Here is a 245,782-nt window from a genome sequence, read left to right on the forward strand (position 1 = left end):
TTCACAATAGCCAAGACTAAATGCCCATCGACAGATGACTAGATAAAGAAGTTGTGATATAAATATACAATGGAATATTACTCAGCCATAACAAAAGAATGAAATAATGCCATTCGCAGCAACATGGATGGACCTAGAGACCATCATATTGAGTGAAGTAAGTCAGACAGAAAGACAAGTATCATATCATACCACTTATATGTGAAATCTTAAAAAAAATGATACAAATTCTATTTACAAACCAAAAACAGACTTAACAGACATAGAAAAACTATGGTTACCAAAGAAGAAAGGGCAGGGAAGGATAAATTAGGGATTAGGGATTAACACACACATATTACTATATATAAAATAGATAAACAACAAGTTTCTGCTATATAGCACAAGGAACTATATTCAAGTTCTTGTAATAACATATAATGGAAAAGAATCTGAAAAGAAAAAATATATATTTATGTATATGTATAACTGAATCACTTTTGCTGTACAACTGAAACTAACATTGTTAATCAACTATACTTCAATAAAAAGATTTTTTAAAAACACTCCAAAAAAGTAAATAAATAAATGTAAACCAGAAAAGGAAAGGGAAAAAAAAGGCTGCTAGAGCACTTGCCACCTAACCCAAAGACTCCCTTGTTAGGATAAGCTGGTCACAGAACAGATTAGATTGACACTAGGTCACCTGCCAACAACCTCAAGAAAATTTCCATGCGACGAAGTACGTTGTAAAACATCGCACAACTCCCAACTCAGCTGCACATCCCTTTTAGGTATTAGTTTGGTTCTGAGAGACCCAAAATCTTAGCTAATTAATTAATTATAAAAATGGGATCCTTAAATTCCACAGTGTTGAGAGCACTACATTCCAGCACACTTGCTTATTTTATGTCTAAGAACTGTGGTTCCAGAAGTCTAAAGAGCTAGAAAAATGGCAAAATCTTACTAAAAATAACTTAGAATTACAATGTCCATTATGAAGAACGTTCCCATGAAATAAGATCTTTTAAGAAGTGCACTTGAAAGCAAGGGCTGCTGTCAACTGAAAAATACGCACAACCTAAAAGCTGAGAAGTGTGTTTTATTCAGCAGACTTTCTGAGGGCTTAAACCCAGAAGACAGCTTCTCAGATAACTGAGGGATTGCTCTGAAGAAGTAATGTAGGAGCCAGGATATATCAGAGCTTTTGCAACAAAAACCAGCTAGTCAAAACATCAAAAGATCACTATTTAAGAAAACCAGGTATCTCAGGTTAATGAATTTAGCATTTTTCTATGTACAGGAAGATGCAAGAGTCTGGGATCATTGAAATCATTCCTTTGATATGCACCTTAACTATCTAGGGCCAGTATCCCGGTCTTTTCCCATCCTGCATCCCCTCAAGATGTACCCTTGGGGGCGGTTGCAGTGGCTGAAGTCTTGTTGGCCGGAACTGGAACATTCTTTGTTTGCTGGTAAGGCAGGTGGCATTCTTTGTCTACACTCCCAAATCAAACAGAATGGGGTACCTATTTTAATTGGTACGCAGAAACTCCCAAAAGGCTTCAAAATTCCAAAATAACTTCATTGAAAGATTTGTTGTAAAGGCTAGTGAAAAATTAAAGACACAAATGTACATTAAAAAAAAACGATTCTGACTCCTACTACTCCCCTCTATTTGAGTACTCGTTCTACTAGTCCTCAGTCTGAATTGTCTTTCCACTCTGAAGAGACTACAAGTCTGTATACAAAAGTCTGCCAAGCTAATGGCCTTATTGAAGGCCCCATATCTACCCTTGGAGGGCCCCCATATGGGCCCCTTCCAGAGTTAACAAGACTGAGGGATTTTCTGATAAACTTATACAGTATTCCCTTTAACAACCAATGGGAAACTAAAATTAAAATTAATGAGGAACCTTGCCAAATATTGGTTGATACCAGAGCCTACAGAGGGGCTCCTGGGAAAACTGGCAGAAGCCAGCAAAGGGTGAGAAGTCTTACCAGATCATTTCTCCCTACTCTCTATCTGTGGTGCCTAGCTGAGAGAGGAAAATAAAATTTTACATTGTCCCTTCTGTTGTGGGACACAATATGGCAGCCAGTTGGTAAGCCAGTGATGCGAGTTGGTAAAAGAATTTACCAGAGATGTAGGAGAATAGTAAAGGAGTTTATTAGGGGTACACTACCATAGACAACAGCGGGCCACACAGACAAGAGGTGCCTGTGAGTGCCCTGGGAAAAAACAAGGGAAAAGTTTAACAGTTTCACTGCTTTAGGCAACAGTGGGCCACACAGGCAAGAGGTGCCTGTGAGCACCAAGGGCTGGTTGTTGGGGTCTTTTATAAGGAAGGTCACAAGATGCCTGATCAGCTTGTATACAATCCTCTGATTGGTTGTAGGTGAGGTAAGAAGCTTAGGGTCTGTAAAGGGTGATGGTGTTTGACTCTGATGAGGTGGGCTGAAACAAATCAGCCTGAGCTGTTGTGAGATTAGGCGTTACCTAAGGCTATTAGTTTATTAGGGCAAACATGCCCAGTAAAGAATGTACTTTATCTTTTGAGGAATTACTGGCAGATATCTGAGAGCCCAGGAATAAGGGGTCATTGGACTTTGAAAGACATCAGTTGGCCTTACACCTTCCTTTCCAAATTCAGACCCATTTGTTATTGATCCTTTCTTTCTCAGGGATAGCTATTGCCTTCTTGCTTATTTTGTTTTGAATCCTAAGAATTTGGTTTGGCTTTCTGATTGCCTGGGACATGCAGGCTGTCAGTTCTCTCTTTTAGCTATTTTTCAGAGTGACTGGATCTTGGGAAGTTAACATTTTTTGTACCCGCCTTAGGGACCACTCCAAGGAGGGGTTTGTTCAGTACTGTCAGAAATATTTACTGTTTGTTCTGGCTAGAAACTAACAAGATGTTTAAGAGAATTTTTTTAGGCCTTCTTCCCTAAGGTAAAATAAAACTATGTACCCAAAGGTAAAGAAAAGCCTAAAGCCTTTGAGGAAGGATTTACTTAAACATTTCAAAGACAGACAGCTCTAAATCCAAAACATAGAAATGTTTTGATTTTTATTTTAGCTGGATTTCTTCTCCCTGATATAAAAAAGCAAATTTAAGTTAATGTGATTGGATGGGTGGATCAACGTATGATGTCATTTAAGTTGCAACCCAATTCCTTGAGGAACTAAAAGCAACTGTCCTTATCTTACAGATCTTTGCAAAACCAGAAGTTTGGCTTCAGAAACAATTCAGTGTCCACATACCCTTCTTAACAATTAACCTTGTTTATTCATCTCAAAATGCCTATAGGTATGGTAATAATTCTGGCCTTAGGGAACAAAAGTCCTTGGAGGAACTTGCCTTTCCTCCCTACGCCTTTGAGATGTAAATGTTCTATCTGATCCGCTCTGGAAACTTATTTTCTTATCTAGACCATCAGCTTGAAATGTAAGCTTCAGGGGAAGTAATTTTTAACAGAAGGGGGTGGGGAGAAACTTTTTACAATACAAACTGCTATAGAAGCTCCTTTGCCCAAAATCTAGCAAACAGCTTCCACAACATTACTTGTCAAGGACAAATATAAATCTGTGTACTCTTCAAAAACAGTAGAAAAATTTTAGCCATCTGAGCAGGTAAACAACTTATTCAAAATGCTCCTTTTTAAGCTAGTGAGTTTTACATTATCATACCCATCTCATGGCTTAAAGTTTTAAATGAAAGCTCTCTGTGTCTGTATGTTTCTCTCTCACACACACACACGTGTGTGTGTTTGTATGTGTGTGTGTTCATTCAGTGTATTTGTTACCGCTGGATAAAATTAGCTTGTAAAAAACAAACAACTCAATCCAAAAATGGGCATGATGCAGGAAAACAGATGTGGGGAGTGAGGCTGAGTCCCAGGTCTCAGTTGATCCCCTGGGACGTGCCCTGCCAAGTGTGGGTCCTTGGCTTCACGCAGGAAAGAATTCAAGTGTGAGCCACCATTGAGTTAAGATAGATTGATTTAGAGAGACACATACTGCATAGAGTATAAGACAAGAAAAAGGCAAGGAAAGAGGTGTGGGAATTGGGTGCTCAGGTTAAAGTAAAAGTGTTGCTGATAGATGCAACTGGTGTTCCAGTTTCTTGTCCCATCCCAGAAAGAATTCAGAGACAAGACTTAGAGATTAAAAAAAGGTAAAGTGAGAATTTATTAAAGGATGGATAGTACACTCTCAGGGGGAGAGCGGGCAGGCTCAGGTGAGCAGCTGCCCTGAGTTTCTTTGGCAAGTTAGTTACATAGGGAGTAAAAATGAATGGGCGGAATATTCATTGGGGGGGAAGGGTTTGGGATCATATTCCCTGATTATCATCCCAACTCCACCTTCCCAAAGGGAGGAGGGATTTTTGTCCTTATTTAGTCTGGATCGGAAGTGTCATGGCATTGGTGCATGATGGGTACTTCTGATCTGCAAGGCTAATTTTATTGAAATGAGGGCATAATGAGCAAAAGGTTACATTCGGACACTAGAAATTCCTGCCTTTTCTCACCTTTGTTCTTCTCCAGGCCACTTGTCATCTCAAAAGGCATAATCCCTTATCAGCCCCAAGGTTCCTGCTTTTCTTTCTCTGCCCAAGGATCCCTGCTGCTTACATGATGTGTGGTTTCCTGCATTTGGCCTGTGCCCCTCCTTTCTGCCCAATTCCTTTCATTTGGTCTGTGCCCCCCTTTCTCTGCTCATATCTAGCTTTCTGCCCGCTCTAACAAAAGTAGGTACACACTCCATAGACAGAGTGCAGGCCATCTCCAAAGGGGAGATTGTGAAAAGGGCCCACTAGGCGTGGTGTTGTCACTTTTTATGGTCTCAGTAGCTTCACACGCCTACAGGTGGGATCAGTCTAACTGCCCTGGGAAAGGGGCTGGGATTCCCAAGGATTGGGCCACCACCCATTCTTTGACCTTTTGCGGTTAGCCTTGGGGCTGTTGTGATGCCTGCGGGCATGTTATTTGATCACACTGTTACAATGAGCATACAATGAAGCTCAAGGTCTACTGGAAGTTAAACCTCTTAATACTTAAAGCCCACTAGGAGGTGAATCTTCCACCATTTTGGTGTTAAATTGCTGTCATTCCTTGAGTGGCTGTGGCCTGCCCCTTTCCCTCCTGTCTCAGGCAGAAGACCTAAACAAGCAACTCTCCAATGAAAACATACAAATGGCCAATAGGCACATGAAAAAATGCTCAACATTGCTAATTAACCAGAGAAATTCAAATCAAAACTACAATGAGGTAGTACCTCCCACCAGTCAGAATGGCTGTCATTCAGAAGTCCCCGAATGATAAATGCTGGAGAGGGTGTGGAGAAAAGGGAACCCTTCTACACTGTTGGTGGGAATGTAGTTTGATGCAACCATTGTGGAAAACAGTATGGAGATTCCTCAAAAAACTGAAAATAGACTTACCATATAATCCAGCAATCCCGGAGGGAAGGTATAACTCAAGCAGTAGAGTGTATGCTTAGCATGCACGAGGTCCTGGGTTCAATCCCCAGTGCCTCCTCTAAAAATAAACAAACAAACAAACAACCCTAATTACCTCCCCCCACCAAAATAAAAATAAAAATAAAAATAAACCAAAAACAAATCCAGTAATCCTACTCCTGGGCATATATCCTAGAGAACTCTAACTTAAAAAGATACATGCACCCCAGTGTTCATAGCAGCACTATTTACAACAGCCAAGATATGGAAGCAACCTAAATGTCCATCGACAGATGACTAGGTAAAGATGTTGTGCCATATTTATACAACGAAATACTACTCAGCCATAAAAAATAAAATAATGCCATTTGCAGCAACATGGATGGACCAGGAGACTCTCATTCTAAGTGAAGTAAGCCAGAAAGAGAAAGAAAAATACCATATGATATCACTCATATGTGCAATCTATAACAAAACAAAACAAAACAAGACACAAATGAACTTATTTAAAAAACAGAAACAGACTCACAGACATAGAAACCAAACTTACGATTACCAGGAGGAAAGGGGGTGGAAAGGGATAAATTGGGAGTTCCAGATTTGAAGATACTAACTACAATATATATAATAGATAAACAATAGGTTTCTACTGTATAGCACAGGGAACTATATTCAATATCTTGTTGTAACCTATAATGAAAAAGAATATGAAAATGAATAAATGTATGTTCATGTATGACTGAAGCATTATGCTATACACCAGAAATTGACACAACATTGTAAACTGACTATACTTCAATCAAAACAAAGTTAATTTGTAAATCCTATTTGATTGGCTTAAAGAAAATTAAGCACTTATAAATTAAGAATTCCTAAAAAAATCTCAGAAATATAATAGAAACTTAAATGTTTTTCAAGTTCACATGATCTTGGATTAATTTTTAGTAAATAAAAGCTAGTTGAAGGTTGTGGTTTAATTAAAACAAGCATGTCTTTAGAGTTATCAGCATTAAATATAATGCTTGTTTGTTTGTTTTTAGAGGGGGAGGTAATTCGGTGTTTATTTATTTTTAATGGACCCAGGACCTCCTACATCCTAGGCACATGCTCTACCACTGAGCTATACCCTCCCCCCTTAATATAATGCTTTTATTCTACCTAGACTTACTGAAAGTTAAGTAAGTTCATGTTATCTCTGTTATAAAATTTATCAGCAAATAATAATAACAACTACAACTTGGGATGATGGCTGACTTTGTCTAATGTCTCATGAAGTTCTCATGGGTAATTTAAACATAATTATTAAGCAATAAGAATCTGTTCTTGTAATAGGATGCAATTGGAAACAGCTATATTACTGAGGATTTGACTGGAATGCCATGTTTGAGAGAGATGTGCATCGACTGAGATATAACCAGACAGCTTTAAAAAACTGTTGACTTTATAAAGCCAATTAACCCCTTGGGAAAATCAGCTAGGTGCTCTACTTACAGGATTCCCAGCAGCCTTACCAGGTGAGTAAGAAAGGTCATTTCCTGGCAGGCCCAGGAACCTCAGGATATTTGGAGGAACCTTGAGAAGAAGTCACCTAAATTATAGGTATTGCAGGTAAAATCTGATGGTGAGTTCTTGGGTTGGCTTTCTGGCCTCAGAGATTTTTAAGGGTTCAGTCTGAGATTCCTTATGAAAATATTTGCAAAGCAATCTTAAAAAGAACTTAGATGATCAATCACTACTCTTACTGCATTTATGTAAGCAATGAATCCAAGTTTAATGCAAACAAATTAGTTTAAATGTGATTACCTTTAGTAAATATGGGAGTAATTATAGTGAGAAAAATTATATTTGCAACTTTGCAGATATTAGATTCTGGTCCTGTTCATTGTCTTTGAGGTTTTGTTATATACCTGTAAACTGGACTGGATCCTGAATTTTTCTAGCTTCCTCAAATATTTGGCTATGATTCTCCACACTAATGTTTCCATTTTTTCCCCACCCTTCTGATTTGTAATCAGAACAAAGACTGCCCTTAAATCTCCTAGGAAGGGACTATACCAAGTCCTCCTCACTAGCTAGATGGCATCTAAACTTCAGGGACTTAAAACTTGGGTACACATCTCACAGCTAAAAAGGCAATGCCTGACATCTGGTCCTGTGCATACACTAGAGACCTCCAAATCAAATTGACAAGGAAGAGATGTAGCTGATGTTGATGAGACCTCAGATCGACTTCTTACTTTAACTAAACGTTGAACCCTTCCTTCTTTTCTTTCTTTCCTTTGCTCTGGCATTGGCCTGGAAAGATAACACCATCACCTATATTTCCCAGACCATTGGGGAGTTAGGATTTTAATGTATAAATTTTGGGGTACAAACACATTCAGACCATAGCACTTTTCATTTATTTATGTCTTCTTTACTTTATTTCAGCAGTGCTTCAGTTTTCAGCACACAAATCTTTCACCTCCTTGGTTAGGTTTATTCCTAAACATTTTATTATTTTTGATACTATTGTAAGTAGAATTCTTTTCTTAATTTCGTTTTCCTTTTTGGATTGTTCGGTACTGGCATATAAAATGCAACTGATTTTTGTGTTGATTTTGTATCTTGAAACCTTGCTAAATTTGTTTATTAACAACTTTTTGTGGGACATAGAGGGTTTTCTACATTTAAGATCATATCATCTGTAAACAGAGATGATTTTACTTCCTCCTTTCCAATTTGGATGCCTCTTATTTCTTTTTCTTGCCTAATTGCTATGGCTACAACTTCTAGTGGAAGTGGTGAAATAGGTATCCTGTCTTGTTTCTGATCTTAGGGGAAAGCCTTTCAGTCTTTCACCACTGAGTATGATATTTGCTGTGGGTTTTTATATGCAGTTCTTATGTTGAGGAAGTTCTGTTCCTAGTTTATTGGGTGCTTTTATCATGAAAGGAATTGAATTTTATCAAATGCTTTTTCAGCATCAATTGAGATGATCATAGTTTTTTTTTCCCCTTTATTCTATTAATGCATTGTATCACATTGAGCAATTTACATATTTTGGACCATCCTGGCATTCCAGGAATAAATCCCACTTGGTCATTGTGTACATTCCTCTTAATAAGCTGCTGAATTTGGTTTGCTAGTAATTTCTTGAGGATTTTTACGTCAATATTCATAAATATTGATTTTAAACTTTCTTATATTGTCTTTGTCTGGCTTTGATTTCAGTGTAATGCTGCTGTCACAGAATGAGTTAGGAAGTGTTTCCTCTTCATTTTGGGGGGAAGAGTTTGAGAAGGATTGGTATTCTTCTGTTAATGTTTGGTAGAATTCACATTGAAGCCATCTAGTCTTGAGTTTTCTTTACTGGAAGCTTTTTGATTACTCATTTAATCTCCTTACTGGTTATAGATCTATTCAAATTTTCTATTTCTTCTTCTAATATTTAAAATTTATTTGTTACTATATTATTTAATTTTTTTATTTTGGTGGAGGGGGGCAATTATATTTATTCATTTTTATAGGAGGTACTGGGGATTGAACCCAGGACCTTGTGCACGCTAAACATGTGCTCTACCACTTGAGCTATACCCTCCCCTGCTCTATTTCTTTATGAATCAATTTTGGTAGGGTGTGTGGAATTTTTGTATCTTGGTCATCCAGTTTGTTGGCATGCAATTGTTCATAGTATTCTTTTATAATCCTTTTTATTTCTGTATAATCAGTAGACATGTCTTCACTTTCATGTCCAATTTTAGTAATTCGAGTCCTTTTTTTTTTTTTTTTGTCTTTTTCCCCCTTAGCTATATAGGTTTATTAATTTTGTTGATCTTTTCAAAGAACTAGTTTTTGGTTTCATTGAATTTCTCTATTTTGTTTTCTTTTCTCTATTTCATTTATCTCTGCTCTGATCTTTATTACTTTGTTCTTTCTATCAACTTTGGGTTTAGTTTGCTCTTTTTCTAATTTCTTAAGTTATACAGTTAGATTATGATTTGAGATCTTTCTTCTTTTTTAATGTATGCATTTATTTATAGGTATAAATCTCTCTTATAGCACTATCATCTTCCTTATATATTGACTGTTTATTCTCGTGAAATGCCCCTGTTTATTTATGATTTTTATCCTGAAATCTGTTTTGTCTACTATTAAAATAGAAATTCCAGCTTTCTGATGCTTTCTCTTTACATGGCATATCTTTTTCTGTCCTTCTACTCTCATCCTACTTGTGTATTTTAAAGTGTGTCTTTTTTACACAGTTATATGGTTGGGTCTTGCTTATTTGTTTATTATGACAATCTCTGTCTCTTAATTTATGCTTTTTGTCCACTGACAGTTAATGTAATTATTAATATATTTGGATATAGGTCTGACATTTCAGTGTTTATTTTCTTTGCTATATCTCCTTTTTAAATTCCTCTATTGGCTTTTTTAGCTTAACCTATTTATATTTTCAGTGGTTGCTCCAGGGACTCTAATGTGTGTCTTTGACTTATCAGTATATGCTTAATATTGTATTACTTCACATAAGGTACAGGAAAATTGCCATTGTGTAGCTCTGTTTTCCCACTTACCCCTCACTCCTCTTGTCACTGCAGTTTTTTTTTTATTCACTCTTGATTTTGCATATACTTATGGGTAATTAATATCTCATTGGGTTGTATTAATTCTCATTCCATTTTGTGAATGAAATAGATCCACCAATAGATCCACCTATTGTAGAATTTGAGTTTTTTCTAGTGCTTCTATGACAGTTGTACCTATTTTATACATATGTACACATTTGTGTTAGGTGTACCTAGGAGTAGAATTTATGGGTTGTGAGGTATGCATATGTTTGGCTTAACTGATCAGTTTCCAAAGCAGTTGTACCAGTTTACACTCATATGAGATTTCCAGTTGTTCCACATCAGTACTTAATGTTGTCTGTCTTTTTCACCTTTAGCCATTTAGGTGGATGTGTAGTGTTACCACATTTTAATTCAAAACTTTTTAAAAGACCACTGTGCTGACCAGATAAAACAATGTGTGGGCCAGATGTGGTCCATAGGCCATCTCCAGATTAAACTGTGTTGTCTGTGAAAATTAATGTTTGTCTTAATGTGTGTGAATTATTTAATAATTGTCTAGTGAACAGCTGGAAGATAAATTCATGCTGTAATCATTAGTGGTGAGATTTTGAAGCAAATGCACCTAGAGCATCCATTGGCATCTCTCTTGCCCTGTTTGGCGGGGTGAACAGAAAGAACCACGGTGTCATCAGGACCATAACAAATGTAGCCCTAAGGCCATAGGTGCTCAGAAAAAAGAACTCTTAACCCAGCTGTAGAAGGTTGTCTATAGCCTGGCCCTAGCCACCGCCCATCCTCACCATGCAGCCTGCTGTGACATGTTTCCTGAACTTCACAGTACTCTGAAGACAAGAATATTTTTAGGCCTTTGCTCATGCCATTTCTTCCATCTGTTCTCCTTTCTCTGTTTGGCAAACTCCTAGTCATCTTTCAAGGCTCACCCTAAATTTCCATTTCCTATCCCAAAGTTTTCCCCAGTCCCCTTAGCAGAGTTAGATACCTCCTCCTTAGAGTTCCTACTGTTCCTGTCTTACCTCATTGAATCATTGCTGTTTATGTATCCCTCTAAGTTGGTGTCTGGGAATATGGTTGAGGTGGACACCTGATATTTTTGCCATTCAGCTCTTATTTATTCATCCTTCTTCTGGAAACAGTGCCCTAAATTTCCTCTGGGACACCACCCCACCTCTGTTCTAAGCCCTACTGGGTTTTTTTTGTTTTGTTTTTTGTTTTTTGTGGGGTTTTTTTGGCAGGAGGAGGTAATTAGGTTCATTTATTTTTAGAGGAGGTACTTGGGATTGAACCCAGGTCCTTGTGCATGCTAAGCATGTGCTCTACCACTTGAGTTATGCCCTCCCCCTTAGCCCTACTGTTTTAGACCATCCTTTCCAGATCACTGTAGATTCAGAGATGGCCACAAGACCCAATTTGGTATAATATCCAGCAGTGTGAATAAAAGTTCTGAATGAACTGTTAGAGGAAGAGAAGCTCTCTCAGCTATCCTTGAACCAAGGAGGGCATTAGTCTAGATTTGCTGACTATCACTGCAGCCTCTGAATGAGCCAGCCCAGTGGCTGTAAAAATGGAAATAAAGCAAAGTCTAAGTGATACTGTTTGAGTTCCTGGACCAAGCAGTTTCTGGAATTCTCAGATATGTGGCCCAATGTTTTCCTTTCTTTGGCTTAAATCAGTTTGTGCAGGGGGTTTCTGTTACTTGCAGCCTCAAAATGTCTGATACAAGACGGTTGTGTTTCCTTCCTAGGCCACCTGGTCTCGGAGTCTAACTCTGATTCATCTCTGAAAGGATGGGAACCCACTGGAAAAGACCCAACACACAGGACTCCCAGAAAGCAGGCAGGGTGGAACTGATCATCCATCAGCTCAGAGACACCCATCAGATCAGATCCTGATGAAGTCTCTCCTCTCACAACCCTGGAATAGCCAGCTTCAACCTACTAGTTTATGGGTGAGGAAAGCAAAATCCAAAAAGGTTAAGTAACTTGCCCCAGATTGCTCAGCTAACATGCTGCCACTGGTTACACCTGACCTCAGGATCCACACTCTTCTCACTATACCAGAGAAGGCACTAGTAGGTGCTGAGTCATGGAGGTGTCCCAGGGAGACAGGGCCTCTTGGGAGAACAAACAAAGCCAGAGCCAGGGCTAGAGCCAACTGCACCTTTATTAGTTTCTTCAGTGGAGCAACTGGAGCCCCTATCTACAAGGGAAATTTAGCAGGCTACTCTGGCTACTGGGTAGGCATATTAGCAATTCTACTGGTGATTGGGACAGGATGGGGGAAGAGACTGGAAGGGGACCAAATGGGGAAACTGCCAGGCCACCTACAGGGAGCCACATGTGGGGCCTCCCAGACTGAGACAAAGGTTGATCAGGCCCCAGAGGTGAACACTGCCATCTCCCCCAGACAGATGGAAGAGACAAAGCCTGAGATGATGACAGCCATAGCTATGGACAGAGGGCCAATCTCCTGGGGACCAGAAATGCATGTCTTGATGGAGGCACTAACCTAGGATGAGGTTCTCAAAAGATTCACCTGCCCCCACCCCCCAGCAAGGGGATCCCAGGTTCAGCTCAATTGCTGCCCCAGGCACTGACATGGGAAACAGGTACTTTCTGAGCACTGAAAGAACAAGGGACCCAAAAATCTTATAGTGGGAAGGATGAGGCTAAACTCAGGGAATGTTTTGAGTTTGTGTATTAATATAGGCAGTATATTCAGTATAGGTACAATCATGAAATATCCTTCCATAAAGCTCACATCTCCCCCTTACCCAGCAAGCTCCTTAGCTTGGAGGGCCATCATGATCTGACCCCTGCCCATGCTCCAGCCCAAATGAACTCCCTTTTAATTCCTTGGACACGCCATCATGTTCATGGCTCTGCACTCTTGCCAGCAACCATACTCCTAGCCTACCTTCCTCACTCTCTGCCCTCATCCACCTTGTCAAGTGTTTGCATACTCTTGTTTGCCCACCAAGCCTGGAGCTGCCAAAGGAAAGAACCTGATTCCTGTATCTCCAATGCCTGGGGAACTTGAAACCCCATGACTTGTGTTTTCTGTGTCCTGGTGTATTTGGAGGAAACATGTGTCCATCTGGAGTGTCTAGTGGTAGATATAAAGATTTTGAGCTATGTTTGTGCCTGGGATATTAGCGTCTTCTGATGTGCGAGGTGAGGGTGGAGAGGGGGAGGAATGATCCAAGCCCAGAAGAGGCTAAAGGAAACGAAGGAGCCAAAGTGGGACAGGGCTTGGATGGCAGAGGGTGAGGCCAAGGAGGAAATGGGCCTGTTAGTCTATGTGCAGGATCCAGGGCTCAGAACCAGCAGGGCGACCACATGAGTGAGCCAAGCGCTGCGCCGGTGGCGGCTCCTGCAAGCATGCCCATGGCCAGCGGGGCGCCTGCGCTGTAGCAAGGATCCTCCCGCACCACTACGTGCGTCACGCCAGGGCCTGCAGAGAGAGCGCCGCTGTGAGGGCCTGGGACTTCAGAGGAGGGAGCAGAGAGAGATCGTCTGCCTCCTTCGGTTAGACTCCTGAGCAAAGCAAGATTAGGGCGCTGAGCCCACTATCTTACTCCCCAGTCGGAGAAACAGGCCTTGATGCAGGAAGAACGCGCGTTCTGTCCCCATAGCTTCTAGGCCTTGAACCTGCTACAGACGTTCTGGGACTGTGGGACCAGAGTGGACCGGCGAAGAAGCACCAGAATCTCCAATAACCTCCAGACCACACCTGAGGATGGGCCTTCCCAACCGCCAGATCCTGAAGCGAGAGGAAGCGGCCTTTCCCACGTTTGCCACCAGGGGCCGCTATCAACTTAGAAACGGGTATTGCTGGGCCACCAGGGAATAGTTGCCAGCCTGGAGAGGTGAGGTCAGCTCTGCAGGAGGGAGGGGCTCTGGTCCAAGAGCTATCCTTAGCCTGGGATGGGGAGGGCCTTGCGGAGGGCCCCGCCTGGGAAAATCCATGGTTACTAAAAGGGTGGGACCTGATCCCTACTGATGGACCATGGGCGGGGATTGCGGCAGGAGGAGGGGTTGGGTCGGAGACTTACCTGCATAGGGCGGGCCATAGTAACTGCGGATGTACGTGGCTTCGTGCGCGTTGGGGGGCACCACTTCATAGTAGTCCTGGTACGGGCTGTAGACACGCACCTGGGGAGCCCTGCCTGGTCAGCTGCTAGAGAGCTGGACCCGGCTTTGATCCCCTACCCGTAGCACTTGGCTCAGGCCCTTCTGGCCCCACAGAGCCACCTCACCAAGTTTAGAAATAGGTCCCCAGAGACCAGCAGGCTCCTGAAGGAGGGCCCTTCTCCCCACAAGGCCCTTGGCCTCTAAAACTTCAGCCCCTGAGTCTAGCTCCCAGTGATGCCGTTTTCCTGCCCTGGTCTCCTACCTAGTACTCCCCTGATCAAAAATTCTCCATGGCTCCCAACTTCCCTTTGTAGATTGTCTAATATTTGCTAGCAGCTCTCCAGTAGTCACACTTGGAGAAACTCAATGGATTTCTCTCCTGTCCTAGTCATGGAGAGAGGGACCTGGCCAGGGCCCAGACCCAGGAAATAAAAGGGGGTTGGTGAGTAAGAAAGGGAGAGGAAGGGTAGAGGTGGGAAGTAACTAAACTATTATCAAGCATCCACCATATACTAGGTCCTGAGGGAGGTGTTCACATGTGTTATTTCTTCTCATCCTTACAGCAGGCATGATTATCTCCACTCTACCACAGAGCTGGAGATGGAGGCTCAGAGAATAATGGTCAGTGTTTTCTCTAGGAGGGAGGAATAGACTGCCTGCTCCCTTCCCTCCCCCATTAGATTTTTACCAACCCCTCAAAGCCTAATTCAAGTCACCCATTCCAGGAAGGCCTTCTGGTCTCAGGAAGAATCTTTTCTTCCTGAGTTCTCTGTGGACTATGCTTGTGCCTCTTTTCCTACCCTTCATCCTGGCCTTTCCTGCCTTCACCTCAGTGTGAGCTGCTTATAGGCAAGGACTTTTGATTCATTTATGCCTCCAGCTGGGCCTAATGAATGGCAAGAACCAACAAATCCATGCTGAATTAAATGGAAGCTCCTAATTCAAGCCCCTCATTTTACCCATGGGCTACTGACCTGGGAGAGGGCAGGAGCCCCTTCTCTTCTGGCTCCATCTTCTTGGCCCCCTTGCACCCTGTATCTCTAACTTAGTTTCACACCTGAATGGTCCAACTGGTCCTTTAGAAGTCCAGGTGTCCAAACTCCATCTTTCATCATCCTTCCAATCCCCCAAACTTGCTCTTCTATAAATGCTTTTCTCTAAGTGCCACCACCATGCGTTTAAACCAAGACATCAGATTGGCACCCTTGTCTTCACACACTCATGTTTTGCATCACAATAGCCACCAGGTCTCAAGATTTTATCTTCTAAATGTGTTCTTCTGTCCATCCTTTTGTCCAGTGCCAAGAGAATAAGCCATTGGTTTTGGCAACTTGGAGATTGTGGGTGACCCTGAAAAAACTCTTTTCAGAGGAGTGGTTGGAGGAAGAAGCAAGACTATGGAGGATTGAAGAATGGTTGAGAGGTGAGGGATGGAGTCAACATGTCATGGCATCCTTTAAAGAAGTTTGGCTGTAAAGGGGAGTTCTCCAAGCATACCTTGTGATTTCAAATATCTATGCCATCTTCCTTTAATAGGGATCCCTTTCTCACCTTCTTTCATGCAACTGCCTAACTTGTCTTTCAGACTCAACTCAAGTATCACTCTTCCTGAGCCTCAGGTCCTGTTATGGTCCCATCTGGGCACCCACAGCCCTTAGACTTCCCTCATCACAACACCAACCACTCTGTCGTGTCATTGTTTGTATCCCTGTGAGGTGTGTCTCTCCCATCAGACTTGAAGAAACACCACCACCACCACCACCCAAGCACAGGGACTGAGCCTAATTAGGCCTGATTGGAACATGGTAAGTGCCTAATGTATTGAATTTATCTCAAGTGAGTCAAATACAGGGCCAGAGTGGAACTAAGGTCAGCCAACTCTAAATCCAGTTTCAAGTTAGGAAAAATGACCAGACCCAGAGCAATGCAGGAGGCTCAGACAATCAATGCTCAGTCTGAAGTTACTTCCCTTACTGTGCTCCTTCCCAAAGGTGATCCAGTAGGGCTTTCCAGTGGGGGTGACCAAGATCCAACCTCTATGCCTAGAGGTAGCTAGAGAGATCTAAGCACTCAGATCCCCAATTTTACTGTAGGGAAGTTGCAGTCCAGAGCCTGCATCTGCCTTGAAGTTCCACTGTGAGCCAGTAGCCCTATCAGGCCCTGGAGACAGTGGAAAACGCCGCCTCATATCTCTATGGAGCACCTGTTTCTACCCTCCAGGCCTAAGAGGCCCAGAGGTAAACTCATGTGATCACCTGGCAACAGGGCAGGGGACCCCCCTAGAGACCTCACAGACAGAACCTAAGAGTTTGATCCCCATCCTTTCCCTCTCCCCAGGCCCAACCTGGATGGGGACAAGGGCAGCCAATCAGGAGGTCACATACAAATAGACTCCTCCCCTCAGAAAAGCTGTAGTATATACTTAAGTTTATAGCTTTTTAAATTCTATTTTTAGGCATCCTCACTTTAAACAAACTTGTATACAAGTTTGGGTATGCAGGATGCCTCAGAATGCTGGGCTGAGACTCCCAGCCCTGCCACTGATTAATTAAGTGATCCTGGTCATATTATGTAGCCTCTCAGAGCTTCAGTTTTCTCATCTGTAAATGGGGACAGTCTTTCCTACACTGCCCACTGCCAAGGCACAGCGAGAATCCAGCAAAGCCATGTCCATGCAACTAAGTGGTCCTAGCACATCTGGGCTCAGTGGTTCTGCACATCAGAATCATCAGGAGAAGTTTTTTAAAACACTGATTTCCAAGTCCCCACCCCAGAACTACAAAATTAGAGCATTCAGAGGTAAGATCTGAGCATTTGTATTGTTTTTAAGCCCTTACATGAGTCTAATACACAGCCACATTGAGCACCACTGTGTTAGAAAAGAAATTCGCATGTGACCACAGGTATTCTAACCCACCCCATGCCAGGCTGAGCACTGGGAACAGTGTGTCAGGGTCGGGGGTGAGGGGAGAGACAGACACGGACTAAATTATAAATGCAGTAGTGATGCCGTAAGTGATTTTTTTTACTCCTTCCTTCCTACCTTTATTTATCTCATTGGCTCATTCAGTGAGCACTGCTTGAGGCCTGCTTGTGCCCTGCTTGTGCCCAACCCTCATGTGCCAGGAATAAGCAGGGTCAAAACAGACTGTCCCCATTACTGAGCCCTCATTGCATACCTGCTGTATACCCAGCACTGTGCTAGGCTCATAGGGGCAGAGTTGATCTAAACTGATCCTTGCCTTGAAGTGAGTTCTAGTCCCCATGGGGACTAGAGACAGAGCTAGAAAATAGAGACAGAACTAGAACGAACTAGAAATCAGGCAGATGAAAACAGTACTAAGTAAGCATCAGTGCAATGGGCAGTGAGAGGGAATGACAATGCCTGGAGGTCTGGGAAGCCCTCCCTGAGGAGGTAGCAGCCTTTGAGGTGGATCTTAGAGGATAAGCATCACTTTGTCAGGTGAATAAGGAAACTAAGGATCTTTGCAACAGACAGAACAGCATGTGCAAAGGCTGGAAAGAAGGAAAAGGTCTGGCACAGCTGGGAGCGGAGGGTACAGCAGAGGAGTTGGAGCATAGGGGATGAGGGGGATGGGGTGGGCAAGTCTGGCCCAGGCCAGAACCTGGGGGCCTTGAAAGCAGTGCTGGTGTCCTGTGAGTGACTGGGAGCCATGGAATGTTTGTGAGCAGGGAAGGGATGGGACTGGGCCCAGTTTTGGAGGCACATCCTAGTGGCCAGAATGGAGGCAGGGAGGACTGAGCCAGCACTTACCCAGATCCGCCTCTCAACCTTACAGGGGCTTCTCGAGCAGGTCACACACCTGACCTTGGGGCAAACCCGGCGGCTCCTGGGAGGGACGATGGCTCCAGCTGGGGCCTGCTCAAGCCACAGAAACCCAAGAAGGGGAGGGAGGGAAGTGTCAGAGGCCCTCTACATTTGGAGAGACTCAGAGCTCTTAACAGGCCCTGCGAGAGCTCTCTGTCAGCTGGGCAAGGCAAGAGGGTATCGTCTTCTTCCTCAGCCCATGGTAATGGGGGGAGGCTCAAAAGGGGTAGTGATTTTGCTAAAGTTACACAGAGAAGAAGGATCAGCAGTGTCTCTCCAGAAATAGCCCACCTTCACCTGTTTCAGGCTGCTGGCGCTCCCAATCTCCAGGGAGGACAGAACATCTCTGATCTGCTTTCCCACCCACCTGCACCCATCACTGGCCCCCAGCCTTGCCCCTGGCCATGCCCCTGGCCCTGTTCTCTGGAACAACCAGGGTCAGGGGCACCTCCTGCAGCCTCCACCCAGAGTAGGGTATAAACCTGCAGGATGTGGAGGGACAAAGCACAAGTCACTCCTGTGTAGGCACAGGACAGAGAGAAGTCCATAGATACAGGCATGAACACTCAGAGATGGACAGACACTGGTATAAAAACACAGAGGCACAAACACCCAGCTCAAGTAAGCCTAGGGACCAGAGGGATGTGTGTATGTGTTTTTGTGTGCATGTGTGTGTAGAGCATTGAGAGGTGGAGCAGGAGGTCAGAGTAGAGACATGGAGGAAGCAGAGCAGCAGAAAGGTGGACAGGTAGAGAAGGGACAAGGCAGCTTCATAGAGTCAGAGTGCAGATGGTCAGCCCTCACCTCCTTCCTTCTGCCCTCTTCGTGGAACTGATTAGCCCTGTATAAGCAAGATTTGGAGCTCAGAGCTAGGTTAGCCCAAACAGGGATCTCCACTCTGCTGACCACTGCCCCAGCCTCCTCTTATATAGCCTCTATCCAGAAGTCTGAGTTTGCTCCCTGAAGTCTGACCATAGCCCTCCCTGCTTAATGCCTTTTATTGCTCCCCACAACCCTCAGGATAAAATTCACTTCCTTCACCTGGCCTTTAAGGCCTTTTTTGACATGGCTCCTCAGAGGCCATGTCTCCTATTTCTTCCTCCATTTGTTACCCTCCAGCCAGGCCAGACTCCTGGCCCTTAGATCCACTTGTGTGCACACACAAGCACACACCATTTCCTGTCCTCTGCCCATGTAGCTCCTTCTGCAGTTACTGCCCTTCCCCCAGAACCTCACTGACCTCAGTTCCAGTACAGGCTCTTCCATTGACTTAAGACCATAAGACTTTGGACAAGTCACTTCGCCTCTGAACCTCAGCTCCCCTATCTGTAAAATGGGACTAAAAATACCAAATCCTACCCGTTCTTGTTGAAGATTAAATGATACAACCAATGCCAGGTGCTCAAGCACAATGCCCATCCCTGAGAAGATGGATGCCTGAGGGAGTTTCTAAATGCATCCAAGGCTTTGCTGCTACTTCCCAGCAAACTTTGTCTCTAGATGAGAGGGGCTCCATCATGCCATAGGTGGAAGGAGCAAGCACAAAATCGGGGGGTGGGGGTTGGTTGAGGCCAAGCTGGGTCACCCTTGAGCTGGGGGCTTTGGGCAGCTCATCAAAGCCACACCTCCATCAATCACTAAGCTCTGTTGACTATCTCCGAAATGTGTCTTTTTTTTTTTTTTTTTAATGGAGATACTGGGGATTGAACCCAGGACCTCATGCATGCTAAGCATGTGCTCTACCACTGAGCTATACTTTCCCTGTGAAATGTGTCTTATCTTCATCAGCTTGTCTCTGCCAGCAAGGCCTTCGTCCAGACCTCCAGTCAGTCACCTGCACACTATCCCAGTCTTTTTTTTTTTAATTATTTTTAATTTAATTTTTTATTTTATTTGGGGGGTTAATTAGGTTTGTTTATCTATTTGTTTATTTATTTAAACAGAGGTACTGGGAATTGAACCCAGGACCTCATGCATGCTAAGCATGCACTCTACCATTGAGCTATACCCTCCCCCCCAAGTCTTCTAACTGGTCTCCAGGCATCCACTCTTACCCTCTACAATCATTCCCTACCTACCAGCCAGACTATCTTTTTAAAAATACAAATCTGGTCTGATCTGTTCATGCCATTCCTCTACTTAAAAATTTTCAATGATTTCCCATGTTCTTAGCAGAAACCACCAACCTTAACACAGCCTTTAATGCCTGGCCCTGCTAACCCTCCTCTCCCCTTGGCTTTCTTACTCCCTGAGCTCCAGCCACCCCAGCTGTCCTTCTGTTCTTCAACTTGCCAAAGCCCTAACTTCTCTCAGGGCCTTTGCATATGCAGCTCCCTCTGCCTGGAAAGCTGTTCCCTTCACCCCACCCCACACTTTTCACCCAGTTGATTTCTATTTATCCTTCAGGTCTCATCTTAAGCCTTATCTGGACTTCCACCTGAATCAGGCCATCAAGGTGGATACAAATCAAATGCACATTGCCTGTCTCTGACAGAGCAGTTATCACCATTGCAAGGGTTTCACTAACCATGTAATTCATGGCTTCACATCTAGCTTCCCACTAGGCTTGAGTCCAGGAGGGCAGGGCCCACATCTCCTTAGCTCCTCTCTGATCCCTGGTCCTTGGCACAGTGGCTGGCACATAGTAGGAACTCAGTAAGTATTTGTTGCATGGATGAATGAAGCTCAATCTTATTATCTGCAGAGAGGGGAGAATAATCCCAACCTCACAGTACGGTAGTGAGGAGTAGCTGGCACTGCAGATATACCACACCTAAAAGACAGTCGCTTTCCCCCTGCTCACATACCACCCCTTTTGAAGTGCCTTCTTGGAGGCCTCTCTCTGTCCTCTGAGCACCAGTTGCCTGTCTTACATCCTTTTCCTCTTGGGACTGAGGGCATCTGAGTCTGCACATGTCTATTCACTCGCATACATGGAAATTGAGAACTCCAGGCAGATGGAGACCAAGTCTGAGTCACCCATGATTCCATGGCAGTTAGGTGTGGGGAGGAGACAGGGAGGGAACGGGGGCTCACCGGGGTGGAGTTCGCCTCCAGCAACGCTGTCTTCCATGCTCTGCAAAGCAAACCCGCCAGACCATGAGGAGGGAATTTGAGAGAAGGGGGATGGGGCCTCCCGTTTTAGACTTTCCTTTCCAACCCATCCTCCAGCCCCCCAGTCTCTTGTGAAGGGGGAGATCCCCTTGATTCCCTTAGACAAAGGTGACCCCTTCCACTGCTCCAGTCACACAGGCAAGCCCTCAGGTGGGCTGCAGCCTCCTAATTCATTCTGAGTCCATAGTCTCTTCCCCTCTAGAAGTTCCAGATTCCCCATCTAGACAAAAGACAGCTGGGCTGGGGTGGTCCCTTAGGAGTCTTCAGATTCTGACATGCCTAGGCTGGTTCTCTGGCTGCAGCCCACCTCCACATCCCAAACCCACAAACACAGTTTCCCAATGCTCTGACCCCAGAGTCCCAGGAACACCCAGTGGACACCAGACAATTGAGCCTTTGTTGGTTGCCATGGCACCTGGCTGGGGTGGACAAGGAGGCTCTGTGCTTTGTCTACCCAGAGTTCAGCTTCCCCCACTCCCACACATCCCATCTCTCTCACTCTCCTACAATGCAAAGGCCAACTGACCCTCCATCAGAGAGTAGGAAGGGAAAGAATGTGAGGAAGCAAACAGTGCCTGGGGAGGACACCCAGACTCACAGTGTGGATCTGCATCTGACATCGGGGTGTCCTGTGCGCTGCCTCTGTTAAGTGGGTAAGGGTCCATCCCTCAGATCGGAGTCCCCCAACCAGGGCATCTTCTCAGAAGGAAGTGACTAGGAGGGTCCTCTGAGGATGCCATGGGGCTGTCTGTTCCTTTGTATCAACCCAAAGTGAGGGCTACCTCAGAGGCAGGTGTGCATATCCCTTCCCCAAACAGTCCTGCATTCATCCCAGACCATGTCAGGAGTTTACTGGATACCATACCATTTACCATGAGCCATTCAAATCCACTCTTCCCAGCCTCCATTGAGACTACCATGTTCACTGGTCTTTGTTCCCTTTTCCTACCTTCAGGGAACTAAAGGCCCAATCAGCAGGAGGCATCTGGTCCTATTCCCCAAGATCCCACCCCATCCTCTCCCATAGTGGCTCACATGGCATCATCCCGGGTCTCTGCGCACAGGTGCAGGCGGGAGCCCTCCCGTAGGTTCACGGTCAGCAGGCCATCTCGGCTTCGGCCCTCTGGGGGCTGCACATCTAGAGGGAGACACATATGTGGGGTTTCCACAGGGCACAGGGCTGAGTCTTCTCAGTAAACCAGGAGCCAGAACAGGAACTGACTTCTCTGGGTCTTGTTTATTGGCCATTGCCAACCTCCTCTGATCGCGCATACTTTCCTTGCAATCCTCCTCAACTTGTTAGACCCTTTCAACTTTTCCATATTGCCTGTTTCCCTAATTAGGTACATCTCCAGGTTACCCTGTTTTAACTGTGGCCTAGCCTTGGTCAAGGAGATTTGCTGTGTGACTCTGGGCCAGTTGCTTAACTTCTCTGAGCCTCCTTATTTCATTTCATACTATCTAGTTCCTAGCACTGGAGAGGGTAGGAACTGTGTCTTACCTCTATGACCCCAGCATAGAGCCCAGATTCAGCACAGGGTAGGAATTTAATAAGGAACTGATTTCTTAATTCACTCCCACATGAACTGGAGTTGATAGAGGCCCAGAAGCAATGTCTGTGGAAGCCCTTTGAAAGCTGCAAAGAGCCTTCCATTTGAGAACAGCAGGTGCTCTCAGACAGACACTGGGAGGGCCATACCCATAGTCACAGCACCAGAGAGAAAGGGGCTTTGCTCACCGTGGCACTCCTGGCCGATCTTTATGTCACGGACATTGAAGTGGATGAGTACACGGTCCTCCTCATCCTGCGCAGTCTCATCATGGTAGTAGCCCAGTGTCCCATCCAGCCACAGGGCAAACCAATTTCGCTTCCAGCGGCGGAGGATGGAGCCTGTGTGATATTCCAGATCCACCAGGCAGGCTGATCACAGAGCCTGCTGGGGGGGCAGGAGCCCTGGGTGGGCTCCCAAGTCCCCTTACCCCAACTCCCCAGTGTTGTAACCCCCTGAAATGGTAGCAGGGCCTTTCTTGGTCTTGCTTACCCATTGCTGCCCATGGAGCCTAACGCATAGTTGAGGCTCCATAAATGTGCTGAATGCTAAATGAATGATCAGATTCCTTCCTTGGGGGAAGCTGGAAATCTTTTTTTTTAAGTGTCACAAAACACCTCCACAAATTTAACGTCATATCAAATTGGAAATTTCCTTCAATAGGTACAGTTTGTCAGGGAAAACATACTAAGTTGCTTTTATATGAGTACAGAATGTGATTTATGCAAGAATTAACAGAAAACAAATAGTTGTCAAGTGCTTGCCTTAAGGTAACCCTTAGTTTCCATTGCATCCAGTCCACTGAGGGTGTACAATTATTACTCATATTTGTGAGCATGCTTGGAAAAAAAAGGCTGAGCCCCAGGTGACAGTCATTTGTGTCGTGTCTGCCTCTTCCACCAGATGAGGGGGGAGAAGAGGGTGTCCCTATCTCACAGCAGCAGTCCCGGCCCCCAGCAGGACTTGGACTCAGTGTTTGCTGAACTGAATGAACTGAGAATGGGTCATGGGGTGTGAGGGAGCTCCTAGCCCAGGACAGCTCTTGTTCAGATCACAACTCTGGTCAGAGGTGGGTCTGAAAGACTGAGCCCTAGATTCAGACATTCTGTGACTGGAAATCTTAACAGGAAAGGGCAAACACATAAGAGAGCTGCTTAGAGCTTTACAAATTCCAAAGCACAGAGACATTTTTCATTTTATTCTTTGCCTGTTTGCAGCCAACTCTGGGTAGGGGTACTGTGGACACAGAGGATTAAACCCGGTTTCTGCACTTGAGGTGCTCACAGTCTGGGGCCAGTATAGGGTGGGGGAGTGCTGAGGCCCACAGGTAAAGACGGTTGTATTATAGGGAGATCAGTGCTATAATGGGGTATATACAAGGTACTGGGAACAGAGGAGGGGGCCTTTAACCCAGGTTGGTTCTACAGCAGGGGCTGTAGTGGGGGTTAGAGGAAGTCAGAGAAGGCTCCTCATGAAAGGGGACATCTGAGCTGGGTCTTGAAGAATAAGTAGTTTACCAGGCAGTCAGGAATGGGAAGGACATTCCAGGCAGAGGGAAGAGCTTGGGCAAAGGAGGGGAGGATAAAAAGGGGCATGGTTTCTTGGGAGAAGGGTTCACTGCACAGGCCCAACAAGCCAATTCCCTCACCCCTGCCCCTGGACAAGGTACAGGACAAGGGCTTGGCCCAGGGTCACTCACTCTGTCTCCACAACCAGCCGCCCCTCACCAGGGCCATTTCCTCAAAAGGACTTTCCAGGGTGGAGTCAGGCGGAACCTGTCAGAGGGACCACAGGACGCACAGGCTTCATCAGCTGCTCCACAGCAGCTCCCTGGAGAAAAGATCCCACCCCTGTCCTCCCTGAGGGAGCCACCGAGGAAACATTTAAAGGAGTGTAAGTAAACAAACAAGGGCAAGCCTGCCTGTCTCCTCCCCGTTCTCTGCTCCAGGCACATAATGGGAGCACTGTGTTTGTGGGGTCAGCAGGGGGCTGCCACCCGCTGCGCTGGGTGGAGGTGGGGGTCAGGAGCCTGGATTCCAATCTCAGCCTCACAACCTTGACTAAGTCCCTTCTCCCTGGCCTCTATTTCTAGATCCGTCAAAGTGTGTTATGAGGCAGGTAGAGACTGGAGTGAAGAACTCTTAAAATGTTAGAAATCCTGGAATTTTGAAATGCTGGCAGCAGAGAATATTAGAATCATGGCAATGAATGAGAGACTTTCACGATACTAAAAAAAAAAACCCTCATGTTTGAACTCCACCTGAGCCTTTTACCAAGTGTATAAAATAATAGTTCAACAGTAGCTATGATTGATGATCAAGTACTATGCACCAGGTCCACTTCTCAAGTGCTCCTTATCTCACTGAAGCCTCACAACAATCCTTATTATTCCCAGGAAACTGGGGCCTGGAGGAGTCCAGTCACTTGCGCAGATCTGCTTGGTCAGTAAACAGTTGGGCCAGGATTCACACTCAGAAGTCCTGGCTTCCAACCATTACACCAGTGGGAGCTTTTAAAATTCCCAATAACCAGGTCCTACCCCATAACAATTAAATAAGAATGTCAGGGACAGGAGGCAAGCATAGTCTTCAAAGATCCCCAGGTGACTCAACCTGCAGCAAAGCTTGAGCCCTGCTGCAACTCTGTTGGGTACCTTACTAAATGGGTAGGATCTTTACCTCTATTTTACAGATGGACAAACTGAGCTATAGCAAGTGACTTGTCCATGTATATGATGGAGCTTGGATTGGAATCCAGGTGCCCTCTGTTCTCGAAGGCGACTGACTTTCGAGCAGGTACCTTCGCCCCTCCCCCACTTGCTCACACCTGTTGCTGCGTAGCAAGCGCTGGCTGGCACACCTGGGTTAGAAGTCCGGGGCTTGTCACTGCTTCTTTTGCCGCTCCCTCCCATCTTTAAGTCCTGACACAGGTCAGACGAGAGAGCCAGATGCCAACTCCCTCTCCAGCCCCCCTTGATGCACCCACCTTACACCTGTTGCGATGCTGCTGCCAAAACGGCCGCTACTTGATGCTGCGGCCACCCAACCTGCTGCGCCTGCGCTTTGTGAGCCCCAGAGAGCGTGGGGCATTTCACTCCCCTGGCTGCTCCCTGGGCCTCCCTGCCCCAGGGCTCCACCCTCCGGCCCCGCCTCACCCCCAGGGAGGAGGCGGGGCGTGTAGAGATGCTGCAGGAGGCCTTCTGGGATTTGTAGTCTGCGGGCGGTACACAGCCTCTCCTGGGTAGTAGGTCTGTGACGACCCGGAGCACAAGTGAGAGGCTGTACCTGTGATTTCATTTTGCTGCTAAGTCATTTGTTCATTCATTTATCATGAAATAATTTTCCCCCAAAATCTTGAACTCTGATTCTCTATAAAAATGTAAATTACAAGGAGAAACCAGGTTCCTAGTTTTGCCATGTTTTCTTAATACTCAGTTTGTGCCTGGCACTGGGCATTAGTGGAGGGCACAAAGAAGCATCAGATTCTTTTCCCAGCTCCCAGTCTGGTGGAGGAGATAACACAAACGCACTGTTGAAGCATAAGGTGTGACCTGAATATGGGAAAGAAGAGTCTGACTTTGACTAAGAGGTTCAGGAAGGCTTCCCCGGGGAGGCTGAAAGGGATCTGGTAGGATGAGTATGAGTGTTCAGTATTTCAGTGTGTTTGGAAAGTAGAGTGTGGGGGTGGGGGTGAGGAGGGCATGGGTAGCAGCTGGTGATGAAGCTGCAGGGGTTGCAAGGATATAACATGAAGGCATTGGATGACAGGCTCAGGAGCTTGGACATTATGGCATTGTGACTGGACTTGGGGTTGGGATTTCAAGGTGAGGAATTAAGTGGTCCAATTTGTGGGTTGGAAAGGTATTTCTAGGACAGTCAAAAGTGGATTGAAAGGGGCCCAAATGGAGAAGGAAGACTGTTTCTGTATCTACCACCACAGTCTGTCCCTCCAAGATCATTTCCTTGAACAGCTCAGCCCCACAAACCCCACCTAGCAGCAGACTCAGGATGTCAGAGGACAGAGCCTGTCAGGGCCTGAAATGCTCCAGGTCCCACCCTCTATTTGAGAACGGTACCCACCCTGCCCTGGGCCCTTTCTCCTGTCCCAGAGGACCTCCTCCTTACCGGAGCTGCAGGGCTCATGATTCCTGGGCGGCCAGAGCAGCATTTCCCAGAAGGCTCCTGCAGAGGGGCATGTCCCTAAGCTCCTTAGAGATAAAAGGGGATCAAGAAGGTGCTACCAAATGGAAGCCGGAAGAGGGTGACAAGAAGAGGGGGCACACAGATCCCAGAGAAAGTCGTCCTTTCTCTCCAGACCCCTCCCCAAACTCACTGACTGATCTCTTTTAACCTTCAGTTCACTGGTTAACAAGTCATCGGTGGTTCGGAGGTGGTCTCAGCCTAGTGTCGTTAAGATTCCCGGGTGGGGTGCGGGGCCAGACCTCCTCCCTCGTCGGGGCTAAATCTTTCTCCATCCGGGCTTGACCGTGCCATCACCCCAGTCCTGGATGCACAGCCTGGCTCTTTAAGCTTTCCTCTTTCGTCCCTGTGTTTCTGTAATCCTGACCTCGAGCTACCCTGGTGCCTCCGCACTTCGTGCAGTGCATGCCTTGCTGGGGGATTCACCAGGGCTGATCCTATTAGCCACTGAGCTCATCCCCTCCGTGCAGTCCCAGGAACCAGCTCTCCCACCACGCTGTTTTCCACCCTTGTACCTTTTGGTCTGGAACGTCCCACCCCTACCTTCTGACTACAGTTGTCACTGCTACTGCAGAAGGGCGGAAGGAAGGTAGGGAAGGAAGGATGTAGATGGCCTCCAGCAATCTGGGTGCTGTGGCTCTTTCCAGCTCCCCTCAGTGAAGGGTTATTTGACTCTTTCATAGAGGGATAGCATGGGGAACAGTACAGACCGCTCCCAGATACATTCTCTGGATTTAGCAACTGATGAAAAAGAGAAGATTTTCCAGCATCAATGTGGAATTCAGGGGAAAGTCTCCCACCCCCCCCACCTCCACCCCCACCAAAGAACGTGCGCTATGACAAGAAAAAAGGGAAAGGGGAAAAGATTCTTGGCAATTCTTGCAGATGCCACTGCAGAATCTAAGCGCAGCATGACCTGGCATAAGTTTCTAAAATGTTGGTCAATTACCCTCTTTGAGAAGCTGATAAATAGTGTAGACTCTGCCCAGGAAAATATGCACACACGTCACATCTTGCATATAATTCCTGGGGGTTCATAGACCCCTGAAGATATGATGATTACAATTGAGATTGTTTTTAATCTTCACGTTGTGCAGATGGGTGGAAAGAGTGTGGATTGCTGAGACTGTAGCAGGAATCCCAATTCCAGCAGTCCTGGCTTTGAGAGACTGAAATGTATTAAACTAAAACTAAATGTATTAGGACCTTGGTGGGAATTAAGTTTGGTGCAGCCACTATGGAAAACAGTATGGAGATTCCTTTAAAAACGAAAAATAGGCTTACCCCATGATCCAGCAATCCCAATCCTGGGCGTATATCCAGAGGGAACTATAACTCAATAAGATACATGCACCTCAATGTTCATGCAGCACTATTTACAGTAGCCAAGACATGGAAACAACCTAAATGTCCATTGACAGAAGATTAGATAAAGAAGTTGTGAGAGACACACACACACACACACACACACACACACACACACACACACACACAGTGGAATACTACTCAGCCATAAAAAAGAATAAAATAATGTCATTTGCAGCAACATGGATGCACCTGAAGATTGTCATTCTAAGTGACATAAGCCAGAAAGAGAAAGAAAAATACCATAAAATTTTTTAACTAAAAAATGTAGATAATTAAAAAAATCTGAAGAGAAAATACATGAAATAGTTTAAGGTCCTTGCAGTGTTTCAGGAGTTTGAGCAGAAGTGTTATGTGGAGGCTCAAACAACAGGAAGTTAACATACTTCCATTTCCTGGATGCAAGTGTCCAGAGAAAAACCCAGCCCATGAGGGAGCAACCTCTTGATGGAAAGCTGTCTCTGAGGTGTTCGTCCAGGCTTCCAGTGCAGAAGCAGTTAGTTTTATGTGTTTTATGTCTAGGCTATAGCACCCTGTTTTTCAATCAAACACTAATCTAGGTGTTGCTGTGAAGGTACTTTGTAGATGTGGTTAACCTCTAAAATCAGTTGACTTTAAGTAGAGGAAATTATCCTTGATAATTATCCAATTATTTGAAGGGCCTTAAGAGCAAAACAGATTTCCCTGGACTGTGTTCTCAGCCCCTGTCTGAGAGTCACCAGCCTGCTGCACTCTAGGTTCCAGACTTGCCAGCCCCACCAGCCCCACCAGCCCCAACAATCGCATAAGCCAGTTCCTTGGAATAAGTCTCTTTATGTGTGTGTACATAGCCTACTGGTTCTGTTGCTCTGGAGAACCCTAACTAATATAGGGAGGAAGATGTCTTTTGCCGTGAACTCCCTATTTGGATCTGTGGGAAACACCAGACTTAGGAATGGAGGAGGAAACCCTGGCAGCCAAGGAGAGGGTCTAAAGGGAAGGGTATGGAGACTCTCCTGTCTCAGAAGAAACAGCATCCCATGCCCAGAGATGGGGAGTTGCAAATGCCCTCAGAAAAACGCTCCATCTGGATCATCAGATGCATAAAGCTGCACTTCTAGAAGCTGTATTGTATTGTAAAACAAAAAGACAACCTACGGAATGGGAGAAAATTTTTGCAAATGAAACCGACAAAGGCTTGATCTCCAGAATATATAAGAAGCTCATATGACTCAATAAGAAAAAAACAAACAACCCAATCCAAAAATGGGCAGAAGACCTAAAAAAGTAATTCTCCAAGGAAGACATACAAATGATCATTAGGCACTTGAAAAAATGCTCAATATCACTAATTATCAGAGAAATGCAAATCAAAACTACAATGAGGTATTACCTCACACCAGTCAGAATGGCCATCATTCAAAAATCCACAAATGACAAATGCTGGAGAGGCTGTGGAGAAAAGGGAACCCTCCTACACTGCTGGTGGGAATGTAGTTTGGTGCAGCCACTGTGGAAAACAGTATGGAGATTTCTCAAAAGACTAGGAATAGACTTACCATATGACCCAGGAATCCCACTCCTGGGCATATATCCAGAAGGAACCCTACTTCAAAAAGACACCTGAACCCCAATGTTCATAGCAGCACTATTTACAATAGCCAAGACATGGAAACAGCCTAAATGTCCATCAACAGATGACGGGATAAAGAAAATGTGGTATATTTATACAATGGAATACTATTCAGCCATAAAAACTGACAACATAACGCCATTTGCAGCAACATGGATGTTCCTGGAGAATGTCATTCTAAGTGAAGTAAGCCAGAAAGAGAAAGAAAAATACCATATGAGATCGCTCAAATGTGGAATCTAAAAAAAACAAAAAGAAACAAACAAAACATAAATACAAAACAGAAACAGACTCAAAGACATAGAATACAAACTTGTGGTTGCCAAGGGGGCAGGGGGTGGGAAGAGATAGACTGGGATTTCAAAATGTAGACTAGATAAACAAGATTATACTGTATAGCACAGGGAAATATACATAAGATCTTATGGGAGCTCACAGAGAAAAAAATGTGACAGTATACATATGTTTATGTATAATTGAAAAATTGGGCTCTACACTGGAATTTGACACAACATTGTAAAATTATTATAAATCAATAAAGAATGTTTAAAAAAATGGAATACAATAAAAAAGATGCACTTCTAGAAGCTGTATTGCCTACACTTCTATGTATTTATTTATCTGTCTATCTATCTACCTATCTATTTATTTATTATTTATATTGAAGTATAGTTGATTTACAATGTTGTGTTACTTTCTGGTGTACAGCATAGTGATTCAGTCATACATGCATATGTATATACATTTTCTTTTTCATTATAGGCTATTGCAAGATATTGAATATACGGTAGGACAGTGCTATACAGTAGAACATTGTAGGACCTTGTTTTTTTAATCTCTTATAAATAGTAGTTTGTATCTGCTTATCCCAAACCCCTAATTTATTCCTCCCCCATTTCTTTCTCCTTTGGTAACTGTAAGTTTGTTTTCCGTATCTGTGAGTCTGTTTCTGTATAAAACAAGACTTGATTGAGTGAAAAGATATGCCCTGTTCTTGGATACAAAGATAAATTTATAAAAGCATCAATTCTCCAAATTACTATATGCATTTAATTTAATTCCAGCTAGAATGCTAACAAATTTATTTCATCTTCTTTTTTTTAAAGAAATTAACCCAAAAAAGTATGAAAAATAAAAACAGATAAAGAGACATGCTCTCCAAAAATCAGAATTGACTAGAAAGCCATGTAATCAGAGCAATCTGTGGCAGACATGGCTAGTTAACCTCCAATATTCATTCTCCTCATCCTTAGAGGAACTCTAGATTTACATCTGGGCACATAGCCACTTGGAATTAAGACCATATCTCCAACCTATCTTCTAGCGTAGTGTGGCCGTGTGAGTAAGTTTTGGCAAATGAGATATAGGCAGAAGCATCCTGTTCAACTTCAGGAAATGTCTTTAGAGGGAGAGACATATCTTTCTTTGTCTCTTTCACCATCTGTTGGTTGAAAAGCAGCCATCGTTGCTGGAGCTTGAGAAGCCATCTTGGACCATGAGAGAAAAGCCATGTGTTGAGGATGGCAGAACAAGAGAGAAGGAGCCTTGGTCCCTGAACTCTAGAGAATCAAGATTATTTATCTCTGGACTTCATTTATATGAGACAGAAATAAACTTTTATTTAGTTTAAGCCATCATTACTTTAATTTTTCTGTCACTCACAGGTAAACCTAATTCTAACTGATGTTGAATTTAGTACCTGGAAAGAAGGCACTGACAGAATTTAGATGCTTAATTATAGAGTACAGTTGGGTTGCAGATGCCAAGGACTCAGGCATTGCAGACTGGAAAGCTTGTGACTCTTTTTATATAGTAGTAGAACATCTGATCAAAAATTTGTGTGTTAGTTACCTATAGGTAACTCTGTAGGAAACCATCCCCCCCACCAGACTTAATAGGTTAAAACAACAAGCATTTTATTACCTCTTGCAAATCTGTGGGTTGACTGTGATTGACTGGGTGGTTCTTCTGCCAGTCTTACAGGAGTCTTTGATGAGGTTTCAGTCAGATGGTGACTGGGGATGGAATATCCATGATGACATCACTCGTAGTGTGGCACCTTGGTGGGTTGGCTGGAAGGGCTGAGACCTCTCTCTCCATGCGACTTAGCTTGGGCTTCTTTACAAGACAGCTGGACCCCAAGTATGCAAAAGTAAAAGCTGTCAGACCTTTTTAAGGCTTTAACATGAGTCACAGCGCCAGAGCAGATTTAAAGGGAAGATAGTGGTTGTGAGTACTGGGAGATGTGTTTCATTGGAGGCAATCTTCAGACACTAGCTACCTCATTTTGGAAGGCATATTATGGTCTAACGAAGGTAGTAGCAATGCAATGTAGAAAAGTAGGGAAATTTAGAATGTTGGTGTTTTCTGGCTCCTTCTTGCTACTTTTAGCAAAGTCCTACTAGAGAGAAAGAGAAGCTCAAACTAGAGCTGGCTGCTCTGCACAACTTTGCTAAGGGAAGAACTCTTTGCTATAACCTGTAATCTGGGTTGATTGAGAATCCTGTAATTTTGAGTTTTGCAGAGTTTAAAAAACCAGTTGCTTCCTCACTGAAGCACTTATGAGTTGTAACTGCAAAATGGCAGCCTTAGGAGCAATTAAAACTAGTGCGCTCTTTAGAAAAGCTGTTGCCTGTTGGCAAAGAAAGATGGTGCCCTCCCACCCCAGCCAGTTGTTTCATATGGCCCGAAGACAGCCATCATCCGGTTGGCAGAATGGCAAGTAAGTAGAAGATCACAATCTTCAGGCTTGAAAACCATGTCTAGATAAGATCTTTGGCCGTAGATACTCACAATGGAACTGACTAAAACCAAACAGACCAAAGGTCTACTAAATTTTTGAAGGAGCTGTGCTATTAATGAAACCCCAAACCCAGCCTGAAAAGGCCTGTAATTGCTCAACCTTCAGAACACTTCTTGGGTCCTTGAACCTACACCAGCAGGAAGTGGAGTTGGATGAATGTGAATTTCCCAAGTAGGGAGTGCTCTCATATTCTTCATGGATGTGGCTTTCCAGCCTTGGGCTTGTGTGCTGCTTCTCAGTCATGTGGCCAGTCTAGGAATTAAGTGAGGACTATTGACTTACTCATTAGATTAGGCAATTTTTTTTTTAATTTTGTCTTTTTTTTGTGGGGGGGTGTGATTAGGTTTCTTTATGTATTTTTAATTAATATATACGTATATTTATTTATTTATTGGCGGAGGTACCGGGGATTGAACTCAGGACCTTATGCATGCTAAGCATGCACTCTACCACTGAGCTATACCCTCCCCCAGGTTAGCAAGTTTTTACTGAATGCTTCTCTGTGTCTTATATGGGGTTAGTTCTGGGGATAGAGTTGTGAAGGGAGGGAGAGGCAGTGGAGAGAGTCCAGAAGTTCTGGTAGCACCCCCATTCACTCAGGCTCATCATCCACAGCTGTATCTCCTTGGCGAGGCCCTTTGGAAGGGCTCCAGAAGCTCCCACATCTGTCCCTGTTGCTGATCTCTGTGCTGTGTATCCTGTCAGTACCAGCTTCCTTCCATTTTCTAGGTAAGTCAGTCTTGCTGGATTTCCCCAGGTTGCATCTGTATCTGGGCCTCCCGTTGACATTTCCAAAACACTGGTCAGATAGGTGGCTAGAGGTTAGGACTCATGGCTCTGGTGCCCTCAGACAGAATATCCCCAAGACTGGACTGTCCAAGGCAGTGGCTTGCAAACTGTTGTACCATGGGCCTAAGAACCCATCTCCTGCCCAAGCAACCCATCCTAAGTGGGAAGAAAACCTGGTGACAACAGCAAGTATTTTTAGACAATGTTTTAGTTTTATGCTTTAACAGTAGGAGTATGGATAATTTGATATGAACACTAACATACACTTATCCTCTTGTCATGAAAATGTCCCCACCATTTACAGATAAGTGTGCCTGTAAATCCCCACCGTTTACAGATAAGTGTGCCTGATCATGAGGAACTATTAGAAATGGTCTGTATTAGGCAGGGTTTCTAGTTGTACATCCAGAAAGCTGGGACTAGCATAAACAAAAAGTATGTTCTCTCTCTCTCTGCCCCTGGCCTCTGTGTGTCTGCTTCATTCTTTCCTATCTACCAGCTCCAGGAGGAAAACATCCCAGGGAAGGATTCTGATTGGCCCAGCTTCTGTCATGTGCCTGTCTAGGGCAAGTTCTGTTTCTGAAAGAAGGTGGGTTGGCGGGGGAGGCTGCTGGGAAAACAAACATTATACTTGGTTTATACAGCAAGGCTCCTGAGAGCAGAACTTTATTCAGAGAGGAGTCACTCCGTGGCTCCTTTGGTTAGATAAATGTATGGTGAATAGATACCTGTGTTATGGCTGAAGGGCAACACAGGATTCTTGTGTTACTCTGAACCTGAAAAAGATCTTTCCTCTTCACCCACCTTGATCTGGTCCCTGGGGAGGGAGGAAGTAGAAAACTTTGCCTTCCAGCCAAGGATCCTCCCAGAAGCAGTGAAGTCACATGTTTACAACCTCCTTGGTTGGTTGAGATGGTACTCACTGGGCTCAGCCTTCAAGAAAAGACACCAGAGGCCCCAGAGGCCCTCATCATGAGGCATGCTGGAAACACAGGTCACTGTTCTGCCACAGCTCATGGTCAGAGTTAGCACTCTGCACTCCCATCTCTCCGCAGGGAATATATTTATGTGTTTGGAGAACAGTGACTGTACATGAGAAGGGAACACAAAGAACTCAGCACGCCCATCAGGTTCAGAGTAGCACCCAACAGGAGGTCCCTGTGGCCTGAGTAAGGATCTGACTCAACATGAGTATCATGTTAGCAATGGTCAAGGGCACCTTGGACTTAGTGGACTTTGGAACCAGGACCATCCTCTTGGACTTGAAAAAACCTCCAGAGTTCTTGGATAATTCTGGACTTGGGGACCAAGAGAGATATACAAACATCCTGCTAAGAAAGAGATGTCACCTTTTTTGTACCCCAACTGGATCCTGCCAGTTATGTGCGGTAACAGGGCTCTTTAGTGAAATTCTGATTGTGAGTTATCAATATTGCCTAGTAAGGTATATTTCTGCTTATGATTAATAAATTTTTGCTAACTTAATAATATATGCAGTAGATGGCTAATAATCAGCCTCTGTTTTATGTAAAAATGAGTCTAATCAATTGTAAGATCTTCCATTTTTAGATCTGTGGGCTGGTCATCAGTAGACCCTGAGGGGCCACCTAGTAGGCTGAGACCACACTGGGAGGATTACAGGGCTCCGTGGGGCATAGCACACCCCACCCATCAGGGGTGATGGGACAACCCTGAGATTACATGTATCTTGCCAAAGCACTTGGATTTCTATCTTCTCCTTGCTTGGGGTCTATTGATATATCTTTTAAGAATAATAATAACAATAATAGCAAACACTTATAGTACTTCCTACATGCCAGGCTCTATTCTAAGCACTGTACGTACATTAGCTCACTTGATCCTTACAACAACTCTTGGAGATAAAACTGTTAAGTCATGTCATTTTACATGCAGAGAAACTGAAGCACAGAAGGGCTAAATCTGAGGTCTGAGGTCACACAGCCAGTGAGTGGCATATCTGGTCATAGATCTCAAGCAGGCTAGCTCCAGGGTAGGGATTCTTCTTTTCTCTGCTATAAACCTCTTGTTGTCTGGGAAATCCTCTGGACCCCTCCTCAGAATAATGTTCTTAAGTATCCAAAAATACCTAGGATTAAAAAGGAACCCAATATTATTGAAATTTGGTTACCAAGATATAAAGGAAGCATTTGAGATATAGTAAACTATGTGCTTCTTTATTAACACATTTAACAACAAAATCTAGACGCAGATCTAATAACTCCTAAGTTTGAGTGAGTGATGAGTATGAATGTTAAAGACATCTGAAACGACTCTAATGTAACAAAATACCCGTGATTTCTGTTAATGACATAGTCACAGTTACCTCTAATGCTACTGTGGTTGGTTGCCTACATTCATAATTGAAGGAAATGATAAATTTCATTAAGGGTTAATGAATATAAATATGTATTTTTTTTCCCATTTAAGTTCACAGACTTCATAAATTATATGGGTCCATGGACTCATTAAAATATCCTCTTCTAGAGTCGCTGCACACAAGTACTACGGCAGCTGCTCCCAGTTGTTAAAGTGACCCTGGTCTCCTGGGCTGTTTGGCATCCCAACTGCTCACGGAACAGCATACTCAGATGGGCTCCGAACACAGCTCAGAGGCCATCACCCCAGGAAGCCCTCCCTGAACCCCCAGACTGAGCCATGAGTTTCCTCCAGTCTCCCATAGTCAAGGCTTCCCTCAATTATTTCACAGAGTTTATTGTCACATCCATGTCCTCTTTAATCATCTTTGTTTGGTCCATAAGTACTTGTTGAGCCCCTGTATTGGACCAGACAGTGTGCTATGTCCAGAGAATCCATTAATGAAAAAAAAATTTACATTCTAGAAGGAGGAGAGAGGAAAAATACAAGAAATACACTGAGTGCAACAGAAACCCTTAGGGAATTTTTGACAAATAAATAACATGATATGATTTATGTTTTTAAAAGCTCACTCTACCTGCTAGGTGAAGAATTTTCAAGTGGGACAAAAGTGGAGCAAGAAGACTAGTTAGTAACCATGCCAGGCAGGAGGTAGAAATGACCTGGAAGGGGGAGGTAGCAATAGAGATGATAAGCGGATGGATTTTTTAATGCATTTTGGAGATTTTACTAACTTGCTGCTGGACTGAGTATAACTTTTAAGGGAAAGAGAGAATTTAGGAAAGTATTTCAGGTTTCTAGATTTAAGTGGTTGCATTTGCATATATATGAATATATATGTACATGTATGTACGCATTTGTTGAAATATGCACAAAATATTTCTAGATGGCTATACAAGAAATTCCATGGAAAGTGTGGTAGAATATGGCCACAAATTCTTCCCAGTCCCTGTATACATGGCTTTTTGCTATGTGGCTTTGCTGCTCCTTCCATCAAGAGATGGAGTCTGTTTTTCCCCACTCACAGCTGTCTAGCCAGCTAACTTGCTTTTATCAATAGAACATAATTAAAGTGATGGCAGAGTCTGGGCCTAGGCCTCAAGAATCCTTGTAGCTTCCATCCTTTCCCTCTTGCTGCTCTGAGACCACCATGTAAAGACCACCATCCCTGGGGATGAGAGACCACAGGGAGAAAGAGGCCCAGTAGACACACAGCCTGAACTGCCACACACATGAGCGAGGCCATCTTATACCTTGTAGACACAGTCCATCTGCCAAGGGACTGAGCAGCATGGTTCAACCCAGGTGAGACCAGCTGAAGCACTGCCCAGCTTGGTCCAGCCCAAATTATTGAACCATAGCATCATAGGAAAATAAGTGGTTGTTGCTTTGAGCCTCTAAGTCTTGTGGTGATTTATTACACAATAAGATAACTGTTACAGGAGGGAATTGAGTGGCTGAAGAACAGGAATGGGGGAGAGATTTTCATTCACCCTATTGTGTCATTTAAATTTTGAACCTTGTGAATATATTACCTATTTATTCTCAAAAACTTTTATGCCACATTCAGTGCATTAATCCCTTATTTTGAACATAAAAAGTACAGTTTTTAATTGAGCCATCATTATCATTAATATTTTAAAACTTTCTCTTAAAGCATAACATACCTGTGGGAAAGTATACAAATCATAATGGTACAGCTTGATGAACTTTCACAAAATGAACATGCCTGTGTGACTAGCATCCAAATCAAGAAAGAATACCAGCTTCCTTCAAGCCCCCTCCTAGTTGCTAACCACAAAGAGTAGATTTAGATTTATTTATTTACAAATCTGTATTTTTAGATATTGTTTTTTACTTATACTGTATTTATTGACAGAAAAGTAGTTTTTTTCCTCCCCACTATATGCATTTAAACAGGTATTTAAAGAATGTCATTTTAAAGGCACATCAAGTTATTTACCTTCACCAGGCAACCACAGATCTCCATCTGGCTCTCCTGCTTTATGAGGGTAAAAGCATCTTGAGACGTTCCTGGCAGAAGCCAAACCCTGGCATTTGGGAAGGTGTGTTACTGCCCTCTTGTGGCTGTATTTAGTTATTGCACCCAGGTCAATGCAGGACTTTCCAATGCTTTAGCCAAGGTGAAGAAGTAGATAAACTGGGCTCCATTCTGGGCAGAACTTTTAGAATAACCCTTCTAGCTGACAGTCCCCGGCTTGAGTAGCACCTATAAACTTACTCCCATGACTAGTAGATAATTGCCACCAGCAGCCTGTCCTTCATGGGGAGATGTGTTAAGATGGGGAGGGAGGAGGGGCAGCTGAAGTTTCCTCCTGAGGAACAACCAGCTGCTAGAGACTGGCCTTGAAGTTCTCAGAACATAGTATTTGGGAGCACCCTGGGTGGACTCACATAGTTGAAGCCATGAATCCCACTTCTCCGGAGCTTCTCCCTCTTCTCAGGTCCTGTGGGAGGGGCATGGTGTGTGCAAAGCTTCAGTGAAACCAGGAGGTGTGGCCAGGGATGCCCTGGACTTCACAAGCTATGACCCACTGGTGTGAGCCCGCACAGGGAGAAAGACAGAGGGGAACATAGAGTGCGATAGAAAGCTATGGTGGGTTTTTGACAATAGGTGACATGATGTGACATATTTCTATAAGCTTGCCCTTTGGGGAGGGACTGGTGATTTCTTGAGATAAGACCTGGTTGATGCAAGGCCATGGAAAGTGGATCTGCTGGGGAGGTCTCCAGGAGTAGATGGTGCTGCCAGGCTGAAGCCTTGTCTCCCACCTTGCACACCTGCGGCTTTACCCTGCATGCAGCTTGTGGAGCAGGTCTGGCTGAGCAGACAGAGCCAGTTGCAATCAGTTGATATTGACCATGATCAATTTTATTTTATGCCTCCTTGACTGTCCCTATCTTACGGTTTCCTCTTTGCTTAACACTTTGTGATGCAAAGAAATTGTGGAACACACACTACTCAGTGGCACAGATACAAAATAGGGTAGAATAAAGGAAACAAACAAGCAGAGAAGCAGGGCACAGGCAATCCGTGGAACTCTCATTACCCCACTGCACTGTGGTCAGAGTCCCAGGAGAAAGGGCCCTGTTCCGGTAATGCTGAAATGGAGAAGGAATATACTTTGCTGACATGAATGATTTTTTTAAAGTAACTTTCAAATAGAGTGGGAACAGCTATTTCACATTGGAAGATCCCCTGTAGAGGATGTAGAATCTGTTGGAAAGGGGGAGCTCCTAGGACCCTGCAGCTGACACCACTGGGCTCATCCAGACACACTGAGCTGGCTGTCTAGGGGGTGAAACGAGCCTCTAAGGCTATCTAGATATGCCTCTCCTCACACTTAAAAAAAGATTTTCTGTGTCAGTTAGGATGTTTGGGGCTGTAACTGAGTCTTCCCAACAGAAAGTGACTTAAGCCACGAAAGTTTTATAATCTTGCTTAACAGGAAGTCAGCTGAACAGCCGGTGGTTTGACTCAGTGGCTCAACCTGTCACTCAGGACCTTGCCATTTCTCCTCTCAGCCCCCTTCCTTGGCAACATCTTCCTTCATGGTTGTCAGGCAGCGGCTCTAGATGCAAATACATCATTACACAACAACTTCCCAAATCTCTCCCCCTTTTCTCTCTTTCTTTTTCTCTTACCAGAGAGGGAAGTCTTTCTTAAAATTCTGCCCCTACCTCCCACTAGGAGGCCTCCCCTTTCACCCCACTGCTCAGAAGTGGGGTACATGGGCTCCACTAAACCAATTGCAGGGGACAGAGGCTGGTTCATACTAATTATGATTCATCCTGTCAGTGAGAAGAAAGAGAGAAGGCCTGTTGGGAAGTGACTGCCTGTGTCTGCCATTACATTTTTTGTTCTTGCCTCTGATTACGGAAGTCACTGGAGAAAATTTGGGAAACCCAGAGAAGGAAGAGGAAGAAAATAAAATTTCCCAATATTCTGCCATCCAGATCCAACCTCTGTTGTATCCGTTTTGCACTGGTTTTATCCATCTTTACACATTTCTCTTCCCAGCCCCTTCCATCCTTATTTTGCACCAGCCCCCAAATCTGCCCACCACTCGCAAGCACGTAGGCCATGGCCCTAATCTCGTCCCTCACTCTTTTATTTTTTAACTGTAAAAAACAAGAGTATATATAATAAATGTGTATGGTTTAAAGAATAATGATGTAATGAACACTTCTGAATCTACTACTTGGCTTAAAAACTAGAGCATTACTAATACTTTGAAGCCCTGATCACATCCCTTCCTTTCCCTTCCTGAGTTTGCTGTTATTCACCCTATTAGTCATTTGTTGCCACAAAATGCCACATACTGCCTCAAAATTCAGTGAGCCTTTTTCTCCCTCTCAGGGTCCACAGGTTAACTGCTTTGCACTAATCTAGGCTGGGTGTGGTGGGGCGGCTCTGCTTCAGGTTGTGGGTTGGCTGGATTTTTGGATATGGTCTGCTGTATATGTCTCTCATCCTGCTTGGATCAGAGTCTGCCTATTCTTCTGTTGGTAGCTCACTGAAGTGTGAGAGCCGCAACCAACAGCACGAGCACATTTAAGGCACTGTTCATGTCATATCTGCTAACATTGCACTGGCCGAAGCAAGTCATGTGGCCAAGCCCAGCCTCGGTGGGGCCAGGAAGTACATGCCTTCACAGCCGAGGGAAGTACAGTGAACATTTGCTAAACCGTAATCTGGACTATCCCAAACGTGCCCTTTGTTTTCTTCGGTTTTACCAAATAGGGATGTATCTCTAAATTATGCTATTTATAATATAATCCATATAATATTGTATAACATGTAATGTATTTATATAAGTTGTTTTCTTCTGTTTTTGAACATTATGTAAGTGGATTCAGAATGGATATGTTTCTTCTAAGTTATTTTTCTCTTGCTTCCTCCTTACTCGCTCTCTCCCTGTTTTATCAGTCATGATGCTTGATTGTGAACACAGACACCAATCCTGGCTCACTTAAGGAAGGTAATTGATTGGAAGTGTGTCAGGTAGTTCACAGAATTGATGGGAAGGTTGGACAACCAAGCTCAGGAAGTGGGCAGGATGCAGATCAGTATTTGCCTGGGGCTGGCGATGGAGGAGGAATTCCCTGTAAAGGGGCACAAGGAAACTTTTGGTGGTGATGGAAGTGTTTTTTACTTTGATTGTGACAGTGGTTACATGGGATCTATGCATTTTTCAGACTCATCAAACTATGGGTCAAAACAACAAAATGGGTGCAGTTTGTTGTATGTAAATTATACATTAAGTTGATTTAAAAAAAAGAGGACCTGCTTTATTTAATAATAATTTTTAAAAGTCTGTAGTGGCTAGGGTTTGAAAAAGCAACTGTGGGGTTCTCCCCAGACCAGCTTTATGTAGTTTAAGGTGATATTCCTGGCTCCATACCTGCTTCTCTAGGTCTCTTGTTGATTCTGTGAGATCCCTGATAGCATTTTTTGTTCTTTAAATGTAACGTGTTTATTGAGATATGTCTCAATAAACAATTCAATGGTTTTTACTATGTTCACAGAGTGGTACAACCATCACCACAATCATTTTTAGGACATTTTCACCACCCCACAAAGGAAGCCTGGATCGTTTAGCAGCCACTCCTGCTTCCCGCCAGTCCCCTGTACCCATGTGCTAGGGCTGCCATAACAAAGTACCACAAACTGGGGGGCTTAAAGTACCAACAATTTATTCTTTCATAGTGCTGGAGGCTAGGAGTCCAAAATCAAGTTGCTGGCCGCACCACACACTCTCTGCAGGCTCTAGGTGAGCATCTGTTCCATGCCTTTCTCTTAGCTTCTCCTGTTGTCAGCAATTCTTGGTGGTCCTTGGCTTGTAGGTGCATCACTCCAGTTGCTGCCTCCATTGTCACAGGACAATCTCCCTGTGTCTCATGTTTTCACGTGGCATTCTTTCTTTGTGTATGTCTCTCTGTGTCTCTTCTCTTCTTATAAATACATCATTCGTAATAGATTAAGAACCTACTCTACACTAGTATGATCTCATCTTAATTATATCTGCAAAGACCCTATTTTCAAGTAGGGTCATATTCAGAGGTACTAGGGGTTAAGACTTGAACACATCTTTGTGGGGGACAATTCAACCACAACACCCTCTCATCCCAGGCAACCACTACATCTACTGATATCTACTGTCCGTATTTATGGATTTACCTACTCTGGACATTTCATATGAGTATAATGATATAATGTATCATCTTTTGGGACTAGTTTCTCTCACATAGCATAATGTTGTCAAGGTGCATCCATGTTATGATATGTTGTGTCAGTGCTCCACTACTTTTTATTCCAAATAACATTCCATTGTATGGCTATACCATATTTTGTTTATTCATTCATTAGTTGATGAGCATTTGGGTTGTTTCCACTTTTCGGCTATTGTGAGTAGTACTGCTATGAATATTCATGTACATATTTTTGTGTGGACATATGTTTTCATTTCTCTTGGGTGTATATCTAGGAGTGGAATTGTTGGCTTCTATGGTAGTTCTATGTTTAACTTTATGAGGACCTGCTGGCCTATTCCAAAGCAGCTGCACCATTTTACATTCCTACCAACAATATATGGGGTTTCCAATTTCTCCACATCCTTGCAAACACTTGTTATTATCTATGTTTATAATTATTAGCCATCCTATAGTGAATTTGAAGTGGTATCTCATTGTGGCTTTGACTTGTATGTCCCTAATGACTAATGGTGTTGAGCATCTTTTTGAGTGTTTATTTCCATATTTTAAAATAAATTTTTTCTCTTAATGGCTAGAAATTATTGTCATGTTTTTGTTGTTTATAATTATGAATCCCAGGAACATTCCTGGAAGTGTCCTTGAGAGTTATCTGTCTTCTGAGTTGGTCGTGGGCCTAACAAAGGAGTTTCCTAAGGGTACTTTGAGTCCTTACTAAGCTCACTGAAGATCCCATGGGTACAGGAGTTTCATTCCACAGAGGACCTCCAAATTCACCAATGCCCTTAGGAATGAGAAGCTGTTTCCTAACTTATTCAGTCAGTAAACTGACTCTCTCTACCTGTTTCATGCCTGGCTCTGTGCCTAGGGTCCTGCTTCAAGGTGAACATCATTTTCTACAGAAGGCAAATGTGGAAGGAGTTGGTCACTGCTTGCAGTGACCAGAGCTGTTGCAGAGATAAATGCAGGGGCTCTCTGTCCCTGGGAACAAGAGGCTTCTCAGAGATGGAGACAGAAGAGGTGAGTCCTGGAGGATGAATGAGCTAGGCAGGTGAAGGGGCAAGATGTGTGGTGGTGCTCAAGAAATGTCTCAATCAGAGGGACAGTTTTGCATTAGCAGTGATATAAGTTCAACTACTAGAACAGTGATCCTATGTGACAGAAATAGATCTTTAACAGTTCAACTATAAGCAGTCCAAGGGGGAGTATAAATTATCTATTTCTGCATAAGAAATTACCCCAAAACTTAGTGGCTTAAAATAGTAGACAACCATTGTCTCACATATTTTCTGTGGTCAAAAATTTGGAAGTGGCTTAATGAGGTGATTCTGGCTCCAGGTTCTCATGAGGTTGCAGTCAAGACCCCAGACAGGGCTGCAGGCATCTGAAGCTTGACAAGAAGCTTGGCTGTTGGCAGGAGGTCTCAGTTCCTCATAATGTGAATCTGTTCTCATGACATGGCAGCTGGCATCTTTCAGAGCAAGTGATCAAAGAGAGAGTGAGACAGAAACCACTCCACTTCCAGAAGTTCAGGATGACCAAAACATTGGGTGTTCCCTGGGTTTCTCTCTGCCAGAATGTCTAAACACATACGCACAATTATTGTCTACTTATATGTCAGTCCTCATACTCAATTGTGAAAGCCTCTAGGATAGGGCGTCTTTCTCAAGGAGAAATAAACAAATCTGTAATATGGTGGGAAATTTTAACACAATTCTCCCAGTACCTGTTAGAATATGCAAATTAAAAAATCAATAAGGACAAAGAAGATTCGGATAGCATGTTAAAAATGTTAACCTAATTGACATATATAGAACACTGGATTCAATAACCATAGAATACATATTCTTTTCAAGCATACATGGAATATTTATTGATATGCTGGAAAATAACATAAGTTTAACCAAATTTCAAAGACCTAAAATCATGTAGAGTATGCTCAATGGCCACAGTTGGCTTATGCTAGTAATTAAAAAAGTAAGAAAGAACGACACAACACCAGGTTGACACTCTGACCAATAGGAACAGACTGGAAAAGTTTGACTACATCAGCATGAGTGTGTCCAAGGACACAAACTTCATTAATATAGACAATGACATCACCTGCAAGGGAAACAAAGAAAAAGATTGACAACATGAGAGCAATTTTTCAAGTCATCAAGCAAGCAAGTGATAAAGGACCCTGCAGCAACATCTTTATGGAGCTACTCAGAAGACTTCTGAATGTAAAAAACGAGCGGTCAGTTATCACAGGATAAAACTATCTAACAACTTGACACAACTCCTCTGCTCACTTAAAAAATATATTGATGCCTAGACATTGTCACGCCAAAATTGTTGAAAATGGAGATGTAAGCAAATGTTTGCTTGCTCAAATAGAATTGATTGGGTAGGATATTTATAGACTGTGCTGTATGAATGTCATTTACATGTTGTGAAATAAAAATATGAGCCACCTGGAAAAAAAAAAAGTAAGAAAGAAAGACCTAGAAAATCCCCAAATGTTTGGAAATTGAACAGTATAATACTAAATAATCCAAAGATCAAGAAATAGATCACAATAGAAATTAGAAAATAACTTAATCAAAATTGTCAAATGATAATGAAAATACAATATGTCAAATCTCAAGGAATAAAGCTAAAGCTATGCTTAGAGTGAAATGTATGGTTTTAAATGCATATATTGGAAGGAGAAAATGGCTGAAAATCAATTAACTAAATATCTACCTATTTGAGATTAGGAAGTTATCCTAGGAAGTAGGAGTTAAAAACATCCAGAAATTAAATTCAAAAAAAGTAAATGAAGAAAAATTATAAAGATAACAGAAAAAGTTAATAAAATAGAAAACAAAATAGAAGAGCATCAAAAGAACCAAAAGTTATTGGCACAGAGTAGGTGTTTGGTGAATAACTGCTGAGTGGACAGACGGAGCAATGGATGGACGAAGAGAATGTTAAGTGATAGGGCCCCAAGGCAGAGGCCTTTACTACATGGGCACTGACCACTGCATAATCACCAGAAGAAATAAAAGTTACAATGGTGAAATGGCACATAGTGAGTTTTTTTATTGATGAAAAAAGATGATGGAAGAATCAGAGAAATCTTGATAAAATGCAGATCAGCAAAGGCCTGTCTCCTTTTCTATTTTCTCTCTTGGAGCTTCAGCAGAGAGGTCAGGATATTTGGTCCCCTGTTTAGACCCTAAGGATGTTTTTGCCTTGTGTTTATGAATACAGATTTTTTAGATGGAATTATATCATATTGATTACTTTTCACTGAGAAAATATTTCCCAGAACAAATGCCATTAGGTCAATTCAATACCTTTGATTTTTCTACACAAACTATTACATCTATTTCCAACTTAACCATTTTCACTTAAATTGAGCTACAATTATCCTCATCTGAAAAATAATTTTTGTATAAATTGTATAATAATGATTTGAGTTAATCAATTTAAAAACTCCATATCATAGTTTAATAATTATAGCTTCTGCCCTCATAAGTTATATTCTGTGGTCATTATTCCTATGTTCTATCAAGTCCACTCTTCCTGGGACAAATTTTGCAGATCTACACTTGGTCAAGAAGATGTATTTGATTTTTCCATCAATTTTTAGTCAATAAGTAATTTCACTGTGTGAAATTTAGCTGTTGTCAGTGTTATTATTTTCTGTTGATTATGTAGTGGGTATGAATATCACTCCACAAATTTAGGGCAGTAAGAAATGACATATTACTTTATTCAATTTAAATCAAATTAAGTCCAACTCAGAACTTATATAGAACTGGTTATTATTTGTGTTCCTTCCCTTACAAAGGATCTGGGATACTACCTAAGGAAAATATCTGAGGCATCCCCTTCCCATGCTTAGTGGATACCAACATAATTCTGTCTACCCTATGTTGTCTCTCCTTCACTTCCAGAGAGCAGACCACACACATGTCCAATCCCCAGACCTTCCCAGTTCTGGGAATCTCCTCTCTTTCACGACCCTCAAAGGCTCTGGCCTTCTTTCCTCTACTGCTTAACACCCCCCGTCCCCCTCCTGCTGCCTCCAACATAATCCTTTCTTGGCCTTTCCAGAAAACAGCCTCCCAGGCTGTCTTGGGTGAGAAGCAGACAAATTTCTCTTCCCTTAATCCATCCAGTTAAGGATTAGAATATTTCAAGGGAAATTTAGGACAAAACAAAATGCCTAGAAGAAAATATGAGAGCCAGAAAGAATGTATTTGGTCTGGGAGCACAGATTTCTCCTCTTTGAAATCAGCTTTGACTGACAAAGAATGATTGTCCATAATATATAAAGACTTCCTAAAATTAGGGGAAAAAAGAACCAACCCCCACTTAAGCCCACAATGAGAGCGTACTAGTGGGTACTCAGGTGGTTGTTATTCAGTTCTCAGAGCTTTTCCGTCTCTTGAACTTCATTAACAACAACGTGGCAGGCCATGGGCATTTGGGCAGAGCCCCAGCCTTTGCGGGGGCGGGGGGTGTCCTGGTTTCCAGGCTTTTTCCTCCTGGAGTTTTTCTTGCCTCAGTCCTGCTCTCTGCACAGTTTTGCTTAACTAAAGTATATTCCCCGAGAAGTGCTAAGATTGCTCCATTCTGAGACAACTTCTCCTCGCCTGATCTTGTCCACTCTGCTCCATTTATCCCTGTCATCCACAAGTGCCTTTTGCCAATCTTTCTGGAGCTTTCCTCCTTCATAAAGAATCAAAAGAATACAGTTGTAAACAAACAAAATGAAACAAAATGCAAAATCCTTGTCTCTGTACAGAGCTTAAGGGTTAAAGAGAAATTGACATTAGACTCTCAGAATAGTCCTGTGAGACATGTGTGAGTATCTGCATTTTGCAGAAAGGAGAAATGACTTGCCCAAGGTCACACAGCTTGGGCTGATGCAAGGATAGTGGAGGGGAGGAGGACTGGAATTCAATTCTTTCTGGCTCCTTAGTCTCTGCCAACTGCATTCGACTACCTCTTCAACCCCACTCTCCATTAAAAATTACTATCACAGACACAGCCCCCAAACTTTGTCATTCCTTCCCACATACTCAAAGTTCTCGTCCAACCACTTGAGAGAGAAGTTCTTATCCTGGGGCCTGTGAGTTCAAAAAGAGAACTCAGGGGTCTGTGACCTTGGATGGGAAAGTTACATTTTTATAATCCTTAATCTTTGTGGAAATTTAGTGTTTCCTTCCATTTTTAATACAGGTAACAAACCACAGTAGAATTAGCAGTACTGGTGACTTTGTCACCAACAGAAATCACAGACGTTTCCATATCACATTACTGTTGTTGCAGATTTCTTGAAAAATTGTCTGTGTTCATCACTACTTTGAAATTGTGGCAGTTATTAAATGGGCTGTGAGATCTTCTTATTTACTTTGTTAATAAACATATGTATTACTGATCAAATTTTAAAATATTTTGATAACTATATTTCAGTATAAATGTATTTTTTTGCAATCCTATGTATTTTATGTTGTGCACTTAATATCATTATTTTGAGAGGTGTTCAAATAGTCTTCGCCACCAGTCTGCCTAAAGGGTCCATGGCACGAAAATGGTTAAGAACCCCTGATTTAAGATTTCCTGAATTCAGAGCATGCTACTTCTGCCTCCTACAGGGCCATTCACTGTCTGCTGAGTTATTCCTTGTCCTTCAGGGTAGAATTCAAGGGTCTCCGCTGTGGTAAATGTCCCTAAAGGATCTCAGTCTAGAATGGAATTTGAGGACTAAGGTGCAAGTGACCCCTTTCTTGCCCCGCCTCATTCCCACCTCTGAGCAGCTATTGCAGGAATGGCTATGCAGGACACCTATTTCTTTGGCAGTGCAAGGAGCTTACTTTGCTGGTGATCCTTGATGGAAGAGGTTAGCAGGGCCAAATCAGAAACTGGAGGGGAGGCTTGTTATAGCTCCAGGTACAAGAGCCCTCACAGCCTTGGGGCCCAGATGACTGTGCACAGCACAGAACTTGGGAGAGGACCCACTGGTCCTCTTCTGAATGGAGTCTAGTGCTTTCCTGGAGCCTGACACTGAGCTAAGGGGACATCAACACTTAGCCCAGGGGAGCTGGGCCATGGTTGAGGGAGCGTGGGGGTTACATGTGGAACTTTTTTGTTTTCCTAAAGAGTGAATTTCATGAAATTGTCTTTTGGCTCACAACTCACAACTCAGAATCCAGCATGGTATCTGGCAAATTGTGGATAGTCAGCAAAAGGTCGATGAATGAGCAAATGAAAGGACATGAGATTATACTTGTGGGAGTCGGGGGTGGAGTGGCTTTGTAGGGGCACAAGATCCTGTGCAATGTGACAATTTATATTCATTCACTTGGCAAATGTTACTGAGTGATTTCTATGTGTCTGGCACTGTTACTGTGCTGGGGATACAGCAGTAAACAAAACAGACACAAATCCTGGCCTTCACAATCTGCAGGTGGCAACACTGTCCTCATACTTGAGCTCTTAGCCTGGGCTCCCACAGTCCCTCACATTCTCCCACCATGACATTGATCACTCTGGGATGTAACTGTCAGCAGATCCCCCTAGACTATAAGCTCTTTGTGGACAAGACCATGTTCGATTCACTCTGGGGCCCCTGGCACCAGTAAAGGATCTGGCATCAGTACCTTAAGCTGAATGAAAAATGAATAAATATTCAACATGGTCCATCTTCTTCCACAGGGGTCCATAGACCCTACTTGGAGGAAACTCAGCTCTTCTGGGAATAGAAGCCCTTTGTTCTTACCTTTTCTGTGGAAGTTTTTCCCACCTTCTAGTTGAAATGAAAATGGGGGGGTCCCTCTCTCCCCCTCCCCCACTATCCATACATAAGGAAGGAAGGAAGGAAGGAAGGAAGGAAGGAAGGAAGGAAGGAAGGAAAGGAAGATCTCTTTTGCTTTTTGGACAAGGCAAAGTTATGAAATTCCTAGGTCAAGCACTGGGTTTTCCATGAATTAACTCATTTTACCCCATAAGGAAGATATTGTAGTCACGTCTTACAATCGATGACTTGGAGATTCTGTAAGGAGAAATGACTTCCCCAATGTCATGCCTCTAAGTGACTGAGCTGGAATCTGAACCCAGATCTGGCCTCCTCATATCTATGCACTTCGTATGACACCAGAATTCTTCACATTAATTCAAAGTATGAGCCATCACAGGAGGCAGGGCAAGAGCTAAGACTGGAAAAAATGTTAAGAAAAGAAAAGACACAGATTCAAAGATAATGACTGTTAATACTAATTTTCCATAGTTGCTGTTAGAGATGACATATTAAATGAAACTGATAAAAAATTTCCCCAAATAGGCTTATCTGAATCTACTTGGGGGACTTAAAATATTTGCTAATTACTCAATTATCTTGGTTTCCAGCTTAATTGGTGTATTAGCTTCCTAGTGCTTTCTTAACAAATTGCCACAAACTGAGTGGCTTAAAATAGCAGAAATATATTGTCTCACAGTTGTGGAGGCCAGAAGGTGAAATCAAGGTGTTGGCAGGGTTGGTTCCTTCTGGAGAGTCTGAAGGAGAATACTCCATGCCTGTCTTCTAGCTTCTGGAGGCTAATCCTTGATGTGCCTTGGCTCAGGGCCACATCCCTAATCTCTGCCTCTAACTTCACATGGCTTTTCCCTTGGTGTCTCTGTCTCAAATCTCCCCTCCTTTCTCTTTATAAAGACACCACTCACTGGATTTAGGGTCAATTTAAATCCAGAACTGATCTCATTCTGCCTTCTTAACTGTCAAGACCCTCCTACAAAATGAGGCCACATTCACAGATGTGCAGGGATGGGGGTCAGGACTTGGACATATCTTTTTGGGAGACACAATTCAACCCACTATAGTTGCTTTTTTTTTTTTTTGGTTATGTTTATGAACTTGAGCAGCTTTGTGTAAAGAATCCTCCTAAACATAAACGTTCCTAAATCTATTCTGACTTTTGTCAGTAACAACCCTCACTTCTGTCACCTCTTCAGAGCATGCAAAGCATCTGGTACCTTAATTAACTCTTTTGTTGAGGGGGGAGGTAATTAGGCTTATTTATTTATTTTTGGAGGAGGTAGTGGGAATTGAGCTCAGCACCTTGTGCATGCTAAGCATATGCTCTGCCACTTGAGCTATACACCACCCACCCCCTGACATTTTATTTTATTTTTTCCACATGTAGAAATACTTTTATTTTTTTTAACATTTTTTATTGATTTATAATCATTTTACAAAGTTGTGTCAAATTCCAGTGTAGAGCACAATTTTTCAATTATAGATGAACATATATATATTCATTGTCACATTTTTTTCTCTGTGAGCTACCGTAAGATCTTGTATATATTTCCCTGTGCTATACAGTATAATCTTGTTTATCTATTCTACAATTTTGAAATCCCAGTCTATCTCTTCCCACCCCCCACCCCCTTGTCAACCACAGGTTTATATTCTATGTCTGTAAGTCTATTTTTGTTTTGTATTTATGCTTTGTTTGTTTGTTTGTTTGTTTTAGATTCCACATATGAGCGATCTCATATGGTATTTTTCTTTCTCTTTCTGGCTTACTTCACTTAGAATGACATTCTCCAGGAGCATCCATGTTGCTGCAAATGGCGTTATGTTGTTGGCTTTTATGGCTGAATAGTATTCCATTGTATAAATATACCACATCTTCTTTATCCAGTCATCTGTTGATGGACATTTAGGCTGTTTCCATGTCTTGGCTATTGTAAATAATGCTGCTATGAACATTGGGGTGCAGGTGTCATCCTGAAGTAGGGTCCCTTGGGCTATACACCACCCACCCCCTGACTTTTTAAAAAATTAACTCTTTTATCTACCCTGGGACTGCTGCAAGGTCATTTTCCAGACACGGAAACAGGTGCAGGAGGGGAAGGAACATAATGAGGACACTCAACCCAGGCTGAAGCAGCATTTGAACCCAGGATGACCAGGTTCTTTCCTCACTGCTGGTGCTGTACAGGAGCTTCGGTAACTGTTATCAGTTCCTGTAGATTCATTTGTGATTTACTTTTGCCTTGAATTTTATTTGATGTGCACTTTTCCCTGGTCATTACATTTTTTTCCAGCTGTATCGAGGTATTTCCATTGCCATTTTAATTGATTATCAATATGGGCTATATATCTGTCATGTTAATTGATTGATTTGTTAATCAACCACCATTTACAGAAGCCTTACACTGTGAGAAGCTTTGGGCTGAACTGAGCTTGGGCCGCAGGGATGAACATGACCACCTTGGTCTTTGTCCTTGAAGGCAGGAATTGAAGATGCTCATCTGGTGTAAGCAGGCTGTGGGAGCTGAGTGGGCTCCTAACCTAACCGAGAGTCAGGACAGGCTTCCTGATGTCTGAATTAGGTCTTAAAGGATAGGCAGGATGCAATCTTATACCTTTATTATTAGTAATTAGAATTAAGTATTAGGATGGTCATTTATTCATCTATTGAATGTCAGCAGTGTGTTATTAGTTTTCTGGCACTCTGTCAAGCTGGCATAACAGGTTAATATTATCAGCCTTCATCACAAATGGCAGAAGCTTCCATTTGCCCAGTGTTGGGTCATTTACAAAACCTTTCCACACTTCTTGTTTCATTTGCTGTCACAAAAAGCTCTTGAGAATGCTTTGTTAATATCCACAGGTTTCTCTTGTACCCTAGCCAAACTCAAAGCTTTAAATTTTCCAACAAGACAAATTGCAAAAGTCTTAAAATTAAATTAGGTAACTTTGGAACTTATAATCATTCAAATTGCACTGAGAATTAAATCAGGGCCTGGTTTCTGATCCTAACTTGGCCAATATCTTCCTTCTTCTGGGTCTCAATTTCCTCTACTATAAAATGGGCCATGTGAAGGAAGTTTAGGCTGAAAGATTAAATGAGATAATGGATCTTAGATGCCAGCACATCACCTGGCTCATTAAAGACTGGTTCTCCTAACATGGTCTCGAATGCCCATTTTCCTGTAATTCTGGAGCATTCTTAAAGTAACACTCCAGCCCACACATGTGTGCCAAGGCTCCTAAAGAGATGCTTTGAGAGAAAGAGAAAACTCAAAGCCAGCCCATAACATAGCTGGGACAAAACCATTTCACAGTCTGAGTTAATCAGAGAGTAACAGGTAAAAGATAGTGTTTTGACACTGTCTGTTTGTCCCTGAGTTTGTTTTGGTTGGGATGCAGAAAAATATTGGAGGGGTAGAAATAATCAACATAAAATATAACTGCCAATGGCTAAGACTATACATAGTAAAAATTTATTATGGATGGAAAAGCAAACTGAATGATCCCATCTTTTTTGGTAACAATGAACATTGCAAAGTTGACCCCTGGGAAAATTCCACTTGGTAGAAATAATCAACACAAAATAAAACTGACAATGGCTCAAACTGCTCCCAAGAAAAGGTGGACTTGGTGGAAACAATGACTAGAAATTTTATAACAGCTGAAGCAATAATTAGTAAAAATTGATAAAGATAAAAGATAACTGATGAATCAAATCTTTCTTTTTAAATTGACAGGAAAGAATATATCTTGATGAAAGTTCAATTTAGAAAAAAATCTAGAAAAGTCAGAAATTGTTTAACTGTGCTATATAGAAAATTTATCAAGGAATTAAATTGGCTTAATAGACCTAATTCCTTAAATACTTCAATAAATTCATTCATAATAATATATAACTCTTAGTAAAAAGTTTACATGCCAACACTTAAATTGCAGGGATTTGGAGAGAGAATTCTCAGATTAAGGGTTGAATTGTAAGTGGCACATTATAGTCTTCAAAGCACTTTCATACCCATTGTTTTACTGGATTCTCTTAATAACCTTATGAGGCAACAGGCCAGGAATCATCCTTCCATTTTACAGATGTAAATGCTGAGGTTTAGAAAGTTAAGGGACTTACTGAAGGTCATGCAGCACGTTCATGGCAAGGTCTAAGTTAGGATCTGATTCCCAGATATCTAGTTTGGTAAGCTTCCTCATACCTATTCCTCTAGCTCAGATACACTTTCCTTGTAGGACAGACCAGTCCCTTCTAGTTCTGACCACCCAGACCTCACTGCCAATAGAAGTGGGGAAAAGGAGGAGGAGGAGTGAAGAGGGTTTAGAAGATGGGATGGCCGTTGCAACACTCGGAAAGGACATAGCCCACATTCCGTAGGCACTTTTCTTACTATTCTCAGAAAAGGGAACAGAAGGTCTAGGATATTTTTTTTAGGGGGGGGACTGGAATTATAAGGCTGAGACAATAGAGAAAAATAAAGTAGTTTGAAAAAGACAGTGCCTGATGTATTTCAGAAACATGAGTCATAAGATTAGGAGTGTAATTAGATTTAGGTGGGATGAAGCTGAAGCGATTGGCTGCAGCCAGACTATGGACCAAGTTAACCTTTGATTTAGGCAACCTGGACCTTCTCTAGGAGGCCTGCACTTCTCCAGAGGTCTGGCTAGTGGAGCTCAAGTGTTCTGGTGTTTCTTGTAAAACAGCAAGGAATAATAACATAAAATCTAAAATACTGTAATCGACTATAGGATTTATGTTAAGTCAGAGATCACCTGATATTATATTCCATATTCTAGAGGGGCAGGACACAGAAGGAAAAAAAATTTAAATGTAAGACTTATTTACTCCATCTACAGACAATGTTTAAGTAGAACTTTGAAGATCCTTTACAATAACTCTGTTCCTCCTTCCTCATTCCTCCTTCCCACAATCCTCTCTGGGCTACAGATTAGAAACCATTGCTATAATAATTTAGATATAAGGAAACTCAGTATGCCTAAAATATATTCTAGGGAAGGTAGGACTTTGGCTTAAATTTCAAGAATGAGTAGGAGACAAAAAAGAAAAAAAAATGAGTAGGAGAAAAGGAGGAAATGGGTGTGGAAAGACCAGAAGAGGGAAAAATTTGAGAAGAGACAATGAAAATTGAGAAAATCCTCCCTACTAACTTAATGTTGTTTTATGAATTGAAAGTGACCACTATTATTTGTTTTAATAGTGGAACTGTTGAGCTCACAGTAAAACCACACAGGCCCTGTCTTGGAGCACCATGAAGGGCAATAGAAAGCTATGGAAAGCTTTTAGACAGCAAAGAGAGGCTGTTTGACTTGGAAATTGTATTTTTTGAAAATAGTCATAGCTAAAGAATTGTGTGCTCTTTTTAAACAATTCAGGCAATATGAAATAAAAATTACTTGAAATCTGACACTCTTTACTCCAAGATAATCACAGATACTATTTTGGGGAACCTCTTTCCTGAAATCTTTCTGCTTATAGAATATTGATTCAGCCTCACATAAATTGGATCATTCTAAACATGCTGTTTTATTATCAAATTTTTTCCTCAAGAATAAATTGTGAATAGCTTTTGATGCCAAGAAATAGATCCGTAGCATTATTTTAAATGGCTGCTTAGTACTGCATTATTTGTATATGTAATTTATTTAACCAGCGCCTATTGAAGGACATTGACATTTTCCCCCACTATAATCAACAACCTCATACAACAATTTTGTGCATTCCTCTTTTCCAAATTGTTTGATTATCTTTTTAAGGTAAATTATTAAAAGTAATGGAGCTGGGTCAAGAAGTACTCTCTTTTTACATTTGGGTTCAAGTGCCAAATCGTCCACAGATTTTCAGGGAGACTAGGGGGAAGCTGCTGCATTAGTTCTGGTGTGAGACAACGAGGACGGCGAAGAGACTACAGACTCCCAGGTGATCTAGCCTATCTAAGCCTGTCCTCGTGGGTCCGTCTATTTCCTTCCCTTTTTCCTCTTTCACTTCTTTTTCTTAACATGGAGGAAAAACTGAGAACTGCAATTCCCAGCATTTCGCGGAGACCACACTCCCTGGGAACTGTAGTACTGGGTTTGAGAAGGGTCCGGAAGGAGGGCAGGAGGTTGTGGGGCATGCTGGGAAATGCAGTCCCGCGGCCGGCGGTGGGGCGGTCTGTGTGAGGGTTTGCGCGCGCTCGCTTGTAAAGAGATTGGAGACGCTGCGAACATCTTTTCTTGGGGATGGGGCCCTTGGGGGTGACCTAACTTCCCTTTTCCGTGGTCTGAATCTACAAAAACCGCCTGCGGATGGTTAGCTTTATGGCTTTATTCCATTGTCCGTAACCGTGGAGGGAGCAGTCCCTTAGCATCGGGCGCGCGGCGGCAGGCGCAGGCCGCGCGCGGACCTGAGCGGGGTATGCCGGGAGTTGTGGTCCCGGCACGCTTAAGCTGTGGAACGTGTCGCGGCGCCGCGCCGGCTCCTCCTTCCCCACTGTTTTCAGCGGCCCCCCGCCCCTTCCCTCAGCCTCCTCCTCCCTCGCCCGCAGCCCAGCGTCCCATCCCCCCACCCGTCGGGCTTGGCGGCGGCTACTGCAGAGGACTCGGAGCCGACTCGCTGAGGAGGAGGAGGCTCCCGGTGCCTGCGCGCCATCCGCCACCTCACTGGACACGGGCGAGGGAGCGAGAGTGTCGCCTCTGTAGCCTCCAGAGAAGACAAGGGCATCGTCGCCTCAGCCGCCGCCGCCACCTCCGTTTTCGCCTGCAGCGGCTCGCCGGTGAGATTCCCCCCCAACCCCCACCCTACCCCGGTTCGCTCGCCCTGAGCCTGAGCTGGTGATACTGGGGAGAATGAGAGTGGGGGCTGTGGAGCCCCCGCACAGGTTGGAGAAAGGGGATTGAGGTCGCAGTGGAACGGCGAGCTGGCAGGGGAGACTTGTCCAGGCGCGGGCTGGGGGTGGGGTGAGGGTGGGACACCAGCAGGTTCTGGGGGGAGGGATAAGGGAAGAGGACTTTTAATGGGAAATGACCAGACCTGGGACTGGAGCGTGAGGTTTTCGGGTTGGGGTGGAATTTGGGTGGTTTTGGGCGAGACGGATGATGAGACTGAAGTGGGATGGTTTTTAATGGGGGAGGGGACTGAATGAGGGTGGTGGATTTGGGATTGGCCTGGAGCAGTTGACAGTTTGGACCCGGGCTGGGTTGCGTGGTAGAGGGATGATTTCAATAGAGTGAGATTGCAGGGTTGGATAGGACCCTGGGGATTGAATTTGGGGTGGACTTAGGGCAGGTTGATAGAGGTGGTAAGAGCTGATGATGAGGGGCTTGACATGGGTTGAGACCTGAATTTGAAGTGGATGTTTGTCATCTGGGGGTGGTGGAATTTGTGGAAACTTACGAAATAGCGTGTGTTAGGAGAGCAGAGGAGGTAGAATTTGGGGTTTTCCTGGGGAGTGCTTATGGAGATTGAATAGGAGCTGGTGGGGGTGGGACTTTAACTGAGGGGAGTGTGAGGGTGAGCTGGCAGTAGGGGAGTAAATTACAAGTTAGGCCCCAAATGGGCAGAGAAGGATTGAAATTGGGGTAGGGGAAGCACAGTGGGATAGGATTTAGAGTGATTTTACAACCACTGAAAGGGGCATGGTGACTCCCTGGGTACAGGTTCCAGACAGAGGGCATAGAAGATGCTCCTGGGCTGGACTCAGTGAAAGAATAGTAGCAGGTGGTGAGCAAAGTAGGGGGACGTTATCTTGAAGAAAATGTCCCTAGGCCAAGGTAGCAGAGGGAGTTTAGGACAAGGAATATCTGAGATGAACTGGTAGGACTGGAGAGGTGGTTGCTGATAGTGAGGTAGCAGATGGGGCTAATTAAGGAGTGGGAGACCTGGAGTTGTTGGTATGGAGGGGGCAGGGAGGATGGAGAGGGGCAGTTAGCAGTGCTGGGAAGAGGCAGATTGGATAATTCTGGAGGGGAAGGATTGGGATGGCCTTCCAAGAGACAAGAGGTTTAGAGGTTGGACTTAAGTGAACAGCTTTGGAACCTGTGGTTGGGGGATTTTGCTGGGGACAGAGAAGGTATATTAAAGACTCTACTTTTTTTTTTTTTTTGGAGGGGGGGAGCAGTGGGGAGGCAGTTAGGCTTATTTATTTGTTTTAATGGAGGTACTGGGGATTGAACCCAGGACCTCATGCATGCTAAGCATGCACTCCACCACTGAGCTGTGCCCTCCCTCTCTAAAGGCTTTTTTTTCTAGAGGACTTCTTCAGCTGTTTAATCTTTTTTGTTTGTTTCATTTATAGTAGTATCATATTTGGAAGTAAATCAACACAAAGGGTAAAGTTGAGAGGGGCTTCAATTAAAGTAGAATTGAGGAGGGGAGGATATCTTCTTTTATTCATGTATTATAAGAAGAAATTTGGGGTGTGGGGGGGAAACCCACTCCCAGACTGAAGGTGGAGAAGATGAAACTGGAATGTAATAGATATCTTTATATATGATGTCTGTGCCTTCTCCTTTCTGCCCTCGCCCAGGTGCGTTTAATAATTAGTCCTGAAATTTGGTATTAAGTAGATTCGATGAGCTTGAGGTAGTTGAGGGAGCATTCCTTGCTTGAGAACGATGAATAAGATTGAAGAATATGAGGCTGCATTTAATTCCTAGTCAGGCAATGTGCATGTATGCAGAAAGAGCTTAGGGTTTTTTTTTTTTTTCTTCTCTTAAAATTGATTGCTTGAAGATTCCATTTATTGGTGTTCTGGTTTACAAGGCAATTAGGTCCATCATTGTATTGCAGGCTAATAATGCTGAGATGAATCTTGGCACCTCCGCTTTATGTAAACAGAAAGAAGACAGGAAATACGGAAATGTCATAAATATTCATTGGTGAGATGGTTTGGTATTGATGGAGTTTTTCATTTGATTCTCTTTTGATATTACTTGATAAGATTTAAAATAATTGGACTGTATTTCTATAGATTGAATTTTCTTCTAAAGGAATTCAGGTGATCAAAATTCTGTCAGATGTGGCTAAAAAAGCATATAGAATCATTTTTATTCTGTTTTTTTTTAGGAGCTGTAAGCACATTGCATTAACTACAAAACAATATCTCCATCTATTGCTTAGAAATTTTATTTAAAGCTTAATAATATGCTCATTCTCATGGCAGAATGGTGATGCTGGAAGGCAGAGAGGGGTGTTAATGGAGAAAACATCTTTAGGGAAACAGTTTTCTGGACTTAATTGCCTTAACTATGATATGTTAAACATGAAGTATCTGTTGATTAGAGCTCAGACTGAGAAAAAATGAGGAGGGATGTAAAGAGGATAAAATTGGCACCAACAGGATCAAAATAATTCTTTTTTGTTCAGGCTTCAGAGTTCAGCTCATAAACAAACCATTTTCCTTGGCTCTCACAGTTGAGCACATAAAATACCCAATATTTAGAATCTTTTTCTTTTTGATAGTTCCAAAATAGGCAGAATGATCAAAGGTTGGACTTATCCTTGGAATTGAAAGTGTTTTGTTATGAGGAACCTGTCTATTACAATAGAAATCAGGTTTGAGCAGTTACCTGTAATTCGATGAGTGTAATCTAATGAATGCATGCATTTCTCCTCATAACTTTAATCTGGAGTTCAGACATTGCTTTTGTGGATCTGCAGGCTTGATCTAGAGGTGGGATATTTATATTAAAGCCCTAGCTTTTGAGAGCTCAATGAAAAGTGATTGCCTGGGAGAAATGTCTTGGTGGATTTTTTTTTTTCCCCTTCACAAGTGTGTTCACCTTTGCAGTAGGAATGTATATGAAGTGTTTTAGAATCTTTACCTTGTTTGATTCTTCCAGTATTGCGGTGAGAAGAGAAGAGCAATGGAAGTATTGGTAGACAGGTACGTTAGTAGAATAAATAGCTTGTGAATTTAGGTGTAGAGGGTCCTGAGTTCGAATCCCCTTTCCACCACTTGATAGCTGAGTGATTTTAGTAAAGTCATTAAAAACCTTTCATACTTAGTAGTAATGGTTGTACAACATTGTGAATGTACTTACTTCCATTAAATTGTGCAATTAAATATAATTAAAATGGTAAATAAAAAACTCATACTTTACAAAGCTGCCAGGGGGAACAAATCAGTTCATGTCCTGAAATAATTTTATGTCCTGAAAATACTGTACATATATGAAATATTTGTTCAGTATTTATTTACTTACTGCTTGCTAAGTGCCAGGGGAAATGAAAATGAACAAAAAAACAGAGGTCAAGGAGTTTTCAGTGTTGTGGGAGAGATAGGGATTTAAACGTAATGAGAAAGGTGAGGCAAAACTAATGTGGTTAAGAAAGAGTATAGGTTTTGAAGTCTGTCCACCATTCACTACTAGCTATGTGACCTTGGGCACAATAGTCTCATCTGTTAAATGGGGATAAGAGAACTAAACTTATAGGGTTGTTTTGAGGATTAAACAAAATAATCCATGGAAAGCATTTAATACAGTGTGTTACATAGTACATATTAAAAAAAATTAGTGTTGCTATTATTATTAAACAGGAAGACACTAGAGTGAATAGCCTTGTGTGTCCTACCATTGAGTTCTTATTATTTATTAAGGAGGTATTACTTTGTATTATTATTTTATGGTTTATCTGTGTATTTGCATGTTTATTACATGCAAACAGTCTAGGAACTTAAACGATAAAGTACTAAACATATGTTAGTTGTTAGCTTCCTCAGGTATAAAATGAGAAGAAAAACTGCTCTGAGAGGTTAAATGACTTGCTTAAGATATTACACAGTCAGTAAGTGGAAGAGTTTGGGTTACAGCCCTGAAATTCTGATTCTTCAATCCTCTTTATCTTCTTTTTAAATTGTGAAATAAACCATAGGTATGAAAGTGCATATAACATGAATCTTTAGTTTTAAAGAATGATAATAAATTGAAGACCTGTTTTTGCTGCCCAGCTTAACAAAAAGATTTTTAGTACCTTTCAAGCTTCCTGATTCCCTGTTTGATTGAATCTTCTTTCTTATCCCTCAGAAGTAACCACATTCCTGAATTTTGTATGAATCATTATCTTGCTTTTAAAAATAGTTTTACAAAGAAAAGTGTAGCATAAACAATATATTTTTTTAACATTTACAACTTTATATAAATAGAATCATAGTGTAAGTATTCTTCTGACTTGCTTTATTATTCTTATTTTTTTAATTTTAAAAGAGCTTTATTTCTTCCACCATTAATTAAAATAACATGCTCATGATAGAAATTGGAAATTGCAAAAGAGAAAGGAAGCAAAATTATTGCCTATAGTCCCATTACCCAGCAACGCTTCTTATTTATATGTGTATTATATATAAGTATGTAAAATATATATGCCTCAGTATATGTATGTAAGTATGCATATGCATACATATGTGGGTAGTCTAGATAGCAAGAGGAAGCCAATTTGCATTTATGGATAATCAGATTATCCAGATGTGAATCAATCATACTTGTAAATAGGGTTTTTTTGGGGGGAGGAAGGGAGTAATTAGGCTTATTTATTTATCTTGATGGAGGTACTGGGGATTGATCCCAGGACTTCGTGCATGCTAAGCATGTGTTTTACCACTGAGCTATACCCTCCCCTTGGAAATAGGATTTTAAACACCAAAAATTTTTTGTCTAAGAAATTTGAAATCCAAATTCATTAATAATCTGTTTGAGCTTCAGTTTACTTATTTATAAAATGGGGCTCAAAGGAAGTAATAAATGTGAAAATACTTTTTAAACTGTAAAGGACTATGTAAAAGTTGGTTTTTTTTTCCCACCTCCACTTTACAAACCTGAAATCAGGGCACCCCACACAGAGGTGAAAAGCTTGACATAATTGATTTATTGCCTTTCTGAAGGGTTCTTCTCCCAGTGGAGAAGGAATACGCATCAGTTCACAGTTTCTCCTTTAAAACTTGAAGATTGTTTGATGTGGGATGGAGAGGGTGCTAGAGGACTTTCTCCTCCTAGTGAATTTATGGGACATGGTTCTACATTAACTGTGCTGGCTTGCTCAAAATGAAACTGAAAAATTGAGGCTTTATTGAAGTGGAGAATGCAGTATACAATGTTTGTGCTTTACTAGCCTGACAAATACAGTCATTTCCCACTTAGTTTTCTACTTGTAACTTAGTACAGAGACAGAGTAGTACAGTGAGATGAATTATTTGTGCATATGTAAAAGGGAAATAATACTCAGTTGTTGGGCTGTTCAATGGATTAAATGAGATAAGGACAAAGAACCTGGAACACTGACTGGCACATACATAGTTGGTACTTAAGATGATAAATACTACTGTTGTTTTTTATTTTACTTATGAATTGTTTAGGGCTGATTTTTCCTCCAGGCTGTTCTTTTATTATTCAGTGTTTTCCTGGGCTACATTTCCCCTCACTCATTTTACATGTGGAATACAAATTAATTTTAATATTACCATAGGTAAAGCAAAACAAAGACTGTAAATCCTCAACTGTAACATATTCCAAGGCCAAGGAGTTAGTAGTTGTGTGTGTGACAAATATGTTTGAAACATCTGTCAAAAAACAAGTATCTATTGAGTGGTTATTAGATGGCAGTAAGAAAGTGCTGGGAGTACGGGATACAAAAATTAAAATTCCCTGCTCTTAAGGAGCTTATAGTTAATCTAGTGTGGAGGCAGATATGTCACACACAACTGTAGCATTGTGGAATCAATGCTACACTGGGAACATGGGCAAGGACCATTGGGAGATGGTGGTTGGCATGACCTGATGTGTCTGGGGGAGCAGGAAAAAGAGATGTTTGGAGAATGCTTGAGCTGAGACTTGAAGGATATGTGGATGTGTGGGGACAGGAGAGGTTAAGGATGGCTTATGATATCAACAGCGCAGTCCTTTTTGATTTTTCCCTTCCAGCGTTCTTACAGGCTTTACTTTGTGCCTCTTTTTTAAGGGCTTTCTAGCATGTATACCCACTGTAAAACCAAATAAACAAGTCCCTGGCCAAGCTGTATTGTAATGCTGCTATTCTTTCCATATGCTGTGCCTTCCACCTGGAAAGCCCTCTCCCTATTGAATTCCTTAATCTTTACCTTGTCCATTAGGTGAGCTGTACTAATGTCACAGTTCTTCCCAGTTTGTTGTTTAGCAGGAAGAGATTTTTGAAGCTATTGAAACTAGCTGATATTTGAGAAGAGATCTTCATTGTTTCTGCTTTCTCAGTAAATGTTGATACTCCTTAGGGTTGGCTCCTTGGCTCACTGGACTTTTTAAGATTCTTTTCTTGAGAAGTCTTGCCTGTACTATTTTGGCTTTAGCTGCTACTATATGCTGATGACTCTCAAAACCTCTATCTCCAGTTCAGAGCTCTTTCCTGAGCTCTAGGCCTTTATATCTTCCTGGCTATTGGCCACCTTCACAAATCCTTTTTGACGATCCTCAAATTCAGTAGGTCTAAAACAGAACTCATTTTTCCCATCTACTTCTTCTGACCTCTCCCATTTTGTACACTCTCCCAAGAGTTAAAATCATCTCTTCCTTTAGTTTTGTCCTAACTTAAAGGCACTCTCATTCATCCAGTCATTCAAGATATGAATCTGTGCTAATATTCTATCTTCTCCCTTAGCTCTATAGCCAAAAATAAATCCTTCCAAGTATTTCTGAATTTTATTTCCCATTTCCTACTATTATCACCTTAGCTCAGACCCTAATCTTACCTAGACAAGCACAGTAGCCTCCTAGCTAGTTTCTGTATCACCCATCTAGTAAACCTATCTTCCACCCAGCAGCCAGAACATCTACCCAATAGGTGTATATGTTCACATCACTCCCTTGCTTAAATCCCTTCATTGGCTCTAAAGTCTAAGCTCCTTAGCATGGCATATTAGGCCTTATGTGACCTGTCCTGATGTACTCCTGCATGAGCTCCCATCACTGGTAATACTGAACAGCATAGTTTCTACAGATTATCTTACAGTTTCACATCTTTCTTTGCTCATACTGTTTCTCCTTTTATTCATCCCTCTGGGTTGAGTGCATCTCCAAGAAACCTTTCAGAATCTTTAAGGTTGTCATAAGAGCCCCTGTTTGTTCACAGGAAGCACCCAGTGTGTGCCTCTGTCATAGGACTTATCCTGTTTTAGGAAAATTAACTTTCTGTCTGCTCCTTCACTTAACTTTCTTGGGGACAGGGGATGTGTTGTAGTAATCTTTATAGTCCTAGCTCCTGGAGGGTACCTTGCAAGTAGTGAATGATTAATTTTTGAACTGAACCTAGTAAGGAGAGATGACAGACCAGTAGTATGATATTCTAATGAAGGGTAAGGTGATACGTGTTTTTCCAGATGTAGGTTTTTATTTATTTAGAATGGAATTTAGAATTTAATTGGATTGATAAAGGTTTTGATGATGTATATAGCACAAGGTTCAAAAGTAGAAGACAGCAAGATGGTGTGCTCAGGGTTGGCAAATGCCTTCTGTAAAAAAAAAATATATATATATATATATACATATATATATTTTAGGCTTTGCAGGCTACATACAGTCTCTTATTTTTTCTCGTTCTTTCCCTTTTCTCCTCCTTCCCTCCTACTGTGTTTCATTCTTAGCTCACAGGCTGTACAAAAACAGGCCTTGGGTATGCCATAGCTTGACAATCTCTGGTATGTTATCAGAAATCAAACTTAAAGTTGTAGAATATTGAAGAACAAACAGACTAAAAGCAAGTTCACTTGTTTTATTTATTGTAAAATTTACTTCTTTAGGCAGTTAGGCATAGCTTTAGTATTGAAAACAATTGTACAGAACCTTTTTTGTCAAACGACTCTGTTTATCTAAAAACATTTTATTAAATGGGCCATTGATTTCTGAAAAAGTTACTCTAAGAACACCTTGGTTTATAAGACTCCAAAAAAGCTTTCCCACCTTCCTCTATTTAGGCAAGTGTCTGGGTCCTTTAGAATATATCCATTTTTATGATGATACAGATTGTGCTTTTTCTTGGATAAAGACATTTTGAAGGAACCGTAGACTAGTATATTTTTCACAGTAAGCTTCAATCCTTGCTTCCACTAGAGATTATGATTTGATTTGGCTTCTGATCATGTCCTTTAAACTTGACAGTTTCTGCTGATGCTTATATTTTCTAGCCTCTGTTTTATACCTTTTTTTACATATCCTAGTTTTCTTATGTGTTCTCTTCACTCTTATTTTGAATTGATAGCAAAAATCTCTGTAAATATAGTTACATTATTTACACTTTTGCAAATATAATTATTTTATTTGATCTACAGTACATGGGTTGGTCATGTTGCATTCTTTTCATTTTAAGGATGAAGAAATCAAGACTCAAGAGGGTAATGTATTTCTGGCCTTAGGACTAGTAAGAGATGAGGGTGGAAAGACAGAAGAGGCTTAACATTTGAGTATCTGTAGTAGGCAATATGCTGGGTGCTTTCTCTCCCGTATGTACTTTAATCCTCATATTTACACTGTTTAGGATATTGTGCCCATTTTACCAAAGAGGAAACTGAAGCAACTGAGGCTTGTAGGGATTAAGTAGCTTGTTTTTGGTTGCATAGAGAAGAGAAGCTTGTATGAAAAACCTGAACTGCCTTGCTTCAAAGCTCTTGTTCTTTTTACTCTACTGTATATAAAGCTCTCTGATTTTAAATTCTTAGATCAGTATTTTCAACCTAGCAATGTTGAGGAGTAGTAGCTTGGATACACATTTGAAAACATGCTGCAGTTCTACCCTGACTAGTGCTAACAAAACTTCTTCAGGTGAGCCTAAGGCAGGTGTGTGTGTGGGTGTATGTTTTTATAGAAAATAGAAATTAAAAAGAAATTGTATTGAGGTATATATAACATATGAAGAAAAGTGCACAGAAAGTATAAGCAGCACTCAGATCAAGATAGGGGATGTTACCATGGTAACCCATAAATATTCTGACTTCCAATCCATAGGTTATTTTTGTGTTTATGAACTTTTATAAGGTATGACTGGCTTTTTGCACTCCACTTTGTAAGATTTATTTATGTTTTTGTATGTAGCAGTAGTTTATTCTTGCTCATTGCTGTATAGTGATAGTTCTCAAACATTTTGGTGTCTTCACTCTTACTGTTAAAGACCCCAGAGAGCTCTTGTGTGTGGGTTGTATCTATCAAATATTTAATGTGTAAAAAATTAAATCTGTGAAATTAAAAACTACTTATTTAAAATAATAAACCCATTAAATATTAGCTTATTTTAGTGAAAATAACTATATTATCCCCCCAAATTAGAAGAATAATATTTTATATCTTTCCAAATCTCTTTACTGTCTGACTGGATACATATCTGCTTCTACATTCAGTCTGTTGCAACTGGTTATTTTCTTTGTGGTATGTAAAGAAAATCCAGTCCCACATACTTATGTAGCTAGAAAAGGAAGGAATGTTTTAATTGACTTTTAGGTAATTGTGGATATTCTTTCTTCTTATACTACACCAGAACTTGTCAGCTGGTAGTTTCGTAAAGGTCCATTACCTTGTGGAATCTGAAACCGTATCAGTGAGCCTTTCATGCTCTGTTACACTAAAGTCCATTGGTCTGTTTTGTACTTTGAATGGATTTTCTACCCATGTGTAATTTTGTATCATCATACATTGGTCATTTGGAAAATGTTGGCTCATTGAGTTATACAGAGCTTCTAAAATGTTGACATTTTATTATATAATGTCAAAAAAATCACATTTGTTAATATCACCACCAGTCTCATCAGACAAGTCTCTAATTTTCGTTTGAAAGCTCAAATTTTATCGTTGGCAACGAATACTGACAGTTATTTTCCTTGAAGTGACAGTCTCACATTGTTCATTTTTGAAAAAATGTCTGCCAAACATCCAAGTCTGAATAATCAGTTTGTCTGACAGTATTTCTTTCAAGTAAAAATGATGTTTCATGGGGGAAAGAAAGCAGCTAGTTCAGCTTGCAACTCAGTTGCACAAGTGCCTTAGTGTTTCTCCTTGAGCTAACTCTAATGCTTGTTTTTGGTATGCAGAAGTGCTTTATGTGTATTTCCCATTTCATCACAGAATACTAAAAAGATGTGTAGTTAAGGACTGAAATTTAATAAAGTTAAAAGTGCTTTATGTGTATTTCCCATTTCATCACAGAATACTAAAAAGATGTGTAGTTAAGGACTGAAATTTAATAAAGTTAATAATTTTTTGTGGCTTCAGCAAGAACATTCTCTATTTTTTCCTTTGTTTTCTGTTTATTGCAAGTTGCAGTGAAGTGAATATAGTTTTATTAATACTTGACAGCAATATAACAGCCAGGAATGGTCTGGGAAGTGAGTCTTAGTAAATGGAGACCTCAATAAACAAATTTAGAATATCTACTAAAACAATCTTTTGTCTCTATAATTATACTTATTTTTATCAAATATAGTCAAATTAAGATTAATTTGTTTGTAAATTAAGTCTGATTAATCATATAGTTTTATTTAAATTGGCTGTGTTGGATTTTTTTTTATTAAGTTATAGTCAGTTTACAATGTTGGGTCAATTTCTGGTGTACAGCACAGTTCTTTAGTCATACACGAATATACATATATTCATTTTCATATTCTTTTTCACCATGAGCTACTACAAGATACTGAAAATATTTCCCTGTGCTATGCAGTATAAACTTGTTTATCTATTTTATATATACTAGTCAGTATCTGCAAATTTCAAACTCCCAGTTTATCCCTTCCCACCCTTCTCCACCCAGCAGCCACAAGTCTGTATTCTATGTCTGTGAGTCTGTTTCTCTTATATATATAAGTTAATTTGGCTTTTTTTTTTTTAGATTCCCCATATGAATGATATCATATGGTATTTTTCTTTCTCTTTCTGACTTACTTCACTTAGAATGACATTCTCCAGGGACATCCATGTTGCTGCAAATGGCATTATGTTGTCATTTTTATGCCTGAGTAGTATTCCATTGTATAAATATACCGCAACTTCTTTATCCAGTCATCTGTTGATGGACATTTAGGCTGTTTCCATGTCTTGGCTATTGTAAATAGTGTTGCTATGAACATTGGGGTGCAGGTGTCTTTTTGAAGTAGGGTTCCTTCTGGATATATGCTCAGGAGTGGGATTGCTGGATCATATGGTATGTCTATTTTTAGTCTTTTGAGGAATCTTCATGCTGTTTTCCGTAACTGCTGCACCAAACTACATTCACACCAAACTACATTCCCACCAACAGTGTAGGAGTGTTCTCTTTTCTCCAGCAGCCTTTCCAGCATTTATTATTTGGGGACTTTTGAATGATGGCCACTCTGGTGTGAGGTGATACCTCATTGTAGTTTTGATTTGCATTTCTCTGATAATTAGTGATATTGAGCATTTTTTCATGTACCTATTGGTCATTCGTATGTCTTCCTTGGAGTAGTGCTTATTTAGGTCTTCTACCCATTTTTGGATTGGGTTGTTTTTTTCTTAAGTCTTGTGAGCTGTTTCTATATTCTGAAGATCAAGCCCTTTTCACTGTCATCTTTTGCAAATATTTTCTCCCATTCTGCAGATTGTCATTTTGTTTTGCTTATGGTTTCCTTTGCTGTGCAAAAGCTTGTAAGTTTAATTAGGTCCCATTTGTTTATTTTTGCTTTTATTTCTTTTGCTTGGGTAGACTGCCCTAGGAGAATATTGCTGAGATATATGTGAGATGTTTTGCCTATGTTTTCTTCTAGGAGGTTTATTGCATCTTGTCTTAGGAACATTGTCTGTTGAAACTGCAACTAGTTTTTTTTTTTCTTCTTTCTGGTGCAGCCAGAATGCAATGACACTGTCACAGTTTGGTGTCACTGCCTTAATTTAATACAAGATGGTTTAGTTTTATTTATTAGTATACTTGTATTTCTAGGCTTTACTTATTCCTTATTGGGAGAATAGGTGGATTTGTTAAACTTTTACTAAAAATATTGCTTTAAAAGCCAGCATGCTGTTGGTTTTCCCTTGGCTTAGTAGTACCAAAACACTTTTGAGCAGTTTAAAACTTTGTCAGGATGTTAGAAAGTTATTGGGCTTGACGCTTATTCTTCACCACTTTGTGGTGAAGGAAAGGTATGAAGTGCCTTTAGAGAAGTGTGCATAGCTGTGTATAAGTCTCTCTATCTTCCTACCCTCAACCTGGAGCATTTGCAGTAGAAAAAGGAAAAGATGCAGATGAAGCCATAGCCAAGTGATCTTGTTGTGTAATGTCTTTGGTTTTTCACTGTGATTGAGCAGAGTATTATGATATTAAGCATTATTTTAATTTTCAGCTAACACCCCTATACAGCCTGGAGCCTTAGTTTGGGGGAGGAGGAGGAGAATTAACATTCATTGTGTGCCTACATTGTGCTAGGCCCTTTATGTGTAGTATCTTATTTAAACTCACACTTATCCTATAGGGTGGTCATAATTATTTTATTTTACACATGAGAAAACTTAGGCTCAGAGATGTGGAGCCTACTCAGGTTCATCAGCCAGTAAGTGACTAGGGTGGGGTTTATCCCCAGACTTTTCTACCTCCAAAGCCTGTGAGTAGTCTTTCTGTATGCTGTGCTATCTTCCAGGGACAGTATCTCACTGATAACTTGTTTATCCTTGATACCTGGAACCTAGTAGGGCATAGTACTTTTTTGTTGAATAATTGAGTTGGTGCTAAATGAATGAACCAGTTTTTACAGAGTAGGACTGCAGTGTAGATTGGTGCATGCTAAGGTCTGGTCACCATTTATTGTCATGGAGAAAGAATCAGTCTTTAAGATAGACTCTATAAGACTATTTAAATAATTTGGACATTTAGAAATCAAAGAGATCCAATGGGATGAATTTTCCGTAGATTTTTAAGGAAATAGATAATACATCTATTTTACCTTTGCTTCCTGCCTTACTTGGGCAAGTTATTTTGCTTTTCTGCACCTCATTTAGATTGCTTCCATGTCTTGACTGTCGTAAATAGTGTTGCTGTGAACACTGGGGTGCATGTGTCTTTTTAAATTAAAATTCCTTCTGGATATATGCATGATTGCTTTTCTAACTCTTAGTTCTTTTCTCTGCTTCCAAGTTTTCTCTTTATTAATTTTTTGGTTTTAGATAACATTTTAACTTTTAGATAACATAGTGAATGCTGCAAAACCAGATTGTATAAGTATTCTGCTTGTGCATTTGATTTTTTTGAGCCTAAATGTAGGATTTAACATATCTACTATGGTGGTGGGATGACTGAGACTTTAAGAAATATGGGGGTTTTAAGCCTTATTGAACCCTTCATAGTTCCTAAGAGGCAATTTAAATTATGGCTTCCAAAAAATATTTAGTCTTAGTAGCAGGCAAAAATAATTATTTATGCATGCATTTGTTTAGTTAACTTGGATGTCAGACTCTGTGCCAGATAGGTTCTGGTACACAGAGATGAGTTAAGATGTGGTCTCTGTCTCTAAGGAGCTCCCTGGTGCAAGGGAGAAGGTATAAACAAATACATTACAGTTCAGTGTGTTGTAGATGCTGTAAAATAAGTAGCAGTGTGGGAGGTGTTAATGCCTTTTTCAGGGAAGAGGTCTAGGAGGAATAGATACCTGAACTTATTTCTGAAGGAAGCCTGGGTTTTGTGTGTGGAAGATTCTGGATTGTAGAATCACAAAATCTGGATTTGAACCCCACCTCAGCCACTTAAGCTGTCTGATTTGGGGCAAGTTGTTTAAGCTCTCTGAATCTCAGTTTTTTCCACCGTAAAGTGAGGATAATCACGTCTATATCTACTTTTGAAAGTTGCGAGGAATATACATGAAAGAACCTCGTTAATGTGGTAAATAAATATTATTAACCACACCAGAAAAGAGAAAAAGATTGGGTATCTTAGTGCATAAATGTCATTTATGAAGTGTTAACACTGTAAGCATCATGAATTAAGGCAAAGAATTTTAAGTCCAGAATTCACAAAACTTTGGTTCTGTGCTGTTATGGAACATACTGCTTAAGATGCTTAAGGCGTGGTCTCTGAAAAAGTAGTGAATGTGGTTCTTGGTAGCTTGGAATACAAGCTGAATTCGAAAGAGCTCCATTTCTCGTCAGAAGACCTGTGTCTGTGCCACCATTAAAAATTATTTAACACTTCAAAATTGCATTTTCCCCATCAGTAAAATAGAAAAATAATAGTTAATTTGCAGAGAATTAGGGATAAGTTGGGTAAAGTGCACATCATTAGCCATAATCAGTTAAAAGTTTAATTTGTAGAATATTAAAAGTTTCCCCTTTGAATACAGTAGACTTCTTTAGAGAAATTTGCTTAAAGAAGAGAGGAGACGTTCTGTCATTTATATTAACGCAGATAACATTTTACTTCTTTCTTCAAGTGCGTTCTTCCACATAATTTTGCAAAGTGAGTTTAAATCCCAGCTCTTGCATTCACTGGCTCTATGATCTCAAAGTTACTTAATCTTTATATAACTTATTTATCCATCTATGAGATGGGGATATAGGAGTATTCACAGTGTATAGTTGTTGGGGGAATTAAATGAGATAATGAGATAAAGTGCTTAGATTGGAGTTTGTCACGTAGTACAGTTTCAATAAATGGTAGTATTGTTATCACTTTCATTTTATAAATGAGGAACTGGATACAGATTTAGCAGCCTGACTAGATTCATTTGAAAGAACTAAGGATGGGATTCAATCCAGGTTTGGGTGATGCAGTTACTCTTTGTCTTTTTACTAGGCTACATTTTGTAGTTAACGTTTTATTTGTTTGGCAATGTATTCTGAAGTTTTGTAGAGTGGAAGTAAATTGTTAGTCTTAGGTACTTAAAACTAATGTTTTACTGACAGTTTACATAGACTCAGAACTAAATTGGTTAGGGAAAGAACTCTGACCTGGTTTCTGTATGTCAGACACAATTTAAAGGCAGGTATTCTGGGGTCATGGTCAGTGGTTAGTAAAAAGAACTGTGTTTTTCTCCTCCCTAAACAGTTTTATTGAGGTAAAATTGATGAACAATAAGTGAATGACACAAATTTAATATAGTTCGCAAAGTTTTGGCATATGTATACATCTGTGAAACCATCACCACAATTCAAGTAGTGAATATATTCATTACCTCCCAAAGTCTCCCTAAGCAGTCTCTTCCTCCTGCTCTCCCTGATCCCTCATCCAAGCAAGCATTGGTCTGCCTTCTATTACTATAGACTAAACAGTGGTTTTGGAGTCAGAGCAATCAGGATTTAGATCCCCAGTCTGCCACTGTGTTAGTTGGGTGACTTTGGAGAAGTCATTTTATTTCTCAGCTTGGTTACTCATCTGTAAAATAGGAATTCTGTTTTATCACCAGCCCAAAGGACCATGAGGAAGAGAGGAACGGTGTAAAAAGAGCCTAGCATGGTAGCTGGTTATAGCTGGCCTTCAATCCCTGAAGGTCACCAACCTAGCTTTCAGCTGGTAGCCCAGAGTACATTTAGGAGTTCAGAGCTCCAAAATGCTTTTCTATCACCTAGACCTTGTGTCCCCTCTCACTGAATTAGCTTCCTTGAAACAGGGAAATTTAGACTTAGGCAGCTTGAGGCCCTAAAGGACTTTCTGGTACTCCTTCCTTCTCTCCTCAGTGCCCAATGTTTCACATGCTATTAATTATGAACAGATGTTCTTCATAAATAAGCCAAGAACTCCACAGCAGATTTTTGTGTTCTTTATGCTTAAGTCTGGCATTGTGATAAAATTGGATGAGCAATGAGCTTGTAGTCAGTTTTCGGGTTTAGTTTCCATGGTGCCTTGGGCAAGTCATAAGAATTTTTCTGAGCCTTAGTTTTCTTATATGTAATGTTGGGGAGGATCATTCCACACAAATTTGTTGGGAGGATTAAAGGAGAATTTTGAAAATGAATTGTATGGTGACATCATAGTTCACCTGCATTGTCCCATGACTGTCTTGTAGTGTTAGAACTTTGTAAAAGATTCAGTTAGCATTTAAATTTAATATCCTAGAGGTTTTGGTTTTTTTTTTTAAGTATATTTTATTAGGTTTTATGAATAGGTAGCTTTAACCAAAGGTTAAAAGTGCTTAGAATTTTAAGTCAACTTTAATTCAAATCTTAGTTTAGTAGCTGTGTGACCTTGGGCAAATTATTTACTTTCTCTGAGGCTTGGATTCTCATCTGTCAGTAAGAGATGTCTGGTCTTCCTCAGAGGGTTGTTGTGAGGATTAGAAATAAAGTGTGTACAGTGGTTGGCAAATAGCAGATACCCAGTGATATTAGTTTCCTGCCTTCCGTTTCCAAAATTGGTAGATTTGTGGAGTTCAGTGAGCTATTACTGAAGGGATTACTTTTGCCTTCCCCATTCCATGATCCATGTTTGGCCCAGGACAGCCATTAAATGGTGTCTCAGATTTCCCATTTAAGTCTGAAAATGCAGTTTGAGGTTTATGATGCTAGCAGTTATTGTAAAGGGATTTTTTTTCTCCCGAATAGTGGGAGGGGTGATGTCATGTTTTTGTACTTTCTCATTAATTCTCATTGCTGTAGCAGGAGGTACTTTGTACTGAGGGAGCCAGGGAAACCAGAGGCCATTTTCTTGTCTCTTCTGTCTGTGTTTGTTTGGGTTGGAGAATTGTCTAAAGGCTTCTTCATGAATAAAGTGGATTTGCTAAGTTCAGAGTTTTCCTCCTGGGTGAGTCCAGGAATGACCTACTGAGGGGAAGAACAGATAGGAAAATGTGGGGATAACTGATGAGCTCTGCTTGTAAAGTTGTCAGGATCTTTGAGTTTGAGGGCAGTGGAGAAGAGTTGATTCTCCTTCCCTTCTTCCCCACCAGAGTGTTTACAGCCCAACACAAAGGGAGCTTTAAGATGGAGGTCTGCTTTGTAATTTCCTAGAAATTGCTGCTTCTGGTAACTGCTCATTCAGTTTGCACCTCTTTGCTGCAGTGGATGAAAACAATGGGGACAATAAAGCCATTTATCTGATAGCTGTAGCCTCAATGGGATGTTTGTTTTAATAATGGTGTAATTTGTAGGGCTCATAAATTGTGATTTTATTCTCATGGAAATAACTGCCCGGTGGTATTTGGATTCTGAGGTCTCCTGTTGTGGATAATTTCACTAACATTCTGGCTAACAATTCTCTTTATTCCATGCTTCATTTTAGATTGTTCAGGCTGGTTGGGTAATTAGTCCAATGCAGAGCCAGTTTTCTTTCTTTCTGGGACTGGCAGGTGGTTACTAGGTAACTAGAGGATCTCTGAACAGGGAAGAAATTCTGCTTAGGGATTCAAAGCAAAAAAAAGCTGAGCTGGGTTTTGATTGTCATCTGGAATTTTTTTTTATTAAGATTTTATCTATCCAAAATTTTAGTTATCAGAATATTTACTTTCCATGGTACCAAACATTCCATTCTATTTGGAAAATCGTATGTTTGAGTTTTAAATTTTCATCTACGTGTATTTGTTGGGCATATCCACAGAGGGCAAAGGAGGCTGGTTACCACGTGCTAGACATTGCCCTAGGTGTTTTAATTAGAACCTGAGAGGTAGGTATTGTTTCCATTTTACATATGCAGAAGCCTAAATTCAGAGAATTTAAGTGACCAGATTAAGATATCTTAGCTAATTAGTGGTGGGCAGTTGACTAGATTCAAAGCTCATGCTAGGTTTTCAATTATAGCATTTGACAATCTGAATATACACCTGAAGATACATTTAAGTTTCTTTAATTAAGCTCTTAGGTATTAGTGATTAGTGTATTAGTACCTAGCATCTGATGTATATATCTGATTGTTCTTCCTGTCATCTAATCTTGTATTATTTTGGCAGTTTTAAGTACGTGGAGTATTTTGATTATCTTACCATTAAAGGCCTTCCAGACATACTCTGCTTTAGGAACTTTCTTTAAAAGGTGCCGGAGCATAGTATATTCACTGGAAATAGCCCCAGAGTTGTAGTTTGGGACTAGGTTTTAAAATTTTGGCACTGCCACTTAAAAACATTTTTTTTTTTATTGGAAGTACTAGGGATTGAACCCAGGACCTCATGTATGCTAAGCATGCACTCTGTCACTGAGTTATACCCTCCCACTGTCACTGCCACTTATTGGATGATCTTGTATAAACCTTTTAACCCTCATTGACTAACCCTTACCCCTGGCATAAGCTTCATTTTGCTTATCTGCAAAATAGGGATATGATACTCACTTTATAGGAATGTTAAGGTTAGTGTATGTAATAGTGTCTACTATATGCCTGTAACATAGTAGGGGATCAGTAAGTGCTAGTTTCCTTCCTTCTTTACTAACTCTACTGTTAGTTAACTACTGGGATAATTTGATACTTCTTTCATCGCTGGCCACAGAATTTATTAAAAGATGGCCCACTTCTAGTGCCACTTTTTTACATTTCATGTTGATGCTGTTAAACTGATAGAGTTCATTTTTCTCTAGAAACTTGCTGCCCAAACTAGGTAATTTATTCAAGGGACATTTAGATAGATCTATGATTCCTTGTTTGTACTCTTAGTAGATTCTAGCTTTGCTGCTTACTAGCTGAGTTTCTGGGAACAACTGAATTTATATAGCTGAGACTTGGAAGAGGAATAATAATAGCTGACCCGTTTTGTTGTGAGGATCAAATAAGATAATGGATGTGAAGATGCCTTTTAAATTGAAAAATGCTAGGTGAGATAGTAATCATTATGTGACTTTCATAGTTAAACTAGGTGGGACTTAGAATTCACTACTGTTTTAAGAAAGAAATTTTAAATTTCACTTGAATTATATAAAGGAAGCATTTTGTTGAGTTTTATGTTAGCTCTTGGGGACAGCTGGAGAGCAGAGGCCAGAATGAGGTCCTGCTCATTGAGTGAATATAACTGGATGGTAGATGTGAGAATGGAGTGGGGGTGGGAGTACAGCTGTGAGGCAGGCTGCATGAACTTAGGTAATAGTTTAGATTAGAGGTTTGGATCTTGGTCTAATTTCGAGCCATAGAGCAAAGAAGAGGGAGGCTCCTTGATTAGAAAAACTTAGAACACTGGGCAGTATGTGGAAAACTGGTTGAAAGAGTAGGATTGGAGGTGACAGCTGTAGCTTATCTCATGAGGACACTTAAGTTGAAATCCCAGTTTTAAGTTTTCTAGGAATATGCATAGAAGTTAAAATAGATTTTGTTTCATTCCCAGCTCCTCCTAGCCCCCAACAGCTAAGTGTGTTCATTTGAGGTGGGGGGAAGTTCCAAGTGAAGCTTGTGCTTGTGCATGAATCAGTTGGTGTCTCTCAGGTGAGCATATTGGCATATTTTCATTTAAAGAGGTGCAGGTGGCTGGCAAGTGGGGGATCTGCTTTCACAGACTAGAAAGCTTAATTTTATGCAGTCATATTCAGGTTATCTCTTCCCTGAAAATTGGTTCTGTTTACAGCATTTCAGTAATGCAGATGGTATTTTTCCTAAGTGGAATATCAACCAAAAATTGTAATGTGTTTCATTATTGATGTATCTGAATGCTGCAGTGTATTGGTTAAAATAAAGATTTTTTCATACGAAGAAGGCCTTCTGGCTCTGGATTTTGGTATGACACCAGTTTTTTCATTTTTCTCTCGGGAGGATGTCAGCTTTTCTTTACTACAAGTCACTACATTATGTTGTCTGGATCATTGCCTTCTCTTTTGAGTATTGGGATAGAGTAGTTGTTGTACAGGATAGTTTCAAGTCTCCATTTTATTTGGTTTTAAGAAAACATTTAGGCTTCTTTCTTTAACCCCCTTTGTTAGTATGAAGGTGTTCCAGTGGTTATGTAGGAGATAGATTTCTGTAAGCCTCACTCAGGATCAGTGGGTTACTTTTTTATATTAACTTCATATATAATAATTTCAACTGATATTTGCATAGTTTTTTCTTAGGGAGGTATTTTATTTAAAATTTTTCTTTTTACTGACCTGTTTCTTGCATTAAACTGGTAGCTCTTTTGGGGCAGGACCATATGTATATTTTCACCTTTGTATTCATTGTATTCAGCACAGATCTAATAATGATGATGATGCTAGCTAACACTGTGCTCTATGTCTGACTTTGTTCCAAGTGCAGTGTTTGTTTTAATCCTCATTATCCGCATTCTATAGAAGAAAAAATTGAGACAGAGAAAGGAAATAACTTGCTCATTCTCACAAATAATGAAAGGACTCAACTGTGATTAGAACCAGGTCAGCCTGACTTCAAAGCCTACGTTCTTAATCTTTACATTGTATTTTCTCAGAAAATGCTTGTAAGTATATATAGGTATATATAAGACATATTATCTCTCTTATTTGCAGCTTAAAACTCTGTGAAGCAGGTATACTGTATTCATTTTATAGGTGAGGAAAAGTGAAGTGAATTAATTATATAAGGTTATGCATTTGTTGAGTGGCAGAATCTGAACTCCAAATACTTGGGTTCCTGACTCCATCTCCCGTATTATTTCCTCTATATCATACTGTAGCCACTGGTTAGAGCTGCCCATCTGTTTTTTTAGGAATGCACAATAATCTTTTTGGATACGGAGAATAGATTTCTTTATCTAGACTATCTGGAGATAAGAGGCAGGTTTAAAAAATCTTTGTGTGCCCCACTTCAAACTCAAGGAGCAAAATTCTGTAGTAGATAGACTAAGAGAGTTCCTTGAGGGTTGACAGACAACTCGTGTGTGTGTGAGTGTGTGTGTGTGAGAGAGAGAGAGAATGGAGTGGAGGGGAGAGAGATCCCTGCTTTCCTATTACCTGACACAGAGCATGTTTTCTGTAAAGGTTGCTGAGGGAATGCATGATTGAAAGAGTTCATGCTGAGTCTAGTATTATTAAAGAGTGATGATGATAAAATTGCTAGTTTACTTTAATATCCTGTGCTTTCTCCTGATTGCTTCATTCTTGGTCACTATTTGATTATGTTTGAGAATTACTGTAACACTAATTAACAGTGGCATTTCATGTATATTTGAGCCAGTTTATGGCAATTGTCTAACAGAGTCTTCATATGAGAGAGGGGTTGTATTTATGCATTTGTAATATTTGAAGAAGCAATTTTTCTAAAGTCTAGGTGAACTTAGTCGTACTGAACTCTTTTTGATTGCCTTGTCAGATTTTTTTTTGTATTTCTATGAAGAAGATATGAAGATAGAAAATTAGTTTTCTAGTATTTTTTTTGCATAAATATACATTTTACATAAATTGAAGTGATGCTATATTGTGACTTGCTTTTTTTTAATGTTGAAATATTAAAATTAAAATAGTAGGAGACTAATTTAGTAGTGTATCATTAGAAGATTTACAGACTTTGGAACTTAATACAGCTTGATGAGCTCATCATCTGCTCCATTCTCACACTCTCTCCTATGATGCAGATACAGACTGGAAGCGCAGGGAAGTCAGTTCATTTGTTCAAGGTCATACAGTTTGAAAATAAGTAACCTGGGACTAGAACCTAAGTTTCTCTGTTTTTGCCACAGCATACTCTCCTTTGAAAACTATTTTCTTACTTTAGCAATTTTGAAGCCAGATATTGCCCTAAAGTTGACATCACATGGCCAAAGTCATAGGCTCTAGAGGCTTGGCTCATCTGTCCTGTAAATAAACAAACAGATAGATAAATAGATAGTGTGGCTTTTGGTAGGAACATCCTAATAGCAACAAACAGATCAAGGGGCTAGTTCCATTAATAGCCTTCTCCCAGGTCCTTGAGAAGCTGCTTTGGCTTCATTTAGCTTCTAGGCAATATCACATTCAGATACAGCCATGACATAGCCTAGGTGATTGGTTTTCCAGGTATGTTGCCTGTGTTATTTTTGTGTATATGATTATAGTGCAAAATGTTTGAGAATTCCTAAGCCCCTCTTCTTATTTCAGTCTGACATGGTGGTTGTGTTGATGTAAATTACCTTACCTAGGAATGTCATAATTGATTCCTTTGTTCCAGGTTGTAGATTTGAGTGTCGGGTATTAATCTACATATTACTGTACCTTTTAAGAGTTAGTCATTTTATTGTGGAAACTGTATGAGATCAAAAATCAGAATTTTCAGTCTTGATTAGTTGCTTATGGACCTGGTCCTGCTCTGTCATTTGGCATACATAAATCCACCTCTTCTCATTTTGTCTGTGAGCGTGCATGTGCATATCTACTGATGAATGGTCTCCTCTCCAGTCTTAAAGGTAGTATCTAGTAGATGTTTAGGGCCCTGGAATTTGTCTTGCACAGTTCCTTGCAGGTTTTATAAGTTTGGAGGGTATATAGTTAAAGAGTACGGGGTAGCTGCTGAAACAGAGACTCAAAAATTTAGTGGCTCAAACAAAGTAGACATTTATCTCTTACATAACAGTAAGAAGTAGATCTTTTATGACCAAGGTGGGCAGAAGTTCTGCTCCATGAAATCATCCAGGGATTCAGATTCCTTTTATCTCTTTGCTCTCCCAGGATGATGTCCTCATCTGCATGTTCAAAGATAGCTGAATAACACATTCACCTTCTTGTCATGAGAAGGGAGAAGAGAGAATAGAGAGTACATAGTTGCCTTAAAAAAAAAAATCTGAAAGTCATATACATCACTTCTCCTGGCATCTCATTCGTTATTCTTAGAAACGTGGAATACCTCATTGTAACACTTGAGATACGTGGTTTCTAGCTGGGTCACATGTGCCTCAGTTAAATCTTGGCAGAAAGTGAGGATAGGGGAGTGTCTATACTAAAAGGAAGAAAGGGAAACTGGATACTATTATCAGTCTTTTCCACAGAGTCATAGGGAAAGGGTAATGATAATACAACCCTTCCTCTATCCATTTTTCTCTTAAAACTCATCACAGCCTTTGAGGTAAGTGGTAGTATAACCATTTTGCTAACTAGGAAACTGTGAGGTATTAAGTGACTGGTTTAAAGTCACAGGGTTGGTTTAAAACCTAAACATTATCTTCTTCCTCAAACCGTCTTCTAATGTGTTTCTTGTCTTAACCAATGCCACCACCATTCTCTCAGTCACCTAAGCTAGAAATTTGGGATTTTCTCACCTCATATTCCTGCACTCATTAAGTGTATAGGTACTATCATCTTAACATTTCTCAAATCTGTGCCTTTCCTCTCCACAGCTGTTGTCTTTAGCTCAGAATCTCATCATCTCTTGCCAGACGGTAGCTTCCATTCTTTCTTCTGCTGCCAGGGTCACCCCCAGTGACCCCACTCTTCTCAGCCTGACCTTGCCTGAATACCTACCATCTCTGGGATTTACTGTATGCTGTTATATTGTCCAACCTTTACTCATGTTGTTACTTCTGTTTAAATGGTTCTCCTCTTCTCAACTTGGCAAACACAGCCTTACTGTATTTTAAACAATCTAGTACCAGCGTCACTTCCTCTATAAAGCTGTTGCTTTCTTTTCCAGGTAGCATTGACTGTTCTCTTTGTACTTACGCCTGTCATAGAACATGTAATACTTTATTGTATTAAAATGTATCTTCCTTGAACCATCAACACTTCGTAATTGCTTGAATGAATGGAGTATATGACTGGTACTTAAGTCCAAATTCTGTGTTTTTCTTTTCATAATGACTCATCCTAAGTGAGTGTTTACGTATTTCTCTGGAGTTACTCCCCAACATCAAATTTGGAGACCTGAATTTCTGGGAACTCTTTCCTTTGGAAGTTAAGAGCAACCTTGCTTGAAAAGGGCTATTTAAACAAATGGGTGCCTTTCTGACATCATCATTGCTGCATCATATGTTGAGGGTTCACATAAACAGTTTAATTTGTAAGAGTCCATCTTTTTAAAAGGTCACACTTTAACCTTAGAATAATCAAATTTGTGGGAAAATTATTTTTCAGTTTGGATTTTGGGGATGTGCTTTATTTAGCTTTTAATGTAGGTTCTGGTAAAATGATTATCTGCGACCTGCAAAATAGATGCTGGGTATTTGGATTTAATTTTATTGATTAAATCAAAGGGGAAAGACTTTTGCTATACATTTTGGAGGAAAGGTAGACAAATTAGAAAAAAATGCATCCTCTTAAATGTAGTTTTATTCTTAAGGTTATTTACAAAGTAAATGAAAAAGAAAGAACTTCAGTTTACAATAGGCACAGTTTAGGGAAACATGGTAACATCTTAGCGATGAGTGTAAATTCAACTTGGTCATTATCATATCTGATCACTGAAGCTTAGTCACTGTGGATTTAAACCATCTATTTTGGTGTTAACCCTTTAAAATGCAGTTGGTGAATGTTAGCATGATAAAGGGTAATAAAGCTTGAAGTATGGTAGTCATTTGGCCTGGTTTACTTTTCAACTAACTGCATGCAAACTTAAGTGTCTTTGGGAAAAAGGAAAGAGGAATTAATGCTGTAGTCAACTATTTTGATCTCAGCTTGAGCCCTGCACACCTGTCACTGGCTTGGGGAAGTTTTCCTCCATAATTAAGAGCTCCTCTTTCATATTATTACTTAATTGGTTGCCACAAGAGCCTGGTGAAACAATGGAATACTCTTAATTGCATACAAGCTCTTAAAACAAATCACCAGTATTTAATGTGGTATTGTTTTTATAAGCCTTCCCTGGAAACAGCCTTAATCTTCAAGTCCAGAAGGAAATGTAGTCCCTATGTTTTGGAGCATTGAGGATTCTGCTCTTTATAGAAGTAGAAGTTATATAACACTTTGAAACATCTTTACACAAAGAGTTAAAGAATGTGATAACTAATTTTTACATGCTGCCTTAAAATTTGATCAGGTGCTTTCCCTTGTTTTATGTTGTTGTTTTTTTTCTGTAATAGTTTCATGAAGAAAGATTATATTCATGTTTTCCATTTTACAGGTGAGGAAACTTGAGGGTTTGAAAAGTGACTTGTCTGAGGTTATACAATTAGTAAGTGGTGGAGACCGATGCAGACGCCAGACCCTACCTTTTTATGGTACCTCATGTTGTCTTAATGAGCATAAACTGCATGTGTAGACATGTCACTTTTGTGGGTTTTTCTTGTAATTCTGTTTTGTCATATGGCAATGTGGTCTCAATTTAGCTTAGTGTGTTTGGTACTTTCTCTTTGAGCTTTCAACCTTTACATATACAGTGAAAAGAGGCACATGGTAGGTTGTAGGTGAGGAAGCTGAAGTGCTGGGAAATGACAGATTGTCTAGTTCCACGTTTGGACTATGACTAGCAGAAACAATAGGGTTGGCAGGGTCTTTGTGGTCCTGCTGCTTATGTGGACAAGGCCTTTACAGTATATTTAAGTGCTGAGCAGTTTTGGTAGCTAATTTAAATAAATCTCTGTGGCAGTCACCTCCATTGATGCCCCAGTACCCATCTTCCTCTCCTTCTATTAGGACCTAGTAGTGGAAAGAGCTCTTGACAGGAAATCAGGAAACCTTGGTTCTACTGTTGTAGCTGGGTGATTTGCTGCCTGACTTGTTCTCTTCAGGAACAGTTTGGGCCTAGTTCAGGTACACCAGTTCAAGTTTGGTTGGTACCACCTCCATGAAGACTTCCCTGAGTCCCCTGGTAGCCTAGTGCCTTTTTGTTTCTGGATGCTATGACACTTTAACATATCCACTGTAGCACTTATCATTTTGTACTGCAGTTATGTTTCTTTTCCATTAGAACCATACCTCTAACCCTTTTGTCTACCAGACAGCTGCACTTGTGAATCATTTCCCTAAACCCTATATTCCATGAGAGCATAGTCACAGGGTTCTTTGTGGTAGACATTTGTGTTTTGCTTCTTTAGCTTTCCCCTGTATCTCAGCAGTGGCTTCAGATGTTGGTTTTAGGAACCACACCTCCTCATTATTTTGACTCATGTGGTTTGGGTAGGAACTTCTTAGCTCTGGTGTACCTGAACTAGGCTCAGGAGAACCAGCACATCCATATTCCTCTACATACAGTATAGAACCAGCCACAGTGATTGCTTAGGGGTAAAAATATGTTCTAGACCATTCTAAACTGGATGTTTAAGACTTTTATGGGAGTTGCTATAGAACACCCTCTCCCAATCCTGTTGGACTAGAAGGTTAGCTTCTCGAAGGACTAGAAGTTTCTAAGCCTTTTTGCCATCATCAGGAGACTCTGGCTCATGATAGAACCAGCGCTAAAGAGGTGGAGGTGATGACTTTGAGCTCTGAATTGAGGCTCTTCCCTAGTCTTTCCTAATCCTGGGCTTCAGTTAATTATGTCAGGATTTAGACTTCTTGCTTAAACTAGTTTTGATTGCGTTTTCTGTCATTTAAAACGGAAGGAGTTTTAACTGATTTGTTTCTCTTCTGCACTTAGCATAGTTCATGGCCTAGAATTTGTTGAATGTGTAAGTGATCTCTATGAACATGAACAGGAATTTATTCTTAGTGTCAGTTTCTTTCTTTCTTTCTTTTTTTAATAAAATGAGAATAATAATTTCTGCCCTGCCTGATTCAAAGAGTTTTTGTGAATTAATAGAAGGAAAAGCTTTTTGGTCGCCTTCAGCACTTAGTCTATGCCAAGCGGTTTATCATTTAATTATATAATTGTATGTAATGGTTAGCTTGTTTTCGCTCCACTATGTTGTATACCCTCTAAAAGTGGGACTACATCTATACCTATTGTTTCTCCGTAGTACTCAGCACAATCTTGGGACAATAGTGAGCATTCATGAATACTTATTAATCATAACAATAACAGCTATAATTTATTGCATACTTTTTTTAGGCTAGACATTGTGTAGGTATTCTACATAAATTGTAGATATTCTATATAAATTATCTCTAAACCTTACTTAGCTAATAGCACACCTGTTAGATAGCTGTTAGATAAGTAGTGTTGTCTTCAGAAGTTAGGTCATAGAGTTAACAAGTGAGAGCTGAAATTTTCTTTTGTTTTTGTTTTGTTTTTGCACATTTCCACTTTATTGTTCTGTTTATCGTTACATGTACTTTTTTTCATTTCTAAATTGAAGTATAGTTGATTAATAATATTTTAGCAATATTATAGCAAAGTGATTCAATTACACACACACACACACACACACACACACATAAAAATCTATTTCTTTTCCATTGTAGATTATTACAAGGCATTGAATATAGTTCCCTATGATGCTGAAATTGTTGGTTGAGTTATGATGGAAAATAAATTGACTAAGCCTTCCATAGCATATAATAGGATGTTTGAGGGGTCTGGCTTAAGTGAATGAATGATAGAGATGAACATCAAGTAAATACTTGATAGAGATGAAATTTTGGTCAGGTATTCCTTCAGAAGCCACCTTCAAGTCTTTTCTTGGCATAGTTTCATTGATTTCACCAATCCATTTTAATCAGTATTAAATAATGAAAGATACAGAGCCTAGGTATTGGCAATTTGGGTTATGAGTGTAGTGTATAGTATGGTGATGCCTCATTGGGAGTAGTTCACTAAATGCACCCACTCCCTGGGTCCTTTGTGAATTAATGCCTTGCAAATATGCTTGACTGGAGCCCAGCCTGCCAATAGGTAACTTGTAGTTTTTAATGAGCTTTAAAGTCAGAAACCAGATTAAGCAAGAAATTAAATGGGAAAAACCCAGCATTACAGACTTAATTCTGTGATAGAAAATACTTTCACCTTGAAGCAAGCCATCTGAACAGACCAAGGAAAGAGATGATACTAAGTATTGAGGACCTTCTAGATGGCTTGCATATATTGTCTTATATAATCTCCAAAAGAGCCCTTCAGGGTAAATACTACTCCCTAGTTATGATGAGGGTAAGAGAGATGAATAGGGGTCATTCAACTGTAAATATTTCCCTGTAATGTTTTAAATGACAGTGTATCCCAAAATTGCAGCATTGAACTTCAAAGCAAGAATCATATAAGAGAAAAGGATACCTAAATTATCCACAAGGACCCATTTGTATTGTACAAAGTGAGTGAAGTGTCACTTTTTACCCCTTGGTTAAATTATACAGATATAAAAAGTAAAGTCATTTCAGTAATGGAAGGAGGCCTGATAAAGACCTTGGTTTATGGATTTTTTTTTTTTAAGTGAATGGCTCTGCCGTTTCCAGTCTTACATGCCATAATTTTAGTATACTTATTAGAGATATAGTAGGGCTTACCAAATGTGTATGGTCTTTAGTGTATTCATTCCACAAAGGATTTAGGATGCCTAACAACAGTAACTAATAAAATAATGTAAAAAAGGAAATTATTCAGTACTAATGAAAATGGAATAATATGTGTCTCCTCACTTGCTCTGGGTGAGCTACAAATTTACTTCTGAATTTCCTAGAAGTTGAGGAAAGAATGATGACTTTTAAAAGGAGAAAACAAGACAGTTCTTTTGGGAAAGCAGTTTAACATTTAACTGAGTTTACCATTCAGACATAGAGAGCAGCACAGACATAGCCATACTGGCATGAAATTTGAACCAAATACTCTTTGTTTACATGTTTTAGTCCATTTTTAATACAATACCTTCTTGTAAGGTCTTTCTCATAGGGGAGATGGATTACAGTGTGCAAGCTACAGTTTAAAGTAGTATAGGGTAAGTTCACAAAGGTGAGATTAATCCACACTTCTGTCATTGTAGGAGCTTGAAGGAGAGGGAGACCACTTTTGGCCTGAGTAATTAGAAAAGACTTAGAAATTTACAGACGTTCATGATACATCAAGCTCACCTCCCTTCTTAGTTTTTATTTAATTTATTTTTTAGTATTTTTTGATGATAAATGCATTTCACTATTTACTTAATGTTTAAGCTTGCACAGTAGATTTTTACAAGCTGGTAAACACTGACAAATTATTTCTCCCATAGAACTATAACTGTGTTCCTGGACAGTATAAACATATTGCTGAACTAACGTTAATACACATCACTGTTTTATCACTTACATAGTAAAACAAATTGTCAAGTATCCAAATACTAAGTTACACAGCTCAAAAGGCATATAAAATATTAAATGTCTGTTCAGTTCATTAGCAGAAACCCACTTTTTTATGCAGGAGAGGTTGGAAATCACACTTCAAACAAAAGTAAGTTGGTAAACAACTTCAAATAAGTATGGGAAAAATTACAAGAATTTCAGAAATTTTATGATTAGGAGTTGTTTTAGCTACAATAACAAAGTATTTCTACCTTTTAAAAATATTTACTAAATTAAAGCACATACTCTACATGTTCTGCACAAGACAAAGGCAACATTTTACTAAAAATACTTAATAGCCCCCTCCCATTGTTTTCTCAGGCCCTCCCTGTAAGTTGCACCTCAAAGTGCAACCATTAAAAATAACTGTAAGGCTTTTTTGTCTGGAGACATTAAAGACATGTGCTCTGTAAAATGTAGATTTTTTAAATGGAGGTTTTCCATAGCATAAAATGAGATTTATAGAAAGGCATTAAATAATCCCTGTAAGACTTGGTTAATAAAAAGAAAAAAATGGAGCAAATTTTATGTATACTGGTATGATGTGGGAGATGTAAACATACTGTGAGCAAACAGCCATATAAGCCCTACTTTTCTGTTTGAAATGATGGAAGGAACAAACCAAATAAGTTCCAGAAACTTCATGGACCCTGGGATTTTAGTTCTATATGGTACTAAAAATATGCAAGTACTGTATATTTGGCACCTGATCTTTCTAAATTTCTTAAATATTGATAAGATTCTGGCATGGAAACAGATTTAATGACGTAAGTGAATACTGCATGATTTCAGGAAAGGTCAGTTGGTACAAATGATAAGCACATTTTAAATGCTGAACAGCAAGAATCTTTTGCTAAGTGTCCAGATAGGTTGATCATAACCCAGACGTAGAGGTTGTAATTCTGCCAGATTTGTGGCCTGGTAAAACTGCTTTTCAAAACTCCTCTGGAAGCTTCATTTAACTTATTCACCAAGCCAACGTGTTGGCTAATATGTACAACAGATTCGATCCTATCTCAGGTTCCACTTTCAAAGCAATGGCATCAGGCACCCCAGTTTTATTGAATGCAACAGTTGTTTCTCTGACCGTTGGAGTCTTTGAAGTGCAACTGCTTTTAGGATGATACTTCTCTAAAAACAAAATCTACTTGCTGTTAAAAGCTCCATGCCACTTTTGTCTCGTGAACTGAAATGCATCTTCATATTTCATTCCACCTTCAATTAGTGCTAGAGCAACAAGCACTGGCACTCTCCCAAGGCCTGCAACACAATGAGCAGCAATACAGCAACCAAAGTCTTCAGGAAACTTAATTTTTACAAGACTTAACCAATCATCAACAATCTGGTTAGATGGTGGTGCACCATCATCAAAGGGCAATCAAGAACACGGATGCCTTTTTTCTCCACAAAAGTAGTGTTGTAAGTTGCTTCATATACTCTCACTATGGTGGTGACTCCATACTTCTTAAGTTCCTCAATAAATTTAAGGTCTCATTAGTTGGATTGTGTGTAATAAAAAATCTTGTTCTTGTATGTGAATTCTACAGGAACTGGGCGGTTCATTTGAGCCATGTTAATTTGGTTAAAAAACACTCCATAGGGTTGTGAAAGAATTTTAAAAATTGAATGCAGAAATGATGCAAAGAAACGGAATCTACTTCAGCATACTCCACTTGAAATTCTCAGTGCTTTTGAGTATGAAGTTGGGAGTAAGGGAAAATGAAATGAACCTCCTAACAAGAAGCAGCAATTCTTCAACCCAGTAATACTGAGGCAATAAAAAGAAAGTGCACTGAGGTTTACCCCATCCAGGTCAGAACTCTTGTGAAAAATGCTTTGTGGATTTCAATTCAACACTTCTGTGTCCAGGTTAACCACTCTTATGGGGGCTTCTTGGTGGAGTAGTAATGATTTTCTACAGTTCACTTGTCTGCATAGAGGTTGTTCTGTGCCTGGCTGGCAGTAATCTCCACTGCCCTTCAGAAACTCCATAAATATGTGACCGCGAACACCACAGAAAGCAGTATGTCTACTCATTGAAGATTGTGGCCTAATCGTATAGCTTGTCCTGAGGCGGCGGCGGCGACACAGGCAGCGGCAGGGCAGAGGTGGCAGTGGTCGTCTCAGGGCCACGGGGGTGGTTTCGCGGGTGTTGGCAGAGACACTGGACTTGATCCTGCCCCTTTCTTAGTTTTTAGTTAAAACTGCTTAATCTGATAATCTTAGTGGTTCACTATCCTCAATAGCTTATACTGGAAATACCTTGAATTTTGGAATCAAATGGATCAGGTTGCTAATCTTGGCTCTCTTCCTTACAGAGTGTGTAACATTGTGCAGTATAGGTACTATGATGAGCAAAACCAGATATAGTTTCCATAAACTTATGGAGCTTACAGTCCAGTGGATGATACATTGATCAAATGATCACGCATAATGGAAAATTATAATTGTGGTAAGTACTACCAATTAGTGCTTCATGTTGCTCTCAGTAAACGTCACGTGGGAATCTGACCTAGTCTGAAAGTTCTGTGAAGGTGTCTCTAAGGAAGTAATATTGGATGTGAAGTCTGAAGGATGAATTGAATTTTATAGGGGAAGACAGGGTAGAGATGGTGAGTAGAGTCTTCTAGGTAAAGGGAACAGCATATGTAAAGCCTCTGTGACAGAAAAGAGTTTGGCATATTTGAGAAAATGACATAAGGACAGCCTGTCTGCAATGCCCAGAGCTAGAGGTGGGGGCAGAAGTAAAACACATAGAGGACTTGATGTTTTTCTTTATACTAAAAATAATTGAAAACCATTAAAGGGTTTTTTTTAAGTTACCATAAAATATTGGCTATATTCCCTGTGGTGTACAATATATCCTTGTAGCTTATTTATTTTATACATAATAGTTTGTACCTCTTAATCCCCTACTCTTACCTTGCTTCTTCCTCCTTCTCTCCCCCAACTGGTAACCACTAGTTTGCTCTCTGTATCTGTAAGTCTGTTTCTGTTTTGTTATATTCGTTTATTTGTTTACTTTTTAGATTCCACATATAAGTGATATAGATTCCAGTATTTGTCTTTCTTTGTTTGACTTACTTCACTAAGCATAATGCTGTCCAGGTCCATCTGTGTTGTTGCAAGTGACAAATTTTCAGTCTTTTTTTATGACTTGAGTAGTATTCTTGTGTGTGTGTGTGTGTCTCCCACACTTTCTTTATCTATTCATCTTTTTTTTTTAACCTGTTCATCTTTTGATGGTTAGGTTGCTTCCATATCTTGGCTGTTGTAAGTAATGTTGCTATAAAGGGGTGCATGTAACTATATGAATTAGTGTTTTCATTTTCTTTGGATATATACCTAGGAGTGAAATTGCTGGATCATATGGTAGTGCTATTTTTAGTTGTTGGAGGAACCTCCATACTGTTTTCTATGGTGGCTGCACCAATTTACATTCCCACCGACAGTATACAAGGGTTCCCTTTTCTCCACATCCTTGCCAACATTGGTTATTTGTGGTCTTTTTGATGATAATTATTCTGATAGGTGTGAGGTGATATCTTACTGTGGTTTTGATATCCATTTCCCTGATGATTAGTTGAGCATTTTTTCATGTGCCGGTTGGCCATCTATGTTTTCTTTGGGAAAAATGTCTGTTCAGGTCTTTTTTAAATTAGGTTGTTTGGCTTTTTTTTTTTTTTAATTGAGTTGTATGAGCTCTTTATATAGTTTGAATGTTAAGCCCTTATTGATTATATCATTTCCAAATATTTTCTCCCATTCAGTAGATTGTCTTTTCATTTTGTTGATGGTTTCCTTTGCTATACAAAACCCTTTTAAATTTAATTAGGTCACATTTGTTTGTTTGTTTTCTTTTATTTCCTTTGCCTTAGGAGACAGAGCAAATAAAATATTGCTGCAATTTATGTCAGAGTGTTCTGCCTGTGTTTTCTTCTAGGAGTTTTCTGGTCTTAAATTTAGGTCTATAATTCATTTTGAGTTTATTTTTTATATGGTGTGAGAAATGTTCCAATTTCATTCTCTTACATGTAGCTATCCAGTTTTCCCAGCACCACTTATTGAGGAGACTGTCTTTTCTCCACTGTATGTTCTTGCCTCCTTTGTCATAGATTAATTGACCATAAGTGTGTGAGTTTATTTCTGCGCTCTCTAATCTGTTTCTTTGAGCTTTGTGTCTGTTTTTGTGCCACTGCCACACTGTTTTGATGACTGTAGCTTTGTAATATAGTTTGAAGTCAGGGAGCATGATACCTCCAACTTTGTTCTTTTTTTCTCAAGATTGCTTTGGCCATTCAGGGTCTTTTGTGTTCCCATATGAATTTTAGAGTGATTTATTCTAGTTCTGTGAATAATGCCATTGGTATTTTGATAGGGGTTTCATTGAATCTATAGATTGCCTTGGGTAGTATGTTCATTTTAACAATATTAGTTCTTCCAGTCCATGAACATGGTATATCTTTCTTTGAATTGTCTTCAGTTTCTTTCATCTGTGTCTTATGGTTTTATGAATACAGATCTTTTACCCCTTTAGTTAAATTTACTTATGGCTATTTTATTCTTTTTGATACAATGATAAGTAGGATTATTTCCTCAATTTCTCTGATAGTTCGTTGTTGTATATTAATTTTGTATCCTTCAACTTTACCAAATTTATTGATGAGCTCCAGTAGTTTTTGGTGGTGGCTTTAGGATTTTCTGTGTATAGTATTATGTCATCTGCAAACAGTGATAGTTTTATTTCTTCCTTTCCAATTTGAATTCCTTTTGTTTCTTTTTTGTTTCTTTTTCATGTCTGATTGCTCTGTTTAGGACTTCACATTAAAGAGTTTTATGCAAAGGGGAATTGCATGATCAGAATTTGGAAAATAGCACTTTAACTGCCATGCAGAGAAAGGATTCTAGAGGAATATAAGTCAGTGCAGGTATGCTTTTGCACAGATACGGTTCCTGTGAGAGACTACCATGATAGATGGTAGGCAGAGATGAGAAGAAATGTAAGAGATATATTTTAGGTTGAATTGACAGAACTGTGTAATGGATTACATGTTGGGGACAAAGGAGAAGGAAGTGATAAGGATGACTCCCAAGTTCCTGGCTTAATAACTGGGAGGTAGATGATGGTACCTTTCACTGAAATGAGGACATTGGGAAAGGACTGGTTTGGGATGGAATATTGTGAATTCAGTTTTGGACATGTTGAATTTGAATGACTTTAAAACATTGAAGGGATGATTTTGAGTAGGCAATTAGATAAACACGCCTGGAACTTGGAGAAAGGTAAGGGCCAGAGAAAAATTGACTATATGTTTGGCTTTTAGATTGTAAGTAAAGTCATGGATGTGGATTAGATTGCTTAGGGAGAGAGAATAGAGTGAGAAAAGAATAGAGAATAGTATAGTCTTGAACATTTAAACATTGGGCAGAAGAGGATAATCTTGGAAAGCAGACAGAGAAGTAGGAGGAAAACTAGGAGAGTGTACTGTTCAGAAGCCAGGGGATTCAATAAGGAGGAAATGAACAACAGTGCTAAATGATGCTGAGAGATCAAATAAAAATAAATACTGTTCATTGGATTTGTTCTTGTGAAGGTCATTTATTACTTTAGTGAACTATGGTGAAGGGATTAATGGGGAATTGTTTAGTTAATAATTTATTTCACTGAAAAACAATGTTAATCTGGAAGAACGTTATTGATCATCTAGTTGAGTGAATTAAAAAAACATCTTTTTAAGCACTAGAATCCTTTTTCCACCAAATGTTACTTGAGGCTCAATACAAAGAGATTAAATGAGAGCTATTCTAGTTGAAGTAGGACTTAATAACACTACTTTTTTGTATCCCCCTTCTGTTTACTTCTTGTCCTGGCTACCTTTTCATAACCTGTAGTTCTCTGAAGACCAGTTTGAAAACACTTAACTAGGTGGTCTCATTACTGAAGAGGAAACTGCGGGCTGGGGAGAGGCAGTCCCTTAGCAAAGCTTACATAGCAGGCTTTAAGTTTAGAACTAGTATTAGTATAATACTGTTACTAAAAATGAAGTCTCTAGATCTTCTTCCAGATCAGACTCCCCAGATTCTGGAATCTGGTGGAATGTCTGTTCTCTTTTCCCTGGGTTAGCATTTCTGACCCCTTGAGTCTTCAGGGTTCTTATGACATGAAGAAAACATACTAAGATAGGTCTGCAGGCAGTCTGCTTCTCTCATTGTTTCATATCAGTATCCTTAACATGATGTGCACTGTGGTGGTTGTGTGTTTGCCAACTTCCATCCGACCCCAAGGAATTAGTTTGTCACCTGGTCATGGTAATCCCATGCCTCTTGCCAGTGAATGATTTAGGAGTGGGCATGTGCCCACAGTTTGGCCAGGGAGACATGAAGGGAATGCTGCTGGAGACTTGAGAAAAGTTCTTAGCTTAAATGAACAAACAAAAAAAGATACAGAAAGGTGACCTCTTTTTCTGGTGTATATTTTCTACTGCTTATTTACTTAGACTAAACTGTACTGGTTTGGTCAAATGGAGATATTAATACCTATCTCTCAGAGCTGTTGTAGGAGTAAATTATTTAATGTGTTTGGAAGTGTCTGAGAACTATAGAGATGTTAGTTGGTTCATTTGATGGTAGATCACCCAGCAGAGCTAGGTAAAGGAATGGGCCTCGGGATTGGGATGTTTTGAAAAGTATATGGAAGAAAAATAGATCTTACATAAATTAGCCTTGAACTTGGTGGTTGGGGGAATGGGAGAGAATGAGGGAAACTGGCCAGAAGGGAATTGAAGCTAGTAATGATTTCTAGGGCTGGTCTGGGGGAGGAAAGGGAGTGAGGGTTATTAATCAGTGAAACATTGTTAAGCAACAGCAGTATCTTGGGCAGTGCCACTGGAGTGTTTGCTCCCTTGGAGGAAACATTGTTAACAGTTGTTCCAAGTGTCTGTCCTTCTTGGTCAATTTTGGGGCTGAAAGACCTGTGGTGAGCCACTTGTCTTTCCTCCGCCCGTGGCTCAGTGCCCAGAGCATCCCCATCAGTGGCCCCTGGGGATTACCTAGAAAAGTATTTGATAATGACTCAATCTAGTACTCCCAGCTGATAACTTTTAGCAGAGCTGGAGAGGACAATTCACGGGCCTAGGCCCCAGTAGTAGCACAACAGAGGTACCTGGTTGGGAAGAAGCTAGCTTTTTTTTTTTGAGATGATTGATCACTCAGGGGTTTTGGAAACATAGACCTAGTTTCAAATTTCAACTTTACCATTTGTGTCTGTTACCATCCTAGGTGAGTTAGTATGAAGATAGAATTGTAACATTTACCTTTCAGGGTTACTATTATGATTAGAGGTAACGTTTATAAAGCTCCAACCATAGGGCCCCATGCATATTAGGTGTTCAAGTAAATGATAGTTTTGCTGTACTAACAAAAACGAGGTTAAATCAGTGAGATTGTGTTTTCATAACACATCTCTCATATTACTCATGGATTTGCTTGTTTCTGATCCCTTGGGGGTTCTATGCTTAGTATTTGTTTTAATTGGGAGTCAGTTGCATGTAAAATTACTAAATTGGATGTAGATGGAAATGGAAGTTGAAGGGAGGGATGGAGGAGACATTGCTATTTGCCTTTGGCTCCAATCTCCTAAGAGTTGGCCTTAGTCTTAAGAGTTATTCTCATACTTCTTTATCCTTTTTTCCATTTTTTAAATTTTTCCCATTGTTTTCTTTTAAGCAATTTTTTTTGCTTTTTGTAAATTTTGAAAAATTGTGGTTAAAATGTATACTAATATAAAATGTACTGTTTTAACCATTTTAAAGTATACAATTCAGTGACCTTAAGTACTTTCACATTGTTGTGCAGTCATCCCACCCATCCCACCATCTATCTCCAGAACTTTTTTCATGTTACATAACTGAAAGTCGTTAAACAGTAACTCCCCATTTCCCTCTCCTTCCAGCCCTCAGCAACCACTCTTCTACTTTCTGTCACTGTGAAATTTGACTACTCCAAGTACCTCTTACAAGGGGAATCATGCAGTTCTTGTCCTTTAGTGACTGGCTTTTACTTAGTGTAAGGTCTTCAAGATTCATCCATGTTGTAGCATGTGTCAGAATTTCCTTCCTTTTTAAGGCTGAATAATATTCCATTGTATGTATATACCATTAAAATCCATTCATCTGTCAGTGAACACTTAGATTGCTTCTAGCTTTTGGCGTTGCTTTTTAATATAACAGCAAGTCCTCTCCCCCTTTTTCTTTTTCTTCATAGATATTTATAGAGCACCTTCTTTGTGCTCAGTATTTTTAGTATTGGAGACATGGCATTGAGCAAGACAAGTGAAGTTTTTGGAGCTTACATTCTGCTGATGAGAATGGTTCCTTCTTTGGAAGCCTTGCAAGGACTGGTACTTTGATTCGCAGAGTTTGTGTCAGACCAGAGATTCTATCAATAGTGTGCTACTATCTTGACTGTCCTTGCTTTTAGACCAGAGTTTCTATCAATAGTGTGCTACTATCTTTTTTTTTAACATTTTTTTGTTGAGTTATAGTCATTTTACAATGTTGTGTCAAATTCCAGTGTAGAGCACAATTTTTCAGTTATATGTGAACATACATGTATTCATTGTCACATTTTTTTTTTGCTGTGAGCTACCACAAGATCTTGTATATATTTCCCTGTGCTATACAGTATAATCTTGTTTATCTATTCTACATTTTAAAATTCCAGTTTGTCCCTTCCCACCCCCCACCCCCTTGGCAACCACAAGTTTGTATTCTATGTCTATGAGTCTGTTTCTGTTTTTTTTTTTTTTTAGATTCCACGTATGAGCGATCTCATATGGTATTTTTCTTTCTCTTTCTGGCTTACTTCACTTAGAATGACATTCTCCAGGAACATCCATGTTGCTGCAAATGGCATTATGTTGTCAGTTTTTATGGCTAAATAGTATTCCACTGTATAAATATACCATATCTTCTTTATCCAGTCATCTGTTAATGGACATTTAGGCTGTTTCCATGTCTTGGATATTGTAAATAGTACTGCTATGAACATTGGTGTGCAGGTGTCGTGTGCTACTATCTTAAATGTCCTTGCTTTTAGACCCCTTCTTCTTTTGTGTCTCAACTTCGGCATCTTCTCTCAGAGACCTTGTATGAGTCCCTAGGCTGAATTGGTTGTTCCTTCCTGTGCTAACCACCCTTTACTTATCTTTACCATAATGCTGCTTAGCTGTCTCTTCTACTGGAGTGAGCTCCTCCTGGGCTGGTGCCCTTGTTCATTGGTCCATGTGTGGCTGCTTGGTCCTTTGGGACAGGCCCCTGATGACTTCTGCAACCACCTCTTTCACCACTGCCTGCCTTGCACTTTGTATACTAATAGGACTGAAATGAATGTCATTTCCCCAGACATATTAAATTATTTTTATTCTCTGGGCTGTCTCTCTTTTCTTAGAATACCTTTCTCCCCTTTCTCCAGGTTCACTGCTTTCTCCTCTAAATTAGTCATCTTCCACAAAGCCTTTCTGGACCCTCTTTAGACTATTTTGCCACATTCTTGCTGCTGGTTTTCACCATGGTCTTTAAAACACTGTATGGTAATTGATGGATTCCATGCTCTCAAGGAACTCACAGATTTTAGCACTAGGTATTAGCTGGATTTCTGCCATCTTCTTCAGTCATCAAGCTTCATTCCTCACCTCACTCATTGAACTTGTCTCTACTAATGACATTCTAGAATGAAAGTGACCTGGGAATATGATTGGATTTCCTCTTTATTGCTTGCTCATTGTGTTTCACTCATGTATTTGTGTCAGTTCTCATTAGGATTAACATAATCCTTTTGTACAGAAATAATATGGCTTTTACATTCTTCTCATCTAGCAGAGATTCTAGACATCTTGATCAATTCTGATAGTATTTAATATTCTTACTTTTCTTCTGTAAATCTCCACCCTGTGGTTTTTTGAAAAATACCTATTATGTAAAATTTGAAAACTTGGCAATGTCTTCCTATATCCTGTTCTCCCTATATCCCACCATGCAGAAATTAACTTTTAAAATTTTCAGCATTAAAAATAAAGTTTTTTCCTACTTTATAAAGATCATACATATATATAATTTTGTGGAATGCTTTTTAATTTAACATTAGATTTATAAGTATTTTCCAGTTTCAGTTAAATGATTTTGTTCAACATCAGTTTTAATGAATGTATACTATTGCATTGCATGATATGATTTATTTACTCATAACCTTATTGTTGGACATTTAGGTTACTTTCCATTTTTGGGTATTATAACATGGTGATAAGTATCTTTGTAAATTGTGGTCTTTATTTTTTGATAGCTTTATTCAGATAAAAATTTAGAAATACAGTAATTGGGATAAAGGCATAAATTTTTTTAAGGCTCTTGCTATGTACTGTCAAGTTGTTCTCCTAGTTCATTGCAGGGACTCAGTAATTATTTGTTAAATGAAGGTGTAAATACACCCCAGAAAGACTGTCCCTAGTCATGCTTTCAACAGAGGGAATGAGTACCTGTAACCCCCATACCACCTTTCATATTTGACCCTCTAAGTGTCCTTTATTCTTATTTGTTCATAGTTAGGGTTTTATTCTCCTGTTAGTTTTAGATTTATTTGCTATCTCTATCTACAGGTAAAACTCTGTAGGTCAAGTAAAATCAGACATTGACTTTCTCCTTATTTGGTCATGTTCCTTCTCACTCTTCCATCATTCATTGAAAGTGTATTCTGACTTGGGGGTATCTTCTTGCAACCACAGAGTATAGAAGAACTTGACGAATCTCATACATATGGAGAGAGTGCAAGCCCTAGTAGAAGATAGTTTAGAACTAGTTTCTAAGAGACCAAAAGGAATTCTAAGTTTCTATCCTAGTTGAGTGACCTTAACCCTTAATCTCTCTGGGACTCTTTCTTATCTGTGAAACAGACCTACAAGAATACTTTCCCTACTTACCACACAGGCTTGGTAGGATTAATCAATTTATAAAACAAAACAATCTTACTGAAGGGTTGCCATATGAAGATTGTGTGATAAATTCAGAGAGATGTCTCTCTTGTCATGGAACTATGATATCTTCAGTTCATTCATTCAACCAGTCATCCATTATTTATTGAAGTGGCCAACATGTATTTATTGAGGTTTTATACTAAGTATTAGAGGGGAGGAAGACAGCAAATAAATTGTAATTCAGTTTTGGTAGTAACAACAACAGCAGCTAACACTTAATGATTGCCTGTTACGTGCCAGGCACTGTTCTAAGCCCTTTAGCTATATTAATTCATTTAATCCTCATATAAACTTTTAAGGTAAGTGGATAATTATTGTTATATACAAATTATAGTGAGGTACAAAGAAGAGTGTAAAAATATTACCATTTAGTGAATACCCGTATGAGCCAGGTGTTCTATAGATGTTTTATGTATATCTTCTTTTATCCTCACCACAACCCTGCAAGGTTGCATATTTCATTTTATACATGAGGAAGATAGTCTCAGGAAGATTAAGAAACGTGTTTAATTTGTACTGTTTGTAAGAGGTAGAGTTGGAATCGAACCCAGTTTTAGTCCAGTTCCAAAGTCTTAGTTCTTAAGTTTGTTGGTACAAGGCAGGAGGAGAGGTAAAACTGTAGGCTAAAAAAGAACTGTGGGATCCAAGATATCCATTGCGTTTTAAGAGAATTGGAGGTGAACTGAAAGATGCTTTCTTTAAATTGTGAGATTGTGTCTCCCATTTCGTTATATGTCCCCTCCTCTCCAGGACAGAGTTAGTAATCTTTTCATACCAGCATGAGTATGTAGGTACTTTCTAAGTACTGTACTTGTGGCTCTTGCTGTTGATGGCACATGGCAGTTCTGAATGCTTTAGTCAAGTGTCTAATAACTGAAAATGCTATATTCATTCAGGACAGCTGCACCATGTAACCAGACGGGATTTTAAATTGGTATGTTCATATTAAAAAAAAAACTAATTAAAAAATGTTAATTTGCAACCTGATGTTTCCATGTTAGAATTTCCTAATTTTTTTTCCTCCAATGAAGAATAGGAAATGTTTCATTAAACTCCTGTTAAATTGTTTATACTTGTTGTGCAGTGCACAGATGTGCTCAGCTGGCTGAAATGGTTTTCCGAGATTGTGTGTGGTAGAAAAGAGAAAAAATGTGTTTTAATTTGAAGTCCAGAATGGCTGTTGAATAAAAAGACTGTAATTTTTTAGAGTTTATGAAATTGACTTTAACAGTTGCTTTTGTAGTTATGCTGTATCATTGAATCATAGTGTTATATAGCTTTGAGAGACACAGACTGATGGAAAGAGACTCTTTTAAAATAGGTTGTGTTTGAAACTTTGCATCAGATAGGTCCTGTCTTATCACTTTTTTTTTTGCCTTTCTTTTTTTTCAAGTTGTGGTAAAATATACTCTTCACTTTTTGCAGCAACTTCCTGACTGATGTCCTTGTTTCTGTTTCACCTCCCCCAAATCATCCTCCATACTGCCGCTCTGTGAAAGCTTTGTTAAATGTAGATTTCACTCCTCTTTCTTGCTTTAAAACCTTCAGAGGTTTCCCATCAGTTTGCGGATAAAATTCAAACCCTTTAGTTTAGCTTGCAAAAGCTTTTTCATGATTTGACTTCTGCCTGCCGCATTAGCCTCAAATTGTCTTTCTCATGTTGGTTCAGCCAACCTGTACTCTTTGACATTTACTGTCCAAGTCAAGTTCTTATACCTTTGTTGGTGCCATTGTTTATATTTGTGACACCCTCTCACCCTTTTCTCATCTCCCAGTCTCTTAATTACCTTTCAAAATGTAGCGTGGGCTCATTTCTGGGCAGCCTTCCTTGTGGCTCCCCCACCCTTTGCCACATTTCACCACTGGGTTCTGAGCTTCTCATTTGTGTTTGTCATAGTTCCTGGTACTTCCCCTTGTAATACAGCACTTAGCACTTTGTATTATCCCTAATTAAATTTCTGTCTTCCACTGGAACTTACTTAGTTCTCTTTCTTTAGCCCCTAGCCCTTAATAGATCTTCAGAAAATATATGCCAAATGACTATTTTTAATATAATTACATATTTAATACCAAGAGAATATATTTAATGTAAATATACTTTATATTTTCATATGATGAGGCTGTATTAATTAGAGTCCCCAAAAGTGTGATAAATTTTGAACAGTGTCTCTCTGTTTTTATTTATGCTGAGTTGTGAGACTGTCCCAGTATTTGAAATAAATTTCTTTTAGAATCAACTGTGGTTTAATTATATGCCAAAAATGAAACAAGAAATAAGCTCTCTTCTTCATCAAGTCTTACACATCAAATAGTGGAATTTTGGTTTGGGGAGAGGAACTGAACAAAGGCTTCCTCATTACCTCTAACTATTGTGGTTCCTACCTGTTTTCACAAGTTGCGTTGGTGGGTTATTATTACACTGATTCTAGCCTATAAGGGACATTAAAATTATGGAGCAAAGACTCTAATGGTATGTGATAATAAGAAAGGTGGAACAAACTCTGTTACCCAGTGTCATTCTCAAGAGACATTTACTGGGGATTTAAGGAGTACTAGGTGCTGTAATATAGAAATGAATTAGGCATAGCTCCTGCCACATGGCCCGCGAGACTGTGTTCTTCAGAAAATATTCACAATTTAGACACAGCTCTGTCCAATTGAACTTTCTGCAGTGATGGAAATATTCTGTATCTGGGTTGTCCAGTGTAGTGGTCACCAGCCATATGTGCTTGAAATGTAGCTAGTGACCCCGAGGAACTGAATTTTAAATTTTATTTAGGTTTAGTTAAGATATATTTGAATTCAAGAAGGTACATGTGGCTAATGTATGGAAAAGCACACAACTAGAGGGGCAAATCAGTAGACAGACATGTAAATAAGGAAGTATAATAAAGTGTATGTAATAGATGCTATGATAGAAATATATCTAGGATTCTATCTGAGATTGGGTCAGATGTATCTGGGATAAAGTGGGACCCAAAAGAAGAAGTGGATTAGTCAATTCTGGGAGTGAGGAGAGAGGTTCAAGAAAAGTTCCATACCTTTATGAGTCTTAAAAGATGAATGAGTATACCTGATTGTCACATGCTAGGTTAAACAGTTAATCACTGTCTTGGAGTAGTCATAGGTTACCAGTTTTCCAAGAATCAAGACATAGTAAAACATAGTTACTCTTATAACCTCACTGTACACAATGTATATTTATCTTTGATTCAAAAAGAAATTTGGAAATAGAAATTTATAAATGTTTCTGGTCATTATTATTAGAGCACTTACTATATAAAAATTGATGAGAAAGCTGGTAGATTGATAATTCCTTTATTATATAATAATAATTTATATTGGCACTTGCACTGCAAAATGGGGGGAAAATGTTCAACTTTTGCATGAACAAGCAGCACTTACTAGATATAGGCTAGTTTTCTAGCTACCGGCAATAGAGTAACAGGTATGTTCTTGCTGTTATCAGAGTTACTGGTTTGAGGAACACACTATACTTTGTATTAATCTGAATGTGGATGTATGCTCTCTGTATAAAAATAACAACATGGTATTGTTGAATGTAGGATAAGTGCTATGGACAGTACTACCTTAAGTCAGGAAAGGAAATGAACACTGTAGTCTGAGACAGTTATGACAGATTTTGTAAAAATAGATGGGATCTGAGTTGTTCCATGAAGTATGGATGAAATTTAGGTAAACCAAATTTTGATGGTGATGAGTCTTGTGGGAACTGTGGCAACAAAGTTACTGGAGCAGGATTGCAGGGCATATTAAAGGGGCAGTGGGCTTCATGTTTGGCAGGTACTCATAGTTATTAAAAAGGTGTATTTGGAAAGAAAGACAAGAGCCAATTTACCACAAAAATTACATGCTAATTAAGGTGTATAGACTTTATTCTGAAGGTAGTTAGGAGCTGTTTTGGAGGTTTTACTTGGGATTTGCTACCTTTTTTTCCTTCTTTTCAGAAGCAGTTGTGGGTTGTCTAGAACTCTTGGGGAGATAGCCTGAAGATGCACTACGCTTTTGTGTGTGTGGCTATTTTTGAGGAATTATAGATTGCATCATGAATGCTTAACGAACTCTCCTTTTTATATAGTACTAGTACATTGTGGAAAAGATAGTGAATCCTTTCAGTCTGTCTTTATTCGTTTATGCATTCATTTATATATTCAAATATGAGGGCTTCTCTGTGCCAGGTTCTATGCCCTGGGGATCTAGATGTAAGTTACAATTTCTGCCCTTAAGGAGCTCATAATCAGACTTTCATCTGGCTTAAGTTCTTGTTTGATAAATCAGGGCCACCTGACCCACCCTGGGGACTAGGGATGCAGGCTCCATTGGGTGGTGCTGACCATCCATTTTAGACATTCCCTAGTTCCCACCACATAGCAATGACTCCTTTCTCTATAGTAGATGCTTACTTCTCCTTTCACTTTGCCAGCCAGAGAATTCTTGCTTCCTCTGCAGCCAGCTGCCTGGCTAGAACACTGTGGCTTTTTCTATTTCTGTCACTTTATGTTAATTAAGTTAATTATGGCTTGTAAAAAAAAAATTCCACCTGCATATGTGTCTGTCTAAGGGAGAACAGAGAAGAGGAAGTAGTCCTTATGCAAGTTTCTGAGCAGAAAAAACTGCTGCAAGCATCCCAGCTGCTAGGTAAGCTGGAAGTGCTCTTGAAATATCCCAGGGTCACATCTTGCAATGAACATCCTTGTGAGGACCAGGACAAAACCAGTTTATTATGGTAGCTAAGTAAAATATAGTGTAAACTTTAAAAATTGCTGTTTGTTTGGAATAAGCCAACAAACTAGACATTTCAAGCATGAAAGAAGAAAGGAAAAATAACATTTATTAAGGAGCAGCCACTGATCTGAGTGTTTTGCATGTAATTCCTATATTAACCCTTGAAGATAGGTAATATTTTTCTTTTGCAGATGAGGAAATTGAAGTTCAGAGAGGTTAAATAGGAGGTCAGAGTTTGAACCTTGGTTTCTCTACTTTTTTCCTTTGCTTTTTAATTGTGAGATCTTTGCAGGTTACTTTAACTGAATGATTCTCACTTTACTTGGTAGCTAAAAAAAAAAAAAAAAGACAAAGGGTGGCAGCCAGTAATACTTAAGTCAAAGAATTCTTTTTCAGGATTAAATGAAAAACTGCTTATGAAAAAAATCGAATTCAGAAACATAGTAGGTGCTCAGTTAAGTTTCGTTGAATGTGAGCCTCTTGCCACTTTTGTTTAATCAGGAATTCCTTTTAAGGAACAGATTAAAATTCTGGAAAGACTAAGATTTTTTTACAAAGAAACATGGAGAATTAAATATAGTCTAGGGTCCATACTACAAATCTACAGTAATCAAAACAGTATGGTACTGGCACAAAAACAGACATGTAGATCCATGGAACAGAATAGAAAGTCCAGAAATAAACCTTCGCACTTAAGGTGAATTAATCTACAACAAAAGAGGCAAGAATATACAATGGAGAAAAAACAGTCTCTTCAATAAGTGGTGCTAGGAAAACTGGACAGATAAATGTCAAAGAATGAAATTAGAACATTCTCTCACACCATACACAAAAATAAACTAAAAGTGGGGAGGGTATAGCTCAAGTGGTAGAGTACATGCTTAGAATGCACGAGCTCCTGGGTTCAATCCCCAGTACCTCCTCTAAAAATAAGCAAACTAAATTACCAACCCCAACCAAAATAAAATAATTAAATAATACAATAATAAGTAAAATGTTAAAAAAAAGTAATAAACTAAAAGTGGATTAAACACCTAAATGTAAGAACGGATACTAGAGAGACTCCTAGAGGAAAACACAAGCAAAACACTCTTTGACATAAATTGCAGCAATTTTTTTTTGAACCAGCTCCTAGAATAGTGGAAATAAAAGCAAAAATAAACAAATATGGCCTAATTAAACTTAAAAGCTTTTGCACAGCTAAGGATACCATCAACAAAATGAAAAGACAACTTACAGAATGGGAGACAATATTTGCAAGTGATGTGACTGACAAGGGACTAATTTCCAAAATATACAAGCAACTCATACAGCTTAATATTAAAAAAAAAAAACAACCAAACCAAAAGGAAAAAAAAAAGTCAGTAGACCTAAATAGACATTTCTCCAAAGAAGACATCTAGATAGCCATTAGGCACATGAAAAGATATTCAGTTTTGTGAATTATTAGAGAAATGCAAATCTGAACTTCAGTGAGGTATCACCTCACACGAGTCAGAATGGCCATCATTAAAAAGTCTGCAAATAATATATGCTGGAAAGGGTGTAGAGAAAAAGGAACCCTCTTACACTGTTGGGAATGTAAATTGGTACAGCCACTGTGGAAGATAGTATGGAGGTTCCTTAAAAAACTAAAAATAGACTTACCATTAGATCCAACAATCCCACTCCAGGGCATATATCCAGAGAAGACTATAATTCAAAAAGACAGATGCACCCCAGTGTTCACAGGAGCACTATTTACAATAGCCAAGACATGGAAACAACCTAAATGTCCATCGACGAGTGAATAAAGATGTGGGATGTGTGTGTGCTTGTGGTATGTGTGTGTCTGTGTCTGTGTGTAATGTATATATATATGTGTGTGTGTGTTTATATATATAATGGAATACTACTCAGTCATAAAAAGAATGAAATAATGCCATTTGTAGCAACATGGATGGACCTAGAGATTATCATATTAAGTGAAGTAAGTCAGACAGAGAAAGACACATATCATATGATGTGGCGTATATGTGGAATCTGAGAAAAAAATTATTTTATTTACAAGCCAGAAATAGACTCACAGACAAAGAAAACTGATTATGGGGGAAGGATGGGAAAGCGATAGATTATAGGAGTTTGGGATTAACAAGTATGTATTACTATATATAAAATAGAAATGACAAGGACCTACTGTATAGGACAGGGAACTATGTTCAATTTCTTGTAATGAGCTGTAAGGGGAAGGAAACTGGAAAAATATATATATATGTATAACTGAATTGCTTTGCTGTACACCTGAAACTAGCATTGTAAGTCAACTATACTTCAATAAAAAATAAGAATAAAAAAAAATAAATGTGATCTAGGGTTTAATAAATATAGCTAACAGGTATATTTATTATTTGATATATTATGTTTATTTGATAGAAGCAACAGGAGAGAAAGGAACACATGTTCACTTGAATAGTAGGGCCTGATTATGCAGAAAGTTAGGAAGTTAATTCTGTCACTGTCATCTCATCCATACTGTAAGCTCCTCTTGAGGCCTCCTTCATGCCTTTGACACTTTAGTTTTGCTTATTGTGCTGCCTTTTTTTCTTTAAGTTTCTGCTTTTCAGATAAATAAGCAATAATGTCTTATAAACTATTAAGCATGAGGGAGCAAAGAACTAAGTATAAACAAGGGAGATTTGCTTAGTGTTGGGCATAGAGTTAAGTTCTAGCATCCATTTGTGAGGAGAAGATACAGAGTGATATTTGTTCTGCAGAGTCTTGGGCTAAAGCAGAGAGTCCTTTGCCCAGAGCAAGTATGAAAACTACTCAGAAGTACAAAGTGCCACAAAGTAGGATGGTGGCACTTGAATCTGACAATATTGGAGGGCAGTACTGAAATTGGGATGCCAGAAGCTGGGGTCTTAGTAGAGGGGTGTGGGTGTGTGTGTGTGTGTGTGTGTGTGTGTTTGTGTGTTTCCTGCCTGTGATGACCTAGAACTGTCATTATTTTGCTCTTTCTTTTGTGGACTGCCCTAGGGTGTGGCTCCAAAGGGAGAGTCTATGGAGCCAGCTACATTTATTTATGAACATTTTTTGTAAGAATAATCTTGATGTTTCCACAATGCTTCTAATCTGCTATATTGGTTGTATAGTATGTCTTCTTCTATTGGAGTTCTTTTCAGTTGAAAGCTTAGGTCATCAGGACTAGCCTGAGTAGTTATGCTTATCAACTTTTCTCTGCAATATTTTATATATTGTGTTATGTTCTAGTATAGTGATTAAGGGCCTGGGCTTTGGAGTCAGACTTCCTGAGTTTGAATTCAGTCTCAGTTAACTAGCTATGTGATCTTGAGCAAGTGGGTTGACCTTACTAGGGTCAGACTTCTCATTTGTGAAAGAGAGGCCACAATAGTCGAAATCATGGTCAGCATCTGTTGAGATAATGTGCTTGCTCATAGTAAGCAATTAGTAAACACTAGCTATTATAATTTTACCTGAAGTAACATTACCACATATGCTTATTTATTTATAAATAAATAAATTGAGGCAAAAAACACATATCATAAAACTGACCATCTTAACAATTTTTAAGTGTACAATTCAGTGACATTAAGTACATTCATATTCTTATGCAACTTTCTCACCATCCATCTCCAGAACTCTCTTTACCTTGCAAGACTGAAACTCTATACACATTGAACAACTCCGTATTGCCCCCTATGCCAATCCCTGGCAACCACCATTCTGCTTTCTGTGTGATTTTGACTACTCTGAAGTACCTCATATAAGTGAAATCATACAGTATTTGTCTTTTGTGACTTGCTTATTTCACTTAGCATGATATCCTCAAGGTTCATCCATGTTGTAATATGTGTCAGAATTTCCTTCCTTTTTAAGGCTGAATAATATTTCATTGTATATACACACCAAATTTTGCTTAAACCTTCATCATTGTTGGGTACTTGGGTTGCTTCCATGTTTTAGCTATTGTGAGTTATGTTGCTGTGAACACAGGTGTACAGATATCTCTTTGAGACCCTGCTTTTAGTTCTTCTGAGTATATACTCAGAAGTGGAATTGCTAGATCATATGGTAATTCTGTGTTTAAATTTTTTAAAGAAGCACTGTAGTGTCTTTCACAGCAGCTATATATACCATTTTACATTCCCACCAACAGTGCACAGGAATTCCAGTTTCTCCACATCCTGACCAACACTTGTTGTTTTCTGTTTTTCTTGGTAATAGCCATCCTAATGAGTGTCAAATGGTATCTCATTGTGGTTTTGATTTGCATTTCCCTAATGGTTAGTAATATTGAGCATCTTTTCAGTGCTTATTGACCATTTGTGTACCTTTGGAGACATTTTCAAATTTCTTGCCTTTTTTTTTTTTGTACTCAATGGTGTATTTTTTTGTTTTTTAATTGAGGGACTGGGGATTGAACCCAGGACCCTGTGCGTGCTAAGTATGCACTCTACCACTTAGCTATACCCTCCCTACCTTTGCCCATTTTTGAATCAGGTTTTTTGTTGTTGTTGAGTGTTTTTTTTTTTTAATTAAAGTGTAGTTGATTTACAGTGTTAGTTTCACATGTACAGCAAAGTGATTTATTGTTGAGTTTTAGCAGTTCTGTACATACTCTGGATATTAATCTCTTATCAATATATGATTTGCAAATATTTCCCCATTATGTAGGTTGCCTTTCTACTCTTTGATAGTAATTTTTGATGCATAAAAGCTTATTTTTTAATAGGCAGTTTTTCTTAAATTTTACTTTTAAGTTAGCAATAAAGTTGCCCATTTTATGTCGTAAAATTCTATGAATTTTAATAATGCATAGATTTGTGTTAACCACTACCATAGTCAAGGTACAGAATGGTTCTGTCACCCAAAAATACCTTCCTTGTCACAGCTAGCTTTTTAGTAAGTGCTTTTTGGTAGTGTCATTCAGATGTCTTGTTTCAAGAATGGCCAAAGTGAGTTGTAAACCATTCCGAAGTGCTTATAGCTCTTGATTGGTTTGCTGGGGAATGCTGTGGACTTTTTTTCTTTCTTTTTTTCTCTTTCTTTTTTTACTGCACATAGGTGACCTTAAGAATCAGATCCAGCCAGCCCCCTCTTTTCATGTAGCAGAGCACTGATGACCAAGTAATTAAACACAGGGATATTGGATTTTATGATATACAGTTTTGGTAATCATTTTCTTAATCTGTGGTTATAAATCTGTGTTCTTATCACCTCTTAGTCCTTAGTTTATTAATTCATAGCTTTGATGAGTAAGTGCTATAGCTAAGTCTTAATTATGCTTACTAACAAGAAGTTGGGAATGAGAGGTGCAAAAAGCCCTAGATTTGGAGCTTGTGAATGTAAGATCAACTCCTGTCTCTGATAATTTACTGTAGTTCTTAAATAATTTAATTTTTATGAACTATGAGTTTCTTACCTGCAAAATGGGTGAGTTGATAACTCCTACCTCACAGCCTTCTTGGTTGTATTAAGTAAAATAAACTAAGAGTTATCTAGCCCTTAATAAATGTTAAGTTGAATGTGAATGGTAAGAATATTGATAAATGGAACCTAAAATAAAACCCAAATTACATTTTTAAGTTTTTTTTGAACTACAGCATTTTTGAGCCATAATCTGCCTGTCATACAATTTACCCATTTAAAGTGTACAATTCACTGCTTTTGCTATATTCACAGAGTTGTGCAATCATCATCACAGTCAATTTTAGAACATTTTATTACCCCAAAGAGAAACATGTACCCTTTAGCAGTCACCCCGTATGTCTCCCATCTTTTCCAGCCTTAGGCAACCAGTAATCTATTTTCTGCATTAGGTTTGCTTATTCTGGCTACTTCATATAAAAAATTAGCATATAGTATGTGGCTTTTTATGACCAGACTTCTTTTATTTAGTGTAATGTTCTCAAGTTTAATCCATGCTGTAGCATATATTGATAATTCATTCCTTTTTATTACAGCATATTCCACTGTATGGATATATCATAATTGTTCATCAGTTAATAGACATTTGGGTAATTTCTACTTTTTAGCTATTATGAGTAGTGCTGCTGTGAACATTTGTATATGAAGTTTTCATGTGGGTATATGTTTGCATTTCTCTTAGAGGAAATGAATTCTAGGATTGGAATTTCTGGTTTATATGGTAACCTTATGTTTAACTCTGAGGAACTCCAGACTGTTTTTTAAAGTGGCTGACCATTTTATTTGCCCCAGCAGTGTATGAGGGTTCTAGTTCCTCCACATCCTCTCCACCATTAGTCTTTGATTTTGGCCATCCTAGTGAATGGGAAGTGTGTAATATCTCATTGTGGTTTGATTTGCATTTCCCTGATGGCTAATGATGCTGCGTATCTTTTCATTTGTTTATTGTCCATCTTGTTAATATTTTTATGTATCTCTCTATGTTTTACTATATAGCTAGGTAATATCCTTCTTTAATAAGATGGTGCTTTGTACCAAAAGGTGCTTTTTAAAAAAATTTACTATTGTATCATTTTATTTTATTTTATCTTGGTGGGGGGAGGTAATTAGGTTTATTTATTTTTAGAGAAGGTCCTGGGGATTGAACCCAGGGCCTCAAGCATGCCAAGCATGTGCTCTACCACTTGAGCTATGCCTTCACTTCCAAAAGGTGCTTATTAATACTTGCTGATCTATTGATTATAAGAGGATTCCAAAGGGAAGAAAAATACGGTTTCATCTTATCTTTCTCTCCTTTTTTAGTTACTTTTACACTATCACTAGTTGAATTGAAGATCCTCAGAGAGAATATCCAGAAGAGAGAGATATTTCATTTGAAAATAGTATTCAGTCTGTTTAGGGGAAAACCAGATTGAGGACATAAGACAATAATTGAAAAATAATTAATGGTTGAATTGATTAGTGTGGATTATAGAGCACATACAATTTGATCTTGGCACTGGGGATATAGCAGTGAATAAATCAAAATCCCTGATTTCAGTGACACTCTAGTAGGCAGAGGTATGAAAAATTAGGCAACAAATGGGGAAAGGGAGTTATTGAAAGGGAGGGGTCTGTTTTGGATATGGTTGATTAACCTAGGCCTTTCTGGTGAGGTGAAATTTGAGTAGGTATCTTATGAAATATAAAGGAATACTATCATATTGATAGTTTGAGGGAATAATGCTTTAGGCAGAGATTACTATAAATGCTCAGTCCCTAAGACTGGTTGTGATTGGTTTATCAATGAACAACAGGAAGGGAAAAAATGTATCCAAGGTTTGTATGTTCTGCTTGGTCTGTGCTTTTGGCTACATCAGAGTGGTTTCCAGACAACGAATACTGGTGTTAACATTTAGTTTTACTGCAGCGTGGCTGAGGTATAGTGAGCAAAGAGGTTAATGGTAGGGGAGAAGATCAGATAGGTAGAAGGGAGCCAGATTGCATGGTGTCTTGTAGGCAATAGTAATAACCTTGTTTTTTATTCTGATTGAGATGAGTAGCCATTGCAGGGTTTTGAACAGAGTGGAGTTACATGATCTGAATTGAATTTGAAAAGATCATTTTGACTTCTGAGAAGAGAAAGATAGGGGATAGATAGGTGGCAATGGCAGAAGCAAGGGTATCAGATAGTAGGCTGTTACGAGAGTTAGATAAAGGAAGCTTGAAACAGTGTGGTAGCAGTTGAGGTGGTAAGAAATTGTTGGAATCAGGGTTTGTTTTGAAAGTAGAGCTGACAGAATTTGTTGATTGGGTGAGGATTATGAGATTAAGAAAGTGGTCAATGAAAAGTTTTTGCCTTGAGCAATTGTTAAGATTGGAGTTGCCATTTATAGAGATGGGAAAGACTGTGAGGAGCAGGTTTGTGTTTGGTTTTAGATATATTACATTTAAGATGCCTATTAGAAAACCAAAAGGAGCTGTTGGGTAGGCAATTGGATATATAAGTCTGGAATTCAGAGAAGTCCAGGCCAGAGATGTAAATCTGGGAGTCATTAGTATAGGTAAAGCCGTGGAGTAGATGGGATCACCCAAGAAATGTGTGTAGCTAGGGCAGAGAAGAGATCTGACGTTTGAGCTCTGGGCATTATGACATTGGGAGGGTTGAGAAGATCAAAGGAGTAACCAGTGAGATGCAAGAAGAATCAAGAGAAAGCAGAATACCAAAGGTCAAATAATTTGTGAGGCTAAGGGCAAGTGTCCCAGCCTGGTTGCCTGGAATCCTAGAGTCTAATCATTGTTTAGTTTCAAATAACTGTGGAACATTGGATAGTTCACTTACCTTTTGGGCCTTGTGATCTCTGAAGTTAAAGTCTCAACTAGATTGGTCACTAAACTTTTCCTCATTGTCATAATTTCTCATCCCATCATACATTTATATAAGATGTTACAGTTTGCACAAAGCATTTTCATGTGTTTATTGCATTTAATCATCATGAGAAATCTATGGGACTTACATTTTTATACCCATTTTACAGATGAGAAAATTAAAGAAGTTTAGAGACTTGTCCAAAGTCACACACTTATAGTCCGAGACTTGAAACCAGATCTGCCTAATCTCAAAGCCTTTGTTTTTTATACTCAGTAACAACTACTTTTTTACACTGGTATTCTAGAGCTCTGTGATTTTGATCACATAGAATTCACTCACTGATTCATTGAATATTTGTTGAGCACTTGCAATGTACTAGTCACTGTTCTAAGCGCTGGGGATACAATCATGACCATGACAAAGCCCTTGTCCTCAAAAATCTTTCATTCTGGTAGGAGAGACTGACAGTAAAAAAAACAAATAAACTAACTAATAAATAATAGAGTGCTAGTACCATAATAAAAAATAAAGCAAGATAAGGAAACAGTGTATTTTGGGGGAATAATCAAGAAAAGCCTCTCTGAAGAGGTGGTGTTTGAGCAGATCCCTGAATGATCTAAAGTAGAAAGCAATGAGAAGGTGTGGAAGATAGAGGAAATAGCAATCAGAAAGATCTAGAGGTAGGAATGAGCTAGATGTGTTTGAAGAACAGCGAAAAGGCCATTTGGTAGGGCAGGAGGTTGACAAACAAAATGCATAGAGCTTTGGAATTATTTAGCTGGCGGGTGGGGGGAAGTGGTCATTTTTGACTCCTGTCACTTAATTTACTGTGTGACTCTGGGCAGAGTACCTGACTTTTCTGAGTTTTAATTTCCTTATCTGCAAGATGGAGATGATAGACAAAGGCTGTTTTGAGAATTAAATGAGAGACCATGTGTAAAATATCTAGAATGTTGCCTGGCACTTTATTTTATTAAACAAATATTTACTGAACATCTATTATCAGCTGTGTCCTAAACACTCATTCCACTGTTATCCAGTAAGTTCAGTTTGTTTTTCTCTGTTTTTCAAATTGTTTTAGTCAGCAGATCTTAAAGTTCTGTTCCTGTGCCCAGGCTATGCTAAGCACTCTTCCTGATTTTACCTTTGTATTGAAATCAAGGAAGAAAGTGTTGGACTGAAAAGAAAATAATTTAGAAGTTGATGAGTAGGTACAAAATAAGGGCTTGAGTTTCTGGTAATTGAAGCCTCTGATATATTCATTTATTATGTAAAGAAACTGTATTTGCATCTCTTGTCACTTTTCCTATTCACTGGCTGCTAGCTCTACTCAGGCATTTCCCATCTAGGCTTCCTGCTGACCCAAACCTGCTTGCCTTAGGAAAACCAGATAGGAGCCAAGTCCTCCATTCCTGTAAGACCATCTGTTTTCAGACCCACAGCTGCTGCCCTTACAGTTGTAACCCAGCACACCTGGAATGATTTATTCATCTCCAGGTAACATTTGTGCACCAAGCTTCCAGCAGACTACAGTATAAGCTTTACACTTAATGAAGCATCCAGCACAGGTGGTGAGCTGTACCATAAAGGATGCTTCTGGCTCACAAATAGCTAATGGACAGGTGGAGGAGAGCTGTTAATCCAGAACATGTAGCCAGAGGAAGAGCAGAGTGGACACTGGGCAGTAAGGGAGAATTTCTTGTCCAATAAGGAGTCTTGATTGTGTATTCAGTGTTCTTGGAGTTTTAAGATAATTGAACTCATCTTTTAGTTAAATGTTGTACCACTGTTGAGGTAGGTGAGAAAATTAAAATCCAGAAAGGAGAAGAGTCTTAGTTTAAGCTGCATAGCAGTTTGGCACAGTTAAGAGTAGAACTCAGGTGTTAAAATTCCCAGCCCAGTGTTTGCCTCCACATGTTTTATTGTGCAGTGAAAAACTTTAAAGCAAATATGAGATAGCATTATTATTTTTTTTTATAACTTGCTGATACCGTGAACGGATCACAACTTTTTATCTCTTAATAACTGAATGACCAAGTAAGTTGCTTAATTTTTTTTGACCCTCTCTTCTGACATATTGTAGTGAGGATAATTAACACTTGTTTTGAATTGCTTTACGGATTAAGTGAGGTAAAGTATATGAAAGCTGTTGAGGTCATTTTTTAATAATCAGAAGGTACTAAACAAATGCTAATTTTTCTTCTTCAGTTCAGTTGAACACAGACACTTTAAACATCTACTTTGTGACACCTCCATTTCTAGGTTCCTTACTTACATTATCTTATTTAACCTTTAAGTTCCTTTCTCTCCTCTTATTATATTGAGTGTCTAATTGTTAACAATAGTACTTTTTTCCCATGAAGGAATCCTTCCATAGTGAAATCTCCATAAACAAGCACAGTTATTGCAAACAAGTGATTCTTGCTTTTAGAAAAATCTAGAATGTCAGTATGAACCTGTGACGATATCTATGAACCAGTGCAGCTGGAGCTAGGCTGTAAGTCTTGACTTCTGCTCCTCCTACGAGGTGCTGTGGGGACCCTGTGTTTGGAGGGCAAGTCATGACCATGGCAGTACTCTCTGTTGCCTGAGAGAAGTGTGATTCCTCATTTTGAATGTTTGGTTTTAGTAAGTGCTTCCTTTTCACCTTAGGTTTTAGGCTCTTTGACAAGCCATCTGCTTCTCAAACCCAATTTCCCTTTACCACCAAGGGCTAGTAGGCAGTTTTTCAGAGGGAGAACAAAAGCTTTCTCCAGTTCCTGGTGGTTTTGTAAGAGTGGGAAAGCCTCAGGGAGAGATTGCATCTGCTTATTGGAATTCATTTGTGATGTGTGCCTGACTAGGCAGTATTTTACCAGGCACTCTGCTAGGACTGACTGAGCGGGAGATAAAATTGTAAGTGGAGATCTGTCAACATGAGTTTTGGCTATTTCTATACTTGCCAGTATGACCTAGGGCTCCAAAGAACTTTTTAAGATTGATGTTGCTGCTGCTTTTTTTTTTTTTTTTTTTTGCGGTGGAGGGGGGTACCTTATTCTGTTGTCCAAGTTTTCCATTTGCACCTTGTTTTCCTGTTTGCATTTCCAGATTGTTATCTGTTTATTGAGTGGCTTAGTATAATGCAGTTCAGCAGACTAAGTGGAGATTCAGTAATGAATAAAATAAGATTTAGGGAAACCTAGTGTGAGGTAGTGGAAAAGCCTTGGTAAGCCCATACACACGTGGCTTCAAATCTCAACTTTGCCTTATACCAGTTCTGTGATCTTGATAAACCATTTAATCTTTTTGAGCCATAGTTTCTTCATTTCTAAAAACGGAAGTATAAATATCTTTTTTGCTCAAGGTTATAGTGAGGATTAAATGAGAGAAATCACTGAGGATTAAATAAGAGATTAAAGAATCAAGCATTAAGTTGGTGCTTATTAAGCATTCCCTTCCATCTTTCCTCTCATCTGCTTAAGGAGTGTTCGTGGGGAAATCAGACGGGTACAAATGATTGTGTGTATATGTATATTAATGTATACACCTATGTGTTATTTTAATATAACTCTGAGAAGTGGCTGAAATTTGCTACAATCATTGGGAATTAGGAGGGCTTGTGGCAAATGCATATCTTCCTTGAAACCAGGCTGAAATACACTTGGATACAAGGTAACATAACACAGTCTGTGCCAGTAAAGAAGGCTTCAGGAGGGAAAAAGAAAGAACCTGGTGCAAGAGGCGTTGGGATGCTAGTTTCCTCAGAGGGGTTATTAGAGTGTCTCTGGTAGCTGCTGGTCCCTCAGATAGAATAATCTGCTTCCCAATAAGCTGAAAGCAGAACTTGGGGTTTGTAAGTGTGCAAACTGCCTTTTGGGAATAGTTGGTACATAGCTTGGAATGTTGTAGCCACCAGCCTTTCCCTTCCCACCCCCAGCATCTGTTATATTATCATCAGAGTGATCTTTTCCAAGATTCAAATCTAGTCATCTTAATTTGCTATTAAAATTTCCTCATTGGCACCCAGTTGCCTTCAGGTTAGAGTCCAAATTCCTCTGTAACTTAAAAGGTCTTCCATGATCTGATCTCTGCCTCATCTACTGCTCTTGCCTGTATTCTTTTACACTGCATTATTTGCAGCTTCTCAGTCCCTCCACCCTCACGTATGTTTTGGCCCATAGTAGTCTTTCTGCCATGCTGTGCTTACCGTCTTTCTTATTCTTCTGTTTTACTTGATAGTTTCTACTCTTTTTAAGACTGTTCGCAACTATGGTGTTTTTCTTAAAGTCTTTGCTGACTTCTGAAGGTGAGATGACATGGGATGAGAGACTTACCACCTCTTGGTTCATCTAGAATTTTGTACATACAGAAGTCTAACTACATGTAGCATCAATGATTAGTAGGCATAGTGATGTCTCTTAATGCATTTATGACCCATTGGTTTATTTTGTTGCTTCCATTGGGGTGCTCAGTTCACCCTTATGTAGATCCATTCACAACAGATATCTTTAGAATAAGAAAAATAAATTCAGATAGAATATAGCACTTTGCCAGACTTAGCAAATTATATTTTATTATGTACATACTCTTACCCCTGATGAAGTGAATAGCCATTAGTAAAATGAACTATAAAGTTTGGAAAGAGCTATTATCAGTTCGATGGCATAAGTCCATCTGATCTTATTTTTAATCATTGGGAAACTTTGGCCGAGATAAGCATGCTTACTATACTTATGCTTTCTTTCAAATAACTTTTCATTTGAATCCTCAAATTTCTTCTGATATAAATAGGATCTGAATTCTGCTTTTCATGTTGGAGCTTTCCCCAGATGTCTGGTGATCATTGACTGTTTATATTTTAAAGTGGGATACTAAAAAGCTAATTGGAAATTTTAAATACTTTGGTGGAGCTTACTGATTTTGAACCTCACTGTAATGGTGATCTGCCTGGGCTGTTTTTGGGACAACTGCAATGTCAGTGTCTTTAGGTCTTTCCACTAAGGCTGATCAGATTCTCTGAAAGGATCCTCTAGTCTCCTTCCTAGAGGTTATAGGCCTGGCTGCCAGTGGTCTGGAAGCTGAGTGGTAGAAGGAGGCTGTGGGGAGGGCTACAAAATTCACTTCACCGAACACTTATTTTCAGTATAGTAACCCTGCCTTCGATTGTATGTGCTATTCCCTTGTGTAGAGATCCTCTATTTTACCCTTTCCAGAGGGAAAAGAAAACCTGAACATGGTGCTACCAATTTCTGAATCTTGTGGGAGTTCTAGAGGTTAACTTGAATAACTTCCTGATTTTTTTCCACTATTGGCATAGTATTCTTTCTTGGATCTGATAAGTCAGTTATTGGTCGTTCATCTGCTTTCTGGCTTTCAGTATTTTGTAACTATTGCTCTTCTCATTTCTTTGTTTTTATGGTTCTGTGCCTTATTAAAAAAAAATCCCGAAATCTGGTCTGAAATACATTATATACTCCCCTCTTTGGGATAGACAGAATACTATTTGATATTTCTTAAGATTCAAGTTCATTATTTTGAACATCAGTTATACCTTTTTGTGTTGCATTGATGCCCATGAGAGCTTTTGCATCCTACGCTAACTACTCTAATGCTGTACTTTAAAACAAAAACTAAAGGCCACTTTTTCTGAGGAGTACTATGCTTTTTACATTCTTGTGATTGTTTTGGAATAATTTTTTCTGCATTTTCTCCTTGCTGTTTGTGAAACACAACAGACAGTGTTATTGTTTTCCTTTCTTACTTTGTCCCTTCTCATCTACTATATGTGGTGCTCCCAAATTACTGAGTTTATTAGATATGTCTTTAAAGGAAGAGTGAGGCCCAAGGGACTCTACTGGTAGTAAAGTGTGAAGAATTAAAAGCAGTTATTTTGGTTTTGAAGAACCTTTTTTCTGCTTACTTCCTAGTTGTCTGTATGTTCCAGAGAGATAAGGTTATCAGACTGCTGAATTCCATATAAGTAAAGTGTTATAATAAAATTTCATAGGTTGTCAAGTAATTTGTTTTTGTTCATATGACCTCTTTTTTATTTTAAGCTTCATATTAATTCCACCAGGTAGTAGAGCAGGTAGGACTATTCCCATTTTATAGATAGGGCAATTTGAGGTTCAGAAAGATTAAATGACTTGTTCATATCACATAATTGAGAGGTAGAGCTGGGCCTAATCTCAGATTGTCTGACTCAAACCCTAGTGTTCTGTCTTTTTGCTGTTCTGTCTGTTTATATGTGGCCTTCCACAGAGAGGGTAAAATTGGTAAAATCAGAGTTCAGACAAACAAGGACATAGAAGTGTTTGAGGAGTACGGGAGTGTTCCACCAGCATGGGGACCAGAGCCCTTCCGCCTGGAACACGTGGTGGCCAGAAAGCAGCTGCTTCCTCACTCGTCACTCAACACAGACAGGAGGCTCTTCAGAAGCTTGGGCACTGTGACTGAAGAGAAGCAAAGATCCAGGAAAGAGAGGTGACTCAGAAAAAAGTACATGGGAGTGTGGAAGTGAGAATCAGCCCTGATCACCAGCAGCATCGTCAGATTCCCCATCATGGTCAGGAGGTAAAGCCCCATGAAGAGCACAAAGAGCAGTATCTGGACTTCGGGGTCAGCCGATAGCCCGAGGAGAATGAACTCAGCGATGGTGCTATGGTTTCTCCAGACCATTTAGAAAGGAGATTTCCTAGTAATAAATATAGGAATGGGCCTGAAAAAAAAAAAAAGTGTTTGATACTTGTTTATTATTTATTGAGAGTCAGTATATAGGATTCACACTACTATATGACCTTGAGCAGATTAATTCCAATCTTTGAAACTGCAGTTTTCTTACTTGTAAAATATGCAGGCTGGACTCCATGGCCAGTATCAAAGCATTTATCCTGCTTATAGCAGTCAGGGTCCAGATGAAATGATAGAAGTTACACCAATAATTTTAACAGGTAGAATTTAATATAAAGAATTGTTAACTAGGTAAAAGGTAGTTAAATACAAAAAGAGATAAAAAGAGAACTGTAAGGTGTAACAGATGTGGTAACTGCAGAGAATGACTACCATCCCTAAGGCTGAGGCAAAAGCAAACAAGGAAGAAATTTAGAAGCTTAAGAGAAGGAGTTCCACCAGGCTGATATTCAGACTCCTGAGGAGAGTACTGTCTGTCATAGGAATGTACTGCTTGCTGCTGTGGTGCAGTGTCTGGAGGGCGCTCGCCTCAGAACCTGGAAAGCCACTGAGTTGAAATCTACCACACCCCTCCATTTACAGATCTACTTACTGCCTTATTAAAAAAAACCAAACCCTAGAAAAAGTCCTTTCTTTCTCCCTTAGCCTTGTAGCCTCTTTCCATTACCTTCTATTGGCAGAACTTGACATGAACCTGCTAGTAGAGAAGAAATGTAGTATGCAGAGTCCAATCCATTGTCACAGAGCAGGGCAATGAAAAATTAGTTTGGAGCTATAAGACAAAAATTAACAGCAATAATTTCTATATTGTAATAATCTGTTTTGATATTTGTCTTCCTTATTTTACCATGAGCTCGGTAGTGGCTGAAACATTGTCTCTGTACCTGCATTGACCCAGAAGGTGCCTGGCACCTAAGAACTGCTCAGTTAATTCTGTTGGGTGAAGGAAAGTCTCTGTAAGATGGGGGAAAGTAGGTGTTTTTCTAAGTTGGCTCAAGTCTTACTATCTTGGAAGGAATTGGGGCTAGGCATCGTTCCTAACAGTTAAAACCTTACTGAATACTATTGTTTTGTGCCTGTCATGTACATAGTTGCATTAGATGCTAGAGTGAGGACAGGGAAAACATCCTGCTGTTAATATTCGTATATTCTATGAAATTAAACATTCTTTTTTCTAAAGGGTGACAATCTGAAATCTAAGTTAGGTACTTTACACATAAGTATATTCCTCAGAAGGGCAAGGAGACTGAGATTATTGTCATGTGCAGTTTAGTTCATTTCATCTCTATAGACCATTGTGTTGTCCCCATTTTACAGATGGAGAAACTGAAGCTCAGAAAGTTTGAGGGACTTGACCAAAGTTACACAGCTAGTAAGTGGCAAGGCTTGGCTGTTCTAAAATTTGAACAGAACAGTACTCTTTTTTACCCAGCTTATGAGGGCAAGCACAGTTTTTGTTAGCTGATGGCAATAAAAATCTGTGGAATTGATTTCTGTTTCTGGCCATTTGGGGCTGGGCAAGTAACAACAGAACAAAATAGCAGTACTTGTAAGGCTGCAGTTGTAATGTTTGCTAGTAATTGGCCTTTTAAGTAAGCCAGTTTGAGCCTGTGCTTCAGGCTCCTGATTTGCCAAGTAGTTGCAGAGATCTGGCAGCAGGGTATTCTTTTTTTTTAATCCCACACTAGCTGCTCGCTCACAAGAGTTCTGATGCATTCCCTGCAACATTAAGCTTCTATTCTCCAGGTTTCTCCCCCTTTCTGAGACCTGAAGCTAGATAAACTCTTGTCATTTTCTTTAAGGACAGTTTTACTTGATCTGCTGGTGTTCTTTTCTCCTACTAGCATGTCTCCAGAGCTGTGGAGTTGTTTCCCCCTGAGAGTTTCCTTCCCTAGCTGTAGTCCTGATTTTGTTGTTCCAAGTTGCTCTCTATAGAGAAAGTGGAGTACAAAGACTGAGTTGTGCTTCAAAACTTGCAGTAACTTGTATTTCTGGGTCCAGTGTTTTGTATGTAAGATTGAAGAGGGTTTGTCAGAGGCCTTTAAGGAGAGGTGATCATGCTGTTATTTTGCTATTTCTTTGATATATATCAAGAAGGAGGGCTGGCCAGTAAAAAATGTTTTATAGACCATTAAACTATATATCTCTGCAAAGCTGGCCTGTGATCTACTTAGCCTCTTCAGACAAGAGATTGTGGCAAGTTTAAATTCCAATTGTTTCAGTACAGGATTTCATTTCTCTTTTTGTCACAGTTATAGAATTCTTGGAGATCTTCAGAAACTGAAAAACAGAGATTAGAGGACTTGCTTAAAGTCATATGGTAAAACCAGAACCTAGATTTCTTACTTTTAATTCTCTTCCTGAAGTTCTTTGGGAAAATCAGCTGTTTATTTCATAGGCTGTCTAGCCAACAACAAGGAATTTATTTTTAAGAATACTCTGATTTTCTTTTTCATAAATGCTATAGGATTGTATTGAGCTAATGTTCTTTTGTGGCCAGTGTTGCTTCTTTCTTCACAACACCTATGTGAGATAAGTAAGTCAGACACTCTTAATAATTTTGCTTTTGTTCTTGTTGTTGTTGTTGTTTTTAAACTGATGAGAAAATTGAGGCTTAGAGATGGGAGGTAACTTGTTCAGAGTCAAAAAGTGAGTGAATGGTAGGGTTAGAATTAGCAAGAAGCTCCTTTTATTTTTAGCTTTGATTACCACTGGAAACATTGTCATACCTTGCCAACACTGGATATTATCACTCTACAATTTTTGCCTGTCTGCTGAGAGAAAAATACCTTACTGTTTAATTTTTCATTTCCCTAGTGAAGTTAAATTTTTTTCATGTTTATTGGCCTTTGTAGTTGTTCTGCGAATTTTATGTCATTTATTGCACACTTTTCTGCTAGATTCTTTGTCTCTTTATCAATTTTGCAGCATGGGGGGGCCTCTGTATACTAAGGGTATTCATCTTTTGATATATATGCTGCAAATATTTTTGATATTTTATTTATGAAACTTGGTGCTTCCCTAGAGCACCAAAGAGAAAAGTCCTTTATATTGGAATAGCTATTAAAAAACTACCATGCTAATGCTACCACTGACACTACTACTAAACTTTTACTTTGTAAATTTTCCAAGAACTTTCATATTCTTTCTGTCTTTTGTCCTTTCAATAGTTTTATGAGGGGGCTTGTGATTTAAATAAAGTAGATTAAACAAGTACGTCTTACCTTTTGAAAACACCACTGAAATGGCATAAAACTATATTAACTCACAAAGGCTAAGAGAATAGAGAAGATGAGAAAGAGGCACAAGGAATGAATGTTTTGGTGGATTAGGGAAAGCAGAAAGCTAAAGCTACGGAGGGAATGTGAATCTAAATAAAGGCATTTTGTGGTATGGAACCCTAGAAAGCCCTAGATATTGGATGTTCTTGGCATCTTGAATGTTGATGACAGATGGAGCTGAAAACAGGAGTTCAGAGGTTACATAAGGAACAATTAAACCCTCAGATCTTTCCTCTGTTTCAGCAAAACATTGGAGGTCTATTCTCTAGAGAAAGAAAATCAGAGAGGCCCTGGATTTGGGACTACCAAATTTAACTGAGAGTGAAAGAGAGATGACATTCTAAGAACGGACTAAGTGAAGGTCTTCATCTAGTTCTTGACTCCCAGACATAGGTAGTCAGGCTTATTCTCCTCAGTTGGTAGATTAGAGGATTCCTCTGTGAGAAACTGATTCACAGACATTTCACTGCCCAGAAAAAAACAAACTGACTTAACATTTTCTCTTGGTACAGTGAAGCCTAGAAGTTAATATGCCCTGCTGCTAATACAGTGTATCTCTGTGTACCTAACTCTTAAATGTGAAAGAAAAGGCAAAGTCACCTGATATTTGAAAAAAAACAAACAAAAAAAACTCTAACATGAATAACAGAAATGAAAACAAAAGGATAGAAGGAACCCCATCCCCTCAAAAGAGAGCAGTGGGTAGAGAGAGAGCACAAGAGATGATGTACAGAGCAAAAGAAAATTTGAAAACAAACTCAGATCAAAGAAGATACTGCCTCAGTGAAACAGGAATAGGATCTTGTTTAAAAAAAAAAGCGATAGAGAACAGGAAAGAACTTTTGGACACTTAAAACTATATCAGAATTTAAAAATTAAGGAAGTATAAAACAGGAGAAGAAAGAAGTAATATGAGGATCAGTTTTAAGAGTTATTTAAGTGCAAAAGCTATTTAACTTTCAGAGAATTGATTTAATTATTTTTGATGCTTTTCTTCCTTCCAGTTCCTCTGGCTTCTTCCCTGTAGATCTCTGGGTCTCTAACAGTTAGATGTTGGAGTATAGAGTGAAATAAATCATCAAAAAAATAATATAGCAATTTCCCAGAACTTAAGTATATATGTTTAGGTGGAAAAAAAAAAACAAAACCCTATCAAGCACTCAGACAATGAATTCACACTGCTCCCCCCACCCCCCGAACAGGTAGATTTTTTTTTTATTAGGTAGAGTTTTTACAATTTGACTGCACATATACAATATATTGCATGTAAATACATGTACACAATATACTGAACATATTTTTTTAATTTACATATGTGTACTGTTCATTGTTTCTAAGAATGTGTAGAGCTTTAGCTTTTTAAGCTTGCAGTTATCAGAGGAATAAAGCCAACCACAAAATAAGAATTAATTCAAAAAGATACATATACTGCTATTAGCAGCAACATTCTTTATAGTTGCCAAGACATGGAAGCATCCTAAGTGCACATCAATAGATGAATGGATAAAGAAAATGCAGCATATATATATATAAAATGGAATACAACTCACCCATAAGAAAGAAGGATATTTTACCATTTGCAGCCCTTCATTCACTTTTTTTTTCTTCTTTTCACTTCAAAAACCAGAATTTTATAACTGGCATAAACATTTCCATCGCATCAAAAACAACAAAATGCCTAGAAAAAAACTTCACCAAGGTTACCTATACTCTGAAACTGTAAAACATTGATGAAGGAAATTGAAGATGATACAAAGAAATGAGAAGATATCTTGTGCTCTTGGATTAGAAGAATCAACATTATCAAAATGGGTGTACTTCCCAAAGCAATCTACAGATCCAATGCTACCCCTGTCAAAATAACTCAGGACATTTTCCACAGAACTAGAACAAACAATTACAATATTTATATGGGACCATAAAAACCCCAAACTGCCAAAGCAGTCTTTTGTTTTTTTTTTTCTTTCTTTCTTTCTTCTTTTTGTTCTCTTACGGTTTGATGACTAGAGAAGTTCCTTTAACATTTGTTGTAAAGCTGGTTTGGTGGTGCTGAAGTCTTTTAGCTTTTGTTTATTTGTGAAGCTTTTGATTACTCCAAATCTGAACAAGAGCCTTGCTAGGTAGCGTATTCTTGGTTGTAAGTTTTTCCCTTTCATGACTAAATGTATCGTGCCACTCCCTTCTGGCTTGTAGAGTTTCTCCTGAAAAATCAGCTAATAACCTTATGGGAGTTCCCTTGTATGTTATTTGTTGCTTTTCTTTTGCTGATTTTAATATTTTCTCCTTATCCTTAATTACTGTCAATTTGATTACTATGTGCCTCGGTGTGTTTCTCTTTGGATTGATCCTGTGTAGAATTCTCTGCGCTTCCTGGACTTGGGTGACTGTTTCCTTTCCCAAGTTGGGGAAGTTTTCAGTTGTTATCTCTCCAAAAATTTTCTCAGGTCCTTTCTCTTCTCTTTCTGGGACCCTATAATATGAATATTAGTGCCTTCATGTTGTCCCAGAGTTCTCTTAAACTATCCTCATTTCTTTTCATTCTGTTTTCTTTTTTCTGTTTGCAGTAGTGATTTCCACTAATCTGTCTTCTAGCTCATTAATCTGTTCTTCTGCCTCATTTAGTCTATGCTTGGTTCCTTCTAGTGTGTTATTCATTTCAGTGATTTTATTCTTCAACTCTGGGTATTCTTTATATTTTCCAGGTCTTTGCTAAAAACTTCACTCTGTGCATCTATACTCCTCTTGAGTTCTCTGAACATCTTTGCCATCATTACTTTAAACTCTTTCTCAGATAAATTGCCTATCTCCTCATCATTTATTTCTTCTGGTATTTTATCTTGTGCCTTGACCTGGGAGATACTCCTCTGCCACTTTGTATTGTCTGTCTTTCTATTTATATTTTAGGTAGGTTAGTTATGTTTCTCAACCTTGGCTCTCTGTGGGAGACATCCTAGTGTCCCAGCAATACACTCCTCTCTTGTCACCCAAGGGCCAGGGTCCAGCAGTTCCCCGTGTAGAGTCTGGTTTGTGGATTCCTTCCACAGGCTTTGGGATTGTTGTTTTCTTGTTTCTTGTTTCTGCCCCCTGGTGGATGAGGCTGGACTAGAGGCTTATGCGGGTTTCCTGGCAGAAGGAGCCGGTGCCTGCCCACTGCTGGGTGAATCTTGGTCCTGGACCTCTGGTGGGTAGGGCATTTGTGGCTTAGGAAGTCTGCTGATGGGTGGGGCTGTATTCCCACTTAGTTTGGCCCGAGGCTTCCTTACAGGCTTTTGGGTGGGGCTAGGTCTTGGTGCTAAAGATCCAGTCAAGATGTCAGCCTCCAGGAAAGCTCATGTAGATGAACAATCTCGGAATGGTTACCACCAGCTTTTATGTCCCCTGTGTGAGCCACAGCCATCCCCTATGTCCCCAGGAGACCTTCCAAAACCAGCAGGAATGTCAGGCCCAGGTTCCTATGAAATCACTGCCTTTGCCCTTGGACCTGGCGCATGCAAGATTCTGTTTCTGCTTCCGAAGAGAATGAAGTCTCTGTTTCCCCTAGTCCCATGGGGCTCCTGGAGGTAAGCCCTGCTGGCCTTCAAAACCAGATGTCCCGGGGTCTCTTCCTCCCAATGCCAGAACCCTGGCCTGGGGAGTCTGATGTGGGGCTCAGAGCTCTCACTCCTGTGGGAATGCCTCTGTGACTTAATTATCTTTCAGCTTGTGGGTCACCCACCAGGGGGTATGGGGGTCTGATTATATCATAAGCACACCCCCTCCTACTGTTCCATTGTGGTTCTCTCTCTGTGTTTCCAGTTGAAGATCTTTTCTGCTCTGTTCCAGTCTTTTTTTTTTTTTTTTTGATGGTTGTTTAGCAGTCAGTTGTGGTTTTGTTTTAGTCAGGAGAAGAGATGAGCTTGTGGTCCTACTACTCTGCCATCTTGACTGGAAATCCACCTCAGACAATGAATTTTTTAAAAGAAACACATCATCATGAAATTTTAGAACACTGGGTAGAATGAGGATATCATAAAGTTTTCAAGAGAGAATTAACAGGTCACATACAAAGGCATTAGACTTCTCAAAAGCAATATTGGAAGCTAGAAGAAACTGGAGAAATTACCTTACATTCTGAGAAGAAATTATTTCCAACCTAGAATTCTATACCCAGTCAAAATTAACAATCAAATATGAAAGTAGAAAAAAAAGACATTTTCAGACATCTCAAAGGATTTATTTCCCATGTATGCTATCAGGAAACTTGGTAGTTTGATATACCATAATGAGATAGAAAAGAAAGAGGAAAGCATGGACCCAGGAAACAAAGGAATCCAACATAGAAGAAAAAAGAGTACAAGTTTCAGGATAATTAAGCAGTATTTCAGGACCACGACTGTGCAGGAGGCCTAGAGACTAGAGAGAGTTATCAGATTGGAACAAGAGGTTGGAGATCTCCAAGAGATATTTTACAGAAAAGATAAATGACATCAATAAGTTATCTGACATGTTTGACCATATTAAAAGGAGCTTTAAGATTATTTTGGGTAATTTAGAGATGAATTGGGGAAAAGGACATTAAAACCAAGCAAATTAAAAATGAGACAACTGTTCTAGAAAAAACTAGATTTCTAGTTATCTGAGAAAAGCAAAGCAGTCATGATATATTATATGGCTTAGCTGTGAAAATCATTTTAATAATATGACCTTGAATATTAATTTTAAAAAACATTTTATTTTGAAATAATTGTAGATTTATAGGAGGTTGCAAAGATAATACAGACAAGCCCCACACACCCTTTACCCAGTTTACCCCAATGGTTAGAGCTTGTGTAACTGTAGTACCATATCAAAACCAGGAAAATGACATTGGTGCAATGTGTATTTATCATTCTGTGCTATTTTATCACATGTATGGATTTGTGTAACTACCACTGCAATTAAGGTACAGAATATTTCATTACTACAGAGATTTCCCTTATGCTACCCCTTTATTGTCACAGCGCATACACATCCCACCTATCCCTAACTCCTGGAAACCACTGATTTAATTTTACATTCATATAATTTTATTTTAAAATAAATATATAAGTGGAATCATACAGTACATGACCTTTTTTTCACTCAACGCAATGCCCTTGAGAACTATCCAAGTGGTTGTGTATATCAATATTTCAATCCTTTTGCTTGCTGAGTAGTATTCCATGGAATGGCTGTGTCCTAAATATTAATTTAACTAAAAATTGTGATGTGTCTATGCTAGTGAAAGGGAAAGTGTGTGTATATGTGTATATATGAGTGGTTATGGGGGTGATGATCATGATATGATAAAGCAAATGTTCATAACAAAGAGATGATAGTGACTAAAATTGACCCCCAAAATGCCAATATAAGCATGCTTTTTGGAAATAGATAAATACTAAGAGAAAGAGCTAAAAGTTGAAAGTGATTACCTTTGAGAAGGAGAAATGAGGAGTAAGATAGGGAACCACTGCTTTTTGTTATACATATGAAATGAAGGGCTATTACCATACATGGAAATAAAGCCCAGAAATCTAGGGACCCAAAGTTTTAGAATGAATAACTGGAGAAGCTGAGACTACAGCTCTGATTTTCACCAATGCCCTTACTGCCCCACCCTGCCTTGGAGTGTTTGCTGGTGCTTAAGCAAGTGAAAACTTGTGTCCCAATAGAGCTCTCTCAATGTTCTTTATATTGGTTATTACAGCCTCTGTGTTTGGGACACTGCAAAGTGCCTGACAGAGCAAACAAGAATCCTAATGCCTCGGTTCCAGAGTAGCTGATGCTGGGGTAATAAATTACCATAAAACTGCTTTTTGAAATGCCAACTTGATAGCCCTATTTTCTTTTCTTTTGTTGGACCTGGGATGGCTCTTTTATAGGTGTTGTATGGGCCCATTTTGTTGTTGTTTTGTTTTGTTTAAAAGTTGATGGTTGAAACTTATGGTTACCAGGGGTAAAGGGGATAGGAAGGACTAAATTGGGAGTTTGAAATTTGCAGGTACTAACTACTATATATAAAATAGATAAACAACAAGTTTCTACTGTATAGCACAGGGAACTATATTCAATATCTTGTAGTAACCGATAATGAAAAAATATGAAAGTGAAAAAAAAATCGATTGTTGGCCCCTAACAAAATACCCCTGTCAAGAGAGAGGGAAATCACAGTCTAGACTTAGGAATCAGAGAACTTGAATGCAATCTGTTGCTCCACTACTCTCTTTGGTTTTTTGTTTATTTCTCTTTTAGCAAGGTAGAATTCCATCCTTTCTAAGCTGCAATTTCAGCTTCCTTGAGAATTCCTTCCTTGACATCTTTGTTGAACTCTAGTGTTCCCCAGTTCCTGTGTCCCTGATAGTTCTTTGGGTCACTTTTGCAAATGATTTATTGCTCATCCATCATGCATAAGAATTTTACTTTCAGTGAGGAATCCCATTGTCTAGTGCCAGAGAATCATTCTTTGCCCTTGTGTGCCAACTATAAGATTCAAGCCCAGAGTTAAGTCTTCAGAATGAGCCAAGTGTTTTACTTTAAATGTAAGATTATCCTCTTCCCCACTGTTAATTACCATTACAGCATTCTTGTCCATAGGCATTAGTTGGAAGCTCCTTTGTTTTTCTTTGCTTACTGGTGAGGCTTCTCTGTGGTTGTTTTTTCTAGTTGAAGACTAATTTCCTAGTTCTGAAGATGAAAATAAGAGCTGTTGTTCACCACCAGAGCAAAATGTCGTGACAAGATATGAGCAAAAACAAGATCGGAGCTTCAGTTTTATCACCTGCTACCCCTGGGCTCAGTGGAGAAGAAGTGGGGGGGACCCTTAACCTGGTTGAGTGCTCCTGACCAGAAGGTGGGTTGGGCTAGGTGTGTCTCAGTTCTCTTGTCCTGAGGAGCAATCCCTTCAAAAGATTCCACGGGTGTTGCAACAACAGTACAGAGTATGGAGTGCCTGTTATTCAGACTACCGTGGAGAGGGGGCCAAAGGTCTCCTTCTTTTATGGCTCTTACTGAGAGCCACAATCAACATTCATGGGCTAGGTTGCATATGCAGAAAAAGCCATCAATCCTTTCAAATTACAGCTCTAAAATCAATCTTATTATTAAAATAAAAGCACATGTATTTCCTGAAACTACTGTATCATAATAAAATTTTATCAGCTCATTTATAACTTGATGCACTTTCTGGTTTTAACTATTGTTAGAGATTGTCTTCTAGGCCAAAGTACCTTGCTGTAAGGTAGTGTTTGCTGGGAGGTCCCAGGCCTGTAAGGTGTTTTTCTGGGGACCATTGTCAGAATTGTTTTTTCAGCTGATTATTGTCTTTGGGTGTAGGGACAGATGTTAGACAGTAGTGTAAAATAATATGTAAACTCATCCTTCTTTTTTTCATGGGCTTGACACCTGATCAAAGGACAGCACTTTTGGGCAGGGTATATAGGAAGCCTCTTTGATGTTCTGAATTCTATAAAGGAGCTGTTACTTTTTAGACAGGGCATCCTTTGATGACAGTCTTGATCATCCTACCCATTTAAGGATAGTGGTTTCAGTGAAACATTTTGAGATGACTGATGTAGAAAACTAGGTCAAATCAGGTATGATTTATGAAATGCACCATTAGTGAGGCAATGAGAGAGTCAATTTCATCTTTCTGTGTCCTGAAATTCTAAAGAGGTTAATTACAGGAAGGCCTTCAAGCCATATGATCTTTTGACTTGGAAACATTCCCATTTTTGAATAATATGCTTGGTATGTGAGTACATCTAGTCATATAGTATCAGTATCAGCACTTACTACATGTGTTCTTTTGATTTATACCTGAACTTATATAAATAAAGCTGGCTTTAAAATAATACTAGAATTTTAAGAGGTGAATCTATTGATATGCTACACTCATTAATCTATGATTAACCCAACAGTATTGCTTCAAAAATCTTTACTCTGGTCTTTTTGTCACTCTTCACCTTGTTCATCCTGTTTTGCCCACATTCATTGTCTGTCAGTTCCTCTGAAAGCTGTCGAGCTCTTTTCTGCTTCAGTGCCTTTGCTCATGCTTTCCTTTCCCTGTAGTATTTCCTTGCTCCTCCCTCCACTGGGCTAACTACTCTGTTGTGGCTTATTTAAATGTCACCACCTTGGAGTGTTTCTTGACTTGCCATTCTTGAGAAAACCTCTGCTTCTTCATGAGCATCTCTTACACATTGTAATTACAGGATGTATTAGTTTTCCCGCCTGCCCTCTATCTTTTTCCTCCTCTAGAGTATGAACTCTGTGAAGATGGACAGTGACTGAGTGGTTCACTGTTGCATTCTTAGTGCCTAACACAATGTCTATGGCCTGACATATAGTAGGAATTCATAACAAATATTTGTTGAAAGCTTAAATGAATGAAGGAGCCTCTTCTTTCTGAGGAGTATCCAAGAGAACCAGGCAAAAACTGAATGACCGTTTTTGACTTAGCCATGGAATTCAAATAACATTATTTCTCCTACATCTTATTGGTTGGGTTAGTCCAGCTCAGATTTGTTGGGAAGAGAATTAGGCTCTGCTTCTTCATGGAGTGGTGGTAATCTTTGGAAAATACAGTCTGTCACAAGAGATTATTCCTAACTGGATACTGGATATCACCTCTGAGAAATGAATGTAGCTCTATTATAGGCATGTATACTACTCTCTAATATCCCTGGATAGACATTCCTGGAGTTTAGAGAGACAGAAGTTCAAATCATGATTCGTCACTAGTGATAGAAAACTTATCAAAAAATTTAAGTGCTTCTTTCCTTCATTCAGGCTTTCGGTAAATGTATTTTGAGTACTACTATGTGTCAAGACTTGGACATTGTGTTAGACACTGAGCATGTAATAGTGAGCCAGACAGCCTTTGCTACTACTCCTAAAATGTGCAGTCAGTAAATGGAATCACTGAGACTCCCCACTCTTTCCCTTAAACTCCACTGCCTTTTTTTTTTTTTAAGTTTATTTTCTTAGAGCAGTTTAAGGTTTACAACAAAATTGAGAGGGAAGTACAGAGATTTCCCATATATCTCAGCTCCCACACATGCATAGTCTCTCCCATTATCAGTATTGCTTACCTGAATGGTACTTTTTTTTTTAAACGAAAGATAAGCTTAAATTGACACATCAATATTGCCCGAGGTCCATAGTTTACCTTCAGATTCCTTCTTGATGTTGTATAGTCTATGGGTTTGGACAAATACATGGTGACAAATCTACGTCATTATAGTATCATACAGAGTATTTCACTGCCCTTAAAACTTCTGTTTATTCATCCTACTCTCCTTTCCCCACCCCCACTAACCACTGATCTTTTTATTGTGTCCATAGTTTTGCCTTTTCCAGAATGTCATATAGTTGGAATCATATAGTATGCAGTCTTTTAAGATTATGTATTTAGTAATACATGTTTATTTCCTCTATTTATTTTTACAGCTTGATAGCTCAGTTTTTTTTAGTACTGAATAATACTCCATTATCTGGATGTGCTACAGTTTATTTATCCTTTCACCTACTGAAGGACATCTTGATTGCTTCAAACTTTACACAATTACGAGTAAAGCTATTATAAACATCCTTGTGCTTATCTTGTGTGGACATAAGTTTTCAGCTCCTTTGACTGAATACCAAGGAGTGTGATTGCTGGATCACGTGGTAAGAATATGTTGAGTTTTGTAAGAAACTGACAGACTATGGAAGGGAGGATATAGCTCAGTGGTAGAGTGCATGTATGGTTAGCATGCATGAGGTCCTGGGTTCAATCCCTAGTACCTCCATTAAAAAATGAATGAATAAGTAAATAAAATAAAAACCTGATACCCCACCTCCCCCAAAAGAAACTGACCGACTGTCTTTCAAAGTAGCTGCTTTCCTACCAGATATGTTTGAGAGTTCTCTGTCCTCTCCAGCATTTGGTGTTGTCATTGTTCTTGATTTTGGTCATTCTAATGGGTGTGTAGTGGTATCTTGTTTTAATTTTCATTTCCCTGATGACATGTGATATGGAGCATCTTTTTACATGCTTTTTTTCCAGCTGTGTAGCTTTTTTGGTCAGGTGTCTTTTAAGGCCTTTGGTCCATTTTAAATTGCTTTGTTGATGTTGAATTTTAAGAGTTCTTTATATGTTTTGGATAATAGTCCTTTATCAGGTGTGTTGCAAATACTTTCTCCCAATCTTGTTTTCTGATTATTTTGAAATTGTCTTTTGCAGAGCAGAAGTTTTTCATTTTAATCAAGTCTAGCTTATCAGTGTTTTTTTTCATGGATTGTGTCTTTATATTGTATCTAAAATGGCATCACCATACCCAAGGTCATCTAGGTTTTCTATGTTATCTTCTAATAATTTTATAGTTGTGTTTTACATGTAAGTCTGTGATTCATTTTGAGTTAATTTTTGTGAAAGATACAAGGTCTATTTCTAGATTCTTTTTGTGTTTGTGTGTGGATGTGGATGTACAGTTGCTGTAGCACCATTTGTTGAAGAGACTGTCTTTGTTCCTTTGTATTGCCTTTGATCTCTCATCAAAGATTAGTTGACTGTTTTTATGTGGCTCTGTTTCTGGGCTCTTTTTTCTGTTCCATTGATGTCTTTATCTCTTCTTTCACCTGTACCACACTGTCTTGATTGCTGTAGCTTTACAGTAAGCCTTGAAGTTGATAACATCAGTTCTCCAACTTGTTCTCCTTCAGCATTGTGTTAGCTATTCTGGGTCTTTTACCTCTTAATGTGGACTTTGGACTCAGTTTGTCAGTATCTGTAAAATAACTTGTTGAGCTTTTTATTGGGATTGTATTGAAGCTGTAGATCAAGTTGGGAGCAATTAATATCTTGACAGCATTGAATCTTCCTATCCCCAAACATGGAATATCTTTCCATTTATTTAGTTATTCTTTTATTTCATGCATCAGAATTGCAGTTTATCTTATATAGATCTTATATACATTTTGTTAGATTTCTACCTAAGTATTTCACTTTTTTGATGCTATTGTAATTGATATTGTGTTTTTAACTTTAAATTAGCTTTTTCATTGTTAATATATAGAAAAGCAGTTGACTTTTGTAATTATTAACCTTTTATCCTGCAACTTTGCTATAATCACTTACTAGTTCCAGGAAGTATTTTTGTCAGTTCTTTTGGATTTCCTCCATAGTTGATTATTTCATCTGTGAACAAATACAGTATTATGTCTTACTTACCAACCTTTCCAAATTTTTGTTTCTTTTTCTTGCCTTATTGCATTAGCAAGGACTTCCAGTATGATGTTGAAAAGGAGTGGGAGAAGGGACATCTTTGCTTTGTACCTGGTCATAGTGGGAAAAATTTGAGTTTCTCCCCATTAATTATGATGTTAACTGTAGATTTTTTTGTAGACGATCATTACTAAGTTAAAGTTCTCTTTTCTTCATAATTTACTGAGAATTTTTTATCATGAATGCAAGTTATATTTTGTCAAATTCTGCATCTATTATTATGATATGTGATTTTTCTGTTTTAGTCTGTTAATATGATGGATTATATTAATTGATTTATTTGATGTTGAGTCAGCCTTGCATAGTTGGGATAAATCTCACTTGTCATGGTGTATAATTCTTTTTATATTTTTTTAGATTAAGTTTGCTAATATTTTGTTGAGGATTTTTGCATTTATGCTCATGAGAGATATTGGCTGATAGCTTTTATTGTACTGTCTTTGTCTGGTTTTGCTATTAGAGTAATACTGGACTCATAGAATTAGGAAGAAATTGTAGAGAATTGGTATAATTTCTTAAATATTTGGTAGAATTCACCAGTGAACCCATCTGGGCCTCATGCTTTCTGTGTTAGAAGATTATTAAATTGTTGATTTTATTTCTTTAATAGAATAGGTCTATTCAGATTGTCTCTTTCTTGTGTGAGTTTTGGCAGATGATGTCTTTGAAGGAATGTTGTCTATATCTCGTAGAGTTGTTCATAATATTCCTTCATTATCTTTTTAATTTCCATGGGATCTGTAGTCCCTTTTTCATTTCTGATATTACTAATTTGTGTCTTCTTTCTTTTTTCCTTAGTCTAGTTAGAGGCTTATTGATTTTATTGTTTTTTTTTCAAAGAACCATCTTTTGGCTTTGATTTTCTCTGTTGATTTGCTATTTTCAATTTCAGTGATTTCTACTCTAATTCTTGTTATTTTTTTTCCTTCTGCTTATTTTGGATTTAATTTGTCCTTATTTATTTATTTACTTTTTAGTAGTCTTCTAAGGTCACCTGTCTTTTTCATAGGCATTTACTATCAAGTTGTGACCCATGCTGAAAGGGATGGTTCCACATCTTGTACTTGTATAATAGATCCCAACATGAATGGCTTATGCTTCCTATCTTATGGTGAAAAGGCAGTATCTGCCTTCATGGTAAAACACACACACACACACACACACACACACACACACACACACACACACCAAAAAACAAACAAAACAAGGTCATATCAGGTATTTCAAAAAGTAATTGGTATCCCTGAGAATCAGTATTATTAAAATGACCGTACTACCTAAAACAATCTACACATTCAGTGCAATCCCTATCAAAATACCAATGGCATTTTCCACAGAACTAAACAAATAATTTCACTGTTTGTATAGAAACAAAAGATCCTCAATAGCCAAAACAATCTTGAGAAAGAAGAACAGAGCTGGAGGAATCGTGCTCACTGACTTCAGACTACATTACAATGCTACAGTCATCAAAACAGTGTGGTACTGGAACAAAAACAGACACTTGGGTCAAAAGAAGAGAATAGGGAGCCCAGAAATAAACCCATACACTTAAGGTCAATTAATCAATGACAAAGAGGCAAGAATATACAGTGGAGAAAAGAGTCTCTTCAATAAGTGGTACTGGACAGCTACATGTAAAAGAGTGAAATTAGAAAATTCTCTAGCACCATATACAAAAATAAACTCAAAATGTATTAATGATCTAAATGTAAGACCAATAATATAAAACTCTTAGAGGAAAACATAGACAGAGCACTCTTTGACATAAATTTCAGCAATATTTTTTTGGATCCGGCTCCTAAAGAACACGAAGTAAAAGCAAAAATAATAAAATGGTATTTAATTAAACTTAAAAGCCTTCCCACAGCCAAGGAAACCATTGACAAAACGAAAAGACAACCTACAGAATGGGAGGAAATATTTTCAAATGATATGACAAATAAGGGATTAATATCTAGCATATATAAATAGCTCATACAACTCAATATCAAAAAGAATAAACACCCTGATTTAAAAAATGAGCATAAGACCTGTTCAGACATTTTCCCAAAGAAAACGTATAGATGGCTAACAAACACATAAAAAGATGCTCAACAGATCAACTGAAATGCTGATCAGGCTGATCAACAGAAATGCAAATCAAAACCACAATAAGATAATCACACCTGTCAGAACGGCTATCATCAAAAAGACCACAAATAACAAATGTTGGCAAGGATGTGGAGCAAAGGGAACCCTTGTCCACTGTTGGTGGGAATGTAAATTGGTGCAGCCACCATAGAAAACAGTATGGAGGTTTCTCAGAAAACTAAAAATAGAACTGCCATATGACCCATCATTTCCACTCCTGGGTATATATCCAAAACAAAACAAAACAAAACAAAAACAACCCACTAACTTGAAAAGATACATGCACCCCAATGTTTGTAGCCACATTATTTACAGTAGTCAAGAGATGCAAACAACCTAAGTGTCCATCAACTGATGAATGGAAGAAGATGTGGGGTGTGTGTGTTGTGTACGCACAATTGAATACTACTCAGCCATAAAAAGAACAAACTTCTGACATTTGCAGTAACATGGATAGATTTGGAGGGCATTATGCTGCGTAAAATAAGTCAGACAGAGAAAGACAAATGCTGTATGTTGTCACATATATGTGGAATCTAAAATAATACAACAAAATGGTGAATATAAACCAAGAAGAAGCAACTCACAATTATAGAGAACAAACTAGAGATTACCAGTGGGGAAGGTGTGGGAGGGACCAAACTATTGGGTGTAAGATTAGGCTATAGGGATGTATTGTACAATACAGGGAGTATAACCAATATTCTGTAATAACTTAAAAAAAGAAAAAAGGAGTTGGTATCCCTGAGCCAAGACAAAGATTTTGCAGTATAAAAGATACTTCTGAAATGTTTCCCCCTGATCTCCTTGAGGGACAGATATTTATTTCTGCATTTAGGAGTGTACTTTCAGAGAACTAATGGGCAAGCACAGTCTACCATGATATGTGTGACTTCCCTCATCATCCCCCAAATAAACACTGTCCTTTAACCATTGATATATAGCATCTATTTCTGTTGGGTTTAGAAGGCTATGCATTAGAGTAGTAAAAAGAGAAGGAGCCTTTAGCATTCAGATGACTTGGCTTCTAGGCTAGCTGAATGAAGAGTGAGGGTGTACAGATTGGGATGGGGAGATTGTTTACTATTCATATGCCTTTTAAAAAAAATGTATGTGGACTCCCTGATCTTGAGAGAACCTTACACTGAAATTTCTGTGACCACATGCTCTTGCCTCTTCTGAGCTCCTATAGCAATCTGTAGTTTTAAAAAAAATTATCAGTATACTTGTAATTATTTATTCCGTGTCTGTCTTCCCCACTAGACGGTAAACTCCTTTTCTGTCTTATTCATTGCCAGGCATATAGAAAACAATAAATATTTTTGGGTGAAATGAATGAAGGGTTCCCTACCATGCATTCTGTAAAAGTACAAGAGGTCCAGTAGACATTTACCATGAGGCACTGACTTAGAGGTGAATTGCCCATGATCTCTGCCCTGGAGGCACTAAAAATCTATTAGAGGAGATGATCATGGGGAAAAAAAGATGTAGTATAAATTTGTATGAAGCCTAGAGAAAGGGATGAACGATCTACATTTAAAAGTAAAACTTACAGGGGACGATATAGCCCAGTGGTAGAGCATGTGCTTAGCATGCATGAGGTCCTGGGTTCAATTCCCAGTACCTCTGTAATTAAACAAACAAACAAACCTAATTACCTACTCGCCCCAAAAAAATGATCAAGAAAAAAATAAGTTAAAATTTTTTTCTTTAAAACAAGGTGAAACGTAATTTGGTTTCGAGTTTGAAGTATATTGGAAATATAATTGCATTCAATTCCAGCAATAATTTAAAATTTGAAAATTACTTAAATTTATTCTATCATCGTATGGGAATGGGGAATTAATCCCAGGGATATTCATTTTGAGATAAGTGTTACTATCGGTTTGTCAGGTACTTTCTCAACCATCTAAACATTTATCTATTATTTAATTTTTTCAACATTCCAGTAAGACAAGTGGTACTGTTTCCTATTTCATAGATGAGGAGTAACTTTGAGGTAACACAGCTGGTAAAGGACAGAGCCAGAACTCATTTAGGTCTTTTGGCAACAAGTTCAGAGCTCCTTGTATTATATTATAGGTTCATTTTATAGAGCTTTGTGATGTTCCCTCAAAGGACCAGAGTTCCTAATGCTTTTGAGGAGTTTTCTAAGATACAGATTCTTAGAACTCAGGCATAATGCCATCTTTCATGAATACCTTTCCTGTGAGAAGTGATTTCTTCAGCTTCATTCTTCATTTATTAATATTCTTAAGACATTTTTACTTTTTTCCTTAATTTGTAGCTATGTGTGCCCAGTTTTTATCATTTCTCCTACTTATAAACCTCTTTAGGGCAAGACAGTTCTGGAAATTTTTGTATTAATCAGCATATGTTCACTGAGCCCTTGTATTAGTTCATGAGCTTTTATAATTTATGTATCATAAATGATTATAGTTTTTCATACTTTGACTAGAATTCTTTTATCAATTAAATAGATTGAGAATGTCACTTTTTCTTATCCTTCTTTTATTAATTAGATAGTTGTTTTCTTTGGTTTCAAAAAACTAACAAAACTATTGACGTGTTATCCCTTCCTGGAGTAAATGTCTTAGAAAAGGCACTGTAATTGACTAGAGGGAGCTCTTTTGAGGCAGTGAATTATGGTACCTCTCCTTCACATGTGGAAGTAGTTGTGAGAGAGCTGCTGACAGGTAAGTATCTTTTCATTATGTTACTTTAAAAGGACACTTGTCTCTTCCTACTGATCCTTAAGTAGGTATAGATGAAGCTTTTGAGACTTAGATTAATCTTTCTTTGGTAAGAATCTTAACCTTTCTGGATTCTTGTAAAGATCACTATGTAAGAGGTCATTTGGACATATAAGGTGCTGTGCAGACAAGAGTAGTTTTTTTTTTCCCCCTAGAGAAACAAATAACTGCTCTTTCTGAACTAGTTAAAACAGAGTTCTTCCCCTAAACAGTATGCCTTTTCTTGCTTTTGACAGCATAGACTCCTGTTAGAATTTCTTAGTCAACCATCAGATTCAGTCTCACATTTTTTCCCCCAAAACAGATGAATTGTGCCAGATATTTTCATATATTTCATTTAGTTTTTCTAACAACTCTTGAGAGGATGGTGTTACTACCTCCATTTTAAAGTTGAGTAAATCAAGGGGCAGTGAGTTCAAATAATTTAGCTAAAATAGTAAGTGGCAGAGTACAGATTTGAATTCACATGTTCTGGGTTCGTTTCTTATTAATACTTATATTATTCAGGATCTGCAGAATTATGCTGTTAAATCAAATTGGCCACAAGATTTCAGTGGCTTAATACGACAAAGATTTGTCAAATTCTTGCTGCTATGAATTGTACTGTAGGCCAGGTGACTCTGAAGGGCAGTTGTCCTACGGAAGCGATAACTAGTGTATTTATGCTGCTTTTTCTTATTATACCACCATTTCAATGTAAGACTTCTAGGCTGTCTTTGCAGAATAGAGGTGGTGGGTAGGGAGGGAGTTTGCACCAGAGCTGGAGGCTTACACACAAGTTTTTGAATACTTTGACTTGAAAGTAGACATGTCACCGTTGTTCACAGATCATTAGCACTACCTAACTACAAGAGGTCTGGAAACTGTGGGAGTCTGCCAGACTACTTCACACAGATGTTTCCCAAGGGAGATTATTTTTACATAGTAAATGTTTCCTTCTAGCTTGCATTAAGGATAATTTAACATGTCTGAGCCACGGTTTTATACTGTCAGTGCCTTGAAGTCAGGAATTAATAAATGAGCTAATTTTTCAGTTTAATTCAATTAATTGTTATTAAACTCCTGCAATTCCGGCCTTATTTTCTTTCCAATTTCTATAGCCTATATCTATTTTTCTTGCTTTCTTGCTTGCTTGCTTGCTTTCATCTATCTATTGATCTATCGATCTATATTATAGGTAAGTAATAGTAACTAGATAGTACTAGATTTTAAGTTCCTTGAGGATGCTATAGAATAATGGTTAAAAGCACTGATTTTTTTTTAATTGAAGTACACTCAATTACAATGTGTCAACTTCTGGTGTACAGCATAGTGTCCTAGTCATGCATATACATACATATATTCATTTTCATAGTTTTTCCATTACAAAGCACTGATTTTGAAATAAGAATTCTGAGTCTGTCACTTCCTAACTCTCTGACCTGCAAGTTTTTTTTTCTAATAGCTTTGTTAAGATATAATTAATATACCACAAAATCCACTCTTTTAAAAAGTGTACAATTTATAGTTTTTAGTATGTTCATGAACTTGTGTAATCACTACTTCCATCTAATTTGAAACATTTTATTGTACAGAAAGAAACTTTGTACCTTTTGGCAACCACTTCTCATTCTCCCCTTTCCTCAGTCCCTGGCAAACGCTAAATTTTCTTTCTCTGTGGATTTGCCTGTTCTGGACTTGGGTGAGTTATTTTATCTTTCTTTTTTTTTTTTTTTTAACACTTTTTATTGATTTATAATCATTTTACAATGTTGTGTCAAGTTCCAGTGTTCAGCACAATTTTTCAGTCATTCATGGACATACACACACTCATTGTCACATTTTTTTCCTCTGTGATTTATCATAACATTTTGTGTATATTTCCCTGTGCTATACAGTGTAATCTTGTTTATCTATTCTACAATTTTGAAATCCCAGTCTATCCCTTCCCACCCTCTACCCCCCTGGTAACCACAAGTCTGTATTCTCTGTCCATGAGTCTTTAGATTCCACATATGAGCGATCTCATATGGTATTTTTCTTTCTCTTTCTGGCTTACTTCACTTAGAATGACATTCTCTAGGAGCCATCCATGTTGCTGCAAATGGCATTATGTTGTCGATTTTTATGGCTGAGTAGTATTCCATTGTATAAATATACCACATCTTCTTTATCCAGTCACCTATTGATGGACATTTAGGCTGTTTCCATGTTTTGGCTATTGTAAATAGTGCTGCTATGAACATTGGAGTGCAGGTGTCATCCTGAAGTAGATTTCCTTCTGGATACAAGCCCAGGAGTGGGATTCCTGGGTCATATGGTAAGTCTATTCCTAGTCTTTTGAGGAATCTCCACACTGTTTTCCATAGTGGCTGCACCAAACTGCATTCCCACCAGCAGTGTAGGAGGGTTTCCCTTTCTCCACAGCCTCTCCAGCATTTGTCATTTTTGGATTTTTGAATGACGGCCATTCTGACTGGTGTGAGGTGATACCTCATTGTAGTTTTGATTTGCATTTCTCTGATAATTAGTGATATTGAACATTTTTTCATGTGCTTTTTGATCATTTGTATGTCTTCCTTGGAGAGTTGCTTGTTTAGGTCTTCTGCCCATTTTTGGATTGGGTTGTTTATTTTTTTCTTATTGAGTCGTATGAGCTGCTTATATATTTTGGAGATCAAGCCTTTGTCGGTTTCACTTGCAAAAATTTTCTCCCATTCCGTAGGTTGTCTTCTTGTTTTATTTCTGGTTTCCTTTGCTGTGCAGAAGCTTGTAAGTTTCATTAGGTCCCATTTGTTTATTCTTGCTTTTATTTCTTCTAGGAGAAAATTTTTGAAATGTATGTCAGATAATGTTTTGCCTATGTTTTCCTCTAGGAGGTTTATTGTATCTTGTCTTATGTTTAAGTCTTTAATCCATTTTGAGTTGATTTTTGTATATGGTGTAAGGGTGTGTTCTAGCTTCATTGTTTTACATGCTGCTGTCCAGTTTTCCCAACACCATTTGCTGAAGAGACTGTCTTTATTCCATTGTATATTCTTGCCTCCTTTGTCGAAGATTAGTTGACCGAAGGTTTGTGGGTTCATTTCTGGGCTCTCTATTCTGTTCCATTGGTCCATATGTCTGTTTTGGTACCAATACCATGCTGTCTTGATGACTGTAGTTCTATAGTATTGTCTGAAGTCTGGGAGAGTTATTCCTCCAGCCTCTTTCTTTCTCTTCAGTAATGCTTTAGCAATTCTAGGTCTTTGATGGTTCCATATAAATTTTATTATGATTTGTTCTAGTTCTGTGAAATATGTCCTGGGTAATTGGATAGGGACAATCCCTATTTTATCTTTCTGTGCCTCAATTTTTGTATCAACAAGGTGCGGGCAATAATAATTACCTCATCGGCTTATTATAAGTATGACATCGGAGCAGAAAGAGTTAAAGGACTTAGAATTGTATCTGACGCATAGTAAATGCCACGTGTTTGTTGCTGTTGTGTTGTATTATTTTGTTCAACGTTATCATGGTCATTATCTTGTTCCCTTTACACCACCTAGCATAGGACTGGACACATGGTAGGCACATTCATCTAGTTTCTTAAGGCCTTTACTATGTGCCAGGCAGTGTTTTAGGGGATCTCAAATATAGGTTAAAAATCCCTGCTCTCAAGCTCTTGACAGTTTCATGGCAGAGAAAGATATAGAGTATATACATATACTCTAACACAGGCTAACCCTGTGAGTTGGAAATTCTTAGTCACATTATTATAGATGAGGAAACTAAGGCTCAGCAATGTTAAATAACTTACCAAGGGTCATGTAGATAATAAGTAGTTGAGCTGGGATATGAACCTGAATCTGACTGATTGCAAAACCTGTTGTTGATATTTCAGTTGCTTACAAAAAGAATTTCTTCTTTTTCTCTGGAATTTGTAAGCCCTACTAGGCAAAAACTGTTTTTAGCTAAAAGATCTTGAGATTCAACACATATTCTTAAAAATTCAAGTACTGGAGTCCTGCTATTCTGTTTGTCCCTTTACCTGCTCTGGCAAGGGAAAAAAATCTGTGGACTGAGAAGACCCAATATGTGACCTCAGCTCTGGACAGGATGGGCTGTGTCCCATTTGGCATTGTCTGTTGTCTCCCGCCAGGCTCCTGAATGATCCCTCTCCTTCTCTGGTCAACGAGACTCCTTTGTGAGGGCAGGGACCTTGGAAACTCAATGAAGTGTTTGTATAACACTTCCTCTGAATGAGAAGTGTTCCTGTGATTAGCCATGACCTTCTAGCAGCAGATGCATTCATCACTTGGCTTCAGATTTCCCATTCTCCTTTTGAGATTCCTTTGGATCTGCCGGTCACAGAGCAGCTTCCATTGAATCCAGCAGCTTGTTTCTGGTTACATTAGGCATTATCTGTATCACCCTTTTGGCTCACCTCATGAATGGACTAATACTATGGTTATTTTCCACAGAATATCAAAGCTGACAGGGCACTTAAAAGTCCCTGACTAGCCCCTGCTCATTTTACAGAGGAAGGAAACTGAGACCTACAAAAGGAAAGATATTTATCCAGATCCCACAAATTCTGTGACAGGTAAGACCAGTATCCTAATGTCTTGACTCTAGTCAGTTTTCCCCCTGCCAGGCTCTGCTACCTCCTTTTCCCCCACTCACATAACATCATAAGCTGTTAGAGGGCAGAGATCATGCCTTTTATGTACCTTTATATCCTTCAGAGAGCTTAAGTTATTAAGTATGCTTAATAACCACTCAGTTTTGGTATCTAATTTTACGGATGGTGGATGTGTTTCCTGGTTAATAGAGCTAGGTAGTTTTGGATGGGGATTGACTAGTCTTGACTAGGAATTGATGGAGGTGGGGTTCCAACTCAGATATTCTGAGTCCAAGTTGTCCAGTTTACTTTCTATTAAACTATAACTGGATTGGTATGATTTCGACAGGGGAAAAACAGTCCAGACAGTGCCAAGCTCCAGAGGTGCTGAGTGTTGGCTGCATTTGGAGAGAAGCAATTACACTGATGTGACCAGAGCACAGGTTGAATTAAGTAAAGGAAGATGGGGGGAAGATAGTGAGAAATACTAGGAGAAAAGGTGAAAAAGGTTCGGAGCCAAAAAGGAGAGATCCCTTTAATGTGGGCTTTTTAAAGAAAGCCTCTTGGTGGTGGGAGCCTTGAACTGGGCCTGATAGATGGTTTGGATTTGAATTTGCAGAGATAGCACAAGGTTTGAGAGCACACATTTCTCTTCCTCTGTAAAGAAAATTGAAAAGCCAAGCTCTGGCCTAATTTGCCTAGAGCATTAGTGAAGGAGTGAAGGATGCTGGAGAGTAAAGGTTGGGGCTAGGTTTTAAAAAGCCTAGAATTTTAGACCTGAGGATTTAACTTTTATTTCCATCCATACCACTCTATATGTGTGCTCCTTTTTTCAGAGATAAGTTGTGGGAACACTGGATGGCAGCTGGGTAATGAACTTTCTGCCTATACAAATTCAGAGTTTGTTTAGACATTTCACTTTGGTGAACTTAGCATATACAGCTCTGGATATTTTTGAGCAGCCACAAAAGTTCATGACATGTCATTAATTTCCCACTTTCCTGAAGTGAGCATTTGAAAAGTATTTGATGAAGCAGTGGTGAATGAGAGTAATTTACTTAACTAAGGAATGTCCCCCACTTACAGTTAAAGGCATTCATAAATTTGAAGATTCTTAAGCTGTCTCTGGGGATTTGTTCACAAATGATAAAGTTTTTAGTATATTCCCTTCCTACATACTTTATACTGAAGTCCACAATCAGCCTAGTCCTGGGTTTTGATTTTAACTATTCCTTGACTTGTCTATGTGATCACCACTAAGCCTCTTTTCCTTGTATCCATAATAACAATTTTACTGGATTGGATAATGTGTGAAGGCTCTCCTGGTTCTGATATTTTAGGACTCTGTATGAGGAATACAAATCAGCCTTTTCTTTGACATTCTTCATGTACACAGATCATAATGCATTTTTATAAAACATTTGTATTATAGTGACTGCACACATATTGGCCTATTCAACACATGTCTGTAAAACAATTCTTATTGGTGATCATCTACACAAACTTTTTGAGTATTTTTCTTGTGCCCTGTCCTTTTTATGTCCTCTGCTGCCTTCATGTTCTGGCTACACCTTCTGTCATCCTGCAGAGCAGGCCAGGCTCAGACACCACTGTGTTCTGGAGGTATCAGAAAAACAAACAACAAAGAAACACAACCAGCTGCTTCAATTTAAACTGGCTTTCCTGGCAGCTACAGATTATCAGTTCCTGCACAAGCAGCCTGCAGGGCTAGAAGGAGGAGACAAGACAGTTTTGTCCCAACTTGGTGAAAAAACCCCAGGCCTCACCTTTCCTGTCAGTTGCAAGTACATGGCTTTCATTTCCACTCCTGCTTTAGTGCAGTATTAAAGATGTGTGGAAGGAGGCCAGAAATGCAAAAGAGGGAGCTAGCTATAGGGAACATTATTTAGAAAAATGTTGTTTAAGGCATATTTTTTCCTCAATTTTATTAATTTGCTGCATTGTTTTGAATATGAGTAATAGTAATAAGCATTCCAGACATCTCATAGCATTTTAAACTTTGGAACCTTTTTTCTCCTTATCTAACATGTCTTCATAAATAACCTGGAGATGATGCCTACTATGAATAGTTACTTTCTATTGAGTATTTACTATGTGCCTGACTCTGTGCTTGGGGCCTTACATGTATCGTTTCATTTAACTTTTATATCAGCTGTAAAAGTGGTATTATCACCATTTGAAACAGATGAAGATACCAGGACCCAAAGAGGTTGAGTAAGGTGTCCAAATTCATACAGTTAATACATGATGGAGTTATGATTTAATTCCAGCCAATAGTGCCTGGTTCCACAGTTGCTGCTTCTGTTAGCTTCTGGGTTTGTTTTTTGGGTTTTTTTTTTTTTAAGATTTTTTTTTATTGAGTTATAGTCATTTTACAATGTTGTGTCAAATTCCAGTGTAGAGCACAATTTTTCAGTTATGTGTGAACATGCATATATTCATTGTCACTTTTTTTTCACTGTGAGCTACCACAAGATCTTGTATGTATTTCCCTGTGCTATACAGTATAATATTATTTCTCTATTCTGCATATGCTTGTTAGTATCTACAAATTTTGAAATCCCAGTCTGTCCCTTCCCACCCCCCGTCCCCTTGGCAACCACAAGTTTGTATTCTGTGTCTATGAGTCTGTTTCTGTTTTTTTTTTAAATTAATTAATTAATTAATATATTTGTTTATTTTTAGATTCCACATATGAGCGATCTCACATAGTATTTTTCTTTCTCTTTCTGGCTTACTTCACTTAGAATGACATTCTCCAGGAACATCCATGTTGCTGCAAATGGCGTTATGTTGTCTTTTTATGGCTGAATAGTATTCCATTGTATAAATATACCACATCTTCTTTATCCCGTCATCTGTTGATGGACATTTAGGCTGTTTCCATGTCTTGGCTATTGTAAATAGTGCTGCAATGAACATTGGGGTGCAGCTGTCTTTGTGAAGTAGGGTTCCTTCTGGATATATGCCCAGGAGTGGGATTCCTGGGTCATATGGTAAATCTATTCCTGGTCTTTTGAGGAATCGCCATACTGTTTTCCACAGTGGCTGCACCAAACTGCATTCCCACCAGCAGTGTAGGAGGGTTCCCTTTTCTCCACAGCCTCACCAGCATTTGTTTCTGGGTTTTATAGAGTCTCTGCAGTATGATGTTGTACCTTCTTTACAGATGAGCAAGCTTACTAGAAAGGTTACAACTTGCTAGTAAGCACATGGTACATATATAGCAGATATAGGGCCTGAATTTTGATCATTTGGCTTAGAATCTTTGTCCCTGGTTTTTATTCATTTTTAACTGTCTTATTTTTATATCTTAAGGTGAACCACTTTACAGTCTTTTGGATTAGTCTTGTTATGGATTATAAATAATTATAAAAAGGTCTTACAGGGAATGCAAAGAAAAAAAGGATATTTTCAAGGTACTAATAGTTGGTTGTAAGCAAAATACATGTACAGAATTAGAGGTGTTCCCACTGTATATTAAGTGGGGGAAAAACCTTAACTTAGTAGTTTAGGCTGTGAGTAATGTAAAGAAGGAAAATAAAACTGAGCTATGACATAATAGGGAGAGGGGTTTTTTTCTGGGGGGAGGGGTGATTTAAGTATAGTATGTAATAATAAAAGATTCACAACTCTCTTAAGTGTGATTGGGGGAAAGAATTTTTTTGGAACTAGGTTTTGTTTTTAATAGGAATACAACACTGAAATGTTTATACTTGTGAATAGGAAAAGCAGTCTATGTGAAACTTTTATGAATTTATCATTTAGTATATTTGTGTTTTCAGTGCCTAGCTTACGTAAATGTTTATTGAATGAATGAATTTTGGGTCTGAGTGTGAAGGTGCAGGGATCCTGTGTCCTTATTATACAATGTTCTTGGGCTAAAGGTGGAACCTTTGAAGAATATCTCTGCTAGCTTCTATTTCTGGTGAGAGAATTAGGATCCAGGGAGTAGAAGTGACTTTTCTGATGAGTTGTAGAGGAGGGCTAGAATCCAGAGCTCCTGGCAGCACTAATGATTTTCTGGAATAAGCTGCTAGTATTTTCACAGAGATTTCATGAACAGGTAAAATGTGCAGAGAAAATATTGTTGAAAGTATTTTGATTCACTGACTTCTTTGTAGATAAAGAATTACATCTTCTGTAGATCTTGTGTACCAAGTTTAGATTAGAAAGGTTCAGTAGGTTGAACCTAACTTTTGATCATAGTTCTCCCGCAGTGCACATCTAGCAGAGCTTTTTCTCTGAAATGCCTTGTTGGAAGCAGTGGCCTTTATTTCTGATGTATAATTTACCCCTCCTTCCTGGTGTTTGAGGCTTGTTGGTCTTGATAAATTCCTGTTTTCTATGCATAGCGTGCAGTTAACATGGGGGTCCTGGTGTGTAGCTGCTTATTAGGAAGCAGTGGGTGAGAGTGCATACGAGAGTGAGAAATTAAAATGCAGCCTGTGCCTATAATTCCTTTCGTTAATCCATTAACCCAGAAATCTTGTCTAATCATAATGAATCTGTAAATCTCAGTGCCACAAGGGGAAAATGGTATGAAAAGGATTCATTGGTCTTGTTTCACTGCAGGAAGGAATGGAGGTCAAACAGGGTCCTGTAGTGGAAAAGAAATTGGAGTCAGTAGTCCCAGATTTGACTTGAGGCTCAGTCATTTATAAGCCATGTGACCTTGAACAGGTTCCTTAGTCTGAACCTCAGTTCTCCCATCTATAAAAGGGTATTAGTAATACCAAATGCCTCATGGGGAATTAAATTCTTTCCCAGATACTGCCTCATTAGAACATAAGCTTTTTGAGGACAGGAATGTTTGTCTTTTTGTTCACTGCTATTTCCCTAGTACCTAGAGTAGTACTTGGCACACAGTAAGCAATGAATATTTGTTGAATGAATTAATCTGATTTAGTAGTTTTGGTGTGAGACCTAAAACGCACGTGTGTGTTTGGAGGTTAAAAAAAAAAAGATGAACTTTACCCTCTTAACTGTTTTTAAGTGGGCAGTGCAGTAGTGTTAACTAGTAGTATATGCACCTTGCTGTGCCCCAGATCTCCAGTGCATTCCTCTTGAAATTATACCCATTAAACAACAACTCCCCATCCCTCAACAGCCCCTGACAACCACTATTCTGTTTTCTAAGAGTTTGACTACTTTAGATACCTTATGTAAGTGTAATCATGCAGTATTTACTTGTCTTTTTGTGACTGGCTTATTTCACTTAGCATAATGTCCTCAAGATTTATCCAGGGTGTAGCATATGGCAGGATTTCCTTCTTTGTTAAGGCTTAATAATAATATTTTGTATATATACACGACATTTTCTGTATCCATTCATCTATCTTTGGACATTTAAGTTTCTTCTTCTTCTTGGTATAATAATGCTACAGTTAACTTGAGTTTGCAAATATCTTTTCAAAATTCTGTTTTCAGTTCTTTTGGATCTAGGCCTAGAAGTGGGATTGCTGGATCATATAGTAATAATATTTTTAATTGTTTGAGGAACCTCCATGCTGTCCTCCATAATGTCTGCATCATTTTACATTCCCACAAATAGTCTGCAAAGGTTCCAATTTCTCTACATCCTCGTCAACACTTATTTTCTGTTTTGTGGTTTTTATGTTTGTTTGTTTTTACTATGGCTGTCCTCAAAGATGTGAGATGGTATTTGATTTGCATTTCCCTGATGATTAATCTTTTCATGTGCCTGTTATTCATTTGTGTATCTTCTTTGCAGAAATGTCTATTCATGTTCTTTGCCCATTTTTTAATTGAATTCTTTGTAAAACTGTTTTACATAAGAACCCCAGGTGATTCTGATGGAGATTGGTGGTGAGTAGCCAGCAGCTGTAATGGAGAGTGAAGAGGCTTGGGTCACTCAAGCTGCATTATTCAGGACTGGGTTATTCTTGGCATCACATGCTTTCTCTAGTTTGATTTTTGTGTGTGTGTGATGTCTATACCATTAAGCCTCAAATTAGACAGGTGCTTCCCTGGGGAGTCTTCCCTGTGTCCTGAAATTACCCTCTCTTCCATTTTCTGAGCCTTTAGCTTCTAATACAATCTCTTTCCTTTTCATCAAGAGTGTTTTCTCAGTGTTGGTGCTGTTGGGCAGGAATCTAATTCTCCTATGCGCCATCTCCTTTTTTGTTTTGTTTTGTTTTTTCTTCCAGTTTTTCTTCGGCTTCATCACAGTGAAACTTCCTGATCCTGTGCCCAGGCCTGTAGTCCACAGCATCCTGGGGCCTTTGCATCTAGCAAGGGTGGTTCTGCCAGGTTTTTCTGAGCCCTCTGTCCTGAGACAAAGTCTCAGCTGTTTGGAATGCAGCAGCTCCTGATTCAGAGTGTTAGACCTCCCACTGCAAGGGTCCAGTAGGCTTTGAACTAACCCATAAGCAGAGGAGATCTCTTGTGCTTTGGGTAGAAAAGCAGCCTCACTGCCACTCTTCTGGCTGGGAGCCTGGAGGCCTGAGGTCCAGTCCTGGATTGGTTACTGACTTGCACTGTGACTTTAAGTAAGCCACTGGGTCTCTGTGTTCTCTGCAAAGTGAAAGGCTTGAATTAAATGATCTTTGAGAGCCTACCAAGCTCTTAACTTCTTTGGTTCATTTCATTTACTTAATGGTTTGCTTGGCTGTGTATTAACCAGTGAGGAACTCCATAGGTTAACAATACAGCCTCTGCTTTCACAGAGCTCATAGCCCAGGAAGGAAGTAATCATAAAAACAACTAGGTCTATCCTGAAGCAGGTCTAAAATGGGATCATCACCAAGTGTGTTTGGAGCAGAAGACAGTGATTAATTTAGCTGGAAGGGTATGTGAAGCTACATGTAGGACGGAGTGTTCGAGTCTTTGGTCCTGTCTTCACCTCTTCTATTGTTCTTTCTTCTCCCCATCCCCGTTATGAGTCCCCAAGCCTATTCTCTTCTTAAACTCTGTCACAGCTTTCATGGTAAATCATGTTCCTCCTTAAAAAACAAGCAAACAAAAACACCTGAAAACTAAAGATACATAAACACAGTCGTAGAAATAAATCCTTTCTTCCCTTTTCCAAATTCCTGCAGTAGTTTTATAGCTGTATATAGTTAAATTCCTTTAACTATTGTTGTCTTGCCTTTCTTTTATTATTTGGAACTCTGAGTTTAAGCTGCTTCTCTTATTTTGTCTGCTACTAATATTTTAAGCTCTTGAATATTTGGGTTTCATTTATGCTATTAGATTGTGAGCTCCATAAGGACAAACAGTATACTGTAATCTCTCATCATATGTACCTCTTCCCAGTGATTTATATAACAAATAACCCAGAGTAGTGTGTTATTAAATGTGTGTTTATTTTAGACCAAGTCTCTTGACCGTTAGATGAGTGTCATATTTGCATATTTATTCAGGATGTGCTTTTTGTGTTAAGTGATTAGTTTATAACATGTAACAGTCTTTTTGTCAATCATGAATCTTCTTACACTTGCCTTAACCATCTTCTTGGCTATAAGAAATATAGTGAGCATTTTGTCATGTTGGAAGGAGCATTGGGCCTGGAGTGTGAGGAATTAGGGTAAAGTCTGGGCAAGTTGCTTCTCTTCTTTGAGGCTTTTCTCATTTGTAAAGTAAATCTCAGCCCTGATTCCCCTATTGAATTGTTAGATGACTATAGGAATACTTTGGAAAGTCAAAAATCAATCTTTTTTATTTCTTTGGCTTTTTTGGTATTTTTAAGTGAACAGACATTCACAGATTACCTATTATGTGCTAAGTCCTGTGTTAGAGGGCTAGAAGGAAGAATCAGATATGGCCTTGGCTCTCCAAGGACTTTACATGCTAATTGGGCACACAGACATGAACACAAAGGAATCAAGGGAATGAACACAGAGTAATCAAGGGAGTGAACCAAGGGGAAAATGCTTGAATATGGGACTTACCAGCATATGGGGTTCAGTTTGGGTACTTGACTTTCCTTGTGAAGATCCTATCTGTGAAATATTTTCTCAGAGTATAGCTGGCGTAAAGCATCTGCATTCCACATATGACATGAAGTTGGAGCAAGGGTCAGTCAGTGTTTAGTCAATTATTTTTATATAACAGTACGATGCAGGAAAAAGAATAGAGAACTTGAGTTTAAATCTCTGGTCTGCACCTAGAGGGTATGCATCCTTGAGTATATTACATAATGTTGCTGAAAGCACAACTTTGTCATGAGTAAAAAGAGAGAATAAATGCCTCAAATTTAGCAAACATTATGGGAATCTACTTTGTGCTAACTGGCTTCTGAAGTTACAGAAATGAATGGACAGTCTCCCAAAAACTCTCAGTGTAGTGGGAAGAATTGTGCCTCATAGAGTGTGAAATAGAAGCCACATAAGAGTAACCCTTGATCGTTAAGTGCTATATAAATATGAAGGATCCACCATGGATGACTTTTCATAGAGCTCCTTCCCACTGGAATGGTACTGCCATAAGTAAAGTCCCATTGTATCTCCTTTCTGCTTGTGATCCTCTCTCTAAACTTAGGTCTCCTGGTGGGGGGGATGTGTGTCCCTGAGAGTTCAGGATTATTATGAGGAGTAAATGTAATATTAGTGCAATCAACTGGTATTAGCATCTGACACACAGTTGGCAGTGACTAATGGGAGCTTTCATTATCCGTGATCTGTGTGTCATCTAAGTCACAGAACAAGGGCAGCCCCACAAATTAACTGCCATGTTCTGGGTACTGCTCTAGGCACTAGGGATACAATAGTGAACACAGCAGTTGAAAATCCCCTACCATCATGAAACTTACATCCTTTCGAGGAAGACACATAATTAACTGAATAAAAAGTAATATGGTAGGTAAGTGGGAAAGAGGAAAAATAAAACAAGGGAGAACCATGGGGTAGAGGGTGAAGGTTTAAACTTGTAAATATGAAGCCAAGAAGGGCCTCACTTGAGAAAGTAACTTTTGATAAAGACCTGAAGAAAATGGAGAGAATGTACTGGAGGAACAACATTCCAGGCAGAAGAGACAGCAAGTGTTAAGCTCTGAAGCCAGACCTGGTATGTTTCAAGGAATAGCAGAAGGCCAGGATGCTGATGTGAAGTGATTAGAGGGGAGAGTACTAGAAGAGGGCAGAAGATTGTGATGGGAGCAGATCTTTTTGGGTCTTCTAGATCCTAGTAAAAACTTGGCTTTTCCAAAAAGTGAGACGGAAACTCATTGAAGATTTTAATCAGAAGAGTGGCCTGATTTGACTTTTTCGTATGTTTTCATAGAATCATTCTGTTTTGTTGAGAATAGACAGAGGGGTAAATGCAAAAGCAGAAGACCATTTAGGAGGGATTTATGTTAATCCTGATGAGAAATGCTGGTAACTTAGACTAAGATGGTGGAATTGGGGGTAATGAGAATTGATTTCAAACGTAGAACTGAAAAGGATTTGCTGATGGACTAGTTGTGAGTTATTAAAAAGAGAAAAAAGTCAAGACTGACAACAAACTTTTGACCTGTGCAGTTGAAAGGATGGAGTTGCCATTGACTGAACTGGGAAAAAGACTTTAGGAGAAACATATTTCAGGGGAGAAGATGAGTGAATATCAAAATGTGACGGTTTTTAGATCATGAGATTAGATGAGATGACCTTGGGAGAGTGCATGAAGATAGAAAAGAGAAAAGACCCAAGGCTTGAGCCTAGGTCATCACAGAGTTTAGAAATCGAGGATGAGCTGCCAGATAATGAAGGGAAAACAAATATACAAAAAACAAAAACAAAAACAAAAACAAAAACAAAAACCCTCCCCACCAAAACTCAGTGAGTATAGTGTCTGGAAACCAAATGAAGAAAGTGTTTAAAAGAGGGAGAGAGTGATGAGTTGGCTCACATGCTGCTGAAATGTCCAAGAGATGAAAACTGATCACTAGTTTTGCATGCTGGAGGTCTTTGGTGACTTTGATAAGAATAGCTGTGGTGGTATATTGGGAATGAAAATCTGATTGGAGTGGGTTCAAAAGAATAGGAGGAAAGATAAATATATATAGCTCTTTCTAGAAGCTTTGTTGAGAAGAGAAGGAGAGAAATGGATTGGTAGCTGGTGTATTAGATGGAATAAAGAAAGGAGTTTTTATTTGTTTAATTAATACATTTAGACGAGACAAGTAGCGGTACGTTTATAGGAATAATCCTGCACAAAAGGAAAATCCTAATAATGTGGAAGAAAAAGGGGGCAAGTGACCAGAGTAACACCTTTCATTTGGTGAGGAGATGGAATCTAGTGTGTCAGTGGAGAGTTGGACATAGACTCTTACACATAGTATTAGGAGAGAAGTTAGGGTTTATGTGCTCAGATGCAGTTTGGTAGGTAAAAGGGTCAGGGCTTGTGAAAATTCTCTTCTGGGTGATGGATTTTATTTAGACAAATAAGCAAAATCACTAGGTGAGAGTGAGATTAGGAACAGAGAAAGCATGAAATAGTCTAGGAAAGTAAATGGTCTTTGCAAATGTAGAGTGATTGTCAGGTTGCATTTAGAGCCCACATGAAAATAGTGATCATGAATTTAAAACTTAACTTTAGTGAGTATAGTTGTGTATGTTTTCTTCCAAGACCTGTGCCAATGTAGGCAGAGAGTAGATGGCGAATTGGATTTAACTGGGGCTGTTGGTTTAATCAAACTAGTGTTAATACAAGTGATAGAGGGCCAAGGGAATGATTTTTAAAAGTTGACTGAGGAATTTAAACCAACCAGGATTAGGAGTGAGGAAAGTGATGGATTGGTAAGTAGGATCAATAGAGTAAATATCCTGATAGGCTGAAAAATTGTTAGAGTTAGGGTACTACAACAAGAAGACTAGAAAAATAACAGATAGTGGTTGGAGAATGAGATCTTTGGAATTTAAATTATAGAAGATTGGCAGTTATTAGAAATGACAGAGTCAAGAATATAATCGTGGCAGTAAGAGGCTGCAGTAGAGTGGAAATCAATGTCAACAGAGGGGAGACAGTCAGGTAACTGGGAGGGCAGTACGTTGTAACCATTATTTATATAGTTACTGAAATTACCAAGAACTGTGGCAAGAATGTTGCTGGAGAGGATAGCAGTTTGCTAGGAGCCACACTCTTTAAGGCATGAAAGGGAGTAACTTGGGGGTCGTAAATGGCTACAAGGAATGGTGATTAAATCTGATGCTGTCCAATTCAGAGCTGGATGTTGCATCCAAGAGGGTCTGGAAAGAACAATGAGGTTCAAGGCCCAGTAGTAGATGGAGAGTGAGGGAAAACCAGCCCCCATTGAGAGGGCTGCAGAGGAAATATTATCAGGAACTGCCAGATTTCACTTAGAGCAAGAAGATGAAGGGAACATTCACAGAAGGGGTTGAAGATGCATACAGAGATTTTGCTAACCTTGAGATGCAGAGGATACAATGGAAAAGGTCAGGAGATGAGGAGGGGAGAGCTATGAGAGTGAGAAAGTGCAAAGTGTAAAGTCACTTAGGATTAAAGTCTGGAAGATAAGGGATGGCCTGCTTGTCCTGGGGGCAGGAGTGGAGTGGGGTAGGGAAAAAACAATACTCCCTGCTGAGGAGGAGGTCTTTTCTAATTGTAGTACAATTACTCACATTGGTCGTCCAATGAGGTTTCAAATAAGATAATTTACTGATTAAAGATAATCCATGTGGATAATATAAGTCAGTGTGGATAATATAAATTGGTTTGCAGATGTTAAAAACATGCTACTTTGGAATAGGAAGCATTTATAGTTATATTATAAAACCCGAACAGATGCATACTTGTCTTCCTGCAAGAAAATATGTTTGGTAATATCAAAGCAGATCAGTAGCTTGTTTTAAGCATTAATCTTCATTATTCAGACATTGATACCATATTGTCTTTTTTATCGAGGGTCATTTTGCTTCCTAATGAACATGTTGGAATTCATTTTCAGAGTAGCAGTTTACTGCATCTGAATGATCTGTAGTTGGAAATAGATATCCCAGATTGCAAATCAATTTGGAAATCTCAGTGGAACTGGAAGGAAAAAAATCCTGCAGTTAGCTTTTGAGTTTATCTTAAACAGCTAAATAAATGATAGTCAGACTTAAAGTTTGTGATTATCTTTATCTGAAATTGAAAGTCTGGAATGTTTTGAAAACTAGTGTTTTCATGCTCCAACAAGGGTAAACTTTGAAAACACTGTGCTAAGTGAAATAGAGAGTAGAATGGTTGCTGGGGGAAGGAGGGAATGGGGAGTTAGTGTTTAATGGGTACCTTGGCATCTTTGAAGCAATATAGTTCCTCCAGCAGAGATTCCCTTTATTAGAGCTCAAAGACAGAACAGTTGAGCTCTACACTGGTGACTTGCACATAGGGCCTGGTTTGTCTCCAGACTTTCTGCAGAGCATCTGGCTAAATTAAGGAGACTGATAACATCATCTGCAGCTTAATTGATTAAATACTATATAGCCATCTTTTTTTTTTCTACAGGAAATTAGTTTTAAAATATGTATAAGGTAATAGGATCAAAAGTAAATAAAGAGATTCACAGTGAAGGGGGAAATAAGGAAAACAGAATAAATGAAGCCAGGGTTAATTTAGTTCCAGAGTTCTTGCTTATTGCTAAGGTTTGTTTCAACCCTGAGCTTCCTAGTGGCTAGAGCACAGCCTGGTCTAAGGTTCAGAGTATCCATCATTCATTCATCTATTCTTTCAACTGATAGTTTATTCCTATTAAGTGTTTGAATAGTCAGAAGACACACATGTATATCTGGGTATAATATCTGAAGAATATAGAGCTTATACACTGTTAAACAACAGACACATTAGTGGTTACCATGATAAATTTGATGGTAGGTTCTGTGTCTGGTTTATTTCTGTTTAGCCTATACCTGGTACCATTAATTAGCTTAGACTGAATACTTACTGTGGATTTGCTGAATGAATAAGAAATGATTGCTTTTTAAGGATCTGATATAAAACTTGGACAATGGAATGACTTCATAACAGTCATTTTGATGTTTAGCAAATAATGAATACCTGTAATATATACCTGGTCCTGTAGTAGGCCCCATAAGAGATAAAGCCGTAATATATTCATGTCTTTATCTTAAAGGGTTTTTTTAGAACACTTTTTTATTGAGTTATAGTCATTTTACAATGTTGTGTCAAATTCCAGTGTAGAGCACAATTTTTCAGTTATACATGACCATACGTATATTCATTGTCACATTTTTTTTTTTGCTGTGAGCTACCACAGATCTTGTATGTATTTCCCTGTGCTATACAGTATAATCTTGTTTATCTATTCTATATATGCCTGTCAGTATCTACAAATTTTGAAATCCCAGTCTGTCCCTTCCAACCCCCTGCCCCTTTGACAACTACAAGTTTGAATTCTATCTCTATAAGTCTGTTTCTGTTTTGTATTTATGTTCTTTTTTTTTTTCTAATTCCGCATATGAGCGATTTCATATGGTATTTTTCTTTCTCTTTCTGGCTTGCATCACTTAGAATGACATTCTCCAGGAACATCCATGTTGCTGCAAATGGCGTTATGTTGTTGGTTTTTAAGGCTGAATAGTATCCCATTGTATAAATATACCACATCTTCTTTATCTGGTCATCTGTTGATGGACATTTAGGCTATTTCCATGTCTTGGCTATTGTAAATAGTGCTGCTATGAACATTGGGGTGCAGCTGTCTTTTTGACAGGGTTCCTTCTGGATATATGCCCAGGAGTGGGATTCCTGGGTCATATGGTAAATCTATTCCTAGTCTTTTGAGGAATCTCCATACTGTTTTCCACAGTGGCTGCACCAAACTGCATTCCTACCAGCAGTGTAGGAGGGTTCTTCAAGGGACATTTTTAAAAAACCAATGATACAAAGTACTGTATGACGATATAAAATGCTTTTTGAGGACAATGAGAGCTCAGGAGAGTCCATCATAGGCCAGACTGTCCAGTTTTTCCATTTGTAAGATGGGGGTAGTAAATAGTACCTACTTGATAAAGTAGATGTGAAAATTAAAGTAGGTAAAATATGTGAAGCTCTAAGAAAAATGCCTCTCATAGTTAAGCATTTCATAAATGTTAGCTAATGTAATATTCAGGGAAGACATTGTGGAAAGGGGTGCATGAAGTTAGGTTCTCTAGACCCCTGCACTCATCTGTACCATAGCATGTGGGTGTCCTTATTTGATTCTTTACATGTTTCCTTTGTCCTTATCTGACTACACATTTCTATTCTTTGCTAGCTCCAAGGTCCTTAAGATCATGTACCATAACTTACTCATCTTCATATCCCTAATGCTGGTACTGAGCCTAGTATAAAATAAAGACCCAGTGAAGGTTTATTGACTGAAAGAAGGAAGCAAGCAATCATATTGGGAGCCAAGTAGGCTTGCTTCTTTAGTGGCCAGGTTCTAAAGATATGCTATGTTTTATGAGAGCCCTACTCGGCTCTGAATTACATCTAACGGCATATTCTGCTGTGCTGTTATTCTTCCTCCATGTAGTTCATTCCTTACTGCCTTTATACCCTTGCTGGACTACTTCTAACCTGTAAGCAACTGAACATAATGGTTGTTGAGTAGTTAGTTCATAGCAGTCACTGCCTCTCAGATCAGTATTTCTGGATTCCTAGTTGTTCATTGGACATCTCTGCCTCTGCGTGTTCAAAAATGAATGCTTATCTTTCAGTGCTTACCCAAAAGCCCCATACTTTTCCCTCATCAAGAACTGCATACAGAAAATTTCTAAATCCTGTCAGTTTGACTCTAAAATATTTCCTATATTCTTTCCTTCTTTTCTATTTTGGCTCTTTCTAATTCAGACTTTCTGTATCTTTTCTGGCAATCCATCCTTCATCTTCTTATGAAATATCATTCTAAAGCACAGAGATTGTCACTTTGTTACTTTAATCCTTCATAGTTCACTATTCATCTTCATAGTAATTCTTTAAATAAATGGTAGTTTTCATTTTATAAATAAGGAGGTAATTGCCCTCCTGTAGCAGATAGCCTCAACGTGACTAGTACCCCTTTTACTCTTTTGAGGCTTTCTAATTACCTTTCTAAAACCCTAGACCTGGGAAGAGGATAGTCCATAGTCCTGGGTGTCCCTATGGACATTGTAGGTCTGGGCCATTGAAAATCGTGTATGATAAGGATGTTTCCCCAGATGAAATAATGATAAAGCTGCCATTTGTTAAGTGTTTACATGTGCTCTGGCAAAACATATTATCTCATTTAATCCTCTCAACAATCCTGGCGTGTGGTTACCCCTAGTATTTCTACTATACAGAAGAAGAAACTGAAATTAGTTAAGCTATCCAAAGCCTCACAACTGCTGTGACTTAGAAACCTATGTTCTTAACCATTATATAAAATTACTAGGCAGCACTTTGCAGATGTTACTTTCCCAGGAAAGGTGATGACTTGGGTTTTGTTCAGGGCACTGTCCACAACCCTGACTTGCCATGTATTTCTAGAGTAACCTGTTCCCTTCTCTGTGCTTCAGTTATCTCTTCTTTTTTTTTTTTTTACATTTTTTATTGATTCATAATCATTTTACAGTGTTGTGTCAAATTCCAGTGTTCAGCACAATTTTTCAGTCATTCATGGACATATACACACTCATTGTCACATTTTTTTCTCTGTGATTTATCATAACATTTTGTGTATATTTCCCTGTGCTATACAGTGTAATCTTGTTTATCTATTCTACAATTTTGAAATCCCAGTCTATCCCTTCCCACCCTCTACCCCCCCCCCCCCGGTAACCACAAGTCTGTATTCTCTGTCCATGAGTCTATTTCTGTCCTGTATTTATGCTTTTTTTTGTTTGTTTGTTTGTTTTTGTTTTTTAGATTCCACATATGAGCGATCTCATATGGTATTTTTCTTTCTCTTTCTGGCTTACTTCACATAGAATGACATTCTCTAGGAGCATCCATGTTGCTGCAAATGGCATTATGTTGTCGATTTTTATGGCTGAGTAGTATTCCATTGTATAAATATACCACATCTTCTTTATCCAGTCACCTGTTGATGGACATTTAGGTTGTTTCCATGTTTTGGCTATTGTAAATAGTGCTGCTATGAACATTGGGGTGCAGGTGTCATCCTGAAGTAGATTTCCTTCTGGATACAAGCCCAGGAGTGGGATTCCTGGGTCATATGGTAAGTCTATTCCTAGTCTTTTGAGGAATCTCCACACTGTTTTCCATAGTGGCTGCACCAAACTGCATTCCCACCAGCAGTGTAGGAGGGTTCCCCTTTCTCCACAGCCTCTCCAGCATTTGTCATTTGTGGATTTTTGAATGACGGCCATTCTGACTGGTGTGAGGTGATACCTCATTGTAGTTTTGATTTGCATTTCTCTGATAATTAGTGATATTGAACATTTTTTCATGTGCTTTTTGATCATTTGTATGTCTTCCTTGGAGAGTTGCTTGTTTAGGTCTTCTGCCCATTTTTGGATTGGGTTGTTTATTTTTTTCTTATTGAGTCGTATGAGCTGCTTATATATTTTGGAGATCAAGCCTTTGTCGGTTTCACTTGCAAAAATTTTCTCCCATTCCGTAGGTTGTCTTCTTGTTTTATTTCTGGTTTCCTTTGCTGTGCAGAAGCTTGTAAGTTTCATTAGGTCCCATTTGTTTATTCTTGCTTTTATTTCTTCTAGGAGAAATTCAGTTATCTCTTCTAAACAAAAATAAAGCTATTGGGTGCCATTACCATAGACCTCTTCCAACTAGCTCACTGCAACTAGGAGCAATGGGTGTTATGGCACTTGTACTTTTGAAAAGGAGCCCACTATTTTTAATACAGTGTCACAAGCCTTATCTAAGAAGATCAAATCTGGTTTATATATTTACATTGCAAATCTAGCCTCTTGTAACTAACCATTAAAGAGAGACTCTGAGGATTGTTGATTTATAATCTCTCTAGAAATGCCTGATCACTATTTCTTGTAGTTTAGGATGTTATAGCAAGTCTGCCTGAAGCAGCCCATTTTCAGCAAATTATAATTTTGCTTTAGAGTTGTGTGATAATTTAAAGTCATTGTATTGTGTGGTTGTGAAACTATGGCATACAGTCACTTTATTCAGCAAATATTTTCCAAGGACATCTAAGTCCCTGATACTGTGTTCTAGGTGTTAGGAATAAAGCTCAGTGCAAGACAAATTTCTGCTCTCATAGGCTTTACAGTCAAGAGTATGATATAATTATATTACAGTTGACTCTTGAACAATGTGAATTTGAACTGTGTGGTTCTACTTACACGTGGATTTTTTTCAATAAGTACGTACTACAGTACTGCACAGTCTACAAGTGGTTGAATCCACAGATGCTGAATTGTGGATACAGAAGGCTGACTATAAAAGTTATACTTGAATTTTTGACTTCATGGTTGGTTAGCATCTCTAACCCCTGTGTTGTTCAAGGGTCAACTATATATTGTGGTAAATAGTACAGAAGCTTCTCAATGAAAGTAGCATTTAATTGAGACCCGAAAAGAAGAGCAGGAATTATTCAGACTAAGAGATAGGAAAGATGAGGTAGAACTGCCTAATGATCGAGACAGTGGTATTTCAGGCAAAGAGAATAGCATGTGTACAGACTCAGAGGCCAGAGAGTATGGCATGTTCAGGGGAACTCAGAGAAATCAAATTTGCTGGATGCTAAAGTGTAAAGGCAAGGAAATGCTGTTTTGAAATTACAACCATTATTACGTCTGGATTGTTAAACAGGTTGATGTCAAGGAAGGCACACTGGACTTGGGATGTATGTTTTAGTCCCTGGGTTTCCACTAACCATCTATGGAATCTTGAACAAAATCATTTAACTTCTCTGATTCTCTTTCCTTTATCTGCAAAATGGTAATTGTTAACTCTTGCACCATCGGTATAAACTGTAAAGGTGCTACACTATGAAAGCTTTCTTTGACCCTTCTGCCGGACAAAATGACATCTTTCTCTTTTAAGCACTTTCTTTTAATATAACACTTTTACTATAGTAATTATCTTTTTACAAAACTGTTTCCCCACTAAAAGATGAACTCTTTTAAGGGCAGAGAAATGACACATAGTAAGTCCCAAGTAAGTATATGTGAGGTTTAATGAATAATTGGTTTCTATATTAAGGGAGATTCCTTCTGAAATTTGTTTGCCCTTTTGAGAAAACACTTGAGAAGAAATTTTGTATTATTTGCAAGCATTTGGCTTGAAAGACAATTTTGTTGTATTTTTGATTAGGACAAAGGCATTTTCTTGAAGCTGTTTCAATGGGCTGAATGCTCTGGTGGTTAGAATGTGACATTTTGCAGATGAGCATTTCATTTACAGGCAGACACAAGAGGTAGTGTGGAGATTTTGCATGAAAAGATCTGTTAACTGTGGAAGCCTTTTTGATATTGAGATCCTCTTGGCAGTTTGCTAGAAATCTTCCATTTCATCTTTAAATTGAAATATTTCCTGAGATGAAATGATACATACAGAACTGTAAAATGCAGGAATGTGATGTGCAGACTGATTAAATTTGCAGACAATATAAAGAAGCAAACAGCTACAATAAAAACTGGGCTCCTTGCAGTATCATATTGATAGAATTAAGGGGGAAAACACTGAAACTTGAGTTTTCCTAATTTTGTTTGGTAAGAAGTAGTTAATGTGATATTAAACTTTCAAATTCCAATACTTATACCCATTAATTAATCCATTCATCCAGTCAAAAATGTTTACTGAGCATCCTGCTTAATATCAGGGCCTTTACTAGAAATTCAGTAGTGAGTGAAACAGATATGGTCCCTTGACCTTATGTTGCTTACAGTGTAGCAGGAAGAAAATCAGGCAAATTTCAGCTGCAACAAGTATTGAAAACAGAAGTTCAAAAGAGCTCTGGGATCATAAAATGGCCTGTAGCCATGCCCAGTCAAGATTCTTCATAAGAGCTGAGTGGACCCAATTGAGAAATGGGGACTGAATGATAATATTCCTGCCATGGTTTCCTTCAGATTCTATGTTCCAGCTTTTCAGAACTATTCAGTATTCTCCAAATGTGCCTTGTTCTCTCATGATGTGATTCCACAAATGGCCTTTCATTCCCCTTCTCCCTCTGTAGAATTCGTGTCATCCTTCAAAACATAAATCAGATGACACATTCTTTTGAAATCTTCTATATCTCTCTCCCCAATTAAATAGGATTAGGTTCAGCTACATGAAACAAATATAAAATAACAGTGGTTTAAAAATACAGGGTTTTGGGGGAAGGATATAGCTCAAGTGGTAGAGCGCATGCCAGCATGCACAAGATCCTGGGTTCAATCCCCAGTACCTTCTCTAGAAAGAAAGAAATAAACCTAATTACGCCCCTCAAAACAAAACAAAAAACTTAAAAAAATATATAGGGTTTTATTTTCTCACGTAAAAGGAGCACCAGAGTTAGTCGAGGGCTAAAATGGTAGTTTCAAGCCCTAGACCCAGGTCCTTTTGCCATCCTTGGTTTGAGACATTCTCAAGGTCACTTCACAGAAAAGAAGGCTGATGAGCTCCAGTTGTCATGTCCTAATTCAGGAAAGAGTAAGGGGAGAAGGAAGGGCACTTCCCCCAGCTAACACCATTCCCTTTAAGCAGACTTTAGGCATAAGTCCTACACAATATTTCAATTATATCTCATTGAGCATAACTAATCACATAGCTACTACACTTAACTGCAAAGACAGATTGGGAAATAGGATCTTTTAACTGAGCACATTGCCACCCAGTGGCAGTCACAGCATCCCTGCCCCCTTTAGTTTTTTCTTTAAATTCTAGCACTCAGTATAATAACACTACTATTTTGCTCTTAATTGTCGGTTTCCATGTCTATCTCCCTCATATAAGCACCCCAGGGACAGAAACCATGTCCTATTATCTCTGATTCTGTTAACACTTTGTGCAGAGCTTGGCACAGGAAGTATCAGTTCATGTGTATAAAATAAGGGTGTTGAACTAAATGACTTTTAATTCCTTTTAACTTATAGAAACATGTTTTTTCCTTGACTCAAGAATCACCAGTTTGTATTTTTAACAGCTTTTTTGAGGTGTAATTTATACATCCAACCATTTTAAGTGTACAATTCAATGCTTTTTAGTAAATTTACAGAGTTGTGCAACTATGTAGACCAGTTTAAGATCATTTTTAATTTCCCCAAAGGGATCTCTTGCTCTTATTTGCTGTCAATCCCCATTCCTACTCATCCCTACTCCAAGTCCCAGGTGATCAAATATCTGTCTGTTCAGATTTGCCTTTTCTGAACGTTTTGTATAAATGGAATCATATAATATGTGGTCTTTTGCTCTAGCTTCTTTCACTTGGCACAGTATTTTCAAGGTTAATTTATGCTTTGGTATGTATCAATGGTTTGTTTCTTTTTATTGCTGATATTGTTGATATTTTTATTAAATTTTAAAAGTTATTTTCTTAGAGGTTGCTTTGGGGATTAAATATATATCTTAATTTGTTTCAGGTTACATATTTATTATAATCTGCTTCATATACAATCTACTTCAGATATAAACTAACTTAATTTCAGTAAAATTTAGAAACTTTGTTTCAGTGTAGTACCACTCCCCCTCTCTTTTACTTTGGGCTCTTGTTTTTCTATAAATTAAATCTTTTTGTATTATATACCCAGCAATATAGTTTTAAAGTTACTGTTTTATATAGTTGTCTCTTAAGTCTGTTAAGAGAAACAAAAGAGAAAAATATTTATTCTGTCCTTTATTTTTACCTATGTAATCACCTGTATTTGTGCTATCTTTTTATGTGGATTTGAATTGTTCTCTAGTACTCTTTCCTTTTAGCCAGAAGGCTTTTGTATTTCTTTAGGATTTTTTGAAAGGTAGGTTGCTAGCAATGAATTATATCAGTTGTTACTCATTTGGGAGTGTTTATTTTTGCCTTTAATTCTGAATAATTTTATTGGGGTTGGACATTGTGGTTGACTTTTTTACCCCTTTCAGCACATTTTATTTATCATTCCACTACCTCTGGCCTCCATTATTTCTCATAAGAAGTGGGCTGTTCATCTTAATCTTATCGTTGTTCCCTTTTATCTGATAAGTTTTTTCTCTTGCCACTTCAAATTTTTTCTCTCCAGCTTTCAACAGTTTTTACTATGATGTGTGCAGGTGTGGATCTTTTTGTGTTTATTCAGCTTGGAGTTCATTTTTTTATCTTGTGTGTAGGTTCATGTTTGTTTATAAAAAAAAATTTGGGAAGCTTTTGGCAAGTGTGTCTTCAAATATTTTTTCTGCTTCTTTCCTCTGTCTAGGATGCCCATTAATTGTATGTTGGTTTGCCTTCATAGTTTTCCACAGGTCTCTGACTTTATTTTTCTTTATTTTTTCTTTCTGTTTTTCAGATTGCATAATCTATATTGATTTGTTTTTGAGTTCAATGATTCTTTCTTCTGCCATCTCAGACTTGTTGTGTCCCTCTTGAATGTTTCATTTCAGAATACAATTCCATTTTTAAAATAGTTTCTGTTTATTGATATTCTCTATTTGATGGGTAATTATCATCATACTTTCATTTAATTCTTTAAATATGGTTTCTTTTAGTTCTTTAAAATATTTATAATAGCTGCTTTGAAATATTTATCTGCTGATTCCAACATTGGCTCTCTTAGAGACAACATCTGTAGTCTCCTTTTTCTTTTTCTGTAAATAGGTGACACTTCCCTGTTTCTTTGCATGTTTCATGATTTTTTTGGTTGACAACTGTGTGTTTTAGATAATATATTATAGCAATTCTTGATTAAGATTTTCCCACTACTAAGGGGTGGGAGGGTTGGTGCCAGGTTGTATTTTTTTGTTTGTTTTTTGGGGGGTCCTTTTTGGGGGAGTGTTTATTTAATGACTTGCTCAGACTATTCTGTAGTGTCTGTCTCCTTTGCAGTGTGTGGCTGCTGATGTCTCTTTTTTTAACCATACATGTTACTTTAATTATTTATATATTTATTTAATTATTATTTAATATTTATTAATTATTTAACATGCAAGTAGTTTATTCTGATCATATTTTTAAAATTATTGTTTTAATTTTTAAACTTGGCTTCCTAAAGTTCACCCCTGGGTCAGCATAGATTAGTGGTTAGCCAACGATTGGCTTCAATCCTAGGCCAGGAAATCTTCCACCTTTTGCTGATAGATCTGTTTGTCATTTGGGGAATGCATTCAAAGTTCAGGCAGTTTATAGTTCTGCTCCAGCCTTTACTTTCAGTGTGTTCAAAGCCTTACATTCACATAAGGTCAGTAGATAGGACCTCTCCCATTTCTCCTTAGCAAGTGTGAAGCCTTATGGACACTATGGATCTCATAGTGGGTCTTGTCTTATCTTGTATTCCCCAGAACTCTCTTTTAAATTTCTGGCTTATCTGCAGGTCTGTTGCCTGCTCTAACTAGTATATGACCTTAGGCCAGCTGCAGTAGTAGCCTGGTTTACTATTGTTCCCCAGATTGTCCCTCTGTTGTTTTTGACAATGACTTTGGGCAATATCCAGAGCAGATTTTCTACACTCAGCTTTAAATTAAATCAGTCCACTCTGGTAGCTGTCCTGCTTATGGCCTGGCCTGGCCTGCCCTGATGGAATTACCCCTAGGGAGCTTGAGGTTTGAGGGGTAGGGGCAACTTCAGGCTAAAATGTCACAAATTCTTACTGTCCTTAACATAGTTCAGTAATTTTTCTTGAATAAACATTTCTCAATTTGATGTATGCCTTTGGTTAATTTTCCGCATCTGAAATGGTTGTTTTTGACAATTTTTTTTTTTATTTTTGCTTTTAGAGAAGAGGATTTGCTGAGCAATTTAGGTGTTCCAGAAGTTCCATCTCCGTATATTATCTTTGGCATGTTTATTTTTATTTAATTTCTAAAATTCCCCAGCTAGACCGTAATCTCCTTTGGGCAGACTATCTGTATGTTTTTCCTACAGTATCCATCCTAACGTGCATTAAACCTTTGAACTTTACTTATCTATCAAATGAAATTAATAATCCTTGTATTGCTTACTTCAAAGGACCAAGTGAAATAGTGGTTAAAAATCTCATTGTAAATTACAAATTTTCCTCAATTTACAATGGGGTTATGTCCCAATAAACCCATTGTAAGTTGAAAATGCATTTAATACACCTAACCTACCAAACATCACGGTTTAGCCTAGGCCATTTTAAACATGTTCAGAACACAATTGCCTATACAGCTGGGCAAAATCATCTAACACAAAGCCTATTTTATAATAGAATGTTGAATATCTCGTATAATTTATTGAATATTGCATTTTAAGTGAAAAACAGGATGGTTATATGGGTACAGAATGGTTGTAAGTGTAAATCAGTTGTTTATCCTTGTGATTGTGTGGCTGACTGAGAGCTGTGCAGCTCGCTGCTGCTGCTGCCCCAAATTATGAGAGAGTATCATGCTGCTTATCTAGCCCAAGAAAAGATCAAAATTCAGAATTCAAAATATGTTCCTACTGAGTGCATATTGCTTTGGTACCACTATAAAGTTGAAACATCTTAAGTCAAACTGTCATAATTTGGAGACCATCTGTATAAGCTTTTTAAATGGTAAAATTCTTTGAAAATTTTAAAGTAGTTTGCAAACTACAACACTAATTTTACACACTGCAACCTGTTGTGCATATGGTACTTCCAAGTGTTCATCCTTCATCCCTGGGATTTTTTTCTTGTCATTTTATGCTCATAGATTTTGCTACTGATTTGAAAGAAATAGTTCAGGTGCTTTTGAGGGTACCGGCAGGCTACTTGTAGAACAGTCTGGGAATGAAAGCCAGCTCCACCAGGAGGAATGTCTTAAGAAACCTCTGTGTTTTCCCTCTCAGTCATCATGCCACCACCTTGCTCATTGCTACTTGTTCTGCCCAAGATGAGCTATTGTTGGAGGCTTCTCTGGACATTGGCGGTAAATCCTGGACAGTTGTGGAGCCAAGTAGTTGACTGAGATATGCCAAGAAGTATCAAGAACCTTGAAACTTTTTCCAGAGTTGTCTTTTGGAGAAACATGAAGGACAGTTCATTACTTATTCAACTACTATGTATTTAATGCCCATTATGTGCCAGGTAATATTCTGGGTACTAAGAATACAAGACAAGATAAATAGAATCCTTGTTCTCATGGAACTTACTCTAATAGGGAAGAGAATAAACAAATAGGCAAGAAAATATATCAGTTGGTGATAGATGTCAATAGGAAAAGTAAAGCAGGATGAGGAAACAGAATAACAGCATGTAGGAGCTATTATTTAAATAGCTCATTTAAGGAAGTAATTTCTGACAAGGTGACATTTGCACAGAGACCTGAATGAAGTGAGGGACTATGCCATTTGGATATCTGGAGGGAAGGGCATTTTAGGTGTATGGGAAACAGCAAGTACAAAGACCCTAAGGCGTAAAGATAACATGGTATATTCAGGGAATAAGGAGGTCATTGCGATTGGAGTGGAGAAAGCAAGGGGTAGTGGTAGGAGTTGCAACCAGAGAGATGAGCATGTGAGACCACATCATATAAGGCCTTGTAGACCTTTATAAGAACTTTGGATTTTATTCTGAATAAGATGAGAAGCTATTGCAGAGTTGTGTTAGCTGGCACAGGTAGTATAGACTTACTGTGGTTCAACCCGAGGGAGCAGAGGCAACTCCATATTTGTCTATGGGAGAGAGAGCTAAACAGGACTTGTACAGCAGGCACTTAGCTTACTTAAGAAGTGAAGTCAAGTTGGGTGGGTAGCATATGGCAGCTGAGATCCTAGACAGTTGGCAAGAATAAAAGTCAGGCATACGGTACTTTTATTCTCTTCTAACTGCCTGTGAGTGTCCAGCAGAGACTGAATAGGTAAATATGAACTACCTCTATGGTGGAATCTATCAGGATCCAAACAGAGCACAAGGAACCCTGAGTTAAAGGAGGGTTCTGGGCCTGCTATTCCAGAGGAGAATCCAGTGCTGGGTTGAGAGACTAGAGAGACTGGGAAATGCACCTAGTATCTAGGTAGAAGTAGCTTTGGACATTGCAGTCAGAAGAACTGGGTGTAAAACTAACTTCTTTCAATTCTTAGTTATGAGACTTTAGGCAAGTCAATTCATTTTTCTGGACTTAAGTTTATTTGCCTGTAATAAAGTGAAAATAATAGCTATTTTGCAAGATGATTGTGACCTTATAAGACTTACACGGACATAATAAGGGAAGTCCCTAACATAGTACCTGTCACATGGTAAATGTTCAACAAATAGTAGCTGCTGGTAGTAATATTTATAATGGAAGTACTGGTTGTTAACCCTTGCAGAATGCTCATTGTGTGTCAACCATTGTTGTAAGCAGAGTTCTGAAGTGTCTCAAATTTAAGTCCAGGTGCAAATTTCTATCCTTCACTTGAAAACATTCTCCTTTCATAGTTCTCATCCATGCCAGTAAATGGCATTTTTATTATTCCAGTTTCTCAAGTTAACTTTGGCTTCATCCTTAATGTCTTTTTTCATCTCATTCTCCATTGTCAATCTATTAGTAATTCCTTAAAATTATATCCAAGATATGACTACTTACCATCACCACCATCACCACTGCTACCACTCTATTTCAAGCCACCATTATCTTTCATCTGGATTATTTCAGTAGCATCTTAATGGACCTCCCTACTTCTCCTGTTGCTTTCCTGCTCTCTGATCTCAGCTCAGCAAAGTAATTCTCTTAAAATGAAGTCAAATCAAGTCACTATTCTGCTCAAAACACTCCTATCTCATTTAGAATAAAAGACAAAGTTTTTATGCTGGCTTATAAGGCCCTACATGATTTGGCCCTCATTATCTGGTTGATCTCACTACCTACATTTTTCTCTTTTATTCACTGTGTTCCAGCTAACTGGCCTTCCTGCTATTTCTCAGACATGGTTCCACTTCAAGGCATTTGCATTTGCTGTTTCCTTTACTTGGGCAGTTTCCTGTCAGAGACCTACATGTCTTGTTCCTTCAAGTTCCTTATTCAAGTCTTTGCTTGATGTCATTCAGTGACACTGTCTCTAACCATCTTATTTAAAATTGTACCTCCTCCCTTGGTACTCCCTATTCACCCTCAGAGAATTTCTCTAGCATTTATTGCCATCTGATATAGTATATTTTACTTCTAAAAAATATTTTGTCTCTTCTTCCCCCCTCCCAACTAGAATGTAAGCGGGAATTTTTGTTCTTGTTCACTGCTGTATCTCAATTCCTCTATCAAGCTTATGTAAGACAAATGGCATTTGGTTTAGAAAGTCTCAGGTAACATCCTCAAACTGTTTGGGTATCAAAATCCCCTCAGAAACACAAATACATGTTCCTTAGCCCCATCTCAGATAGAGCATAGAGGATCTTGTATACCATATGGAGAAGTAGAAATTTTATTTCCCGAGGCTTTTGAGGAGAGTAATGTACTTATATCTACCTATGTTTTTTTTTTAAACATTTTCTTTTTTTTTTCCCCAAAGCTCTTTTTTGTTTTTGTTTTTTGTGGGGGGAGATAATCTGGCTTATTAATTTATTGATTTATTTTAAGACTTATTTTTATGATGACAGGTTGAACCCAGGACCTCGTACATGTTAGGCATGCACTCTACCACTGAGCTATACCCTTCCCCCCAACACCTGTGTTTTAATAAAGAAAATCAAGAATGAATTAGAATTGGTTAGAATTGGGGAAGAGAGTCCTTTTAGGACTGTTGTAATGGTTCAGACAAGAAATGTTGAAACTTGAACTAGGGAGCAGTAGCAATGAGAAAGGTAAGATTGTCAGAACTTGGTGATTGATTGGGTGTGAAAGAAAGGGACGAATTTAGGATGATTTCCAGGGTTTTTGGCTTAGGTGCCATATGGATGGATTGTTAATAATTGTGAGATGGCCAATACAGAATGAAGAATGGGCTTGAGGAAAGATGATGAGTTTACTTTTGAACACGGTGAGTTTAAATTGCTTATGGAGTTATCAGGAAGAAATGTTTAGGAAGTTGGTATGTTTGAGAATAGATGTGTGGGTGAGTGCTGCATTACGATAATTATTTTGAGAAAGATGTAGATTTCATGTATCATGAATTAATCTAGACAACCAGTAATCTACTTTTTGTCTCTATAGATTTTCCTATTCTGGACATTTCATGTAAACAGAGTCACATAATATGTGGAATTTTGTGACTGGCCTCTTTCACTTTATATATTTCCAAGGTTCATCCATCCATGTTGTAGCATGTATCAATACTTCATTCCTTTTTATTGCCAAATATTCCATTGTATGGATATACCACATTTCATTATCCATTCATAAATTGAACATTTGGGTTGTTTCCACCTTTTGACTATTGTGAATAATGTTGCTGTGAACATTTGTGTGGACATACATTTTCATTTCTTTTTGGTATATACCTAGGAGTTGTGTTGCTGGATCTTGTGGTGACTCTATCTTTAACTGTTTGAGGAACTGTCAGACTTTTTCCCAAAGTAGCCCTATTATTTTACATTCCCACCAGCATTGAATGAGGGTTCCAATTTCTCCACATTCTTGCCAACACTTTTTATTTATTATCTTTCTTTCTAATTATAAGCATCCTAGTGTATATGAAATGGCATCTCATTGTGGTTTTGATTTGCATCTTTCTGTGTGCTTATTGGCCACTTATATGACTTACTTGAAGAAATGTATGTTCAAATCCTTTTCCCATTTTTAATTGAGTTATTGGCCTTTTTATTATTGAGCTAAGAGTTCCTTTTATATTCTAAATACAAATCATTATCAAATTTATGATGTTTAGAATTTTCTCTCCTGTGGATTGTCTTTTCACTTTGTCGATGGTGTTCTTTAAAAAGCACACAAGTTTTTAGTTTTGATGAGTCCATTTTATCTATTTTTTCCTTATTGTTGTTTGTGCTGTATTATATCTAAGAAACCATTGCCATATCCAGGGTCACGAAGGGTTATGCTGTGTTTTCTTCTTTCTCCTAAGAGTTTTATACTTTCAGCTTTTTCGTTTAGATCTTCGATCCATTTGGTGTGCTATTCTTGACTGTGTCCCTTACTTGCTTTGTGACCTTGGACTGTTCATTTGCCTTTTCTCAGGCCCGCTTTTTTCATCTGTAAGATGAAAGTCAATGTGTGAGTACATAAGACAACAACAGAAAACAGATGAGTGGTTGCCACAACTGGTAGTTGTGGCAAGGATATTGACCACAAAGATAAGAGAAGTTTTAGGGGTGATGAAAATACTTTGTATCTTAATTGTGGTGGTATTTGTACAACTGTATACATTTTTCAGGGCTCCTAGAACTGTATATCTAAAAGTAAATTTTACTATATGTAAATTATACCTCAATAAAGCTACCTTTTATTTAAAAAAAAAAAGACACCTTAACAACAGCTGTACAAAGTATGTGTTATTCTTTTCCATTTTGAGGCTAGAGGAAACTGTGGCTCAGGTGAAGTAGTGAACTTGCCTGTGGTCCCACATTTGGTATGTGACAGTTCCAGGATTTGAACCTGAATCTGCCTGATTATAGAGCTTACAGTCTTCCTACACTGAAACTATCAACAGTGAGTGGATTGTATTGTAAAAGACTGACCTCCCCTTGAAAGCCAAGAACCCTCTCTGCCTGTGAGCAGCAACCTAGAAGTGGCTGTCATATTCTTACTCCAAATGTTGAGCCCCTGGCAGATCTCATTTCCCCCAGTCGTTAATTGAGATTGGAATCAATGCTGTTGTGGAGTGCTGCTCAGACATGGTCTCTTTCTGAGGCAGTGGCCCTCATTTTGGAGCAGCAGGAGACCAGTTTCAAAACTGATAGTTTCTTTGGTTATGAAAAGCAATTTCACAGTCTGTCCAGTCAGCCACTACAGAGTACCTTCTCAGTAGGAGAGTGCTCAGATGTTTACAGGGCTCATTGTGCTGCTTAGCACAGCTTCCTTACCCTGGCTTATTAAGCAGAAGACTAGTTGAGTAGAAGAGAGATCCAAGGCAGGGAAAATGTGCAAGTAGTCTTCTGTGGTGGTGGTGTCACATCATCACGGTCATCACTTACATCTGCATGCCACTTTACAGTTTGCAATGTATTATAACATCTGTGAACTCTCTTAATTTTCTTGTAGTACCCTGTCAGAAGAGGGCTTATATTCAGAGAGAGTGTACTTGGCTGTATTCATGGATAACTCTGGCTGCAAGTGTGTTTTTTCTTTAAATTGTGCTGGAATGTATGTTGTCTCCCATAACTTTCACCCTCAAATTGTTCTGGTTTCAGTTTGTCAACTGATGGTAGTTTAATCTAGCCTCTTGCCCTGGGGTGATTGCCAGGGCTGCACATTGGGCACACTTCAACAAGTTCTATCCTCTGCAGTTGACCAATGGCATTTTCTTTTTTACCTGTTTTACTGCCCCACCTTCCTCTTTTTAGAAACCCATCTTTTCTCCACTTCTCATTTCAGAGCCCTGGACAGACTAATTAATCTTAGAGCAGTTGTCATCAAGCCATCTATTGACTGTAACTGCCTGTCTTCAACATACGACTTGTATTCTATCCTGAGGTGCTACAGGAGAAGTTAATGACCTAAAAAATTGCCCATTTATCATGTAAGCTTAGGTAGGAGGGAATTGCTTGATTTTTATGAAGTGTAAATAATACATTTGGTGATATGTTTTCAAACATACGTCGGCCTGTGTATCAGAGATGGTTCCCTAAACAAGGTGAGACAAATTGGATGGCCAACAGAGCTTAATGACAGATTTTCCATTAATCAGGATGGAAAATAAATAAAACAGAGATTTTAAAAAACAATAGAAAAAATCAATCAAATGAAGAGCTGAGTTTTTGAAGGAGTAAACAAAATTGACAAACCTCTGGCTAGGCTCACCAAGAAGGAAAGAAAGAGTACACAAATAAAATAAGAAATGAAAATGGAGAGATTACAACCGACGCCACAGAAATACAAAAAATCTTGAGGATTCTAAGATGGAGAATGTGCTTCACTCAGATAATTAACAGAGCACTTGTGCAGATGATACTTCTTGCACACAAATATCCAAGTTTATTTCTTTTCCTGTGAATGAATTTTGAAAGAGATCTTAACTGTGTTTCTTTGTTTGCATTAAAATGATCAGTGGCAATAAATTCCCATTTTTTTCCAAAGCTGCTAGTCACTTGTATTTTGTCCTCTGTAGGTGCAAAAGGTGAGTGACACACTTGGTTCTGTTCTTTCTAGCAGTCTATATGTTTGCATTAGGTACTCATGCTCCCCTGGTGAACAGTAGAAGTTCATCCCTTCCTAGCTCCTGGACTAGCATCCTCAGAATTAGAAAGGACCTCAGGGAGCCTAAAAAAATTGATTTTAAAAGAAGGTATTGAAGCCCAGAGAGGGAAAGTGACTTGGCCAGTGCTACATGGTACACTCATGGCAGAGGCATCCGTGGGATAGTGGGACTAGTACTGAACTGAAAGCCAAAAGGCCTGGGTTGATAGTAGTCAGATTGTGTCTCTGCTTCTCAGTATTTTCATCTGTACAGTAGGAAAAGTGTCTAGCATAGGGCCAAATAGAAACAAATGGCTTGTTTAGTCCTCTTTCTACTATACCATTTTGCTTTTTTATGAATGTAAACTGAAGATTATAGATCAAAAGCTGATGTCAGGGAGAATGAGCAATCAGTAACCAATGCTGTTTTTTTGTTTGTTTGTTTCTCTGTAGGATTCTCAGTCTTCCACAATGAACCCTGTTTATAGCCCCGTGCAGCCTGGGGCTCCTTATGGCAACCCTAAGAACATGGCCTACACAGGTGAGTTGTGTGAGCATGGCTCTCATTTTGAGAAATGTGGTTAAGGATGTTACCTCATAACTTGCTCAATGACTTTTGGTATATTACAGCTCCAGAATCCCTGCTAAAGCTTGGGAACTTACAGAAGGGAAAAATGTCTGAAATCTAGTGGAGATGGAAATGACATTCTTTTTTTTTTTAATGTATTTTTTTTAATTGAAGTATAGTCAGTTAACAATGTTGTGTCAGTTTCTGGTGTACAGCATAAAGTTTCAGTCATATGTACACATACGTATTCATTTTCATATTCTTTTCCATTATAGGTTACTATAAGATATTGAATATAGTTCCCTGTGCTATACAGCAGAAACTTGTTGTTTATCTATTTTATGTATAGTAGTTAGTATCTGTAAATCTCAAACTCCCAATTTATCCCTCCCCCCTCCAATAACCATAAGTTTGTTTTCTGTGTCTGTGAGGGAAATGATATTCTTAAGCTTACGGATTTTTGAATAGTCAACTAGGGAAAAGGAAGGGAGGTAACATTTATTTATTGAATATGTACCCTAGGCCTAATCCTGCACTTTTACATATCATGTTTAACTTTGATCTTAAAGCAGTTCTACATAGTGCAGCTTATTATCACCATTTTACAGATGAGAAAACTATTGTCACAGTAAGAGGCCACAAAACAAACAAAAATAGGTATTTGAACCTGGATCTGCTGATTCTGAAGGTTGATCTTTTTCCTAACTGCATACTATGTTGTTTCCTACTGCTCTGCTTCTGTGAATGTTGTCCCTCTGTCTAGAATGCCATTGTCCTATCACAACTTCACTGTGCTCTTTTAAGAACTTGGCTCTGATCACAGCTAGCACTTTTCCAGGGAGCATTCTCTTCCTTACCTGGCCTTAGGTATGTTTTTTAACCTTCCAGAGCCTTGGTGTTCTCATTATAAAATGAGGGCAATAGTATTATCCTATTTCATGGGTTACTACAGGGATTAAATGAACTAGTGTAGCACTCAGCATATAAGTGCACAAAATAAGTGCATAATAATGGATTGGTATTATTTTAAAATAAAGATGGATAGGATATATAATGGAATTGAATGAAAAAATGTATGTAAGTTGTCTAGCACAATGCTTAGCAAATCATGAGCCTTCAAATATGTAATGAATATAAATTCAAAGTGAAGATAACAATATGAACGAACACATGGAAGTAAAAAGATATGGTTGGGGTCTAGGCAGTACTTAAGATTAGCTAGAGTGAAGAGTAGAAAGGGGGAAAATGGGAAATTGAGCTCAAAAAGTAGATTAGTACTGGTCTTGATGGCAGGATTGGAGGTGGGAGAGTAGAGAATTTTGTCCCAAAAGAAAGTCATTGCCTGTGGGCGGAATGTACTGATTCCTCCTCATAACCTCACATTTTTTGCTGTATAGCCTCCTAGACTGAGAATAAAAGGATCTCAGAGAACTTTTTGTCCGGTTGTTCCAAACTTTGTTCTGTAAGAACTCTGACGGGGTTGGGGATAGGCTGGAGGGCTTCAGAAAATCCTCAAATATTTGATTTGATTTTTGAAAACTATTTGCAACTATTTTTAAAAAGCATGCGTATACGTAAGATGATCAGTGTGTTAACTTAAGCTTCTAAGAATGCACGTTCATTAAAAAAAAAAAAACTGCTAACATTTGCAGCTACTTATGTGTGTAAATCAGAATTTTCTTAATGCTATGCAACCCCAGAAGTATATTGGAGGTTGAGCCTGATACAACTAAGTTGTCATCACTAATTTTGAGTTTCATAGTTGTGTTTATCACAACAGCTTTATCATCTTGATTTAATCATAATGGTGAATATCAACTGTTTGGACTTCTAACGTTATGTTTATTCTAAAACAATTAATATTAGTACGCAGGACCCACCAGGCAGTAGTACCTCATGCTCTACTAGCTCAGGGAGCCTGTTGCTTTTTCTCTTCCCAGTTTAGAGTGTTCCAGCAACCTAAGTTCCTTTGCCCAAGGGGACTGAGCTGCTTTGGCAGACAGAGCCCCAGGGAATCCGGCATATTTTCTGTGATCCTGGATGCCTTCATGCTTACTTAGTTGCTAAACTTGAGAAAGAAACAGTTACATTTATCTACTGATTTGCACAAAGATTAGGCAGTGATATATTGATAAATGTGTTTCAACTGAATGAACAACAACAAAATGAAAAGACAACCTATGCAGTGGGAGAAAATATTTGCAAACGATGTGACCAACAAGAGCTTAATTTCCAAAATATACATACAGCTTATACAGCTCAATATTAAAAAGAAAAAAAGCCCAATCAAAAATTGGGCAGAAGACCTAAATAGACATTTTCCCAAAGAAGACATACAAATGACCAAATGGGCACATGAAAAGATACTTAACATCACTAATTATTAGAGAAGTGCAAATCAAAACTACCATGAGGTATCACCTCACACTGATCAGATTGGCCATCATCAAAATGTCTACAAATAATGAATGCTGAAGAGGGTGTGGAGAAAAGGGAACTCTCCTACACTGTTGGTGGGAATGTAAATTGGTGCAGTTACTATGGAAAACAGTATGGAGGTTCCTTAAAAAACTAAAAATAGAGTTACCATATGATCCAGCAGTCCTGTTCCTGGGCATATATCCAGAAAAGACAAAAACTCTAATTTGAAAAGATACACGTACCCCAGTGTTCATAGCAGTGCTATTTATAATAGCAAAGACATGGAAGAAACGTAAATGTTCATCAACAGATGAATGGATAAAGAAAACAGTGTGTGTGTACACACACACACACAGGAATATTATTCAGCCATATAAAAAAGAATGAAATAATACCATTTGTAGCACCATGGATGAAACTAAAGGTTATCATACTAAATGAAGTAAGTCAGACAGAGAAAGACAAATGTGATATGATTTATATGTGGGATCTTAAAAAATGATACAAATGGAATTATACACAAAACATTTCTTATTTTATTTGTTCCTTTCTCTTTTCTTCTTGGTGGGCCTGGCGAGAGGCTTGTCAATTTTGTTTACTGTTTCAAAAAACCAGCTCTTGGTTGATTGATTTTTTTTCTATTGTTTTTTTTTAATCTTTATTTTATTTGTTTCATCCCTGATCTTTATTATTTCTTTCCTTCTGCTGACTTTAGGTTTTGTTTGTTTTTCTTTTTCTAATTCTTTTAGGTGGTAGGGTAGGTTGTTTATTTGAGATTGTTCTTGTTTTTTAAGGAAGGCCTGTGGTGAACTTCCTCTTAAAGGGACTGCTTTTGCTGTATCCCATAGATTTTGTGTAGTTGTGTTTTCATTGTTTGCCTCAAGGTACTTTTTAATTTCTTCTTTGATTTCATTGTTGACCTATTGGTTTTTTAGTAGCATGTTGTTTAGTTTCCATGCTGTGTTTTTTTCTCATTTGTTTTTCTGTGGTTGATTTCTAGTTTCATGCCATTGTGGTTAAAGAAGATGCTTGAAATAATTTCTGTCCTCTTAAATTTATTGAGACTTACTTTGTGCCCAAGTATTTTATGTACAAAACGGAAATAGACTCACAGACATAGAAAACAAACTTATGGTTACCAAAGAGGAAAGTAGAGGGAGGGATAAATTAGTAGTTTGGGATTAACAGATGCGCACTGCTATGTATAAAATAGATAAACAACAAGGACCTACTGTGTGGCACAGAGAACTATATTCAATATCTTATGATAACCTGTAATGGAAAAGAATCTGAAAAAGTACATGTGTATATGTATAATTGAATCACTTTGCTGTACACCTGAAACTACCACAGCATTGTAAATCAACTACACTTCAATTAAAAAAAAATGAACACTAACCTTCCACAAACTCTTCCAAAAATAGAGAAGGGGAGAATACTTTCTAACTCATTCTGTGGGGCAAATATTGTCCTGATACCAAAACCAGACAGAGACATCATAAGAAAACTACAGACCAATGTCCTATTTGAATATAAATGCAAAAGTTCTCAACAAAACACTAGCAAAATGAACAATAATTTATAGATAAGATTGTATTATACACTATGATGAAGTGAGACATACCCCAGGGTTGCAAGATCAATTCAGAATGGGAAAAATCAATCAGTGCAATACAGTATATTAAAACATTAAAGGACAGAACTCACATAATCTCTGTAGATACAGAGAAATCATTAGACAAACTCCACTACCCTTTCATGATTTCTGAAAACAAAGAAACGAACAAAAACTCCAACAAATTAGGAATAGAAGGAACTTTCTCAATCTGATAAAGGGCATTTATAAAAAACCATGGCTGTCATCATACTTAATAGAAAAAGACTGAATGTTCTCCCCCTAATTTTGGGAACAAGGCAAAGATGTCCAGCCTCACCACTTCTGTTGAACATTATACTGGAGGTTCTAAGCAGGACAGTTGAGCAAGAAAATGAAATTAAAAGTAATCCAGATTGGAAAGGAAGAAGTAAAACTCTGTACTTTCAGATAACACAATCTTGTATATAGAAAATTCTAAGGTATCCACCCAAAAACTATTAGAACTAATAAGTGAGTTCGACAAGGTTGTAGGATATAAGATCAATATACAAAAATCAATCACATTTCTATACAGTTGTAATAGTGCAAAAAATGAAATTAAGAAAACAGTTCTGTTTATATTGCCTCAAAACACACAAAATACTTGGGAATACATTTTTAAAAGGAAACATAAAATGTACACTCTGAAAGCTACAAAACATTGTTGAAAGGAATTAAAGATCTAAATAGTTAGGAAAACATCCCATGTTCATGGATTGAAATTTTTAATATTTTAAAGATAATAATACTCCCTAATTGATCTAGATTCAACACAGTCCCTATCAAAAGGCCACGTGCCTTGTTTGTAGATTTTTACAAGCTGTTCCTAAAATTTACATGAAAATTCAAAGACGCATATTAGCCAAAATAATCTTGTAAAAGAACGTTGTTGAAGGACTCACTCTTCCCAGTTTCCCAGAGCTTATCAGAAAGCTTATCAGTAATCAAGACAGCATGGTTTTGGCTTAAGGATAGACATATGGATTAGTGGAATAGTATTGAGTATCCAGAAATAAACCCTCACATATACAGTTAATGATTTTCAACAAGGGGACCAAAAACAATTCAGTGGGGAAAGAATAGTTTTTTCAACATATGGTGCTGGGACAACTAGATACCCACATAATGAAATAATGAAATAGTCCCCCTACTTCACACCGTATGCAAAAATTAACTCAAAACATTTCAAAGACCTAAATACAAGAGCTAGAACTATAAAACTCTCACGAGAAGACTTGGTCGTAAATCTGTGACCTTAGATTTGACAAGGGTTTCTTAGATATCACACCAGTAGCGCAAGCAGACAAAGAAAAAAAATAAGTAAATTGGACTTCATCAAATTAAGAACTTTTGTACTTCAGAGGACACCATCAAGAAACAAAGAGAACCCACATATATGGGATAAAATATTTGCAGATCATCTGTCTGATAAGGTAGTTGTACCTATGTCTGTATGTCAAAAACTCTTATAACTCAATAATAAAAAGACAAATAACCCAATTAAGAAATACACAACGAATCTGAATAAACAGTTCTCCAAAGAAGATATACAGATTGCTAATAAACAAATGAAAATATGTTCAACATAATGTCATCAGGGAAATGCATATCAAAACCACAGTGAGATACCACTTAACACCCATAAGATGGCTATAATTAAAAAGGCAGATGATAACAAGTGTTGGCAAGGGTATGGAGAAATTGAAACTCTCATATACTGCTGGTGGGAATGTAAAACTGGTGTAGCCACTTTGGAAACAGTCTGGCCATTCCTCAAGTAGTTTCCTGTCTCTGTGGTCTTGCTTATACTGTTCTTTTTATTGGGGAATACAAGTTCTTTTATCTTTGTCAGAATCCTGCCCATCCCACAAGGCCCAGCTCAAAATCCAGTTTCTCAAGCTTATATACTTACAATTGCTAGGTTGTGTATCTTTGTTTGGTGTTACAAAAGTGACTTTCACAATGCTTCTACTAATTCCTGTTGTTCCAGATCCTTCCCAACACTTGATATTGTCAGACTTTAGAATATTTGTCAGTCACAAAGGAAAAAAAAGAAAAAAAATACTTGTCAGTCTGATAGTTGCAAAATGATATTGTATTCCATTTATTTGTGTTTTGCTGATTACTAGTGTGGTTGAACATCTTTTTTTTTTTTCCTCCTCCATCTCCCTAGTCATTTGAGTGATTTCTTCTGTGAATTGCAATAGTATATTCTATTCTGCATTATATTCTATTGGCTTATTTTCATTTTCTTATTAATTTGATACTAGTTGTGGATACTAGTTCTTTGTTAAATGTGTGATAAATATCCTTTCTCACTTTGTGCTTGTTTTTAAACTTTGTTTATAGCATCTTGCCAGACAGATTTAAATTTTAAGGAGTGAAACTTGTCAGCCTTTTATGGTTTTTCCTTTTGGTCTTATCTAAGAAATACTTTCTAATCCTAAAGTCAAACTGATATATATATATTTTTTTCCTAATAGTTTTAAGGTTTTTGTTTGTTTTCTAAATTTAGGTCTTTGGTCTTTCTGGAATTGGAGAAGTGTGAGGTGGGGATCTAATTTTTTTTCTTCACATGGAAAAACCAAGTACCCTGATACATTTTATTGAATCTGAGTAAGATTCTTCCCTTTACCAGATCTTATTAAATAGAATAATGAAATAAATGAGTGAATTGATCCATGAGGAAAAGGGATTCATGGACCAAATCATCAATTTGCAAAATTTTATCTTGTTTGCTTTTATCTCTTTTAGAAGATAAATGCAGGGAGGACAGGAATCATTCACCAAATAATCTGTAAAGTGCTGAATACTTCCCATATACCTTACAGATGAAGGATGGGGTGGGGAAGGCAGCAGCAGAAGCACACTCCTGAAGTGGTGATTGAGACTGATAGGCCATCTGCTTTCCATTAAAATTTCTCCCACACTGGCAGCTAGGGAACTTTGGAGATATTTTTAGATTTCTGAAAGAATGTTTCCCCTGAGGAACAGCACTTACCTTATGTGCTTACTTTGGAGGATTTTTTTTATTAGCTTTAACATAGCCTATTTTCTTATCTTTTTTTGTTGGTGATACTGTTTTTACGCTAAAGACATATCAAGGAAAGACTGCTCTGGTTTTAGCAACCTTTCTCTTCTGACTCAGTCAAGGTAAATGGTCATTCACCCACCCACAGGTTGGTGGCCTTTTATCTGGTTGAGTTAAGTTCTCCCTGAAGATGCGACACAACTTGGAGCATAGTTGATTACTGTATAGCCCCCTCTTTCTTGTTACCTCGTGGGGAGTTGCCTTGCCCAAACTAAGAACAGTGCCTCACTTACACCCTTAAATTTCCCTGAGGCTCACTTGGGAGGTTGGGTGGCTGGGTCTTGAATCTGGTGTACAGGATTACCCAGGTTCAGGTCTGGTGGGCCGGCCCATAGCCAGTACTGCAGAATGGTTGCCTGCCTTGGTTGAGCTCCATTCTCGCTGGTGCAGCACTCTCAGCAGCCAGGCCACCCACCTAGTAAGATTCAGATTGAGGCTTTTTTCTGGAGCTAACAGATTCAAGGGTCCATTGAATGTTTCCCATCTCTACTTTGTAGCCTTTCAGCTCATGGCAATAAAAATGATTATGCTATCAGGATGAAGTTTTGTGGGCTCTGTCTCCTAAACATCTTTGTAGTCTTCCTTTCTTTATCCCGTTGTTACTGTTTTAGCTTTAACTTTTGTTTTAGCAGGTCTGTTGCAGTAACTTCCTGTCTGGTTGCTGCTTCTCTGATCGCACTCACTCTCAACATTTTCTGTACTACTGCTACTAGAGTAGTTTTCATAAAACACAAATCTGAAACTCCCAAGTTTAAAATCCTCCAATGGATTCCTGTTTAATGATAAATTCCATCCTTTACCTTGGCATTCAGATCTCTTCGCAGTCTATCCCCAGGGTGTATTTTTATTTTCGTTTCCTGCCACTCTTCCCCACAAACTGTAAACTCTAACCATACTGAAGTATTTGCCATATTCCTGATATGGCATACATTTCATGTATGAATCAAATATATGTTTCATTGTCCCCACTGCCACACACTTCTGACAAACTCCTCTTATTCATTGGTCAAGGCCAACTAAAATGGATAATAATGAAGAAATCTGGATTAAGTCACTGTAGGCCTTCACTGACCGCCTGTTACCAATCTTAGGTCAGTTCAGTTTGTTGGGTTATTTTGTTTTGTTTTGTTTTAAATCTAGGGGAAAAAAACATCAGAAGAATGAGGAGGCAGGAAGAAAATGGAAATTATTTTAAGAGAATGGGAATTGTAAATTGAAGACTGGCCAAAGGTGGACAGTCAAGATGAGGAAGAATTGAAGGAATTAAGTCTGTTGGTTGTGGACAACAGAAAATTCAGGAAGAATAACTAATTTCTTCATATCTCTGGAGAATTGTGCTAGAACAGAGGGAATAGATGTTTTCTGTGTGGGTAGAACTAGGACCAGTAGTTTGGAAGATGTTCAGAGTTAGATTCCTTACAAGGCCAATTTTTTGCTTGAGTAAAGAGTTTTTTAACCTCCAGAGCTCTCCAGCAGGAGCTTTGACTGCCTGAAGAGGTTCTGAACACACCATCGTTAGAAGGGTGTGCTGGCAGAACCAGCCGTGTGGGCCACTATAAAAAGTATTTCAGTGCTGAGTGGCAAGTTGGACTCGGTCACCTCTAGTACCTCTTCTAACTCTGATCAGTGCCTGTGTGATGCTTTTCAATAACATGAGCATGACCTACATTAGGATACTAAATGGGAACATAAGAGCTTTTTTAAAAAAATTTTTGTAACTGAACCATCTTTCATTGATTCTCCCTAGTAATTTCCTGTTTTCTCAGGTTTTGAAGCTAAAATAAAAGAATATTGGCAAAGAAAATGGCAGCCAAATCCAGAGGTTTATGCTAAGTAGACTCATGTTTGAGGGAGGTTGGTAGAATGGACCTTGTCTCATTCAGCAGACCCCGTTCTGTCTCCACTCTCTGTTTACTTGTGTAAGATAAGTCTAAGTTTCAATATCCTTATCTATAAAGTTGGACTAATAACATATTTCAAGTTAGGGCAAAGATTAAATCAGATAAAGAAGTGCCTGGCACAATGCTCAGAATATACTGCACTAAAAATTATATCCTTCCTCCTGCCCTCTTCTTTTTATTTTGAGATTTGTTTGTTTAAGTTTGGTGTGGAGTTTTGGGGATCTTTTTGTTTTTGTTATTTTTTGGTCACCCTGGCTTTGGGGTTGGGGTGGAGGGGGCCAGTTTTCTTCTTTTTAATTGTGAGCTTCAGACCTAAAGTGTCTTCATTGCATAAGTGTCTCCCCTACTCACAAAGGAGTAATCCTCTTTGTCTTCTTGACCCAAGTAGTTAGTCTTCCACTAGCTTTTTGATACTCTGCTATATTTACTTCCTAAAGATCAGCTAATTTCAGAACTAGTACTCTGATTTCTCTTGAAAGCAATTTCTAATCTCCATGTTAATCAAAAAATAGCTTTACATTTCTTCATGTAAAAGGGATTAGATTGCAAGTAAAAAGGGATTAGATTGTATTGACCTCTGTAAAGCAGTTAAAATGTACACATCAGAATCCCAGGAAATCTGATCACTACTGTAGTCTTTCGGGTACAAAGCAGAAAAGCTCACTTGTGTCCATTTATTCTCTTCACTCTTGACCTTCAAAGAATATGAATACAGGAGGGGCAGACTTGTTTCTGAGGATCAAGTCATAGTTATTTGGTAGGTGTGGAAAAGTTCAGTTCCTACCATCTAAGTTCCCATTCCACATCCTGTCACTAAGATTATTCACTCCAAGGGCTGGACTGTAGGTGGAAAACTGGGATTTGGTGCCACTGGATTTTCCCCAAACATGTCCCCTCCCTTACTTTTCCCTCTATCTTCCCTTCCTCCTAGATTCCTTCAGACCTATAACCAGCAACAAACTTTCTTTCTTCTCTTTTAAACCATACATTATAATTTTGAAACCAAAAAAAGGGGGAGGGGATGGGAATATATAGATTACTGAATAATCTTAGCCAGAAAGTCACTTCACCTCTCTGAGTCTTGGTTTCCTTCTCCCCTACAAAATGGGAGAAATAACATTAGTGTTGTTTTGAGGCTCAAGTGACATTGCGTTTGTGAAAATATCTTTTGTCTGAGCAATGGGTGAAATACCCATGGTGCTGTATTTGAACTCCATGTCTTTACCCCCAGTGCACTTCAACAGATCCACTCAGTCTTGGAGAACTGGCATTTGGAATGCACTCTGCTTATTTGGGTGAGAGAGTCTTTGTCCAGAGAGTCTTTGGAGTGTCCTGATCTCTATCCAACAGGGAATAGCCGCAAACTAGCAAGTGCTGCTGTGACTTGAAGCTTACATTCTAGTGGTGGGAGGTAGGCAGTCTCCCACAAACAAGTAAATATCTAGTATGTCAGATTATTAACTACTGTGAAGGAAAACAAAGCCGGATAAGGAACATAGAGAGTAATCAAAGTTGAGGGTACTGTTTTAGAAAGAATGTAAGATGACCTTTGAATAGAGTACCAGAAGGGAGAGAACAGAAAGGGTAAAGGCTCTGAGATGGGAAGGTGCTTGACACATTTGAAAAACAGCAAGGAGGCCATTGTGGCTGGAGTAAATCAGTGTGGGGGCAAGTAGTGGGAGAAGGGGTTAGAGAGGTAGCTAAAGTCTGGGTGGGTCATTAAAAGGATTTCACTGTGATTGTCATGGGAATAAGCTACTGTGGGGCTTAAAGAGAGGAGTGTTATGATCTGATTTAATGTTTTAAAAGATAGCTTTGGCTGCTGTGGGAAATTGCTCAGGGTGGAAGGTAGAAGCAGAGACCAGTTAAGAAGCTGTTGAAATAATCTGGGTGAGAAATGATGACTTGGACTAGGATAGAAAGTATGTAGGCAACAAGATATATGGTCAGATTTTGAATGTATTCTAAAGGTGGAACTGAAAAGATTTGCTGAATAAGATGGATAGATAGATGAAAAAGATTTGCTGGATAAGATGTGGATAGGAGAGAAAGTATAGAGTCAAGAATGACTCTAAGGTTTTTGGCCTGAGGAGCTAGAAGAATGAATTGTCATTTACTGGTGTGGAGAAGCTTGAAGAACAGGTTTGGAAGGGAATGGGGAGATAGAAAGCAAATATTTATTTTTGAATATCATAAATTTGAAATAATAATAGCTAACTTTTTGAAGTCTGAACTATTTGCCTGGCTCCTAGTGCTTCGAGGTCTTACTAATTTAATACTTAAGCAACCTATTATAATATTATTAGTCCCATTTTAAAAATGGGAAAACTAAAGCACAGAGAGGTTAAGTAATTGGCCCAAGATAACACAGTTAGTGGTGTTTCTGGAGTTCAAACCTAAGGTTAGATATAGCTCCAGGGACCACGCTCTTAGCCACTCTACCTTATAGCCTTGATGTCTAGCAAACATCCAAGTGGAGACATTGAGTAGGCAGATAGATACTATGTGAGTCAGGAGTTCAGGAGAGAAGTCCAGTCTAGCAGTATGAAACTCAGGCATAGTCAGTAGAAAGATGAAACTAGAAGGTAAGTTAGGGCCAATGACCATAAAGGGAGATATGGTCACAAGAAGACAAAATGGTGAGATCAAGCCCTAAAAAGCAACCTACGCTTTCAGATGTGGTTAACCCATCTGTCCTGCTTCTTAGAGCTAAGGAGGGTGCAAGCCAAACCACTTATGGATGCCCCCAAAACGATTCCCTTCATCCTTCTGTCTGGATGTTCTTTCTCCCCTTTTTTGTCCATATCCAGGGACACCTAGTGCCCAGTATAATGCCTGGCAGACAGCAGGTACTATGTAAATCTTGGTTGGTAAAGGCCCCTTCTTTGCTCACTTTATATCCTTGTCATAGCACTTTTCAGGCCATATTCTAACTGTCCACTTACCTTTCTCCCTTATTAGCTGGTGATGCTCTCAAGACCAGGGATCCTGTTGGATTTCTTTTGTTTTTAAACCTTTCATAGCTCCAGAATACAGCCCACTGGGTAATCTCTTCATTGAGTACCTATTCTCTGCCTTATGGTACTAGGCACTACAGATACCAGCAGCAGCATCAACAGAAGCAGCAAGATGATCACTGTCAGTTGGGAACAAAGAAACAAAATAAGCAAAACAAAACCAAGAAAGTGGTAGGGAGGAAGCTCAGCTTACTTATGATTCCCCTTTTGGACAGGGAAAGTTGAAGGTGGGAAAGGGGTATTCTCTTCTGGCCAGACAGACTATTCATCACCACCCTGTGTTTGAGAAGCTCACATGCTTGCTGTCTAGGCTGAGAGGAGAAAGTGGTGGTGGTGGTGTGTTCAGGGAGTGGGACAGAGGAACTGATCAATAGCTGTTGTGTACAGGCAAATGAGATACAGCTGTGCCTTCAAAGAGCTTACAATTTGAGGGAAGGAGACAGGACAGGAAATGTTAAACAAACCATTGAAGTGCCATGTGATAAGTTCTGTAGTTGGGGATGCATGTGTCTTCAAAAATTTGCTCTTCTAAAGGGTAGAAGATACAAGATAGAGTTCGGTGAGGTATGAGAAGTCCCTTTCAGACAATCAGAACAGTCTCATGGCAGGATTGGGGAGGGTATGTATCTCAGGAAAGGAAAGAGTCCATTTTCAGTAGGGCTGTGAGGGCTGGGATAAATGATACCATGAGTGTGTTGTAGTGGAGCCCTAGCCTCAAATGTGAGGGTGGACCGAATGGCCTTTTAGGTGCTGCTTTTCTGTGTGTGTGTGTGTGTTTTGGTGGTGTTTGTGGGTTTTTTTTTTTTTTTTGGAGGAGTAGGTATTTAGGTTTATTCATTTATTTATTCTTGGAGGAGGTAATGGGGATTGAACCCAGGACCTCCTGCATGCTAAGCATACATTCTACCACTTGAGCTAGACCCTCCCCACAAGTTGCTTCTAACCTCAGTAATCTGTGACCCTAATTCCTTTCCTTTTTCTCAGCTTGAGGATGTCATCAAGAAAATGAAGACGGCTCTTTCTAATGCTGCCATTCTGTGATACTTGCCAAATTCAAGTGAATGTAGAATAATTCTACTTGGAAACATTGAAGGAAGATCCTGTAATTGCCGCTAAAGTAAAAGACATCTGAAATGACATAATAGGGGTGTGATTACCCTTGGCTGTAATCTCACAGGAAACTGAATACAAATTTCAGCCATGAGACCGGATCATTTGGCTTCCCAGATTAAACCCCTGACTCTCCTTGAGAAGTGACAGGCCTCCATATTGCTAATTAAGTGACAACAGGTTACCTGCCTCAGTTCTGAAATCAGAAAATGACTGGAGGGTAAAGAGAGATGAATTTTCTTTGGAGTTGGAAAGGATTTAGGGAACAGCATATTAACAAAGATACATTATTAAAGCTCAATATTTACAAATCCCAAAGAAGCTTTTAGGGATTTAGGGATTTAATCTTTGACTTTTAAAATCAGCTTTCCATTGTCAGTAAAAAACCAATGAGCATTTAAAAACTGCAGGGAGCAGTGAGACAGGCACTTACACACTGCTAGTATGAGTACAGATGGATAGTCTTTCTAGAAAGCAGCATGACACAGTATGTGAAAACTCTTACCATGTTACTTCTCATCATCTCTGCTGCTGTTGGCCTGATTTTATCCCCATCATCTATTGCTAGGAGTTTGCAACAGCCTCCTAACTGGTCTCCATGCTTCTCTATGCTTCCCCCATTGTAGTCTCTTTTCAACAAAACAGGCAGAGTGACTTCACACATAAGTCAGATCATGTTATTATTCTACTCAAAACCCCATGATGGCTTCTCATTTCACTCAGAGTAAAAGTCAAAGTCCTTCCAGAAGCCTTGAGGCCCTACATGAATTGACGAGCCTTTTATCTCTCTGACTTTGTGTGCTACTACTTTCCCCCCTCACTTGTTCCATTCAGCCACGCTGGCCTCTTTCCTCAGACATGTCCCTTATACTCCTAGCTTAGGGTCTTTGCACTGACTGTTACCTTCATCTGAAATGCTGTTCCTTCAGCCATCTGCTTGGTTAACTCTTGTTTCCTTGAAGTTTTTGTGGAAATCTTACTTTCTTAATGTGTCTTTTATTTTAAGCTCTGGTTCTTTTTTTTTGTATGTGTGTGTGTGTGTATATATATATATATATATATATATTGATGTGTAATCAGTTTACAGTGTGTCAGTTTCTGGTGTACAGCATAATGCTTCAGTCATACATGAACATACATATATTTGTTTTCATATTCTTTTTCACCATAGGCTACTACAAGATACTGAATATAGTTCCCTGTGCTATACAGTATGAACTTTATTTTATATATATATTAGTTAGTATCTGCAAATCTTGAACTCCTAATTTATCCCTTCCCACCCCTACCCAGCCCCGTAACTGTAAGTTTGTTTTCTGTGTCTGTGAGTCTGTTTCTGTTTTATAAATAAGTTCATTTGTCTTTATTTTAGATTCCAAATAGAAGTGGTATCATATGATATTCTTCTTTCTCTTTCTGGCTTACTTCACTGAGAGTGATAGTCTCCAGGTCTATCCATGTTGCTGCAAATGGCATTATTTTATTCTTTTTTATGGCTGAGTAGTAGTCCATTGTATAAATATACCACAACTTATTTATCCAGTCATCTCTTTTTTTTTTTACCCTGACATTCTTATTTCTCTTTTTTTTTTTTAACATTTTTTATGGATTTATAATCATTTTACAATGTTGTGTCAAATTCCAGTGTTCAGCACAATTTTTCAGTCATTCATGGACATATACACACTCATTGTCACATTTTTTTCTCTGTGATTTATCATAACATTTTGTGTATATTTCCCTGTGCTATACAGTGTAATCTTGTTTATCTATTCTACAATTTTGAAATCCCAGTCTATCCCTTCCCACCCTCTACCCCCCTGGTAACCACAAGTCTGTATTCTCTGTCCATGAGTCTTTAGATTCCACATATGAGCGATCTCATATGGTATTTTTCTTTCTCTTTCTGGCTTACTTCACATAGAATGACATTCTCTAGGAGCATCCATGTTGCTGCAAATGGCATTATGTTGTCGATTTTTATGGCTGAGTAGTATTCCATTGTATAAATATACCACATCTTCTTTATCCAGTCACCTATTGATGGACATTTAGGCTGTTTCCATGTTTTGGCTATTGTAAATAGTGCTGCTATGAACATTGGAGTGCAGGTGTCATCCTGAAGTAGATTTCCTTCTGGATACAAGCCCAGGAGTGGGATTCCTGGGTCATATGGTAAGTCTATTCCTAGTCTTTTGAGGAATCTCCACACTGTTTTCCATAGTGGCTGCACCAAACTGCATTCCCACCAGCAGTGTAGGAGGGTTCTCCTTTCTCCACAGCCTCTCCAGTATTTGTCATTTTTGGATTTTTGAATGACGGCCGTTCTGACTGGTGTGAGGTGATACCTCATTGTAGTTTTGATTTGCATTTCTCTGATAATTAGTGATATTGAACATTTTTTCATGTGCTTTTTGATCATTTGTATGTCTTCCTTGGAGAGTTGCTTGTTTAGGTCTTCTGCCCATTTTTGGATTGGGTTGTTTATTTTTTTCTTATTGAGTCGTATGAGCTGCTTATATATTTTGGAGATCAAGCCTTTGTCGGTTTCACTTGCAAAAAATTTTCTCCCATTCCATAGGTTTTCTTCTTGTTTTATTTCTGGTTTCCTTTGCTGTGCAGAAGCTTGTAAGTTTCATCAGGTCCCATTTGTTTATTCTTGCTTTTATTTCTTCTAGGAGAAAATTTTTGAAATGTATGTCAGATAATGTTTTGCCTATGTTTTCCTCTAGGAGGTTTATTGTATCTTGTCTTATGTTTAAGTCTTTAATCCATTTTGAGTTGATTTTTGTATATGGTGTAAGGGTGTGTTCTAGCTTCATTGTTTTACATGCTGCTGTCCAGTTTTCCCAACACCATTTGCTGAAGAGACTGTCTATTCCATTGTATATTCTTGCCTCCTTTGTCGAAGATTAGTTGACCAGAGGTTTGTGGGTTCATTTCTGGGCTCTCTATTCTGTTCCATTGGTCCATATGTCTGTTTTGGTACCAATACCATGCTGTCTTGATGACTGTAGCTCTACAGTATTGTCTGAAGTCTGGGAGAGTTATTCCTCCAGCCTCTTTCTTTCTCTTCAGTAATGCTTTAGCAATTCTAGGTCTTTGATGGTTCCATATAAATTTTATTATGATTTGTTCTAGTTCTGTGAAATATGTCCTGGGTAATTGGATAGGGATTGCATTAAATCTGTAGATTGCCTTGGGCAGTGTGACCATTTTAACAATATTGATTCTTCCAATCCAAGAGCATGGAATATCTTTCCATTTTTTAAAGTCTTCTTTAATTTCCTTCATCAATGGTTTATAGTTTTCTGTGTATAATTCTTTCACCTCCTTGGTTAGATTTATTCCCAGATATTTTATTACTTTGGGTGCTATTTTAAAGGGGATTGTTTCTTTACTTTCTTTTTCTGTTGATTTATCGTTAGTGTAAAGAAATGCAACTGATTTTTGAACATTAATTTTGTAACCTGCTACCTTGCTGAATTCTTCAGTCAGCTCTAGTAGCTTTTGTGTGGACCTTTTAGGGTTTTCTGTATATAGTAACATGTCATCAGCATATAATGACACTTTTACCTCTTCTTTTCCAATTTGGATCCCTTTTATTTCTTTCTCTTGCCTGATTGCTGTGGCTAGGACTTCCAGGACTATGTTGAATAGGAGTGGTGATAGTTGGCATCCTTGTCTTGTCCCAGATTTTAGTGGGAAGCTTTTGAGTTTTTCACCGTTGAGAACTATGCTGGCTGTAGGTTTGTCATATATAGCTTTTATTATGTTGAGATATGTTCCCTCTATACCCAATTTGGCGAGAGTTTTTATCATAAATGGGTGTTGAATTTTATCAAATGCTTTTTCTGCATCGATTGAGATGATCATGTGGTTTTTGCCCTTTCTCTTGTTGATGTGATGTATTACATTGATTGATTTGCGTATGTTGAACCAGCCTTGTGTCCCTGGGATGAACCCCACTTGGTCATGATGTATAATCTTTTTTATGTGTTGTTGGATTCTATTTGCTAAAATTTTGGTGAGGATTTTGGCGTCTATGTTCATCAGTGATATTGGCCTATAATTCTCTTTTTTTTGTAGTGTCTTTGCCTGGTTTTGGTATCAGGGTGATGGTGGCTTCGTATAATGAGTTTGGGAGTATTCCCTCCTTTTCAGTCGTCTGGAAGAATTTGAGAAGGACTGGTATGAGTTCTTCTTTGTATGTTTGGTAGAATTCCCCGGTGAAGCCGTCCGGTCCTGGACTTTTATTTGTAGGGAGGTTTTTAATTGCTATTTCTATTTCCTTTCTAGTGATCGGATTGTTCAAGTGTTCAGTTTCTTCTTGATTCAGTTTTGGTGGACAGTATGTTTCCAGAAACTTGTCCATCTCCTCTAGGTTATCCAGTTTGGTTCCATATAGTTTTTCATAATATTCTCGTATGATATTCTGTATTTCTATTTTGTTTGTTGTAATTTCTCCATTTTCCTTTCTTATTTTGCTAATTTGTGCTCTTTTTTCTTCTTTGTGAGTTTGGCCAGAGGTTTGTCGATTTTACTTTTTCAAAAAAGCAGCTTTTGGTTTGGTTGATTTTTTCTATGGTCTTGTTAATCTCTATTGTATTTAACTCCTCTCTGATCTTTATTATTTCCTTCCTTCTGCTGCTTTTTGGGGCTTTTTGTTGTTCTTTTTCTAATTGATTCAGGTGGTGGGTTAACTTGTTTATTTGAGATTGTTCTTCTTTTTTGAGGAAGGCCTGTATCGCTATAAACTTCCCTCTTAGCACTGCCTTTGCTGTGTCCCATAGGTTTTGAGTGGTTGTGCTTTCATTATCATTTGTCTCAAGGTATTTTTTAATTTCAGCTTTGATTTCCTCATTGATCCATTGTTTTTTCAATAACATATTGTTTAATCTCCATGCTTTTCTTTTTTTCTCCTTTGTTTCTCTGTTGTTGATTTCCAGTTTCATGGCACTGTGGTCAGTAAAGATGCTTGAGATAATTTCTATCTTCTTAAATTTGTTGAGGTTTCTTTTGTGCCCAAGTACATGATTGATCCTGGAAGATGTTCCATGTGCACTTGAAAAGAATGTATATCCTATTTTTTGGGCATGTAATGCTCTGAAAATATCCACCAAATCTAGTTTTTCTATTGTAGTATTTAATTTCTCTGTTGCCTTGTTTATTTTCTGTCTGGAAGATCTGTCTAGTGATGTCAATGCAGTGTTAAAATCTCCAACTATGATTGTATTCCCATCAATATCGCCCTTTATCTCTGTTAGTAATTCTTGTATGTACTTCGGTGCTCCTATATTGGGTGCATATATATTAACGAGTGTAATGTCTTCATCTTGTATCACTCCTTTAATCATTATAAAATGTCCCTCTTTATCTTTCTTTATGGCCTTTGTTTTAAAGTCTATTTTGTCTGAAATCAGTACTGCAATACCTGCTTTTTTGGCTTTTCCATTTGCATGGAATATCCTTTTCCATCCTTTCACTCTCAATCTATATGTGTCCTTCTCCCTAAAGTGGGTCTCTTGTATGCAGCATATTGAAGGTTCTTGCTTTATTATCCAGTCTGCCACCCTATGTCTTTTGACTGGAGCATTTAGTCCATTAACATTTACAGTAATTAATGATAGATGTGTGTTTATTGCCATTTTGAACTTATCTTTGCAGTTGAATTGGTATATCCTCTTTGTTCCTTTCTTCTTCCTTTTGTGGTTTGGTAATTTTCCTTTGTATTATCATGGATTTTATTTAATTTTTGTGACTCCCTTGTAAATTTTTGACTTGTGATTACCCTTTTTTGTAAATCTGTTAACCTATACCTGTTTTTATTAAACTGATAATAACATGATCTCAAACCCATCCTACTGTTAAAAAAATTTAAAAAAGAAAGAAAAAAAATTCTATATTTCCCTGCCTCCCTCTCCCACTCTCAGTGATTTGTATGTCTTCTTTTATAATTTCGTGTTTTCTTTGTTTGTAATTCATGAGTTACCACCTTTCCAGTTGTGAGTTTCTCATTTCTGTAGCATCCTGCTGCTTTTCTATTTAGGATAGCCCTTTCAATATTTCTTTTAGTATGGGTTTAGTGTTGCCAAACTCCTGCAGCTTTTTTTTTTGTCTGTGAAACTCTTTATTTCTCCTTCTATCCTAAAGGATAGCCTTGCTGGATAAAGTATCCTAGGCTGCATCTTTTTTTCATTCAGGGCTTTGAATATATCTTCTGGCCTGTAGTGTTTGTGTAGAGAAATCAGCTGAGAGCCTTATGGGGGTTCCCTTGTAATTGACTCTTTGCTTTTCTCTTGCTGCCTTTAGAATCATTTCTTTATCCTTGACTCTGGCCATCTTGATTATGATATGTCTTGGTGTGGGTCTATTTGGATTCTTCCTGTTTCGGACCCTCTGAGCTTCCTGTACTTGGATATCTGTTTCCTTCTTTATGTTTGGGAAGTTTTCAGTCATGATTTCTTCGAAAACCTTTTCAATCCCCTTTGATCCTTCTTCCCCTTCTGGGACCCCTATTATGTGAAGATTGGGACGCTTTATATTATCCCATAGGTCCCTTATGCTATTATCATTATTTTTTATTTGCTTATCTTGTAGTTTTTCTGAATGGGTGCTTTCTATTGCCCTGTATTCTAGATCACTAATTCGTTCCTCTGCATTAACTAGTCGGCTTTGCACAGCTATTAGATCATTCCTTATCTCTGTCAATGAGTTTACCCATTCTGCTTGGCTCTTCTTTATAGCTTCAATTTCATTTTTGACATATTTTATCTCTCTAAGCACTATCTCTTTTAATTCCTTCAGCAATTTGATCACTCCTTTTTTGAAATCTTGATCTAGTAGGCTATCGATGTCTATTTCATTGATCTTTCTTTCAGGGGATTCCTCTTGTTCTTTTAATTGGGAGAGGTTTCTCTACTTCTTCATCTTGCTCATACCTCTCTGGCACTGTGGTTTATGGAGTATCAGTTGTCTATTTTGGATTTTATCTATCTAATGCCTATTTATGAATAGAACTTAGGGGAAAAAAAGAAAGAATGAGAGAGAGAGAAAGATTTTTAAAAGAAAGGAGAAAGAGGGTTTGAAAACAGTGTATAATGAATAATAGAAGAGCGAGTTGAAGCAGAGTATTAATCGGGTTGAGACGTCCTTTTAAAACCTTTAAAAAAAAAAAGAAAAGAAAAGGGGTGGGGAGATGAATAGATGTATTTGAAGCCTGTGTCTAATCAATAACAGGACATCAAAACCCAAGAGAAATAGAAATGAATTAAGAAGTAAAAATTAAGAGTAATTGAAAATAGAACAGGTAAAAACAGATTTAAGAACAAACAAACAAAAAACAAAACAAAACAAAAAAGGGGTTGTCGGTGTTCTCCTGGAGTCTGTGTGCTTTTAATGTGAAGTCCTTCTGTCTTCGTCCTGTTTTGGAAGCTCAGCTTGTTTTCATAGGCCCTCCGTTGGCGCCCTCTTCTGTGCTGCTCCCAGCACCTGTCGGCAAGCAGATTGCGCCTCCTCCTAACACGGGCTCAGATGCAGCTCTCCTCTGCTGTGGGCGGGCGGGTCACTGCCCCTCCGGATGCCTCAGTCAGATGTTGCAGACTGGCCAGGCAGGAGGGCGAGTCGTGCCCCCTCCCAGCACCTCGGTCAGGGGCTGTGTTCCTGCCCGACAGGCGGGGGGGGGGGGGGGCGCTCTCCCTCTGCCTGCGCCGCAGGTAGCTCCGCTGCTCTTTGCGGCTGCGGACTCCGCCGTGGTCGCACTCCGCCCTGGCCGCGCTCCGCGGGTGGGCTCGGGGAAGACAGAGGGGCAGCCTCGTCCCTGCTCCGAGCCAAGACCCAGCTCCTTGTTTGTCTTTGTGGAGCAAGTTCTCTGAGGGACCAGGATGGAAGGATCCCACCTGCCCCGGGCTGTAGGCCCGTCTCAGTCTGGCCCTTGAGGCTGCTGAGCCCTTCAGTGCGGGTGCAGGTTTCGCCCCTGCCCCCGCCTGGGTGTTAAGCGCCGGAGAATATGGCGGCTATGCCTGGGCCCCGCCTCTCTTCCCCTGAAAAGTTTCCGCGGGTTTTCAGAAATGGGGGTATGCACCCTTCCCCCGAGAGCACATCAACCTTGCTGTTTTATGGAGGGCCCAGGTTGTTCTGTCCTGTACACCCACAGCCACGGCGCCCAGCCCCTTGCAGTCCCCCGGAGCTGCCTCCGTGCACCCGCCCTCGTCCTCCGCCCGGCTTGTGCAGCCTGGCCCTGCCCGCCGCTGCTGGCCCGCGTCTCAAGCTGGGTGTCGGGGGGGACGCTCTGTGCCCGTTTAACTTAGTTCTGTCAGACAAGGGCTGCTCTGTACAGATCCGAGCCTCGGAGGCTCCCCCTCCATCCCGCTGGCCTCTCAGTTGGAGAGGGGAGACCCAGCGAGCGAGCGCCAGTCCTCCTTTGCTGCTCCCTCCCCGCGAGACCCATCCGGCGCTGCTTTGCCTTTTGTTCTTTCTTTTTTCCTTTTCTCCTACCAGATTTTTGGCGTCTTTATCTTTTGAAGAGGGCGATGTTCTGTCGGAGTTCCGCAGGTGCTCTGGTTGGCTGAGTGAGTCTGTAGATGTGGATCTTGGTGTATTTGTGGGAGAGGGTGACTTACAAGCGTCCTTCTACTCCGCCATCTTGCCTCTTCCTCTATCCAGTCATCTCTTGAAGGACATTTAGGTTGTTTCCACATCATGGCTATTGTAAATAGTGCCGCTATGAACATTGGTGTGCAAGTATCTTTTCGAATTAAGGTTCCCTCTGGTATATGCTGAGGAGTGGGACTGCTGGATCATATGGTAAGTCTGTTTTTAGTTTTTAGAGGAATCTCCATGCTGTTTTCCATAATGGCTGCACCAAACTGCATTCCCACCAACAGTGTAGGAAGGTTCCCTTTTCTCCACACCCTCTCCAGCATTTATCGTTTTCAACGTATCTTATACTGGTTATTCTAATAGTGCAATGCCCTCCCTGCAACATTCTGACATGTCTGATGCCCTTTACCCTGCCATTTTTCTCTTTTCCATAGCACTGTGTTTATATTTACTATTTATCCACTGCCTTCTCCTACCCTCTTAAAGTATAAGCTCCACAAGGGCAGCAACCACAGTGTCTGTCACTGTGAATGGATGGGCTTTAAAAATAGCACTGTCTTTTGACCTAGATAGCTCACTTCTAGAACTGATTCCTGAAAACCTAATCAGAAATGCAGCTAAAGGTTTATTTACGTTGTTCTCATAGCTTGCTTTATAATCATGAAAATTTGCCAACATCCTAAACATATAAAAACAGAGTGATGGTTATCTACCTAATGGACTATTATAAACACATTTGTTTATTATTTATTTATTTATTGGGGGATAATTAGGTTTATTTATTTGTTTGTTTTTAGAGGTGGTACTGGAGATTGAACCCAGGACCTTATGCATGCTAAGCATGTTCTTTACCACTTGAGCTATGCCCTCCCCCCATAAAGATATTTTAAACTGTCTTGAAGAATGTGTAATTACATGCAAAAATGCTTATAATGTTAAACTTCACACCATATACAAAAGTGGATCAATGATATAAGTATAAGGGCCCAAGCCATTAAAACGCATAGAAGAAAATATAGGGTAAATGTTCATGACCTTGGATTTGGCAGTGGATTCTTAGGTATGACACCAAAAACATGAGCAACAAAAGAAAAAGATTGATAAATTGGACTTAATCAAAATTTTAAAATTTTGTGCATCAAAGGTTTGTCAAGAAAGTGAAAGACAACCCACAGAATGGGAGGAAATATTTGTAAAGCATATATCTGATAAAGGTTTAATATCCAGAATATATTAAAAAGTCCTAGAATTCAACAATAAAACAACCACCCAGTTTTTTAAATAGACAGATGTTTCAAATAGACTTTTCTCCAAAGAGATGCCCAAATGACCAGTGAGCACATGAAAAGATGTTCATCATCATTAATCATTAGGGAAGTGTACATCAAAACCGCAGAGAGATACCACTTTATGTCTATTAGGATGGTTATAATCAAAAAACCAGAAAATGACAAGTGTTGACAAAGATATGTAAAAGAACCATCATGCACTGCTGGTGGAAATGTAAAATGGTATAGCCACTGAAAAACAGTTTGGTGGTTCCTCAAAAAGCTAAACATATAATTACCATATAACATAACAATTCTGCTCCTCAGTATATACCCAAGAGAATTGAAAATGGACTCAGATACTTGTATATCTGTGTTCACAGCAGCAGCATTCAAAATATCCAAAAAGTGGAAACAACCCATGTGTCCATCAAACAGATGAATGAATAAACCAAATATGGCATATACTCACAATGGAATATTACTCAGCCATCTAAAGGAGTGAAGTTTTGATACATGCTAAAACATGGATAAATTTGAAAAAATTACGCTAAGTGAAAAAAATCAGACACAAGGATAAATGGTGTTTGATTCCATGTATATAAAATATCTAGAAAAGGCAAACTCATAGAGACAGAAAGTAGAGTAGAAGTTAATAAGGGTTATGGGAAGAGGGATTGGGGTGTTATTACTTAATGGTTATAGAGTTCTGTTTGATTAAAAAGATTTAGAAACAGATAGTGAGGATGGTTGCCCAACATTGTGAATGTATTTAATGCCACTGAATTTACACTTAAAATGATTAAAATCACAAGTTTTATGTTATATGTATTTTGTCACAATTAAAAAATTCCCCAAAACTCCATATATAATATGCAGTGATGAACTGGATCAGGCTTGTGTGGGCTCTTGAGAGCCTATAATGAGCATCTTCTCTCAATTCAGTGGTATTGGTAGCTTGAAATTAGCCATGATGTGAATATTTACACCACAGAACTTGGCCAATGCTGCAAATAGGGCTCCACCTCAGTCCCCTCTAGCCTGTTTTAATATTTACCAGCACACCGCTGAACGTATGTGTATAAAAATACACAGAAAGCTTTTTGGAGTCATAGTTGCCAAACTGTTATTGTCTCTGGGGAGGAGAGTAATATATCAAGAATGTGAAAGTAAATTTACATTTTTTGACATATATACTTGTATAGTGATTTTTCCTTTTTTTTTTTCTTTTACAGTGAGCATATAGTCATATAGTTCTTGTACTGCTTTTAAAAATTAGAAAAATGTGTATATGCTGGGGGTGTGGTATTGGTGATTTTTCTCGAGAGGCTAAAAGCCAGTCACATATACTGTGGAAATGGCCCATGAAGAGGCTTAAGGGCAAGCCTGGGACTTGGATTCCATTTGCTCAGAAATTGGGTTTTCTTCTTGCTCAGCTAAATGGAGCTTTTTTCCTTTTCATAGGTTACCCCACAGCCTATCCAGCAGCTGCCCCTGTCTACAATCCCAGCTTGTACCCCACCAATAGCCCGAGTTATGCTCCAGGTAAGGAGAAAATGGAGACAGCCGTGGTGAGTGGGGTAGGAGGTGGGGCTCTATTTGGAAAAAAACCCCACAAAACACCTGCTGACCTTTCCAAGTCCTTAATTGCTCTGGGCTTAGCCTGTCTACCCACACTTGATTCTCCAGGGAGTCCTCTCTGGGAACTGGGGTTGTTCAGCCTCCAGGCTGGAGTGAGAATAGAATCTCCTCCATTCTCCTTGGGATTTAAAGTTGGCCTCTTTCCTCTGCTGGAATATCTAAGACATGCATCCTCTTTACAGAACCTTTTCTGTTCTTCCAAACAATGTCCACGTCCATTTTTTGCTTAGTTTCCCCTGAGGCTGCTTCTGAGACAGACAGACACACACACACTCACAGACACACAGAGCAGACTTTTGGATGTGGAAGAGAGTGAGAGACTTGCTACCAGAGAATAAAGAACTGGTTTTCAAGCTAAAGCAAGAAACTTATTTTTCAAAAATCATAAAGACCCAACACTCCTTGGTTAGAGGTTGAAATAGATTTGAAAGTATTAAAGTTTGTCTCAGTTTGGGAGCAATGCAGAGGTCTTACCATTAATCTTACCCTCCATGCTCAGCTGGTGCTTTAACACTCAAGGGGCAGAAGAAGGAGTATGGGTTCTGCAGTTTGTATGTCCTGGGTTTGAATCCTGATTACTCGAATCACTAGTTGTGAGGCTTTGGACAAGTTACCTCACCTCTCTGAGAAATATTCTACCTGCCTCACGGTTGTAGATGCTTTTATGTAACTTCCTCTTCATTTACTCAGGTGTTTGTAGACTGTCCTCCACACTAGAATAGAAAAAAAAAAATGAAGGATGTTATCTTTGCCTTAAGTAGCTTACAGTCCATTTGGGAGCTGGTATATAAACAAATTCATGACTGTGCAGTGTAATGTGTATTGGAAAAGGAATACATACAAGAAAATAGGAAGCGGAGGAGGGTACAACAGTCTGCCTGAGGTTCAAAGTACAGGGGAGTCTTCACAGAGGACCTAGCAGTGGAGATTTGAGGGAGGAGTAAGAAGCATTCTTTTAAGCCTACAAAAAAGAGTTGAGCATTCTAGGCAGAATAGAGCTTGGGCAAAGGCGTGGAGATGTGAAGAAATGACACTGAAGAACCTAGAGAAGTGGTGAGAATGGTTGAAGCATAGACTGTTGATTGGGGGGTGGTGCGTAATAGATGAATCTGGACTACAGGTATTCAAGGGCCAGCTTTGGAAAGGCCTTGGATGTCATGATAATACCCTCATTTTCTCACTTAGTAATTATTCTTCTAGAATGGGAAAGCTTGAAAAGACCCTAGAGCTCCTCCAGTTCAACCCGTCTGTTGACAAGGGAGATCGAGAGAGAAGCAGTGTTTTGTCCCAGTCACCCAGTGAATCAGTAGCATATGAACTAGAACCCTTGGCAGATCTCTGGGCTCTTGTTCTCATGCTTTTCTGTGCCAATCCAGTACTCATCCTACTGTCATTCCCTTTCTTCTGGGATGTTTAAATGAGAGGCAAACATGGGCTATATCAGAAGACCTAGATTTGAGTCCTGACTCTGTCACTTCCTAGATTAGTAACCTTAAAGTCACCTGACCTCTGTGAACTGCAGTTGCCCCTCTCTAAGGGAGGAATGATACCATAATCATATTACACTCCAATGCATGCACATATCATGAGTCCCCTCTTTTTTTTTTTTTTAGCAGACAAGAACTATTTTATGTGAGTAAGTGCTGTTAATCCCTGAAGTGCTTACGGAGGTGTGTATTCCACAGACATTTGTTTTGGTCTTGCTTTGTCTGAGGCATTCTGGAAGACACTATCGGTGATTTAAACTTGAAAAAATTGTGGTTGTGGTCCTCAAAGAGCTTGTGAGGGGAGCAGTGTCACACAGGCTGAAAAATCTATACTAGTATTTTAGCATTGATATTTCATTCTATATTCACTTTTAATCAATGAGATATATATTTCCCAAAAAACCTATAATAGGAGGCAGAAGCAATAAATGCTACAGAAATTCTCTCTGATAAGTCTTAATCAAATTTGATAAGTTCGACTTTAAAAACTGTGGTGGTTTTGATTATCTAGTATCTTAAATGATATAGACATTATTTAAATCTAAAAACTATGAGATCTGTGGATTGGCTTGGTAAACTATCCAGTCTAAAACCTAATGAGATGAGTAGTTGTAGGTCAGGTAGGATCCAGGGTGAAGAAGATGCATTGTCTTCATAGTCAGGAGGCCATGAGTGACCTCTGCAGAAGGAGTCAGTGAGGTGAGGCTGGGAGTGAAGAAATAGATTTGGCAGATGGAGCCTACAATTTCAAGAGGCTTGGCTACAAGAGAAAGGAGAAAAAGAAGGCATTGACTAGAAGAGGAGGTGAGTTTAAGTGAGGGTTTTTTTTTCCCCCCGGATATGAATATGATTAATAAGTACTGATGGGAAGGAACAACTGGAGAGGACAAGTCAGAGAAGCAGGAGAACGGATATCAGATGGAGCCAGGCCTCCAAGGAGCCTGCAGTGGGGTGAGAAGCCCAGAGCTTGGTTTTCTTCTTTGTTTTGGGCAGCTGGTGGAGTGGGATTCCTCACATAGGAGGGCAACTCTTCCTCTCAGACTAAACAAAAGGCCACAGGTGGACGTACTTAGAATAAATGGGAAAGTGGAGAGTTCTTGTTTAATGATCTTGATTTACTGAGACAGGTGAGCAGGGCTGAGGGAGGGTTCTTAACGAGAGGGACTGAGGTATGAAAGCCTCACTGCAAGAAGTAGGAGAGGAAGCTACCAACCAGTAACACAGTCCTGTAACATGAGAGGCCTGACTGAGTGTGGAGACTGAATTTGTCAAAGCTCTAATCTTCAGCACTGGGATAGTCTTCATAATGTTCAAAACTTCTGGTGATAGATTGTGGAATTGTTTTAGAGTTAGTTGGCAAGAAAGTGGAAGGGCAGGGAATAAATAACATTTATTGAATGGTTCCTAAGTCCCCGGGACTATTTTAAGCTCTGTATGGATATTAACTTGTTTTATATCATAAGAAACCTTTGAGGTCATTACTATTGTTATTCCCATTTTCCAAGTAGGAAAACTACAACTCAGAGAAGTTAGGGGGCTAACCCAAGGATCCAAACCCAGACATCTTACCACCACATCCATATGCACTTTTAACCACTACATTATAGTTGCAGTTGGCCAGAGAGAAATTCAGGTGGTAGACTAGAGCAATCAGATCAGAGGGTGAAGGAAGAGCAGATAGGAGGAGCCTGAGACTGTTGGGTGGTGGCAGATGGAGAGATTGGAAAGCTCCTAGCATGTATAAAGTACTGATTAAGTTTTAATTTTGAAACACACAAGGTATCGACCCACCTCTAACTTGATTTTCCCCAGTTTCATGTTTTGAAAAATCAGCATGTTTCTAAGCTATGACTAAACACACCTAGACTGTTTTCTCAGAAATCCACACAGTCCCCCAAAGAGGGTGCTATTAGCACACTGTGTCAGAAAGCCCCAAACTGGGAGTTGAAAGACTCGGGTTATAGCACCAACAATGTTACTGATTTTGATGTGACCTTTGGCAGATCCCTTTCCCTTTGGAGTTACACATACATACAGCTGGTCTGTGTCATATGCTAGAAGGCTGACCTCTGCACTTACCAGGTCTCCTGACTGCAGTGGGGCTCCTGCCATGGAGGAGCTGACTCAAGGACAGAGAGAACAGTGTAGGTACTCTTCAGCTTCCTGCCAGAACCAGTTATTTGTGATGCTAAGAGATGCCTGCAGGATAGAAGGCTGCAAAGGAGCCAGGTTCTCAGGTTTAAATTTCTCTCACCTTCTTCAAGGAGACCAAGAAGTTGCTTCAGAAAGAGCTATTTTTAGCAGCTCTGAGTACCCTAAGATGTCATCTGTCCAGGATGCAGGGAATCATTTCACTCTTTTCATTGATTCTGAAAGCAGTGTGGGTACTTGGAGCTTTTTTTCCAAACTCTTAATGACTTCGGGGATCTTATTTAAGACCTGTTTGACTCCACAAGAGGCAGAATCCAACAGAGAGTTGTTTTTAGAATCCAGAGGTCAAAGGATGTATCATATTAATGGTACTCTGACTTTAATATGATGAGAAAGGATAAATAGGATAACTAATATAGGTAAAAATGAAATACCTCCTCAAAAAAAATCTCTTTATAAATCATTGTCATTTGTTGTCACACTTGACTTCATAGCAGCCTTGTAAAGTACAAATATATTATTCCCATTTTGCATATGATGAGCCTGGGGCAGGGGTGGAAAGGAATTTGTGTTTTCTGAACACCTGCCATGTTCAAACACTGTAAATCTTGTCAAAAACGTTTATTTTTATCATAGTCTTGTGAGTTAGAGCTCCTTGCCTCCAGTTTTGCCCAGAAAGGTTAAATAACTTGTCCAAAGTTGCACAGCTAAAAAGTAGTGGAGCTGGGATTCAAAGCCAATCTGACCCACAGTCTATGCCCTTCCTGCAGCACCACACTTTCCCAGAGGTTTCAGGGAATGAAATGCTTCTGCATTGGTCCTAGCCCTCTAGGACTTTAGAAGGCTCTTCAGAGGCCCAAAATGTTGGTATTGTCCCTGAACCTTTGCCTCCTCTAGCATATAAAGCCTCTGTCATGTGTGAAGTCCTCTGCAATGCTTGGGAGAATTGAAATCTATTCTTAGCATGGATGAGCAAAGAGCAGGAGCTTGGACTTGTACACTTCCAGGCAGCTTCTGGGTCAGCTGCCTGGAAGATGCCATGGCATCCAAGGAGGTGCTCTCTTGACTTGATGCATGGACTTTCCTGGATGGCAAGTCTGTCACCCTCTCCAGGGTAGAAGTACTTTGCATTCTCTGCATTCACTGTTTCTTGTGTAGCCTGGGAAGAAACTGTTATTTTGAAACAAAAATTGTTTTTGTAACTGCAATGTATACTACTTTGCACAGATTCTTAGTGGTAATTTCAACTAACATTTCTATCCAACAGAGTTTCAGTTCCTGCATTCAGCTTATGGTAGGAGAGCTATTTTTCCTCATCTGTATTATGGCCTATGAATGTGTTATTTTGTAACAACAGTAGATGCCCTCCCCTTTCCTTCCCAAATCCCATCCCCTAGGCTTGGGCTCCCCCAGGTGGCTCAGCAGCAGTTCCTAAAGCATGCAGGAACATGTCTGATGGTGCAAAATCATGGGTTGGAGACACACATGAACCGTCCCCTAGGGCAGCAGTGAAGGATCATGGCACTAAAAGGCGTCTCTCCCCTTCCTCACCTCTGGGGTCCCATCTGACCTAGGGTCAGAAACCTTCACCCTAACGTGGCTGCTGAATTCAAACAAACAAGTGAACAAAAATTCCTGGGCCTATATGGCTCCTCTTTTCGCTTTGTGGCAGCTCCTGTGGAGGAGTACTTGGAGTATGACTATAAGAATGCAAAAATCCAGTCTGCCCCAGATCAGATTTTTCATCTCCATTGGCAGTCTGACATGTTTGAAGACCTGGTTGACTTTAGATACAATCTATTCCCTTAGCCCAGACTTTGAGCTCTGGCTCATTTGGGGGGCATTTTCCTGGATGGTGAGAGGTGAGGGGCAAGTGTGCTCATAAGCCTGGGACCAAAGCTGGGTTCTCTGGGCAGTGTGGACTCCAGGCCCAAGGCACCACGGGAACTTCTGGGCACCTGTGAGGGTCCCAGCAGTGTAACTTGATTAGGTCCTTTTTGTCATAGACAGGAAGGGACCATAGGAGGGACTTGCTGCTTTCACCACCCTCACCTGGGCTGCTCAGGACAATGTTTTGTAAAAATCTCTGCACACTTCCTCAACTTATAACCTTGAATTATTTGGATTGTGAAAATCAAATCTGTGTGTGGTGCACCTTTTAGGAGATGAACTGTGAAAATCTCTCCTTGCCACTGCTGTGGGCTGTGTGATCTTGGGCAATTCGCTGATGTCTCCAGGCGGTAGATAAAGTGTTTTATTCCAGATGATCTCTGAGGTCCCTTTAAATGCTAACAGCTTGTCCTCTTACAATCTTATTAGTTCAGTATTGCTAGTTATAGGCTTGTTTCTCTTACTGTTTACGGGGAGTCATTTTTGTTTGCCTCAGGATATATGAACTTGGACAGAAGACTCCATAAAGTGAGAGATGCTCTCCTGTTTCCTCACCCCTCCTGTTGTACCATCTGAAATAGAAGTACCAGAGAGTCTGGAGCTCTTCTCTTCACAAAATGTTCTGTCCTACACCCTAAGCTGGCCCTTTAAAGGCCAGCAAGACAAGGTTCCTCTTTTCAAGGAGCTCACAGTTTAGTGGGAGAGATGGACAAACTAGCAAGTATGGGGGCTTCTAAGAATCACAGGACCTGGGATAGTGAACCAAATGGGATACATGAGGGAGCTGTGGTCAAGAGGTAGGGAAAATAAAGACTTCATAGTAGAAATGAGTCTTCAGCTTATGATTGATGGGTTAATAAATGTTTACCAGGTGGCATTTAAAAAAGACATGCCAGGAAGACTGAGTAGTGTGAGCAAAAATACAGAGAAATGATGCTCTTTGGCATAGTCTGGGAATAATAAACCATTTGTGTGGCTGTAGTATAGGGCTTGAGAGTGTGAACAAGGAGAAAGTCTAGGGAGACCATAGGACTAAATTACCAGGGTGAGTGCCACACAAGGAGTTAGGTAGTGGAGAACCATGGAATGTTTTTAAGAAAGAAGGTTTTGTGATTAAGTTTAGGTCTCAGAAATATCACTCTTGATTGTGTCTTGGAAATGAAATTGGCAGATTTAAAAAAAAAAAAAAACCAGAAGAGTGAAGAAGCAGTTGCAGTAATTCAGGTGAGAGGTGATGAGAGCTTCCATTAGAGCTGATCACAACTGTGGGGATAAAAGTGTGGACAGACACCAGAATTAGAAACTCTAAGATTGGATGACACTTTATTTTTGATCCTCACATCAATACTATGCAGCAATCAAGGGAGTGATTATTATTGCCATTTTATGAGACAACAGACCTGAAGTTTAGAAAGGCATAGTGACTTGCCCAAGGTCCCACAGCTAATAAGTGGCACAGCCCGAGCTAGAACTCAGATTTCCTGACTTACTACATTGTTCAGGATGATGGTCCCTTGCTGCCTCTCCTACCTGTAAGTGTGCTTAACAGATTGTTTAAGTGTCAGAGGGCGTGAGGGCCCCGTATCCAGGGAAGTGAACAACCCAGCACTTGGACGTGGGTAGCATGCTGTGACTGGGCCGTGGCCCTTCACTGCCACGGGTTCTCTCTCTCCCTCTCTCTCTCTTTAAATTGAGGAATAGTATATATACAGTACTACATAAAGTGCAGTAGTCTCAAGTATCCAGCTCAGTAAGATTTGACAAATTTACACACTTGTATTTATTAAAAATATAGAACATTTCTAGGAGTTGGTACCTTTCATGGCACCCAAGAGCAGGCATGTCTGTCAGAGAAGCCTCCTCTGTTAGCATGCCTCTGAAAGCTCCAGTTGGATTGTCTTCATCTCACAACTGAGCTCTAAATCGCTACCACCAACAGAATGGGTTACTTTAGAATTGTACAGGGATAAGGAAGATCATATGGTACAGCTGACTAATACGGAAGTCAAGTTGACAGCTAATATTTATTTTTTTGTTTTTAGTCTTCATATTCATAGTTATTTAACTTACTATGTATTCGTATATAGAGAAATATAGAAAATACCAGTATTTCTCTATAATGAAACCAGAAGAAAATACCCAATTCTTCAGGAACATGTATAGTTTATTCACCTGCTCAGTTGGGAAAGACATAATCATAGGCACAGTCGCACTTGCTTCTTTCCTAGTTAATCTAGAATGTTATTTTACTGTATGTAATGCTGTCTTGTTCACTCTCTGGTTGGCGTGTGGCCATGTTGCATCCTCAGCTAGACCATAAATACCTTGTGTGTGGTGACAATGACCCACATGTGTTCCTGTCCACCGTGGCGCTTCCCTCAGTGCTGAGTGCAGTGTAGGCCTCAGTCACCCTTTGGTTCATTTTGATTTACTTGCTTTAATTGTCACACAGTCCTTCAGGCTAATGTCAGACTTTTTGGCTTATGATGAAAATTATGGTAAAGTATGCACCACTTGGGTTAAAAACTGGACCAGAACAGGGCCTCCAAATTCTCTGCAGCCAAATTCAGGCCTCCTGCTCCCTGGTGGATTCCCTATGGGGTCTTGAGGGCATGGTCTTGCTCTCTGACTTCTCAGAACTACATGTTTCACTTTTTAGGTAGTTGTTTTGGGAGACGGGCTTTCCAGCCATGTGGAGTGGCAGGTTCTAAATTTGGAGACATCATAAGATTTTTCAACACTAATTGGATCCTTTATTAATCCCCACCACACCATCCTAACCCCGCCCCCCCCCCCCAGGAAAAGAAACCTGAGATAATCATTTAAAACTGACTGCCTTCTTCCTGTGTTGTCTGCAGAGCCATGTCTTAATGTCCAGCAAAGGCTCTGGACTCTGTATGGAATTCTGCTGGGTCTGCATTTCTTCTAACCAGAATTCTCCTTTTAGTGTCACTTCCCTGCCCATGATCTCCTTCTCATTTCTCAGCATCTGCTGTATATATTGCGGGCCATCTATGCAAGTGCAGGGTCAGCCCAGAACAGCTATGCTTCTATCACTGGTTCAGCAAAAACAGCAGAGTCCTTGACCTCCTTCTCTGGCCCTAGTACTTTCATGACTGAAGGAACCAGAGGCATTTCCTGTTACCTGGAGAGGCAGACAGGGTTATGGGGATCTCTCTGGAGGTGGACTATCCTTGTCCTGATGGAATTAGAGGGTTATAGGCAAACTTGTCATAACCACCCTATCTTACCTTAGCCCTTTGTTAAAATGTTTGAAGTATATCTTACTGTTGCCAATACGAATATACTTTAAAACACTCTAGGTCCATGACTCCCCCAAGACCTTATTTGAGTGGAAAAGATACTGTTAAAATCGTTCTTTTAACCATAAGTAGACATTTGGGTCAAGAATATTTCTCTTCTAGTGTATGAAAGTATATCAAGGGAAATACCTGAAATGTTAGGCACCCACTCCCTCCGCCCTTTGAAACCCTATTTCTTCTCTCCTTCCCTAGACGATACCATGAAGGTAAGTTTTTTGAGTCACTCCCCACTTCTAGAATGTAGGAAGTATCATCCTTCAAATCTCCCAAGCTGAGCTTTGAGTCAGCCTGGGAAGTCTCTGCAGATTTCTTTCAAACTGGGCCTCATCTCTGTTCCACAGCTACCCTAAGTTTAACATTTACTTTCTTAATGGTCCAAAAGATCGTGTCTAATTCATGAGGCAATACCTCAGGTGGAGCACCAATAGCACCTCAGCAGGAGGTTTAAAGTTCATGCAACAGGTTTGTCTGTCTGGCCCTGGCTGGGTGTATAGGAAAAGGAGTTAGCAGGGATTGTCCCTTCTAAGCTGCCGAAACTCAGTTCCTTAGAAGAGATGGCAGTCCAACAAGGTTCATGTCACGTGGTAATAGTATTTTGGGGTCTCTCTTTGAAAGCAACTTGTTAAATACCCCTCCAGATGAGATTTCAGGCATAAAAAAGGATACTCAGTTGATCTGGCCCAATACACAGTCAAAGCTCCAAGTTCTACATCTTAATAAGAAAGTGACCAAGGACTATCACAGAGCCTTAAGCTAGAATGTCACAGTAGAAGGCAGTATTCATAAGCATTTTCAAGGTTTCAGTAATGGTAGAAAATCCTGACTCTCCTAATTAGTATAAGCTCAGATTTCCTCAGTTTCAAATCATTTGGAAGTTCACTTCAGCACTCCTCCCAACCACTCACCCATCTCAGAAAGGCTGAACCATCCTGTGTGTCTAAACAGAGCCCCTTGGGTTATATGTTTCCGTCCAGCACAAGACCCTTGCTTTGTGTCTGTGTTTGGTGGTGCCCACTTCTTATTTCTGCCTAATGCCATTCTTGTGTCTTCCCTTAAGCAACTCTGCTGATGAAACAGGCCTGGCCACAGAACTCGTCTTCCTGTGGCACTGAAGGCACCTTCCACCTCCCAGTGGACACCGGGACCGAGAACCGAACTTACCAAGCATCCTCTGCGGCTTTCAGTAAATACAGCCTGTCTCCTCCTTTCCTTGTTCCCCTTGGTTGGGACTGATTTATCTCTTAGGAAGAAAGGAAAGGGAACTTCTAAAACTGACATTTATAAGACACTGTTTTAAGAGGTTCTCCTACCTACCCCAAAATTGGCCCTCCTCAAACAGGAAAGATCATCCTCTTTGATCCTCATACAGGAAAGGTCACCCCTCTTTGTGGGGAGACAAAAACAAGGAGGGATGGAGAATGAAGTACTCTCCTGGCCAAGGAGTTTGATGAGGGAAGGACTGTTACTGCATTCAAGGGAAAGGACAGAGGGCACATTTAAAGACTTATGGACCCTTGGACAGAGGGGGCTTCTCCAGCTAGCACAGGATTTCTCAGTTTGGGCACTGTGGACACCTGGAGCACAGAGTTCCTTGCTATGGGAGGGGCTGTCCTGTGCATTTTAGGATGATTAGTGGCATCCCTGGCCTCTACTCACTGGATGCCGGTAGCAAGTGCTTATATGACAACCAAAAATGTCTCTAAATATTGCTAAACATCCTGCCCCCTTCATGAGAAACACTGCCCTAGTGGAAGCTACACTGTGGGAGCAAGGTACGTACAGGAAGTCCTTGTGGAGTTGGACACCATCTGGCTGGTCAGATTGGTCACACTCACTTGAGGCTCAGTGGAGTGACTGAAGGTTTCACCTTCACATCTGATTTTTAACACAAAATGGCTCCACTGGGTAAAATGAGGACCAGTGTTTAGAAAGGACTGAGTGGCATTTTGACTCTGAATAAGGGAAAACTTTGTATTTTGTTGGAGCTGTCCAAAGGAGTCTTTGGATGTGGTGAGCACCTGTCTCACCACCTTTGGATGTGGTGAGCAAGGCTGGACAAACCCTTGGAGGATGTTGCAGCGGCCTTATAGTCTGGGGTTCAGCAAAGTTTTAATCTGTTAAGTAAATTAGAAAAATACCTTGTATTTTTTTCTTTTCTTTAAAATGTTATTTTCTCCTTAGTTATCATTGCCCCTAAATGTCATATTAATTTAGACATTTATACAGCATGACTCTCACCTTTTACAGAATATGCTTTCATAATCACCCTCTCATTTAATATACACTGTAGTCCTATTTGAGTGGATTTTTATTCTGGTTTGAAAGCTGAGGCTCAGAAGGGTAGTATGCCCAAGGCCATCCAACTAGTAAGCAGCACAGCTAGAAAAAGATATCACCCAGGTGAAGTTTCTTTTCTTTTTCTTAACTTTTTTTTTATTGATTTATAATCATTTTACAATGTTGTGTCAAATTCCAGTGTTCAGCACAAATTTTCAGTGATCCATGGACGTATACACACTCATTGTCACATTTTTTTCTCTGTGAGCTACCATAACGTTTTGTGTATATTTCCCTGTGCTATAGAGTATAATCTTGTTTATCTACTCTACAATTTTGAAATCCCAGTCTATCCCTTCCCACCCTCCACCCCCTGGGTGAAGTTTCTATTACTATTTTCATGAGATTAATTTTACTCTTATGTAAGAGGGGGATGATAGCAATAGGGAGTTAGTTTTTCCAGATACCTGTAATGTTGTATATGTAAATGGGCATATGCATACATATTCTCTCTTATACCTGCACATATGGAGGTAAGTGCATATAGACACACCTACTTCAGTGTAACAGAAAGAGGCGTGGAGTGGAAGACCAAAAGAGTTGGATTCTAGATTTAGTTCTGTGTAATCTTGCATAATTCATGTCCATGCTTTGGACCTTATTTTTTTCAAATGTAAAATGAGAAGACAAGACTAGGTTATCTTTAAGATTCTCTCTAGCTTTTAGGTTCCTGATTCTATCACCTTGGTTCTATGTGCTCAATATCCTCCACCCAGGCAGGGGCCTCCTTTCGCTACCCAGACTAGTAATTGGCCAACTAGCCTTTATTTACATATCTCCAGGTATGGAGCATTCATTCCCTCCAGAGGCACCCCTTTCCACAGTGAGAAAGTCTGAGTATTAGAAGACCTTGCCTTCTACTATGTTGAAATCTTCCTGAAGTTCTGTTGAAATGTCCAGTAGCTATATCCCACTGTACTCTCACAGTTTGTCACAATCCCTAGTAAGGACCAAGATGTACCCCTCTTTCTTGTAAGCAAATAATGTATGAACTTGTGCAGCTTATAAATAGAGGTGGGGTTGGCTGACCCTCCCATACCCCATCAGGGTTCCTCCCAGCACACAGATTTTGTGGCTTCTAATGCCACAGAAAATTCAGGGCACTTTAACAAATTCAGTTTAATTTTACTAATACTTGCTAAGCCTGTTTGTAATTAGTTCTCCCTCCTACTTATTCAGCACTCTTGTTCAGCTGCCAACAAGGAGACTTGGAGGTCAAGGCAAGAATCAGACATAGAGCTTTGTCCAGACATATAAGTCTGATAGTCAATAAACCGATTAGTCTAAAAGGCATCCTTGATGTGAGGATCAATGCCTTTGAAGGTGGTAGGGGCTCTACAACTGAAAAAGATTAATGACTGTGCACAAGGATTGAAGAAAGGTCTGGAAAGTTTTTATTTTGCTAATGTCCACACTCTATTATCCTATTTGATGGAGTTTAAAATTACAGTTAGGAACCTGAGAGAAAGAACAGAGCATCGTGAAAAAAGCCTCTTTTATAAGACAAGGCTGGGTCTGCTAGTGATCGAATTCCTTTTTTCTCTCAACGATACTGCCTTTGGTGAAATGAAGACACAAAGGCCGGTATACCAAATGTGCCAGGTTGGACTGCAGAGGCTCAGAAAAGAGCTCTGCCCAGGGCATGGTAAGCCCTGAACTCTCTCGGCCCAGGTCTGCACTGATGTGCTGTGTAATTTTGGAAAAGATCCTGGCCCCCTGGGCTCCAGGTGCTTCATCTGAACTGGAGAGGGTTGAATGCAAGTCTCTAATGTCTTTAAGGTATAGCATTCCAAAGTCCTAATTCTGTGACTTTAAGACTTAGGTAGAACCCAGTGGTAGGTTGAATCTAAGTTTATTTGAGCAAAATCAATGAGTTTTTGTTTTGGTTTGTCCTTTTTGTTTTGTTTTGTTTGCATCAATTCCAACCGATTTTTTAAAACTTGGGTGTGTAAAGTAATAAACCCTGAATCTTGTGATACCCAAGGTAATCCAGGCTGCAGCCCTAGGGGAATTTCTAGTGATCCTCAAGGGTATGGATAGGACCACCAGCCAGTTGTGGAATGTCCTCTGTAATGATTTTCTCATAAAAGTCTCACTGAAATACTCAGCATATCATCACTAGAAAGGTCCCCTGATAATTATTGAGTCCAGTGAAGGTACTCCTTGAGAAAGGAATTGAGCTGAATCACTGACAGAACCCAGGACAGAGCCCCAAGGCAGTTTATGCAGCCTTCATGACACAAATGGCAACCTTGACAACCACTGTAGTCAGAGGAGGGAGCATCAAGTCCTGGGTCTCAGTGAGCAGTTGCTCACTTGCTCGCTTACAGCATCTGTTCATTATCTCATCTTGGAAATGTTTGTGTTGGTCGTAATGATCTCTAAGCTCTCTTCTAGCTCTGCCATTCTGCTTCTCCCTTCTCAACCTGTCAGGACAAACAAGCAAGGGCTTCTGCAGCAGCATCTTTTTGGCTGTCAAGCATGTTTTGGTTACTGATTTGTATTCTGAGTTTGTGTGTGTCTCATTTTATAACACGAAGAAAGGAAACATTTGCAGATAAAGTTATTCTTAGATGTGGAAACCAAAGTTTACTGTAGTCTCTTGGAGCCTTTTGATTTTCCTCAGAGGGATAATCTCAACATTTTGTAAGATGGTTGTCCCTGTGGCAGAGGGTTAGTGCAGGCTTCCCCAGGGGATAAAGCTTCAGCACATATTCTCAGGGAGCATAAAGGAAAGTTGCCAACATTGTTGGCATATTAACTTTAAAGAATCTTAAAATCATGGCATTTTAAACCATAAAATTTTAGAATCTTCGAATCCTGGAGTCTATTTCATGTTGGATCACATCATAGTTGTCATAGTTTGACCTCCTATCTACTGTAGTCTCTCAGACTAGTCTCTGCTTGTACACTCGCAGGACAGGAAGCTTACTGTCTATACAGTGAGAGAAAGAAAAGAATAATAGGTAGCTTTTATGAACTGCTTTTAATGTGTCAGGCATCCTTCTAAGGGGTTTGCACATATTAATTAATGTATTTATTACAATAACCCTATCAAGTAAGTAATGTTATTATCCCCATTTTATAGATGAGGAACTGATACATTCTACAGCTGTTAAGTAGCAGGGCTGGGATTTGGACCCAAGCAGTCAGTCTGGCTCCAGACTTTTCATAACCATGGCCCTGTGCTATCTAGCTTTCAGAGACAGGCATCTTAGGATTCAAGGGTGTCCTGCCCTCCACTCTGGCAGGACTCCCCATACCCTATTTTATTCCTTTAAATAAGAAGTTAGCAGGCTTTTCCTGTAAAGGGCCAGATAGTAAGTATTTTAAGCTTTTCAGGCCTTCTGGTCTCTGCCATAACTTCCATTAAAGCAGGAAAGCAGCCATAGTCAATATGTAAATGAATGGGCATGGCTGTGTTACAGCAATACTTGATTTACCAAAACAATCTGCAATCACCAAAAAAAAAAGTAGTTTCCATGTTTTCAGTGTGAACAGTATGAATAAAAGATCCTGTAGTAAAGTTAATTTGGAAATTGTCTCTTGCATATCCCTCTCTTGGAGATTCACAATTCATACTGTCATTTGAAAACTTCTCAGTGTCATGGAATGAAAAACAAACAAACCTATTTCTATTTTATATTTCATCCTCTTCCTCCTCTTCTTCTTTTTGGGCAAAACAACAGTTAGGATCCCTTAGAGTCATAGTCCATTGTATACTGTTGGGACATACCCATCTTGAGAATCTCTTTTGTTTTACAGACAGGTAAACTGTATCTCCAAGGTGAAGTGTGCCTCAAACAGCTCCTTCTAGATGTCTGTAAACCTAGACTTCCTGTCTTCCCACAGTGTCTGCTTCTCCTCCTATGACCACATTTTAGGATTAGCTCCACAGTCTAGAAGCCTGGAGGAATCTGCTCTATACTTCTTCCTCAGCTGACTTACATCTCTGTTTCCAGTTAGTTCCTGGTTCTTACTAGTGCTACCTTCTCATTAATTAATTTTTTTCTACTCCATCCCCATTGCTACTTATTTCCCAAGCATATTTGACCACAAAATTTTTCCCTAGTTTCCCATGGAACAAACCGTGTGTCTACAGGTGGAAAGATAAATGACATGATTCCAGGGGAGAGGACAGGACAACTTTTTGGTGGTGCCTTTTGTGGTGACTAAACAGCAGCTCTAATATCCTTCGCAGTACCTCATCAGGGGCAGGGGTCGCCCAACCAAAGCTGTGACCATATGGCAGCTTGCTTTAACTTAGGGTTAGGGAAGCAGAGACCCAGGATCTTTAGAACAACTGAATTTTAGTTCAGGAAGAGATACTCATTCTTAGCCTTCCAATTTTACAAAATAGAAAACTAAGGCCCAGAGATGTGGCAATAGTCACAGCAAATTGAAGGAAAGCCCGATCCTCTTCTTTTCTAGTAAAGCACCCTCTTCACTCTACCCCCGATTCCTTCTTGCAAAAACAGTTCCATGTAACTAAAAGGGTCCTTGGCAAGCCTCTTGTAGGTGAAAGACGTGAGGCCAAGAGAGGTTCAGTGATCAGCGATGTGTCAGCCAAACTAAGCCAAGATGAGGACCACAGGGAAGGAGCTCCTACAGTACCCTATTAGGGATCCAAAGCCAAGGTCCCCTGCCACTATCCCTTTAACTCGGAAAGAAGGCAGTGTTCCTAAAAAGATTTGCGATTTCTGAACCTCAGGATCTCCTTGTATAGAGTGAGAGAGTTGGAGTTACTTGATGATCACTTGAATTCCATAGAATCACTCCATTTCCTGATTCTGTCAGGACACAGTCTTGTTCCTGAGTGGATACATGTTTCAGGTTTTTCCTTGAACTTAGGATCTGACTCCTTTCCAGAAGATTCAAAGGCAGCACAGTTTGTTTGATTGGCCAATTGTGAACTTCCTGGGGCCTGACTTCTCAACCCCAGCTTTGGTCCACCCTGCTGAGGTACTGACATGGCCTGGGTTCCAGGTCAGTGTGAAATCTTTTTGACCTCTGACTTCAGTCCTTCAGTCAGAGGTGACCCTTCCCCAACCCCCAGGAGGGGAGGGGAAGCTAGCTCTATAGAGCAAAATTTTTCAGCATCTCAGAAAACAAGGATCTCTGAATGGTGTTTTGTATGAAGTTTTCACCTTAAAGCTTGACAGGAAGGGAGTGGGGAACATGGTGGAGGGCAGTCCAGTCCAAAAAGGGAGAGAGATATAAGGAAAAAAGTAAAAGAGAGTAAGAGGGAAAGCAAGACAGAAAGACAAAAACAGCCCCAGAAGATACCCTGGGGTGCTGAGTGAAGAGACAGAAAAGCGAGAAGAGAGTGCAGTATAGAGCGAGCAGGCTGAGGGTCTCCCATCTGTGCGCACCTGCCTCTCTCATGGCACGTGGCTCAGAATCCCAGACTGTCCAAGCTGCAAGGGCTCCTTAAGAGATCATCTGGTTCCAGCCTCTTATTTTATAGATCAGAGCCCTGAGGCCTAAAGAAATAAAAGATGCCAGAATCACACATGCAGCCCTGTGCACCAGGACTGAGGGAGCTGCCTCTGGGGCCAGGGCTCTCTGAGTGGAGCCCTGTTCTGTCTGTTCTCATCTGTGTTTCCAGCCTGAATTCAGCCCATGCTTGTCTGGGGAGCCGTGACTGGGACCTGCTGCCTTCCAGTGATGCTGTTCTGCCAACTAATTGGAAGTCTCTCTTATTGCCTTGATACAGGGTATACTGCGGGGACACCATACAAGGTCCCACCGACCCAGAGTAATACTGCTCCACCCCCCTACTCCCCATCACCCAACCCCTATCAGACGGCCATGTATCCAATCAGAAGTGCCTACCCCCAGCAGAATCTGTATGCCCAGGTAGGTACACGTGGAAACCTGGATCCACCTCTTCAGGTAAAGGAGCCACCAAACCTGGGTGGGATGGAGGTGGGTGAAGAAGAGACGGAAAGAGAGTTCATGGCTCTGACCAGCTGTCACTGTTGTTGAAACAGTATCCCTGCAGTCTACATACTCCCTCACTCTACCTCAGTCCACATTCTAAGGTTCTTTTTATTATTCAGTAGAAACATTTGAGAAGCTCTGGGTTAAGATGATTGAGGGCCCCCTGTCTCTGCCCAAAGGTCAGCAGACCTGTGGGCTGTGGCAGCAGGAAGCAGCCATGTGATCCAGGCAGTGGGATGTCACCTCAGACCAGTGTTTCCATCCTCTGCCTTTTTGCCTAAAGGGAAATAGATATGAGACATCTGGGGAGATGCTCTGCATTTATGACATTTTCCCAATATGTAAAATGGCAGCATTCACACCAGTATGATACTCCCACTAGTAATCTTTCATGTGTATACACATAGTGCTCTGAAGTTCACCAGCCCCATCCACAACCCTCTTCACTCATTGATTGTGGTCCTTGCCTTTGTATTTTAGGCAGCTTATAGAAGCATGTTACAGTAGGATAAACATTTCAAAATACTAAACTTGGGATTAAGGAGTGGGTATAAGGAGTTAGTAGATCATCATAGCAGCCCTAAGGGCAAGGTAGAATAATGTTTGAGTCTTATTTTTCAGATCAGAATAGGAGCCCAGCACTGAACCATCCACAGTCACATAGTGAGACAGAACAGAGCTCTAGCTGGGGCCCAGACTTGTGTCCCTGGTCCTGTATTACTCTGACCCCATCCCTGAGGGCCCTCCTCCAGTCCCCCCTCCTCCTCTCCACATCTGCCCCACCTCTCCAAAAGCCTGTGTGACCTCAGCCTCTTTTCCCCCAGGGAGCCTACTACACACAGCCGGTGTATGCTGCCCAGCCCCATGTCATCCACCACACCACGGTTGTCCAGCCCAACAGCATTCCCTCTGCCATCTACCCGGCGCCTGTAGCTGCCCCGAGGACCAACGGCGTGGCCATGGGCATGGTGGCTGGCACCACCATGGCAATGTCAGCAGGTAAGGATAGCATCATGTGTCCATTCCCCTCCTGCAGGAACTCAGGACAGAGTGGAGAACACAGTCATGGAATTGCCTGTAGCATAGCATGTAAAATCCTGTGCCTGGGGGTTCTAGGAACCCAGAGGAAGGATCCTCTAAACCTGTCAACAGGGATGAGGAAGGTTTCACCAAGGAGGGCATATTGAGCTAAACCTTGGGAAGGGTGAACAGAGGCTAACCAGAGAGATGAAAGAGGGAAGAGCAAATCAGCTGCAAAGAACATGCGTAAGTCACATTCACAGGCTGGAAATAGTCTAAATCACTTAGAAAACAGGGGCATAGAGTTGGAAGGGTGGCTGCAGCAGTCGTCAGAGATAAAGTGGTGAAGAGGCTTGAATACCTCTAGGTAATGGGAAGCTAGCAAAGGGATTTAGGCAGAGAGATGGGATTAGGTTTAATCATTCTCTGGTGCAAGGTGGAGGCAGGCTTAGATAGGGAGAGACTGGAAGCAGGTAAGTCAGTGGGGAGGCTGTAGTTCAGAGGAGAGATGATGACTCTAGGACTCTGGTAGCACCAGGGTTCCAGAAAGGAGGGCATAGGGCAATGTTATTTAGCAGGCAGGTGCTTAAGGACCTGTCCAATAATTAATTGTAAGATTTGAGAGAGGCAGGACTCCAGGAGGATGCTCCTCCATTTCTGGCTTACTCCGGAAGCCCTGTGCTTCAGGAAGCATGAGGGTGGAGGGTGATGCCAGAGCAGGTTAAGGGAAGTCTTCAGATGAGTTGACATTTAAAAGAAGAGCATGAGAGGACAAGAGGGCGAAGCATAACCTTTAGAGACCCAACTTTCAAAGAATCCACTGAATCTCTTTCTGAGGGAAGAGAGTTCAAGGGGTTTGAGTGGGCAAATGGGAGCTGGGATTTTATTCTTCCTCTACTGTAGGATGTGTTGAGGCCTCTCAGTGCCAGATCAGGTCAGCAAGCTATTTAATATCTGCTCAGTGCCAGCTTTGTTGTTTGGATCCTGGGAACCAGATACCGATAGATCAGAATAGAGCCCTGTGTGTAGGAACAGTTAGATTAGTGGGAATACAATCACATAAAGCAACAATCACCACTCAGCTTGATGTTTGTGCAATACGAAGAGCATACGAAGAATGAAAGGAGGTCAGTGAAGAAGAGTGGGTGACTGTCCTGGAGCATCAGGAAAGCTTTTCTTTAGGAGATGATGCCTAGTAAGGTGGGGAGGGGTGGGCAGCAGCTCGAGTGGGCGGGGAGCAGCTGTGTGAAAGACCATGGCTTCATCCTCTTCATCCCAGGCTGGGGACGGCTCATCAGGTTTACTTTTCTCTTTGGATACTCAGGTACCCTGCTGACTGCACCCCAGCACACTGCGATTGGGGCACACCCTGTCTCCATGCCAACATACAGGGCCCAAGGGACCCCTGCGTACAGCTATGTGCCCCCGCACTGGTAAAGCCTGCAGCCCATCCAAGTGAGTGGGGCCCGGGGTGGAGAGGTAGGAGGGTGACTAAATACCAGAACTACTTCAAAGCCCCTGGCTTGGTCTGAAGCATAGGTGTCAGCAGGAAGTAGGTGGCAGTTACCGGTTACTTTCCTGCTCCATGTTCAGTGATACCACTCTTAATTATAGCTGTCACTTTTTATATAAACTAGATACTATACATATGTTTTCTCATGATCCTTCCAGTAGCAGTAGCTCTGTGTAGTAAGGATCACTAGCTCTATTTTACAGATAAATCATAGTTCACCATCACTTAACCAGTAAAAACTAAGCTGGAACTTGAACTCCAGTCATCTAGGACTAAATTCTGTGCTCTTTACTGTGTAGTCTTCAGAGTTCTCTTAACTGTGGGCCCCATTCTTCCAATGAAATTTTACCTCAATCAGATGTTGGCTCTGACTAGGGCCAGGCAGAGACCTTGGGCCAACCCCCTCCAGCAGCTTCCTTACTGCTTTCATCAGCTCCTGAGGCAGTGCTAGTGAACTGCAGGGCTCCAGGGATGTCACTTCAAAATCTTCTGCCCCACCGCCTCATCTCTCCTGTCCTCCTCCAGGAGTTCTTGGCACTGCCCAGGAAACGGGCAGATCTACTGGAAAGTCACAGAGGGCTTCCCCTTAGGGCTCCCAAGGGGAAGGGAGGAGGTCAGGTAGCTTCCTGAAGTGTCCTCGGGAATATCACTGTCACTAATGACTTTCCCCTTTCTCCCCCAGATCTGGAGTCACACATTGTATGCAACTACTCAAGTCTTACACAGGTGCTGGAGCAGCTTCCTAGCAGCACCGCCTCTATTTGCAAGAAGAGACAACGGAAGTGCAAGGGTCACTTTATGCATCTTTAATGGTTTTGGTTTTTATTTTTGGTTTTTGTAAAAGCTGCTTTTTCTAATCTCCTGCCTCTCCCCACTGTCCCCTTCTTAGGCACTGCCCTTCCAACTCTACCCCCTCCTCCTACCTGACCAGGCACATCCTCTCTGCTCTTCTTTCCTTCCCAAGAATCCAGTCCCTGGGGAGCCTAGTCTAGCAGCAGGCAGAGAGTGGGGTCTGTTGCAATGGTTTAGCTGAAGGCATGATTTCCTTTGAAGAGCATAACAGATGTGGCCCTCAGGTCTAGGGTAGGAACTCAGAGCTGTTGAGCAGGCCACATCTCTAGGGGATTGATTCTTTTTTGATTTGTCTCAAGCAGGATTAGCTTAAGACATTACCATGTCCTGACATGAATGAAATGTCTTCTGAGAACCATCGCAACAGACCAAGAACAAAACAGCCTGATTAGGTAGGAGTGTTCATAGCAGCTTAGTAATACCCTGGATGAGAATCTGAGAAAACCAGATTCTTTCTTTGGGAGAACTTGGGGGAGGGAGGGCATTGTGGGAAAGAAGAGGGAAGAGAGGAGAGAGGTGCTTGCCTGCTGGGTTTGGTTTGTAAGGTCTCTGGCCAGTTATCTGGGCCTGGACCCTCTAATTTGCACAGTGATGTTAACTGACCTGGCACTTCCTCAGATTTTGACCTCAGATCTGCCAAGCAGCTACAGGATGGTGGGATCCCAGCCTCCCAAAGCCTTGGAAGGCCGGGTGCCCTGTGTAATCCAGACCTTGGCCTCTGAGCCCTCAAAGATCCACTCTGATGAGGAGCTTCCTCCTGATTAGAGAGGAAACCTATGGCATTTCTCTCCCTTCCCTTTGCCCTTCCCAGTGCCAGGGTTCATCCGACTGTCCGTGGCGCTGGCAGACAGGCCAAGCTCTTGGTTACCTTGTGCCATTCATGGCCAAAGTGAACAAACCACATTCCAGGTGGGTGCTGGTGGCTCTGAAGGTCAGGATAGTGAAGGAAAAGCAATAGCAATAAACATTTCATAGACTCATGGAGCTGAAGGGACCTTAGCAGTCATCTCATCCATTCCCCTATTTGACAGATGAGGAAGCTGAGGCCCAGAGAAAAGGAAAAGCTTTCCCTAGACCTCGCAGTAAATTAGCATTAAATGCAGCCTTCCTGCCTAGGGGCATGTTGCCCACACAGATTTACCTAGGAATGGCTTGGCTTGGTTTTGTAAAAATGAAGTCAACACTGCCCACACCTGGTGAGCTCTGGAACAGTCTCTGGGCTTTTGTTTCTGCTCTTTTCCTCTACGGATTCCAAAGGCGGCAGGGGTTGAAGACTGGGCAGAGGTCACTTGGGGGAAGATGGCAGGAACAGAAATTGCAAATGAAGAAATAGCATTTGGAAGTTCTGTGAAGATGTCTGTAACTTTTGACCAGACTCCAGCCCTAGGAGAAGGAACAGGTGGGCTGGCTGAAAAAGGAGTCCATTTTTAAGAGAGTAGCCCCTCATCCTGAGAGGAGAGGAGGAAGAGACATGGGCTCTCCTGGAAAAGAGGGACCACTGGGTCAGGAGGCCCCATTAGTCTCAGCCAGGAGCCCCGTTGTCTAGCACTGCCCCCTTGTACCCAGCACTTGGCTGGACCAGCAGCCCCTTTGGGGGTAGGGGGAGAGGAACATTTTACTGTACAAAATGGGATCATTGATAACATATAGAACTTTTAAGTATCTTTTTATTTTAAATTCATGCATATTTGGACGTATACCTACCCCTACCTCCCATGTCTTCCCTAAAGGAGGAAAAAAAAATCAGGAAAATCCTTGTGCCAGAAGGACCTTAGAGGCTGTCTGGCCGTTCCCAGAAGGACAAAGCCCAGCAACATTCTTGGCCCAGAGCTAGGATTTGGGGGCCCACCTTCTTGGTCTTCCAGGGAACTGCAGGAGAAGCCCACCTGTTCTAAATGGTCTATTCTGGGGGTGCTGGAGAGGTTTTGTTTTAAAATAATAGAAAGTTTCCAGTGTTAATCCTTTTTTTTTTTTTTTTTTGCAAATGCCTCCTCCTGCTCTCTGGTTTTATAAGGGTGATGAAGGTTGTTTTAGACTTTGTCATACATGTTTGGAAAATGCCAAAAAGTAATAATAATTATTATTATAATAATAGGAAACCTTTGTGTTTGACAGGTGCTTCATAGACTTCAGAGCACTTCACAGCCTTTACTGACCCTGAGAGAGACAGGGTCACATTTATTACACCCATTTGATAAATGAGGAAACTGGTTCTAGAAGGGAAGGGAACTTGCCCAAAGTGAGCAGAACCCTGCTGCCTCCAGGTGGGCTGGGGTAGAACTACAGAGAGGAGGGGAAAGAAGGAGTTTAGGAATGACCTTGTTACTTTTGTTCATTCTATACCAATAAGTAAAAACTAACATCTAGTACCTCAAGTTCACAAGGCAATTTCATATCCATCATCTGGTTTAACCCTGTGAAATAGATTATTCTCCCATTTGATCTATGAAGAAACTGGGGCTTGGAAAAGTAAAGCGACCTATTCATAAGTGACAGAGCCATTTGAATCCCAGTCTGCTCACTTTTCACTCGTCTGACTCCACACACTGGCTTGCAGACTGAAACATCTATGCTCTGCACGCTCTCTTAGTCCTAGTGTGTAATTCAAGATCAAAGACAGACCCCAAGGCAAAAACAGGTGTGGGAAGGCTGTGGTCTGAGAGAGCCCAGGCCCAGCACGCCCTTTGCAGTCTGAGCACCAGAGCTCCAGTTCAGCTTGTCTCACCCTCTTGCTTTGACAGAGATCCACAAGCCTGGCCAAGCTTGGGGAGTCATTGCAGAGGGACTGAGCCCAGGAGAACAGGGGCAGTAGTGTGCTTCTGGTAGGATGAGTACACCTGGTAGGATCACAGGCGTCTGTCAGAACATACCATAAGTATCATCCAAAGATACTGGATGACCCAAAGGTTAAGCTGGACAGAAAGTCAGAGCTGGAAGGGGCCCTGTCATTGTAGGAAGGCCAGCAAGCCAGAGAGGACAAAAGGGTGTACTCAGATGACAGCAAGCTGCAGCGCAGGCACCAGCAAACTTCTCTCCACCCGACTCTACTGCTTCTCCCCAGTACAAGCTTGGTGGCCAGGGTTAGGGCTGCAGGTGGTTCCAGTCACCAGCCAATCCTCTTGGCTTCCCCCACTTCCACCAGCTCCCTTTCCTCATTAGCCTGGGGCCTAGGAAGCTGGAGTCTGGAAGCTGGAGTGCCCCCAAGTGGTGAGAGCCTGAAGTTTAATCTTTCTGCCATGTTTTGAAAATTTTAATTTCTTCCCCAGGAGACAGGACGGTTGCTGCTGCTTCTCTCTCTCCTGGCAATGACCCTAAAAAGTCCATATCCTCCTCCCTGTATATTGAAAAAGGACACTTAGACCTGTCCAGAATTTTTTGTCTGTATACAAAGAATGACGTTGATTGCCAAAATCCCCATTTTATAGATGGAAAAAAACTGAGCCTCAGAAGGCTTAAGAGACTTGCCAAAGGTCACACAGCTCATAAGAGAAAGAGCCAAGATTTGAACTCTTCAAATTCTCTGCTCTTCCTGCTGGCACATGCTAGGTCTGAGTGGCAGGCATGCAGAGGGGATGGGCTACCCATCTGCCCCCAGAGGAAGACTCCATGGAGAAACTCAGTCCTCCCAGCTGAGCTGATTTTTGTGAGCAACCATGGGAACCCAGAGGCATATCCAGCTGATAGCACCCAGAGGATGAAAATTTGCAACAAAAGACCTAACTTGATCAAAACACTTTGAGGTCCTGATGCCCAGGACTGAAGACATGGTGAAGGGTAGCCCCAGGCACCTGTCCAATAAAAGACCCATGACCCTGGGAGGTTTATGTACCCTTTGCTTATGTACCCTTGGAGAGCTTGCTTCTTCAGAGGGGCTTGCTTTGTTCTGAGTAGCCTTCAGAAGTTAATCCCATGAAACGTGAAAGTAGGCAGACTCTTTGGTCACTAAGTTCTGGTATCCTCATTGTGCAGATAGGACCCAGCCAGAGTCCCAGCAAGGCACTGGCTGAGTCAGGCCTGGTGCCCTCCATATCAGATTCCTCAGCTCTGCTCTGTGGCCAGAGAGGGAGGGCCTAGAGGGCATGGGTCTTGGTGTGGTCTTGGTCACAGCACTATGACTGGGTTAGTCATTTAGATGTCACCATGGCATCTCTCCTCAGTTGAAGTTGAGAGAAAGTTTGTGGATGCTCTGCTTTTCCATCTTGTATTCCACGACATCACTATAAGGTATGTGGTCCCCAGCTGCTTGCCAAGCTTGGGAACCTGGAGGGAGCAGGTTGGGCAGGGGAGTGGGCAGGTAAGGAGCAGGCTCCATGCCAGTGTACAGCTCCAGGGGAATCCAGGCCCATTCCACCTCCAAAAGCAGAATCACAGCAGAGGAAACCCAGCCAAGCTAACATCAGATTCCACATCTGAGCCTCTAAGAGCTCAGCCTCCTTGGATGTGCCAGGTTGGCTACAGAATTTGTCCTTTACCTGTCCATGTTTCCTTCTAAAGAACTTGTTTCTGAAATTAGGCATTACATGGTTCCAGGGCCCAGCCTTCAAAATTTCTGGCAGGCCAGCTTCAACATTCCATAACCAACCTCACCTGAGTCAGACTTGGGTCCCACTCCCTCAGTTTCTCCAATGGGTATTTTCTGTCTTGCATGCTGTTGAGTCCAGCCCAGTGGCCAAGTGAGGAACACAGGAGTTGGGACTGCCACAGAGCCAGAAAGGGAAATTAGACTGCTTGCTTCCCTGTGGCTGCATCTATAGTCCCTGGGTATCCTTGCTGTGGCAGTGAGGCCTTGTACCCAGTCCAGCTCCTGGTAGAGCTGAAGAGAACAGACATAACAGCTTTGCAGCCCATAGGAGTTAAATGGGTGAAACCATCTTTGGGCCTCACCCCAGCAAGACCAGCATCTCCAGTCTCCAGCCTTCCTCCTCATGCCTGAGAGTCATGGAAAGAGTGGGACTACCCAGAGACCACCTTCCTGGGTCAGCCAGATTATCTGGATCTGTGGTGGGATTCCAGCTCTGCTTACTCAAGGGGAGGTAAGGCCAGGCCTCTAGCAACATGGAATTGTTTGTAATGACCTATAAAGGCCCAACTCCCCGTCTCCTGACTAAAAGGCATCTGCATCATATCACACGACAAAGAAACTTGTTCTTGTAGCATGTACCATCCCTATGAGAGAGCGCTGTATATGATTTTGTATTTTTTAATTCATTTTAATCTACAGGTTGGAATCTAATTTTTAAATTTTATTGGAACTCACATTTTAAAAAGAAAAACATTTAAAATAATAATAATAAACCTTTGACTGGTGTCTTCCAAGTAGTTTGATCAAAGAACTTATAGGTGTTTTCAAAACACAGCCTGGAGTGTAAAGATTGGAAAGCCCCACGGCCTCACTTGTGTGTATGAAGTGTAAAACTGGTTTTGTTTTGTTGTTTTGGATTCTTTTGGGTTTTTGTTTCGTTTTGTTTTGAAGATCAGATAGTGATCACTCTGAAAGATTGAAGCCAAGAATTTGTAACTATGATATTTACTGTAAGCTGTAGAACATTCAATAACTATTAAAAAAAAAAAGTTTCCAAAAAAAGTCTGGGGTGACCAGACTGGTGGTTCTTGGGCAGAGGGACACAAACTACCTCCTGGGCCAGTGAGTCCCTTGGGCTTCTCCCCACGTTGATTCTAAACTTGTTTTTACCAGTCAGGTAACACCTACGCTGCATCTCCAGGGCTGCCCTGGGACTCACAGTTGAGGGGCCTGGGAAGTGGCCGTCAGCACCTGGACTAAGGTTTGTGATACTGGAACACAGGGAGGCCATGAATGATGAAGGCTGATGTCTACCGACTGCCCACCATGTAGCCGGCGCTGTGCTTTATGCTTGGTAACTCATAATCCTCACAGCAGGATGGGAGGTGAGCCCTGTTGTTAGCCCTGTCCTTGGGATGGGGCAGCTAAGGAGGGTAAGTACCTTGGCCAAGGTTACAGAGCTGGTGAGGGGCCAAGATGGAAATTCACATTTGGTTTGGCTCCAGAGGCCAGGCACCAAGCTCCATGTTCTCCTGCCCACCTTGGAGGCGGCCGTGCCTGCACTCACTTAAACGGTAAGTTTGGTTTCCCATCTGAGAAGAGAAGGGCTTAGTAGTCACAGGATAGTTGAGGGAGGTTACATGGTTTCCATGCAGGTGGTAATCAAGTGCTGGAAGTTTTACATCCTAAACATCTCACTCTTCTCATCTCCCTTCTGGGCAAAGCCACTGCCCACTTCCAAGCCTGTGCTGCTCTCCCTGGTTATCACAGCCACCATTCCTAGGCCCTGGCCTCAACTGTCCACTCCCTCCCAACCTCCAAGTATTCAGCTTCCTCAACTGGAGAGAAACCAGCCCGAAGAGGCTAAGTGACCTGGCTCACGCTAGAGCTGTAATTAAAACTCAGGACTCCTAACTCTTGAGCCCTTTCCACCAAACTGTACCCTGGGCACCCTCCCCAGTTTCCCCTCCTGTCCTCATCTGACATGAAACTCATTCTCCCTTTTGGCGGCAGAAAGCTCTTGTCAGGTGTGGGAGGGGAGGGCATTGCTGGGCTTTGTCACAGCAGTTCCTCCTGGACAGGAAGGGGACTTTTCCTAGGGACTCAGCTCCAGGTTATTGGTAGGGCTGGGGGCAGGCAAGGAGGCAGAGACCTTGGCTCCATGGCCAACCATTCTGGCCCATGGGGGAAGGGATATGGAGTGAGAAGGGGGAGCTCAGAACTGGCCTCAGTGGTCAGCCCAGGGCCCCAGCTTGTCCTCCAGCTCCTACTGCTTCCAGCAGCCTGGGTCTATCTTGAGCTGAAGAGTAGGATTTGGGGTGGGGCAAGGAGCCCTGGGAGCGGGTAGGCCAGGAAAGCTTCCAGATGAGGGTGGGGCCCTGAAGGCCAAGAGCATCCTGATCCCTCAGCTCCTCATCACACTTTTGGGAGCTGGCTTCAGTATCCGCAAGGGACAGGTGAAGAAACTGAGGCCAGGGCTGTTCTTTTCTCTTAACTTTCCAGCAAGCAGGAAGTTGGTGAGGTGGGAGTCTGGAGGGGAGCTGTACTTACTGCCCCAGGGCCTAGCACTGAGATGGGATGTCCATTACCTGGCCTGGGAAGCCCAGATCCAGCCTGTCTCCACCCTGCCTGGCATCTATATGTGCCTCACTCCAGGCAAGACAGTATCCAGAGACCAGAGTCTAGCTTTCCCCTGAGACAGGAGGCCAGGGAATGGGAGGGCTCAGCCTCTCACTCCTCTCACCCAGGGCACTGTGTCTTGCTGTCTCCTCATCTCAGTGTGTCTCCAAGTCCTCTGTGAAGGTTGCCTGAGGGGACAGACAAGTTTGAGAAGCTAAATCCTGAGGTGCAGCTTAACAGCTGAAAGTAGGGACACCAAGTCCACCCTGGTAACCTCAGGGAACATTTCCTGGAACACACTGGTGATGCCTGCTAGTCCCCTACAATGGACACCTTGTTCTAGACTTTGGCAACCTTTGGTGCTCCAGAAGATGCCTCCTGATGTCCAGGCTGTCTCCTTCCCACCCCTAGAGCAGGTGATGCTTTGTCTCCTGGATCCTCAGAGGTGTTCTCCCTTTGCCACCCACCTAAGAAGCACCAGAGAAGCCTCTGCCCTAGAGAGAGGTCGAATCTCAGGGCATGTCTGCCCAGGCTTCCCTCAGGGTGAGAGTTTTCTCTGCAGCTGCTAGGCTGGGCCCCTGCCATGGTTTCTGCCTGAGAGAGAGGCCTCTGCCCTCTGTGAAGCCAGGCCTCCTGCAGGCCCAGCATGGCCACTGTCCTCTCAGCTGCAGCAGGCCTGGGCCTCCCACAGGGTGTCCCTTTCCACACCTCCTCAGGTTCCATCAAGTGTCCCTTTCTGGTACTTCAGCTTCTCCTTCTGTTAGTGTTTAAATATATCCTATTAGTGTTTAAATATATCCCCCTTGTCAAGCTTTTAAAGCCATACCAAACACCAAAAAAACCTGGAATTAACTAAAACCCCTCTCTCCCTGGAGCCTGAGACACCCCCCCCCCACCGCCACCAGCTATCACGTGGCACAGTCAGGCTCCTGCAAGGAGCCACACCCCTGCTGGGGCCTGGCTCTGCCCTCACCACCACACCCCCTGTGTCCACTAAGCAGAGGGCGCTAGTCCTGTCCCTGCAGCAGCACCTGGCCTTGTGCTCCCCACACTCTTGTCCTCTCCTGGCTTCCAGGTTTCCTTGCCACCACCTTGGGTCTGCCCTGAGCTCTCCCTGGAATGCTTTCCTTCCCAGTACCATCCTGGTCCAAATGCTCACCTGAGTGCTGCTTGTAGCCCAGGGCTGTCTCTTCAGCGCTCTAGACCGTCACATCCAGATGCCTCAGGATGTCTTGTGGGTCTGTATCACAGATGCCCCCAGGACTGTTCCCCACCCAGCTGGCACTAATCCCGTGGCCCCCATCCCATCACAAGCCCTAGCATTTCTGTCCTAGGAATGTTTCTCTCCAGCATGACCACACAGTCCTAGGCTCCTCCATCTCTTGCCTGGGTGGCTGCAACAGCCTCCTTGTGGAAACCCTACTCCGACTGTGCCTCCACCCCCACACTGTGGTCTGGAATGAGCTGGCCAGTCATGCTTTTCCTCTTCCTAAATGCTTTAGAGACTCCCTGGGCCTCCCTGGCCTAGGGCTGATAGCTTCCAAGAGCCCATGGGGCTGCCTTCTGCTGCCCACTCCCACCCCAGTCTTCACACCTCAGCTGCACTGTATGTACTTCCAGCTTCTCATATTTTTATTGGTGTGTGGCCTTTGCACATACTGTTCCTCTCTGTGAAACACAATCCCCCTTTCCACATTTTCCAGCCCCCAATATGCCTTACTTACCCCATCCATTTGCCAGGTTCCACTTTCTCTAGAGCTGTGCTGTCCAATACAGGAGCCACTAGCCACACATGGTTATCAAGCCCTTGAAATATGCTATTTCACAATAAGAAGTGCTCTCAGTGTAAAATACACATCGCATTTCAAAGCAAAAAAATTGAAATGAAAATATTTTAGAAATATTGGGTTAAAATACATTATTGATATTGTTAAAAGTTCACTGCTTTTTATTTTTAAAAAATGTGGCTATTTTAGAAAAATTTAAATTACATATGTGGCGCACACTATTTCCACTGGACAGCACTGCCTCTAGGGCGTTCACTGAGAACCAGGGAAGGTGAGGGCCCCTCCAAGCCATTTCCCCTGCTGCCCGGTGCCCACCTGTCCCACACGTGAAACTCAGCACAGAGCTGTTCAGTGAATGGACGGACCTGGGAAGAGGCACAGGGAAAAGAAGCTCCTTGTGATACTACTTTCCCACCTTTTATTATTCAACAAATGGAGACATAAGGATGGGACAACAGTGAAGTTTCAATAAATAAGAGAAATGGGAATGGCAGTTGGGCCTGTGCCTGCACGACCCCAAATAAATAACGAGATGTCTGAGCCAGAGTGGAGCCTGGGGCTGGGCAATCGCCCGCACTGCCCAGGCCAGGGGACAGACACACCAACACTACAGGGACATAGAAACTGAGGCCAGAGGAGCCTCTACAGCCCTGTCACACACCCCTTTCCCCTGAAGCTCCTGAGACCTTGAGGTGGGCTGGGCAGGCTGGGGCTCTATACCACCCTGCCTGGCCAGGTCAGTCTGTTTTTTTCAATTTCAATAAAGATAGCAGGGTCCGGGGCAGGCACATGCATTAAACCCCTTCTGTAGGCAAAGCCATGGATGGCAGCCCCATGGGAGCTTTGAAGGTGGAGGCCCAGAAGCAGCAAAAATGGGGCCAGATAAAGCTACTAATGGGAGCAGTGGCAAGTAGTCAAACCCTCCACCCACACAACCCAGCCCAGAGCCTGCAAGATGCAGGAAGGCCCTGGGCACTGACATCACTCTACTTCACAGTCAGAAAAATTGTGACCCGGTAATGGCCAGGGACTTGCCCAGGATTAGAACCCAGGAACTCAGTTCCCAGCTCACGTTTTGTTGACCCCTCCCTTTATGGGACTTGTTGGAAGAAGAGCTGGGGGTACCCTCTACAGAGGCAAAGAGTGGCTAATTACCAGGGTGTTGGGGCCAGAGGTGCCAGGTAGAGGGCCTAGCCACCTGGTGGTACAGAGGACCCTGTGGGCCCTAAGGATCTGGTCAGGGCAGGGCACAGGGTCAAGGACATCCTTCAGGGAAGGAAATGGGTGGCAGGGACGGGGCAGGGGTTCTCAACCTGCTCCTGCACACAGCACCCGCTGGCCGGCCTGCCTCCTTACTGGGGTGGACACTCCCACCTTCAGGCCTCGGCCTTGGTGGTTTTGTCTGCTGGGCCATTGCTTCTTGATCCAACAGGCCTAGCTGCAGCTCCATCTCCTCCAGGAAGCCTTTGGAACCTCCCAGGTCAGGGCTGCAGTATCCTCAGACGAGATAGCCTCTCAGATGACCAGGTTGCTCTCACTTAGCCGGACCACATAGCGGTTCTCCTGAAGGGCAGGGGTGAGAGGTCAGAGCTGAGCCAGGGGGCTTCTGAGCTCCAAGACAGTGGTCCCTGCCCAGGGCCCTCTGCACCTCCACCCCTGCCCCATCTGCAGTCAGGGTTGGTCCAGGTGCCAACAGACACCTTACTCCTCTGGTCCTCACCTCGGCCTTGTTCTCTGCTGGGGGCTTCAGCCACTTAGTATGGCTTCCACCATTTCCCAGCAGTGCCCGCTGCTCACTGGGGAGGCCAGGTTGTGGACAGTCAGGGAGATCACCCACCAAGGGCCTGGCCTCCGTGATGGTCTTCACCTCGGAGGCTACTGAACTCGTCCGCTGCTCAGGAATTCGGGCTACACGGAACCTATGAGGAGAGGTGGTGTAATCATCCCCCATTAGAGGGGGACCCTCAGGTGTGGAGAGGGCAGTACCCACAGGGTCACACAGCAAGTTCCTAGATCAGAGCCTGAGCCCTCCCCATGTCCTCCCTCTCACTGCCAAGCTCCCAGGTGGACAGGCTCTTGGCCTGAAGGGGCCCAGGTGTGATGGGGGCTAGGACCCTGCCCTTGGGGCCCAATGGCTTCATGAGACACAGCATAGCTGGGGAGACCTGGCTTCTCTCCCTGGCCACCCACATTGCAAAGAGGCACACTGAGGCCAGGAAAGGTGGGACCAGCACTGAGCCCACTTCATGGCTCAGCTTAGGGCCGTGCCTCCCCAACAGCTGTCATGTCATGTCTCTGACCCTGCTGTGTCTATGCCCGCCTCACCTGCCCACAGACAAGATGGTGATCTCGCCCTGGCGTCCTGCCTTGGCTCCAGCCTTGGGAGCCCTGGCTGGGTTGGGCAGGAGTCTGGGAGTGGGAGTGGTGGCAGCTGCGGCCTCAGGGGACAGCAGCGCCTCAGGGGACAGCAGCACCTCGGGCCACTTCTTCTGGCTGCAGCGGGAACAGCAGGGGCCAGAGAGTGAGGCCAGGCCCTGCACGGTGTGAAGGTGGTGGCGATGTGGGCAGATGTGTGGCAGGTTGTGTGCGCCTGGTGGCAGCCTGTGAAAAACACAAATGGGAGCAGTCACTGGGGCAAGCCAGGCCCAGGACACCCCAGGAGGTATCCGGGTGACAGGAGGGGGAACATAACCCAAGTGTTGAGTCCCCAGGAGGCAGGCTGATTCCCTATTGAGTCAGAGCCCTCCTTGCCCACCAGCTCACTCACCTGGGAAGAGGCCTGTGGCTGGTCTGCACCAGCTGTTTGCTGTGATACTCCTTCAGCAGCTCCTCCAGGGCCGCTGCGTTCTCTGTGGGCAGTTGCAGTCAGAACCTGGCTCTGGGGCAAGAGGGGCACTCTCCCCAACCCCTTTCCACAGCACGAATCCCTCTCTCTAACCATCACCCCCAACCTGCCCCAGCACAAATCCTACCTACCCACCACCCCCTTCCTCCACCTCTCCACCCACACTGGTCAGAGAGGGCCAGGCTGGCCGGAGGTGTCCTGGCAGGAGGAGCAGGGCAGGGCTCTGACAGGAGACCTTCTCCTGGGCACAGGAAAGGAGTCAGACCTTCCCCTCACCTTTCTTCTCTGTGATCAGGCGCACAAGGACCCCGATGGTATCCTCGTTGGCGTCCTCAGCCCGGTAGGCAGGGTTGATTCCTGGGGAAAAGAACCATGATCCTAGGGAAGGAGTCACAGACACTCTGGGCTTGCGGTATGACAGCAGAGGGCGCCCCAGGCCTTTATGAGAGTCAGGCTATGATCCTGGGTATACATGCACCTACTGTCAACTCTGGTTCTAAGAAGCCCCTTATCACCTTCACTACTCAGCATCACTGTTCTCTGCATCCAACAGCCCCAGGTGCTTAGCAGTTTCAGGGCCATCTGAACTCCACAGTCCCTGCAGAGAGTGTGCAGGGTAGGGGGCCAGACTCGTTCAGGGCCTGCCTCTTCCCTCCTCAGCCTCAGGGAGCTATGGGCTGCCTCTCTGCCCAGAACCTCCAACAACCCCGGCAAACCGCCATTCCGGGCCTGTCATCTCCCTACACACCGCCTGGTCTATATAGCTAACTGAGGATCCTTGGTGAGCTTAGGGCTGAAACCTCAACGGCATGAGAATGGACCACATGGTCCTAGGCCAGCAGTAAACAGAGCTCCTAGGACTGGCATCTAGGCAGCACCCAGTAGTTAAAGGGAATCCTAGGCTAGGAAAACAAGTGCAGTCCCAGGTGAAATAGGCTGAGTCGCCTGCCTAAAGCTCCTGTCCCCTTCCTGCTCCCTGAGGTCTGCAGTGTCAGGGGTTGGAAAGGGCTCTGGCATGGGAAGCGCTGCTCAGTCTTCACCTGGCCACCAAGTTCATGGGTGGTGTATGTGCATGTGGGACCCCTGCCCTTCTGGCCTTTGAGGGCAATTGAGGGTAAGAGAAAGAAGAAAAAAAGCCCAGGCCTCTGGGGTAGGGGTGGGAGGAATATGACTCTCCCTCTGGTTCCAGGGCTCTTAACTCAAACCACAGCCTGGAGCTGAAACCTGAACCTCTCATGCCTTTCTCTGCCAGTCCTTCGAGCCAGAGGTCAGAGGTTACCCTGAGTACCCAGAAGGCAGTCCAACTCTTGAACCACACACAGAGCTGTAGCCCCTGAGGAGTCCAGACCTCTACAGCTGGGTAGGGCCTCACCCAGGGTGAGAACCCGCTGAAGCCACTTGACCTCTGCTCTGCCCCAGCTGCTACCTTGGCAACCTCACCCTTCCTTCCACTTTCTGAATCTGCAGTGTCTCCTCTGCAGCTCACGTGCAGTACCTCCAGCCCTCCTGATTAACCCTGGGCAGGCCAAGTAGGTCCCCTCAGGGGACCCAAGCTGAACTGTGCTGGGCTAGCTCTCTGGCTTCTCCACCCAACCCCAGGCTAAGCCTTACCGCTGCCTCCACCTCCAGGGCCAGGCCCGACTTCCTTGTGGGCCGTGCAGTGGTAGCCCTTCCGCTTGAGCAGGTTACACACCAGGATGCCCAGCAACCCCATGAGGCAGAAGACAGGCACAATGGCAATAACCGCATACTGGGCAGCCGTCTCCTCGGGGCTGCCTGGCCGCGTGCTGTTTCCAGGCTGCCGCGTCTCCCCTGCACTGCTGGCTGCTGCTGCCACCTCCACACCACGTCGGGCCCGCCGCCTCCACTCTGAGCACCATGGAGGATTGAGGCATGGAGGAAAGACACAGGCAGAGAGAAACACACTCAGAGAGGCCCAGGGTCCAAGTTCCTATATGTGGGGTACAGTACTGACATGTCAAGAGCCACCTGCTCCCCACCACATAGGGGAAGCAAAGGCCAACTCACCCCCTCCTCCTTTTTGGCTCTCTGATTGGTCCATGAGCCTGAGCAAGGTAGCCTCAGACCTCAGGATGGCCACACTCTGAACCCCCTGTCCACCACCCATGATGGGTCAGAGGGGTGAACAAAAGGCACCAGTGCACATGCCTGGGCACAGGGACAGGGGATCCTGCCTCCCCAAGACCTGGTCCATGAGTTAGTTGCTTCACAAGGTGACCAACTCAACAGGTGAGAGGAGGTGCATGTATGGAAGCATGTGTGCTCACACTCATCTACATGGGTCTCTTTGAGGGGATAAGGACAGGAGACCAGTCAGAATGTGAGACCCCAGCTGTAGCAGCCACCTGCTGGACAGTCTCTGCCACTCAGAGATAGAGTTGACAGACGCACAGCCAGCTGACCAATTGACTGCGTCCTGCTGGACACCCTCTGGCTGCACACCCTCCCCTGGGCTATGGGAGTGAGGACCCCACTGCCTTGGATGGTAGTGCAGGGGCCCTTGGGCTCAAGCTTGCCAGACCCACTCCCACATACCCCTACCAGTCCTAACCCCTGTCTGCCACTCACCATAACAGCCACGAGTACCCAGAGGTGTCCGGGAGCATGGCTGACAGGGAACATGGGGGGCCTCTGAAGGGGCAAACCACCTGCAGGGAGGGAAGACATTACTGAAGCCCAGAAACTATCTTTAAGAGAGGCTGGACCTTTCTACTGGACACCCTCACTGGTCCTGATCCATCCTACTTCATAGATGGGAAGACAAAGGCCCACTCAAGGGGTGAGTGAGGCTGGGACTTGAGGATCTCAAGTCCTAGTTACCTGTCCATGAACCACCACACCACACCCCACCCCATGGCTCACCCAGGCTGGCAGTTTCCACATAGTGTGTCTCGAGTTGCGGTGCCCGCCTGGGCCTCCAGCCTCCCTCGAGGGCTGCAGCAGGAGTGGGGCTGACATGGGCTAGAGCCCCAGGAGGCTGAGAAGGTGCCCGGGGGACAGGACCTGCATAACGTGCTCTGCCCTGGGTCCTGCGGGAGGGAGAGTGAGAACAAAGCCAGGAGCCAGGGTTGAGGTCTCTGCCTTGGCCCTCAACAGTCTTCCCAGGAGAGGCAGATGAGTAGGGTGAGCTCACCAGGTTGGGCTCCTCCCCAGGTGGGCACTGCCAAGGGGTTGTTGATGTTGGAGTGGCCAGAGGCCAGGGCAGCAGCTGGAAGAACAGAGGGCAGGACACACTAAGAGTAGAAAGCACTGGGACGTGGCATCTCGGGCCACCACCCACTTCCAGATGCCGCAGGAGCAGGGACTGCTGACTGCACAGGGCCACCCCCACCCAGGCTTTGGGGACACTCTCTAAGCTCAATGCCTTGTGCTGCAAGTAAAACCTGCCTGTCTCTATCACCTAGGCAAGGAGAGAACCACATCTGCTTCTGAAAAGTGCTGGAAAGCCCCCAACAGGGCCAGATCAGAATCTCAAGCCCTTGTGCCTGAGTCATACCCTTCCAGCTCACCAGGATGATGAGGAGGAAATTCTTCCAAATTCCTCTCAAATTCTGTGCCCTCTTCCTGCTGCCTTGGCCCCCATACCACAGCTGAGCATGTCACTAACCAGCTTCTGCTCATCATCCCTGGGGCCAAGTCTACAGCTGGTAGTTCCTATTCTGGGCCCTTGGCTGAGTCTCTGTGACCTCCTTGCAACTCAAGGCCAGCCTGCTCACACCTTGGCATCTACACAGGGCATGACAGGTCCCAAAGGAAGGATCTTCTCAATTTGTGCCCCCTCCCGCCATTCCACTGGGAGCTCCCTTTCTCCCCATTCCAGATGTGAACTGTCTGACCTGAAATCTGCCCACTGGGGAGACCCACCCTCCATCCCAGTCCTCCAAATGGGCCCCAGCTTTGGGGTGGCAGGCAAAGAGCCAGCTGCGCTGAAGGGCAGAGAGAATGTCACACAGGAGACTAGGGACCTCCTCAGTCCCCAGACCTGGCTCCAGTACATGCCAAGCATTGGGAGGCCACCCACGCGAGGAGCGGCCTGGGCCAGGAGATGCTTCCTAGGATCGAACCATCTCGAGGAAGAGCTGCATAAACAATCCCAGCACCCATCGCGGCCACGGGTTCCTGAGTGGCACCCGCACTCCACCTCTTCAGGGCTGGGGTGCAGGGCTCAGGACTCACATGTCCCATATCCCATCCCCAACTCACCACAAGGAAGCAGGTCAGGGGCCAGTGCGGCAGGCTCAGCTTCATCCTCAGGCTCTAGCGGGTAGCCAGCCTAGGGCAGACGGAGGGGAGGTTCAGCTGGAGGTGGGAACAGGCAGGTGGCTGCTGTCCTTCCAGGGCTGCCCCCACGACAGGGCTGGATGGGGGCGTCGTGAGGTGTTGCTAGGCAGGCAGAGCACTGGGGCAGCTTGGCCTACTCTCACCACTCCCCGCTGCAGGCCTGAGTAGAAGTGGGGGCACCCTGTCTGGGGCCACAGGCTCCCAGGGCAGCACAGGCTTGGGAGGCTTCCCAGAGGAGGAAGGGCTTCCTGCCCCTCTCATAAACAGCCAGGTACCCTGGAGCATGGGCGGGGGCGGCTAGGAGGAAGGAAGCCTACAGCTTCATCCCTCCCACCCGGTGGGTGGGAGGAACAAGAAGGCTGACAGTGCCCCCATGCCCAGACTCTCCACTCATCTCCAGCACTCAGGGTCCTGCCACTAAGAACGCCTCCTTGCGGGGCCCACGAGCAAGCCCAGCCTCTCTTGCTTCTCTGCCTTCATTCTTGTTGTTTCTGTTCCAAGCAAGACCTTTTCCTCACACTTCAAAGCCCAACACAAAAGCCTCTCTTTCAGGAAGCTTCTCTAGATCTCCATTTTCCCAAAGCTGGGTCTGGCTCTCAAAGCTCCTGTGTGTGTACCCTCCCCAACTCCCGACCCCATCACAGTCCTGGCCTTCCCACGTGTCCCATCGTCCACACCCAGCAGACTTCACCACAGAGGTCTGGGATGTGTCTACATCTCTTGAGCCATGGGCAGACCTGTGGCAGACAGCCTTCAAGCCCTCTGTCCTCTCAGGTACCTACTGTTCTGGGCACTGCCCTCAAAACAGAAAAGGATATAAATAAGACAGATACTGTCCCTGTCCTGGGGGAGCTCACATCCCAGGGGAAACCAATGGCCAACAGATAAACAATGAATTGGGGGCCGGAGAGGGGGGCAGCAGTGTAGCTCAGTGGTGGAGTGCATACTTAGTATGCATGAGGTCCTGGGTTCATTCCCCAGCACCTCCGTAAATGAATGAATGAATGAATGAATAAAACCTTAAAAACAACAACAAAAGTGAATGTCCCACTGCCAGATGGCGGGAAGTGCCAAGAAACAAAATAAGGCACATGAGAGCACAGAGTATAATGGGCACTGGCCTGAGGCTGAGCCCCCAGGCTCAAGAGTGTGCCCTCCTCTGGAGAAAAATCTCCAGCCAGTAGACATGGATGGAAAAGCAGGAAGATTTGGATTAGACAACAGAAGGTAGCATGGCAGAGCAAGGGAGTTCCATGACATCTTCCCAGGAGGCCTGCCTCCAGACGGGAGGGTGAGGGGAGCTGTGGCTGTGGAGCCGCAGGCACAGGCCACAGGCAGCATCTGACCCCCAAGAGCAGGGAGGAAGAGCCAAGCCCAGCAGGTTAAGGGGAACTTGTCTGGGCCTGGAGCCGCCTGACGCCAAGCCTGGAAGGAGAAGCGCTGCCTGCAGTAAACCCCAGGTCACATGTGAGCCCCTCAGCCTACGGGCGGCCTGGACTTCCCACCTGGAAAAGGAGCCGGAGGAAACTGATCCACCTGCACTGGGCGGCCTGGCCTGGCACAGACCTCTGCAGGCCAGGGGTTTGAGTTACACCACAGGGGAGGGGGAGGGGCAGCGGTCATACCATCCTCGGGACTCTCCAGGTCACTGGCAATGGCTCTTGGCCCAAGACCAGCTCATGGGAAAACCCGGGACAGAAGGTCCAGCCACAGCATAAAGTGAAGGTGGTACCCTGGCAGTCAGCACCGAACAGGTGGCAGCCCCTAACTCATCCTCCACAGGTCCCTCCTCCACCTCGGTCACAAGTGTCCCTTCTCCCTGCCCAGGCCCAGCTCCCACTCAAGTTCTCCACCTCCATGGCCCTCTCCTTTGTTCCTCAGGGATCTAACCCACAGATTTGACCATGAGCCCCAAGGCCTCAGTCTGGCCACCCTACCACCCAGTCCCCTCCATGTCCCCAGGGTGGGCCCAGAGAGCTGGGGCAGGGGTGGAAAGTAAGAGGCACAACAGCCACCGAGAGGGCCCCAGTCCCACCCCTGGCCGTGACTGGCACCTGCTGAGGGACCAAGAAGGGGCTGTGCAGCTCCTCACCTCCAAACAAACAGGGAGCTAGGATCTCAAGACTTCCAGGAGGAAAACGGAGTCCAAAGGCCCAGACTCCAAGACAGCAAGGGCCCACTCAGGCACATTCACAGACACTCGCCACCTAGCGCCCTGACGCCTTCTAATTACCTGCCTTCTAATTACCCCAAACCAGCACTTACACCAGTCTGGCTGCCTGAGTCTCTGCTTACAGCAGCGCCCCCGGCCCCCACACTCAGGCAGACAGAGCCCCCAGTGGACCTGCCAGGTCAGGCAGCTGCTGGCCGCCGCCCAGAACCCCTCTGTATGCACATGGACGCATGCTGCTCTAACACCCCCTCTGCACCCTCCCCCCATCAGGCCTTCAGCATCATCTATGCCCCGAGCCCTGGAACCTTGACTGAAAAGCAAGTTCAGATCAAGCCCCTTGGCTGGGTAGGGGTCTGTGAAGGCTCCATCCCCACACCCCTGCCTTCTTGTAGGCAGGGCAGTCAGTGACCTTCTGAAGTCCGGCACCTCCAGAGGACTTCCTGGGGGAGGGCTATCAAAAATGGCCAGACCAAGGCCCGGAGAAGGGTACGTCCTCAGCCCACGGTGGGAGTGGTCCTGGCAGAGGAGAACCATCCCCAGGGCCCCAGGGGCAGAGACGGAAGTTAGCTTAGAGGCCACTCCGCCCTGAAATCTCCTAGCCTGGGGCCTGTCCCCATTGCCACGAACTCCCTGGGGGACCCAAGCTCCTGCTTCACCTCACTGGGTCTCAGTTTCCTCGTGTGCAAGATAGGGATGTTTATCTCCCAGAGCGAGGCTGTCATGAAGTTTAACTAAGGTAATGAGCCTGACATAGATCATGTGATTTCCTCCGCATCACCCCTTCTTTTCCCCTGCACCTCCTGCCCAGGTTTGTAATGATTTGTTTGCTTACTTGTTTACTGCTGGCCCCCCACCAGACAGCAGCAAGGGCAGGGAAGTCTGTCTCATTTACCACAAAACCCTCCCTCGGCTGATGTCTGGAGCAGGAGACCTCCCCGAAACAGGCTTGTGGGGGCTTGGTGGGGGTGGGCCTTCCTCTCACTCAGCCCACCCCTACCCTCCAAAAAATGCCCAAACAATTAGAACCAGAAATTCCCTGGAAGAAAGCCAACTAGCAAAGCTGAGACAAGGGCCCCAAGCCGGAGGTGGCAGGAGCCCCAGGGAGGTGCAGCTCTGGAGGCTCAGAGAAAGAGGAAGCCATGTCACCGCCCAGGCCTCCTCAGGCCTCGGCAGCTTCCCCTTTCCCAGAACTGAAGCTCGTGGGGTCACCCGGCCCCAGCCTGGGGCCCCACCTCCAGGCACTCACTTTCCAGCCTCCATGGTGGCCGCTGAAGCTTCCCGAATCCCAACAGTCTCTCTCCCATGGCCCCATGCCCACCCTCCACCCCATGCCCTGGCCTCCAGGTCAGCCCTACCTGCAGCTTAGGTGTCTCAATACTGAAATCTGGCTCCTTCCCCCCTTCCACCTCCAGCCACTCTTGAGCTTCTTTCAGCCCCCACACTTGCCTCCTCAGACCGCAGTGGTACCTGCTGTTTCCTCTGCCTAGAAACTCCTCCCATCACCTGACCAACATCTACCTTTCCTTCAAAGCTTAGCTCAAAGTCACTTCCTCCTGGAAGCCCCCAGCCACCACCTCATTTGTACATTAATTGCCCTGGGTGTGACCATCCTGTTTACCCAGCCCCTTCCCCACTGACAGGGGTGCTGCCCCTCGTATCCAGGACCCAGCACTTGAGTACGTATGTGCTGAACCAAGGGGATCAGAAAAAGTGATCAGGAGAGGGCCAGAGAGCAGGCTGATAGTTAAGGAGCCCAGAGGTTGGGGTTGCGGAGGGGGGATTGAAACCCTGGGCTAACTTGGGGAGAACCAGCCTTCCTTGCTCTGCTCTTCACTGGCTTTGTTGCTGTGGACCCCACCCCCAACCTCCTGCCCCTCAGAGGGCTGTTGTGGGACAAGATGAGAGAATTCACATTAAATACTCAGCACAGGGCCTGGCACAGAGCAAGCCCTCAATAAGCATTCACTGGGCCTCAGTTTCCCCATGTGTAAATTGTGGAAGGGGCAATGGCACACACTTGATGGGAGGTGTGAAGTATGAATGAGATTCTCTTATATTTATGTATGGTTGCTTGGCACAGGACCTGGTACACAGTAGGTGCCCGACAAGCCACAGTGACAATCTGGGGGGTGGGAGGGTGAAGGAAGGGAGAGGGGTCTGGAAAGGCTACTGGGCAGAGCCCAAGTCACACCAAGACTAGGTTGCAAGCTGAGAAGCCTGCATTTCCCTGAGAGCTCCTACAGGAGCCTTGAAGGGTTAGCAGGGGAGGGAGAGGGATGGAACAACCTGTGTCTCAGAGGGCTCACTGGGCTGCTGCCAAGTGAGGCAGGACTGGGGCAGGACAGAGGTGGGAGGCAGGTACCCACCTGGAGCAGGGGTTGGGAGGCAGGCACTTCCGTTTCCCAGTCCGTGGCTCTATGGCCTGTGGCCCTCCCTGCAACCTCCAGAGTCTAGGGTTGTCGGGAAACAGCTGGACATGGGCCCCCCTCAGCAGTGGCCGCACCCGAGGCAGGAAGACAAAGGCTGCCCATCAATAGAGAAATCCAGGTTAGCGAGGAACCCAGTGGTTTCCTGGCAACTGGGGCTGAAGTAGGGCAGTGCCCACATTGGGTGGCAGTGAAGACTGCTAGGCATTGCCTCCTTTTCATCCTCCATCCTCACAGGGAAGGGACCTGACCTTCATTCCCTCCAGCCAGGCCCTCATCGTGTGTTGCCTCCACTCCTCATAGGAGAGGTAAGCATCCCTGTTTCACACCTGGGTAAACTGAGGCTATGAGAGGTCACCTGTATGGGTCACAAAGGCAGTAAGTGAAGCAGGGTCTATTTGAACAGCCCAGGTCTATCTGAATGCTTCCCACCTCACTCCTAGCCCCCCCTACCCTGGAGCCTGGCCCTGGGCCTGGCATATAGCAGATGTTCTAAGTGTTTGCCAACCTGACAGCAGAGGCTAGGGAGCTAGTGGCACCCAGGAGGCATTCAACTGAGAGACTATCACAAAGCACCCAGGTGGGCCCCAGGGAAGGAGGTGCTGTCCCCATGGGGGTCTCTGGGGCCTCTGAAATTTCCCTGCATCCATACACATTTGCATGCTGCCCTCATCTATGCCAGATCCGAGGGGAAAGGCACTGGGACCTGTAAGAAGCAGGAAGCCCAGGGAAGGCTGGGAATTCCCAGGAGGAGGAAGAGGAAGATCCCAGGGTGGAGCCCAGCTCCCTAGGGCTGCTGACGGGCTGGGGGCCCAGAGGTGTGCAGAGGCTGCCTCAAGGCCACTCAGGAAGAAGGGTGCACCCATTCCCACCTCCAGCCCAGCCTCAGGCTGCCAGGATCTCCCAGGTCACAACCATGGGGTGAGGATTCCAGGCAATGCAGACCCCTAATCCCGCACCAGGCACACCAGGCAGCAGCTGCACCCAGGGCAGCGTTCAGGAGGCTCAGGGGCAAGACGTAGGCAGGTGGAGCTGAGGGGGCTAATTGGCCCTTGAGGCTGAGAAAAGGGCTGAGGTGGCCAGACAGGGCCCACCTAGCCCCTCCTAGTCTGGGTAAAGATAAAATCCCTGCCCCCTCCCTGGGCTGAGCCTGGGACTGGGAGGCGGGGCAGGGGCCTAAACCAGACAGTTCTCTGAGGCAGAGCTGGGGCTTCCCAACACCCACCCCGTCTAAGCACCTACCACATGCCCATTCCCTTTCCTGGCCTCAAAGACAGGGTTCTAGGCCTCACAAATGAGGAAACTGAGGCTCAGAGAGGGTGAGTAGATCCTGTAACAACCTGGTCTCAAACGAGACAAGGTTTATACCATTAGGACTGGGGACAGGCAGCTGGCAGCCCCTGCCCTCGCCACCCAAGGCCTGGCATTCCCACTGCTCCTGCACACTCTACTCCAGCCTAGCACCCAAGGGCTCAAAACCAGGGGCTTCCTGCAGGGTGGCTGGGCCAGTTCCCAGGCCTTGAGACAGGACAGCAAGGGGCCTAGGAGGGCTGCAGGACACCCAACTCCCCACCCCTACTCGTGCCACTGCCACCTTCTCCTCTGAGAAGCCACCTTTGCCTCCTGCCCAAGCCGTGCATCCGGTACCAACCGCTACTGTGCCAGGGCATCCCAGAGTCTGCTCAGCACAGGCCCTGCCCCATCACCCTGACCAGGCCAATTTGGGCGAGGCTTCAAGAGACTGAGGGGAGACCACAGGCCCGGCCTGCCCTGTTCTTCAACTCCTCCAGACTCTGGGTGCTGGGCAAAAAAATCCCAGGGCCTGACCTGGGATTGCTTGCACCCAGCAATCCCAGGTCAGGCCCTAACCTACAGAGCTTGTGGACAGAGGTCAGCCTGAGGGGGGAGGCTGGACCCCGGAGCAGTCACACCTGGGTTTAAGCTTTTGACCTTCAGCAAGTTACTCATACTCCCTGAGCTTCAGGGTCCTTCTCTGCAAACAAAGGTTCTGAGGGGTAAGAGAAGGCACCATAAATAGAACTAGCCAGGCCTCTCCTAAGTACCAGTTCTCAACAGCCCACAAGGGCCAGAAGAGGTCAAGCTCACAACCGAGCAGCATTCAGCCAAGGTCAGCCAGTGACTCAGGAGCAAGCAAGGGAGAACCCAATGTCTGTCCCAGTATCACGGATGGAGAAGCCTTGGCCTCCCGGGAGGACCCATTTCCCAGCCTTTACACAGGCCTGTGTCCACCTGCTCCCAGGCCAACTGAAGTCACAGTAAGGAAGGTGGAGGGGTGCTGAGCAGTCAGAACCTAGCCCTACATCCTGGAGCTTGTCTCCTTCTCTGTAATTTGGGACAATTGTGCCTGTCCAGCTGACCCCCTGGCATTGCTGAAGGATCCATTGTTCATTGGGGAACAGTGGCTCTTCTTACAATCAGGCCTCAGCCCAGGTGCCACCTCCTGCAGGAAGCCTTCCCAGCCTCCTTGTCAGGGTGGACTCACCCCTCTCCTGGCCTCTTCAGCCATCATTATTTGTGGTCCCCCTCAGGGAGGGAGGGAAGTGCAAGCAGGAGGTGGGTACACAGCGCCCTCCCCGTGCTCACCGTGAAGAGGGCCCAGGTCCAAGTTAAGTCCCTCCTTCCAGAAGCCCTCCTTCCTTCTCTCTCCAATCACACACTAAGACCCTGCCTCTAATTCGCTATAAAGGCCCCTCCATCCCTCTCCATCTCTGCCAAGTAGCCAGGGCACACACTCACAGCCACATGGGAAGTTTATTTATAGAGCTCTCATCTTTCCCAGGGTGGCCGGGGAAAGAGCTCTGGCCTTCCCAGCAAACAGACCTAGGTGAGGATCCCAGTGACACTGGAGTCTTGCAAGTCCCTTCCCCTCTCTGGGTCCTCTTTTCCCTGCCTGTAACTGGACGGGGCTGCTGACCGCACTGGCATGAGTCTGAGGATGAGAGGGCCTCAGGGTGCTATCCAGGGCTGGGCATACAGTAGGGACGCAGCATTGGCTCCTCCTGTCTTCCCTGCCACCCCAGTCCCAGCACTGCCAGAGACCATGTCCCAGCACCCTAAGTCCTGAGTTGGGGGTGCCCTGCTGGCTGAGCTCAGGCAAAACCCTTCCCTCGCTGGTCCACCCCTCCTGCTCACCTGAAGGGCTGGCCCCCAAACCCAGCCCAGGCCAGGTGCTGAACAGCCTCACCAAAGCTTCTTCATCCCCCTGTAGGTAGCCAGCCTGGTCTTTGTTTGGAATCTGATGCCAGAATTGTCAGACAACCCTCACCTCTGCCTGGAGATGGGGCTGGGGGTTGGGTGAGAGCTTGAATGCCAGGCTCTAGCACCAGCGACTGTGTGACTCAAACTAGGGCTGGATCCCTCTGCCCTCTGAATCTTGGCTCCCCATTGAGCATTTGGGAAGAAAGGGGATCCCCTGTAAGTCCAGCTGCAAGGAACCCTGGGCCCACGGCCTGACACACCACAGGGCCTGAAGTAAGGAGCTTCCTCTGCTGGCCCAGAATGAGGGCTGTGCCTGAGAAGTGTCCATGGCAAGCACCAAGCTCATCCCAACACACAGGAGTGGCCTTGAGTATTTGCCCTTAACCCCCGGCACACACATGGGAAAAATCAGAGACCCTGGGTACAAACCTCCCTATGCATCCCAGCACACAGTAAGCCCTCAGCCTACAGTGGCTGCCCTTTCTCAGGAGGAGGTCTGGCCAGCAGAGATATGGCCTCAGCAGAGGGCAGGCTGCCGGCCAGGCCAACCCCATTAAGCCGGTTGTGCAGTACCCATGAGGGCCCCACCCCTGCACCTGTTCCCAGAAGTGAGGGGGGACACGTGGCAGGTGGACCACACAATGAAGAGGGACTAACACTGGGCAGGAGGGCTTCCCAGGTGGAGGAGTGGGTGAGGGTGGGGGGAGTTTACCCTGAATGACCAGGAGGGTTCTAGAAAGAGGAGACAGCAAAAGCAAAGGCAGAGTAGAACCAAGGCATCTGGTAGGGAGAGATGAGGGTGAAGGTATAAAGTTCAAAAGGGTCCTGGAAGGAAAACCAGGATGAGGAGACTGAACTACATTTTGTAAGAAAAAAGTCTAAGTAACTTTAGGGAGGCTGCCCTGGCAGGGTGTGGAGGAACTGGAAAGGGAGGCAGATAGGCCAGTAGAAGTCGGGGCAAGGACAGCAAGGCCAGAGCTGGAACATAAGAGGGCGCCCTGACTGTGAAGGCATGTCTTGGGCCTGCTTCCAGGCCTGGGCCATGTGCTGCCTGCTGGGGAACATGTGGTAAGAAAAAAGGTGGGTCCCCTGTCTGGAGGGTGAGGGCCAGAATGTCAGGGTTCTGGGGGGTCCTGGGCTAAGTCCCAGCACTTCTCAGAACCTCAGTCTCTCCCTCTGTAACATGAGGCTGACCCTATGAGCAGGGGCAAGGGCTGATAGTCCCCCTTCCTTGGCTAGACACAGGCACCTCCTTCCAGCATCGCACCAGTCCCAACTGGGGCCACACTGGAAACCCAGCCTGGCCCCGCTGCCATCGTCCTTGTTATCCAGGGAAACCAAGTTCTCAGAAAGGTTTGGTTTGAGCAGAGCACAGGGTAGGGCTGGGATCAGAAGAGGTTAACCCTTGATTAACCCTTCCCCAATCCCTGCCCTTCCTCGGCCCTGAGCTATTTCCACCTCTCTGCTGGGGATAGAAATAACTCAGGCTCAGCCCCAGGAGACCAAGACAGCTATTCTGATTAGCCCCAAGAAGTACAGCTCCAGTCATTCCAGAGAGGACCGAGAGACACCCTGATACCCAGCTCCAGCTCTCGGCCAAGCAGCGTGTGGGTGGATTCGGGAAAGTTCCCCTAGAACAACTCTGAATAGGAGCGTAGGGCCTCTCAGGTATGGTGATGGTCGACTGGGACTTTAAATCATCCTTACCACTGTTGAGCCCAGGTGGTGCTGCTGACTCCAGACACTCTTTGGAGCTACATGGATGCTCCCAAAGTCAGTAACAGGCTCTAGAAGGCAGGAGACAAGCCTTTCTGGTGACCTCTGGCTGGGGTGGGGGAGGTGCTGTGAGCTTAGGGTAGGGAGGAAGAGGAGAAATAGGAAGACCATGTAACCCACCCACCCCTAATGTTTCAGATTTGTGTGCAAATAAACACCACACTCAGAACTCACAACAACACACCCTGGGTTGTTGCCACCTTGGGTTTGAGAGAACAAAGCCCAGATAAGCCAAGAGCAGATATTAGGAAGGTGAGGGACCCTCTCCAAGCATCTCACAGGGCTTCAGGGGCAGGAGACCTGAATTCCAGTCCTGGTACTGTCCTGACTCTGCATGACCTTGGGCAAATCACTTTGCTTCTCGGAACCTGTTTCCTTCTCTAAAAAACAATTACCACAACTCATAACCACTGTGAGTATTCAACAAGAGCCTGCCGTTAAGTATTAAGCACAGCACCTGGTGCTCCCCGCCCCTCACACTGGATCCAAGAATGCAATCAACATTTTCAGAGAACAGCAGAGAAGAGAACTTCTGGATCCTTCAGCAGGTGCCCCCTTACCCATTTGGGGCTAGGGAGCCTGATTTCCACTTCACCTTGCATAAACCTGGAAGACCCTCCTAGGGGTGGGAGCCTCAGAAGGGTCTAGCCCAGATGGTGAAGGGGCCCTGCTCCAGCTCTCCAAATCAGAGACCACTTATGGGGCACAAGTCCATGTCCCCTCTTCCCCCACAAAGGATACTGAAGAAAGGAGATGGGGACCAGAGAAGTCAATGTCTATGGATCACAGCTTTGGGCTTGGTCCAAGGAGCTATGCTTCCAACCCCATTACCAGCACCTGGGTGCAGCCCCTGGGCCACTTTGTCTCCATCAGACAGCCTGCTCCTACCCCTCACTGCAGTCTCTCTGCCTGAAGGGAGGTAGGGGAGAACAGAGGCATTTGACCCAAAAACAATAGAGGATCCCAAAGTGATGATTCACAGGCTGTTCTCAGCTTAATATCTCATTGTGCGGACAGGGAGAGACTGAGGCCCAGGAAGGGCAAGATCTGAAAGCAAGACTGCCCTGGCCCAGTGAGAACACTGGTTACCAGAGGGCAGAGCCCTCTGTGAGCCAGGTCTCACAGACCTTGTGTGTGTGGGGGGGGGGATAGAGAGGGGGACAGACAGAGATGGAGCCTGAGGCTACCTCAGGGCCTCTCAGCAACTACCAGATGTGTCACCCCACCAAATGCTGCCCAGCGTTGGCCCTCTCTCCCTCTACCAGGGCAAGTCACTCAGGACCCACTCCTCCTTATTGAACTGAGCTCCTGAGGGGCGCCCCCTTGGGGACAGTCCTGGAGAGACCCTTGTCACCTCCCTGGCCCTCCTCCTTCCAGCCCCTCATCTGCTAGCAGGTGTTTGAGGTCCCTTCTCTTTCCTCCTCTTACTCACTTCCCTGAGGTGCAGATACACACACTGCACTACTTGTACAGCACACTATGGCCCCAGTGTTTGGGGACCGATTGTCGGTCACTTGGGGCTCCTCTCTCCACTCCACACTCACTCACGTTAAGGAGGGCCCTGGCCCTGCCCTGGTCATACCCCAGGCCACACACTCTGTGACCCCAGTGACCTGGGGTCTCACTCACAGCTGGCTGGGGTCACAGTCACCGCAGTGACCTGGGGTCTCTCTCTCACACAACCATACGCACACACTCCGCCTTGTCACAGACACACAGAGCCCCTCTGTGTCTCCCGCCCGGCCCGGCGTCACCGCCCAGTGTCCCGGCCACACGTTCGCCCGGACTGGGCCGCCTCACCCACCATGTCACCCACAGTCACGGACTGACACCGTTCAGCCACCCTCTCCGGCCGCACCGAAGCGCCGCCGTCCCGTCCCGAACCCCGTCATGGTCTCGGTCCAAGTTTCTGGGGCTGGGGGCGTCTCCGCGGCCCTTTGGCTACTCAAACTGCAAGTTCCGCTGGGGCTTCCCCACAGCGCACGGCAGGGCCTGCAGTCGCGGCCGGAGGACGTGCAAGTTCCGGCGCAGGGGGCTCAGAGCTGGGCGGGGGGACCGTGCTCGGAAGACGCCGGGACAGGACAGGGCGGGGGCTGTGGGGCGCGGGTCGGGGCTGCGGCATCCGCTGCGCCGCTGAACTTCCTCAGAGACGCGGGGAGGCAGGGGGCGCCACTCGGGTCTGCATCCCTCTGGCCCCGGCGGCGGAAAGCGGACTCCCGGCTGGGGCTCCGCGCACCCCCCTTACCTGGCCGCCCGGCGGCAGCTCCAGCAGCCCAGCTCCCAGGTCGACGCGGCGCCCGGGCCCGGCTCGGCGAGCGCACGGGAAGCCGCGCAAGCTGCGCGCCTTTTGAATGAATCGCCGCCTGGGCAGGGAAGGCGCGCAGCCCCGCCCCGCGCGTCACGGCCGCCGGCCCCGCCCCCGACGTCAGAGCCCGGGCTCGCGCCCCTCCGCCCCGTGCCCCTTGAGGCTGCCTTTGGGCTCGCGCTCTCCCTCTAGGCCGCACTGCTCTGTGTCGCCATCTCTCCCGCTGCCTGAGAACTGCAGGGGGCTGCTCCGGACGAAGCCTCCCGGATCAGCCCCTTCTGGGCTCCAAACCAAAGAAAGGGTTGCAAGATGCAAGACAGACTGGAGACTTGGATGCTCCTTTGAGACCTGTCACCATTGCCAGGGCAAACGGGGCCACTGCTGCCCCTCCCTAGGTCTGTTTTCCTCCTGGAAAGTGGCAGCCAGGGAGAACAACCTCTTTGCCTTGTTGAAGAGGCCCGGGCCCACCCCCAGAAACCCCACCTAGTTGGTGAGAAAAGGCCTGGTGAAAATAAATGTATGATAGAGGCCCACTTGGTGGGCTCCTGCATATTCCTGAGGGCCCAGCCCTAATCTCCTTCCTCTAGGAGGTCTTTCCTGTCTCCATTCCCAGCCCCACCCTTCTCTGCCAGGACAGTTACTCCCTCCTTCCAGCAGGACAGGTGACACACTGCTCTCTCTTCCCTACTGTCCCACCCTGCCGAATCCCAACAGCAGCCATCAGAGTGCCCAGCGGGGCAGTGACTAGGGACTCCAGGACACTATTCATAGTGATTTCCAGCTCCGTGAATTGTGTCCTTGGAGTTATAACATATGGTGTGCCAAGACTGGAGGCAACAGCTCAGAAGCCAGGGTTTCCGCTACTCAGTACCACTGAGGGGATCCCATGCGGCCCTCCCAGGACAGCAGAGCTGGGAGGAGATGCAGACAGTAGAGTAAGCCTTATGCTGGAGGCAGAGGCCTGGGTGGGATCAGGATAATCACAGACCATGGCAGAAGTGGAGGAAGGTAAATGAGTTGTTTGGGATAGATTGTAGGGGAAGTGGAGAATTTTAAATAAACTTGAGTCATAGAATCTGAGCTGTGGGGTGAGTGGGTGGGGAAGATCAGGTCCCCAGGGCCCAAGAGATCTTGGGAGGAGAACTGGACACCTGCAGAGGGAAGGGGACAGGGGAAGAGTTTCCATTTCCCTAGGCCAGGTCCAGGGTGTGGAGGAAAGGCAGAAAGGGCTCCCTGGTAATTGATGTAGGGATCATAGCCCCAGGCCATTCATATGTCAATAGGCATTCCCAGGGCTAGGGCAGGGGTGATCCCAGGGTCACATACCCAACATCTGAGCACATGGGAGGGAGTCCAGAGAAGATCGTGCTTGGGATCTGATAAGGGAGCTAGAGCAGCCCAGGATGCCGTCTATCCCTGCAAATAAGGGGACCTCTGTGCCCCAGTTTCAAGTTCTGGAGTTCAAATGGTGGCATTTCACATGCACTCAATAATCCAAATGAGGATATGCTTTTTGGCCAAAGAGCACTGGCTACTAGTCAGATGTCCTATAGAGAGAGGGTCCAAGCCTGTCTCTACTACCAGCTGTCTGTGAGGCTTTGGTTGAATCCCTCTCCGACTCAAACTTCCCCATCTGAAAATTAGGGTGCCAAACTTGGTGCCTGAAGGTCCTTCTAGTTCTCTGTGGGAGGAGGCGTTCTGCCCAGCCTGGCTGAGTGGGGGCACTGGTTGGTAACTTTGGACTCTCAGGCTGCAGCTCCATAGAGTCAGGTCTCCTGGAACCACAGCCCACCCCCACCCCATCCCCACCTCCTCAGGTTATGAGGGAGCCTAATTATTATCTACTGCCAGCTCTGACTCCCGAACCACAGCGAGCTGCAGCTGGGACCCTCCCCAAGAGTCTGGGAACATCTAGACGCTATAGTGAGGAGACAGGGAAGGAGTTGTGGAAGCTACAGGAGATATTTAGATCAGCTTTTTAGGGAGCTTGGTGATCCACCTTTTTAGGGTCCTTGGCAAGAACAAAGAACTCTCAGAATCACAGACTTTTAAAACTCTTGGCATCTCATATGGATCCATGGACTCTTAGCATTACAACCCCTGAGCTCAAGAACCTCAGAGATGATCTTGTTGAACCTCTCATAGTACAGCCAAGGAAGTGAGCCCAGAGAAGGCCTGTACCTCAACCTAGGGGGCACAGCACAAGGCCCCAGTAAGCTGGGATGAGCTGTGGTGATCCGGAGGCAGGGACATGGGCTCCATATCCCACTGAGACCCTGCCTGGGGTGGGGATCCTGGGCCACAGGATCAGA

The 245,782-nt window shown here is 41.4% G+C and overlaps 3 protein-coding genes, 1 long non-coding RNA gene and 1 pseudogene across 12 annotated transcripts; 2 read left to right on the forward strand and 3 right to left on the reverse strand.

Annotated features, from left to right (window-relative positions):
- The first annotated feature begins 11,819 nt into the window (after window positions 1–11,819).
- LOC140698685 (uncharacterized) lies at window positions 11,820–15,544 on the forward strand. Its single transcript, XR_012076514.1, has 3 exons — window positions 11,820–11,963; window positions 13,650–13,883; window positions 15,448–15,544. It is a non-coding gene; the product is annotated as an uncharacterized lncRNA (long non-coding RNA).
- On the reverse strand, window positions 12,161–25,779 carry PLEKHB1 (pleckstrin homology domain containing B1). Of its 2 annotated transcripts, none has more exons than XM_015238464.3 (7): window positions 25,627–25,779; window positions 24,341–24,416; window positions 22,830–22,982; window positions 22,127–22,229; window positions 21,014–21,053; window positions 14,070–14,169; window positions 12,161–13,468 (listed from the first exon to the last, which is right to left on the reverse strand). In XM_015238464.3, the coding sequence occupies exons 2-7, from the start codon at window positions 24,375–24,377 to the stop codon at window positions 13,332–13,334; spliced, it is 570 nt and encodes a 189-aa protein (XP_015093950.1). In that variant the 5' UTR covers window positions 24,378–24,416; window positions 25,627–25,779; the 3' UTR covers window positions 12,161–13,331. The 2 variants fall into 2 exon arrangements, with proteins under 2 accessions (XP_015093950.1, XP_072825345.1); XM_072969244.1 differs by lacking the exon at window positions 25,627–25,779 and adding an exon at window positions 25,468–25,600.
- Window positions 25,780–55,062: 29,283 nt separating this feature from the next.
- FAM168A (family with sequence similarity 168 member A) lies at window positions 55,063–219,312 on the forward strand. Of its 4 annotated transcripts, none has more exons than XM_031681335.2 (10): window positions 55,063–55,606; window positions 139,308–139,429; window positions 170,180–170,267; window positions 194,804–194,884; window positions 199,886–199,912; window positions 204,889–205,014; window positions 211,885–212,027; window positions 212,936–213,110; window positions 214,456–214,586; window positions 215,327–219,312. In XM_031681335.2, exons 3-9 carry the CDS (start codon window positions 170,198–170,200, stop codon window positions 214,566–214,568), a joined length of 735 nt encoding a protein of 244 aa, XP_031537195.2. In that variant the 5' UTR covers window positions 55,063–55,606; window positions 139,308–139,429; window positions 170,180–170,197; the 3' UTR covers window positions 214,569–214,586; window positions 215,327–219,312. The 4 variants fall into 4 exon arrangements, with proteins under 4 accessions (XP_031537195.2, XP_072825346.1, XP_015093951.2 ...); XM_072969245.1 differs by having other exon boundaries at window positions 139,366–139,429; XM_015238465.3 differs by lacking the exon at window positions 139,308–139,429 and having other exon boundaries at window positions 55,064–55,606.
- Window positions 85,778–86,291, reverse strand: LOC102530788 (protein tyrosine phosphatase type IVA 1 pseudogene; annotated as a pseudogene).
- Window positions 219,313–224,825: 5,513 nt separating the features above from the next.
- On the reverse strand, window positions 224,826–243,529 carry RELT (RELT TNF receptor). 5 transcript variants are annotated; one of them, XM_072970765.1, is made up of 12 exons: window positions 243,411–243,509; window positions 236,111–236,267; window positions 231,494–231,563; window positions 230,424–230,498; window positions 230,153–230,319; window positions 229,859–229,938; window positions 228,881–229,138; window positions 227,546–227,626; window positions 227,192–227,273; window positions 226,750–227,025; window positions 226,145–226,343; window positions 224,826–225,987 (listed from the first exon to the last, which is right to left on the reverse strand). In XM_072970765.1, the coding sequence occupies exons 3-12, from the start codon at window positions 231,536–231,538 to the stop codon at window positions 225,940–225,942; spliced, it is 1,311 nt and encodes a 436-aa protein (XP_072826866.1). In that variant the 5' UTR covers window positions 231,539–231,563; window positions 236,111–236,267; window positions 243,411–243,509; the 3' UTR covers window positions 224,826–225,939. The 5 variants fall into 5 exon arrangements, with proteins under 5 accessions (XP_072826866.1, XP_072826868.1, XP_072826865.1 ...); XM_072970767.1 differs by lacking the exon at window positions 243,411–243,509 and adding an exon at window positions 241,097–241,114; XM_072970764.1 differs by lacking the exon at window positions 236,111–236,267 and having other exon boundaries at window positions 243,411–243,529.
- Window positions 243,530–245,782: the final 2,253 nt, after the last annotated feature.

This window comes from Vicugna pacos, chromosome 10 (assembly GCF_048564905.1).
Source record: "Vicugna pacos chromosome 10, VicPac4, whole genome shotgun sequence".
Taxonomy (NCBI): Eukaryota; Metazoa; Chordata; class Mammalia; order Artiodactyla; family Camelidae; genus Vicugna; species Vicugna pacos.

Bases quoted from the DNA above. Each gene is read 5' to 3' on its own strand.
- PLEKHB1 (XM_015238464.3), bottom strand. From the start codon at position 24,377: ATGGCCCTGGTGAGGGGCGGCTGGTTGTGGAGACAGA. The intron at 22,983-24,340 runs GTGAGTGACCCT...AATATCACACAG, and splicing joins CGGCTGGTTGTGGAGACAGA to GCTCCATCCTCCGCCGCTGG. The intron at 21,054-22,126 runs GTGAGCCACTAT...TTTGCTTTGCAG, and splicing joins GAGACCCGGGATGATGCCAT to AGCATGGAAGACAGCGTTGC.
- FAM168A (XM_031681335.2), top strand. From the start codon at position 170,198: ATGAACCCTGTTTATAGCCCCGTGCAGCCTGGGGCTCCTTATGGCAAC. The intron at 194,885-199,885 runs GTAAGGAGAAAA...TCTATCCAACAG, and splicing joins TAGCCCGAGTTATGCTCCAG to AGTTTCAGTTCCTGCATTCA. The intron at 205,015-211,884 runs GTAAATACAGCC...GCCTTGATACAG, and splicing joins AGCATCCTCTGCGGCTTTCA to GGTATACTGCGGGGACACCA.
- RELT (XM_072970764.1), bottom strand. From the start codon at position 231,538: ATGAAGCTGAGCCTGCCGCACTGGCCCCTGACCTGCTTCCTTGTG. The intron at 230,499-231,493 runs GTGAGTTGGGGA...CTGTTCTTCCAG, and splicing joins CCCTGACCTGCTTCCTTGTG to CTGCTGCCCTGGCCTCTGGC. The intron at 227,274-227,545 runs GTGAGGGGAAGG...AACTGCCCACAG, and splicing joins CCTGATCACAGAGAAGAAAG to AGAACGCAGCGGCCCTGGAG.